The 288,358-nt window shown below is 36.7% G+C and overlaps 3 protein-coding genes, 1 non-coding gene and 5 pseudogenes across 14 annotated transcripts in view; 2 read left to right on the forward strand and 7 right to left on the reverse strand.

Annotated features, from left to right (window-relative positions):
- Window positions 1-17,712: 17,712 nt before the first annotated feature.
- LOC125156192 (40S ribosomal protein SA-like) lies at window positions 17,713-19,206 on the reverse strand (annotated as a pseudogene).
- A 20,005-nt stretch (window positions 19,207-39,211) lies between these two features.
- On the forward strand, window positions 39,212-176,026 carry WWP1 (WW domain containing E3 ubiquitin protein ligase 1). Of its 6 annotated transcripts, none has more exons than XM_047841805.1 (25): window positions 39,214-39,343; window positions 62,869-62,964; window positions 72,430-72,520; window positions 84,017-84,155; window positions 84,775-84,899; window positions 98,866-99,003; window positions 99,095-99,161; window positions 104,265-104,449; window positions 125,301-125,637; window positions 136,930-137,025; window positions 138,849-139,023; window positions 141,534-141,588; window positions 141,673-141,757; window positions 141,887-142,015; window positions 144,865-144,940; window positions 145,048-145,119; window positions 147,021-147,109; window positions 150,590-150,749; window positions 154,280-154,413; window positions 154,502-154,642; window positions 158,975-159,095; window positions 165,176-165,280; window positions 168,123-168,219; window positions 168,653-168,725; window positions 174,458-176,026. In XM_047841805.1, the coding sequence occupies exons 3-25, from the start codon at window positions 72,451-72,453 to the stop codon at window positions 174,555-174,557; spliced, it is 2,769 nt and encodes a 922-aa protein (XP_047697761.1). In that variant the 5' UTR covers window positions 39,214-39,343; window positions 62,869-62,964; window positions 72,430-72,450; the 3' UTR covers window positions 174,558-176,026. The 6 variants fall into 6 exon arrangements, with proteins under 6 accessions (XP_047697762.1, XP_047697761.1, XP_047697764.1 ...); XM_047841808.1 differs by having other exon boundaries at window positions 99,098-99,161; XM_047841806.1 differs by lacking the exon at window positions 62,869-62,964 and having other exon boundaries at window positions 39,212-39,343.
- LOC125156658 (eukaryotic translation initiation factor 4B-like) lies at window positions 67,201-70,762 on the reverse strand (annotated as a pseudogene).
- Window positions 119,530-121,628, reverse strand: LOC125156659 (60S ribosomal protein L6-like; annotated as a pseudogene).
- On the reverse strand, window positions 173,228-173,331 carry LOC125156833 (U6 spliceosomal RNA). Its single transcript, XR_007148808.1, has one exon. It is a non-coding gene; the product is annotated as a U6 spliceosomal RNA (small nuclear RNA).
- A 4,816-nt stretch (window positions 176,027-180,842) lies between the features above and the next one.
- On the reverse strand, window positions 180,843-235,779 carry RMDN1 (regulator of microtubule dynamics 1). 5 transcript variants are annotated; one of them, XM_047841812.1, is made up of 10 exons: window positions 235,510-235,779; window positions 217,147-217,264; window positions 209,448-209,544; window positions 207,246-207,405; window positions 189,658-189,747; window positions 186,058-186,113; window positions 184,481-184,568; window positions 183,213-183,243; window positions 181,434-181,528; window positions 180,843-180,990 (listed from the first exon to the last, which is right to left on the reverse strand). In XM_047841812.1, the coding sequence occupies exons 1-10, from the start codon at window positions 235,636-235,638 to the stop codon at window positions 180,940-180,942; spliced, it is 915 nt and encodes a 304-aa protein (XP_047697768.1). In that variant the 5' UTR covers window positions 235,639-235,779; the 3' UTR covers window positions 180,843-180,939. The 5 variants fall into 5 exon arrangements, 4 of the variants coding, with proteins under 4 accessions (XP_047697768.1, XP_047697767.1, XP_047697770.1 ...); XM_047841811.1 differs by having other exon boundaries at window positions 181,434-181,567; XM_047841814.1 differs by lacking the exon at window positions 189,658-189,747.
- On the reverse strand, window positions 213,572-215,098 carry LOC125156105 (L-lactate dehydrogenase A-like 6A; annotated as a pseudogene).
- LOC125156108 (homeobox protein TGIF1-like) lies at window positions 225,958-226,771 on the reverse strand (annotated as a pseudogene).
- A 7,191-nt stretch (window positions 235,780-242,970) lies between the features above and the next one.
- The window catches only part of CPNE3 (copine 3), a 48,637-nt gene continuing 3,249 nt past the window's right edge, over window positions 242,971-288,358 (forward strand). Inside the window, exons 1-16 of one of the 2 annotated variants that reach the window (XM_047842348.1) lie at window positions 243,011-243,093; window positions 244,602-244,744; window positions 257,457-257,596; window positions 257,875-258,054; window positions 259,752-259,826; window positions 260,881-260,952; window positions 266,194-266,277; window positions 268,896-268,985; window positions 273,627-273,725; window positions 275,618-275,704; window positions 276,472-276,531; window positions 277,017-277,150; window positions 281,402-281,456; window positions 281,537-281,588; window positions 285,023-285,156; window positions 286,265-286,501. In XM_047842348.1, coding sequence (XP_047698304.1) covers window positions 257,465-257,596; window positions 257,875-258,054; window positions 259,752-259,826; window positions 260,881-260,952; window positions 266,194-266,277; window positions 268,896-268,985; window positions 273,627-273,725; window positions 275,618-275,704; window positions 276,472-276,531; window positions 277,017-277,150; window positions 281,402-281,456; window positions 281,537-281,588; window positions 285,023-285,156; window positions 286,265-286,501 — 1,491 coding nt within the window. In that variant the 5' untranslated portion in view covers window positions 243,011-243,093; window positions 244,602-244,744; window positions 257,457-257,464. Of the gene's footprint in view, window positions 243,094-244,601; window positions 244,745-257,456; window positions 257,597-257,874; window positions 258,055-259,751; window positions 259,827-260,880; window positions 260,953-266,193; window positions 266,278-268,895; window positions 268,986-273,626; window positions 273,726-275,617; window positions 275,705-276,471; window positions 276,532-277,016; window positions 277,151-281,401; window positions 281,457-281,536; window positions 281,589-285,022; window positions 285,157-286,264; window positions 286,502-288,358 lie in introns of both variants that reach the window. The other variant, XM_047842349.1, reaches the window with a different exon arrangement.

Raw genomic sequence — 288,358 nt, forward strand, 5'->3', positions numbered from 1 at the left:
GAGCAACTATCCAACTTACATCACACAAAATAATTTGAGGCTTAAAGTTAGTAATCTATAAGAATAAAATAGCTCTAAGTATATATCTTATTTGTAATTATATAAAAATATAGTAATGCTTTTCTCAGACATTTAATACAAGGAAATACACCCAGAACAAAATAAATTAAGGTTTAAGATGGTGGTACTAGAAATTTAAGAAGCCAACAGAGCAACTGAAGTTGCCCTCTTAACTTGAAATCAGAGCCCAAAATAGGTTTTCAGAAAGAGAAAAAGATTTTATTTTCAGTAATTTTTAGTAAGAGTGTTGTATAGATTTAATAGAGACAGGAAAGAGAAGAGAAGGAACAAATGAGTGGAAGAGGCAGGTTATAATTTATTAAGATATGAAAATGGAAGGTCTATGCCATTAAAAAAGGCACCCTTTCTGGGCAGGTGCAGCCTCTACTTGTGGTCAGCAAAGCAAATGTGCATGCCAGCTGTTTGGATTGCTGCCCCCAGTAACCTGCACATCCTTAAGAAGTAGTCCTGTGAATAAAGTCATTTGATTTTCATTTTAACGAAAGAAAGTGCTCTTTAAGTATAGATTCTGTGCAGTGCTTAAAAATATACCTGTTACCATATGCTTGACAGCACATATTGTTAAAACAACAAAAAGAAGGACAACAGGCCCAAAATGGAGTCACTTGTACTAAGCCCCATGTCAGCAAACCTTGAATTAATACTTAACTTCATTGAGTTTCAGCCTTTCCCAAGAATGTAACCTTTACCAGTCAGTCTGGAATTACCTGGTTGGCACTAGTGAGGTAATACACTGGATATTCTGCTCCTGTCCCCAGTAGGAATGTGACTTTGCCTGAAATAATCAATCCACTCTGGGCCAGAAACTCCCTTTTCCCACCCCCTTCTGCCTATAAAAGCCTTCCATCTTGTATAGATCCTTGGATTTCCTTTCTATTTGTTAGATGATATGCTGCCCAACTCATGAATCATTGAGTTAATTAGATCTTCAAATTTACTCAGTTGAATTTTATTTTTTAACAACATTTAGGTATATAATATACCTAATATAAAATTATAAAATACTATATATAAAATTACAATATTTAGGTATATATATAATCTCACTCTTTAAAAGAAAAAAATGTACAGAACTTTCACACCAGTGGTTTCACCAAGGATTTATCTTTATGTAGAATTGGAGAATCCATTTCCAGATACTTCAGAGAGGAAAGCATTCACTAGGAATTTTAAATATTAAGTGGATTTTCCAAACTAAGTGGAATAAAATTGAAAACACTTTAAGTTAATTACAATAAAAATTCTTCTAGGGGCGCCTGGGTGGCTCAGTTGGTTAAGCATCTGACTTCGGCTCAGGTCGTGATCTCGAGGTCTGTGAGTTCAAGCCCTGTGTCAGGCTCTGTGCTGACAGCTCAAAGCCTGGAGCCTGTTTCAGATTCTGTGTGTGTGTCTCTCTCTCTCTGACCCTCCCCCATTCATGCTCTGTCTCTGTTTCAAAAATAAATAAACGTTAAAAAAAATTTTTTTTAATTCTTCTAGAAAAAGGAGAAAAGCAAAGATTAAAATATATCTAGGAGACCTGATCATTAAGATCAAAGCCAAGAAGAAATTAAGGCACTCTGGCCAATAGAATAAAAACAGTTTGTTTGTTTTTTTTAAATGCTATTTATCCAAATCCAGACATCATTTTATGTATCCCCTCCTGAAGATATAGGAAACAGCAAATGATTTAATAGGGGAAAATGAGCTAATATTAAGTTTTCAGCTAAGACTAATTTTCAAAGAGATATTATAGGTTATTTTTTTAAAGAATGTTGGTCCAAACATAACATTTAAGAATCAGATTCATGAAGCAGCATCTCTCTTTTGGAACTAAACATTTTACCGACCAGAGTAGAATGATCATTTATGAGAGTTCCTGTGGAGCCAGTATACTAAGTATCAATATATTTCCTAGGACAAATCTCAAGGCAGGAAAACATCAATGATGAAAAACACAAGTAATATATTTGTGTCTATTATCATTCACAGTTGAAAAAGATCAACAGCAAGTGGTATAATTTCAGGCCTGTGAAAAGATGGACTGTAGAGAGGAAATTTGGAAACCTGGCCAAAATAACTTTCCCTAATACGCTGCCTATAAAAGTCCCTAAAGTCTGTCTGCAGAAGCATAAATCTCCACTATGACTCTCGCCTTTGATTTTGCACTTTGAGAATCTTGCATTAAACTGTGCAGCCTGGGAAAAAAACAATGTAGGCAGATACTCCCACATATAATTTGAGAAAAGCAAGCCCTCTCCTCTACCCCAAATATCTCCACAGTTAGTCTCAGATTTTGTACCCCATAATTAGATGTGCATTCTTTCTGGGTCCTGAAGGGCTTTTGTGTTTTGTTGTCTTGTGCAACTGGAAAATATTACTGGGAAGAGTAAATCAATTAACACTTTAGAGAGAATTAGTTACTAAATAAGGAAGTGAGAGGTCTGAAGCAACACAAAAGGAAGGTGCTAAGCAGGAGACACCTGAGCCAGATTTCAAATCCTTCTCAGTTGTTTCCAAGACTTTGTAAATTTATGTGCATAATATGGTTAGTAACAATAAATAATGCTAATTGAACACATTCTATGTGGCAATGTACCAACGCCTCACTTGGGTAGCAGATTTGAAATTCACCAGTCGCAGTGACCTCAGATGCTCAAAAAATGCTTCGTTAATTTTTCTAGAATTAAATACAAACTAGTCCGTAAGTACCTATGTCCACTAATTGAGGAAAAATATAAACATTCCCAATCAAAGTAATTCTAGGCACTTCTAATTTTAAAAGAAGTAAATTCAGAATTTAATCTCAGTTGGTATAAACTTTCATCCTCCCCCTTGATCTCATCTTTTCTCTATTAATGGTGTGAGACGAAGATGGGCTCAACCCAATGCTTTGAGCCATATGGGGCTCAAAAGCCTCTACTATGAAAGTACAGTTTCTCTGGCCTAGTTTTCAGGTTCTCAGGTTATTGTCTATTATAGACACAAACTTGCCATTTGGAAACTTGAAGAAAAGCAATACTCTTTAAATCTTGACTGAATCCTCCATCTCTACGACTTCAAGGGCGAAGCCCAGACGAAGTAGGTAAATACCAGGAAATACCAGGAATGCAGACTGTCTCTGTCAGTACTTCACAAGGATTCTTCCATTGCACATGCATTATTTTACTTAAAATTGTCCATGGCTTGGGGCACCTGGGTGGCTCAGTCAGTTGAATGCCTGACTCTATATTTCATCTCAGGTCGTGATCCCAGGATCATGGAATCCAGCATGGACCCTGCTTGGGACTCTCTCTCTCTCCCTGTCCTTCTCCCCCATTGGTGTGCTCTCCCTCTCTCTGTAAAATAAAATTAAAAAAAATTTTTTTAAATAAATAAATAAAATAAAAATTTCCATGGTCATGGGTAGTGAGTGAAAATCTAGGATTTTCCTCACGTAGGACTGACAGCAAAGTCTGAGCAGTTACCTAGCCCTATTTATATTGTCACTTAGAGGAACAACAAAACCACCATCCACTATTAACACCTCAATTTTTATTTCACTAAGTTTAATGGCTGGTTAAGTTTGATGATCTAACAAAGGTCTAGGACACAGAAAAGCAAAACAAAAAGGGGGGGGGGGAATATTATGTGTTACTCTTAAAGAGAGACCCTAGAAATACACTAAAATGGGGGAACATGAAAACCTTCCTGTCAAGGTTAGGTGCTCTTCAGGGACTGTATCCATTTGGGGAGACAATTCTCTAAGGGTCTCTCATAATTCTGCACTTGTGTACAGAACCACTGATGGCCTTTTTTCTGGTTTGCTTTTCAAGAATTTTGCATAGCAAACAGCCTAGGAAGATAGAAATGGTGTCTTCCTCTACAGAGGGCAGGTTTGTTTGTTGTCAAATACAATGAAGATAATGTCTCCCCTCAGGGTGAAAGTTGGAGAGATTTGTTTGCAGTACATTTACAAAGTTTTCTTAGCTTGAGTTTCCTTAGCAGTGACACAAACTCATTGTATGTGCAGCATCTACCTGGGCTGTTCCACTTCCCTTGTGACTTTGGGAACAAGGGTAACATATATGAACATGAAGCTTATGCTGCATTTTGTGCTGTGAGTTAGTCCATTGTCTCTGATGCAGGTATCTCATGTCCTCTGCCAACATCCACGAAATTGGCAGGCTAATCTGTTAGCTTGCAAGAAGGGTAAAATCTCAGAACATCCACAGTTCCTGACACCCATAAAATCTTGCTCTTGCCTTAAGGTAGCCTCTATTATAGTGTTATTCTGTTTTAGCCTATTAATATCTACCATGGGTTATAAACTGTTTGAGAATAGTGTATCATGGCACAAAAACAGACACATAGACCAATGGAATAGAATAGAAACTCCAGAACTAGACCCACAAACATATGGCCAATTCATCTTTGACAAAGCAGGAAAGAACATATCCAATGGAAAAAAGACAGCCTCTTTAACAAATGGTGCTGGGAGAACTGGACAGCAACATGCAGAAGGTTGAAACTAGACCACTTTCTCACACCATTCACAAAAATAAACTCAAAATGGATAAAGGACCTAAATGTGAGACAGGAAACCATCAAAACCTTAGAGGAGAAAGCAGGAAAAGACCTCTCTGACCTCAGCCGTAGCAATCTCTTACTCGACACATCCCCAAAGGCAAGGGAATTAAAAGCAAAAGTGAATTACTGGGACCTTATGAAGATAAAAAGCTTCTGCACAGCAAAGGAAACAACCAACAAAACTAAAAGGCAACCAACGGAATGGGAAAAGATATTCGTAAATGACATATCGGACAAAGGGCTAGTATCCAAAATCTATAAAGAACTCACCAAACTCCACACCCAAAAAACAAATAACCCAGTGAAGAAATGGGCAGAAAACATGAATAGACACTTCTCTAAAGAAGACATCCGGATGGCCAACAGGCACATGAAAAGATGTTCAGCGTCGCTCCTTATCAGGGAAATACAAATCAAAACCACACTCAGGTATCACTTCACGCCAGTCAGAGTGGCCAAAATGAACAAATCAGGAGACTATAAATGCTGGAGAGGATGTGGAGAAACGGGAACCCTCTTGCACTGTTGGTGAGAATGCAAATTGGTGCAGCCGCTCTGGAAAGCAGTGTGGAGGTTCCTCAGAAAATTAAAAATAGACCTACCCTATGACCCAGCAATAGCACTGCTAGGAATTTATCCAAGGGATACAGGAGTACTGATGCATAGGGCCACTTGTACCCCAATGTTCATAGCAGCACTCTCAACAATAGCCAAATTATGGAAAGAGACTAAATGTCCATCAACTGATGAATGGATAAAGAAATTGTGGTTTATATACACAATGGAATACTATGTGGCAATGAGAAAAAATGAAATATGGCCTTTTGTAGCAACGTGGATGGAACTGGAGAGTGTGATGCTAAGTGAAATAAGCCATACAGAGAAAGACAGATACCATATGGTTTCACTCTTATGTGGATCCTGAGAAACTTAACAGGAACCCATGGGGGAGGGGAAGGAAAAAAAAAAAAAAGAGGTTAGAGTGGGAGAGAGCCAAAGCATAAGAGACTGTTAAAAACTGAGAACAAACTGAGGGTTGATGGGGGGTGGGAGGGAGGAGAGGGTGGGTGATGGGTATTGAGGAGGGCACCTTTTGGGATGAGCACTGGGTGTTGTATGGAAACCAATTTGTCAATAAATTTCATATAAAAAATGGTATTATAAAATTGTAATCAAAGAGCATGTAGTAAAAAAAATGCAGGATTAATTATGATACAGGTATGATACAGAGTTAATAAAGTTATGATGTTTTCTAAAAAAAAAAAAAAAAAAGAGAGAATAGTGTATCAGACAGCTCAGGCAAAGTTGTGAAATGGTAACAAACAACCTAAACTCTTAGTGACTTTAAACACTGGAGTATTGGGAAACCTGGGTAACTCAGTCAGTTAAGTGTCCAACTCTTGATTTCAGCTCAGCTCATGATCTCACGATTCATTAGTTTGAGCCCTGAGCCAGGCTCTGTGTTGATAGTGCAGGGCCTGCTTGGGATTCTGTCTCCTCTCTCTCTGCCCCTCCCCTGCTTGTTCTCTCTCTATCTCTCTCTCTCAAAATAAATAAATATTTTAAAAAATAAAAGAAATGAACATTGGAGTATTGATATATATTTAACAATAAGCTCTCCAGGAATAAAGTCTTGATTTGTAGTATTTGGCAATTTCCATAATGTAAATACTCCTACCTTGGCCAATTTTAAGTTGCTAATATGGCATCCTAATGCAGAATTGTGAGGAGATGAGTACAATCATTTCCCACAAGCCAGTGCAAGCCAACTCTAGTACACTACTGGCTTTATTAACAAAGGCTTATTTCTTACTCATGGTACATACTTTTTGCAGTTCAGCTTCAATTCTGCCTAAGGTCATTTTCATTCCAAGATATAGACTGAAAGAGCTGCCTTTATTTGGGATAGGCCAATTAGTGGTAGAGGAAAGAGTAAGAGTGGAGCTGTAGGATGACTCAATGAATCTGCTGGGAATTGATGTAAGTCACTGCTACTCACATTTTATTGGCCAAAGCACATCATGAGGTCAGTGGGTTGGGAAGTATACTCTTCCTGTCAAGATAGATCCAGTAAGGAGGGACAGCAAGTACTTTGACACTAATAAAATCAATAATAATATGTATCATATTATATCTTATTTATATTATATCTTATTTCTCTTTAAATTCACACCACCTGAGACAATACTTTGCACATAGTTAGTGCTAGGTTAATGATAAGACTAAATAAGCACTTAGTGATCACTGAGTCTTAATGATAACATTAGAAGGGTAGGCTAACGTGTTTGCTGTAATACTAGCTAATATTGTGACTTAAACTTTGTTTTCCTTTTCCCAATGTCTTCCCAGAGGACTACACAGTGCCTTCCAAAGAATGCAGTATATCTAGTAGTTCAGGCTGTTAATTGTCTTAGTATTTTACATTAAACAAAAATTTCTTGAACTCATACTTTTGGGACAAGCATTGTTTTGGACTTGTGAATAGATAGCAGTATGAAGAAAAATGAAGACAAAGGCAATATGAAGACAAAATTATTGCTCTCATTGAACTTAAAATCTATCAGGAACCTATCATAAGCAAATTAATAGACATATAATATGCTATTCCATGATAAGTTCTATGAAGAAAAATAATATTTCATTAACATTTATGAAACTTTTTATGAACATTTACGAAACCACAGCAAGAGTACAAAGGGAGACTCACCTATATTGTGTCTTTAATTAGTAATTAAAGCTCCATTTAGCAAAGAATATGACATTGTACAGATTAATGACATGTATAAGTTGTGAATTTGATAAAAATAATTTTCCTACTTGTTTTTATTGTTTTGATCATTAATTACATCTTTATTTAATAAAGAATTTGTAATGTGTTTTCACAAATTTTATGTGGCTTGTACTAGATTCATTGTTTCTAGGTTTTAAAATTTTAAGCAGTCTGCTTTTTTGGAGTTTTGCTATTTCAGTTTTCTTTTACTTTGGAGGATCGGTTTTGTATTTTCAAATTTCTATTATGTTTTAAACCTGTCCTCATTCTTAATGGTCTAAAGAATAAAAATATATAATTGTATTCAATGTACTCATAATTTGAATTTATATTTTATCTAAAAACATAAAAAATACAAAAATCAAAATTATTTCCATTCATGTTTTCAAAAGTGCCCTAGTTTTTTCTGAAATGTTTAGAATTATCCATTAAAATTAAAGGACAAAATTTTAACTATGGTTAATGAATATAAAATTTTAAATTACACTACATGTAGTGCCCTGTAGGCTTTAGTAAAGAATTTAGAGTTTATTTTAGATGGAAAATCTTTGAAGAGTTTTGAGCAAAAGACTGACCTGATCTTATGTCAATTTTAAACATATTTTTCTGAATGCAATGTGAAGAATGAATTACAAAACAGCAAAAATAGCTACAAGAAGATCAGTTTAAAAGCTATTGCAGGGGCGCCTGGGTGGCGCAGTCGGTTAAGCGTCCGACTTCAGCCAGGTCACGATCTCGCGGTCCGTGAGTTCAAGCCCCGCGTCGGGCTCTGGGCTGATGGCTCAGAGCCTGGAGCCTGTTTCTGATTCTGTGTCTCCCTCTCTCTCTGCCCCTCCCCCGTTCATGCTCTGTCTCTCTCTGTCCCAAAAATAAATAAATGTTGAAAAAAAAATTAAAAAAAAAAAGCTATTGCAAAGGTCAGGTGGAAAATGAAGATGGTTTAGATGGTCTAACCACCATGGTTAGACATGATGGATGTGGTAAAAGTGGTCCAATTCCAGAAATATTTTGAAGACAAAGCCCAAAGGATTGGTGGACTCACACCTCCGTATTTCTTTTTTTTTTAATTACAAAAAAAATTTTTTTAAGTTTGTTCATTTTTGAGAAACAGAGTGCAAGAGACAGGGAGACACAAAATCTGAAGCAGGCTCCAGGCTCTGAGCTGTCAGCACAACATGGTATTGGCACAAAAACAGACACATAAACCAGTGGAATAGAATAGAGACTTTAGAATTGGACCCACAAATGTATGGTCAACTAATCTTTGACAAAGAGGGAAAGAATATCCAATGGAAAAGAGACAGTCTCTTTAACAAATGGTGCTGGGAGAACTGGACAGCAACATGCAGAAGAATGAAACTAGACCACTTTCTTACACTATTCACAAAAATAAACTCAAAATGGATGAAGGACCTGAATGTGAGACAGGAAATCATCAAAATCCTAGAGGAGAAAGCAGGAAAAAACCTCTCTGACCTCAGCCGTAGCAATTTCTTACTTGACACATCTCCTAAGGCAAGGGAATTAAAAGCAAAAAAAACCGAGCTATTGGGACCTCATCAAGATAAAAGCCTTCTGCACTGCAAAGGAAACAATCAACAAAACTAAAAGGCAACCGACGGAATAGGACAAGATATTTGCAAATGACATATCAAAGGGCTAGTATCCAAAATCTATAAAGAACTCACCAAACTCCACACCCGAAAAACAAATAATCCAGTGAAGAAATGGGCAGAAAACATGAATAGACACTTCTCTAAAGAAGACATCCAGATGGCCAGCAGGCACATGAAAAGATGCTCAACATCACTCCTCATCAGGGAAATACAAATCAAAACCACACTCAGATATCACCTCACACCAGCCAGAGTGGCTAAAATGAATAAATCAGGAGACTATAGATGCTGGTGAGGATGTGGAGAAACGGTAACCCTCTTGCACTGTTGGTGGGGAGGCAAACTGGTGCAGCCACTCTAGAAAACAGTGTGGAGGTTCCTCAAAAAATTAAAAATAGATTTATCCTTTGACCCAGCAATAGCACCACTAGGAATTTACCCAAGGGATACAGGAGTGCTGATGCATAGGGGCACTTGTACCCCAATGTTTAGAGCAGCACTTTCAACAATAGCCAAATTATGGAAAGAGCCTAAATGTCCATCAACTGATGAATATTGTGGTTTATATATACAATGGAATACTATTTGGCAATGAGAAAGAATGAAATATGGCCTTTTGTAGCAACGTGGATGGAACCTGAGAGTGTTATGCTGAGTGAAATAAGTCATACAGAGAAAGACAGATACCATATGGTTTCACTCTTATGTGGATCCTGAGAAACTTAACAGAAGACCATGGGGGAGGGGAAGGGGGAAAAAAAAAGTTACAGAGAGGGAAGGAGGCAAACCATAAGAGACTCTTAAAAACTGAGAATAAACTGAGGGTTGATGGGGGGGCGGGAGGGAGGGGAAAGTGGGTGATAGGCATTGAGGAGGGCACCTGTTGGGGTGAACACTGGGTGTTGTATGGAAACCAATTTGACAATAAATTTCATATTAAAAAAAATAAAGCCACTTTTCTCAAATATTCTTTTTCACACCTCTAAATTTTTGCACATTTATATTTCTATAATTAAGAACTCATTGATCCTATTATTTTTCTGTCAAATATTCCTATCTATCAAGGCTTTGAATACCAAAAACCTTTCCAGTCTCAATAGAATGAAGATAAAATGCTGAAAATGGTGGTAGGTTAGTTGATGTTTGGGGAACAGGAGATCTTAATCTCCACAAGCAGTTATCTATTCTACTTATTACCTTCTAAATATGAAACTGACTATTGAGTACTACAGAATACATATTCATTAGCAATTGATTAATTTTTTTTCAATCTCACCTGTGTGCATGAATAGATCCACAAAAATAAAAACTAATCTTCTTGTCAAGAGAGACTAGTAATGATCTTTGCCTAACTGCTCCAGGAAACATCTCCCCTCTCATGAGAAAATAATTTGCAGTGAATTACAGAGAACTTATATTGACTAGGGCTTATATATGTTACACACCAATACACTGAAAAATTATACCTAGACTACATTATCACTATTTGTTTTACAACTGGTAGAGTTGTAAATAATTCTCAATATTGAAGTTCTGAATATATTCTTTCAATATTATAGAACTAAAATTGTCTTTTCAAGCAACTAAAATTGTCTTTTTCCACATAAAGCCTACTATGTCCTAAAACTAGTTTCTCAGTTTTAACAGTCCTTTCATTAGTTATATAGTCCAAAAGGGATTTGCAAAGTGAAGATAACTTATCAAAGCAAGTAAACTGATATGATAATCAAAATGGTTGCTACAATAGTCATTAGTGATACACTCTTAACTAGGGAAGAAGGAACTTTAAACTTTGTGAATGGTAAAAGCAGCTGGTCCTTTGGGCTAGCAGTTCAATTCAGTTTTGTAAGGAAAATACATGAGTCAGAAAGGCAGTAAATTCTCAGGTGGAAACATCAAAAAGAATGACCCATGTTATTAAGGCGATAACTCTATTAGCGCATAAGACAGACACAGAATTGCAGAGAAGAAAAAAGATATATTTAAAAAGAATCACCAGTGATGGTTGCTTTGATGTATTTTTAAATGACTGCAGGTAATTCTCTTCTGATGAAGAATACTGACTTCTACTTTCCATGGCATTTAGTTGCATTTAATGCTTCTTCTTAACCATATATCTTGTGCCTAACTCCATTAAAACACTAATATTGTGTCATAAATGTTGATTTTTATCTATTTCTTCTACTAGATTGCGAACCACTTATTGAAATAAGGAGCACTAAGAAAGGTCCTAATAAGGATATGAGTGGTTCAGTTCTGAACATGTTAAGTTTGGGATGCCAGTGAGGTAGCGGCTTATTTTACTAAAAAGATCTTCCAAGTCTAGGATACATTCATGTTTCCTTGTATGTTGATTAGATGTCTCAGATCATTTTATATAGTAGATGTTCAATAAATATGTTGATTGATTTAATCACTAATGAAAATTTCATTACTAGGTTTTAAAGCTGATTGTTTCATTCTGCAACTTAATAAAATTCACTCTAACTTCCTACTTTCAAAGAAAGAGATCACATCATCATGATGATCAGATAGAGTAGATCATCTTTTACTGCCTACAAAACGTACTTTTGTTAAGAGAATGCTCTTTTCACTTTGATTACACCATCTAAAGAAAAGTGCTCTTCAAGAGGGCAGTGTTCATGCTAACAAATACAGTTATACTACACGTCAAAAAGTGCTAGGCCAAGTTGTAGTCATGCAAACAATTTTCTAAGAAAGGAAAAGGAAATAGGGAGAGGAAGGAGGCTGACTCAGTGGGAGGCTGTTAATTAGTAAATATGTGCTGTACACATATTGAGCCATGTGGCTGCTTTTCAAAAAAGCAAAGTACATGGAGAAATGTGGCTGTTTCCTGAAAATATGCTCACTTACACTTCCCGAAAAGAGAGATTGTTTATTGCCTATGAGAACGAGGACTTTGTTTTATTGAGAAGAAAGAAAGAAAATGGGGAAGTGAGAAGTAGATACTGTGGAGTCAGCCTGAAAAAGAGAAAAGGTTTATGGCTGAGGGCTTGTTCAACAGAAATAAGTAGATATACATTCTTCTTACCAGAATGTCACAGTCACATTTTTTTTTCCTAGAAAATTTGCAAAATAGAGTTGAAGATAGAATTTGGGCTTGGATGGGGTAGGAGGCTGGTGACAGTTGTTGGCACCCAGTTAAGTTTTCTAAGTATGTTTAAAATGTAGACAGTTTAATCAAGGACTCTCAGGATCACTAGGGCTTGGACTGTTGTCCAGGTCCTTGGCCCATGACCATGTCACTGAGTTCATGGACTTTTGTTTATTTATTCAGCAAATATTTACTGAGAACATTCTAAGAGCCAAATATTGTTCAAGGTGCTAAGAACATAGCAATGGAAAAAAAAAACAGATTAATGTCTCTGCTCTAAAGGAATTTACATTTTACTGCAGGAGACAGGACAATAAGCAAATAAATAGGATTTTCAGATGGTGATAAGTGCCATGAAAAAAACTAAACTAGGGTGATGTGATAGGAGTGACCTTGACATTCAGTAGAATAAAATCCTCTCCTCGGTGCCAGACTGGCTGTATTGGGGTGTGACCCATTAGAGTCTCTGTAGGGATCATGGACCACTCAAAATCCAAGTCTATGCAGAAGACAGCATATTCACCCATATTGGACAACTGCTCTAAAGGCTCCTGACTGGTCCTAGACCTATGCTGGCTAAAGGCTCTTCATGATCCAGAAGCAACTGCTGTCCAATAGCTCTGAGTTGCTCTGAAATTATAGGCCTCTTTAAGCAGATGCTCTTGACTAAAATAACTGCTCCCTCCAAGCATGCCCTGATTTATGGCCGGCTTAGTTTTCTTGATGGCCTTAATGTTGTTGATATCAAATTCCATTTAACCTTGAACCTCATCTCCTTTCTCTACTGCCATACCTAGACTATCCTGCTTGCTTTCTGTAACAAGACAAGCTTACTTAATCCTATCTAAGGCCTAATTCTGTCTAGTTGTAACTTGGATGAAACATGCTACTGACATGCCCCACAATGATGACATCCTGGCAGAACCTGGTCTTTGCTCTCCCTGTGCCAGCACCAGGACTTTTGCCAACTTGCCTATTCTTACAAATGCTCTAGCAATGCCTCTTAAATCTATATATCTAGGATATTTTGCCAACTGAGGTTAAGATGTTATGCTTTGAACACTTCGTAGTAAAGGGGCCGGAATAAGATATCTAAACCAAGATTGTGAATTGGCAGATAAAAACTCTACATATCAATACCAAAAATGTCAACTGTCTGAGAGGCATACCTGTGGGCACAAGAATTCAAACTAAGTGACAGAAAAGTCTGACTCAGAAAGCAGTAGTTGTTACCAGAGCAGTACCATCAAGTCTGTGCCAAAATGGCTCCAGAGCAAAGCAGAGGCTCATGTTAAACTGAACTTACTCAGAAACAGAAACTCAGAGCCATTTGAAATAAACCTGGCTGCCTAACAGAGAACAAAATGTAGGTATGGATAGAAAGATGCAGAGAAGAGAAATGGTACAACTTGAGAGAAAAAAAGAAGAAAGGGGGCTGGTCTGAAGTTTTGGGTTTTTTTTCCTCCAGTATAAATGAAGCCTAGTGGTACTATCTACAGTTGGATTGTATGAGATTTCCACATAGCCTTCCAATAAACTCCTTTTCACTTGGTCTATTGGAAAGTTTTTCTCAGTACCCTAGGCATGTAACATTGGAGTGAGGAGCTACATAGCTCTTTCAGGGTATCTCAAATTCTTTGGTATAATAATCAGTCTTGGGGAGTTATTCCCATGCTACCTGTACTTCCTCTACCTGTGCCCATAGGTATACCTCTCAGACAGATGACATTTTTGGTACTGAGGATAGGTAGTTTCTCTCCACCAACTAGCAGACCTAGAGTTCACATATGTTATTCAAGACACTTTACCACCAAGTATTCAAAGCATAACATCTTAACCTCAGAGTCTCAGAAAGAGAATCTGGTTGGCTCAACTGTACTTTTGATTGTTTTCCTATGAGTTATCTGTCCAGTCAGCTGTGGCAAGACCCTAGAGGTGAGGATCTAAAGACTCTGTGCTACAAACTTGGCAACCATGAGTGTGGTCAGAGGAGAGATTTTCTTAGATGGAGGGCAGGGTGAGGTAGGTAATGATTAGCCAACAGGTCCAGTCATCACTCACAACTATCAATAAGGCTATACTTTCCAGGCCAATGGCCATAAAGAATCTGTGTCTCCAACTTATATGAATGCTTAAATTGTCCATTGTTAGTGAGAATGTAGTTCTAAGTTAATCCACTTTCCAAAGACAAATCAGACTGTAGATGCTGAAGATAGACATTTTGTAAATCTTGATCTAACAGAATTAGTCTAGCTAAGCAAGAAGTTGCAAAGTAATGATGAACAAGAATGTGAATAGAAAACAATTATAAGGTGGAGTGCCGGGTGGCACAGTCAGTTAGGTGTCCGACTTCAGCTCAGGTCATGATTCCGTGGTTTGTGAGTTTGAGCCCCGTGTCAGGCTCTGTGCAGACAGCTTGGAGCCTGGAGCCTGCTTCAGATTCTGTGCTCTGCTTTCCCTGCCCCTCCCCGGCTCCTGCTCTGTCTCTCTGTCTCTCAAAAATGAATAAATATTAAAAAAAAAAAAAGGTAAGAAAAGAATTATAAGGGGCTAGAAAATGGTGGCAAGCTTCCTTTGCACTTGCATATGTTGTTTCTTCTCCCTAGATTGTCTTTCCTTCCACCGTCTTGGCAAAGTCTTACTCACTCTTCAAGACCTAGATTAACCATCATTTCATCTGGAAAGCCTTTACTGACATGGCCCACTTTCTTCTCTTTCAGGCAAAGATCATCAGTCTCCCCTGTGATCAATTGCAACGTGCACATCGTGTCGATCTTTATTTCAGCAATTCTCACAATAACTTACATGTATTGCTTTACAACACTGCATCTACAATGCTACTTTAAGTCCCTTGAAGGCAGAAACACCATTTTATTTGACTGTGTATTCCTGGGCACCTGCTGGGTGCCTGAAACAGAGTTGGTATTCAAGAATTGTTGACCGAATGAGGAAGACTAAAAGAAAGTACACTATTGATTTGGCACAAGTGTAGTCTGAGGAATGTTCCAGATAATTGAAGTTTACACTTTCAGCAATCAAAACTTTTAAAATGTTTTATAAAGATGGAAATCTTTCAGATTTTTCTGTCTGATTTAAAAAAAATGAAACAATATCATGAATACTTTCTAATTTATTCAAATTCCTCATTTTGAATCAATTATACTTTAATGTATTCTCAAGAAAGCTTCGTTCAGGCACCACCTCCACTAAGAAGCCTTTTCTAACTCTAATAATATATCATCTTATATTATTCATGGGGCTGCCTTGCATACTCTTACAATACTTTATGGAAACAAAAAAAATCCAAACTCATATTTACAGAAAACAGATTTCCAGAGGGGTGAGGGGCTTGAGAGTGGAATTGGTGAAGGGGATTATGAAGAACAAACTTCCAGTTATAAAATGAATAAGTCACAGGGATATAATTTATAGCATGTGGGATATAGTTAATAATATTGTATTAAATTTGTATGATGAAAGATGGTAACTAGACTTATTGTGGTGATCATTTTGTAATGTATAGAAATGCCTAATCACTATTATACACCTGAAATTAATATAATATTGCATGTCAATTATACCTCATAATAAAAAATATTGTAGTTTGCAACTATAAGCATTCTTATAGGTGACATACTTGCATCATTTTTCAGCAACAATATCACATATTAATAAATATATTTTCAAACATTTGTTTTTCAAGTACCTTTTCCATAATACTATTTAAAAAAATTTTTTTTTTACTGTTTATTTATTTTTGAGACACAGAGAGAGACAGAGCATGAGCAGGAGAGGGGCAGAGAGAGAGGGAGACACAGAATCCAAAGCAGGTTCCAGGCTCTGAGCTGTCAGCACAGAGCCCGACGCTGGGCTAGAACTCACAAACTGCAAGATCAAGACACCAGCTGAAGTCAGACGTTCAACCAATTGAGCCACCCAGGTGCCCCTCCATAATACAATTTTCCCCAAAATTGTTTGCTTTCTCATTTTTTTAAATATGAAATTTATTGTCAAATTGGTTTCCATACAACACCCAGTGCTCATCCCAACAGGTGCCCTCCTCAATACCCATCCCCCATCCCCCGCTCCCTCCCACCCCCATCAACCCTCAGTTTATTCTCAGTTTTTAAGAGTCTTTTATGGTTTGGCTCCCTCCCTCTCTAACTTTTTTTTCCCTTCCCCTCCCCCATGGTCTTCTGTTAAGTTTCTCAGGATCCACATAAGAGTGAACACATATGGTATCTGTCTTTCTCTGTATGACTTCTGGAAAGAGCCTAAAAGTCCATCAACTGATGAGTGGATAAAGAAATTGTGGTTTATGTACACAATGGAATACTATGTGGCAATGAGAAAGAATGAAATATGGCTTTTTGCAGCAACGTGGATGGAACCAGAGAGTGTTATGCTAAGTAAAATAAAACAGAGAAAGACAGATACTTTCTCATTTACTGTGAAAAAAGTTTTCTTTGCTTTAATGATACCTAAAGGATAAGCAACTTGTTTTTAAATATTTGCTAAGTAGCACTTTATTTTTTTTTATTTTTTTTTTTCAACGTTTATTTATTTTTGGGACAGAGAGAGACAGAGCATGAACGGGGGAGGGGCAGAGAGAGAGGGAGACACAGAATCGGAAACAGGCTCCAGGCTCTGAGCCATCAGCCCAGAGCCTGACGCGGGGCTCGAACTCACGGGCCACGAGATCGTGACCTAGTAGCACTTTATTGATAAGTCTTTTGTCATCAGTGAAAAAATCAGAAAATTTTAAACACCTTTTTGTAAATAAAATACCCAATTTGTCTCTAAATTCAACAGCAGTTTTAAGTAATTTTCAATGAAGTAACCAGTAAAATTCTCTATGGTGGCAAATATTATCATTGTTATTCTCCATTTCATTACAAAGTCATGTAAATACTTGACAATATTTTAAAGGGTCATGTTTTTATGAAATTAAAAACAGTGTTGCACTTCTGATGAAAAGCTTTCCTGTCAATGATGCAGTTAAGAGATTTCCCATATAAAAATATTACCTAGAATATTTTTGAATTTTCAGCTGCAGGCAAAGCATCAAAGCTTCAGTTCCATCATAATATATATTTCCCATAAACATTTTTAAAAGAAAGTCAGTAAGGATTCTCTCTTTGCTGAGAATTTATCTTTTTCAGTAAATTCTTCTTCTCTTTTAAGTTTTTATTTAAATTCCAGTTAATTAACATACAGTGTTCAGGTATATAGTAAATTCTTCCTTTAAAGGCACAAAATTGTGATCAATTTTGAATCTCCTTTTTGAAATACAATCTAGCAAATAGATTGAGACACAGTAGAAATGCCAATATATCCATCCAATTCTATCACTACATAAATTCTAATGCTACATAATTTGTCTTAGCTGTTTCTCAAAGTCTTCAGCAAAGTTTTCTACGTAACTTCCAGCACTAGTGATAAAGTAATGAATATAACTTTGTGGCTTATTACTTCATGAATTATTTCAGTCTTATTCACTCTGGAAGGAAAACCAGTTTTCCAATTGGCTTCTCTCTCTTTTTTATTTTTTATTTTTAGAAATTCTTTATTTTCTGTCAACCTTATTTCCATTTTGTTTGCCTTTGTGGAAGAGCAGCGTAAGACCATTCAGTGGTTGTTCCTACCTATCCAGTGGCCTGAGCAGTGGGAGCTGCAGACCAGTCTTCAGTGGCAGGCTGAGTGCTCTCGTCTTTGGTAGGAGCTGCTAACAGGCACAGAGGACACCTGCATGCCTTCACACCAGTCTGCAACTTCAGGTTGAGTAGCGATGAACTCAGGAGCTACAACAGTCCATTCACCCTGAAATTCTTCCTTAGTCACAGCCTTTTCAGCAGCAGCCCACTCTTTCTTTTCAATATCTTCAGAATCTCTGTAGAAGTAGAGATCAGGCATTGGGTATTGTATGTAAGTGATGAACCATGGGAATCTATCCCAAAAACCAAGAGCACACTTTACACACAGCATGTTAGCCAAGTTGACAATAAATTATATTAAAATAATTTAGAATTAACCAAGAATGGATTCCAGCTTACTTTCAAATACAAATACTTGCAAATAATAGGAGAAATTCATATTTATTAAACAAAACATATATATATTTATTATATACATTTCCATATATATTATATATATAATGTATATATAATGTATATATTTATTAATATATTAATATTTATATAATTATATAATGTATATATATAATTTATATATAATGTATATATTTATTATATACATTTCCATATATATTATATATAATATATATGTAAATGTATATAATAAATATATATATAATATATATATATGGAAATGCCAATAGTAAGTGTATCTGGGTAATGGGAGGGTGTGTAATTTATAATTATTATAAAACCTGTATTTTCCATTTTTCTAGATGAGTATATGTTACTTGTGTAATTAAAACATTATAAGGACAAAAAAAAAAGTAGAGATAAAGCATGACCTCCCATGGGTGTTCACAGGAAATGGTGCCACACTTGTGCAGAACTTCCTGGGTCTGCGTCCACCACATCAGACCCACTGAGTGAGCTCCCTTGTTGTTGCAAGGGATGGCAATGTCCACATAGCGCAGAGGACAGTCTGTGTTACACAGAACAATGGTAGGCAGATTAACATAAGATGTCTCTGTGAGAGGCTGGTGGTCAAGTAACCACCTGGGATCAATAACCACCAAAAGTCTCAGCTCCCAGAAGGCTGCCTGGATTTGGTTAGTGAAGGTTCCAGAGGTGAAATGGCCAGCAGTCCAAGTGGCTCTGGTAGCAGTAGCAAACTTCAGCACAGCTTGCTGACCAGTATTCCTGGGTGATATGACACTGACATGAGCCAGGTTTTCCATGGCAACAATGGCATCAGCTGCCAGCAGAAGCTTCTCCCAGGTTCTCTTCAGATTTATGATGTAGAGGCCATCAATTTTCCTTTTGTAGATGTATGTACTGTTCCATTTGGAAGTCAAGGTTGGTGCCAGCTAAGTGGGTTCCTGCTGCAAGGATTTTGAGGACTTCCTCCTCCTCCATTTGCATGACACTGAGGGCTCTGGACATCAGGAAAGTTTCCCTTTAAGTTATGATGGGAACACAGAACAATGTTGTATGGACCACTGGAAAGTCCAAGTGGTCTTTTTTTATAAGTAAACTTCTAAACATTTGTTATTAAACTAGTGAAATTTCACTAAATGCCAGATTGAGTAACTCTTACCTTTGAAAACTTCTGAAAAATTGCAAAAGACTGTCCTTATGTTTTGGATCCTTAATTGCTTTTTTAAAAATGCTTTTTAATGTTCTCATTTATTTATCTTGGGAGACAGAGAGAGTGCTCACGAGCAGGGGAAGGGCAGAGAGAATCCCAAGCAGGCTCCATGCTGTCAGCTCAGAGTCTGACGCAGGGCTCAGTCTCAAGAACTGAGGGATCATGCCTTGAGCTGAAATCAAGAGTCGAGTGCTTAATTGACTGAGCCACACAGGCGCCCCGGGATGCTTAGTCTTTTAAAGTCTTGCTAATTTCTCAAGGCACAATATATGCAAATGAGGTTATTCATTAACAATAATAACACACACACAAACCCTTGGAAAAAAACTTGGAATAGTTTCATCATAAATTTGAACATGAGGACAGGTGACTTTTTGTTATATCTGATTAGATCTTGTTTAATAATGTAGCTGTCAAAAAGCATGTTCACAAAGAGAAGCATCACAGCTAAGATTTTCTTTTTAGTCCAATTGTGCTTGTATTATTAATTTTATCTGCTATTTCTTTGGAGGACTTTTTAAGTCACTTGTCCATTTCCTGAAGGCTAGTTTAGTAAAAACTTAAAGCAGCCCAGATAACCCACAACAACTCATGATGAAGAAATGGGAAGAGGTGCCACTTTGTTCTGGGGAATGCAATTCCCACTCCTTTGCTTCCATGTGATACCATGTTAAATCCTAACACCAGACATCCATGGGCTACTGACTATGATGGCCCATTGTCAATACTTTTTATTAAATGTTAGTAAGGACTGATTTCCTTTTAAATTATTTTTAAATAAATAGAAGTTTTAATATTTTCTTCCCACACTACAGTGGATTGCCTGGTGCTCCCTGAAGTATACACACCTCACTTTGGAGTAACTGTTCTAATATTTGCTTGAATGAGAAAAGATGTCAAACCTTTGAAAGATTTCCATGTACTGAAGTTCTGAGATTCTTACTATCTTGAGTACCAGAATGTACCATTTATCGTTTGGTGTTATTTTCATTTTAAATATATTTGCCTTGTCTCCTCAGCTAAATTATAAGCAACATGAAATCATGGCTATACTCTTTTCTTTCATTCTTCATGTTACCTAGCATAGTAATTTGTCTAGAAGATGTATGATTCATATGTTTTCTTGTGCCAAATGTTTAGCTTCTCATATACTGTTATCTTGTGTGCCTGAATTGCAGTTTCTGTAAGGACAGGAAACTTTTTATTCTTCTTTGGATTTCCCACATCTGCCACATAACTTATATGAGCTTTCAATGAATATTTGTTGACTAAAACCAGATAACCAAATAGATTTGACTAATGACCCCATTTTATCCAGAAATTATGCCAATAAACTATGGATCAGGACTCTGATAAAATGAATTTATTCTTTCATTTATTCAATCAAGTAATGTTTACAGTGCATTTTCTATGTGCCACACATTAATTATAACTGTGGTATAGTAAAACAGAAAGTAGAGAACACAAACTAAAAGCATGATAAAGTAAACCTGTTATATAATAATCATATGATAATCAATATTGAATAGAGGATAAAAGACGATGTTACACACTCTTGTAAAACTATTCAATTCCGTATATAACACCCTATGTGCTTGTAAATTAGTTATCCAATATTGGTCTGTTTTCCTCACTGGAAAATAAGTTCCACTGAGGCCCAGACCAGGTCTGACTTGTTACTACTCCACCCCTGGGGTGTAGCACAATGCTGACACATAATCAAGTATTAAATAATCATATGTTGGATGAATACATAGATGAATGTATAGGGAGAAAAACAACACTGACAGTTGCATATATTTTTTAATCCCCAAATAGGGAGAATTATAAAACAGAAGATTAACCTTTGACTGAAGACAATTTGAGAAAGACAAATTATTCAAGTAAATTAGCCTATAAGTAAACTTAAAAGACTAATTTAAAAAATAAGTTTCTATTGGATTTTGGCAGAGGCTGACAAGTTCAAGAATTCAGTAATTTTCTCAACAAATATGTATTGAATTCATATGAAATGTTAGGCACTGTACTGGGTGCTGAGATGCAGAAGAGTAAAATAAATGTGTTCTCTGTGCATGTGGAATTTACAGATATGCAGAAGGTACTAAAAAGCACAAAGACTACTTTTCCAATATGTAAAATAAAACAAAAATCTCTATTACCAAAAAGAATTGCATATTTGATAACATAAGCAAATACCTAACAAGTCTTTGATTATACTTTGGCATACATACATATTTTAGTTATATATGTGTAACTTCTGGTCTCACATTATGTTCTGTGGTTTCCTGTATAATTGATGTTATTCCACACTCCAAATCATTGCTCATACTTTGCTCCTTGCTGGAATCCTTTCCCACCTAAGGCCTTCTTTTACTTCTCTACATCTACTTATCCTTTAAATTTCTTGGACAAATGTAGCCCCCCAACCACCACCTGACACTCTTCAACCACATTTGTGTGAGTGGCTCATCATTGTACTTATCATAGTATTTATTTCTCTGTCATGATTTCTTCGTCTCTTTTCTGAACTCTAAATCTCTCTAGGACAGAGGCTAATTTTCACTGATTTTGTATTTATAATGCCTAGTACATAACAGATGATCAATAAATGTTAACTGGAGCCGAAGCTATTTTCTATGTAGAAACCTGTATCTACCTAATATAAGAGTAAGGACTTAACCTGACAGTCTATATTCCAAGATTTCTTTCAAAGGCATTCTACAATCTACTAGCTATCAGGAAAAATCACAGCTACAAGCATTCACAAACCTGATTACATTCTTATTTCTTCTTACCAACAACTTAAATCCACATGAGAATTTGAGGCAGAGAATATAATGGATCTTTACCATCCTGATCACATAAAATCCATTTATCTTCTTAACACTTCAAGTACCAAAAAACTACACGATAAGCAAAGTCACATTTCTTCTTTGGCAAGTCTAGTGTCTAAAATGCTGCTAAAATGCTACAGGGGAATATTCTCTGTACCATTATCACTCCTGGGGTAATAAATGAGTTTTTCCAGAGACAGAAGAATACAAAAAAAGCTATCAATATATGAAAATATCTACCATCTGTGAATATTATCTCTGACTTGGTACCTCAGATACACAGTGAGGTCCTCTCATCAATTAATTATCATGTTGGTATCTCTGTATTATCTGTTGCCACAATAATGTTTCAAAACAAACCATTGAAACCCAGTGTCTTAAAATAATAAACATTTATTTAGTTCACTGCAGGTTGTCAATATTGAATAGGTTTAGCTGGAAGCATCTTCTGATCTCCTCTAGATTTTCTCACATACCTGAGGGCTGGGTGACAATTGGCTGAACCAGGATTGCCCTAGCTCAGATGTCTGGAACAACTTAGCTTTGTTTTACATGCCTGTCACATCCTCCCTGCAGAACAGCCAGACATGTTCTCATAGCACGGCAGAGGGGAATAGTGAGCAGGCCCAGTCATGCAAAAAGGCAACAAAAAAGTACATGCACCATTCAAGCCTCTGCTTGTGTCATGTTGGCTAACATCCTATTGACAAAAGCACGTCACATGCTCAAGCATAGTCAGAGTAAGAGGAACGTTAAAGTTGTAGGACAGAGACGCTTGGGTGGCTCAGTTGGTTTAGCATCTGACTCTTGGTTTCGGCTCAAGTCATGATCTGCAGTTTGTGAGTTCAAGCCCTGCATTGGGCTTTGCACTGATAGCATGGAGCTTGCTTGAGATTCTTTCTCTCCTCTCTCTGCCCCTCTCCCGCTTATGCTCTCTTTCTCTCTCTCTCTCTCTCTCTCTCTCTCAAAATAAATAAACTTTACAAAAATAAAGTTATGGGACAAACATTGTGGATTCAAAGAAGTCATTAAGTGAGGCCATTAATACAACCCATCTATGGACACCTGGATTCCTGAACCTACTGCAAAATTTTAATGACACAAAAATTTAAAAACCTGTATAAGAGAAATTGCATAACATTTCCATATAATGAACTCAGAATACTTCAGAAAGTAAAGTTCTCTAAGAAATATACTGCAGGGTTTTAAATATACTGCAGGGTGTGTTTGGAATTTGACACTCAGGTTCACAAAAGTATAGATTTTTAAAAATATATTCTCCATCTGACATACTCGCATTAAACATAAGGTAAAGGAAAACTATGTAATAATAGTAATTATAAATTTCAAGTAATTTTGTGAAGTCCAGAAAAGTACAACTGTTAAGACAGATAATATAGAGGGTCCACTAAAGAAAGAAATAGGATGGGGGCACCTGATGGGCTCAGTCAGTTAAGCATTGACTACAGTTCAGGTAATGATCTCGCGGCTTGTTCGTGAGTTCAAGCCCCATATCAGGCTCTCTGCTGTCAGTGTAGAATCCACTCCAAATCCTCTATCCCCCTCTCTCTGCTCCTCCCCCCCTCAAAAATGAATAAAACCGTTTTGCAGAAAAAGAATAAAATAGGATGTAACAAAAAGACAACATAACCTACAAAGATACATGCACACGCACATAAAAAATAGTATAGCCAAATCTTCCAAATGAATACTGAAAAAAAATTGCTTAAACTAGAAAATTGGATCTAGCAATATTTTAAGAAAATAATAGCATTAGTCGGGTTTTTCTGGCAGCAAAAAAGCCACATGTAGGTTAACTTGAGTTGATTTATGGGAACATATGCAAAAACGGTTTCTCAACAGTCATATGGTCAGGCCTCCAGAAAAACTGGAATGTCATTCAAGATGCTTAGGTGCTCTATATCTCTGCAACTACAGTGATCCAGCCAGAGTGTTGTTCACCCTGTTGTCCCTCAGCAGCAAGTATCTGCTGCTTTTTACTCTAGGTTCTCTCCCATATAGCTAAACTTATCTCTGCTTGTACAATGACTATTTCTATCTCACTGCCACTTCCATCTACCTGTTTTTACTTTTACCTCATTACTTCTGACTACTGCTTTTTTTTATATATATAAAGCCTCTTTGTTTCCATGTCATTCTGTTACCTGTATCTCTCTTGGGGTGTCTAATCCCACCATTATCACGTTTCATCACCTGTTGGCAAAGCCTTTATTCCGGGCCATGTCTGAAGCTACAGGCTAATTTTTAATGTTTATTTATTTTTGAGAGAGAGAGAGAGACAGAGCACTAGCAGGGGAGAGATAGAGACAGAGGGAGACACAGAAACCGAAGCAGGCTCCAGGCTTTGTCAACACAGAGCCTGATACAGGGCTTGAACTCACAAACCCTGAGATCATGACCTGAGCCGAAGTCAGATGCTTAACGGACTGAGCCACCCAGGTGCCCCAGGCTAATTTTTAAATGAACGTCTTTGGCTCTAGACCCTATCATTGTTCTGCTCAGCTATTGTTAAGTGTTGGTGTTATTGGACAAAAACGAATCCCTCAGTTTAGACTATTAGTATTCCCTGCATTCTAAGGCCTCTCAGAAGAGGGTAGCCTAAAATGTCAAGTGCTTTCAATAGACTGTTTAATATAAAAACACTACAAACAAGAAAAAACGAATCCAGGAATGCGAGGATATATCACTATAAGGAAATCTACGATACAATTCCAGTGTGTGTTTTATTTTCAACACCAACCAATTCTCCAATTCTCAGGGGGCACTGACAAGATGTCTGGCAATTTAACTCAATTCTGAAATTATCTTCCTGGAGATAGCATCAGATCCCACAGGTTATGAGGTGAGCCCTATAAGATGGCCCCTGCTCTTCCACAGATGCCATTTGCAAGTCCAGGTGGTCACCCGTGCTTCTCACCTACTGGCTTTAGACTGAAGGTTCCCATGATCCCCTTTCGGGGTTTGATTAATAGGCAAGAGTGGCTCACAGAACTTAGAGAAACATTTTACTTACTATTTTACCAGTTTATTATAAAATAATATAGCTCCAGAATAGCCAGATGGAAGAGATGCATAGGGCAAGGTATGTAGGAAGTGGTGTGGAGCTTCCATGCCCTCTTCAGGCATGCCACTCTCTCCAAATCTTCATGTGTTCACCAACCAGAATCCCTCCCATCTCTGTCCTTTGGGTTTTTACGGAGGCTTCATTATATAGACACAATTGATTAAATCATTGGTCATTGGCAATTGATTCAACCTCCAGCCCTTCTGCCTTTCTCAGATGTCAGGAGAATGTTTATGGTTTTGGTTTTTTATTTTCTCAAATTAATCTATCAGTTTAGTGCAATCCCAACTGCACTCTTGATGAGTTTTTTTTTTAATTAAAGTACCAATATAGCTGATAATAACAATCATGTGAGAAAAAAACTAGAAATTTTGAAAAGGAAGAATAATGAACATTTTCCTTAAAGGTAGCCTGTACATACACCCTATGGCTATACCCTGTGATTGCTCAGTTATGATTGCTGTTATGATTGCTCAGTTCATTTGATTCATGCTTGTGCCTTACCAGTTGTTAAACGTTTGGTACATTAGCGCTGTTTATAGATATTAAACCATATCCTATAGCTACAGTAATTAAAAGTGTGATACCAATGGTTGCAAAAATAGAAAGATAGATAAAAGGAAGAGAGTAGATGGCCCAGAAATAGATTATTGTTTAGTGGAATGAAAAAAAAAAACCAACCCTAATTTTAACATTTTCTCTTGGGAAAAAAAATCCTTGTGTTGAGAAAGATATCAATGTATTGCAGTAGGGTAAAAGATGAGACCCTAGGGGCATACGTTGGAAGAAGATAATGTAACAAAGAGATAGAAAAACTACTCTGCCCAAAAAATAAAAAGTGACAAATTTGATGAAAAGAGAGTGAATAGAGGAGAAAATCACCATGCTTGTAGAAAGGTGGTCAATGAGAAACTCCTGGCTATAGATTGGCTGCAGACTTTTTGAGAGCAGAGAGTTTTTAAGATAAATTTTAAATTGTTTTCATTGGTACATGAAAATCCCCTTTGTCTCCCTTTAACTGTCAGTGAAGAATGCTACATGAGTGAGGTTTTCTTTTTCTGAGGGGTGGGATGTTGTATACATGTGTTTGTATGTGTCTTGAAATTCATGTCTAGTGTGAAGCAGAGAAGAGACCAGCCATGTAGGATGAGATGTGTGTAAAAGCATAAGTTAATTGGTATCTGATTCATAAAGCAAGAAGAGATCATGTGAAAATATTCCCTTGGGGATTCAGAGAATTTGGGAGTGAGATTGGACTTCTCATAGAATGTTGACTAAGGGGTTGGAAACAATTTTATTTAAATATCAAAGGGTGAGCCAGCCTCAATTGACAACTGGGTTAATTCAGCCTATGATAATAATAATTTTTAAAGGTGGCATTATGAATCAGTGGGAAAAGACAGCATAAGTGAAAGAAAGAACACACCTTTCTTTATAGGTTTAGCAAGGGAGGGATAAAGTTTTACCTTAGAGTTTAATCAGATGGTAACTTTGTATAGTCAAAGGATCATCCATTAAGAGTAACATATCTTAGAACTTACTCTATGCTAGGCTCTGTCTTAGGCAATGGGGATATAGTAGTGAACATAGCAGACAAAACATCTGCTCTTAAAAACTTTTCATTCTAGAGGTTGGAGACAGCCATTTTTAAAGTGAAGTATATACCATTTAGTGGTGGGTTATTTTTGGTCCACTGAAAAATATACTTTGAAAGCAGAGAAAATGAATGAGAAAATATACATGGTCAGCAAAATGATATGAAAAGCTACCTCAAGGTAGCAAGGGAGATGGCCTTGAAATTATGGAGTAATTAATTTATGTTTTAGAAGAAGGGTCGGCAAACTTATTCTGTAAAGGGCTAGATAATAAATATTTTGGGGTTTGTATATCATACAGTCTATGTTGAAACTACTCACCTCTGCCATTGTAGCTCAAAGGTAGCCATAGACACTACAAAAGTGAATAAGCATGTGCCTGTCTTGATATAGAACTTCATTTACAAAAATGCATGTCAGTTTGCAGACCATAGTTTACCAACTCCACCTCTAGAGTTAGGCTGCCTGTAGTCAAGTTTGACTTCATCTGGTACTGGATGTAAGATTTTGTACAAATTACTCAAATTCTCTAAACCTCATACTACATATGAGGAACATGAGATAATGCATATAAGTTGGTTTTTTTTTTTTCCACTGTTGTTGGCTCACAATAAATTCTCAAAAAGTGTTAGCCACTGTTACTAAATTAATGTTTTAGTTATGTATTTACAGCCTTGATAATAAATTTTGTCCTTGATGAGTGCATGTGTGTATACATGTGTTTATATGTGTATTCATGCATACATGGAAATGAGTGTTTGTGTGAGACTGATCTAATAACCACTTCCTGGGTTATAAAAAGATTTAAAGTGTGTAAATCACACTGGTGAAATGACCATCCAAAGTGAAGGTATTGGAGTTTTCATGGCCACAGTTGACTGAGTACCAAGCTCATATCACCTTCTGAGACAATTCTACTGGATTTGGAAGACCAAAAACTAACATGGATGGAACTTCAGGAGTGCCAGGACATTACTGTGGACTGAACAATTTATGCTTGGGAATTTAATGCTTCAGGAGTAGTAGTAGGGAAAGACTGAATGGATACTAAGGTGAAATTAACCCTCTGAGTTGAAGAGATAGAAAATATAGCTCGGAAAGATTACTGGACTTTGTGGAGTAGAGAAGTGGAGAGGAGAAAGAGATATTTCTTTCATGAAGAAAGAGATATTGAATTCTGCATAGCAGCCCCCTTGAGACTGCTATTGAATACAATTGACACATGCATAAGGTGAAACTCTCCAAGGCTGGACAAAAGATGGATCAGGGAGCTATAAAGTGAATATTTCTCAAAGCTCACAAACAGCTTGGAGATGTTTGAGTTTTGCCAGCCAGATTGTGTGAGCCTTATTGAATACCCAGAGTACAATCTACTCTAAATCAGCCCATTAAAAAAAGCTTGAAAACAAGATTCAAAAGAATCTAGCTGATTACCAAGTAACTTAGCTAATATATGAAAGTTTCAAAGTTTAGCATTCTTAGAAAACAAGCCAGTACTCAGCAAGCATAACTGACAATGTCCAGCATGCAATAAAAAATTTCCAGACATGCAAAGGAGCATAAACATGTTTCTCACACCAAAAGAATAATCTGTCAATAGAAAAAATATGAAATTATATAAATCATGGAATTAACAGACTAGAATGATAAAAGAGTTACTATAAACCTGTTAAAGTATTTAAAGGAAAAATAAATACAATGAAGAAAGAAGACATTTTTTAAAAGTCAAATGTACTTTCTAGAGTTGAAAAATATAATATCTGAAATAAGAAATTTGCTAAATGGTCTTAATAGTAGATTAGATATTATAAAAGAAAAGTAAAAATCAAGACAGAGCAATGGAAACCATCCAAACTGAAGTATAAACAGAAAAAAGTCTCCAATTAAATTTAATTAAAGTAATTAAATTAATTAAAATACCAAAAACAAAAAAGCAGTAATTAAACAGTAATTATGTAATATATGTTATATATGTTTAATTACAATATGAGTAATCAGAGTTCTAGAAGGAGGAGAGAGACAGGAGGCAGGAAAAAAGCATTTGAAGAAATAACAACCCAAACTTTTCTAAATATAATAAAGCATATAAACCCACAAATCCAAGAAGCTCAACAAACCTCATGCAGGGTAAATACAGAGCAAATCACATAAAGACACATCATAATTAAATTGCTCAAAACCATTTATAAATAAAAATATTTTTAAAAAAAACAATAACAAAAAGGAGCAACCCCCCCCCCCCAACAATAAAAAGGTGTATTACTACAGAGAAACAAAAAGTTTAAATTATTTCAGATTTTTCATCAGAAACTGAAAGCCAGAGGACAAAGCACATCTTTAAAAAACAGTAGGGGAAAAAAAGCAATCCAAGTAGAATTCTTTACCCAGCAAAAAATCCTTAAAAAATGAAAGTGAAATAAAATTTTTTTCGACAAATAAAATCTGAGATAATTATTGGCAGAATTTTACTACAAGAAATATTAAAATAAGACTTTCAGGCTTAAGGAAATTGAAATCAATTTGTAATCCAGATCCACACAAAGAAATGGATATCACTGGAAATATACATATGTGGGTAAATATAAAACTTTTTTATTTTTTAAGAAAAAAGTTTCTTTAAAAATTTTTCAATATTTATTTATTTTTGAGAGAAAGAGAGTGCGAGCACAAGTAGGGGAGGGGCAAAGAGAGAGGGAGACACAGAATCTGAAGCAGGCTCTAGGTTGTGAGCCATCAGCATAGAGTCCAACATGGGGCTCAAACTCATGAATCATGAGATCATGACCTGAGCCAAAGTCAGACACTTCACGGAGCCACCCAGGCACCCTAAGGAAAATGATTCTTTAAAGTAAAAATGCTAATAGGGGCGCCTGGGTGGCGCAGTCGGTTAAGCGTCCGACTTTAGCCAGGTCACGATCTCGCGGACCGTGAGTTCGAGCCCCACGTCAGGCTCTGGGCTGATGGCTCAGAGCCTGTTTCCGATTCTGTGTCTCCCTCTCTCTCTGGCCCTCCCCCATTCATGCTCTGTCTCTCTCTGTCCCAAAAATAAATAAATGTTGAAAAAAAAAATTAAAAAAAAATAAAGTAAAAATGCTAATAATGTATTTTAGAGGATATAACATGCAGAGCTTAAACTTATGACAACAATAGCACTTAGAAAAAGAAGGGAGAAATGGAAGTATATTGCCATAAGGTTCTTACATTAAATATGAAGCAGTATAATATTATTTGGACTTAAACTGTGTAAGTTAAAGATGTATTCTATAAGCCTTAAAACAAACACTAAAAAACAACTTAGAGCTATAACTAATAAGTCAGTAGTGGAGATAAAATGAAACATTAAAAAATACTCATCTAATCCAATGTAATGCAGATAAAGAAGGGAAAGAAGCAAGAAGAGATGGTGCAAAAATAAAGAAAATTTAAAAGACCAATAAATGTAAAGCTCATTGTTTCAAAATCATTAAATTTAAATTGTCTAAACACTCCAATTAAAAGGCAGAGATTGTCCCAACTAGATAAAAAAAAAAAAAAATCAAGTTTCAACCAATGCTGTCTACAACAAAACTACTTTGAAATATAAAGATACAGATACATAAAGGTAAAATATGGAAAAAGGTACTACACAAACACTCATCATAAAAAAGCTGGAGTGGGTAAATTAATATTATCATTAACTCAAAACAAATAAGACTAACAGATTAAGAGGGAAATTTTGTAATAAAGAAGATAAAACAATCCTAAACGTATACACACCTAATAATAGACCTTCAAAATTCATGAATGAATTGCTGACAGAACACAAAGGCAAAAATGGTACATCTACAATTACAGTTAGAGTCTTCAATATTCCTCTTAGTAATTGATAGAGCAAGTAGATGAAATTCACTAAAGCTACAGAATGCTTGAAAAATACTATCATTCAAATTGACCTAATAACCATCTATAGAACAATTTTCATTCTTCCCCACAACAGCAGAAAATACACTATTCATGTCCGAATGAAAAATTCACCTAGAAGCTGGGGGCTGAAAAAGCATCAATAATTTTAAAAGATAGACATAATAGAGTATGTTCTCTGACCATAATGGAATTAAATTAGAAAACAATGACAGAAAGATATCTGGTAAGTTCCCAAATATTTAAAAATTATGCAACATACCTTCTAATACCTCATGGGCCAAAGAAGAAATCACATAAAATATCAGAAAATACCTAGGACTAATGAAAATAAACTATATAAAAATGTTGAGGATTAAGCTAAAGCAGTACTCAGAAGGAAATTTATGCTCCAAATGCTTATACTAGAAAAGAAGTAAGGTCCTGTGATGCCTGGCTGGCTCAGGCAGAAGAACATGCAACTCTTGATCTCAGGGTTGTGAGTTTGAGCCCCATGTTGGGGATAGAGATTACTAAAATAATAAATAAATACTTAAAAAAAAAAGGTAAGATCCCAAAGAATAATGTACACTTTCACTTTCAGGAACTAGAAAAGAAAGAGGAAACAAACCCAAAATAAGTCTAAATATGGCAATAATAAAGATGAAAGCTAAAGTAAATGAAACAGAAAATGGACAAATTAATGAAACCAAAGCTTCTGCTTTGAAGAGATGAGTCAAACTGGAGGACATTTATTAAACTGATGAAGTGAAAAAGACAGATAAGACATCACTATAATCCTACAAATATTAAAGAATAATAAGGGAATCTTATGGACAATTTTAGGCCAATAAATCAGACAACCTAAATGAAATAGAAAAACATTTTGAAAAACACAAATTGCCAAAACCAGCACAAGAAGATATGAAAAATTGAATTGTATTTTATCTACAAATAAAATTAAATTCATAATTTAAACTCTCACAAAAAGAAAACTCCTGCCCTAGATAGCTTCACTGGTAAAATCTTTCAAACATTTAAGAAATAAATAATAAACATCTTATACAACTTTTTAAAAACAATTTTTCAATGTTTATTTATTTCTGAGAGAGAGATAGAGAGAGAGAGAGAGAGAGAGAGAGGGCATGAGCAGGAGAGAGACAAAGAGAGAGGGAGACACAGAATCTGAAGCAGGCTCCAGGCTGTGAGCTGTCAGCACAGCTCAAACCCACAAACCATGAGATCATTACCTGAGCCAAAGTCAGATGCTTAACCAACTAAGCTACCCAGACACCCCTTATACAACTTCTTACAAAAGTAGATAAAGAGGTTACAGTTCCAAGCTTATTTTATTAGGCCAGCCTTACTGTGATAACAAACCCAGACAGAGACATTATAAACAAACAAACAAAACTATACCAATATCCTTAATGAACTTAAGTTCTTTAAAATCTCTTAAAATTAGCAAATAGAACCTAGCAACATATAAGATGTCTAATACACCATGGTAAAAAATGGTTTATTTCAAGAATGTAAGGTTTGTTTAACATTTGAAAATCAATCCGTTTAACCCACTGTATCGGGATGAATTCATATCAAGATGAACCCATCAAAAGCTCATCTCAATGGATGCTCCCTCCTACAGCATTTGATAAAATTTAACATTCATTCATGATAAGAACTCTCAGCAAACTAGGAAAGAAGGGAACTTCCTCAACCTGGTAAAGGGCACACATGAAAAAAAAAATGTATGTATAACATATTACTTAATGGTAAAACTCTGAATAATTTCCTTAAAATCAGGAGCAAGGCAAGGATGTCCTTTCTTACCACTTCTGTTCAGCACTGTCCTGGATGTGTTAGTGCAATAAAGCAAGAAAAGGAAATAAAAGCATACAGAATGAAAAGGGAAAAAATAAAAGTCTTTATTTGCAAAGGCATGAATGTGTACATGAAAACTCTCAAGAAATCTGTAAAGTATTAGTAGAACCAATAAATTCATTAGCAAAAGTTTCACAGTACAAGGCCAATATTCAAATCAATTTAAAAATACTATCAATGAGCTATTAGAAAATGAAATTTAAAACATCATTTATAATAGCATCAAAAGCATGAAATATTTAAGGATAAGTATATGGATTATCAACACTATAAGAAATACAAAATATTGCTAACAGAATTTACAGGCCATCTAAATAAACTGAAATCTATGCCTGGGATTGGAGGATGAAATACTACCAACAGGTCAATCTTCCTAAATTGATCTACATACTCACTATTCCAAGCAAACCCCTGTAGGTATGTTCTAAAAAAAATAAAAATTAATGAGTTACTTCTCAGATTTATATGGAGATGCAAACAATCTGGAAGAGTCAAACTTATTGTGAGAAAAAAGAACAAACTCAGAATATTTATGTTGCTGATTTTCAAGTCTTTCTAAAGTTACAGTGATCAGTACAGTGTGATACTTTCATAAAGATAGACATATAGTTAAATGAAACAGAATAGGAGTCCTGAAATAGACATTGAGTTTTTACTAAAGTTGCCAAAGTAATTCAATGGGGGAAAGAATTGTCTTTTCAACAAATGGTGTTGAAACAACTGCATATATTTTGGAAAAAATTAACATTGACTCTTTCCTCACAACATATCCAAAAATTAATCATAAATGTATTATAGATCAAAATATGAAAGCTAAAAGTATAAAATTTAAGAAGAAAGCATATTAAAAATCTTCATTATCCTAGAGTAGGTAAAATTTCTAAAATATGTCATAGAAAGTGTAAGTCACAAAACAAACAATTGATAAATTGAACTTCATCAAAAACTGTTCTTTAAAAGACATTGTTAAAAAATTAAAATGCAAGTTTGTCTGTTGTGTAAAAAAATTCTTCAAGACATAGTGGTTGTAAACAAAAATAAACATTCATTATCTCTCACAGTTTTTGTAGATCAAAAATTTGTGACTTGTGTGGCTGACCATATTGCAGTCATCTTAAAGTTTGTCAGAGGCTGGAGGATCCACTTCTAAGGTACCACCCATGGCTGGCAAGTTGCTGTTACCTGTTTATCGACAGGTCTCAGTTCCACTCTCTATGGGTCTTTCTAAAGGCTGAGTTTCTCTAGAACAAGCACTATAAGAGGGCAAGATGGATGCTGCAATCTCTTTTATAACCTAGCCTCAGATGTCACATACCATCATTTCGACAATTTCCTCTTGGTCACACAGGTCAGCTATATAGGGGAAGGGACTCTATAAGAGTGTTGATACAGGGAGGCCGGGATCAATGGGGTCCATCTTGGATGGGCATATAGTTTACAGATGTCTATATATATGGTTTGGCCACCACAGTAAGCCACAATCTGTGACAAAAGATTTTATACATATACATATCTCACAATCTAGAACATATATAGAATAGATAAAAACAATTTGAAATGGAGAAAAGATTTGAACAGACACTTCACAAAAGAAAATATACAAATGATCTATAAGCAAATGAAAAGATGCTCAACATCATTAGTTATCAGTGAAATATGAGAGAAAATACAATGACTCACCAATACACATCTACCAGAATGGCTAAGATCAGAAAGGACTGACATTACCAAGTGTTGGAGAGGAAATGGAACAACTGGAACATACATTGCTGGTGAGAACGTAAAATAGTACAACCACTTGGAAAAGCAGGTTGGCAATTTCTTATAAGGTTAAATATAAACTTACCATACAGCTCAGCAATTCCACTCCTAGCCATTATTTACCCAAGAAAAATAAAAAACATGTGTCAACACAAAGATTTTTAGCCACATATTCAAGGAATCTTTAGTCATAATAGCCAAACACTGGAAATAAACAAAATATCCATGGTAATAGAACAAAAATTTGGCAAATCTATAGAATAGAATAGTAGTGAACAGTAAAGTAGAAGAAACATTGCTACACACAACATGAATGAATCTCTAAAATATTTTGAACTAAAGAAGCCAGACACAAAAAAGTATATAGTGAATGATTCCATATATACCAAATCCTTGAAAAAGTAAAATTATTATCCAGTGACAGAAAGCAGATTGGTGGTTGTTAAGGATCAGGGATAAAATAAGGTGAAGCAGCACCCAAATGAGCAAAGGATATGAAGCAAACCCACCTCTTTCACAAGTACACATGAAAGATGGGAATTTTAAGGGGCAGGGAAAACAAGTTAGTGCAAGGTTTCTCACTTTGGGCACTATATTGTCATTTGACTCATACTTCTTTGTTGCTGCGGTGTGTGCGCGCATGTGTATGTGTGTGTGTATGTGTGTGTGTACTGTCTTGTGCACCAAAAGGTATTTAGCAGTCTCTGGTCTCTCCCCACAAGATGCCAAAAAAATTTCTCACCCTATCCCCTCCACCAGTTGTGATAATCAAAAAGGTCTCATAACATTGCCAAATGAACCTGGGATGCAAAGTTCCCCACTTGAAAACCACTGGGTTAGTGTATTTGTTATCTATTGCTGTGTAACAAATTATCCCTCGAATTTGGTGCTTCAGAACAATAAGCATTTATTATCTCACAGTTACTATGGGTTGGGTATTTGAGAGTGACTTAGTTGGGGGATCTGACTCAACTTTTCTAATGAGGTTGAAATCAAGATGTTTGCATCATCTAAATGCCTGACTGCGGCTGGAGAAACTGCTTCCAAGATGATTTAATCACATGGAGATTGGCAGGAGGCTCAGATCCTTGCTGGGTTTTGGCAGGATATTCTATTCCTTGCTGTGTGGGCATCTGATAAGGTTACCTGACATGTCCTCACAACATGGTGATTGCCTTTCCCAGAGCAAGTGAACTGACAGGGAGTAGGGAGCAGTCATAATACCTTTTTAAGACCTACTCTTGGAACTACCTGTCACTTCTGCTGTATTGTATCCATTAGAAGCAAGTCACTGAGTACAACTCATATTCACTTGGAAGTTAATAAGTCTCTACTTTTTAAATTTTTTTTAATGTTTATTTATTTTTGAGGGGGCGGGGTGGGCAGAGAGAGAGGGAGACACAGAATCCAAAGCAGGCTCCAGGCTCTGAGCTATCAACACAGAGCCTGGCATGGGGCCTGAACTCACAAGCTGCAAGATCATGACCTGAGCTGAAGTTGGATGCTTAACCGACTGTGCTACCCAGGCGCACTGAGTCTCTACTTTATAAAGGCAGTCATATCAATAAATTTGTGGGCATATTTTAAAATAATAATGGTTGGAGAAGGATTCTTTTACAAACAAGCTGGGGAAGATCACAGAGAAAATAAAAAATAGATCATCATTCCATAATACATCTGAAAGGATTAAATTATTTAATGAAAAAACTGAAATTATCAAACAAGTAGAAAAATATAAAGATAGATGAATGATATGATCTAAGGATGAGAAAGGACTTGTGAAGCAACAAATAATAGAACAAAACAAATATGGAAAAGGTCAATCGTTTTATCTGGGATCAATATCTGCATACATATAAGTTGCCTTTTTGTGAATACCCCAGTAAGAAAATGAACAATGGACTAACAGTAGGATACATATTTACACATATGAAAATATACTGTCATGACTTTGGCACAGTGAAGGACAATCATATACTCTCAAGCAGTGCTTTGGGAAAATTGATAACAATGTAACAACAGTAATTTATTGATTATGTGCCACAAAATTTTAGGTATTTAATGTGTAGCAATTCATTTGCTTTTTACTACATCACATAGCATTATACCAATTTTCTGGTTAAGGCACTGTCAGATGAAGGAATTTGGCCAAATCTCATAGTTTGTAGGTGGCAGCAAAATTGACTTATCCAACTGTCAGTAGGCATGGTGCCTCAGGATTGCCATACTTTAGGGGCCCATAAAAATGTTTTATTTTCTTTTAAAATCAGAAAGGAAAAAAATGAATGGTTAGGTTGAATAAAATGTTTTAATGTATAATATTAATGTTATTAATATGTTTGTCATTATATCAATGTAGTTATGAATGTAATTTTTGACATTGCTTTATGGAGGAAGAGGTCCAAAAGACCCATGGAAGTCTGAATGTGGCCTTCCTGGGTGGCAGAAATGCATTTTGATCCCAGGCAATGTGACACCCAAGCCTATGTTCTTTCTGGAAGGCAACTTGCCAATGTGTTTCAAAAGGGCTAAAAGTGTTCACACATCTGATTACTTTTAAGGGTTTAAACTAAGAGTAAGTAATTTATTTAAAAATTTATTTATTTATTTATTTATTTAAAAGACAATGATTTATTTAAAAAAATTTTTTAATGTTTATTTTTGAAAGAGACAGAGCGTGAGTAGGGGAGGGCAGAAAGACAGGAGACACAGAATCTGAAGCAGGCTCCAGGCTCTGAGCTGTCAGCACAGAGCCCTACATGGGGGTCAAACTCACAAACTGTGAGATCATGACCTGAGCTGAAGTTGGACACTTAATCAACTGAGGCACCCAGGTGCCCTAAAGACAATGATTTATAAAAAGATACTTATTTATAATAGTATTCATTTGAAACCAAAGAAATGTTGAATAATGAAAAGCTGGTTCAATATTGGCTGTCAATTTAGGGGCCTAGGTGACTGTTAGGAGCTTCTGAATGGAAGTAAACCAAGGGGAAACTAAGACTCAGGGGAGCTGAACATGAGAGAGTAGAGCAGGAAGTGGAAGGAGGTCTATAGGCATCCTGGAGATGGAGTGCAGATCTCTGCTGAGTATGTGTATATAGTATCAGAGATTGCACTTGTAAGCATGTTCCTGAATTTATTTTTAAAGGGATTAGACAAGCAAAATGGTGAGGAAAAGGTTAGAAGAATCAGTACTCATTACAGTAGAGATCCGTGAACACAATCAGGAAACTCTGAAGATAGAGCTCTGAACCCCAAAGACAGAGGAACCAAGCTTGCAAGAGTAAAGAGGCCTTGAAGATCATGTTAATCTTTCTCTTGAAAGCTCTGAAGAGCCAATGAAAGATTTTAAACAGTGAAGTGTCATGTTCAGATGTATATTTTAGAATAATCATAGTGGATTATTGTACATAGTGGATTACTGTACCCTGGTAGGAATTCAGTGTGTAGAAACTGATGGAATGGAGAGGAAGAGAATGTACACTCATTCAATCAAGAGTTATTCAATCCTACAATTGTTCATGGGGTGTTGATGTTGTTCTTGGTATACAATTCTTTTAAAAGCTTAATTAGGATGGAAGAAGAGAGTGAACTAGAAACAGGTTTTAAAGTCAAGGAAAAATTTACAACAGAAAATACTTAAAACATGATCATGCTGAGGGGGTCACAGAAAGGAGGAGACAGTAAAGAGGTTTGCTTTGGAGAGGAGCAGGGATACCCAGCTTTTTAGACAGAAGGAAAACTAATAAGCTTTGGTGTGGATGTAGGTAATTTGTGGGGTTTGGGTGAGGAAATCAAGCAAAAATTGTAGAAACCCGTGCTCAAAAGCCTTTATAATTTCTTAAGTAGAAGACCAGGTCATCTGGTGAGTAATGTGGTCACCACTGACTTCTATTTGCAGGGTGGCCTTTCTTCTAAATGCAATACACTGTACCAACATCACTCCTCCGGACTAGTTGATTCGTTTGTATAAATGGGAATAATAGACACTTTTCCATGGTATTGCTGTGTGAATTTGTTGCATTGACACACGCACTTGCTTAGTATTGATTTATCTTTGTACTCATACTGGAGTAGGGGGAGTGAATGTTTTGATTACTCATAAAAATAAAGTAAAAGTCTTCCAGTATGATCATCTAATCTGTTAAATGCAATATTTACTCTTGCAATGGGTTCTAAGTCAGATACTGAGGTCAAGGAGTATAATTGCTGTAAAGCATTCAACAAAAGAACGCCAGTGTCCCGAGGACTTAACTTGAGGTCATTCACGGGTTCTGCCCTGAACCGGAAAGTCAGGTCAGCAGCACCTACCTCTAGTTTAGAACAGGCTCTTCCCAAATCTCAGCGGCAGCCCCGCCCCTTCCACAGGTTCGGGCCCCGCCCCCCTCTCCCATTGGCTGGCCCTCTACCTCTTCTCGACCGCTCCAAAGACCCGGAGGAGCGGAGTTTTCCAAAAGCATCATCAGGGCGCCCTCGCTGCGCATGCTCGCGGGAAGCCGGATTCCGCGTCCGGAGTTGGAGGTTTTAGGCGGCCGCGGCGCAGCGCGCTGTGCGGGGCCGGCGGGGAGGCGCGCGCTCGCGGCGCGGCGCCGGCGACGCGAGCACGCGGCGCGCTCTTGAGGAGGGAGGTGTGGGGTCTGCTGGGGGTGGCGCGTGGCCGGGGTGGGGGTGGGGGGAGGGTCGGGTGTCGGCGAGCGCGGCGAGCGGGTTCCCAGTGGCTGCAGGCGGCCTGGGCTGCCGGGGCCGACGCCTGGGTGGCTGTTGCCGCCGCCGCCGCCGCCGCGCCTGCTGCGAGATGGCGATCTTGGGTGCGGAAGGGTGAGGGCGCCCGCCGCTGGAGGAGGCGCCGCTGCTTTGGCCGCCCGACCGCCGGGAGCCGACAGCTTCGCGCCGGGTAAGGACGCTTCGGCAGGGGACTGGGGGTGCGGGCAGGGCGGGGGCGCGGGCCCAGAGCCTTCTCGGCGGTGCCGGTAGCCCGGCACTGGTAGCCCCGGGGCGGGACCCTCTGAGGGGCCGTCGGGGACGGTCCGCGCCGCCCTAGCTGCCTTCTCCAGCCCAGGGGCCGGGAGTTTTCTGGGGTGGGGTCACGGGTCTTGCCCCGAGTTGGCCTTGGCACAGGCCCGAGCTAATGATACTGGAGCGAAGTGTTTCCGTGACTCTGCAGCCGCGCTTCTCAAGCTTCCTTAGCCTTCTCAGCGTTCTACCTTCTTTTCCTTTGCTTAACACCTCTCCGAAAAACACCAGTGTGTGGACTTACTGCCCGTGCCCTGACTTTCACCGCAATTCTGCCGTCCCAAACCAAGGACTCCCAGGCTTCGAACGTCTTTTAATGACGTGTTTTGTTTTGTTTTGTTTTGTTTTTTTAAATCACTCCGGGTTCTTCACGGACTCTGCAGTACCCCCCCCCCCCAACACAACCCCCACCTCCACCTTTGTGACCCGGTAGATACCAGTGACCTTGCAGTTTTTAGTAGTCCTTATCTGTGACTTGGACCGTCTTTCATCTTTAATTTTTTTTTTTTTAATTTTGTAGTTTGCCCATTGCTTTTACAGCCCTTAAATGATCAGTCTTCTCTTTACTCCATCGTTTGGAGTTGAGCGTCCAATGCTCCCATAATTATATGAAACCTTCCTTACCAAAGACAAGTATCTATTATTTTGACATTTTTACTTTCCAGGTTAAAATATTTTCCAGGGGCTTGATATGGCTTTCTTTTTCTGCTTGGCAAGTTTTTATCTTTTTGTGTAGGCTAATGTGCAAGAAGATTTGAGTTTCTGCTTTAAAAAGCTATTGGTAATAGTGGAAAAGAATAATGTACAAAGTTATCTTTTATCCCCCTTTGGTTTTTTGCCTGTTTTTTTTTTTACCAGGTTTTTTACCTGAAGTGCCTGGTGTGCAATGTTTGCGGATTTCTGCAAGAATTCATCCTGATGTATAAATCCACTTTACCTGTCTAAGTCTCTGTATTATACAAGCAAAATGCACCTTTTAAAAAACAAAGGCATTCTTTATTTGTGACTTGTTTTAGCCATTAAGTAGGTATGTAGCTGTGATTGGAAATGATCACTTTTCGTAAATAGTTAATATATTTTTTAAGTGAAACCTTAGTGACCAAGTGTTGGGAGCTACTCAAATTGAGAAGTGTAAAGTATGTGGAATAGTTACTTGATATGTAGCTTATTAATGTTTTCAAGTAGTCCTTTCCGTAAAATGCAAAACTGTTTATAAGATATCCAACACCAGGACTTAAAAAAGGTTATGTTTTTTGGAAGCCTGGTGTGATAAAGGATGTCGCAAGTAAGTTCTCTGCCTGCAAAGAGATAGTAATTTTTGCTGTTTACCCCATGAAGGCTGAAATTTCTTTTACTTCCTTGCATCTACTGCATGACTGTGTGAGGTATTAGGGGGAATGTAAAGGTGCGAATTATAGCAGTTTCTGCCTTCACAGACTAGTTAGGCAGGTAGGACTATACACAAATGCTTCATGTGTCTTTTAATACATAGCTAAATTTCATATGGAATTCAGATTGCGAGGGGGTAGAGCTCACATCGTATTTAGCAAGGTGGGGTGAGAGGTGTTAATTCATAGAGCCTTCAGGCTTCTGAAGTCTTTGTTTTGAAGGATGATTATGACTTTTGATAAGCTGAGAAAGGTAATCCAAGCAGAGAGAAGGACTGAGAGAAAAGAGCACAGAGTTCATATATTTGCGGAGAGGCAAGTAATTCTATTTGGATGGAACATAAAGTATTTGTGCTAATGTAAAGGGTGATAAAAATTGAAGTAAAAGTTTGAACCAGTTTGATTGCTTTTAATGCAAGGCTAATGACCTTGGATTTAGTAGGCATTGGGGGTTTAACAGATGATTTTTGAGTTGCGAATGAAATGATTAAATTTTTGTTTTTAGAGGATGAATTTGGCAGCAATGTGTAGTGTGAATTGAGGTAGATATCTGGAGGGAGAAAGACCTCTTGATTGCTGTGGTCATAAATAATAGGGGTATGAACTATGGCTGTCATAATAGTAATGGAAAGGAGGAAGGAAGTTGAATGGACAGAATTTGATGATGAGAGAGAAATGAAGAAAGTAAAAATAACTAAGATTCTGATCTAGGTTGGGAAAATACCATTTTGAGCAACATCTTTGGAAGCTTTATCTTTGGCAAACGTATGTTACTTTACAGCAGTTTTCAACCTTTTGATAATTACTAATCCTTGGTTAAACTAAAAAAATCTGGCTTGGAAAACTTCCATATGCACCTGTGCTTTGTGAATGTAATTTTACTTATTTATTTATTTTTAATTATTTATTTTTTTAACATTTATTTATTTTTGAGACACAGAGTGAAAGAGAGAACATGAACAGGGGAGGGTCAGAGAAAGAGGGAGACACAGAATCTGAAACAGGCTACAGGCTCCGAGCTGTCAGCACAGAGCCCGACGCAGGCCTGCCGACACACAGGTGCCCCTGTGAATGTAATTTTAGAGAAGTCCATGAACCTGAACTCACCTGAAGCTTATCCATGGAACCTGTGGGTCAATGGTTTGGGCTAGGAGCAACTCTCAGAATTAACTGCGGCTTTTAAAACCATTGAATCTTCAAATTCTTTCATTTACTGATAACCCTTACTATAGAGACTTACCTCATATACACTTATGTATATATCTCTTTACATTTGTGTTGTGGTTTATGGCTTACAAAGAATTTTGACTATGCTGTGTTATTTGCTATTATATAACGACAAATTAACCCAAGGGGTTAAATGATTTGCCCTAAGTGTTTCAGTTAGTATAAAGTGGAATCAGCAGCTGATTGACACTGATGGTTTTCTTTCTTGTTAGATATATGATTTAGCATTAGTTGCATATAGTTACTACCTTTAAGTGACCTCATCAGTAAGACTAAATGATCCTGGAGGTTCCTTCTGGTTTTTAACCTTCTGTGATTCTCGGGTCTTTGATTTTCATTGAACTGTCTGCACCCTTCTTGTTTTCCATGTTCAGGAGAGCTAGTGAGACAGAATGAATGGGGTGTATGGAGAGCAGCAGATAGCAATATCAGACCAGTCATTTACTTTTTAATTTCCTTTGTATCTCAGTTTGGGTTTGTGGATAGGGAAGGTAAATGAAATAAGAAACCTTAAGAATTTTTATCTTTATTCTATCTTCTGTATTCAGGTATGCCTTACTTAAGAATACTCATTTTACTTCATTCATGAAGCCTTATCAAATGAAAATAGAAACTTTACAAAAGAAGTGTGGGGTTCTAGTCAGTGCATTTTTTCATTTTTTAAGTTGCTAACTCTTCCTAGTATGGTTAAAGCATAATTTGATTAGTAAATAATTGACTTTTCTCCACCTATAAGATTATCTTCCTGGAAGGGAACCTGAACAAGTTATTATTTAGTGTCTTGCATAGCTCTAGAAACTTTGATTCCATAATTATTAGAAAGACTGGGGTCTTTTTTACCATTTCTAGAAAAATATGATGTAATAACAAGTAGTGGAAAAAATAAATTGGCCTTTTTAGTGGTGTTGAAGGGAGTAGTTGCTAATACTTAATGGAGGAAAAATGTCTAGCAAAAGCACATACATAGATGATTTTTCTTCTCTGCTGGCATTAAGAAGAGTATCATATCTTACATTTGTATAGCATTTGACATTTTTCCATAATGGCTATATAGACTATCATTTGATTCTCATGACAGCTGAGCAGTAGATGTGTCAGGAGATAATTATTGCTTTTTAGATGAATACATTGATGCTCAAAGAATTTAAAACATTTTTTCAAGTGTATGACTTGTAGGTAGCTAAAATTAGAACTAGAGCTAAAACTCATATTTTTGTTCCTATGTCAGCAATTTTTTTTTTTTTTTTTGCACTATTCATCTACAATGAAAATTTAGCTGAAGGCTATATGTGAGGAGTTAGAATTTATCTGTTTGGAATCTGTGTTAAAACTTTTGTACTATGTACATGTGAACTTGTCTACTTCCTTTGTGTTAAAATGGTAACCTCATAGCAGTGGCTGTTGTTGGGTAATTTTGAAATTTGTAAGTATTCAACACAAAATAGTTAGCCTGTCAAGAAAAGAGCTAAAGTTGATTTTTTTTTTCTGAAAAACTACATTGGTGAAATATAAATATTAATTTCTTTCTGAAAATTTGATTTTCTCTCTTTCTTTTTTTGTTTTTTTTCTTTTTTTTTTTTTTTAAGAGAGGGCGCAAATGAGTGAGGGGCAGAGAGAGAGAAAATCCCAAGACTGGCAGAGAGAGAGAAGCAGGGCTCACCTGAAGCGGGGCTTGAGCTAACCTGATGTGGGGCTCGAACACATGAACCACAAGATCATGAACTGCAGACCATGACCTGAGCTGAAATCACATGCTTAGCCAGCTGAGCCACCCAGGCGCCCCTGAAAATTTGATTTTAATTCAGCTGTTTTTACAGATGAAGTTTGTTCTTCCTTTATAAAAGCCCAGTTTCTGAAAATTTGTATTTTTGGAGCATATAAATCAAGACGTGATTTCCAAAAGTGTCATGATGTTTCGTGATTTTTACTATTACATAAAAAGCTTTATCATTAAAAAAAGATTTGCCATTAAAGCTCTTGTATACACTTCAGATTCACATGATTAAGCAACTTTTGGAATATATTATGTGAAACCATATGCCAGATAATTCCTAAGTTAGAAGGAAAACTAACATTTGTCTTGACATTCCCTAAACCTATTGTTTATTCATAATACAGCCTATTATGTAACTATTACATGCCAGGTATTGTGCTGGGTGCTGGGGTACAGTGCTGAGAGGAAAAACATGAAGCCTGTACTCTTGGAACTCAGAGTTTAGTAGACTCACTAACATTAAGAAGGGCATAAGACTTTATCTTACGCGGTTGTGTGGATGTTTGGGACTATAATTAATTTCATCTCTCTCCTTTTCTCTGAGTTTTGAACAAATTAGGTAAAAACACAAGGAACCAGGGACTCCTGGGTGGCTCAGTCAGTTGAGTGTCTGACTTTGGCTCAGGTCATGATCTCACGGCTCATAAGTTCGAGCCCCATATCGGGCTCTGTGCTGACAGCTCAGAGCCTAGAGCCTGCTTCATATTCTGGGTCTCTCTCTCTCTCTCTCTCTCTCTGCCCCTCTCCCACTCATGCTGTCTCTCTCTGTCTCTCAAAAATAAATAACCAGTAAAAAAAAAATTAAAACACAAGGAACCAGGTAAACATCGTTTTGGTCATTTATTGCTGTGTGACAATCCTAAAACTAAGTGACTTAAAACAACCACCTTTTCTTCTTTAATTTTTTTAATGTTTTATTTATTTTTGAGACAGAGACAGAGCATGAGCAGGAGAGGGGCAGAGAGAGAGGGAGACACAGAATCCAAAGCAGGCTCTAGGCTCTGAGCTGTCAGCACAGAGCCCGACGCGGGGCTCGAACTCACAAACCGCGAGATCATGACCTGACCTGAAATCGGATGCTCAATGGACTGAGCCACCCAGGTGCCCCAGAACAACCATCTTATTTGCTTACCGTTTTACTATCCTGCACTGGACTTACTTGAGGATTTTGAGTTTTGCTGATGGCTACTCTAAAGGCTGCATTCAGCTGGCAGTTCAGCTGGGAGCTGGTCTTCTCTCTTTTTTTCTCTTACTCTCTTTTTCTTCATGTTTCTCATAGTGTCAGCCCCCCCCCCCCCCCCCCCCCACGGCCTTTGCAGCAGTTTTGCTGGCCTTACATGGTGGCTTAGGACTCACAACAAGTGCAAAAGAAGAAGCAACCAGGCCTTCTTAAGGCATAGGCTTGAGATGAGCATAGCGTCATTTCTGCCACCTCTGTTGATTAAAGCAATTCACGGGTCCAGCCCAGATTCAAGAGAAAGAGATGAGACAAGTACGTGAATCCCAGGATTGTACCAGACAGCTGTATTACCCCAAAATGGGGCTTCTGGAAAACTGTTTATGAAACTGAGACTTAGGCTGCCTAGTACTTTCAGTACTAGGCCTGTCAGTGGGAAAATGGAGTCTGAAATGCAAAAACAATAGCATATTTGGCTTATTATACAAATGGAAATAGCTGGCAATATCCTTGGGTAGAAAAGAAAATTTTGGAACTCTGGGGTTTCACCCATAATGGGGCAGAATTGACTTGCTCTACTTGAGGGCAGTGGTGTCTAAAAAAGTACAGAACCCAGAGCCCAGGCTGCTCCGAAGCAGTGATTTTACCCAAGTCTCCCAAATTGGATGAGACAAATGTCCCAGTCAGCACACTGTGCAGAGTGGGCTATGGTGGGCAGGGAGCCCTCCTCTTAGCCCTTGTGATTAGATGTGAGGCTTAACGGTAGCAGAGCTCCTTGGTGAGTCACTCTGGCCTTGACAAACCTTGAGCAACCTGGTGCCTCACAAATACTATTTTCTGTTTGCAGTGTCTTGGGGAAAGGTTAGGATAAGCCACTCTTCCTTGGAGAGGAGTTGTTACAGTGGAGAGTATACACTTATAGAGACTGGGATGGGACTTTTCTCTCATTCGGGAATGGTAAGACAGAAAGTAATGCTTTATCCTTTCTAGGAACAAGTAGACTCTGAGTGCTTAGCTGGGTTTTTCCTCACTTTATCTTCATTGCTTTATCAGTGTATCTTAGTCTCAGTGGTATTTTCTTTTTTTTATAGTTCACGTTATCTACTGTATAACGTTATGGCTAACAGTGGGATGAAGAAGATGAATGTTACATTATTATTACAGTATAGTTTCTGGATGGAATAATGAATCAATGTATTTCATTTAAAGAATTTAGGTAGATTTGAAGCATTTCATGTATACTGAGAAATGAACTCCTGCATCCTAGTGTAAATAAATCTCTGCAAATTTCTGAAAATATTATGTTGGCTGTTGTGGGGAGGAGTTTGGTAATTGAATGTACTGAGAAACAATTTATATAAATAGGAAAGGGTAGAGCACAAAGAAGGGGAACAGATAGAATTACCTTAAGGTGTTTCTCTATGACTCTTCAGGGTAGTTCAGAAATGTACTAGCATTAACAGAATTGTAGGTGTGATAGCTTTTTTATTTAACTAATGAAAAAAGTTCTTTTGATAGCTGTTTAGTATACCCATAATTATGATTAAATAGGGTGGGTGGAAGCAAACTGTTGAGTCCTGACTTGAAGTAGGATACTCCAGTCATATGTTAACCCCAGCTTGCCAAGTTGTACTATTTTTTGTGCTTAGTGTGGGAAGGAGAATTAGTTAAATGAACTTGCTCTGTATAAAGTAGGACATACTTTACCAAAGTAATAAACTAGATCGTGGCACTTCTAAAGTTTAAGAATTAAAGGCATTTTGGCATGTGTGTTAAGAACTGTAGCTTTAAAGTCAGGTGTAACTGACTTCTGTCAATGCTTTTTAATAGCATTGTTGCTTCAGTTTCTTCTGTAAAATGTAGTGAATATTTCTGTTACTGGATTTTTGTAAGGATTAATTGAGATAATGTTTGTAAAGCTGAAGGCTGGTCCCTGAGACATAAGCAGCTCTTAAGTCATTTTTATTGCTCTTCACAATTACTAATAAGCAAAATTCAAACAATCCACTTTTCTGTGAACCACTCATTTCAACTCAAAGATAGTTTAGGATTAGTTTTGGCATGAGCAGAGCAGTATGTCTGATCTTACCTTTTAACTTAAAAAAGTTGTTAAAAGGTTAAGAATGAATCTGAGAAGGACACTGACTCAACATGGCTGGCAGTTTCTCAGTGGTGATGGTTTGGCTGCACAGTTTGGGAGCAAGAAATTGTTAATACCATCAATAGATGAATTACAGTATAGAACAGTGTTTATCGGTGCGCAGCCCCTTCATCAGAGTCATCTGGGGTATTTGTTAAACAAGATGTCTGAATACTTTTTGAGAACTATGGTATGGTCCTTGACAGTGGAGTTCAAGAATCTTCATTATTAACAAATGTCTCAGATGATTTTATACATATTAGTTTGAGAACTGCTGGTAGAGACTGAGTCAGTAATTTGGGGGTTCTAGTGTTCTCAGAGACTGTTTTTAAAGCTACGGTGTTCAGTAAACACATGTATAATGTAAACAGAGAGCTTACCATCTGAACCTTTCAGATGTTTAAAGAGGCTTAAGATAATTGCCAATGACTTGATCCAAACAAACTATAGAAACCTGATACAGGGTGATTATGTAAGTAGTAGGCAGGAGAAGTACCTATGCAAGAAGCATCCATTAGGCTTCCTTGTTCAAAAAAACTTCCCCATGCTTCTACAAAAGAAGATACTCTTTTGAGTAAAGGTATTTCTTCTTGGGATGCCTTGGTAGCTCAGTCAGTTAAGAGTCTGACTCTTGATTTCAGCTCAGGTCATGATCTCATGGTTCTTGAGTTCAAGTCCTGCACTGGGCTCTATGCTGATGGTGCAGAGCCTGCTTGGCATTCTGTCTCTCCTTCTCTCTGCCTCTCACCTGCTTGTGCATTCTCTCTCTCTCTCTCTCTCTCTCTCCCTCTCTCCCTCCCTCCCTCCCTCCCTCCCTCCCTCCCTCCTCCTCCCCCTCCCTCCCTCTCAAAATAAATAAACTTAGAGATATTTCTTCTATAAAAATGCCTATGGAAACAGTTAAATTAGATATTGTAATTTTCAGATAGTCTGATTGCTTTTCATTTAGTGAAAATAACTCAAAATAGATTGAAGTATGCCTACTTTAGAATTTGGTCATTTGGGTAGAAAGTAGGTTGGATGAAGACCATAATCTATAATCTGTCTCTTGTGGGGAAAAGCCATTGCTTAGCTTAAGGGTGTTGACTTGGGAAAAATGTTGTGAGAAAAGATTTAATTTTAAATCGTCAAGAAAAAAAAGTTGATGCTTATTTTCTCTAACTTTTGTTTAAGGCAGTGGTTTGAGACAGCCTGCGTCTATGTCACTTAAACCTTCCTCAGTCCTGTGACCATATCTGATAATGGAAGAGCAGATCTTTAAGTTTGGGCTATTCCTGGAAAAACTTAACCTATGTTTATATTAACCATATTTTTATTGTGTTAGTGCATTTTGTGGTAAAAAAAACAAACATGCCAGACCCATGATTCTTTCTAAATTTGAGTGGAAAGGATTAGTTGGCATTTGTTTGAGGAACATACTGTTTTTGTGTTTGATTTCACTGACTTTGTGGCCAGTGCTTTGGAGAGAAAAACAACAATAAACTCATTTCTTGTCCTATGAGCTGTGAAATAATATTGTCAATATTTACATGTGAATACCCAGGATGGAAAATGTACATTATACTCCAGAATTTCATTGTTCTAAGTTAAAAGTTTTGGCAATTGTAACTTGTTTAAACTTTTGTGTGATTTAATTTTCCTTTAAAGTGTTAGCTATTTAATTGGTTAGGCCTTAAAGTAAGACAAACTTAGATTTGAGTTTTCCAAATTCTTTTTTTTTTTTAAGTTTATTTATTTTGAGAGAGGGCACAAGCAGGTGAGGGGCAGAGAAGGAGAGACAGAATGCCAGGCAGGCTCTGTGCCATCAGCGCAGAGCTTGATGAGGGACTTGAACTCAAGAACTGTGAGATTATGACCTGAACCGAGATCTTGAGTCCTATGCTTAACCAACTGAGCCACCCAGGTGCCTCCCCTCTTCATTTTATTTTATTTTATTTTATTTTATTTTATTTTATTTTATTTTATTTTATTTTATTTTATTTTATTTTATTTTTTTATTTTATTTTATTTTATTTTATTTTATTTATTTTATTTTATTTTATTTTATTTTATTTTATTTTATTTTATTTTATTTTATTTTATTTTATTTTATTTATTTATTTTTTTTTTGAGAGAGAGCTTGTGGTGAAGGGACAAAGAGGGAAACAGAACCTCCAGTGTAGAGCTGACAAAGGGCTCGATTCCATAACCGACCCTGGGATCCAGGACCTGAGCTGAAATCAAGAAGAGTCAGATGCTTAACTTGCGGTTATTATTGGCTAAGTGATCTTTGTCAAATTAACCTTGGATTAAGCCCTCATATTATCATATGTAAACTAGGTATTCATATGTAAAGTAGTAGTAATAATACCTAATTCATAGTTTTCTTGTGTGACTTAAAACTGGCACTTAGAAACAAGTAAATAGGATGGGTTCATAATACCTTGTTGATGACAGATAGGTTTCAGAATTTATATTTAATTTAGAATGGTAATGGACTCCATACACTATGTTAGGTAAAACCCCAGTGAAATATAGGGCAGTAGCCTCTACTTTCTTCAGCAGTGTTTAAGTATGGATAAAATAATGGATGACCACACATCCAGTCAGATTTTGCTATTAAATGAGTCCAAGTCAGTTTAGTTTTTGACACCAAATGAGTTATGAAGTAGCTTTATGATTTTATAGTTTTCTGGGTTTTAGATTTGTGGATAAAGGACTGATTCCCTGTATTTCTACTGTATTTTAAACATGAGAAGACTTACATTATTCTAAGAGTAAAGTTTTAGCTGTTTAGTTGATTTTCTCATTTTGGAAAGTTTCTGTGTATTTTAGATTCTGATATTTTTCTCTAAGAGTGAGAATATCTGATGGAAGTTTATACTTAGCAGCCTGCTTTAAAATTCTTAGGAAGAGTAATAGTAAATTAACATTGTGTGTCAGTTACTTGAGTAGCTTTAGAAATCCTGAAATTGTGTATTTATAACAAAAATTTACCATTATTTCTCTTGAGTGGTTAAATGTAATTTTGATCTTTACTGCAGATTCAGGGGGTTTTGCTGTGTATCATTTTGCACCATGGCCATGTGACTGAAATGCCTTTCTTATCCTCTTATCCTCTACTGTTGTGGAAGTATGGTAGAACAGTATTGGAGTTTCTCTGCCTCAGAATCTTGAGAATATGACCAGAGTGGTGGTGGTGAAGGAATAGGGTTAGGAAATAAATACTCATTGCACATCCTCTGTATTCCAAATTCTAGAAACAGTTCTAGTTTCCTAGAGTTGATGTTAATTAATACTTCCTTTTTCCTTCTTAAAACCATGTTAGTATCATTTTACAGATGAGAAAACTGAGACTCAGAGGGGTTAATTATATACAAATAGAGTTGAAGTTTGACCTTAGGTGTGTCCTACTCTATAAGTAGTTCTTTATATTACATTACCTCAGTGTGCTCTTCTTACACTGGAAATTGGCACTTTGGAATTGAAGCATTAGCACATTTCCATGGCTACTTAAATGCTAGTAAATTAGCATCTTTAATGTATTAAGAAGAATCAGGAACCGTTTTGGTGTGAACTTAACTTTGGGTCATGATATCTTATCAGTGCAATGCAGAAGAGCACTAACCTCATCAGCAGGCCTGGGTTGGGACTGCCATTAAGAAGCTTTGTGTCCCTGAGTAAGTCTGTTAATCACCTCTCAGCTTTAGCTCTAAACTTTCATGAGATGTAGCAGATACTGTATATTTGAAGAATATCAAACGTTAAAAAATTTTGGATTCAAAGGAAAAAAGTCTGGAAATCAAGTATTATACTATTAAAATACAGTGCTTTGAAACAACCAACCAATTATTTCTGGAAATCTTTTTGTCATTTTGAAATATGAGATTGTACATAATATAATTACATTAAGTTTGATACTTGCAAAAGTAGGAATGTTATGTTGCCCTGGATGTTTTTCCCAGAATACATGGAAGTGATTTATTAACTGTGATTCCACAATTTGCCTCTTTCATTGTTAGCATGTTTACGCTTTACACGTTATCTTTTTTAGATTACTTGTTCTTTTTCAGTTTTTAGGAAAAGCATTTTTTAATGACTAGCTTAAAAGCCCCAGAAACCACCTACTTGAAGTTGCTTAATCTTTAAGTGATAAAATAAGAAAATAGTACTGTCAGGTTGATATAGCAAAATGCTCAGTTTAAGGCATGGGTTTAGCTCAGCACTTTTTTTTTTTTTAAGGTTTTATTTTTGAGAGAGAGAGAGGGAGATGGTGGGGGCAGGGGGAACAGAGAGAGAGGGAGACACAGAATCTGAAGCAGGCTTTATCCAGGCTCTGAGCTGTCAACACAGAGCCAGATGCAGGACTCCATTTCACAAACTGTGAGATCATGACTTGAGCCGAAGTTGGATGCTTAACCAATTGAGCCACCCAGGCACCCCAACATTCTTTTTTTCTTTAGTTTATTTATTTTGAGAAACATACAGGGATCAAGCTGGGGAGGAGCAGTGAGAGGAGACAGAATCCCAAGCAGGCCTCGCTGTCAGTGCAGATCACTGTGAGATCATGACCTGTGCCGAAATCAAGAGTTGGATGCTTAGCCAGCTGAGCTACCCAGGTGCCCCGGCATTTTGTTTTTTTATATTCTGTTTTTGTAGTGAAACGTAGTAAAAAGAACATTGATTTTGAGCCCAAGAGATCAGAGTTCAAAATCCTGACTTTCACTAGTCTTATGGCCCTGGGCAATAAATTCTTAAAGCCTAATTTTCTTCATTTGTCAGTAGGAATAATTAGTGACTCTGAAGGATAATTGAAAACATTAGAGATAGTTTTTTGGTTTTTTTTGTTTGTTTGTTTTGTTATGTGACTGACAAATAATAGGAGTCCAATAAATGGTCACTGTTATTCTTACTGGTTTTGAAGTCAGAGACCTGATTCAGATCCCAGGTTTAAAACTGGCTGTGTTTCTGTGTCACTTAGACACCCCATGTAAGTGCACATTGTCCCAGGTAGTTACACTGTATCATCTTAGACTTACACTTAGGAAGTATTTACTCAGCTCTTTTTATTCCTGTAAGTTGATGATGTAAGTTTGGAACTCAAGTTTTAAGATGCTCTTTTTACTTAAATTTTATTTTCTTAATTAATGTAATCCAGCACATGAGTGGGAAATTTGTTTTCTATTGATATTCAGTAAGATGGGGACAAAATTATCAAATACAAAAATTTTTTGCTTGAAAAGTTTTGGTGTTTTGCCATTGTAAACAATACTGTATATTATGAGAAATTGAGAAATTATAATTAGAAAAGAAGCTATCTCATTCTCATTATTGATATTATTTTGGTGTAGTTTTCCTTTGTTGATGTAAATAAATATTAGTGTCAGTTCTTTTAAAACAAAAATAGGAATCATCTCTCTAAATTAAGAATAACTGAAAAATAAAGTAAAAATGTGTTTCACTTTTTTATGATGACCTGAGGAGGAGGAAGGCAATGGAGCAAGGAGAGAAGGAAAGTTAGTGTGATAAAAGATAGAATAACAGTGCCAAAATACTGTGTTTTTTGTTTTGTTTTTAAGGGCCATCATTGCTTGGCTTAATTAGAATAATTTCTGCTAAATTTCATGTTTTTGTCCTAACTAATGTTTTCTAGTAAATGAAGTACAAGCATTTTTGATACCCCTTGCTTCCAGCAGAATAAACTGTTAATTTCATTTTTGGGGAAGTTTGTATAATGTATTCAATTATATATATTTTTAAAGATGCATTTTATGGAGCAATATCACCATCTTGTGGCCTTCAAGAAAATTGTTGCCAAAGTTATGTTTTTACAACTGTAAGCATAAGTTAGCTTTCTCTGCTGTTTGTCGCAGCTCAGTCAAGTTTGTAATAGGCAGTTCTTACTGTAAATGGGGGTGGGAGTAGAAAACAAAATGACTTGTACACTAGGATTGCAACTTCGTAAAAAAAAAAAAGTGTATTGGAGGAAAATAATACTTTGAAAACAGTTGTGGGTTGGGTTGGTGGGAAGATTATGGATGATTGCTACTCTTATGTTCTCATGAAATATGCAGTGTTTTACAAGCAATTGTGAGCTAGAAAATCTCAGAATGTCCTGTGCTCTTTTAATAGGATTTCCAGGGCCCAGAGAAATTTAGATGTCCTGTCCCACTGTGCCATTTAGTGAGACCGTTGCCTAGAGCAGTGTTTTCTGAGCTAGTGACTCTTGAAGGAATATTTTCTATGGGAACTTTTACACTTTTTCTTTCATTTTGATGATAATTTTAAGAGGGAAAAAGTCAATTTGAGAAGTATGGTGTTTCATTTAAAAGAGCACCTAAAAACTAAATGAGACCATTTGGTTTTAAGTCTGGGTTTATTTAATTGTTTTTGAGATTCGGTTGATACTGATTATCTTTCATTGGCAAATAAGTATTAAGCACTCTGTGTGCCAGGCTTTGTGGTAGGCAGAGTAGGTAAGATGGTGAGAATTTGTCCTGTACTCTTGGAATTTACAGTCGCAGATGCAGTGAGAAAAATAAAGCTATTTCGAGAAACACACAAGGTAGAAATCAAGAGTTCTGGATAAAAATAGCTATAACTTTTTGAGCATTTACTATGTGTCAGGCACCATGCAAAATGCTCTCGGTACTTTTTCTCTATGTCAGAAATTTATTTTGGAATTTTGCTTTGATTTTTGCAGGAACAATGAGTATACACACAAATAAGTATTTGTGGAAGCTCAGAAACATCTGTGTGGAACAATAGGTTTCCTTATACAGTGCAAGTGGTTCAGCTGTTATGGGTCCAGTAGGCTTTTGTGGCTTGGTTTTGGTATCTTACCACCATTTATAACATTTCTATGGGAAAATTTGTGCTGTGTTCTAAGCAGCTATCTTTCTCCCAGACTTTTAGAGTCCAATCGATGTGTAATTTGGGGATTAGCATATAACTTGTGAATTATTTTGAATAGGGCTTGAAGTTTTCAAGTTTAATGAACTTTCATTAAAATTTATATACTTTTGGATGTTGGAGTATTTAATCAAATGAGCATTTTAGTTAACATGTTTTACTTTTGTATTGGGTATTTTTGTATTGAGCTGTTATTGTGGACTGTGGCAATGAAATCACATTGGTAAGGCAGACATGGATTACCAGGGCAAAGATGGGAGAGGATATAGAGGTTTATAGGATCTTATAGGATTTTATTTATAATATTTTAAAGTTTTAGTTCTGTGCTATATGAGTACTTTTTTTTTTAACCTACCCACACTAGCCGATTCTACAGGGTTAATGTTTTATTAATTGTGAATTTTTATTTAACATGAATTTATTGAGTGTTCGCTAAGGGCTGAGCACTAGGCCACAGGCTGGAATTATAAAGATAAGTTGTAACAAAAAAATTTACTGTGTAATGGGGGGGGTTAAAGAAATAAACATGGTTCCAGTGCTATGAAACACAAAGCAGCTAACTAGTCCAAAATTGGAGGTATGACACTTGAACCAAATCATGAAGAATGGTTAGAAATTAAGTAGATGAGGGTTTGAGAGTACCCAAATGTTTCTGTGAGAATTACCTTGAGCCCCCAGTGTGCATAGTCAGTTCCCCAGATGATTCTGACATGCAGCCAGGGTACGGGAGACTAGTAGTGAATTAGAAATATTTATCATTAGGGGTACCTGGGTGGCTCAGGCGATTGAGCATCTGATTTCAGCTAAGGTCATGATCTCACGGTTCGTGAGTTCGAGCCCCAAGCCAGGCTCAGAGCCTGGAGCCTGCTTCTGATTCTGTGCCTCCCTCTCTCTGCCCCTCCCCTACTTGTGTTCTCTCTCTCTCTCTCTCTCTCAAAAATAAATTAGCATTAAAAATTTTTTAAAAAGAAAAATATTTGTCATTAGTGAGGTTTGGGTAAAGAGCTTTTCTTGAGACTACCAATTATCTTGTTTTCTCTAGCTGAATTTTAATAAATAAAGGTGGCAAGAGTGTGTATATACATGATACATTTGAATAACCAGAAGTAGTTTGATAGTAGCTAGAGTATATGCCCTTTTCTCTTTTGGAACCTAAACTCTAAACGACTCTAACAATCAGTGTCATCGCTTCTAAGCATGAACTGTTAAAAACGAGTTGGAAAAAAATTCACATGTCTGTGGGGATTGGTGCTACTGCTCCCCTGGGCCTAAGTCTCTGCTCTGTTTGTCTTAAATTCCTTACCTAGCTGCATCCCTTTTCAAACAGAGAATGCCTTGTATTCCCAGTGTCTCAAGAAGTGCCTACTTCATTGAGGAAATGGGTTGGCCTTCTCACCTGTTCTTTTCTCTGTCTATCCTCAGTGTGAGCTATGTCTATACCTCTGTGTTAAATCTCAACTAGCCCTGCCTTCTCAGAGATCTGGTCTAGTACTCATCATTTCTTCTATGACTTCAGCTTCTTCCTGTCTGAAAATATATTCAAGTCTCTTCCATCTTCAAAAACAAACCTATGAATACACCCTTTTAAGCCTGTATATGTCTTTTCCTTCACAAACATCTAAACAGTGGTTTCTTAAGCCATTAGCTTCTGGTCCTACCACTCTGTTAAAATTATTCTTGCTAAGTGCCTGCTGACATTCATATTGTGCAGTATACAGTTTTCTCTTTTTACCTATCTTACTGTTAACCATCTCTTAGAAGCTTTTCCTGACACCTCTTCTCACCAAATCTAATTTAGGTGCTCCTCTTTTGTACTTCTGTAATACTCTGCAATGAGCTTAAAGCTGCTGATTTCTGTGTCTGTTTCCACTGCTAAATTATAAACTCATTGAGGGCAAAGAGCTTATCTTAGATGATTTAACACATTACCTGAAGACACATCTGGTGTGTGTGTGTGTGTGTGTATATATATATATATATGTGTGTGTGTATATATATATGTGTATATATATATATATATATATATATGCTGAATGACTTCACAAAAATTGTTAAAAGAAATGCCTAACATTTATTGATAGATAGCTCCTTTTTGCCCCATGGTAAGTTGCTTTTCTTATGCTGGAAATATTAAATGAGAGGCTTAGGTCAGGATTTTGTGGGGAGAACATGGAGGCCCAGTCAGTGTTTATTGAATGAACCATTATCTGATGATACAGAGAGGTCCTGGAAGGAATAGGTAGAGGTAGCCACAGTTTGGACATGGAAGATGAGGGGAGATATTTCAGTAGACTGCTGAGGCAGCAACCAAATTGCAAGGGTAGAGAAGTGAGTAGGAGGTGAGAAGGAAGGGTGGCTATTCTTTTGAGAAGACAGGGTTTTTTTTTCCCCTCCTTTTTTATTGCCATTCTTTTTTTTTTTCTTCTTCTTATTGCACTTGTTTCATCTGGTTTGCTTTTTGTTTGTTTTAATAAAACATGAGCCCCATGCTCATGCTAAAGGAGAGTTGGTTATGAATGCGAAGTGGGGGAAGCCCTATCCTAGGAAGTGAAAGTGGTGTTAAGCTCTTAATCACTTTGGAAAGTAGGAGGGTATACTTCATTTTTAAAGACATAACTTGGACAGGATTGCATGTAGTATAATTTTATAAGAATCTCTGTCAGAAGTTATTTAAAGTAGGTGGGGTAAGGGTCTCAAAAGGCTATAGTATTAAGTTTGAAAAGGGTAATCTCAGTGTTCAGAAAAATTAACTGATAAATTGCAGTAAATATAGTAAGACTATATATATTTTTCTGTAAATGTCTTTTTTTTTTACTGTTTCTCATATTTAATATTGCTTTTTTAAAGTTTATTTTTGAGAGACAGAGCGAGTGGGAGAGGGGCAGAGAGAGATGAGGAGGGAGAGAATCCCAAGCAGGCTCTGTACTGTCAGCACAGAGTCTGATGTGGGGCTGCTCCAGCTCATGAACTGTTGAGATCATGACCTGAGCCAAAACCAAGAGTTGGACGTTTAACTGACTGAGCCACCCAGTCCTCCCTTTCATCTGTTATATTTTTAATAATTTGGCATTTATACAGCACTTTGTAAGTCACAAAATAGTTACATGGATCTCACCTAGGCCATTTGCTGCTTAGGTTAAATTACTTGTCCAAGGTCTTGTCAGTTTATTTATTAAGCATTTATTGTGTGCTGGGTATTTTTCTTAGTGCTTTGTCAATGTTAACTCATTAACTCAAGGTAGGTATTGTTACCTTCTTCATTTTATAGACGTAAAAACTGAGGCATTATGAGGTAAAGGAGCTTGCCAAAAGTTGAACATAGTAGTCAAGTGGGGCTAAGATTTGAATCTAGGCAGTCTGGTTGCAGAATTTACACTCTTAACCACTGTTTCACTGCCTCTTAGTAAATGTGGGAGTAGAAATTCAAATCCAAATTCAAACTAGACTTTGGTAAATGATAGTTTCTTATTTTCAGTCTCCCCTTATGTACCCCTTCTTCACCTTATTAGAAATACTTGTACCACCAGGCACAGTGAAAGCCTTCTATAAGTGACAGTTTCGTTGTTGACAGGGCTGGATTTGTGTTTCTTGTAACTTCAAACATTACTAGTTATTTAGAGTTTTATATTAAGTTTGTAGTAAAGGTACTTTTTAAAAAATTTGTTAACCTGTGACTTTGAAAAGAGCAAAATGGTACTTTTATCAGCTCAGGATAGAAATATCTTTGATATTTGATCCTCTGGACTGGGCTTTGCTGTGGTGTGTCATAGCTACTGCTAATTTAACCTCTAGTTTACTGTTTAAATTCTCTTTTTAATTATTTATTACTTTTTTTGGAAGGAATTTGCATTCCATATAGACAAGAAGACCCTGTACGTTTTGCTGGCTGGAACTTTATATGAAACGCATTTTGTTTGAAAGGATGGGTGGTTAGTTTTGCCTTGGATAGGTAACTATCTTGTAATTATTTCTCAGATTAAGTTACTGTGATCATGGTTGTGCTTTGACTGGAGGCTTGCTACCTGTGATATACAAGGCTGATTTGAAGGCAAGGATGGAATTTGAATTAACCAGAATCCAGAAGGAACTTAATTAGAATGAGAAAGACAATTGAGTCAAATAGTTTAACTAGCTATTGGACCTGAATTTCTGTAAATAGAGTGAATTTTATGTGAAGAGCAATGAGGAAGTAAATTGCAGGAAATTAATGGGCAGCTGTTAGTAAGGGTGTGTGCCATGATAATATGAGGAGACATAGGTTAAATTCAGCAAGGCTTCTGACTACCTCATAACATTCACATTGTTAACTATGAATGTTTGTTGATCTGAAGAAGGGAAAGAAGTTTGTATTAACTATATAACCATGACTTTAGATTGGTCACAGAGTAATTTTGAGAGCAAGGAATTCACATAGTTTGGAAATGGTTAAATTTGGCGATAAGAGAATCTACAGATAGATCAAGGTTTAGTGCTTAGAAAATTAAAATTATGTGTATAGTACATTTCAACGTAAGATTTTTATTTTGTTTTTGTTTATTAGCTTGAAGTGGCAGCAGAAAATATTAATGAGAGCATTTTGAGAAGTTTATTGTAAAGCAGATTTTCTGTGTAATTGAGAGAAATAACACTTAAAAGGTACAGTTGAATATAAATTCACTGTACACAAGAAAATGAGATAATAAAATAGGGAGAGAATGAATTTATGAAAGGGGAGATGTGAGATATATTTAGGGGGAATAAAGCCAAGAAAAGAGGACTAGATTTGTGTTGGTGGAAAAGTAGAGGTAAAAATGGGAGGAAAAATGAAAACAGAACCAAAAAGTTTGGGGAAAATTAATGTATTTGCCTCCTCTGGTTGAAAATCTGAAATTGAGTGAAGATATCAAATAATGAGCTGGAGATACTGATTGAGGAATTTTGACATTTTGAACATAAATACATTTTTCTCATTAAAAAAAAACAACAAAAAACTTCTTGTGCTCCTGTAAAGTTCCATAATACAGTGCACTAAAAGGAACTTTGAAATTGAAAGTACAGAAGGATGGAGGAAAGATGAGTTTATTAGAGCCTGTGATTAGATAGTAATTTTTAGATTAAAATAAACCCCAAACTATAGTCAGAAATTAAAAAGTACATGTAGATGCCCATCTTTTTTTTTTTTTTTAATTTTTTTTTTTTCAACGTTTATTTATTTTGGGGACAGAGAGAGACAGAGCATGAACGGGGGAGGGGCAGAGAGAGAGGGAGACACAGAATCGGAAACAGGCTCCAGGCTCTGAGCCATCAGCCCAGAGCCCGATGCAGGGCTCGAACTCACGGACCGTGAGATCGTGACCTGGCTGAAGTCGGACGCTTAACCGACTGCGCCACCCAGGCGCCCCTAGATGCCCATCTTTATTTGTCCTTTGGCAGATACTGCCAAGTGTTTTTAAAGTCACTGGAATGACACAGTTTAAAAGTGTTAATTCTTTTTTACTCAGTGGCACTTGTAAATTATCAGGAGTGTGTTGTTTTGCATTAAAGAGGATTAGTGAGTGATACATAGATAGGTCTGTGTGGACAAGTAAACTTATTAAGAAATCAGCTAGCTTTCATGGGGCAACTGGGTGGCTCAATTAGTTAAGCGATTCTTTGTCTCTTTGTGTGGACGCCTGCTTTTGGCTCAGGTCATGATCTCATGGTTCATAAGTTTGAGCCCTATGTTGGGCTCTGTGCTGACAGCATGGAGCCTGCTTTGGATTTTCTCTGCACGCCCCCCCCGCCCCTCTGTGGTGTGCGCACTCTCTCTCTCAAAATAAATAAATAAGCTTAAAAAAAAATAGAAATGTATGTGAAAGTTTGAAACTGTGAAGTGCTATGAAAACATAAAATAGTGATGATACTATTGTAGGATTTTTTTTTTTTACCTCAATAGCCGAGTTCATTGTCTCACTGCTTTGATGAATGAAGAGGTGGACACAAAATGAGAAGCAGGCAAAATTTTATTAGAGTGTAAGATCAGAAGGAAAGCTCTCTAAGGTTCTAGCTGCCCCCCCGTGTCCCCCCCCCCCTTTCCTTCCCCTTTGTTCCTTCTCAGGTTTTACCTTTATTGGCTGGATAACTCTAGGTGCTAGGTTGTCCATTCCTGATTGGCTCGATTGCATTGTATGAGGGGTGGTCTATGGCCATACCCTTCCTTGTTGGTCATAGGTTTTATGGTCCACTTATTTTTAGTCAGGTCTTTTGTCAAATTTCTGAGGAAAACCTGAGGGGGAGTAGGTGGTGTCTGTTATATTCTTAAGAAGGACCTTACGCCTGAGGGGGTTTGCTGTAGTCCGACATTCCTGGCATTGTTCCAAAAAAATGTGTTTTTCCCCACCCAGGGATGTCAGGTCCTCATCTTTCCCTCTCTGCCTATTTTATCCTGTCTTTTCCCTATCATGATATTGCCACTAGGCACTGGTGGGAAGAAGGGGAGCTGGAGGGACTGGAGGCAGATTGTTAAGTGGACAGATTGTAGAGGGAGCATGCAGTGGTACAGCTATGGGGTCAGCCCTGCTGGTCAGTGGAATGAGATCGACTTGTGGGATACAAGGCCAAGGTGTTGTTGGCATAGATGTTGAGACAGGAGTGGGGATGATGGTGTAGTATGGGGAAGAACTGTGGGCCTGAATAGGAACTTGGAAATGCCTTTAAATGCCTTTGGATCCTTACGAGACCACAGGGGCAGTTATTTGGAGTTTAGTGAAACTAAACAATTCTGAGGGCTAAAAGGCACTGGGTGTCAAGAAAGCTTCTTGCTCCTTCCTCTACCCTTTGCCCAACATGTAGTCCCAGTGGCATTGAAGCCCACTGATGAGTTGTCCCTGTAAAGTTGATTTTTCCTTTCTAATTATTTAGGTCATACAGAAATATAAAATTTAATGGGATTGTGCTTTATTGTAACAGGATTCTGTAAGAACAATCTCTTTGAGGTACATCAAAAAAGCTGCCTACACAGAACCATTATACTGTTTACTAAGGTTACCAAATACCCACCCCAGTGTGTCCCGTAGCAAGAGGTTTCCCAGGGAGCAGAACTAAACACTGAATGGTCCTGGAAAGTCAGTATGAGTCACCTTCTTATTTACTCTCTCCCATTTTATAAATTCATTGAAATGACCAATAATATCTTTTTATGAATGATCCTTATGTAGAAGTAACATTCTTGTATTATTTAAAATTAAATCTTCTATTTTGTAGCTTATGCTTTTATGAAATACTTCTGCTTTAGAGTTGCTAAATCTTGGATATTTTAGGGGCAGGGAAGCTGTTTTTTTCATCTGTATCTTTGCCACTTCCAGTGAGTTTTAGATTTTGTGCAGTTGATATAATAGCTTTGCCTGAATACAGGCTTTCTAACCTTCCAAGTTCCACTTCATTAGATGAAACATCTCTGGCATCTGATTATGTACCATCCTATCTTGTTACGGAAGTGTTTACTATGTGTTAATATTGTTTTCAAAACTAGGCTAAGTATTCACTGGAACTTTGTCTTCTACAGTTTTTGTGTTCTTGCCATGCCCACTTTGCAGACTAGGTAGTACGTAAGCACGTTTATTAATTGATTCAGGTAGATAGATATGTGACAGTTTTCTGGCTTTTCCAAGCCTTGATGCTGTGTGTAGCATGCAAAATGGATCAGATTTGTTGTTCTTTTTTCTTAAAAGTTGCCTTCTAAGTCAGTTGCTTCTGACTTAAGGATGACATCTTGAAGTAAGCAGGCAATTGAGATATATCTTCTAAGTGAGGATTTGATAGACCAATAACCTTGGAGGACTGGAAGCATAGTTCGTTATCTACATTCTGGACTCTTCTTTTCTTTGCAGTCGAATAATAATGAACTCTTCTACAATTCCGTGGCATTTTTAAAGGATTGAGCTGGACATAATCAGCTTCCATATAATTGGCCATATCCTCTGGGTATAAGTTGTAACCTAAATTCATTTGGATGAATAACCAGTTTGCTCAAAAATTTGTTAACAAACTCAAAGTTTTGTTTTTGCCTTTTGCCACAACTGGCCACACAGATGTTAAGTGGTAGAATTGGAAATGAAATCAAAATAGTATGACTGTGGAATTGGCTCTTAAGCTTTGTACTGCATTGTCTCCCACAATTTGTTCTTCTTATCCTTATCCTGGTTATGGCACCCTCATCCACCCAGATAGTGAAATGGGAAGTTTTGGTAGTTCAGAATCCTTTGTAACCCTCAGCTATCCCATAACCATCTGGTTAAAGATCTTATATATAGCCTGAGTCCCCCCCTCCTCCCACCCCGCCCACCACCACTCCCAGTGCTCTGATTCAGATAAACTCAATATTTTAGATCTAACCCTGCTGCTGCCAGAGTTATTCCCCTCAAATGTGATTCTTGTTATTGAAACCCTTTGGTGTCTTATCAGTTACCTTTATGATAAACTTTAAACTACTACGCTTGGTATATTTTGAATACCATGTAAACTATTCCATAGGATCCTGTGCAGTTTAGATTACTCAGTTTGCCTGTTAACCTTATTACTTGACACTATCCCTACCTTCCATTCTCCAGCCATTCTAATAGTTCTCTGAATGCACCATAATTTCTGTAATTTTCTCTTGGAGAATTATACTTCAAGAAACAGTTCATTCAAAGGAAGACACAGTTCATTCAAAGATACCTTCTCTGTGAACTGTCTCCTGATTCTAATAGTTTGGATTATCCACTTTTTCTTGTGTGCCCCAGATGTTCTACTTTACATTTTGCATCTATTTTAGTAACTGTAACACTGAAAGGTATTTATTTGTTTACAGGTTTGTCTCCTCACTAGACTATGAGCTCCTTGAAAGAAGGAATCCTGTCTTACTCATCTTTATATCCCCAGTGTCTAGCACAGCTCCTGGTACATAGTAAGTGATTAGCAACTTCTTTTTTGAGTAAGACTATATTTTAACACTCTTAACTCCACATATTGACAGTTACTTATACTGATCTAGACCTATATTGTCATAACAAAATATGATTGTAGACTTTTAACACTTTTGAGGCACAATTTCCTCATCCGTAAGATGAGACTAGTACCCCCCCTACTCATACAATGTTATTGTAATACCGGATTAAAGAATATATATAGCAGTGCATTGTATTTTAAGTGTCATTCAACTTTATGTTGTTAAGTGTGGGAACTAATCGTATGTTGAAATTGATCATTTTATTTGCTGTGTTCCTTTTAAGGCAAAATGGTACCATTTTTGAACCATTTCTGTCATGTTTTGCAGTTACTGATTACCAGAAGCATGTACTCAAAATAACAAACCCTATGCCTGTTTATCTTTTTTGCTCTGCAGTTACCTTTCTATCTAATTGACTAATAAAGTCCCTCAATTTTCTTTTAATCTGCTTCCAAATGAATTAACATCTTCACCTTTCCTTAGATCCCTCATCCATTGTTCAGAGGAAGAAGTGTCTTTTTCTTGGAAGACTAATCACATCATCTGTGACAGCTATGCCTTTCCCTTTTTTTTCCCTCGCAGGCTATAGACATCATACTCGATGGATTAGTGATCTACACTTTACCTACTTTCTTGCCTTCCATGCATTCTTTAAATTTTTAGAAGTTCTGTAATTTTAACATGCCAGATTATATGTAATATATGGAAGTTAATAATAAAAACAAACATTTGGGAACCAACCACTTAAGAAGTAGGTCAGTACCTACACAGTTAAAGAGCTACCTGTGAGCACGTCTGTAACTGCATGGTCCTGTCTTTCTCCGATCCCTGAAGTAACTGCTGTTCTGAATTTTTTTTTATTCCAATTTTTTTATCTCTTCTTTTCCTTAGTTGCATTACCACAAATGTATTTTTTTTTTGTTTTGAGTATAATAAATGTTCTTTTTATAGCCTTTGTAAACCTTGCACAAAAGGCATTTTAGTATAGAGGAAAACCTAATTTACAAATCTTTATACATTCCAGAGAAAATATTCAAGTATCATAAAAGAATACACAGGAAAATTTCAGTGTGCACATTCATATTTATAATTAAATAATCATGGAGACTTACTTTTGGGCTGTGCTTATTGCCTCACCATATACAAAATGAAGTGCCTTATCCAGAGGACAGAAATATAGCAGAAGTATTCTCACATATTAGTTTCTTTAGTTTGTGCAGAAATGTTTCCATTAGATTCATAGTGTACTCCTTGGAAGAGTGACAGTTTGTCATTTGATTGCCTTTGGACCTTAGCAGTTCTTTAATGGGCTTCATTCAGTTTGTTGATTGTATAAGCATTTGAGACTCAGAATCCACAATGCCACCATGTTTTTGGATTTCTTTTTCAATCATGGAAGTGTGGCATTTTCAAAGGAATTGCATAGCAAAAGATGAAGTCATGATAGCTGCCAAAAGAATTCATTTCTTTTTTCTTTGTGTTTAAGAGTTGGAAGTATTTCTTGATGACCTCAGTTTAGAATGTTAAATCTTAGACGTGGGACTGAGTAAGAGGAAGATGACCTCAGTGGAGAGTGTTAAATCTTAAAGGTGGGACTGAGTGAGGCTCAGAACTCCATTTGTCTTTTTTTTTTCATTCACTATTACGTTTCTAAGACCCATTCAACGTTGTTGCCTGCAACTGTAGTTCATTCATTCTCATTGCTGTATAATGTTCCATTATTTGAGTTAGCCTAATTAACTTAACCATTTTTCTACCAGTGGACATTTGAGTATCAGGTTTTTTTGTTGTTATTTTGAAGTATGTTTACACTTGGCACACAGGTAAAAAAATTTTCGTATTATATATCTAGAATTGTTCATTGAAGGATATGCAAATGTTCAACTTTATATGATAATGCCAAATTGTTTTCCAGTGATTGTACCAATTTTAACACCTACCAGCAGGATTTTACCAATTTAAACACCTAGTCACAGTGGGGTACTTGAGTGGCTTAGTTGGTTAAGCCTTTACTTCTGCTCAGGTCATGATCGCATGGCTCGTAAGTTCGAGCCCCACATCAGGCTCTGTGCTGACAGCTCAGAGCCTGGAGCCTGCTTTGGATTCTGTGTCTCCTTCTCTCTCTACCCCTGTCATGCTCACGCTCTTTCTCTCTCTCAAAAATAAACATTTGAAAAAAAAATGAAACACCTAGCAGCAGTGTATAAGAGCCACCATTGCTTTACTTTTTTTTTTTTTTTTTTTTTTTTTATTATTTGGTACTGTCAACATTTCTAGTTTTTATCATTCTAGTGAGTTTAAAAATAACATTTCGTGTGGTCTTGAGTTTCTGTGATGAATAATAAGATTCTGCATCTTTTCATGTACAAATTGACCTTACGAGTTTCCTTATTCTATAAAATTCCTGTGCAGGCTTTTTGCCCATTTGACTACTTGTGTTGTTTTATCTTATTTTTTATAGAAGTTCTCATATAATTTAAATACTAATCTTTAATCAGCTTTATGTTTTATAAATATCTTACAATTTATAGACTGTCTTTTAGTTTGTTTATAATATTTTATGATAAACAGAAGTTCTTGGTTTCTACATAGTAAAAATATTTACACTTTGCTTTTTTGGTTAGTAAGTTTAAGAAATCCTTCTGTTCTGGGAGGGCACAAAACAGTTTTCTGCTCTAATTTCTTCTAAAAATTTTAAAGTTTTCCTTTCGTATGTACATCACTAGTCTATCTTGAATTGATGTTGTATATGATGTAAAGTGAGGATCCAATTTAATTTTTCCATATAGGTAATTTCAGTATTATTTAGTAGTCCCTCTTTTCCACAGATCTGCATTGTTATGTCTGTTACATGAGATGTCCTTACATACCTTGGTCTATTTTGGGGCTCCCATTTCATTTCATTTATTTTATCTTGTTTATCTTGTTTTATTTACCTTCTATCAGTCTTGGCAGGCGTTTGTTTGTTTTAGTGTTCTTTTATTAAAATAATTTTTTTAATGTTTGTTTATTTTTGAGAGAGACAAAGAGAGAGCACAAACAGGGGAGGGGCAGAGAAAGAGGGAGACACAGAATCTGAGGCAGGCTCCAGGCTCTGAGCTGTCAGCACAGAGCCAGACACAGGGCTTGAAATCACGAACTGCAAGATTATGACCTGAGGTGGGGTCAGACACTCAACTGACTGAGCCACCCAGGTGCCCCTGTTTTAGTGTTTTCTAAGAACTCTGACTCTGTTGATTCTTTCTGTCACCTTTTTTCTATTTCATCAGTTTCTGTTCTTTATTATTCCATACTTTTTTGGGGTTTTTGCTGTTAATTTCTTTCTAACTTAACAGATTGACCTATTATTAATTTTCAACCATTTTTCTTTCCCTAGTATAAGTTTTTAAGGCTATAGATTTGCCTCTAAGTTGACTTTTCTTGTATCCCACAAATTTTTATATAGTATGTTTGTTACCTTCCAGTTCCTGTTTTTTTTTTTTTTAATTTTTCAGCATGACTTCTTCTAACCTATGAAATATTTAGAAGTTTGTTTTCTCTATTTGTGTTTTTTAAAATTTTTCTTCCATTATTGATTTTTTAACTTAATTGTATATGATCAAAGCTTGGGAACAATATGATTGATATATATTCTTTGAAATTCAGTGAGATTTTCATTAGCTTCCAGTATATGTATTAGTTTTCTGTATGCCTCATATATGCTTGAGAAATGTTTCTTCTTTCTTTCTTTCTTTCTTTCTTTCTTTCTTTCTTTTTCAAGAGTGAGCACAGAGGGGGAGAGAGAGGGAGAGAGAACCTTAAGCAGGCTCTGCGCCCAATATGAAACCTGGGCGGGGCTTGATCTTGCCACCTTGAGATCATGACCTGAGCCAAAATCGAGTTGCACGCCTAACTGAGCCACCCAGGTGCCCCAAGAATGTTTATTTTCTAATTGTTTGGTATATGATTCTGTTTAAGTTCTGCTTATTCATTTTGTTTTTATTTTTATTTTTGGCCTATGAAAAATTGGAGTGTGTTGAAATCACCCATGACAATGCCAATATGTCAGTTTCATATTGTAGTTCTAAAAATCCTTTGAGGCTTTTTTTTCCCTTGCCAAGAGATGGTGAATTTTATTTTGTCTGGATAAATATTTGATTTGCTTAGGAATGTTTCAGGGCAGTAAGAGTAGGAAAAAGCACAGGAAGTAGAGGTCTATTCTGAATAATCCTTTCCCCTCATTTTAATCTTATTCATCAGAGAGAGCGGCATATTTTCAGTACTACACTTATAGGCTGGATTCTTCAGGTCTTTGGCTCAGGTGCAGAGTTGGAATTTTGATCCTTTTAGCATGTTTCCTTTCAGACTCCTTCCATTTGTCTTTGTTCCCTTCCTATCTTGGGCCATGCTGGAGTTCCCACTTCTACCTTTTTGGACACTCACCCCATCTAGTTTATTTTCATCTTCCCAGGTTCATCCTTCCTGAGATGATAGAGCTGGAGCTACTTTCCCCCCATGCCTTGTAGGAGATTGCTGCTCTGTTTGAGCTCTGAAATCAGCACAAGGATTAGCACTTCACCAAGCTTCCTCTTTTAATGGAGGGGACAGCATTACCTTCAGCAGCTAATCAGGTTTGGGTGGATTAGAAGTTGGAGAGTGGCAGTCTTCTGCCTTACTATTTTATTTTCCAGACATCTCACTTTCTCTCCTTCATGCATCCTGCTCTGACTTCTGACAGATGCAGCTGAAGTCCCAGTTTGAGATGACTCACTTCCTGTCCTTGACCATTCTTGTTCTGGAGTTTCTTTGCCTTGCCAGTTTGAGTGTCTCTCCTAGGGCTGTCATTCTAGTTTGGGTTCATCTAACTGATGCTGCATTGTCTCCTGTTCCTTCTGTAGCTGCTTTTTTACTTCTTATTATTCTGCTATAGCTGGGTCAATAGGCTTTGCTGCTCCAAACATAGAAGCTGCTCCACTAAACTGGGAGGTGCCAGCCAAGGAGTCCTCTTCCTTAGGAATACTCTGCAGCTTTAGATTCAGTTTGGTTCTTTGGGAGAGACCTCTGTCATCATGTCTCTAATCATCCCCAGAATAATTGTCTTTGGAGCTCCTCACTGACCATCATGTCTATCATATTGGTCTTCATGGTGGTCCCACTCCCTCTGTAGTCATCATCCCTTAGTAGCCACTACCACATTCACTTCTGCTGCCGTTTATCCTGGAGCCATAGCTTCAATCATAGTCTCTGCTGTGTTGGTCATTTTAGCAATCCTGGCCTCCATAATGATCATGATATTTGTCTTCACAGCTGTCATCACCTCTTCTAGGTAGTCATCCAAGCTGTGTGTTTGGATGTTTTCTGAGAATCCTGATTTCTTCCTCAGCCAGAAGAAAAACCATCCTTGTCTTTAACTTGAGCTTGATCAGGAGTATCCATTGGAATTTTGTTAACCAGAAACTCTTCATTGAGGGCATTGAGCAAAGAAGGCAAGTTCTCAAACTCCACATAGTCAAAACCTTTCAATCTCTTTGAGTTGCTGGGTTCACATGGTAAATGCACTGCACTGATAGTTAATTCTCTAAAGAATTCCTTAATGGAGACTTCTGTCACATCACCAGTTGTGTTTCCTAGAAAAGTGGTATAGAGTAGCAATTTGGGAAGATGGCTCTGGTCAATAATGGGTTGCCAGGCAGCCTGTAGAGCAGTGGTCAGGATGCAGTGATTAGTTGGAGGTGCCTTATACATGCTGTTATCATTACTGTATCAAGTGGTTGATACATCTTCCAGATCAGTCCCACTTACTGGTTTGGAGACAGGGATGCTTCCGCCACCAGTGCTGTCATCCTTAGCCAGAAAGTCTGTTGGGGAAATGGTCTTCCCCTTCTTTTTTGCTGAGGCTGCTATGTTGGGGAGTATTTTCTTTTAAACATGCAAATTAAAAATTTTATGTCTATTTACTGAATTGAACCTCTTGTCATTTTCTTTGTTCTCCTTAATAATGCTGTTTGTCTGCTTTATAACTAATCCCACCTTTCTTTTTGTTTATATTTGTCTCATATGTTATTTTCCATATTTTTAAAAATTCTGTCAGTATCTTTACTTGGTAAGTGTCTTTTTTGAAATTATCCATATATATTTGTTGTGATTATTTCTGTATTTGGATTCTCTTTGTGCTTTCTGATAGTTCTGGTTATTTATGCTTTTAAAAATCTGTCTAGACTTTTTATGGATTAGTTGAATTCTTGGGTTTTTTAAATTCTTTTCTACTCTACTAGCTTGGAAATTATACTGTCATTTTTATTTTATGATTGCCCTTGAAATTCTGCTGAGAGTGCAGTGCAGTCTAAAATTAAACCAGATTATAATCCCTCTGCAAGGGATTTACATAATTAGCTCCTATAATAAAATGTTGTTGTTATTTTACTCAGACAATATTTATTTAGATTTACTTGTATGGTTACCAATTTCTTTGCCCATCTTTCCCTTGCCTCTTAGAGCATCCTTCTGTGGTAATTTTATTCATATATGAAACATGTTCTTTAGATTTTCTTAAGGTAAAGATCTACTGTTGATAAACTCTCTTTTGTTTTTTCTGGCAATGTCTTAATGTCTTCCATATTCTCCAAAGAGAGTTTTAGTGGTTGAATAATTTTTGTCTCAGTTCTTTGTAGGTATGCTTGTTGTACCTTCTATGCTTTCATTGTTGTTAAGAATTCTGTCACATTATTCTCTTCCTTTGTAATGTCTTCTCTCTGGCTGCTTTTAACATGGTCCTTTGTTGGTGTCCTGCAGTTTCACTACTGTGTGGCCATATGTGAATGTCTTTATTTTTATCCCACCTCTTTTACATATACATATACATATACATATACATATGCATATGCATATACACATACACATACACATACACATATGTACATATATGCATGCTGTATTTCTTAGAATTGTGGATAAATGTCTTTCATTGTTTCTAGAAAATTAAGTCACTTTCTCTCCTTCATTTTCTGGAATATGAATAGAAATATATGTCAAATTACTTTCATGTCTTTTAGCCTTTCTTTGGTATTTTCCATCTGTTTATTTCAGTACTTACTTGTTAATGACTTTCGCAGATTTATATTCAAATTTACTGATTCTTAAGTTCTGTCTGGTCTGAATAAACTATAGAATTTAATAATAATATATTGAGATCGTCTCATTAGTTATGACGAATGTGGCATACTGATGTGAGTTTTTATATACCCCACATGGAAGCTGGGTGTGGGGTATATGAGAGCTCCATTATCTTCTCAACTTGTATAAATCTGAAACCATTCTAAAAGAAAGAGTTTAAGCAAATTCTGTCAGGTTTCTTTTTCAAATATGCAATGCTATTTTTCCAAGTCTTTTTGCTTGACCGTGTTTTATCTTTTATTCTTAAAACTAAATTTTTAAAATTTATACTTAATCTATACTATTAATCATCATAATATGTAAAGTCCATGTAGGCTCAGAGAGTATTATTTTTTGTTTCTACTCATGGTGACTTGTTTTCTTATAAGTTTGATTTTTTTTTTTTTTTTTAAACCGTAAGCTCATAACTGATTGCTCTTTATCTTGGGTAATCACAGTGGCTTAAATTGGGGTCCATTCCTGCGAGCATATGTATATGTTTCTGCTGTGTTACAGGTTATAGCAGACTTGGGTCCTTGCTTCTTGTGGGAGTCTCTGCTCCCTTACCTTGCAACAGACCGAGTGCTTTATCTCTTGATCCCAGTGCTGCTATCAGCATGCACATCCAGGGCAATATTCTAGTTAAAAAAAATGTATTTTTTGCTTACTACTCGCTGTTATATTTCAGCTTAGTTAAAAGGTTTTTTTGTTGTTGTTTTTATGGTTTTTGTTTTGTTTGTTTTTTTTTTGCTATTATATTCTTGAAAATATAACAGTGTTTGAAAACTATACTGGTTTTAATTTATCCAGGATCTTTTACACTGAAGCAGGAGGACCTTTCAAAATATTTAGTATACCAGCTACTTAAAATTAAAAGCCTTCAGTTTCAAACCTTCACCATTGATTTTCTTCATTGTCCATGGATTATTGAAAGTTTCTATTCCCATTGATTTTCTTCTGTGAATATGACACCTGACATACCTGCAGGTGATGTAATCCTTGAGTTGGTTTTCTCACCTGCAGAATAACAGCATTGGCCTAGATGAGGTTGCAGAATCTGTGAATAAATGTTAACCAAAGTTAATTAATCAAATAGTAAGCAACTGTTTATCTTTTTTTTTTAAATTTTTTTAAATGTTTTTATTTTATTTTTGAGAGAGAGACACACACACAGTGAGAGTAGGGGAGGGGCAGACAGAGATAGAGACAGAATCTGAAGCAGGCTCCAGGTTCTGAGCTGTCAGCGCAGAGCGCAACATGGGGCTTGAACTCACAGACTGCAAGATCATGACCTGAGTCGAAGTCAGACGCCCAACTGACTGAGACACCCAGGTGCCCCAACTGTTTATCTTTTTATACACATACACACATATATACAGACACATAATATATGCAACTATAAATAAGTGAAGAGAGAGTATGATGATTTTGAGAGTATTAGATTCCTGAATTTGGGGGAATGATCTAAATGGAGCATAAAAAAGACTACAAACAGGGAAAAACAAGATAAACATTATGTTCATTAATTTTTCTTCATCTTGACTAGAATGTTCCATTTTATCCTTCCTTTAGTGGGTTAAAGGTGGATAGAAATTTAGTCTTAAAATATTTGCCATGGAGAAAAAAGGTGAAGTAGCTCAGCTTTGTATTTTACCTAAAAAGTAAAAACTGAGGTGAAGGAATGAAGTAGAACATGGAAAAAATTAACTATATAAAGAAATGTAAGATTTACTGGAGACAGGATAACAAATGCAATATATAAATCTGAACTAGGTCCTATAGTGAAAAAATATGATAATGCCTTGTTTGTGACAGTCAAAATTATAGAATATGGACTGTATAATAGAGAATAGTAATGTACTGGTTAAATCCCTGAATTTGGTCGTTGTTCTTTTGTTATTTAAGAGCTTTGTATTAGGAAATACACATTGAAGTATTAAAAGGTGAAATGCCAATTTACTTAGGTGGTTCAGATAAGTAAGCAAGTAAATAAATGAAGTATATCTTATATAATAAAAACTATTTGTATGTTTATTTTTTTTATAGACTAACGCTGGATTCTTAGTATCATCATTTATTTTGTCCAAATTGACCTAAATTTGGTTTATTGGCCATATTCTTCTTTAATGCTTATAGTACTAAGTTTTCATTTTAAATGGAAGACAATGTGAATATGTCATTTGATGAGTTGAAAATATTGTATTAGGTATAGTTTCCTAATTGATTTAAACTGTTTTAATCATATTGAAAATTACACTCCCTTGTCTAACACCTGAATACACTTTTTAATAGGTTTAAGCTGAATATTGGGACATGGCCACTGCTTCACCACGTTCTGATACTAGTAATAACCACAGTGGGAGGTCACAGTTACAGGTAACTGGTAAGTTATTTTCATAATAACTTAAAATAGCAATTCCCTGCTGAACCTTCCTTTTTAATACGCAATTCAGCAAACTTATTCCATAAGTGTCTTTTCTTTTAGTTTCATACTGTGGTATGTTTGTTGCAATAGGCCTTAAAGGTAGAGACCTTCTAAAGTATTTTATTTATTCAGTAAATATTTATTGACCCTGTGCTGGATGCAGGGAAGATATATCCTCTTTGGTAGTGGGAAAATTTGGGTATTAGAAAAAACATCATTGAAATGGTTCTTAAATGGTTACTAGAGTAGAAAGGATGCTGAAGGCTGTTTTTCATGTATTTAGCCATCCAGTTATTGGCCAGAATTTAATTGGGATTACATATAAGAAAACATAAGGCCCTAGTTTTCCAGGAATTTACTGTGTAGTATTAAGGCAGGTTTGTTTTATATGGACAATTATCATACAGAGGATTATTCACTAGATGCAGTGAGAACTTAGAGGAACGTGTCTTTACTCTGCTTGGGATCGGAGATGGCCTGCAGACACAGGAGAATAGGGTAAGAGAAGGACTCAGAGCATAACACTTTAACTCTTGCAGGAGGAGTCAAAATTCATCTCAAATTAGATTGGAAGCAAAGAGCATTAGAGGGAGAGGGAACAGCATTTGCAGAAGATTAGAGAGTCTTCGTTAGCAGGTGAATTCATTCATTATATATCAACAATATAAATAACTGCAAGATAAAAAATTCCTGGAGGTAAAATATATATTGGGGAGAGGGAGAGGGAGGGAAGAGAGTTTATAATAGCAAGATTGGCAGTGGAATTCTAGTTAGACAATGAAATGAAATAAATACATGGTACCCAAAGGAACCACGTTCTAAAATAATAAGTGAAAGATGTGGAGTAGTGTGCATAGTATACAACCATATGGATATAAAAAAGGAGAAATGTGTGTATGCAGCTCTGTGCTTAGAATATCAGAACCAGTATTTGCCTCAGGAGAGGTGGGATTGAGAAGATACTGTAAGAAGATACTGTAATTCCTATGGTACTTATGCATGAGGTCAGTTGTTCCTAGGGTTTTCAGTGACCAGGGCTAGGAAATGTTTATGTCTTAGAAAGCAAAAACCAAATCCTGAGTTCATGCTGATATTTCAAATTCAAAATGGCTTTAGTCTCTACATACCATTTTCCACTAAAAGGAGAAAAATGATATTTTTACTTTGTTTGACTTTATATTTCTATCTCTCTTTCTCTTAACCCAAAAATCAAAATCTTAATTCCAGATGACATTAACATAATTATGTCTGTTTTATCCTAATGCACACATACAGATTGGCAACATTAAAATTACTAAAAACAATAGACCCAGTTTATGATTTCTTTGTGAGTTTCCCTCCTTAGGGTGTATAGTCAGGATACCATGTTTCAAAGTAACTTAAAATAGTTTCCCATTTGGTTATATCACCAAGTTGATAATCAGTTGGGCTTATTGCTTTCAGTTATTTTTATTTTTGTTTATTGCATGTAAAACATTTATATAGTTCTGGAGTTAAAACTGTTAAATCAAGGTATATTTGGAGAGGTCTGGTTACTCCATGCCACTCCTCCCCCTTCTCTCCTTACCTAAAAATGTACATAAACATTTTTATTAGTTTTAGTTTGCTTTTCCATTGCTTCTTTTTGTTTTTTTAATTTTTTTAAATGTTTATTTTTGAGAGAGAGAGAAAGAGAGAGAGCACGAGCAGAGGAGGAGCAGAGAGAGAGGGAGACACAGAATCTGAAAGGTTCCAGGCTCTGAGCTGTCAGCACAGAACCCAATGTGGGGCTCGAACTCATAAACCATGAGATCATGACCTGAGCTGAAGCCCGATGCTCAGCCGACTGCGCCACCCAGGCGCCCCTGCTTCTTTTTGAAAATTTAAGCAGATATGTATAGTATATGTGTTCATATCTCTCCTCCCAACCCCCACTTCTTAGGCACTTTTCTTCATTTTACAGTATTATCTTGGAGCTTGCTCCATAGCAGGATATATACCTTTCTGTTGTTGCATAGTATGTACTCTGTTGAATAGACCTACCAAAGCTAATTCAACTAGTCTCCTGTTGATGGACATCAGGATTCCATTCTTTTGCTATTACAAATAGTGCTACAATAAAGATTTATGCGAATGTCATTTCTTGTTTTTGCTCATGTGTCTTTAGGATAGACTCCTAGAATGAAATTGCTGAGTCAGGGAGTAGACACATGTAATATTGCCATTTATTGGCAAATTCCTCTCCATATGGTCTGTACCATTTTGTGTTCCCGGCTATCTAAGAGAGTGCCTATTTCCCCATAGCTTCATCAAAAGATGTTATCAAGCTCTGGGTTGTTGACAGTTAGGGAAGAAGTAGTATCTTGGGAGCGCCTGGGTGGCTCAGTTGGTTAAGTGTCCGACTCGTGGTTTTGGATCAGGTCATGATCTCATAGTTTGTGAGTTCAAACCCTGTATCAGGCTCTGTGCTGAGAGCACAGGCCTGCTTGGGATTATCTCTGCTGCTCCCCCACTCGGGCTCACTCTCTCTCTCAAAATAATTTTATTTTTTAATGTTTATTTATTTAAAAAAAATAGTAGTATCTTGGTGTCATTGTAAATATCATTTCTCTCATTATGAGTGAGGTTGAGCCATGTTTAAGGGGTATTGTATTTCATCCTCTGTGAACCATGGGGGTGTATGTTTTGAAGCAATTCCCTGGATGATTCTGATGTGTACTTCACTTCACAACCACCTAGGTAGGTAATTCCTAATATTTCTTCTTTTGCTCTACATAAGAGGCTTACAGCCACATTTTTCATTTTCAGTGTTATTTGTGCAGGACCTGTGGCTAACATATCTGAGGTGTAACTTTGTTTTTGGTCCTGACCTTTGTGTGAGTTCTTAGTTGAAATAACAAAAACTTGATCTGATTGATTTGAGCCAAAAACTAACTTACTGAACAGCTATCAAGTAGCTCATAGAATCACCATAAGTCTAGAGAACCAATTGGAAAATAGTTGTGGACCAGAGAAGTGCAAGTAGCCAAGATAATGCCACCATGGTATTTATCATTTTGAGTATCAATTACTCTTTTGAAATATAGTGATAGTCTTGGGAAACTGAACTTGGACCTATGCTAAATGGCACCAGATTTTAGTCCTTGCTTTTCTCTTTTCCCCTTTCCTCCCCTCCCCTTTTACCTTTCTTTCATTTTGTTGATCTAATTTTTTAAAAATACGAAGTACCGTAAAATCCACAATCTTAACTGATTTAACAATACCTTTTGGAATAAATATTTACTATTTTACCAGTAAAGACTGAGAATCAGATCAAGTGTCTTCTGTTAGGAAAATCCCAAGGTTTTAGGAGTCTAAGTTGTCTGTCGCTCCTTTTATTAGAGAACAGTGACCTCTGTTGATATTTCTTCTTTTTTTTTTTTTGTTTTGTATTGATATTTCTTTTATTTTTAAAATAATCAGTACCATGTTTAAGACCCTTCTGCTATTACAGTTTGGCAGGTATGATTTATAAACTGACATATTCTATTAACTGATTTATTTTTATTCCTATTTCTGTTCTTAACACATCTGATTGGCAGTAGCAAATAAGAATATGAACATTGATCATGGAAAGAAGGAAACTAAAAAAATTAAAAGAAAGTTACCCACCGTAATATGGTGATCTACTAGAGTAAGGCATGCACATAAGCATAGTAGCAAACATGCATACCATCTAAAAATAGTTGAGATTTCAGGCTTTCTTTAGGAAAGGATAAGAAACAGAGTGCAAGGCATATAAAAACGTAAGACTTGAGATTGAAAAGCTAATGCACTGTTATGTTCACATTTGTAAATTTTTAGCTATTGTGTCTTCTATTACTTTCACCTTTTAAATTGTGATCATATGTATCATAATTTTATATGAGTGTTTTAACTTTAACTTTATTTAGCTTTATTCTTTTCAAATGCTTCAACATTTATGGAATAATCTATCGTTTCCCATTGATTTGAAATGCTACCATGATCATATACAAACATCTTATTCTTTTTTTCATCTCTGCCCCTTACATCATAGATTATTTTAATTTTCATTTAAAAAAAAAATTTTTTTTAACGTTTATTTATTTTTGAGACTGAGAGAGACAGAGGATGAACGGGGGAGGGTCAGAGAGAGAGAGAGGGAGACACAGAATCTGAAACAGGCTCCAGGCTCTGAGCTGTCAGCACAGAGCCTGACGCGGGGCTTGAACTCACGAACCGTGAGATCATGACCTGAGCCGAAGTCGGACGCTTAACCGACTGAGCCACCCAGGCGCCCCTTTAATTTTCATTTTGTAGTACTTTACAAAATATATTGGGAGAAGTCTCATTACTTGGTATTTTAAAATATATCTGCACCATTCTCTCTCTCTCTCTTTTTTTTTTTTTTTTTTTTTTTACCTTTCATTTGAATTTTTGAGTCGTGCCTTCCCTTTTCCTCTGCTGCCATACCGTCCCCAAACTCCCTCAAAACCAATGTTAATGTTTTCATTTAGATCATTTAAAACTAACGTATTAAGGGTGCCTGGGTGGCTCAGTCAGTTAAGCGTCCATCTTCGGCTCAGGTCACAATCTCACAATTCATGAGTTTGAGCCTGCATCAGGCTCTGTACTGACAGCTCAGAACCTGGAGCTTGTTTCAGATTCTGTGTCTCCCTTCCCTCTCTCCCCCTCCCCTGCTCCCAGTCTGTCTCTCTCTCAAAAATAAATAAACATTAAAAAAAAATAATGTATTAAATTAGAGATAATTGAAATCTTTCATTGTTAAAACTGCCAAATCCAGGAATATATCATGTCATTCCCATCAAGTCTTTTATGTCTATCTGTGAGGTTTCATAGTTATCTTCATGCAGATCCTCTACATTTATTAAATTTATTACTAGATTTGGGGGTTGGGTAGGCGTTATTATTTTTTTCCTGTTTTTATTTAATTTATTTCTTGGGGTATTTTTAATTTATTTTTTTAATATACATCCAAATTAGCATATAGTGCAACAATGATTTCAGGAGTAGATTCCTTAATGCCCCTTACCCATTTAGCCCATCCCCCCTCCCACCCCTCCAGTAACCCTCTGTTTGTTCTCCATATTTAAGAGCCTTTTATGTTTTGTTGTCCTCCCTGTTTTTATATTATTTTTGCTTCCCTTTCCTTAGGTTCATCTGTTTGGTATCTTAAAGTACTCATATGAGTGAAATCATATGATATTTGTAATTCTCTAATTCGCTTAGCTTAATACCTTCTAGTTCCATCCATGTAGGTGCAAATGGCAAGATTTCATTCATTTTTATTGCTGACTAATACTCCACCATATGTATACATGTGTGTGTGTGTGTGTGTGTGTGTATGTGTGTGTGTGTGTATATATATATATATATATATACACACACACACACATACACACACACCGCATCTTCTTTATCCATTCATCCACTGATGGACATTTGGGCTCTTTCCATACTCTGGCTATATTGTTGATAGTGCTGCTATAAACACTGGGGTTCATGTGCCCCTTTGAAACAGCATACCTGTATCCCTTGGGTAAATACCTATTGCTGGGTCATAGGGCAGTTCTATTTTGAACTTTTTGAGGAACCTCCATACTGTTTTCCAGAGTGGCTGCATCAGTTTGCATTCCCACCAGCAGTGCAAAAGAGATCCTCTTTCTCCACATCCTCGTCAACATCTGTTGTTGCCTGAGTTGTTAACGTTAGCCATTCTGACAGGTGTAAGGTGGAATCTCATTGTGGTTTTGATTTGTATTCCCCTGATGATGAGTGATGTTGAGCATTTTTTCATGTGTCACTTATCCATCTGGATGTTGTCTATGGAGAAGTGTCTATTCATGTCTTTTGCCCATCTCTTCACTGGATTATTTATTTTGGGGGTGTTGAGTTTGGTAAGTTCTTTATATATTTTGGTTACTAACTTTATCTGATATGTCGTTTGCAAATATCTTCTCCCATTCTGTTGGTTGCCTTTTAGTTTTGCTGATTGTTTCCTTTGCTGTGCAGAAGCTTTTTATTTTGATGAGGTCCCAGTAGTTCATTTTTGCTTTTGTTTCCCTTGCCTCTGGAGACATGTTGAGTAAGAAGCTGCTGCGGCCAAGATCAAAGAGGTTTTTGCCTGCTTTCTCCTCAAGGATTTTGATGGCTTCCTGTCTTACATTTAGGTCTTTCATCCATTTTGAGTTTAGTTTTTTGTGTATAGTGTAAGAAAGTGGTCCAGGTTCATTTCTCTGCATGTCGCTGTCCAGTTTTCCCATCACAACTTGCTGAAGAGACTGTCTTTATTCCACTGGATATTCTTTCCCACTTTGTCAAAGATTAGCTGGCCATAGGTCTGTGGGTCCATTTCTGGGTTCTCTATTCTGTTCCATTGATCTGAGTGTCTGTTCTTGTGCCAGTACCATACTGTCTTGATGATAACAGCTTTGTAATACATCTTGAAGTCCCGGATTGTGATGCCTCCTGCTTTGGTTTTCTTTTTACATATTGCTTTGGCTATCCGGGGTCTTTTCTGGTTCCATACAAATTTTAGGATTGTTTGTTCTAGCTCCTTAAAGAATGCTGGTGTTATTTTGATAGGTATTACATTGAATTTGTAGATTGCTTTGGGTAGTATTGACATTTTAACAATACTTGTTCTTCCTACCCATGAGCATGGAATGTTTTTCCATTTTTTTGTGTCTTCTTCAATTTCTTTCATAAGCTTTCTGTAGTTTTCAGTGTATAGATTTTTCGCCTCTTTGGTTAGATTTATCCTGTATTTTATGGTTTTTGGTGCAAGGAATTGATCCCTTGATTTCTCTTTCTGTTGCTTCATTATTGGTGTATAGGAATGCAACCGATTTCTGTGCATTGATTTATATTCTGTGAGTTTGCTGAATTCATGGATCAGTTCTGGCAGTTTTTTGGTGGAATCTTGGGTTTTCTGTATAGAGTGTCGTGTCATGCAAAGAGTGAAAGTTTAACCTCCTGCTGGCCGATTTGGATGCCTTTTATTTCTTTGTGTTGTCTGACTGCTGAGGCTAAGACTTCTAATACTGTGTTGAATAACAGTGGCGAGAGTGGACCTCCCTGTCTTGTTCCTGACCTTGTTCTTGAAAAGCTCTCATTTTTTCCCCATTGAGGATGATATTAGCACTGGGTCTTGAGGTGTTGTTATTATGAGTGGGTCTCTTAAATGTTGTCTCTTTAGATACACGCATACGGACTCTTTCTGATAGTTTTTCAGTATTTATGTAATCTTAGAAGAGAGGACGTTTTGTGTATAACACCAAAGGAAACTTATTAAATGGGAACATAAAGTTTATCCTATGTATTTCACTAATTAGAATCTTACTTGAATTAACAAGGTTATCTTTTAGTTACTTAAAATCATAGCATTTTAGTTATTTATATTAAATTTTTGCCCAAATTGTCTTTTAAAAATCACTTTATTTACCTTGCTAGCACCTAGTATTATTGAAGACTTTGCCAATAAAAGGTGTAAAATGGATAGATTTTGAATGTATCTGTACTTAACTCAGAAGAGTTAATTCTATACAGTAAATAAGAATAATAATGATAATAATGATAGAGTAATAGTTACCATAAGTGGGTGCCAGGCATGCATTTATAACAGTTGTACTTGTAGGCTTTCCTTCACCAATCCTAAGAATCAGATACTATTGTTCCCCTATTTTTCAAATGAGAAAATTGAGGATCAGAGAGGTTAATTGATTTACTTAAGGTCAGATATCTGGTAAGTGGCAGAGTTAAAATATGAACCCAGGGGCGCCTGGGTGGCTCAGTCGGTTAAGCGGCCAACTTCGGCTCAGGTCATGATCTCTCGGTCCAAGAGTTCGAGCCCCGCGTCGGGCTCTGTGCTGACAGCTCAGAGCCTGGAGCCTGTTTCAGATTCTGTGTTCCTCTCTCTGACCCTCCCCTGTTCATGCTCTGTCTCTCCCTGTCTCAAAAATAAATAAAACGTTAAAAAAAAAAATTAAAAAAAAAAATATGAACCCAGATGTGTCCGCATATGACTTATTTTTTTTTAAAGCAGTTTTAGGTTCACAGCAAAATTGAGAGGAAGTTACAGAGATTTCCCATATACCTCTGATCCTATACATGCACAACCTCCTCCATTAATAATCATTCACCAGAGTGGGGCGTTCATTACAATTGATGAACCTACTTTCACACATCATAGTCACTCAAAGTGCATAGTTTACTTTAAGGCTCATTCTTGGTGTTATACCTTCTGCAGGTTTGGATAATTGTATAATGACCTGTATCCATCTTTATAGTAACATAGAGTGTTTTCACTGCCCTAAAATTCTTCTGTGCTCCAACTATTCATTCCTCACCCATTCCCCAAGCCCTGGCAACCACTGATCTTTTTACTGTCTTTCCTGGAATGTTGTATAGTTAGAATTATGCAGTATATAGCCTTTTCAGATTGACATTTTTCATTTGGTAAAACTAAATAAAACTTAAATATGCATTTAAGTTTTCTCTAGGTTTTTCTGTGGCTTGATAGCTTATTTCTTTTTAGTGCTGCATAATATTCCATTGTCTGGGTATACTACAGTTTGTTCATTCACCTACTGAAGGACATCTTGGTTGCTTCTAAGTTTTGGCAGTTATGAATAAAACTGCTGTAAATATCCATGTGTGTTTTTTTGTGTAGATACAACTTTTCACCTCCTTTGGATAAATACCAAGGAGTACAATTCCTGGCTCATATGGTAAGCCTGTGTCTAGTTTATAAGAAACCAACAAACTGTTTTTCAAAGTGGCTGTACCATATTGCGTTCCCACCAGCAATGAGTAAGAGTTCCTGTTCCTCCACATACTCCGCAACATTTAGTGTTGCTGGTGTTCCAGAGTTTGGCTGTTCTAATATGTATGTGTAGTGGTATCTCATGGTTGCTTAAATTTGTTTTTTTCAGATAACATTTTAAACAGCTTTTCATATGCTTACTTGTTGTCCACATACTTATTTGGTAAAGTGCTGTTAAGGTCTTTGGCCCATTTTTTAAAAATAAGGTTGTTTTCTTATTGTTGAGTTTTAAGAGTCCTGTATATATTTTGGACAACAGTTCTTTATCAGATGTGTCTTTTGCATATATTTTCTCTCATTCTGTGGTATGTCTTCTTATTCTCTTGACATTGTACTTCATTAATGTTAAAAACTTCTGCTCTGCAAAAGACAACTTATCAGTTGTTTCTTTCATGGATCATGCCTTTGGTGTTGTATTTAAGAAAGCATCACTATACCCAAGGTCATGTAGATTTTCTTATCTTCTAAAGAGTTTTATGGTTTTATGTTTTACATTTAGGTCTGTGATACATTTTGAGTTAATTTTTATGAAGGATGTTAGGTTTGTGCTTGCATTAATATTTTTGCATGTGGATGTCCAATTGTGCCAGCACCATTTGTTGAAAAGACACCTTTTGCTTTTAACACCATGCAGTATTGCCTTCCCCTTCTAGTGTATTGATAAGCCCTGCTTATTTTGAGGAAATCACTCTTCAATTTGGAGTGAAGAATCTTGGGTGGGGGACTTTTTGAGAGAGAGATGTCTGTGCCTTCTATGTCGCTACAGTGGTGTTGAACTTAGAGCAATTTGCAACAGAAGGATGGGAATGAGTTTTGCCAAGACCCTGATAATAGCACTTCAGGCATACCATTGAACACTCTGATTGTTTTATGTTACCAGTACTTAATTATAGTATTTCTTTGAGTCTCTCTTGCTGTACTTCAGATATTAATTAAAGATATACTATATTTCATACTTGTGGCAGCATTTGTCACTTTGTATTTCAGTGATTTATTTGTGTGACTGTTACTATTTTCTCACAGTAGAATGGAAGGCATTAGCTTATGTTCCTATCCTTAACATGTGATACAGATACGGCATGGAGGAAGTGTTCCACTTTCTCATCTCAGACCCATGTATTCATAGGTAATAGATGATAGAGGTGATCTTGATAAGTTGTTATTACTGCTGGTAGTCATAGTTTGCGCTGAAAATACATACTCCTTATTTGAATTAGTATTTGTAAAAATTATTTAAAATTAATTGCTTAGCTTAAATAGGTCTTCCTCCAAATCAGGTCAATTTGATATAAAATTCACTTTCTGTGAAGGGTTATGGTTAATTTCTCAAATGACATTTTGATATTAATGTTTTTATTTGAAAAAGCAAATACTTCCCTTTTTTTGGAAACCAAAAAACCGGATAAAGCATTTTTTTAAATATTGCCCAAGTTCATATAATTTTCAGTAGGCAAGTATGAAACACTACCTGTAGTGCACAGGTTAATAGGTATGTTGAATCTGAAGATACTTACCTTTCTCTTGATGCTTGATGCAGTTCATTATTAAATTCAAATGGTGGTTGGCAAGGATGTGGAGAAATTGGAACCCTTATATCCTGCTGGTGGGGATGTAAAATGGTACAACTACTTTGGAAAACAGTCTGGCATTATTCAACAGAGTTATCATATGACCCAGTAGTTCCACTCCTAGGTGTATGCCAAGAGAAATGAAAACATATGTCCACACAAAAACTTGTGCATGAATGTTTATAGTAGTATTATGCACAATAGACAACAACCCAACAACCCAGTAGAAACAGCCCAGATCTCTATCAACTGAAGAATGGGCAGATAAAAAGGATACCTGTACAGTGGAATATTATTTGTCAATAAAAGGAATGAAGTACTGATACATGCTACAACATGGATGAACCTTGAAAGCATGCTAAGTGTGAAAGAAGACAGTCACAAAAAACCATATGTTATATGAATCCATTTCTGTGAAATGTCCAGAATAGGCAAATCTATAGAAATGGAGAGTAATTGGTAGTAGCCTAGGGCCAAGGGGGAGGGCCTGGGAGGAAATAGGGTGACTATGTGGGGTTTCTTTTTGGGGTGATGAATATGTTTTTAATTCACTTATGGTGATGGTTGCACAACTGTGAATATATTAAAACCATTGAATTATAGGGGCGCCTGGGAGGCTCAGTCGGTTAAGCATCTGACTGGCTCAGGTCATGATCTTGCGGTTTGTGAGTTTGAGCCCCGCGTCAGGCTCTGTGCTGACAGTTCGGAGGCTGAAGGTGCTTCAGATTCTGTCTCCCTCTCTGTCTGCCCCTTCCCCCGCTTGTGCTGTCTCTCTCTGTCTCTCAAAAATGAATAAATGTAAAAAAATTAAAAAAAAAAACATTGAATTATACAGATTAAATGGGTGAATTATATGGTATGTGAATTTTATTTCTGTAAAACTGTCAAGAATTCAGATGATTCTTGGGCATTATCAATAATAGCCCTTTTGTATTGTTTCTTCATTCTCCAAGGAAAAGAGTTTAAGTTGCTTAAGAAGCACAGTTCCGTTTTTATTGATTTATTACTACAAAATACTATTTGTTTACATGTATTCACTACTGATTATCATGTTTCTGTTAGTTTCTAGTGCCAAACTAAAAAGAAAAAAGAACTGGTTTGGAACAGCAATATATACAGAAGTAGTTGTAGATGGAGAAATTAAGAAAACAGCAAAATCCAGTAGTTCTTCTAATCCAAAATGGGATGAACAACTAACCGTGTAAGTACCTTGCATAGAAATGCAAAATTTCCAAAAGGGAAAGTATGCTTGAAAATCTTTTGTGACTTTGTTGTTGTAGTTGCAAGATGACTTCAAAGTAGGAGTGCGATTTTCTAGTGTGAATATACAGTTTTAAGTATGATGAGACTTTTGGTTAATTTTATTTTCTTTAGAGAGGAAGTATAATAATTCTTGCTTTTTGTTTTATTAACTGCATTATTCCATATACCCATATTTTCTGTTACTGTCTTGTAAAAATAGTGTAAAAAATCAGTTATCCTTAATTTTGTCATTTGAAACATAATGTTGGCATAGAAGTGTTAAAAAATAATGCCATCAGTTGTCTTAAATCTTTAGGAATTTGTTCAAATAGAAATAGTGTTATTGTGAAATCTCAACAGGACTCTTGATCTATTGCTGCTATTTTGGTTTGCTAATTATAAAAATTCTTAGTTACTGAAGTCCTAATATACGTGAAAGCAAGTCATTATTTTTATTTATAATTCAGATAGTTTACTGTTTCATACAGTATTTTTTCTCAAACTGAATTCATGGCTTTTTAAAAATTATTGAAGTAAATGTATACTCCTGTATTTTTGTTATAATTTTACCCATACAGAAATGTGACCCCACAGACTACATTGGAATTTCGAGTTTGGAGTCATTATACTTTAAAGGCAGATGCTTTATTAGGAAGAGCAACCATAGATCTGAAACAAGCTCTGTTAATACACAATAGAAAATGTAAGTTTTTGTTCTGATCTTTGTTTCTTTAAAAACTTATTTTAGACTCTTTACAAAGTATCCTGAAGTCCAACAGCAAAAAATAGTTTTGTATTTACAAAAGAGAACTTTTAGTTATTGCCTGTGATTGCTTTTAAGTTTGTGGTATTACATGAAATAGGAAGTACTCTGACCTTTCTCCATCTAGCAGATTTACAGGATGATCTTAGTTATCCATGAGTACCCTGTTATCAGTGATCATCAGTGATTTATTATTTTCTTATTACATACTTTAAAACTTGACAAAATGAACATAATTTGAGCCTATTGCTAACTTTGTTAGTAATTTGTACAGGATAAATTCTTACTCACATTTTCTTATTATATAACTAGTTCATTATAGAAAATACAGAGAATATACAAAATCATAGAGGAATATAAATTATCTGTAATTCTATCCGAGGATAACCACTCCTAATAACTTGGTCTCTTGTCTTTTTACTGTTCATAGATACATATTTCTTTTTTTGCATCTACTGGTTTATCCCCTGCTTTTTTCATTTAACAATGTAATATGAACATAATGTTTACATGATACTAAATATTTCTAGCCTGGGTAAGATGGTTTAAGCTTCAGTTATTTGTAAATCTCCTTCATTGCATGCAAAAATTTTGGGGTATCCTTATGTTCATAATTCTGGGATAAGAGTTCATTTAGCGAAATCTCAAAATATTGGGTGGTCCAAAGAGTCTGGTTTATGATTTAACTTATCCCTTATTGTTTAACATTTAGGCAGTTCCTAATAGTTCACTCAAACCAGTGCCCCTGTTCAGATATGTAAATCTTCCTGTGCACTCCTTTATTTCTTTAGAAATTTTCTCATTTCCAAAAGATGTGCTGAGTTACAGGCTAAAATGCTAATGTTTTAAATAATGAATTGATTTTTTAAAGTTTTTTTCTGTTTTTAACAAAAATCCACATACAACCTAAAAATCCGTGTTTGATGTAGTTTTTGGACATAAGGAGTTATGAGTCAAGAAAATGTAAAAGCCTTACCAATTTTTATGTGTACGGATGTTTTAAAAAAATACTCTTTTGAAGCAATGAAAGTTTAATTCCCTGCTATGCCATGGCTTTTGGTCATGCAATTCTCTCTTGGTTATAGAAATAAGTAGTAGGTCTTTTAAGCGTATAATACCCTGCCTGGTCTGATGGTGGCTGGATTTGTGCTTTTTTCTTGGCTATATGGTATTATTGGTGTAAATATATAATACCTCAGTTAACTTCTGTTATTTCAGAATTATGTTTGGTTTTGCCAATTTATATTAGCGCTTTCTGCATTTGATTAAGTTTTGCATGAGACTTTTTTTTTTTTTTTGAGTATACTTGATGTACAATGCTACATTAGTTTCAGATATACAACATAGTGATTTAACAACTCTATATTTAGGCTGTGCTCACCACAAGTGTAGCCACGGTTACCATACAAAGCCATTAGAACACCACTGACTATATTCCCCATGCTGTACCTTGTATGCTTGTGACTTATTCCGTAACTTGGAGCCTATGTCTCCCACTTCTTCACCCATTTTTGTCCATCCCCCATCCTTTCCCCTCTGGCCACCATCAGTTTGTTCTCTGTATTTGTGTGTCTATTTCTCCACATGTAAGTGAAATCATATGTTATTTGTCTTTCTCTGACTTGTTTAACTTAGCCTCTAGGTCTGTCCATGTTGTCGCAGATGGCAAGATCTCATTCTTTTTTAGGGTTGAGTAATATCCCTGTGTGTGTGTGTGTGTATGTGTGTGTGTGTGTGTGTGTGTGTGCGCGTGCGCGCGCGCACACACACGTGTATATAGATACATAGACACACGTATATATGTATATACGTACATATATACACACACACACTCCACATCGTTTGATTTTTTTTTTAACTTTTTTTTTTTTTTAGTTTTATTTATTTTGGGAGGAAGGACTGAGATAGAGGGAGAGACAGAATTCCAAGCAGTCCCCACACTGTTAGCCTGACGCAGGGTTGAACTCACAAACTGTGAGATCATGACCTGAGTCCGAATCAAGAGTTGGACACTTAGCTGACTGAGCCACACAGGTGCCCCCACATCTTTTTTATCCATTCATCTATTGATAGACATGGGTTCTTCCATATCTTGGCAGTTGCAAATAATGCTGCAGTAAACATAGGGATGCATGTATCTCTTCGAGTCAGTGTTTTCGTTTTCTTTGGGTAAATACCCAGTAGTAGAATTACTGGATCATATGGTATTTCTATTTTTAATGTTTTGACAAACCTCCATACTGTTTTCCACAGTCGCTGCATCAATTTATATTCCCACAACAGTGCACATTCCCACAACAATACATTCTCCACATTCTCCCCAATACTTGTTATTTCTTGTTATTTCCATATTCTGACAGGTGTGAGGTGATACCTCATTGTGGTTTTGCTTTGTATTTCCCTGATGATTAGTGATGTTGAGCATCTTTACATGTCTGTTGGCTGTCTGTACATTTTCTTTGGAAAGATGTCTGTTTAGATCCTCTGCCCATTTTAAATGTTTATTTATTTTGAGAGAAATAGAACAGGCCAGGGAGGGGCAGAGAGAAAAAAAATCCGAAGCAGACTTTGCTGTCAGCTCAAAGCCCCGACATGGGGCTCACAAACTGAGATCATGACCTGAGCTGAAACCAAGAGTTTGACACTTAACTAAGCCACCCAGGCTCCCCTCTACCCATTTTAAATCAGATTATTTGGGGTTTTTTGGTGTTGAGTTGTAGAAGTTTTTTGTTTTTGTTTTTATTTGTTTGTTTGTTTTTTATCAGTCCCTTATTGGATAGATCATTTGCAAATATCTCCTCCCATTTACTAGTTCCCTTTTTGTTTTGTTGATGGTTTCCTTTGTTGTGCAAAAGGTTTTTCGTTTGGTGTGGTCCCAATAGTTTACTTTTGCTTTTGCTTCCCTTGCCTGAGGAGACCTTTCTAGAAAAATGTTGCTAAGGCCAGTGTCAAAGAGATTACTCCCTTTATTTTCTTCTGGGAATTTATGATTTCAGATCTCACATTTGGGTCTTTAATTCATTTTGAGTTTATGTGTGTGGTTTAAGAAAGGGGTTCAGTTTCATTTTTTTGCATGTAGTTAGCCAGTTTTTCCAGTACCATTTATTGAACAGACTGTCTTTCCCCCTGTGCATTCTTGCCTCCTTGGTCATAGAATAACCATATAAGTGTGGGTTTATTTCTTGGCTCTGTATTCTGTTCCATTAATCTATGTCTCTATGTTTGTGCCAGAACCATACTGTTTGATTATTATTGCCTTGTAGTATATCTTGGAAGTCTGTGATTATGATACCTCCAAGCTTTGTTCTTTTTCAAGATTGCTTTGGCTGTTTGGGCTCTTTTGTAGTTCCATACAGATTTTAGGACAATTTGTTTTAGTTCTGTGGAAAATACTATTGATATTTTGATAGGGATCGCATTAAATCTGCAGATTGCTTTGGGTAGTATGGACATTTTAACAATATTCTTCCAACCGATGAATATGGTATGTCTTTCCATTTCTGTCATCTTCAATTTGCTCATTAGTGTTTTAAAATTTTCACAATATCAGTCTTTTACCTCCTTGGTTAAGTTTATTCCTAGATATTTTATTCTTTTGGTATAATTATAAATGGAATTGTTTTCTTTTTTTCTTAATTTTGTAAAAAAATTTTATTTACTTAAAAATTTTTTTAATGTTTATTTATTTTGAGAGAGAGAGTGCACGAGCCGGGAGAGACAGAAAGAGAGAGAGAGAGAGACAGACAGAAACCGAAGTAGGCCCCAGGCTCCATGCTGTCAGCACAGAGCCCAACATGGGGCTTGAACCCATGAGCTATGAAATTATGACCTGAGCCAAAGTCAGATGCTTAACCTACTGAGCCACCCTGTTGCCCCAGAATTGTTTTGTTAATGTCTCTTTCCCCTACTTCACTATTAGTGTATAGAAATGTAACGGATTTCTGTATGTTAATTTTGTATCCTGAAAGTTTACTGCATTCATCTATTAGTTCTGATAGATTTTTGGTGGAGTCCTTAGGGTTTTCTGTGTGTGGTATGTCACCTCCAAATAGTAACAGTTTGACTTTTTTCTTGCCATTTTGGATATCTTCTCTTCTTTTTCTTGTTTGATTGCTTTAACAAGGATTTTAAATACTATGTTGAATAAAAGTGGCAAGAGTGAACATCCTTGTCTTGTTCTTGATCTTAGAGGAAAAGCTCTCAGTTTTTACAGTGAGTATGATATTATTAGGTGTGGGGTTTTCGTATATGGCTTTTATTACATTCCCTGTAAACCCACTTTCTTTAATTTTTATTATGAATGTATGTTGAACGTTGTCATAAGCCTTTTCTGCGTCTATTGAGATGATCATATGGTTTTTATCTTTGATTTTGTTAATGTGGTGTATCACATTGATTTGTGAATATTGAACCATCCCTACATCCCCAGGATAAATCCCACTTGATTGTAGTGAATGATCCTTTTAATGTATTGTTGAATACAGTTTGCTAAAATTTTGTTGAGGCGTTTTGCATTTGTGTTCATCAGGAATATTGGCCTGTAGTTTTCTTTTTTTGTAGTGTCTTTGGTTTTGGTATCAGAGTAATTTTGGCCTTGTTGAATGTATTTGTAAGTTTTCCCTCCTCTTCTATTTTTTGGAATAGTCTGAGGAGAACAGGTATTAACTCTTCTTTAAGTGTTTGGTAGAGTTCTCCTATGAATCCATCTGGTTCTTTGTTTTTTTGGGAATTTTTTCCCCAATTTCGTTACTAGTAATTGGTCTGTTCTGATTTTCTGTTTTTTTCCTTATTCACTTTGGAATATCATATATTTCTAGAATTTATCCATTTCTTCTAGGTTATCCAACTTGTTGGCATATAATTTTTATTTTTTATTTTTTAACGTTTATTATTGAGAGACACAGAGAGACAGAGCATGAGCATGGGAGGGGCAGGGAGAGAGGGAGACACAGAATCGGAAGCAGGCTCCAGGCTCTGAGCTGTCAGCACAGAGCCCGATGTAGGGCTCAAAGTTGTGAACCGTGAGATCATGACCTGAGCTGAAATTGGACACTTAACCAACTAAGCCACCCAGGCACCCCTGATATGTTAATTTTTATGTGTTGTGGCATGGATCCCCTTGGGTCATCTTGTTTAGAACCCTCTGTGCTTCCTGAAACCATGATGTCTATTTCCTTCTCCAGGTTGGGGAAGTTTTCAGCTGTTATTTCTCAAATAACAGGGACAGAAAACTGTCCCTTTCTCTTTTTTCCTTCTGGAACCTATATAATGTAAATGATTGCTTGATTTTGTCCAAGAGATCCCATAGCTTATCCTAAATTTTAAAAATTTCAGTTTTCTTTTTGTTGTTCAGCGTGGGTGCTGTTACCCTTCCTTCCAGATCACTGAGTTTTTCTTCATTGTCTAATCTGTTTATTCCCTCTAGTGTATTTTTCATTTTTGTTTTTGTATTCTTCAACCCAGATTAGTTCTGTTTTATATTTTCTTTTTTGTTGTTGTTGTTTTTAATTTTTTTAAATCTTTATTTATTTTTGAGAGAGAGAGAGACAGAGTGGGAGCTGGGGAGGAACAGAGAGAGAGGGAGACACAAATCTGAAGCAGTCTCCAGACGGCTGTGAGCCATCAGCATAGAGCCTGACGTGGGGCTCAAACTCACGAACTGCGAGTTCACAACCTGAGCTGAGGTCAGACTCTTAACGGACTAAGCCGCCCAGGTGCCCCAGTTCAGTTTTATATTTTCTATGTCTTTGTTGAAATTGTCACTAAGTTCATCCACTTTGCTCTCCCGTCCAGTGAGCATCTTTATGACCCTTACTTTCAGTTCTTTATCAGGTGGATTGGTTGTCTTTATTTCATTTAGTTCTTTTTCTGAGGTTTTGTCTTGTTCTTGTTTGGAGCATATTGTTCTGTCTCCTCATTGTGCTTGACTTTCTTTTTTTCTGTGAATTAGGCAAAACAGCTCCTCTCCTAAACTTGAAGGAATGATTTTGTGTATGGTCGTGCATGGCACCTCTTTTTTAGTGCACATGATCATTTCTCTTAACCCAGAGATGATAATGACTAAAAATTGGTGAATTTTGTTTGTGTGTGTATAAGAATTGGGATTGTATTCAGTTTTGCATTCTGCGTAGCTCTCTTAATGTTAATGTGTTTTTCCCTGTATCATTCAGTGGTATTCTTTGTAAGCTAATGTAGTAATTCTATATTTTATCACATATTATAATTTATTTAACCACACTTCTATCCTTGCTGTCTAGATACTTTCTAATTTTATTATATTAGACTGTATTGAACCTTCATATAAAGATTATAATTTTCCTCCCCACAAAGATTATCATATTTATCTGCCAAAATGACTTTGTAGGAAGGCTGTAATGTTCAACATTCTTTGAAAGGAAACTTTTATAAATGGTATAAATTTGAAGTTATCTCTTGTAATTTAATTGAGCAGAGTATGCTCAGAGGAAAAATAAAATTTTGTAAACATTCATACATTTCTGAAGTTGATGGATTCAGAAATGCTAGTAGCAGCATCCTGTAGATCCTAGGCAATCTATTTTTTTTTTTTTAATAACTTAAAGGTGTATTAGTTTACCAGGGCTGCCATACCCAAATAATAAAGACTGGATGTCTTAACGACCAGAAATGTATTTTCTCTCACAATTCTGGCAGCTAGAAGGCTGAAATCAAGGTGTCAACAAGGTTAGTTTCTTCTGGGGACTCCTCTCTTTTTGGCTTATAGATGACCATCTTTTTATAATCATATGGTCTTCCCTCTGTGCATGTGTCTATATCCAGGTTTTCTACTTTTACAAAGGCATCAGTCATTATTGGATGAAGAGCACCCTAGTAATATCATTTTAATTGAATTACCTTTATTTAAAGATGCTATTTCCAAATAGAGTCACTTCTGAGGTACCAGGGGTTAGGACTTAAACATTTGAATTTGGGGGCAGGGGGAAATAACTCAGCCTACAACAAAAAGTAAATTAATTTTTAAAATTAAAGCTTGTGAATCATGTTTTAAAGGTAGAAGAAACCTGTGAGTCCTGTAATCCCAATGACTCATTTATCAAATAACTTTTAAGCTAAGTGGCTTGCTCAAGAACAGAAGTAATTGCAGAGTTTTGACTAGAACACAGGTTTTCTGATCATTATTTTTTATTTTTAATTAGAATAATGGAGAGTTAATGTTCTAAAATTAAGATGGCTTTGTAGAATTTAAAAGTACACTCATAATTGATCACATTCTTGAGTGCGCTTGATTTAGCCTGTTGGCTTGGCACTTGGACATTGTCCCTCTTGAAATTTATAAGTCTAATTTCTTCCTGTTCTCAAGGCCTTGACATTTTCTTCTCATAAATTCATGTTTTTACTATCCCTTTTCCTCATATGTTTTAGTTAAGGGTGGAGGCTTCATTCATTTGAATAGGTATTTTTCCCAGTTTTTGAAGGTAATTACTTTTTCAGCCTTCATGGTGTAATATGAGTTGTTATAGCCTTAAATAAAACCCACAACTAACAACATAAAATCATCTCCTCTCCCCCCCCCCCCCCCCAAATCTAACTGTGGCTTACTAGGTAAATTCTTTCACTTCACATTTATATCCCAGTGAGCCTTCCAGTTCTTACCTTTATTTTTTTCTTGTTGTAAGCTAGTTGGATGGTGTCCAGAGTTTTTGCTCATGTGATCCTCTGAAATATTGTTTCAGCGCTTTTGTGGATTTAAGCCTCATTTGCCCTCCAACCTTTAGTTATGTGTTCAGATCACCAGAATGCCATTCTGAATTTTGGAAATTATTTCGTTGGCTCTGCAGAGATATGTGGTATATTACCAGCCGTGGATACTGATATCTGAGATGTATTTCTTTCTATCAATTCCACTATTTCTTAAATCGCAAAGGAAAAATCCCTCTATTATCAAAGATAAACAAGCCTAATACTAGTTAAAGTGGTAAGGACAGATTTTAATCAGTAAGATGCTATTGCAGTAAGGAAGAAGGTTCAGTTTAATCTGAACTCCTTTTTGTACAGAAGTAACTGGGCATTTCAAATGGAGAATGAGGGAGTAGAGAGGTGGGTGGAAGCTAAGTAGAGTCAGAGAAGTGAAAAATTATGAAGTGTTGATTGGTGTAAATGTGATTAGGCCAGTTTTCTCTACTAGTTAGAATTCTGTTCTCCCACTTGGACTGTGAGTCCTAGACCCTGTCCTTCCTGATGATTACATTTCATAAGAGTGGCTTTCAGGTCTTTAACAAAGACACTCCTGAGTTATAGGAGATGACATATACAGTTGACCTTTGAACAACACAGATTTGGATGCTGTTTTCTCTTCCTTATGATTTTCTTAGTAATATTTTTCTTTCTTCCTAGCTTACTTTACAGTAAGAATACAGTATATATTACATATATCATTTTAAATATGTGTTAGCTGTTTCTGTTATCAGTAAGGCTTCTGGTTATCAGTAGGCTATTAATAGTTAAATTTGGGAAGAGTCAAAAATTCTAGGTGGATTTTCAACCGCACTGGGAGTCAGCACCCTTAAACCCTGCTTTGTTCAAAGGTCAACCCTACATCTCAAAGAGACAGAGGAAGGATTTACCATTGTAAATTGCCTACAGGTGTACTGGAACAAACAGTAAATTCTTTAAGCAGCCCTGAGCTTTCTCAGGCAGACACTTTAAGTGGGGCATGGTCATTCCTGAGTTGTTAGAACCAACATAGTGTGTATTCAAGTTTTTTTAATTTGCAGGAGAGGTGGTGGGTGAGATCATTTGTGCTGTTTGGAGTTTTTATAGGCCAGAGTTGAGCCCTACTTGAGAAGATGGCTCAGAGGAACTTGACTAGAGTTGGTTTAAGGAAAGAATCTTTGTGCACCATGGGTGAAAAGTATATACATCAGAGTGTATATAGACTCTTTGTATAGAGTCTTTGTTTTGTATTTCAATTTTGAGACTGACAGAGCTACTTTAAACACCCAAAAGAGGAGTGAGATGGCTGCTACTCAAACACTGGGGACCACACTGAGTTTTTTTATGGTATTAATAGAACTAAGAACTTCGCTTTTGTTGAGGAAAGCATTTAGAAATCCAGTAAGTTCACTTTAAATTGAATTATGTCACAAATGTTTTACAATAATCAAATAATTTGAAAATTATTTCCTTATATAAAATGGTAGGGAAACACATAGAGAAATATGCCATTTATGATAGAGGACAGAGCATAAAAGTCAAATATAATATTAGTTAAAAATTTGCTTTAGTCTTATATACTTAGCTAATACTAATTTGTTTAGTTTATTAAGTCTCAGGTTCTCTTCTGTAAAACTCCCTTAGTATCAGTGCAGACTAAGATATATTAAAACAAGGTTTTGAACAAATAGTATTCTCATACCTAGTGATATAACCATATTTATATTCTTTTAGAAAGATTTTTATGATTGAAAATACTAGGTGAGAGGGAATGAGCAGTTTGAAGCCTCCAGCTATGCATAGCTGTCTCACTTGCCTTCCTGAAATATTATGCTAATTTGTACACACAACAAAGTATATGAGAGTGCCCATTTGGAAATATTTGCCATACTAATAGATTTAAAAAATGAATGTTACTCTTTTCAAAGCTTTCTTTAATAATTGAAAAACTCACATATTTATTGATCATCCATATTTTATCATTTGTGTCTGATTATCTTATAATCTGTACATTTTTTATTGGTTGTTCCTTGTTTTCTCACTGATTTATAAGAGCTCTTTTTTCTGCTAATAATTTGCCACTTTTTTATTCTTGGTTTTGACTTACAGACATTTAATATTTTTTCTGTCATTAAAGTTTTTCCAACTTCCATTTTTTTGTGTGTGTTCAGAATATTTTCTATACTCTATTATTTCCATTATTTTCTTCTTATACTTTCATTATGTAATTTTTTATTTCTTTTGTAAATTTTGAAATTAATTTTGTTACACCATAGGAGATGGGAACTTTGTGAGTTATTGCACATTGACTCATAGTGTGATATAATGGAAAGACTTGGGATTTAGAACACCTGGTTATTCTTGGGACTGTTGCAACTTGTAACCTAATACACTCATTTTGTTTCTAAAATTCTGTTGTAAACATACATAGCTGTATGTTGGCCATCCTCCAGAATGGTCCCAAGCATTCTTACCTTCTGGTGTTTGCACCTTGTGTGGTCCTTCCCACATTGAATCAGAGATGGTCTGTAACAGAATATGGTAGAAATAATGGTACAGGACATCAAAGACTTGGTCATAAAAGACATTTCAGCTTTTGCTCTTGTCTCTTGGATTATATACTCACAAGTCACTAAGGTGAAGACTGAAGAAGCCCTATAAAAAACGTAAATGGAGAGGAACTGAGGCCTCTTCTCAGCTCTCGGCACCAGCTTGTTAGCTATGCATATGAGTCATTATTTAAGGGGATTTTCTAGCGCCTCCCAAATTTCTATCCCATAGGAACTGAGCAGTAATAAACGGTTATCGTTATTTTAAGTGACTAAACTTTAGGATAATTTGTGGCTTTTTTTAATCTTTATTTTTTAGAGAGAAAGCGAGAGAGTATGCATGCTGGGAGGGGCAGAGACAGGGAGATAAAATCCTAAGCGGCCTCCAGGCTCTGAGCTGTCAGCAGAGAGCCCAAAGTGGGGTTCGAACCCATGAACTGTGAGATCATGATCTGAGCCAAAGTTGGACGCTTAACCAACTGAGCCACCCAGGCACTTCAGGATAATTTGTTTCTTAGCAATAGATAATACAGTGTGCAAGCAATTTTTTTAATGTTTTATTTATTTTCTTGAGAGAGAGAGACAGAGTACAAGTGGTAGAGGGGCAGAGAGAGATGGAGACACAGAATCTGAGGCAGGTTCCAGGCTCTGAGCTGTCAGCACAGAGCCTGACACAGGGCTTGAACTCAAGAACCACGAAATCATGACCTGAGCCGAAATCAGACACTTAACTGAGCCACCCAGGTGCCCGGCAATTTTTTAAATGGCTTCAATTTGACTCTTGAGTTAAATCTAAATATGTGAAACACCTTAAAAAACAAGATTTTTGAAGATCTTTATTTTCTGTAGAGATAGAGTGTACTTTTTCAACAAACCTATGATGGATAAATTATATAGTCATATTATCTAGCTTCTCAGAGACTCCAATTGTTCTGTTGCCCTATTAAAACTAAGAAAGAATGTCTAGGATGGAAGAAAAATCAGATTCTGCCTTCTAAGTTTCCTGAGGACAGTCCTATCATAATAATTTAAACATTTATTAAGTACCTACCTTTTTTCAGATACTGAGGATACATGACTAAATTAGATGTACACAATTTCGGCTCTTTTGGAGACTGCAGTTTTAGGTTGGGGAGGTCAGTCCCACCCCTCACCCGCACCCCCCAAAAAATCCTGGTGATAAGTCTGTTAAAAGAAATAAGTGGAATAAGTAGGTAGGTTTACTTTAGGCTGGTCAAGGTTTATCCTGCTTTCTCAGTATAATATCTGGCACACATTAGGCATTTACATGTTGAATAAATGAATATGTCTGAGTTGGTTTGTTTATATGTTAACATAATACTCTCATTCCCCCTGCCAACATACATATATGTACATGTAGATGGAAATATTATTATTCCCAGTTTTATGACTCAGATGTTATATCCCAATTTTCCATGTTCAGAATTGTGAAAGACTAGATGCTGTAAACAGCTTTCTGCTGCATAGTTATGTCCCTGATAGAACAAATTTTTGTGGCATTAATGATCTTTGCAAAGAGGCAAAGTGATCTTCAAGGCCTCCCTTCTTCCAAATAAAGAAAGAAAAAGCAAAATCTTACAAATTGGAGTTAGATGATGCTGATAGCAGTTTTCAAGGTACTAAGCTTTTGGCTCACAGCAAGATAGGGGAGCTGTGGTTGGATTCCTGTAGTCTAGACTCTTTGGGGTGCCCTCAAATCACTACCAGCATTAGAAACAGACCTGACTGTACTAACGCCCAAAGACTACCCTTGGTCTAGTATCAGAGAATGAACTCACCATCAAAGATTATAAATTATAAGAAGCCATCATAAGCAGAGGTTGATAAATGTGTTCTGTAAATGGCCAGATAGTAAATATTCAAGCTTTGCAGTCTCTATTGTGTACCTATTCAGTTCTTCCATTGTAGTGGGAAAGCAGCTATAGAAGATCTATAAATGAATGAGCATGACCGTTGAAATAAAACAATTTACAAAAACAGGTAACAGGCCAGATTTGGCCTGCTAACCCCTGCAATGGAAGGTGGAGTAGAGGAGGTATTTTAAGAGATAATGGCTGTTTGAATACTGATGAAAAATAAATTCTTAGGTCCATAATCTCCCTAGTAAGATGATAAAGAGAAAGTCATGTTTTCATCAAGTGAAATGCATGACACCAAAGTCAAAAAAAGCAGCTGTAGAGAAAAACAGATCATTTGAATGGAAATTATGAATTAGAATTATAGAATTAACAGTAATAGAAGATAGTAGAAAAATATCTTCAAAGAGTTGAGAGATTATCATCCATATAAAATAGTATGCTCAACAAATCTTTTGAAGATGAGAATCCAGGCATTTACAGATTAAAAAATGAGAGCATTTACCATCAAGAGACCTACATTAAAGGGATTTTGAGAGGTTATTTTTAAGAATCTACTCAAGCTAATGTTAGGAACAAGAGCTAAATCTCCACATTGCATAGTTTCAATGGAGAGTAATGACAAAAATGAAATAGAATGGTAGTCAGTATAGTTTTCTTCAGCTACAGATTGTTAGAATCTAGGTAAAGCTGAAATTCATGCTTTTGTAGGTTTTCCCCCCATACTGTTGTTTTCCTCCTAGTCTCTAATTGTTTTAATTAATATTTTTGTGATGTGGGGTGAGGTTTGTAGTGGTATAATTCTATAAGATCTTTTATTATATAGTTCTTAAATTTTTTGCAAAGAATTTCTGTTGTGATTACAGTGGTCTCAGATATTTTTTTTTGTCTTTTCTGTACTTGGATAATTGGTTATGCTTATGCTGGACATTTGATAAATGGGGAAAAAACACCCAAATTCATTAAATGTAGAAAAGACCAAATTCAAGGATATGATCTAAGAAGAAATATGTTCCATGGTTTCAAAAGCTGCAGAAAGCCAGTGACAATCAGACTGAAGAATTTGGATAGTAAAGGGATCACTAAAAACTTAATATACTTCTCTGGGATAGCTGTTGAAGCAAAATGACCTCAAGCTTAAATAAGAACTAGATATCCTAATAACAGGAAGGAAATATTTGGTCTCCTATGAAAAAGAAAAAACTATTGTCATAGTACTTACTATTTATTGAGTACTCAACATGTGTCAAGCGTAGTGCTAAGAACTTTCTGTGTGATTTTTGCATTTGGGCCTTATGATAATCCCTTCTAGTTTGATGCCTTCATTATCTCCGTTTTGTAATGACAGGAACTGAGGCTGTATATAGTTTGACTACTTAAAGTACAGCAGTAAGTTCCAGAGCTGGAATTAGTAACCAGACCACCTGACTCCCATGCAGAAATTATGCCTTAACCACAAACGTTGTGGGCTGAAGAGCAAGTTTAGGTAGTTGTTGTGATTATTATCTGTGTTTATTTATATGTTCTCTGTGCTTTTTACTGTGCAAAGGAGCAATTAAAGATGATATTGAAAGCATGTGGTGAGGGGCAAAGAGTTTTTCAACTTGGTGTGATAGGGATTGAGTCTGGTGTAGTATAGAAAGATCTACTGATATAAGTGCAAACAGTTCTTTCCACTTGTAGCTGTGAAGTACTGAGCTAGAGTAATTCTTGATAGGTAGTTTTGATTTCTAGCACATAATTTTGTATGTGGCAAAAGCTTTTAAATTACAATTTTTTTTTTCCTAGTGGAAAGAGTGAAAGAACAATTAAAACTTTCTTTGGAAAATAAGAACGGCATAGTGCAAACTGGTGAATTAACAGTTGTGCTGGATGGATTGGCGATTGAGCAAGAAAATCTAACAAACTGCAACTCATCTCCAACCAGTAAGCCAACTTTATGTGTTTTTAAAGTTTGAAGTGGGAAAAAAACCTGAAAGAAGTATATAAAAACCTGCTTTATTTCTTTCTTGTTTAGTAGAAATACAGCAAAATGGTGATGCCTTACATGAAAATGGAGACCCTTCAACAAGACCAACCTCCAGGTAGAATATTTTATTTTAGTATTTGTGGCAAGGTAATGTAACGTTTCCCATATATGAAGTTTTACATTTTAACCTTAAGAGTTTGCCATAGAATTTAAAAGCTTGTATCTGTACATATCATTTGTTTAAATTCTTTTAAAAGTAGTTTTTAAAGAGATAAACTACATTGAGATATAATACACATACCAAAAGGGTTACCTTCTATGTATTTCAGTAGATTTGGGTATAACAGTCACGACTATCTAATTTCAGAAATTCTCATCACTCTCAAAAAGGGACTGGGGGCACCTCGGTGTCTCAGTCAGTTAAGTGTCCCAACTCTTGATTTTAGCTCAGGTCATGATCTCACGGTTGGTGGGATAGAGACTGCCTTGGGTTCTGCACTGACAGCTCAGGGCCTGCTTGGGATTCTCTTGTCTTCTCTCTCTGCCCCTCCCCTGCTTGTGTGCACGTACTTGCTCTCTCTCGCTCTCTTTCAGAATGAATAAACATTTAAAAAGGGGGGGGGGGGGGGTGGAAACCTGGGTGGCTCAGTCCGTTAAGGGTTAGACTCTTGGTTTCAGCTAAGGTCATGATCTCATGCTTGGTAGGTTCAAGCTCCACATCAGGCTCTGTGCTGAGCCTGCTTGGGATTCCTCCTCCTCCTCCTCCTCCTCCTCCTCCTCCTTCCTCTCTCTCTCTCTCTGCCTCTCCCATGCATGTGTGCATTCTCTCTCTCTCTCTCTCTCTCTCTCTCTGTCTCTCTCAAAAATAAATAAACATTAAAAGAGAGAGAGAGAGACTCTGTAGCCATGAGCAGTCTCTCCCCATTCCTTTCTCCCAGCTCCTGGCAGCCCTAACCTACTTTTTGTCCAGTGGCTTGGCCTGTTCTGGCCTTTTCTTAGAAATGGACATATATGTCACTTTCTCTTACTGGCTGTTTTTACTTAGCATGAGATTCATTCATGTTGTAGCGTGTGTCATTAATTCATTCTTTTCTTTGTCACCTTCTATTACTGGCTGTTTTTACCTAGCATGAGATTCATTCGTGTTGTAGCATGTGTCAGTACATCATTCTTTTTTATTGGAAATGGCTTCTTAAAATCTGTATTTAGGCATATTATATCAGTAAATAGGTGCAGATAATGTGGGAAAATTGGCATCTTTTTGCTATCTGAATTGGCAGCTTCCAGTAGATCACTAGAAGGTACATGCTCCACAGATTCTAGTCTTTCCTCAGAAATCATCCTGCCATCTCAGAAATTCCCTTTGCTTACAGTTTGATGACCATAAAAGCTTTCTCTTTGGAATAGTTTAAATTAGAATAAAAACATATAATAGACTGGTTATAATGAATCCTTCAAAATATAAAAATACATTGCCATAAAAGTGACTTGTTAATGTCTGAAAAATATGCTGGTATATGACAAAGTGTGACTTCTATTAATATATAAAATTACTAACATCATTACTCCTAAATTGTTATTAAATGATTCTCATAGAGCACAGATAAGTATATTTTCTGAATATGTATTTGGCTTAAATAAATCTATTTAGTTTCCATAGGAAAAAACTAAGAGCTAAAAGGGTACAACACTAGGTATATTAAAATATTTTGTCTGTGTGTATCTAAAATATGTATCTGTTTTTATAATCTTTGTAATACAATCTTAGATGGGTAAAGAAGATTGAGTCATGACCAATCTGAAAACTAATTTATTGCATAGTAAGACATTTTGAATGAAAGATTAGATCTATAGCACCAGGAGAACTTCACATGAATTCTTCTACTTAGACTCTTGGATCACTGATTTCTTCCTGAGTGGCTGGGGAGGGCTGTGCAATCAGAAGAATCACTTGGGGACTTCCTTTCCTTGTCCAAACTTCCTGAAGACATCTCATTCCAAATACACAGGTAACAAAGGAAAGGAGAGTTTCATTCATTCATTCATCATCAGATACTTATTGAGTGCCTGTTTGGTGCTCGACACTAGTCCAAGCACTAAGAATACTGGCCCTGTTCCTGTGAAATTTCATTCTGGTGGGATAAAGGTAAAGAGTAAATAAGTGAAGAAATGAATTAGCTAATTGGAAATAGTATTAAGAACTGTGAAGTCATTGAAATAGGACAAGGTGACAGGAATGAAAGGGAGTCTGTTTTAAAGAGAGATGTTGGGGGAATTATCTTTGAAAAAGTGTCATTTGAGCTACAATTAAAAAGCCAAAAATGTACTATCCATGCAGAGTTCTGACAGGAGAGCATTATTCTAGGCAGAGGACATAGCAAGTGCGAAGACCGTGAGTTTATTTTTAGTTAATTCATGCTCTACAAATTCTTCCAACTCGAGAATATAATATTTATCCTTTTTTTTTTTTTGGATAATCCTATAGTCATTATAATATTACTGCTTGCGTATGATAATTTGTAATAAACAGGAAGGCTTTACAGCATGTTTTCATGTTCAATAAAATTGATATATGGTATATATATCAAGGTAAGAAAGGAGGAACTTGGAGACAAAGATAGCTAGACACAATCTGATTGATATATTTTTAAAAACAGTAAGGCTGCTTTGTGGAGAGTAGATACACCATGGACTGTGTATTTGGAAAAAACTCTCCTGTTTATTTACATGATATCACCCAACTTCCTATCCATTGCCAATAAGGTTTAAAATATTTGATTTTGTAGTTGTAGATTTATTTATTTATTTGCAGTTCATGTATTTGCTATAAATTCTTCTAACTGCGATATAATATTTAGCTTTTCTGATTATCATGTGCTCATTATTTTAGTACCTAGTACACTGTAATTTGTAATCAATATTTGAAGACCTTTTCAGCTTATTTTCCAGTGTTTAATAAAATTACAATAGGTTGGCAATCCCTATCAAAATAACACCAGCATTCTTCACAGAGCTGTAACAAATAATCCTAAAATTTGTTTGGAAGCAGAAAAGACCCCGAATAGCGAAAGCAGTCTTGAAAGAGAAAACCAAAGCTGGAGGCATCACAATCCCGGACTTCAAGATGTATTACAAAGCTGTTATCATCAAGACAGTATGGTACTGGCACAAGAACAGACACTCAGATCAGTGGAACAGAATAGAGAACCCAGAAATGGACCCACAGACCTATGGCCAGCTAATCTTTGGCAAAGCAGCAAAGAATATCCAATGGAATAAAGACAGTCTCTTCAGCAAGTTGTGCTGGGAAAACTGGACAGCAACATGCAGAGAAATGAACCTGAACCACTTTCTTACACCATAAACAAAAATAAACTCAGAATGGATGAAAGACCTAAACGTAAGACAGGAAGCCATCAAAATCCTCGAGGAGAAAGCAGGCAAAAACCTCTTTGACCTAGGCCGTAGCAACTTCTTACTCAACACATCTCCGGAGGCAAGGGAAACAAAAGCAAAAATGAACTACTGAGACCTCATCAAAATAAAAAGCTTCTGCACAGCAAAGGAAACAAATAGCAAAACTAAAAGGTAACCGACGGAATGGGAGAAGATGTTTGCAAACAACATACAAGATAAAGGGTTAGTAACCAAAATCTATAAAGAACTTACCAAACTCAACACCCAAAAAACAAATAATCCAGTGAAGAGATGGGCAAAAGACATGAATAGACACTTTTCCAAAGAAGACATCCAGATGGCCAACTGACACATGAAAAAATGCTCAATGTCACTCATCATCAGGGAAATATAAATAAAAACTGCCATGAGATACCACCTCACACCTGTCAGAATGGCTAACATTAACAACTCAGGCAACAACCGATGTTGGAAAGGATGTGGAGAAAGAGGATCTCTTTTGCACTGCTGGTGGGAACGCAAACTGGTGCAGCCATTCTGGAAAACAGGATGGAGGTTCCTCAACAAATTAAAAATAGAACTACCCTGTGACCCAGCAATTGCACTACTAGGTATTTATCCAAGGGATACAGGTGTGCTGTTTTGAAGGGGCACACGTACCCCAATGTTTATAGCAGCACTATCAACGATGGCCAAAGTATGGAAAGAGCCCATATGTCCATTGACAGACAAATGGATAAAGAAGATGTGGTCTATATATATACAATGCAGTATTACCCAGCAATCAAAAAGAATGAAACCTTGCCATTTGCAACTACGTGAATGGAACCTAGAGGGTATTATGCTAAGCAAAATTAATCAGTCAGAGAAAAACAAATATCTTTTGACTTCACTCACATGAGGACTTTAAGATACAAAACGGATGACCATAAGGAAAGGGAAGCAAAGATAATATAAAAACAGGGAGGAGGACAAAACATGAGACTCTTAAATTTACAGAACAAACAGAGGGTTACTGGAGGGGTTGTGGGTTGGGGGGTGGGCTAAATGGGTAAGGGGCATTAAGGAATCTCCTGAAATCGTTGTTGCACTATATACTAACTAACTTGGAAGTAAGTTAAAAAATAAATAAATAATTTAAAAAATTATAATGGTTGGAATTGATTTTTAAAAGTTCCTTGAGCTTTTTGAAAATGCTTTTTAGAAATGCTTTTTAAAGAGCACTTTAAAGATTATTCTTAGATTAAATATTTAAATACACACACACACACACACACACACACATTTTGTTGTTGTTGTTACATTTATTTATTTTTGAGAGAGAAGCAGAGATAAAGGGGGACAGAGAATGAGAGGGGGAGGGTCAGAGAAAGAGATATCAGAATTCAAAGCAGGCGCCAGGCACAGAGCCTGACACAGGGCTCAAGCTCATGAACCATGAGATCATGACCTGAGCCAAAGTTGGACGCTTAACTGACTGAGCCACCCAGAAGCCCCTTAGACTTAAATATTTAAAATGTACAACTTGATCATTACTTTGAGGGACTGAAATTATTTTGATTCAATATATTTATATATCTGAGTATATATATAGTTATCTGCTAGTGTGGATACACTTAGAACTGAAAGTAATTTAAACTTTAATGCAGTAAAAGCATGCTATATCTTGTGTTCATTACTCTTTCTACCTATCACTTTGAGTACTAAGAATTTGGTAAATCTTTCTTATGACAATTCTGATGGAAAGTCACTTAATTGCACTTATTGAAGTAAAGCATCTTTTTTTTTTCTTTTTTTTAAGGTTGGTTGTTGAAGGTACCAGTGGAATAGATAATCATACACCTACAAGCACTCTAGTTCAAAACTCATGCTGTTCATATGTAGTTAATGGAGACAACACACCTTCATCTCCGTCTCAGGTTGCTGCCAGACCCAAAAATACACCAGCTCCAAAACCACTCACATCTGAGCCTGCCAATGACACTGGTAAGTATGGTGATTTATGACTCATTGTTTAAATGGAAACTAAATTAAACTTTATCTATGCCTACACTTCTCTTACTGTACTATCTTTCTTAATCTTCAGTTATGCGATAGGACTCTAAAGATCTAAATAACTGAAATCTTTCCTAATGTTTTGAATTTTTCTAGATTATTTAGGAGGATATTCCAAATATATATTTAGTTTAGAAATAACAATACATTTCATTGGGGCATCTGGGCAACTCAGTTAGTTAAGCATCTGAATTTGGCTCAGGTCATGATCTCGCGGTCCATGAGTTTGAGCCCCACATCAGGCTCTGTGATGACAGCTCGGAACCTGGAACCTATTTCAGATTCTGTGTCTCCCTCTCTCTATGTCCCTGTCCCCACTCACGGTCTGTCTCTCTCTCTCTCTCTCTCTCTCTCTCTCTCTCTCTCTCTCTCTCACAAAAATAAATAAACATTAAAAAAATTAAAAAAAATAACAATACATTTCACTAAGCGTGTACTTATAGATTCTTAGGCTTTATGCCACATGCAAAAAAAGTTCATTATATAATATTTCTAAAAGAACTTTTGTGAGTTTATTAATTTGTTAGTAATAAGTGGTTTCTCTTGGGGGTGGAGAGAGGAAGGGAGTGGGGGGGAGAGACAGAGGGAGAGAGGGAGGGAGGGAGAGAGGGAGAGAGAGAGACAGAATGAGAAAGAGAGAATGAATCCCAAGCAGGCTCCACACTATGAGTGCAGAGCCTGATGCAGGGCTCAAGCTCATGAACCATGAGATCATGACCTGAGCCAAAATCAAGAATCAGACACCTAACTGACTGAGCAACCCAGGTGCCCCAATAAATGGTTTCTTTAACCTGTCTTCAGTACACAAATAATTTATTTCTTTGTATTACAAGTTGTTAGAAAAATGTAGTTTGAGCTGATAGAGCTCTTAGAAAGTTCTATATTTTTCAGGAGTATTATTCCATTACAGAAGGAATGCCTATGGAAGATTTTTTTCTATAATCCTGTATTCCAATGGACTCAGCTGTAAAAATTCATAAGTCATTTTCTTGTTTCATCTTTATATATTCTTTTAGATGAATCTCTTCAAACTCAAACATCTTAAGGTTGATTATGTTTGGGAGCTAGAGTTTTAATACTGGTCTTTTATTTCCAGAGTCTATATTTTTTCCTGTGTTTTGTGTATCTATGGGAAAGTATTCAAAAGTAGAAAAAAGTAAAGAATCAATTCAGGAATTGAATGAAAATACATGGGATTATAGATAAGACAACTGTATATTTATACCCAGGATTGGAGGGACACTTACTCTGCTCTATCTTGAGAGTTTTTGTAAACATGGGAATTGACCTCTAAATGTTTTTTGTTTTTTTTAAATTTTTGTCTATTTTTGAAAGAGAGAGAGAGAGTGTGAGCACTGGAGGGGCAGAGAGAGAACTTGAAGTAGGCTCCAGGCTCCGAGCTGTCAGCACAATACCCGATGCAGGGTCCAAACTCACAAACTATGAGATAGGACCTGTGCTGAAGTCAGACGCTTGCTGATTGAGCCACCCAGGTGCCCCTCTGAACTATTTTGTTTAATATAATTTCTTGTCAAATTGGTTTCCATACAACACCCAGTGCTCATCCCAACAAGTGCCCTCCTCCTTGCCATCACCCACTTTCCCCTCTCCCCTACCCCCCATCTATCCTTAGTTTGTTCTCCGTCCTTAAGAGTCTCTTATGGTTTGCCTCCCTCCTCTCTGTTACTTTTTCTCCCCCCCCCTTCCTCTCCCCCATGGTCTTCTGTTAAGTTTCTCAAGATCCACATATGAGTGAAAACATATAGTATCTGTCTTTCTCTGACTGACCTATTTCACTTAGCATAAATCCTCCAATTCCATCCGTGTTGCTGCAAATGGCCAGATTTCATTCTGTCTCATTGCCAAGTAGTATTCCATTGTATATATAAACCACATCTTCTTTATCCATTCGTCAGTTGATGGACATTTAGGCTCTTTCCGTCATTTGGCTATTGTTGAGAGTGCTGCTATAAACATTGGGGTACAAGTGCCCCTATGCATCAGCACTCCTGTATCCCTTGGGTAAATTCCTAGCAGTGTTATTGCTGGGTCTTAGGGTAGATCTATTTTTAATTTTTTGAGGAATCTCCACAGTTTTCCAGAGTGGCTGCACCAGTTTGCATTCCCACCAGCAGTGCAAAAGGGTTCCCGTTTCTCCACATCCTTGCCAGCATCTGTAGTCTCCTGATTTGTTCATTTTAGCCACTCTGACTGGCATGAGGTGATATCTGAGTGTGGTTTTGATTTGTATTTCCCTAAGAGGAGTGACGTTGAGCATCTTTTCATGTGCCTGTTGGCCATCTGGATGTCTTCTTTAGAGAAGTGTCTATTCATGTCTTCTGCCCATTTCTTCACTGGATTATTTGTTTTTCTTTTTTTTTTTTTAATTTTTTTTTTCAACGTTTGTTTATTTTTGGGACAGAGAGAGACAGAGCATGAACAGGGGAGGGGCAGAGAGAGAGGGAGACACAGAATCGGAAACAGGCTCCAGGCTCTGAGCCATCAGCCCAGAGCCTGACGCGGGGCTCGAACTCACGGACTGCGAGATCGTGACCTGGCTGAAGTCGGACGCTTAACCGACTGCGCCACCCAGGCGCCCCTGGATTATTTGTTTTTCGGGTGTGGAGTTTGGTGAGTTCTTTATAGATTTTGGATACTAGCCCTTTGTCCGATATGTCATTTGCAAATATCTTTTCCCATTCCGTTGGTTGCCTTTTAGTTTTGTTGGTTGTTTCCTTTGCAGTGCAGAAGCTTTTTATCTTGAGGAGGTCCCAGTACTTCATTTTTGCTTTTAATTCTCTTGCCTTTGGAGATGTGTCAAGTAAGAAATTGCTGCGGCTGAGATTAAAGAGGTTTTTTTTCTGCTTTCTCCTCTAGGGTTTTGATGATTTCCTATCTCACATTCAGGTCTTTCATCCATTTTGAGTTTATTTTTGTGTATGGTGTAAGAAAGTGGTCTAGTTTCATTCTTCTGCATGTTGCTGTCCAGTTCTCCCAGCACCATTTGTTAAAGAGATTGTCTTTTTTCCACTGGATACTCTTTCCTGCTTTGTCAAAGGTTAGTTGGCCATACATTTGTGGGTCCAATTCTGCGGTCTCTATTCTATTTCATTGGTCTATGTGTCTGTTTCTGTGCTAGTACCATATTGTCCTGATGATTTACAGCTTTGTAGTAGAGGCTAAAGTCTGGGATTGTCATGCCTCCCACTTTGGTTTTCTTCTTCAATATTACTTTGGCTATTCGGGGTCTTTTATGGTTCCATACAAATTTTAGGATTATTTGTTCTAGCTTTGAGAAGAACATAGCTTTGGTGCAATTTTGATTGGGATTGTGTTGAATGTGTAGATTTCTTTGGGTAGTGTTGACATTTTAACAATATTCTTCCAATCCATGAGCATGGAATGTTTTTCCATTTCTTTGTATCTTCTTCAGTTTCCTTCATAAGCTTTCTATAGTTTTCAGCATACAGATCTTTTACATGTTTGGTTAGGTTTATTCCTAGGTATTTTATGGTTCTGTTGAAATTGAGAATGGGATCAGTTTCTTTATTTGTCTTTCTGTTGCTTCATTATTGGTGTATAAAAATGCAACCGATTTTTGTACATTAATTTTGTACCCTTCAACTTGCTGAATTCATGTATCTGTTCTATCAGACTTTTGGTGGAATCTGTCAGGTTTTCCATGTAGGGTATCATGTCATCTGCAAAAAGTGAAAGTTTGACTTCATCTTTGCCAGTTTTGATGCCTTTTATTTCATTTTGTTGTCTGATTGCTGACACAAGGACTTCCAATACTATGTTAAACAACAGTGGTGAGAGTGGACATCCCTGTCGTGTTCTTGATCTCAGGGGGAAAGCTCTCAGTTTTTCCCCATGATATTAGCTGTGGGCTTTTCCTAAATGGCTTCTATGATGTTTAAGCATGCTCTTTCTATCCTGACTTTCTTGAGGGTTTTCATTAAGAAAGGGTGCTGCATTTTGTCAAATGCTTTTTCTGCATCTATTGACAGGACCAGACCATATGGTTCTTATTGTTTATTTTATTAACGTGATGTATCACATTGATTTGCGAATATTGAACCAGCCCTACAGCCCAGAATGAATCCCACTTGATCATGGTGAATAATACTTTTTATATGCTGTTGAATTCGATTCGCTAGTATCTTGTTGAGATTTTTTTGCATCCATATTCATCAGGGATATTGGCCTGTAGTTCTCTTTTTTTGCTAGGTCTCTGTCTGATTTCAGAATCAAACTAATGCTGGCTCCATAGAATGAGTCTGGAAGTTTTCCTTCCCTTGTATTTTTTTTGGAACAGCTTGAGAAGGATAGGTATTAACTCTGCTTTAAATGTCTGGTAGAATTCCCCAGGGAAGCCATGTGGTCCAGGACTCTTATTTGTTGGGAGATTTTTGATAACTGATTCAATTTCTTCTCTAGTTAGGGTCTGTTAGTTTTGGTAGTGTGTGGGTGGTAGGAATTTGTCCATTTCTTCCATGTTGTCCAGTGTGTTGGCATATAATTTTTCACAATATTACCTGATAATTGCTTGTATTTATGAGGGATTGGTTGTAATAATTCCATTTTCATTTGTGATTTTATCTATTTGGGTCCTCTCTCTTTTCATTTGAGAAGCATTGCTAGACGTTTATCAATTTTGTTTATTTTTTCAAAAAACCAACTCTTGGTTTCATTGATCTGCTCTACTGTTTTTTTAGATTCTATATTGTTTATTTCTGCTCTGATCTTTATTATTTCTCTTCTTCTGCTGGGTTTGGGGTATCTTGCTGTTCTGCTTCTATTTCCTTTAGGTATACTGTTAGATTTTGTATTTGGGATTTTTCTTGTTTCTTGAGATAGGCCTGGATTGCAGTGTATTTTCCTCTTAGGATTGCCTTTGCTGCATCCTAAAGGGTTTGGATTGTTGTGTTTTCATTTTCATTTGTTTCCATGTATTTTAATTTCTTCTCTAATTGCCTCATTGACCTGTTCATTCTTTTGTAAGGTGTTCTTTAACCTCCATGCTTTTGGAGGTTTTCCAGACTTTTTCATGTGGTTGTTTTCAAGTTTCATAGCATTGTGATCTAAAAGTGTGCATGGTATGATCTCAATTCTTTTATATTTATTGAGGGCTGTTTTGTGATTCAGTATATGATTTATCTTGGAGAATGTTCCATGTGCCCTTGAGAAGAAAGTATGTTCTTCTGCTTTGGGATGTAGAGTTCTAATTATGTGTGTCAAGTCCATCTGGTCCAACGTATCTTTCAGGATCTTTGTTTCTTTACTGGTTCTGTGTCTAGATGATCTGTCCATTGTTGTAAGTGGAGTATTAAGGTCCCCTGAAATTACCACATTCTTATCAATAAGATGCTTATGTTTGTGATTAATTGTTTTAAATATATGGGTGCTTCGAATTTGGTGCATAGACATTTATAATTGTTAGCTCTTCCTGATGAATAGACTATTATATAATGCCCTTCTTCATCTCTTGTTACAGCCTTTAATTTAAAGTCTAGTTTGTCTCATATAAGTATGGCTACTCCAGCTTTCTTTTGACTTCCAGTAGCATGATAGATAGTTCTCCATCCCCTCACTTTCAATCTGAAAGTGTCCTCAGGTCTAAAATGAGTCCCTTGTAGACAGCAAATAGATGGGTCTTGTTTTTTTAATCTATTCTGATACTCTATGTCTTTTTATTGGAGCTTTTAGTACATTTACATTAATGTTATTATTGAAAGGTGTGGGTTTAGAGTCATTGTGTTATCTGTAGGTTTCATGTGTGTAGTGATGTCTCTGGTGCTTTGTGGTCCTTGCAACATTTCACTCACAGAATCCCCCTTAGGATCTGTTGTAGTGCTGGTTTAGTGTGATGAATTCCTTCAGCTTTTGTTTGGGAAAATTTTTATCTCTCCTTCTATTCTGTTTTTTTTTTTCTTTTTTTCATTTTACTTTGTTTTTATTTCAACATAACATGCAGTAAAAAAACAAAACAAAACAAAACAAAAACCCCCCCAAAAAACCAGGATTTATTAGCATTTACAATGCTTACAAAGAAAAAGGACTCTAAAAGCAATTTAGTTCAGATTTAAGAAATTGCTCTAATTGAACACTTACAATAAATCTATTTCCAAATGTTCAGTTTGGACCAAAATTTAAAATAGCATTTGGCAGGTAAATTATGTCTGCTGCTTATTTGTAGTATTTTTATATAACCTCTGATTCTTGGGATATCCAGCCCCCATTTTCCTAACACAGCATCTCCTTCTATTCTGAATGACAGGCTTGCTGCATACTTTTCCTGTTCATCACATTGAAGATTTCCTGCCATTCCTTTCTGGCCTGCCAAGTTTCAGTAGATATGTCTGCTACTACCCTTATGCTTCTACCTTTGTATGTTAAGGCCCATTTATTCCTAGCTGCTTTTTGAATTCTCTCTTCATCCTTGTATTTTGCCAGTTTCACTATGATATGTCATGCAGAAGATCAATTCAAGTTACGTCTGAAGGGAGTTCTCTGTGCCTCTTGGATTTCAATGTCTGTTTCCTTCCCCGGATTGGGGAAGTTCTCAGCTATGATTTGTTCAAGTACACCTTCAGCCCCTTTCTGTCTCTCTTCTTCATCTGGAATTCCTATGATACGTATATTGTTCCATTTGACTGCATCACCTAGTTCTCTAGTTTTCACCTCTTGATCCTGTGTTTTTTTCTCTCTTTTTCTCAGCTTCCTCTTTTTCCATAATTTTATCTTCTAATTCACCTATTCTCCCCTCTGCCTTTTCAATCCGCACTGTGACTGCCTCCATTTTATTTTACACTTCATTTATAGCATTTTTAAATTCATCATGACTATTTTTTAGTTCCTTGATCTCTGCAGTACTAGATTCTCTGCTGTCTTCTATGCCTTTTTCAAGCCCAGCAATTAATCTTATGACCATTATTTTAAGTTATTGTTCAGTTATATTGCTTATATCTGTTTTGATTAATTCTTTAGTTGTCACTTCTTCCTGGAATTTCTTTTGAGGGGAATTCTTTCATTTCATCATTTTGGCTAGTTTTCTGTTCCTTATGAATTTTAAAAGCTCGTTGTGCGCTCGGCACCTGTGAGCACTGCTATATTAAAGGGGGGGGGTGGTCATACACTGTCCAGGGCCTGGCCCTTCAGGAGGTGTTTTTTTGGAGAGTGTCACCTGCTCTCTGTTGTTGTGACTTTGGTTATTTTATTTCTCTACTGCTAGTGATGTTTTGGACCCTCTACGAGGTGTGCTTTGATTTGTTCCTTGAAGTAGTCCTGTAAAGGAAAACAAACAGGAAACAAAGACACATAAACACACATACAGATAAAACAAACAGACAAAAAAACCCCACACAAACAAACATATAAACAAAAACAGTCCAAAAGCAAAAAAACAGAAACACCAGCTACAAGTAAAGAACAAGGTAGAGGCAGTGCTGATGGAGGAGCACATACAAAGAGAGAAATGACAGGGGCGGGGACAAAGAGAAAATAAACATTGACCGGGCAGAGAGACTAAATGACTTAATCCAGAGATAGAGAAAGGAAAATAAAGAAGGAGGTGGTGGGGGTGGGGGGACAAAGATAAAGTGACCCAGGCAGAGAAAGTATATGGCTTGATTATTCCAGAGAGAAAGGAAAGTACAGAAGGAGATGTAGAACATGTATCAAGGGAATGCATTAAATATGTCTGCTTCAACAAACCAACAACCAGAGCAACCAGCCTAGAGGAGGGAAGAGATAGGAAGGGAGAATATATCTAAATAAGAATTGTCCTGGAATTAAAGAATTGTCCTGGAATTAATCCAGGCTATGCAGCATCACTGGTCTGGATTATGGAGCCCTCTGGTTGCACAGCATGTATCTGGCTACAGCAGATAAGCTGTTACCTGCACGGAGGGGCGTGGTTTGGTGTAGGCTGGTCCTACCTCCACTATCAGTCCCACCCCGGGACTGATCCCTGAGGTCCTGCCTTGGTGGTGATGATGGGGGGAAATGGCAATCCCCCAGTCTCTTCCCCGTGACCCAGTGGACTCCATTCCAGTTGTCCTCACTGTGCCACAGGCACAGACTGGGCGGTCCTTCTCATTCCACCAACTCCCCTGGCCCAGTGCTTGGCTAGGGTTCAAAGACCTGCTCCAGGCGCTCTGGCACTGAGGAAGTACCTCTCTGTGCAGCTTGATATGTGGTCCCGCCTGGCTTTGCCTGTGCTGCCGGACTTCAGGGAGGACCGCCTTTTCCTGCTGTGGACTGCGCTGCTGACCTTGCTGAGGTGCATGGGGGTGGTATACGCAGGCAGCAGACAGGCTTTGTTCTCTCCCAGCACACTTCAGGGAGGGGGCCGGTTTCTCCTTCTGCAGACTGCACCCTCGACCTAGCCACTGAGCCCCAGGGGGTGGAGGACGCAGGCAGGCTTTGTTCTATCGCACAGCCCTCCAGGGAGGGGTCCACTTTCTCCTGCGGACTGTGCCCCTGATCTACCACCGAACCCGAGGCTGGCTCCCCTCCTCCCCAGGTGCGTGAACAGGGAGATGGCCCCAGTCTGAAGAAAGCCCCACAGTTAGAGATAGGATCCCTCTCAGTCCCAGTCCTGGGACAAGAGACTGTATCTCTTGTCCAGATACAGTCCTACACTTCCCCAGCCATGCTTTCTTTTCCCTTCATCTCTCAACAGAAGGGGATCTCTCCCCTCCGTGCCTACTCTGCGGGTTTTATTTCCCCCAGTTCACAATCACCCACCTGTCCTTTCTCAAGTTGCCCCATTTTCTTCCTGGTAGATTTCAGCCTCTTTTCCTCCCAGACTCTTGAGGTTTAAAGTCCTTTGGCTTCAGCACTTCTTTGTTTGAGAGACGCGGGAAGTATGGATCCCCTACTTCTCTACCATGTTGGCCCATGAATCTGAATGGGTTTTTAAATTTTAATTTGTTTATTAATGCCTTTTTTTTTTTTTTAAGATGGACTTAAAGATCCTGAGTGGTCACAATAAGTAGAACTCTTTGGTCATTAATTTAAGGTGGCTGGAAAATGAAGAGAAGAGAAATACATATAACAAGAGTGACATTAGTGAGGCAAATGCATTTATTTTCTGATTTCTGATCTGCTTTGTAGTAGGAACATTTGTTTCAGAGTTATTAGCAAAGCAGAAAAGGAAACATCACCTTACTTTATTTGGAACTGTGTCTAAATTAAGAACATACCAGTTAAAACAGCTACTGTTTCTGATATTCTATCTTTTATGGATTGTATGAAAAAACAGCATAGTGTGAGCAACATCCTCAATAATTCTAGGAGAGTAAATGTAATAGTGAGTTTTAGGGAACTGTGACTTATGTTATCTATCCTAAATTAAATATTACGATTTTTAAAAATAGTCTGAGTACCTATAGAAAGGACCAATAATTTATTTTTTTTAAGGTTTATTTATTTATTTTGAGAGAGAGAGAGAGAAAGAATGACCAGGGAAGGGCAGAAAGAGAGGGGGACAGAGGATGTGAAGCAGATTCCATTCCGATAGTGGAGAGCGTGATGCGTGGCCCAAACACAAAAAACCGCGAGATCACGACCTGAGCTGAAGTTGGATGCTTAACTGACTGAACCACCCGGGCACCTCAGTAACTTACTTTTTTTAAATGTAAACACATAGAGGTACTTGGGAGGCTCAGTTGGCCTGACATGACTCTTGATTTCCCCTCTCCCTGGCTTGTGTGTGCTCACTCTCTCTAAAAAAAAAAAAAAAAAAAATTCAAAAAATACATATCAACACATAGAAAAGTGGTTTATCTGAACCAGAGTTTTTCACAATGAAGCTTAAATCTAAAATCTATTGCTTTTTGGTCATGAATTTCCCAAAAATTTCAAGGAAAACCTAATTATTCATAAATTTGCATTATATTTTAATTTTTTTTAACATTTATTTATTTTTGAGAGAAGAGACAGAGCACAAGCAGTGGATGGGCAGAGATTGAGGGTGACAGAATCCAAAGCAAGCTCCAGGCTCCAAGCTGCCAACACAGAGCCTGACGTGGGGCTTGAACTCACGAGCCATGAGATCGTGACCTGAGCCGAAGTCAGATGCTCAACTGAGCCACCTGGGTGCCCCAAAATTTGCATTTTAAACAATATAACTTCCTTAACAACACTCCAAAGAAGTTGTGAAAAATAAAAATAACACTGTTATATAACCAGGATTGATTTGTTATATGGGATTATCATTACATTCAGAATGTAGTTCCAGTTCCATCATTTCTGAAAGTAATTAGATAAAAGGCCATTTTTTTTTAAATTTTTTTTAAAGGCCAAGTATTTGTAAAGTTCAGTCCTGATTCATGAAAAGAATAAGAAGGATGAATGATCATTTCAGAAAGGCTTATACCGCCATTCTGTCTCATTCTTGTCATCATCCTCCATTTAAAATCTATGGAATTTGGCGAGTTAACTCTTCTTCCTAAAATATTTAGCTGTTTGAGTAGATTGGTGAAAGTGTCCATGGACCACTGGTTAGTTGCATGTTTTAATGTTTGGGTATATTCAGATGCTGGTACAAAAGGGAGGAAGACTTACGGAGGCTTTTCAGAAATCTCAGAATCTCTTACACTCCATGGTTTCTCGGGTTCTCTATAGACTCTTCCATTGAGAACAAATACACTTCCCATGTTTTTTTTGTTTTTTGCCGTTTTGATATTTATTTTAGAGAGAGAGCATGAGCGGGAGAAGGGCAGAGAGAGCGAGGGAGACAGAGGATACAAACTGGGCTCTGTGCTGACAGCAGAGAGCCCGATGCAGGGCTTGAACTTACTGTGAGATCATGACCTGAGACAAAGTTGGATGCTTAAACAACTGAGCCACCTAGATGCCCCACTTCCCACGTTCTTATTTATCCTTGCCCAAAATTTCAAGGTGAATACAAAACATATGAGGAACTAGAAATGAAGGCTCCATTGTAAGTAATTCCCATGACATTCACAGTAACTATTAGGAAACCTAGGATAATCATAATAGCTAACATTTGTGCTATATATGTTGTAAACACTGTATATCTATTTACTGATTGAACTTTCACCATAACTAATTGAAATAAATACCAATATCTTTCCCTTTTTCCCAAGAGGAACGGAAACACAGAGAGATCACAGCTAGGGAGTAGAAAAGCTGTAATTGACATCCAGTTATATCTCTCTGAGCTCTCTCTGCCTTCTGCTTCTCTGTTCACTTTGATGTGGGTGATTTTTATAGTGTCTCAAAGGTATACTGTTCAGCTTTTATACTTTGATAGACTTCAAATAATATTTCATCATCCAACTTAGCGATTGTGTTTTCACCTCCTCTGATAATTGTTGGCAACATCTGACAAAACAATCTGTCATCATTCTATTGGCCAGTTTAAAAAGGCTTCCAGAACCTACTCTGTTGGTAGTAACCACTCTGCCAGTGCCTTTAGTGTGATCTGTCATCCCTTGGTAGGAGGATGAATTCAGGTACTTTTCAAGGATTGGGATAATCTTTAAGGCCTTAGTACAAAAATGGTATTCCTTTTTCTAATCATGGAGTTTTAAAATCAGTTTTCATGTTACAGAGGGGATACGGATGGGAGTGTGCATATTCTGTATATAACACATTACATATTTTTAGTCCCTTACCTACAATTCAGAATCCTAAAATCTTTAAAACCAAAGGTTTTTTGGTGAACTCCTTTGATGTCAAAGTGACTAGAACTGACTTAAATGTATTCACAGTTTATCATGCTTAGTGTGAGTATCTCTACATTTTGCCACAGAAATAGTATTGTGTTTAATTACAATGTGTAGCCCTCAAATCTGCTCAGTTATTAGTGTAATATACAGTACACATGCCATATTACTTTTCTAAATTTCGAAAACTAATGGATTCTGGAACATACTTGCCCCCAAGGATTTCAGACAAGGGATTATAGCCCTGTGCTAAGGAGTTTAAGACAAATGATTTCATTTCACCAGAGATAGTATCAATACAAGAAGGCTTTTTGGTGGGAATTTTTTTTCTCCCTCTCTTTAGATCAGGAGGCTCCATTTGAAGGGCACCTGGGTAGCTCAGTTGGTTGAGCATCCAATTTTTGATTTCGACTCAGGTCATGATTCCAGGGTTGTGGGATCAAGCCCCTGGTCGGGCTCTGCACTGAGCATGCTGCCTGGCTGCCTGCTTAAGATATTCATTCTCTCTCTCTCTCTCTCTCTCTCTCTCTCTCCACCTCTCCCTCCAATATGCATTCTCTCTAAAAATTAAAAAAAAAAAAGCTCCTTTGATAAGTTTAGTTGCTATAAATATTGATAGTTTTTTAAAGCTAAAATGGGAGGCAATCCTGGCATCTAATAGGACTAGGTTCAAATCCAGTTCTACTGTTTAATGTGTTAACTGTGTGATCTTAGACAAACTTAATATTCTCAAAATTTAGCTCCTCCATTTATAAAAAGAGGATAATCCTCAGTTAACCACCTGATAGGATTGTTTCAAAGGTTAAATGAGATAATAAAAAACATCTACCATATTCCTTGGACGGTGATAGATATTTAAGAACAGTACTATTTTCTTCTCCACTTCCCACTATCTGTAACTTCCAGTGTGAAATGACTTTTTCTAACACATAATTATTCTTTTATTAATAGATCAGAGCTCTGTATGGTTTCAGGCAGAACTGATTTCACAAGTTTATTAGACTTTTGTTTATAGCTTTTTATTTTGAAATAATAGAAAGTTGCCAAGAAATGTATAGGGAGCTCTCCCTGTGTGAACATACAGTGTGTAACTGCAGTACAATATAAAAATCAGGAAATTGGCGTTGACAAAATCTCCACTTTGCCTATTGTACCTGCACTGTGTGTGCGGTTTTATCATGTGTTGCTTCATGTAGCTGCTACTGTGATCAAGATACAGAACTATCCCATCATCAAAGCCTCCCTCGAACACTACCCCCTTTATAGCCACCCACTTACAAGTGTGAATTGACTTTAAAGAAACTTAAGATGCATATACACCAGCAGTTCTTCGTGTCACACCTTTTAATTTTATTTATTTACTTTGAAAGAGAGAGAGAGCAGGCTGGGGGAGGGGCAAAGAGGAGAGAGAGAATCCCAAGCAGGCTTTGCTGTCAGCGCAAAGAGCCTGACATGGGGCTCGAACTCACAAACTGTGAGATCCTGAATGACCAGAGCCGAAATCCAAAGTTGGATGCTTAACCGACTGAGCCACCCAGGTGCCCCCATTCATGTCACACTTTTAAAAAGGAGTAAAAATGATACTCAAATCTTGAGTATTTCTGCCTTTTTCTGCCTTATTTGAGCAGTTATAGTAAGGACAAATGTGTGGTGCTTTGAGATGTACATATCATAAGTACAAGGAAAACTTCTCAAGGATTAAACATGAAAGTAGGGAGGTATGTCCTGTAACTTAAATGTCATAATGGCTGAAAGTAAGGGTTTGGATACATTCATTAAGAAACCAAGTCTGTGGGCGTGGTCTTATATCTGTAGAGAAGAAAAATGCTTTGCATAAACTTCTAATTTCCCACCTGTTACACATTTCAAATACTAGCTTACGTGTAATTCTCCATATTCTTTCACGAGCAAGGAGCCTATGATTCTGACCTCCCTCTCTCTCTGCCTTCCCTTTTTGTCTTTTTTGTTAGTTTGTCCTTTCACTCATCCTTATACCATTTGTTAACAGATGTTTGTATTTTAGCTACTGTAGACAGATGTTTATTTTGCAGGACGCTGCCTGGTGGCTGGGTATGCACACATCAGAGTTTCTCAACTTCACACTGTTGACATGGTGGGCCAGATAATACTTTGTTGTGGGTGGCTGTCCAGTGTATTGTATATTCCTGACCTGTACCCACTAGATGCCAGTAACATCTCCCTTTCCCCTGGCTGTGACAACCAAACATAGCTCCAGACGTTGCTAACTGTCTTTGAAGTGGGGGGCAAATTTGTGTCCAGTTGAGAACCACTGACGTGTATCAGTAATAATCTCTAATCAAAGATATGCCGTCCTACCCCACTCAGAATTTCCCATTATTAACATCTTGCATTACTGTGCTACATTTGTTAGAATTAATGAACCAGTATAAATACGTTATTGTTAACTATAGTCCATAGTTGACATCAAGGCTCACTCTTTGTGTTGTATGGGTCCTGTGAGATTTAAGAAATTCATGTTGTCGTGGACCCAACATTACAGTATCCTACAGAATTGTTTTACCACTCTCCAAATCCCCTGTGCTCCATCTATTTATCCTTTACCCCACACTCCTAACAACCACTGATCTTTTTGCTGTCTCTGTAGTTTGGCCTCTATAGTTGGAATCTTCTTTCACTTAGCAATATGCATTTAAGGCTCCTCCATGTCTTTTTATGGCTTGACGTCTCATTTCTGATACTGTCAAATAATATTTCATTGTATGAATGAATGTACCCCAATTTTCTTACGCATCTTGGTTGCTTTCATTTTTGCCATTATGAATATAGCTGATATAAACATTGATGTGCAGGTTTTTGTGTGGACGTAAGATTTCAACTTAACTGGATTGAAAACCAGGACTGCTTTATTATATAATAAGAGTATGGTTATTTTTGTAAGAAACTGTTCAAACTGTCTTCCAAAGTGGCTGGACCCTTTTGTTTTCCCACCAGCAATAATGAGAATTTCTCATGCTCTGCTTCCTTACCAGTATTTTTACCAGTTAATTATTATTACTTTTTTTTGCAGTGCTGAATCTTCCCATCCAGAGATATTTTATGTGTCTCTCCATTCATTCCGTGTTTTAAAATGTCTCTTAAAAATGTTTTTTTAGTTTTGTTTAGATAAGTCTTGAGTGTAATTTTGATGTTGAACTTCTATCTGGTCGTTGAGCTAATACATTTTGGTCAAATTAATTGGGTACTAACAGCTTTTCAGTTGATTCTTGTGAGTGTTCTTTTTTTATTATTATTTTTTTTAATGGATCAGTTATTAGGGTCTTTTTAAGAAATTTAGAACACCAAATTGTGAGGGTGAACTCCATTTGTGAGAGAAAACACAGAACAGATATAGCCCTGAAGCTAAGGGACAGCTTTGATTTGTGGGAGCATTTGCGAGTCCGCAGCTTTCTGATCAACTCTGTGCTGTTCTGTAATCTCATATTTCCCTTTCTCCGTGTTGAAGATCTCACCTTCCTGGTGTCTGGGTTTACTCAGCTGCTGCTTCTTGAAGTAAGCATCAGTGAGATGTTTTGGGATTTTCACACTGCTGATACCAGTTTTGGAGGAGGTGGCAATGACAGATTTCTGGTGTGTTCTACGCAGAGGAAGTCGATGGAGGGCCAGAGGTCCGATCACAAGTAGCAAGCCACTGCTCAGTCACTTCAGGAAAACCACCCTCTTGCCTCTGTGGAGCACAGTGAAGGTGATCAAAATGAACCCAGGAGTGATGCTAGCTTGCAGTTTCCTCACATGCTGACTGAAAGGGTTGTTGTTGTTTTTTGCCGTGGCTCAATAGCTTTCCAGGAACATCTTCAGTAGGATAATACCTAGGCAGTTTGTGAATTTTAACCACTCGGGTACCACCATTCCTGTTACCACCAACTGGTTTTGTGACAGTAGCAAGAACCTTCTCCTTTTTCTTTTCAACTCTGTATTTAGCTGCTGAATACTTCTTCCTCTTGTACATGGCCTTTCATAGCTGATCAGGTATATCTGCCAATTCCTTTGCCTAGGCCAGGGTTTTGGCTGCAGTGGGGCTTCCTGTTCTTTGGCATTTTAGCCCTGAGGTTACTCTTCTTAACCTTGTACTAGTCTGACCTTCTTGGCTTTGATTTTTTTTCTCCTTAGTATTTGGCTTCTCGGCTTTTTTTGCCTGCCATCTTGCAAGATGGGTCAGAGATCCTGTCGAGTGTTCTAAATAAACTTATCCTCTGTGAGTGAGCATTTTATTTCCAGTATTTTTCACTTCTTGTCTTAATGCATCGTCAAAGTAATCAGCAGTATTGGAGTGGTGGTTGTGATCTTCCTTGTTTTGTTCCTGACTTTAATTTGTTCCTGACCTTAATAGAAATTCTTCTAATATTTTATAGTTAATATACGATGCTTACTGTGGGTTTCTGATCATCTAGACTATTTATTTTTCTTGATTCCTCTTATCAAGTGTTTTATCAAGGTTTTATTGAATTCTTTTTGGTTTGTATTGAAAATAGTCGTGGCTTTTATCTTTTAATATGTTAGCATAGTCAATTTCCTAACATAATATCCTAATATTGAACCATCTTAGAATTTATTGAGTTTCAACTTTAGGGTTAACTTACCCTTACAAGAGTAAACTAAGAAACTCCTTTTTACTCCTTGTTACTTTTACTTTAAATAACATTGAGAGTGATCTGTTCATTGAAGGCTTCGTAGGATTTTCTCAGAACACTAAGTGAGCCTTGTGCCCTTTGGTGGAGTGGTATGATCTTTTATCACCTTTTCAATTTCTACTCTGATGAGTCCTTTCTTTCTTTTTATTTTATTTTTAAAGATTTTATTTTTAAGTAATCTCTACATCCAATGTGGGGTTTGAACTCAACCCCAAGATCAAGAGTCACATGCTCCACTGACTGAGCCAACCACGTGCCCCATGATGAGCCTTTTCAATTTTTCTTTCTCTTGACTTGGATTAGTTAATATGGTTCAGACTTACAAAGTTGTATGTGGCATTCCTAATGTTATTCATATTATATATTCTTTATAAAACTTGGAAAGGTATATTTCATGGTTTCTCCATCTTACCGGTAAGAATTCATCTGAAGCATTTGTTAAAAATACAGATTCCCAAACCTTCCTTAGAGATTTCCCCTAGAGATTCAGTAAATCTAGAATGGGAACTGAGATCTATACTTCCAGCAAGATCCCAACAGGATCCCATTTCTTATCAGTAAGTTTGGAAATTCTGATCTGTTTTATTGGTTTTTAAATTAATTCCTTCTACCATTGCCCCCCACCCCCAATGGACCCTCAGCTCTGGAATTGAGTGCTGAGCTCATTTATTGCCATTCTTTCTTATATTCGTGGATACCTGTTAGGCTTTGTCCAATAGCCTTTGATACAAGTGTTTTCATTGCCATTAATTTCCCTAAAGTCTATAATTTCATTATTTCCTCTTTAACTCAATAATTATTTAGTTTATCTTCTAAGCATATAGATTGTGAATTGGGGGAGAGTACTATCATTTTTATGGACATAAAAGTATCTGTTTTCTGGGGCATCTGGGTGGCTTAGTGAGTTAAGTGTCTGACTCTTGATCTCACCTCAGGTCGTGGTCTCACAATTTGTGAGATTGAGACCCACATTGGGCTCTGTACTAACAGCTTGGAGCTTGCTTAGGATTCTCTCTCTCTTTCTCTCTCTCTGTCTCTCTGTCTCTCTTTCTTTCTGTCCATCCCTAGCTTGCACATGCATGCATTCTCTCTCTCTCTCTCTCTCTCTCAAAATAAATAAACATTTAAAAAGAAAGTTACCAGTTTCCTCACCAGTAAAGTGGAGATAATGCTGGTATCTGTCTCAGCATAGTTCTGTGAAGATTATTACATAAGATAACCCTTAAAAAGTGTTTAACAGATTCTGCCAGACTCAGTAAACATTTTAATAAGTTGTATTTTGTATTGCTTGTTTCTAGTTTTATTGCATTGTAATTAGAATGTGGCCTCCTTATTATATAATTGAGGATTTTCCTTTGGTCTTTTATATTGGTTTTCTAAAAATTCTCAGCGTGTTTGGATGGAATATGTATATAGTAGAAACTCAAAGCTACCGCTCTGTAATTTAAGTCAGATGTATTGTGTTATTAAATTTTTCATATAGTTAATATTTCTACTGATGCTCTTTAATCTGCATAGTTTTGGGAGAGGTATGTTCAGTTCATTTCTTCCTCTGTGATTTGTCTTTAATTTATTGATTCAACAAATATTTATTGTGTTCATATGCAAAGCATTTCTAACAGTTGGGAAATGCAAGAGTGACAAAGTTTTTGTACCATTCTGAACTTAAAGAAATGAAAACAAATAAAATGATTTCAGAACATGAGAAATAAAACAGGTTAGGGTATGGTGGAAACAACAGTAAATAAGGTACTCAAGCACTGCCTCAAGTACATTCTGAAGTTATAATTGGGCATGCACTCTAAATGATAAGAAGCCAGTCATGAGATATTAGGAGGCCACAGGAACAGCAAGTGCACATCCCTTAAGTGGGAAGGAGTTTGCTATTCAGGGAACAGAAGGAAGGCCATCGTGAGAAGTCAGGCATAACTGTGGAGCAGATTAACGTAGTCATTGTCATAGGCTGTGGTAAAAGAGTTTGGAATTTATTCTGGTGGTAATGGCAATCCACTGATGTGTTTAATTAGGGGAATGAAAAAATCTTATATGTTGTGAAAAAGATTACTCTGAGCCATCATTTGGAGAATAGCTTGTAGCTGGACATGAGAAAAAGCAGCAGACTAAAATTAGGAGGCTGTTGATAGTAGTAAAAGCAAGAAACGATGGACCAGAAGGTAGTGGTACAGATGGAGAGAAGAGCTGAGAGCACTCACCTGCTGTGGAATTATTGTAGGAGAGGAGTTTTTGCCTTGAACAACTGAACAGTGCTCTTTAATATCTCATTTTATTCCTCTCTAACAGTTCGTTTTTGTGCGCTGTGTTTTAGTATGCAAAAGATTTATGACTTTTTTCTTGGACTGGATTATCTTATCTCAGTGATTCCTCTTTTCCCATTTAGTGTTATTTTGCTTAGAAAAGACTGCTGCTAACTAAGCTTTTTTGTTTTTGGAAATTAATTTCTGCACTATTGAGTAAATATTAAATGAGGTAATTATTTAAGTGAGCATTATATAGGAGACACCAGAAGTTAGCCTCTCTATGCACATTCTTTTTTCATTTCACTGTGTTATCTAATAGTATTTGGTACAGGGTAACTGTAAATACTTTATTTCTTTTATGTGTTTTTTTCCCCAAAGCCATTCTCTTCCTCATATTTAGACAGTACTTGACTCATTCTCTTATTATTTTGTGCTTACCATTCAATTCCTTTTAATAGTACACTTTCCACTATTTAAGTCTTCCCTCTGAAGATGCCATTACCTTTAATTAGGTCTCCCTTCCCCATTTCAATTAGAACGTTATGTGGAATTTTCTAATACGTTTTACTCAATAATCTATGTCTCTTTCCAGTTTTAATTTGACTTCACTTTAATAGCGACACATAATTGAAATGCTTTGATCACATTTAAAATGAACATTAAGGGGCTCCTTGGTGGCTCAGTCGGTTAAGCATCCGACTTTGGCTCAGGTCATGATCTCATGTTTTGTGGGTTTGACCCCTATGTCAGGCCCTGTGCTGACAGCTCAGAGCCTGGAGCCTGCTTCAAATCCTGTGTCTCCGTGTCTCTCTGTCCCTCCCATGCTTGCATGTGCTCACTCGCTCGCTCTCAAAAATAAATAAAAACATAGAAAAAAAATTTTTTTAATGAACATTAAGAGGGTGCCTGGGTGGCTCAGTTGGTTAAGTGTCTGACTTCAGCTCAGGTCATGATCTCATAGTTCGTGAGTTTGAGCCCCGTGTCGGGCTGTGTGCTGACAGCTCAGAGCCTGGAGCCTGCTTCAAAATCTGTGTCTCCCTCTGTCTCTGTTCCTTCCTCACTTGCACTCTGTATCTAACATTGATAAAACAGCCAAAAAATTTTTAAATGAGCATTAAATTGTATTAGTGGATCCCAGTAGTGAGTCATTTCTTTAGAAGGTGTAGAATGAATTTCTGTATCTTCTGGCAGTCCACTGTAGTACTATCTAAATGCCACTATTTCCCCCCATTGACATTTTTTATATTAGCTACCATTTGCATAGGAGAAGGAGATTGAAAGGGATCTTTAAAAGTTTTTATATATAGGGGCACCTGGGTGGCTCAGTCGGTTAAGTTCCGACTCTGGCTCAGGTCATGATCTTGCAGTTTGTGAGTTCGAGCCCCACGTCAGGCTCTGTGCTGTCCGCGCGGAGCCTGGAACCTGCTTCGGATTCTGTGTCTCCTCTCTCTGCCCCTCCCCCACTTGTGCTCTGTCTCTATCAAAAATAAATAAATGTAAAAAATTTTTTTAAAGTTTTTTATATAAACCATGCAGATTTTCAGAATTGATCATTTGGAAAAAAAAAATGTTATCCTCATACTGGTTTTTCTTTTCCTTAAGTTAAAGTTATTAGTGTGTGCGTATACAATTTACCCTTGAACAGTAAGGATTGGAACACCAACATCACCCCCCCACAATTGAATGATTTTGTATAACTTTGGACTCCATCCCCCTCCCTGCCGCCAGGTTTTAACTACTAATTGCCTATTGTTGACTGAAGCCTTACTAGTAACATAGTCAATTAACACATATTTTGTAAATCTGTTATATACTGTCTTCTTACCATACAGTAAGCTAGAGAAAATGTTAAGAAAACCAGAGAAGGAAAAAATACATTTACAGGTTTGTACTGTTTTTATTGGAAAAAACCTACATATAAGTGGACCTGTGAAGTTCAAACCTGTGTTGTTCAAGGGTCAACTGTATTCTTAAATTTTTATTATTTATATATTCATCCCTAAATATGAGCAAGAAAAAATATAATCTGCCTTATTTATTTTCATCAGTATCTGATACATTACTCACCGTCAGTTAGGTACTGAATCAGTGTAACTGGTGAGTTGTTTGCTTTGTCATTTCCTGATAGTTCGTCTTATTGATTTTCTCTTTTCAGTTAATGGAGAATCATCCTCATCTGTACCAACTGATAACGCTTCCACTATGGATACTGTAATAGTATCTGAAGAAACCGCCTTGTCTTCAAATTGCACTAATACTACTGTTGAAGATCCTCCAGTTCAAGAAATAATGACTTCCTCAGAAAACAATGAATGTATTCTCTCTACTAGTGCAGCATTTGGATCTGAAGCTAGAAGTACTTTAGACCCTGCCACCTCTAATTCTGGAAGTAGTTCTGCTTTTGAGGCAGCCAAATTAAGACAGCCAGATGGCTGTGTGGAACCTGTACGGCAACAGTCTGGAAATGCCAACACAGAAACCTTGCCATCAGGGTATGTTAAATATATTTTTTAGAAGTTTGACTTAATTTGAATAGCAACTTTTTGATAATACGACTCTTGAATGTGTATGTAAAATTTTTCAGTTGTTTAGTAATTTGAAATCAAAGCTGGAATCTGATTGATACAATTTGTGTATTTGCCACAAAGTACTTTTTAAAACTAAGAATGCTCACTTATGAAATATGTGCATTGTAAAGGGAAAAGAAAAAACCTGGGGTTAGTTTGCAGGACACTCTTGATTTGATTCTTGGTTTATTTTTACTTTTAGATAAGAATGATCATAACACTATGTAATTACCTCAGTTTTCCAGCTTCCTTTATGGTCTGCTCCCCAGGCCCCAACATAGGCCATCCTTTTTCTTCGTATTGAGTGCTGGGGAAAGTCACTTAACCCTGCTGAGTAGCTCTGTTACAAACTCAGGTTTTCATTGCTGCTTAATAATTCTTAGTCTCTTTTAAATTTCCCATTGCAATTATTCAGCTTCCTAAGATTTCCTTTAAAGAGTATTCCGTGTGTGTGTTCCATTTGGTCACCTATTCCAGCTTTACTTAACATGTTTTTTTGATTCTTTTCTTGGTTCTGATGATACTAATATTACTGAGTCTTTCTTTGTCTCCGACTTCAAAAAGCTTATTTATAGTGGCTCAGACTTGTAAACATATATGCAGTACAATTTGACAACACTGTACTAGAAGTATGGACACAGCACTTTCCTACACAGCTTACAGCAGTTAGAATGTCTTCTCTTAGAGATATTGAAACTGCACTTCTAGAAGGTCTTATTGCCCTCATTTTGTCACCAGTCACTGTGTTCACAGCCCTGTCTTATTTTCTGAACTGTTTTTCTCAGTGCTCTCTACTGGCTCATCTGATTTTGGTCACTGCCTAATCGTGGTTTCAGACTTTGGTCTTCTGCCTGTGCTTCTTCCTCTTTTGGATCTCACACTGTCCCAACTTTATTAAATCTGTATGTCCAGGCCAGACCTTGCTCTGAGCTTATTTTCAGCTACTTACTTACAATCCCATCTTGTTTCCTGCCAGCATTTCAGACTGTACAGTATCTTCCTTCTCTCTCAGAAATTTCTCATTGTCCCTTTGTTTTCTATCTTTGGCAGCCTAGTCATTTATCCTCATTTCATATGTCTGCCACTGTGATATATACATGTAAGAAGCTGTTCTATTAACCTCATGGTCTGATAGGAGGATAAAGATAAGTAAACAGCAACTATACAGTACAGTTAAAGCCGGGCTAGAGGTAAGTTTAGCAGGCTGTGGGTGGGAATATATACAGAGAGAGCTTGCAAGGGAGTAGCTTACACTTTTGAGATCAAAGAAAACTTTTAGGAAGAGATGACCCTTAAGTGGATTCCTGAAAGAAGAGTAGGAGTTAGCACAGCAATAATGGAGGCACCGATAATGGAAGGCTGACTGCATGTTCAGATCTCTAGCATTTACAAAAACATGTAAGTGACGCTCTGGAAGTAGTATTTTGTTACAGTTTGAGTTCAGCATTTGAGGAAGTGACCTATGTAGCACTGAAGAGTAAATAATCCTATGAAGAATTTTGTTTACTTTTCTAAGAGTGTGGGAGTTTTTCCTTGAAAACTGTGGATAAACATTAATGAATTTTGAGCAGGGGAGTGGCAGAGTTATGTTTGCATTTTAGTTAGGTTCTTAATTCTAGCAGTGGTATAGATAGATTAGGAGTTAAGGAGACAATTGGGGTGCCTGGGTGGCTCATTCTTTTGAGCATCTGATTCTTGGTTTCAGCTCAGGTCATGATCCCAGGGTCATGGGATTAGCCTCGCATCTGGCTGAGCATGGATTGTGCTTTGGATTCTCTCTGTCTCTCTCCTCCTTTCACATGCACTCTATTTCTAAATTAAAAAAAAAAAAAAAAGAGTTGAGACAAGTAAGTAAAGATAGCAGCCAGACTGTTTTATAAATGAGAGAAGCAGGGGGGTACCTGGGTGGCTCAGTCGGTTGAGCGTCCGACTTCGGCTCAGGTCATGATCTCACACTCCGTGAGTTCAAGCCCCATGTCAGGATCTGTGCTGACAGCTCAGAGCCTGGAGCCTGCTTCAGATTCTGTGTCTTCCTATCTCTCTGCCCCTCCCCCACTCATGCGCTGTCTCTCTGTCAAAAATAAACAAACATTAAAAAATTAAAAAAAAAAATAAATGAGAGAAGCAGGCATTATGATTTAAAGTGATAATAAGTATATATATTTAATTTTATGGGGGCCAAATAAATGCTTCAGCGTGTCTGTAGCTATCATGTGATCTTTGTGGTAACCTATGTGATTTTCAAATTGCAGGTTGCAACCCATTAGATTATGATCAGCATTTGAACACATAATTTAAGTAAATCAATATAGACAAGAACAGAAAATACTGAAAAAGTATTAGGTGTAGTAAGAGTAAACATTTCCAGAAAGTTTATTTTTCTGGTGTGTGTTTGTGTGTATAAAATCTGTAGGGAAATAGCAATCTAGTACACACAGATATTCATGTAAAACATATTTCTTACTCTGTTAGCTGTCATCAGAAAAGTTTAGAAGTTATTAATCCAGGTGAGAAATTAAAAGAGTCTGCAGTAAGAGATGCTAGTCTCTTAGGGTGATGATGAGATGTGTCCTGGTAATTAGTTGTAAGGAGGTAGAAGAAAAGAAGAGTGGAACCAAGGTTGATTCCTCTGGCTTAGGAAGTATTCTTTGTGTAACTGAGTTAGCAGTTTTCAAAACTACATCGTTTCTCTTTCCTCAAAAATCTTAGTTCCTGTGTTTCCTCTCTTTGGTAACTTGCTCAGTAATTCAGATAACTACCAGTGGAATCAGAGTGCCTGGAATCACGAGTGTTCTCAAGGAAGAGTGTTCCATCCTGGAGATGAATTTTGAGTGTTATGCCAAGCATGATCTCACCCAAAGTCCTTTGCATTTGCCCAAACTTTTGTGTGGAGTGTTATACCTCTGATATCTGCACGATTCATCCAGGTCTGTGCTCAAATGTTACCTCATTACAGGGGCCTTTCCTGATTTTCTCTGTTTTTATTTAAAAAAAAAATTTTTTTTAACGTTTATTTATTTTTGGGACAGAGAGAGACAGAGCATGAACGGGGGAGGGGCAGAGAGAGAGGGAGACACAGAATCGGAAACAGGCTCCAGGCTCTGAGCCATCAGCCCAGAGCCCGACGCGGGGCTCGAACTCACGGACCGCGAGATCGTGACCTGGCTGAAGTCGGACGCTTAACCGACTGCGCCACCCAGGCGCCCCATGATTTTCTCTGTTTAAATCAGGTCCCTCTGCACCCATCCCTTTACTTTGCCTTATTTTTTCCTAACCTTTTCTTAGGAAAATTTATAAACATGCAGAAAACTTTAAATAATTTTTCAGTGAACATCCCAGTGTCTACCACTGCATTCTGTAATTTACATTTTACCCTATTTGCTTTATCTCCTATCTCTGCCTCTCTCTATCCATCTAATTTTTAAATGTAGTTCAATAATTTGCAGACATCAGTACATTTAGTTCCCTCAGTACTTTAGCTTGTATGTCATTAACTGGAGTTCAATATTTGTGTAAAGTTTTTTAGGTAAAGTTTACATAGAAGGACATGCCCAAGTCTTAACCATACTATTTTTTTTTTTTTGAAGTATTTATTTATTTTTTTTTATGCCCATTTTTTTTAATTTTTTTTATGAAATTTATTGACAAATTGGTTTCCACACAACACCCAGTGCTCATCCCAAAAGGTGCCCTCCTCAATACCCATCACCCACCCTCTCCTCCCTCCCACCCCCCATCAACCCTCAGTTTGTTCTGTTTTTAACAGTCTCTTATGCTTTGGCTCTCTCCCATTCTAACCTCTTTTTTTTTTTTTTTCCTTCCCCTCCCCCATGGGTTCCTGTTAAGTTTCTCAGGACCCACGTAAGAGTGAAACCATATGGTATCTGTCTTTCTCTGTATGGCTTATTTCACTTAGCATCACACTCTCCAGTTCCATCCACGTTGCTACAAAAGGCCATATTTCATTTTTTCTCATTGCCACGTAGTATTCCATTGTGTATATAAACCACAATTTCTTTATCCATTCATCAGTTGATGGACATTTAGGCTCTTTCCATAATTTGGCTATTGTTGAGAGTGCTGCTATGAACATTGGGGTACAAGTGGCCCTATGCATCAGTACTCCTGTATCCCTTGGATAAATTCCTAGCAGTGCTATTGCTGGGTCATAGGGTAGGTCTATTTTTAATTTTCTGAGGAACCTCCACACTGCTTTCCAGAGCGGCTGCACCAATTTGCATTCCCACCAACAGTGCAAGAGGGTTCCCGTTTCTCCACATCCTCTCCAGCATCTATAGTCTCCTGATTTGTTCATTTTGGCCACTCTGACTGGCGTGAGGTAATACCTGAGTGTGGTTTTGATTTGTATTTCCATGATGAGGAGCGACGCTGAACATCTTTTCATGTGCCTGTTGGCCATCCGGATGTCTTCTTTAGAGAAGTGTCTATTCATGTTTTCTGTCCATTTCTTCACTGGGTTATTTGTTTTTCGGGTGTGGAGTTTGGTGAGCTCTTTATAGATTTTGGATACTAGCCCTTTGTCCGATATGTCATTTGCGAATATCTTTTCCCATTCCGTTGGTTGCCTTTTAGTTTTGTTGGTTGTTTCCTTTGCTGTGCAGAAGCTTTTTGTCTTCATAAGGTCCCAGTAATTCACTTTTGCTTTTAATTCCCTTGCCTTTGGGGATGTGTCGAGTAAGAGATTGCTACGGCTGAGGTCAGAGAGGTCTTTTCCTGCTTTCTCCTCTAAGGTTTTGATGGTTTCCTGTCTCACATTCAGGTCCTTTATCCATTTTGAGTTTATTTTTGTGAATGGTGTGAGAAAGTGGTCTAGTTTCAACCTTCTGCATGTTGCTGTCCAGTTCTCCCAGCACCATTTGTTAAAGAGGCTGTCTTTTTTCCATTGGATGTTCTTTCCTGCTTTGTCAAAGATGAGTTGGCCATACGTTTGTGGGTCTAGTTCTGGGGTTTCTATTCTATTCCATTGGTCTGTGTGTCTGTTTTTGTGCCATTAACCATACTATTTTGATGGGTTTCAACAAACACATACATCGATTAACCCAAACCCTTACTAAGATTTCAGATATTACCATTATCCCAGAAAGTTCTCTAAAGTACCTTTTTCAGTCAATCACCGTTCTGATTTTTTTTTTCCACTATAGGTTTTAGTTTTTCCTGTTACAGAATTAATATAAATGAAATCAGTGTGAACCTTTGGAGTAGGGTTCTTCTAATCAGCATAACTTGTGTTATGTTAATCACCACATGACACATATTTGTTTGTTGTCAATTTTCTTTCCACTAGACTAGAAAGGGCTTAAGTTTGTCCATTTCGGTATTCTTTGTACCCAAAACCATCCCTGCTATGTAGCAGGTACTTGATAAATACTTGTTAAATAAGTGAGTTAGTGCTTGATTAAATGATTTTGAGTGAGTGAACAATTGGGCAAAAGCCCTGGCTTGTAAATGCTTCTGAGGAAATGATTAACAAGGTCAAAAACTACTGAAAAATTCAAGTAAGATAAGAACCGAAAGTCACCAATTGAATGTAACTACAAAGAGATTATTTATTGTTGACCTTTGACAAGCAGTTTCTGAGAAATAGAGCTGCATTCAGAGTGCTGTGTGATGGAGTGAATGGGAGGGGTAGAAGTGTGTAGTAAACTTTTAAGGAGTAAGAGCTAGTGGACACAGAGAAAGAGGAATGTTTGGGGGAAATTGCAGGAAAAGATACAGAGCTGAGGGTCAGTTTTTCTTTCATAAAAGGAGAGAGACTTTAAAGTAGTGAGCTTCTGATGGGTAGGAGTTTGTGGACATAGGTTAGCAGTAGAGGAGAGAGGTAACCATTCTTCATGGTTTATGAGTAGGCAAGTCTTACCATCTACCCCATTATCCAAGTTTGAAATCAGCAGTTATTCAAGAAGTAACTAAATTCTCGTATTCTTATTGTAATATATTTCACAAAATTCTTCCACATTTACTTATTGTTTTAAAGCAATTTAAATTTGTGTAAAGTTGTGTAAAGTTGTTCAGTGGTAGGTTTGGAAATTTTATATACAATGTCTTAGTGAGACTATATCTAAATACTAGAAAGGAGAGTATTATGGTTGGGTGAAGTGTGGCATTTATAAATTAGCACCTAAATCTATGAAATTAAAGAATTCTATTGAGAAGTCTTACTCAGCCAGGTAATTTGCACTTACTGGGAAGTATTCATGAATTTTCACTACTGGGATGTTCTGATCTCTTGCCAATTCCAGCCCACCACTTGTATATGACCCACAGGCACAGCTCTAGCAGGCTGTCACTGTGAGTCACCCAGACCAATCCAGAATATCACCCTTTGCTCTGTACCATCCTTTCTCCCCACCAGTACCTTCTTCTGTCCTTGCTGCCCAATGCCTTAGTCACCACCTACACATTGGGGACTCACTTGTGACAACTGCCATGCCCCAAGAGGTAGAATCTCACTTTGGGAGTGACAGCTCAGCAAGTTGCCTCCCCTTGGACTGGCTGCTAGGAAAATGAGGTGGGGCCACGACAGGAGTTTTTGCTCTTATTATGTAAGTACTTACAAATATTATTGACTTTGCCTTTTCACCCACAAAGCCTAAAATATTTACTCTCTGGCACTTTACAGAAAAAATTTAAGAAAGGTAAATTCTGTTAAGAGCAAAAACACTGAAATCTGGAAGTGAACCTGTTTTGGAAAAATTAAGAACCAGTGGCTAGCATTATGCTTGGAACGTGAGTGCTTACTGAGTATTTGTTGAGTGTTAAGTTGGGAATATTTGCAGTTTATCTGAGATAAACCTAGAAAAGGACTTTGTAGCCCATTATATAGATGGAATACTTGGTTATGTTTATTTTTTCCCTCAATCTTAAAATTTGTTTCTGATCACAAAGCTAAGACATGACCAAATAAAATACTTAAGTCATACAGAAACACTCAGAGAGTGGTGTTTATATTTTATTCCGGCAGTAAATATTTGAGAGCTTCTCTGTATCAGACTTTATTCCAGGCCTGGGATATTCAGAGGGCCAACAGAGCCTAAGACTCTGCTGCTGTGAAGGGTGTGTAACAGCAGGCTGAGCAGCTGGGGCCTTGCATACATAACCTACTCAGTAATGTCATATAGTGACAGATTCTATGAGGAAAGATAGAAGTAGGTGAAGAGGTTAGAGAGTAACTGTGTAAATTACTGTTTTGCGTACATTTATAGAATTACTTTAAGAAACTGGTATCACACTCTACATGGTGTTTTTCAGTTGGTTTTTATTTATTTTTTCAAGCTTTCATTTTAATTCCAGTTAGTTAACATATAATAATAGTTTCAGAAAGATTTTTTTTAAGTCTATTTATTTATTTTAAGAGAGAGTGAGAGCACAGGAAGGGTAATGAGAGACGGAGGGATAGAGAATCCCAAGCAGTCTCCTCACTGTCAGTGTGGGACTCAAACCCATGAACTGTGAAATCGTGACCTGAGCTGAAACCAAGAGTCAGATGCTTAACTGACCAAGCCACCCAGGCAGCCACCGTTTTTTAGAAAGATTTTTTTTTAAGTCTATTTATTTATTTTGAGAGAGGGAGCTAGAGCGCAGGAGTGGGAAGAGAGAGAGGGAGAGACAGAGAATACTAGTTTCAAGTGTAGGGTTTAGTGATTTATCACTTACATGTAACACCCAGTGCTCATCACAGTAAGTGCCCTTCTTAGTACCCATCACTCATTTAACCTATCCTCCCACCCACCTCCCCTCCAGCAAACCTTAGTTTTTTCTGTGTAGAGATTTTAAAAAGGGACTGAAAGCACATCTCATACTCATCAGAATGGCATTAGAGTTCTTAGAATCAATGCAAAAAGCTGTTAAGCCAACTTAAAATGCTGAGGGAAACTAAATGCAACCTGATTTCTGTAATCAGCCAAACTGTTGAGTGTGTGCACAGAATAAATAAATTTTCAGATATCCTCGGTTTCCAAAGTTCATTTCCTGTGCATCCTTTGTTAAAAAGCTACCAGGACTCGTGTTTCTCTAAAATTAGCTACTGAGGGGTGCCTGGGTGGCTTAGTCGATTAAGCCTCCAACTAACTCCTGGTTTCAACTCAGGTCTTGATCTCGCGGTTTCCTGAGTTCGAGCCTTACGTTGGGCTCTTCCCTGGTGGTACAGAGCCTGCTTGAGATTCCCCGTCTCCCTCTCTCTCTGCCCTTCTCTCACTCGTGCTGTTTCTGTCCCTCTTAAAATAAATACATGAACTTCAAAAAATAAATAAATAAAATTAGCTACTGAACGTGAAAGGCATGGGCTTCAGATCTCAGGTGTCTGATAGAAAGGGAGTGAAAGGAATCACCAGCATGATGGTAAAAGGGGGCCCAAGATGGCAGATGTGCCGCAGGCTTCTCAGTTGGCCAGACAGGATCAGCAGCTCATTGTGAGGCAGAGCTGTGATTGGTAAATACCTGATGAGTCTGAATATTTTGAGAGGACATATATACAGGTGGAGAAGTTTTGGGAGTGAAATTAATAAATACATAGAAACTAAGAAAATGGGAAGAAAGGAGACAAAAGAAATATTATGTTCCATGACTCAGCTGTCAGGAGAGTTTTACATCATATAAGGGAAGGACACAGAATATGTGTGTATGTGGAATGGTGGAAGGAGGGTAAGTGTTACAGTGTATGTGTAGATGGATGCAGGAGAGAGACTTCAGCTGAAACTCTCATAGTGAGAAATCAATATACAATGTTTGAGATGAAATCTAAAATAGTAAAATAAGCTTATTAATATAAAAAGAGGTAAATACTAAAAGAATTGGCTGAAACAGTTGAAAATGTTGCTTTTGTGGAATGGAAAATGAAGTTAAGGGGACATTAGGCACTGTTTTTTGTAGTGAGCCCTGTAGACTGTATGTGTGAAGGTGTATGTATATCATTATACAACTATGAATGTATAAAATTATGTGAAAGTATGTATAATTTTGATAAAAATATTTGTAAAAGATGGAAATCTGTAAGTTTTGCTATAGAATTGCAATAAAAATTCAAGAACTGATTATAGGAATTAATACCTAAAAATAACAAAACTACCATTATCAGGAGGTTCTTGAAATTTCGTATATATATATATATATATTTTTTTTTTTTTTTAACGTTTATTTATTTTTGAGACAGAGAGAGACAGAGCATGAACAGGGGAGGGTCAGAGAGAGAGGGAGACACAGAATCGGAAATAGGCTCCAGGCTCTGAACTGTCAGCACAGAGCCTGACGCGGGGCTCGAACTCACGGACCGTGAGATCATGACCTGAGCCGAAGTCGGACACTTAACCGACTGAGCCACCCAGGCGCCCCGAAATTTCGTATATTTTTAAGACATTTGTTTTTGGCTGTTGAGCTTTCATACAAATCAATAGCCCATTGATAGTGTTACAGATATTCCCGAAATGTCTTTAAAATGAAATTCCATATTGGAATCCTGCCTTCCAATGAACTTTTATTATTAAGTGAAAATACATAAAATCTGAAGTTTCAGAGGTTGTTTTTTTCAGTGAAATGTTTTTTTGTAAGAAATACTTGAATTTTTATAGTATAGGGTAGCATGAATATTCCAAAGTAGGATTTTATACAGCAGAGATTTTTTTTCATTTTAACAGTTTTTTATTTTAAGTTGTATATCAGGTTACTTTATTCTTGCATCTTCTCAATTGCCCTATTTCTCAATTTGCCCTATTCCTTTCCTAACATGGCAAGATTTGGCTTTACGTTCAAGGATCTTTTTGTAGTCTTTGTCCAGTTTTAATCTAGTGATAACCAGCTCGCTTGGGTGAGTGCCCACAAGGACAGTTGTGCTTTTTGCCTTCTCTTGCTGAACTCGTTAAATGTAAATGATGTATTTCTTCTGTAAACCTGGACTACTTTGCCAATTTGCTGACCTTTATAGTGTCCTCACACAACCTTACTTTATCATCCTTTCGGATGGGCATGGATCGAATGTTGTACTTCTGTCTCAGCTCTTTGGAAAGAGAGGAGGATAAAATCTTCTCCGAATGTGGGGAGGTGCATTGAAATGTCTTTCATGGTTCTTGCTCTGGTTAGAAGTCACAAAGGGATTGAACTTCATTTTGGCCACTGGTGCTTCAGCAGTGGCCATAAAAGGGAAGAGAGCAACAGGGATTTTTTAATAGATCGATTTAACAACTTACATGATTCTGAGTCAGTTGTGAAGTTGGGCATTTTTATTATTCATAATTCTGTTGAAACATTTTGTGACTTGTTTGTCGATGAGCTTAATTAAGCAAACTATTAAATTTTTTTGCATGCCTTTTTAAAGTAAATGTGTGTGTATGTGTATACCTTGCTTAGGGAATAGCTTAATATGTATGGTCATTGTGTAAGAAAATAATAATGACCTTTATAATCTAAAAAGAATCAAATTGGGCCCCTGAGTTTAAGAGAAAACAAAGTTCTTCCGTTTAGTCTACTTTCAATTGAAAACAAGAATGTTAAACTCAGGAATATTATGTTTTATATTTAACATTTTTCTTCTATACCATATTACAGAAAGAACAGAGAAGAAACAGGAATCACAGAGAAGAAAATGAGAGTAGGGAAAATAAGAGATTGAGAGTCTTTGAGATAAAACAGGAAAAGATGAAATTGGAATGTTCATAAACAAGAGTTTTACTGAAAACAAGAGGGAGATAGCTGTATACAAAAAGAAGACACTATGCATATAGAAGAATTTTCATGGAGCAGTGTCACCACATACTTCTTTAATGCAATATCTATAAAATCTTATAGATGCGTATTTTTTAAATTGCAGGCAGAAGTGGATATTACCTCATTAACATTTTGTGCCTTGAGTGTGGTAATAGGCTGAAAGTTCCTCTACCTTTAATTAAATTTGTCTTTTCTGATGAATTTCTGATAATTTTCTGGTGATAAATTATATAAATTAGTAACTTTTAAAAACATTAGGTATTTATCCTCCTGTACTGACTATGTATCTACTGAGTTGCCAGTACTGTTAATAGAAAGGTAATAATTAAGAACTGAAAAGACACTAATAATTGGGAAAAGAAATTTTATATGCGTGTGTATATATTATATAACCTTTTAAAGTAAAACTTATTTGCAATTTTCCTGAATATAAGAAGGAATTATTTTTCAGGTTGTCTTATTGTGGTATCTTTTAGTTTCATTTTTGCATTTTTATTAAAGGTGGGAACAGAGAAAAGATCCTCATGGTAGAACCTATTACGTGGATCATAACACTCGAACAACCACATGGGAGAGGCCGCAACCTTTACCTCCAGGGTAATGTGGCATCTTTATTCATCTCCAGTTGTGTTTTATCATACATTTGATTTCTTAAATTTATTACAACATAAAATGATTCTTTCCTTGTGCATGTTACATTTTCCTTCATTTATTTGTGAATAATGACTGTTCAGTAAATGAGATTTGTTACATTGTATCTCTTTTACTATTAGTCTGAAGGGGCTTCCTCAAGAGGTTATCAAACACTGGCATGTGTTACTGTAGAGTAGCTGTAGAATTTTGGTTCAGTTTTAGTGCTTGTCATTCATTATATTTTAAGGAATGAAAAGCATATTTAGGAAAATTTATGTGTGTGTTCTCCAAAGGTAGTGATCTAAGCTGTATTATTTCATGAGATCTAATGACATAAGAGACGTTAGAGTAGTTCAAAGTTATGATCTAAAAGATTGATACAAGTAAAATTATATTACATTATGGCTAAAATTATAGACAGTCTTAAATGAATAAAAATATTTCTATTACACACTATATAAATTCATGCTGTTAGGCTGTATTCACAAAATTGGTCTTCCTTTTCATTTGTGCTCTTATCTTTAATAGCTCTTCATAAATATTGTGCTGATAGCTGGTTGAGTTATACTGTTTATATTCTCCTTGAACTCTCTGCCTGGACTGGCAGTATCTCCTTATTGTCTTTGCTTCTTAGAATATGTCCTTCCAGGGGCGCCTGGGTGGCGCAGTCGGTTAAGCGTCCGACTTCAGCCAGGTCACGATCTCGCGGTCCGGGAGTTCGAGCCCCGCGTCAGGCTCTGGGCTGATGGCTCAGAGCCTAGAGCCTGTTTCCAATTCTGTGTCTCCCTCTCTCTCTGCCCCTCCCCCGTTCATGCTCTGTCTCTCTCTGTCCCAAAAATAAATAAACGTTGAAAAAAAATTTAAAAAAAAAAAGAATATGTCCTTCCAGATGCAACTTAAAATCCACCAATATAAAACACATTCAAAGTCCAGAATATTCACAAAAATACGTTATTTTTATGTGATGGGTTGCTGATAGGATTCCTAAATCATTGTATAAGCTAATGGCTTATAGAAGTGTTTGTGAGAGAGGGGATGGGGGCATAATAGGAGGACCCTAGGCTTGCCTCGTCCCTCGAACATAGCTAGATAACTAAGTTAATGGCATGAATTGGCTTTATAACTGAACCCTGGAGGATGGGGAGAACTCTGGTTGGTGGAGAAATAGGGAAGGGCATTTTGTTTTGAGGGAATATTCAGAAAAAAAAGGGATGACAAAATGAAACATATACATTTGAGACCAGGAAGTAGTTGATTTGGCTATTATGTGGGCCTCTTAAAAGATCTTAGGGGAGATGAGGCTGAAATGGTGAATGGGTTCATTTTTATGCTGTGCCGGAGAGCCATGATAGGTGGAATGACATGATTCGATCTGCATTTGTGTTCAGCAGCTGTGTAACAGCAGGATGTTGGAAGACCTGTAAGAACTGAGTTGCAAACCTGAATGTAGGCAGTGGCTAGAGGGACAGATTACTAGGTATATAGTAAGCGCTCAGTAACTTATCAAGAAAAAGAGGGTGGTCAGATTGATACAGAGACTGTTCAGTCTTTGGCCCCCTTTTTAGAAATCATGTAGTGGTAGAATGGGAAGATAATTTACCTAAAAAGCAAGTTACATGTTTGTAATTTCTCTGAAGAATATCAATGTTCACATTTTTTTGAAGTTGTTTGCTCATGTCTCAGACTTGATTTTTAAATCATGTGAGTTAGGTGTTAACTAATTACTTTCCAGTTTCTTATATTAAGACATTCTTGCTTACTTTTTATTAATGCTTATCCTGTGGTAGTTGGGAAAGAAGAGTTGATGATCGTGGAAGAGTTTATTATGTGGATCACAACACCAGAACAACAACCTGGCAGCGGCCTACCATGGAGTCTGTTCGAAATTTTGAACAGTGGCAGTCTCAGCGGAACCAATTGCAGGGAGCTATGCAACAGTTCAACCAACGATACCTCTATTCGGTAATTAGCACATTGTACGATATCAACACAACTTTTTCCTTCAGGCATTTGCTCTTTTTGACTTTGGTGGTTTTTAAATGTTATAGACTGTATTGCAAGACATTTTTTATTTACTCTTTAATAAGATATAAGTATTTCTGATACACATACACACTTTAAGCTTTTTTTTTTTAATTCTAGTTTACTAACATTAAGTACATACTGTTTTTGTCTTTACTAAATGGTAGTTTTCATAAATGAATTTCTTAATGAAATAATTTGTCTTTACTAACTCCCCAATCCTCCACCTTTAATTAGAATCATTTTGCTTGCTTTAAACCAAACCAGTTACCTCCTGATTTTACTTAAGGCCAGTCTTGCCATTTTCCAGCTGTTCTCATTCCCATCTCAGAATCTCAGAAACAACACTTTCATGTGTTTTGGCCTACCGAAGATATTCCTGGGGTTGGAGATGGTTTTGTCCAAAAAATCTAATGCTGTCTGAAAATTTGACCAATTGATGGTTCATTTATTGCTGTAAACAAACATCTACAAGAAGACTTGGGGTAGCGGGTAATCTCTGTTAAATAGGTTTGATCACAGGAAGTGGAAAATACAAATTTTAAGTACTGGGCATCTCTGGATAGTGTTTTGAGGCAACTTGAAAACCCAAAATGTGGAGGCTAGCAAATAGAAATTAGGGAAGACACAAAAAGAAAACCTAAATAACTTTTTTTCAGAATCCTGCCTCAGGCTGGCTCTTTCAACTCCCATTTTCTTCAGAGGTTAAGTAATAAGTTCTCATTTGCAGTCTGACCCACTCACCTGGTTTTCTGTGGCCAGCAGAGAGGGACAGGGCCAGCTTAGCCTTCATAGCGTCTCCTGCTGCCACCAGTTTCTGGTCCTTCGGTAACTTGTACAGAAATCTGTGCTAAGGTTTCACTGTTCAGCTGTATGTAGTAAACAAGAAATTATGTACTTTGTGCTTTTGTACATTATGTACTGTGTGCTTTTGCTGTCTGTATACATGAAAACCTTAGGGAAACAGGGCAAAATTAGGTCAGAGGGATGTATTAGAAATGTGTTCTCCTGCGTAGAACACCTTTAAACAGATTGAGATGTAATTATCTAAGTATATACAAGTCTGGGGTGAAAGTCCAGAGCTAACACTACATTGGCTCAGTAATGCCACCTGGTACCCAGGTTCTTGGTACATCCTTATCATGCTTCATGCTTCACCTTTATCATACAGAGCTGTTGCCCTTTGGACTTCATTCTCTGTTGTAGGCAAGAAGAAAGGGAAAGGGGAATGAGAAGGGCAGATGACTTTTATCTAGTAAGCCCTGCCTTTTTGCTTGGAAAGGGATGCCCTTACCAGGGACTTCTGACAGTAGCTCGCTGGCCAGAATTGGTCATTCTACCAACCCAGCTGGGAATGGAATATTAGATGGATACATTTCTGCCTCGAAGAAAACAGTGGTTTGGGTGTCAAGGAGGGAGGAGTGGGAAATTGATACTGGGTAAAATTAACAGTATCTGTTATAAGGTTATAAAATATGTATCATTTTATCATATACTTTATCATTAAGAAATAATTTTTCAGGTGATAGTTTTTGTATTTGTCATTCTTACAGTATGTAAGCATGAATGTGTTTTGTATATGAATACACAAAAGATGCTAATATTAAAAGTATTTGTATAAAGATGATACTGGATTTTAATATTGGTTTTATTAATAGGCATTTGTTGAAAAAAAAATTTTTTAATGTTTGTTTATTTTTGAGAGAGAGAGGCAGAGCACGAGTGGGGGAGGGACAGAGAGAGAGGGAGACACAGAATCCGAAGCAGGCTCCAGGCTCTGAGCTGTCAGCACAGAATTAGGCATTTGTTTTAAAAAGAACTGATTAGTATTGTATTTCTAAACAAGTAGTTGTCATTTAAACACAATTTTCTATATGCTCTTCTCTCATTTCACTCCTGTAGATTATTATGGAAGGGCTAAGAAATTAAAATATTGATGTCAGTATTAGTTATTTCTAAGTCATCTTTAAAAAACTAGTAATTTTAGGGGCGCCTGGGTGGCGCAGTCGGTTAAGCGTCCGACTTCAGCCAGGTCACGATCTCGCGGTCCGTGAGTTCGAGCCCCGCGTCAGGCTCTGGGCTGATGGCTCAGAGCCTGGAGCCTGTTTCCGATTCTGTGTCTCCTTCTGTCTCTGCCCCTCCCCCGTTCATGCTCTGTCTCTCTCTGTCCCAAAAATAAATAAACGTTGAAAAAAAAAAATTAAAAAAAAAAAAAAAAAAAAAAAAAAACTAGTAATTTTATCAACTGATTGACTCCTCTTAACTCATGACATGTTTAAATGTACTTTGTGTCTTGAAATAACTGTAGTCACATTCCTTTATCATTTTTTAGAAAATTATTATAAAATGTGGTTCTATCAAGTATTCGGTTTATCTCTGCTTTTATATTAAAGTACTGTTCTTTTTTTTTTTTTTTTTTTTTTTCCCCCTCGAACCCTTTCTCCAATCAGGCTTCAATGTTAGCTGCAGAAAATGACCCATATGGGCCTTTGCCACCAGGCTGGGGTAAGCTGATATGTTGTTGGTAAAAATATCTGAAGATATATGTAATAAATAGTTATTAAATGCTGTGCTCACTCTATTTTTTAGAAAAAAGAGTGGATTCAACTGACAGGGTTTACTTTGTGAATCATAATACAAAAACAACCCAGTGGGAAGATCCAAGAACTCAAGGGTATGTGTGTACTACAGCCTTACTTAAGTAATATTACATGCATCTGTAGGTATAATCAAGTAAACCTTGATTCAGATGTTTTTAGTACCTAGAAAATGTTCACCCTGTGATTATAACTTTATGTATTAGCTTACAGAATGAAGAACCCCTGCCAGAAGGGTGGGAAATCAGGTATACTCGGGAAGGCGTTAGGTACTTTGTTGATCATAATACAAGAACAACAACATTCAAAGATCCTCGCAATGGGAAGTCATCTGTGTAAGTGAAAACCTAAAGTACTTAAGTGTTGTTTAATGACATAAAAATTTAGCCTCAACTTCAGCAACAGATTGTACTCTGTCAATCAAGAGAACCTATACAAGTAATAGCTCAGTATACGTACATCTTTGCTTTATGTTACTACGGAATGAATTTGTAGTACATAATGTGTTAATGATGGCAAATATTTATCTAGTGATTATTGTATGTGGGGGATTGTTCTAAGCACTTTGTATAAACTAGCTCATTTTATTTCCCAACAGCCCCTTGAGGTGGATACTATTATTTTCCCTTTTTCAGTGCAGAAACTGAGGCTTAGGGGACATAACTAACTTGTGCAAAATCAGATGGCAAGTAATGGAGCTGGTTTCAGACCGAGGTAGTCTGTGCACAGATTTAACAGTCACATCGTGCCACTGCAGTGTGAAGGAATAAGATATCAACAAATTTGAATCTTCCAGATAAAAAGACCTTAAAGTAGAGCTCACCTTCATCCTTACTCTTAAGTGTGGTATCTTTGCATCACTAAGAAAATAGTTTTATGAAAGGTTTTTTTCAAATTTCCTACTGTCGTATCTACCCACCTACCAGCATCTGTCTTCCCTCTTAATCCTATAGGTGAACTATCATTGTTCCTATCAAAGGCCAGTGCCTTTACTGGCACACTAGATCTTTCCCCCTCTTCCCATTTAATTGTTGTAGCAATTGTCATCTTTCTATCTTCCATCATCAGTTTTTCTTCCTCTACTGAATTATTCTCATCACCTGTGATTTCTCCTAGATTGAAAACAAATAAACAGGGGTCCCTGGGTGGTGCTCAGTTGGTTAAGCAACAGACTCTTGATTCCAGCTCAGGTCATGATCTCACGGTTTGTGGGATCAACCCCTGCATTGGGCTCTGCACTGATAGCACAGAGCCTGCTTATAATTCTCTCTCTCCTCCCTGCCCACCTGCCCCCCCTCCCCACTCTCTGTGCCTCTACTGCATACACGCTGTCTCTCTAAATAAAGAAATAAACCTTTTAAAATAAAATTTAAAAAAACACAACTTTTACCTTTCAAATTCATTCTGTGAAAATTCATTTTTATTGTTGCCCCTTACAGGAAAAGTACCTGAAAGCGTTGTCTCTATATTGCTGTTTCTAATTACTCTTTCAAACAGATTACAAGGAGTTTTACTGACCCTGAACTTGTTAAGGGCACCAGCAACCTCCACATTGTTAATTGTTAATCCAGGGGTTGGTTGCAGTCCTGTCTCATTTGATTTAGGAGCATTTGACATAATACATTTGACACAATACGTTTTTAGCCATCTCAACTTCAGAGTGTGTCCAGAATCCCGTTATGTCTTACCATGTCCACTGCCACTACTTTGGTCAACTGGAGTGCACAGTGCCTCTCTGCTTTCTATCCACACCTCATATAATGTTATTCGCCATAGAGCAGCAAGTAGTAAAAAGTCATTCCTTTGCACAAAACTTTCCAGTGATTTTCATCTCAGTGAAAAGCAGATTCCTTACAATGGCCTCCAAGGCCTTAAAAAATGTGATCCCCGTTACCTCTTCAACTTCATCTCTGTTTTCTCTCCTTATTCACACTGCTTCAGCTTCACTGGCCACGTAGCTCTGCCTCAAGCACCTGGACTTTTACTTCTGGGTCTTAGCTGTTATTCTGCTCTTTCCTCAAATATGTACATGGCTTATGCCCTCCATGTTTTTGTTCAAATATTGATTTGTGAGCCCAACTCTGTTCACCCTTTTCAGGATTAAAACATCTCCCTATACGCTCTGTATCCTTTTACATTGCATTTTCCTCTCTCTCTTTAAAAAAAATTTTTTTAATGTTTATTTTTGAGAGAGAGACAAAGCATGAGTGGGGGAGGGGCAGAGAGAGGGGGAGACACAGAACCTGAGGCAGGCTCCAGGCTCTGAGCTGTCAGCACAGAGCCCGACGTGGGGCTTGAACTCACAGACTGTGAGATCATGACCTGAGCCGAAGTCAGACACTTAACCGACTGAGCCACCCAGGCGCCATTCTTGTTTTTTCTTTTTGAGGAGGAGTGGTAAGACATTTATCCCCTTCTAACACACTTCCTATATAATTTACTTATTTATTCTGTTTCTTGTTTTTCCACTTCACTGGAATATAACCTCCACAAAAACACATTATCATTACCTGTTAACACATAACACTCTCATCAACTAGAAGAGTGCCAGGTAGTAGTATGTCTTACGTAAATATTTGTTGAATGAATTCACTTGAACCTGACAACACAAGAGAACATTTTGCATCCATTACAAAATGTTCCCTAAGATCTTGAAAGTTCTTTATGTATGTATCTTAGGCTCTCCCTCAGTAGGCAGAAGACCCAGGCCTTCTCAGTGTGACTCACACCTGTCCCTTACATGCCACCCACTCTGTCTCTTCCGTCATTTACCAGTTGAGCTGTGTGACCTAGATGTCACTCATTCTTAGAAATTGATTTTGCTTTGCATACTTTCTCACCAATGTTTAGTTTGAATTGGGCTTAAGATGTGGTAGAATTTCCTTCCCTGTCTTTTCTGTCTAGAGCCTCTATCCTCCTTAGATTTAAGTTATTATCAAAGTTTTTTTTTAATAGTAACAGACTTTAATATTTCATTTAACTTTGTTACAAAAGATCCACCCATATATATATAGTCTTACTTTTGTGTGTGTCCTCATTTTTCAGGCCTCTTAGCCCACTAAATTTATCTTCTTTCCCAGCAAATAGCTTTCCTGTGGTCATTTGTAGGACTCTGGTATACTCCACAATATTATATATCCAACTCTATTGTGAATTAACATGTTTTGTTTTGTTTTTCCTTTAGAACTAAAGGTGGTCCACAGATTGCTTATGAACGCAGCTTTAGGTGGAAACTTGCTCACTTCCGTTATTTGTGCCAGGTACTACAGTGGTAAATAAATCTTATGTTTGTAATCATTTAGTCTTATCTTTGTACTATACAAATACCATAACTTACATGATATCACGATACTATTTTTGTTTTTAGTCTAATGCACTACCCAGTCACGTAAAGATCAATGTATCCCGGCAGACATTGTTCGAAGATTCCTTCCAACAGGTAAGGAAGATTTTATCAGAATAAATAGTACAGCTTGTCAGATTATATTCTATATATCTGAAGGGAGTTACAGTTCAGAAATTTTAAACCATGAACTGCCACTCACTGAGCGTGCATTATAATAATAATCATAATAAACCCCATCATGTATACAGTGATTACCAGATGCTTGACACTGGCATCTTAGGTTTATCATTTCATTTAATTCATCCTCACAACATCCCTTTGAGATAGCTATTATCATTGTGTCCATTTTAAATAAACAGCTTCTGGAGCAAGTTGACACACTTTGACATTTATTTACTTTTCTAAGACTTTATTAACTCAAAAAAGTCTTGGTAAATACTACCAAATTAAAATTAAATCAGTATAGATACTCTCTTTCATTCAAGTTTTCCTTCAGTAACCTTAATGTTTATTCTTATCTCTTGTAGTTTTCTGTTTAAAGGTTATGATCTAAAAGAGACCTCATCTGAGCACACTAGTTTAAAATGGCAGTACCTGCTCTCCTATGAGACTTTATTCTTTTCTGTAACACTTATCTGACCCATTTTATTTGTCTCCCTTGTTAGAATGTAAGCTCCATGGTAGCACAAACTACTTCATTTACTGCTGTTATGCTAGTGCCTTGCACATTAGCAGGTATTCAGTAAACATTTGGTGAATGAATGAATGAATGGAATATGTCTACCTTTCCTGAATCATCTGCAGAATATTTAAAGATGATAAATCAGGGGTACTTGGGTAGCTCAGTTGGTTAAGTGCCTGACTTTTGATTTCTGCTCAAGTCATGATCTCATGATTGTGAGATACAGCCCTGTGTGGAGCTCTGCACTCAGTATGGAGCCTGCTTAAGATTCTCCCTCTCCCTTTCTTTCTGCCCCTCCCCCACTTGAGCATGCTCATACCCTGCCCCCCAGTATTACAATGCTAAACTAAAATTCCTTTTGTATACAGGCACACAAGGACTTTTACATAAACAAGCCCAAATAGAATAACAGCATTCCAGACTCAACAATATTCAGATCCTAGCTGAATTTTACTAGCTGTTGGAATTTGGGCATGATATTTAATATAGCTACTATCAAAAAATTTTTTGGTTTGAGTTAAGTTTTTGGTTTGAGTTAATAAATTCTTAGCTTGTTCTAAGCTCTGTTTGAGCTTTATTTTAGTAAGTATACATCCAAGTTCATGGAAGATTTACTTTGCTCTGTCCTCTGGTGTGGGGAGAATCATGGTCAATTTGATATGCATGGTTGCCTACCAAGCGAAGTCCTGCTGGTAAGCTGTGCCATCTCCCAGACACGCCAGTCTTGGCTTCGGTTTTATCATATGTGTGGTGGAATAATTCATTTTTATTCAAAAGTAAAGCCTGTTTACTAGTATCGCTAATGTAAGCCATTAAAGACTATGAAAATTGGGTATCTGTAAATAACTCTTTGCTTTAGCTGAGTTCCTTTCCTACTGATAAATGAAATCTGTGGTATAAGCAGGACCTACAACAAGCTCTTCTCATCAAATGTTGCTGGTTACAAAAATTTGTAAATCAGCTTTTACAAGATTTTGGTAAAATTTGGAGAGTGACAGGGGACTGAATATTTTCTAAGCTTAAAAACTTTCTGTGTCACTTTTCCTCTTGCCACTAACCCAAAGTAGCACTACCATTTAATACTAGAAGAGGGGAAAGAGATTTTAGAAAGTGAATCACAGGAGGCATAAGAGTAAGGTACATCTCTACTGGTTTGTGGAACACATCAATAGATCTCTTTAATTAAAGGCATTGTATGAGATAAGGAAATGTATAATTCTGGAAATACAAATGAAATTTAAGTTGAATGATTTTGGAAGAAACTTGCACTGTATATGAGTGTTAAAATATCCATGTTTTTGTTTTTAATTAGATTATGGCATTAAAACCCTATGACTTGAGGAGACGATTATATGTAATATTTAGAGGAGAAGAAGGACTTGATTATGGTGGTCTAGCAAGGTAAAATAAAAACACATATCTGCTTTGCAATAAATATATCTCCATTGTAGTGGATGTATTCTTGAAAAGATACATTTTTTCAGTAGCAATCCAGAGTTATTTTTAGAAACAAAAATTAAAATATTAGCACAATTCTAGAGGTAACCATTATTATTCCTGTCTTGGTTATCCTTTACATTTTCTCTGCATAGAAATAAATTTGTATGTATGTGTGATATAGTACCTATGCTGTTTTTTGGGTGTTTTTTTTTAACAGCTGTTAACAGCTGTTAATATAACAATGCAGTAACTTGATTTTATCATTTTATATCGACATATTTTCCTATCATATATGGAGATAATACTCTCCTTTATTTTAATGGCACTGATACTCTTATTTAATGTCTGCATAATATTGTATGCAGATATCATAATTAATAGATCAACATGCATAAGGTTTTTACTATTCTAACAGTGTATGTTGGTTTTATGTTTGTGTTTTAATCCAGTATGGATCCTTTTGAGAATAGTTTTACATTTATGAAATACATTGTTAACAGAAAATGTGAAGCAATATGCTGGGAAATCCTTTTAATTTCAATTTTTTTAATGAAAACCTTAAAAAATGTTTGCTTCACCCAAACCTAATTTGAAAGCAATTTATTTTTCAGCAGAACACACCTTCCTTAAATCTTTTAAAAGAATTAAACTTGCTTTTCATAGAAACACATCTTTTAAACCAATATGTCATAGTTGTACAGAATTACAAAATCACAACTTTAGTACAGTGAACAAAAACAGAAATAGGTGGGAGCATATATGTGGAGTTACCAGATTTGGTTAGTTAGCATATTTTCTCATCCTGTGAATTATTAAGCTTTTTCAGAAAGGAAACTAAATGTTCATATTACATCTATTTTGATTTATCTCAATTTCAGAAAATTTCAGACATTAAAAAGAAAGGTAGACGTTAGAAATGAAATGTGTTATTTTTAAAATGTCTGACTTTATAATACTCCTATTCTTGTCTGCACTCATACTTACCTCATTGGTTGGGTGTAGTTTTATATTTTGACATTTTAATGCATTTAGCCAGTTACTCCATAGTATGATTTTCTTATTCCCAAATTCTTAATTTTGATTCATGTATTAGTTTTGGTTTATTCAAGAGTTTACAAGGGTGATATACTCCTTTAGTTTTGCATATTTGAAAATGTGTTTTTGTGCTTTTGTATATAAACAACGTCACTAGATATAAATGTCTTATGCAACCGACACTAGTTTGTCCCCTTCTCTGTAGACCTTGCTTCACTGTCTTCTAGCATCGAATGGTACAGCACTGTGAAGTGGAAAGCCAGCACCTTATAGGAAACTTTTTTCTTTGGATGCCCACACAGTCCTTTTCCTTGAAGTTCATTAATTCATTAATTGTTGATTGCTTTATATCTTTTCTTAGGAACCTATTAAGATCTTTCTTAATTTAAGGGAAATTTTCTTCTATTATGTCTTTGAATATTTTTTCTGTTCCATTTGTTCCATTTTTCTTCAGGAACATCAGTCATGGGTATGTGGAATCTTCTTCGTCAGTCCTACCTGTCTGTCATCTTTTCTCTGATTATTTTTATCTTTGTGCTTTTCTATTTTGTTTTGATTTCTCAAACCTATCCTCATGTCACTGTTTGCAGTACTGCCCTACATTTTGTTGCTTCTAATGTGATTTTTCTTCATTAGTGGCTTTACTGTTTTCTTCATTTTCTTCTCTAGGCTCTGTTAGCTCATCTGTTGTCTCATAATTTTTTTAACCTCTTGTATCTCTTTAGTTTATTAGAAAGTATAGAAAAGGATATGTTGAAAGTGAACTCTTCCACCTCTTATTAATTAGAATTTTTTCTTCTTTTAATGTCAGGGTATATAGGTCAGATACCATGTTATACATAAACATTCTTCTTTTAAATGTATTCCGTTTTCTCTGGGCTTCTAGTTTGCTAAAAGTGATCTGCTGCAACTGGAAATTCTATTTCTGGTTTTTCTGTGTCTAAACACATTCTCACAGATCCGTCAGCCCTTTTCTCTGGGGACATGTCTTACCTCAGCCTTGTCACAGTGGGAAGTCACTTAGTTCAACTACTATGTTGGGACTGGATTTAGTTTTGTGGGTTAGTGTTTATCATTTCTTAGTTGATTTTGTTTAGGGAAAGACTGCCTTCTCTACCTGTCAGACAGTTTCTGAGATTGTATTTTTAAAGCTTTAGAACAGTGTTTGTAAAAAGGCTTCCAGGCCAGATCTAGCCTGCCTAGTAATAGCCCCCACTGTGATTTAAAAATTTTTTTTTCAATTATTTGATACATTAAAGAAAATCACTCAATTATGCTTAAGAATCAAGATTTCTGGGTTCTCTGTAAAAACCGTAGACCCATGTTGGCAGCTTCTCACGTGGCATCAATTGGCTGAATCTGAGTAGCTGATTCAGTCCTATAGAGTAGTATACACTCTTTTTCACTCTGTGCCCACCATTCCCCTGTCATCTAAGGACAATGATTATATGCCCAGAAATAATTCTTCCTTAAAACTGGTAATAACTTTTATTAGGGATACAGTGAAGAATGGGAGATTGGGGCTAGGTAGAGAATTGGAGGCTGTGTACAGAAGGAAGCCACTTGCTAATCACTGTAAGCATTTGAGCTTGGAACCCTGCTTTAGAAGCAATTACCGTTGAAGAGAATCTTGCAAATTGGGTTTATTTTGATATGTAAATTATTAATCTCTTATCTATTTGGATCTCATATGTATTGGACTTTGCTACATGAGGCAAAATTGATGGTAAAAAGTTAGAGAATGCTTATCACATTTAAAGGTTTCATCTTTTAAATTTTTGTTTCATTTGTAATACACTGACAATAAAAACTGTTCCTTAGCATCAGTGCGGTGTCTGTCAGTATCAACAGCAAATACTTATTAAAGCCTATTGCGTATAGATCCTAAAATGCCTATGAGTCGGTTACAAAAATGTATGTAAAGACGTGGCTTTTGCTTTTGAGGAGCTTATAGTCTAGTGGATGGGCAGGTCATGTATAGGAAAATGAATAATATTGTGGTTGTTACCACAATACCACAGAGTACTCAGTGATTGATACAAATAAATATGTTGAAAATTGCTTCGAAAAATTGCTTAAATGGGATGGATCTACGTTGTGCTGAAAGAAAAAGTGGGACCTACATAGGCTGGCTTGACACTGAGGAGACATAGCCAGATGAAAGTGTGGCATAAAAATAAGCATGTTACCTGTGAGTGGCACTGAGTTTGTAGTCTGGCATCATAAGAACTGCAGGTAACTGACTGGAGGGCCAGATCATAGGAAGACTTAACTGGAGGGCTGAGGAATTGGGCAGCCAAGTTACTACAGGCTGTTGAGCAGAGGTATGATATGTACATGGGTGTATTTAGGTTTGTTTTTAAATTCATGTATGTATGAAAGCTAAAAAATTATCTTTTCTTTTAGAGAATGGTTTTTCTTGCTTTCACATGAAGTTTTGAACCCCATGTATTGCTTATTTGAGTATGCTGGCAAGAACAACTATTGTCTACAAATAAATCCAGCATCAACCATTAATCCAGACCATCTTTCGTACTTCTGTTTTATTGGCCGCTTTATTGCTATGGTGAGTCCTGATTTTCCATTATTTATTTATTCATTTATTTACTTAAACTTGTTTATCTCAAAAGCATTGTAGAGAAGACTAAAAAATGATCCGCATTATCCCTTATATATATTCCCAAACTTTGTTACCAAGGAAGTCTGCCTAGAAAGGAGAATACCAAAATACAATTTATTTTTTGAGTACCTATATGAAATCAAGATTATGAATACGAGGATTATTGATGTAGCCTTTTGGTCTTTAAAAGTCCTTTTATTTTATAAATTAAAGCATAATTATAGTGTGACTACTTTTGTATAAAAGGAAAATCTGAGTTGTATAACATTTGGACTTGACTGATGTGCTGGGAGTTTTCAGAGCTTTACAGAAGCTCTTGTGGTGTGGAACTGTTGTCTTTTCAGAAGTGTTTGTATTTGTACTTTCTTACCTGTTTATTCACTCAGCAAATATTTATTGAGCACCTACTATAGCGTGGTAGTATGACAGAGGTGAAACCATGATAAAAAGACATTGTCCCCGTTCACTCTCTAACCCTTCTGTTAGAAGGGTTAACACATAACAAATACAGAATAACACATAAGTATGTGCCGAGGAACAAGGAGTGTTGCTTTTTTATACGGCTCGATTAGAAGTGGCCTCTCTGAGGTGTCACACATGAACATAAAAGTGAAAGCAAAGAATTGAATGATGCATATATCTTGGAGAATAACATTCTAGACATAAGGAAGAGCAAGAAAATGTCTCCAAAGTGTAGTTACATTTTTGATTGGGAAATGGCATGCCTGGAGCAGAGTATATGAGAGAGAATGTGGTGGGAGATAGGGTTCAAAGGTACTGTGTGGGACCTCTAGGAAATTCACTTAAGGGTTGTGAGCAGGAAATAACATGATCAAAATAACATGATCTGACTTAGCTTTTATGAAATTTATCTTGCTGCTGTGTAGGAAAGAGACTATAATTGCGTGCAGAGGAGAGCAACAGTAGAAGCAGAGAGACTGTTTATGACAATCCACGTGAGAGATGATAGTGGCTTTGGACTTAAGTGGTGTAGCAGTTGAGATCATCGTGAGAAGTGGTTTGGATTCGGGGATATATTCTGTAGTTAGAGTTAATAGGGTTTTCAGACAGCTTAGATGCATAGTGTGAGAGAGTCAAGTATGGCGTCAAAATGTGTCTGGTTGCAGTGGCTGTCTCCTAAGGTGGCACAGCTGTGGCAAGAGCAAATTTGGGGGATTGGGAAAAATCAAGAAACTGGATTTGGTTTGTTAAGTTTTAGATACCTATAGATCCAAATGGAGATGTAGAGTAGGTGGATATAGAAGTCTGGTGATGAGAGGGTATCTAGATAGATAGGGCTTTGTGATCTTTTAAGGAATAAGTGTGGACAGAGAAGAAGGTTAAGGACATTGCAGGTCAAGGAGATGAGAAGGAACCAGCAAAAGAGCCGAGGCCGTGGAGGAGGTAGGAGACTCAAATAAGAACCTTGCTAGAAGATGAGGGAAGATGATCAGCTATGTTGGTTCTGGTAGGCTGAGCAAGATGAGGTATGGGAAGCAACCATTTGCTTTGGCCAGGGGAAAGGCATTCCGGGAGCAGTACAGAGGAATGGTTGGTGGGGGTGAAATCCAGAGAGAATGGAAGAGGAAATGGAGACAACAAATATAAACCTTTTAAGGAAGTTTGCTTCCTTTTAGGGAAATTGGGCAGTGTCTAGAAATAAATAAGGAATGGGTGGGGAATAAACCATTTATCTGCAGATGATGATGGCCAAGTTAGAGGAAAGAATTTGGTGAGGTCAAAGAGATAGGGACTATGGGAGCAATGACCTTGAGTAGGAGAGATGAAGAGATCTGTGTAGTCCACATAGGAGTAATAGATCACTTAATACAGTAAATAGATTCAGTTGCTTATAGTGAGCAGATCTGATGGAACACATAAAAATTCTCTTCTGATGGCTTCTTTTCCCTCACTGAAATAGACGGCAAAATCATAGGCTCAGTGGGAGTGGGGAAAAGAAGTATTTGAGGAATGAAGTAGTCATCTGGGAGAGTGAATGTAGTGGGGCATTAGGATTACCAGGTAGCACTAAGCTCCCACTCGAGGTTGTTGGTCATGAACCAGTCACCATGGTTGTATATGCATTTCTAGCATGTTTCAGCGCCCAGACACAGGCAGGGAGTAGGTTAAGAATTGTGTTTAGCAGGGTTTTATATTTTGCCAGAAATTCATTGAAGGGAAGCTGGGTTTGGAGGTATACGAGGGAGTAATTTTAATGACTGATGGCGGAATCAAAGTTGAATAAGGGGAGAAATAACTTTTTTGAGAAGCTGAGAAACAGTGATAAGTTTCTATGTATTTTTTAGATCCCAGTGGGGTCAAAAGTTGCAGGTATCACTGCAAAAGGCAGTGTGCTGGCAAATTAGGTGGTGGTTGAAATTGAGTTTGTGAAGAAATACAGTGGTTGCTAATAACAGTATCTAAGGTATGATGTCAAGAACGTTTAGCTAAATGAAAAACTAAGATCACTGAAAGGACTAAAAAGTCAGGAAAGTAAGAGAATCATCATTATAGATGTTAGACTGTCCAAAATTATTTATGACAGTAGCACAGAAGAACACAGCATTGATGGAGTAACAAGGAGAAACCCAGAGATCTAGGGATGATAGCAGTGAAATGCGGACAGGGGTGGGGTGGTTAGCCACCAATGACAGTGTGAAGGCATGAGCTTAAAGACAGGCAGATTTAGGGAGGAGGAAATAGTAATGAAGAGCAACGTATGCCTTACTTCCAGGCCTGGTGACATGGGGATGGGAGAGAAACAGCACCCCTTTGGGAGGACGTAGAAGCGGAGTCCTCAGAAAAACACTAGATTTTTGTTAAGCAAGATGCTAAAGGATCTTCAAAGAATGATTTGAGTATATGAGTGATTTTGCTGATGGATCACGAGCCTCACAGGGTAGAGCATAGAGATGGTTTTGGGAGTTAGGGGAGGTGTGAGAAATGGAATTAGATTTTTAGATGGATGGGCAGTTGATGGCGAGAAGTGGGGTGCTGAGGGGATCTGGCGCTTCCTGCTTTGGCTGTTGTGAGCAGGTGTGAAAGCAAATGCTGTTAGTCCTGGAAATCTCTTAGGCAACTGTGGTCAGAAGAGGCGTGAAGAAGAGGTCTTGCCAGGTGCGTGCAAGGGAGTGCTGAGGCTCCTTCTGTATTTCTGCATCCAATTAGGTTAATTTAATTTATAAAACACTGGAAAGAGTGGGGGTTTTGGTACTGTTCTTTTATTTTCCTTATAGTTATCAATAGGACATGATATAGTTAAGTGTTTGTTATTTAACTCTGTCGTTTGTTTTTCATACTTAGCATTTTATATAATTGGTTTTCATGATTTACACTGGTTACTTATTTAAGTGCTTATTTTGGCCTGTGAAAATCTCATGGCCTGAGAAATCTCATGATTTCTCTGTTGTGTGCTTTGAATAAGAAAATTACTGTTTTATAAATTTTTAAGTAAAATTTTTTGTTTTTCTTGGCAGGCACTTTTTCATGGGAAGTTTATTGATACTGGTTTCTCTTTACCATTCTACAAGCGTATGCTAAGCAAAAAACTGACTATTAAGGATTTGGAGTCTATTGATACTGAATTTTATAACTCCCTTATCTGGATAAGGTTTGAAGATTTGTCTTTCAGTAAGGCATTTTCTTGAAGACAATTTAGATATCTGGTTAATTAGTCCATATATGTTTTTATCACCCAGAGACAACAACATTGAAGAATGTGGCTTAGAAATGTACTTTTCTGTTGACATGGAAATTTTGGGAAAGGTTACTTCACATGACCTGAAGTTGGGAGGTTCCAATATCCTCGTGACTGAGGAGAACAAAGATGAATATATTGGGTAAGGTGATATACTTGGTTGGCCTTAATTTCTAGAACTTCTAAAGCATGTCAGAACTAACAACTCTGTCTGTACCCTTCATTTGATTCCACGTTCACTCCTCTGGGAAGCTGTTCCACATTCATTCCCCCTTTCACGTATCCTTTTCTGTCATTTGCTCTCTACTCAATCTTCATCTCAGTTTATAAACATGCTCTCACAGGACTAAAAAATTCAAATGTACTAAAATAACTTCCCTTGCCTCTCATGGCTTAACATTTATTTAAGTTCTTCTCAACAGTACCAATCAGTGTTCTAGAAATGAGAATAGTGACCTTCAGTTTCCCACTCCCGCTTGCTATATGCATTCCCATCTTTGTCCAGATCAAAAATTATAGAACATTGGTGCTAAAAAGGACTTTGCAAAGACTGTGCAGTTTCATTATTTCTAGATGAAGAACCTAGGGTGCTCTGTTATAATGGTAGTAGCAAAGCCCAGCCTGTAGCCCAAGCCATGACCAGTAATCTAATGCTCGATTCCTCTTCCATCTCACGTTTCCTCTTTAACTTTTTTCACAGTGCCCACCACAGCCTCTGTTTTGAAACTGTTCCTTTGAATCCCGTGATCTGCACCTCATGGATTTTCTTTAATTTCTCTTTAACGATGGTTATCTAAAACTCCTTTTCCTAAATGTGGATATTTTTCCAAGGTTCTTTATTCAACCTGCTTCTCTAAATAGACTGGCACCATGGCTTCCGTTTTCTAATAAAGTAATATCTGAACTTTAGAAATAATTTCCAGGTAGATCCATACTTTTCCATGAAAGAACCAGATAATATTTTAGGCTTGTGAGTCGCATACAATCTCTCTTGGAACTATTCCACTCTGCTGTTGCAGCACAAAAGCACATAGATAAAATATGAACAGATATGTGTTGCTATCTATGTTTCCAACAAAATTACTGTGGACTCTGAAATTTGATTTCATATAATTTTCAAGTCAGATAATCTTTGAATATTTTCTCAGTCATTTTTAAAAAGTAAAGACTATTCTTAGCTTACATGCTGTACAGAAAACAGGTGATGGGCTGGATTGGGCCCATGGGCCATAGTTTGTCAACTCCTCAACTACTAAATCAAGTTAAAATCAAATTTCTTTCTGTTATTTTTCCTATTGCCTTACTTGGCCTTGTTATCTCTATTAATGGTACTACCCTTGGATTCTTGGTGCCATCATCGTCTCAGACTTTATGTTCTTGATATTTGTTTCAAAAATGGGATCGTATCATACTCTCTAGCTTGCTTTTTCCATCCTCTAGGTCAGTAGAGATAGACCTAACACATTTTCTAATAGATAAATTATGGTATACCCATTCTATAGTAGTCCTTTCTGCTAGTAAGTGTCATTCAGATTGTGTCCAGTTTGGGGCACTACAAACAGGCAAAGAAAACTTCCTTAAGTAAAGCTGTGTGTATCTGCTGCTTTTGTCTTTGTGGCATAGATTTCTAAAGTGAGGTAATTTCGTCAAAGACTGTTTAATTGATGTATTGCTTTTGCAAAAGGACATAGCTAACAATCCTTTCTTCCCTTTTTAACCCATAAAATTGCTATGGCCTTTCAATTTCACATCCTTAATGTCTCTTTGCCTATTAAGTTAATGCAGCTATTCTAGTGTGGCATTCTAGGCCTCTTCCTATTTTTCTGCTTAATTAGTTTTCTCTGAGAGGAGAAAACCAGTTTAATAACTGATTTTCTTCTTTATGTATCTTTATATTCTCTGAGGTATTTTTGTTTTGCTTCTTTGTCATATAGTGAGCATTTATTACTCGTATTGTAAATAGCTAAATTGTTTTTTCCATTTTGAAAACAGTATGTTTCCAAAGATAGTTCCATAAGGCGCTGGGCTTTTTGTATTCAAGCCATAAGCTTTCCACAGAAACCAACCATAGCTATTAAATAGCACATCCGAAGCATTTTTAAAATGCTGTCAATGTTTTCAAATATCAAAAGCAGATTAAATAAAATTTCATCATATAAAGGCCATATTTAGTTTGCTACTTTATATTTTATATTTTGTGTTAAGGTGATAACTGGTTTTTAAAGAGTTGCCCATGTAATACCTGTTATATAAGAGTTGATATCTAATCTTGAATATAACAATTTTTGCTTAATTGTTTCAGTTTCTGAAACAATAACAGACTTTAATCTTGTTTTTTTTTTAATCTTGCTCTTTAAAATTATGTAAGAATACTATTCTTTTTTAATTGTGATATTTTGGTTTTAGTGTACCGCAGTTAATCTCTGAGTAAATGAATGGTAGAGAGATGTATGAAATGCTGTCAGAATCCAAAGTGGGATTGATTCTGCTAGGACTCAGGAAAGTTTTTCCCACGGCATTGCATGTTAGGTCTGAAAAGATGGAGTGCTTTTTGGAGGGAGGGAAATAGCAAAAGCAGAGGAATTGAGGTATTAAAGGGATTAGTTTATCCCAAGAATCTACAGCCACAGAGGAGATATAGTGGCTAGCTAGGAGCCTTGAATGGTAGCCAGATTTGCATTAGTCTAGGGAAACTTTTATGTCTAAGAAACCTGGATTTTTGCTCTAATAGGAGAGTCATCAAAAACAAACGAAAACTAAGATGAAATGATCAGAATTATTTCTGGAAGGCTAATCCTAGCATCTTTGTGGAGGATGAATTGGGAGGGATGGATGGAAGGGGGGGGGAGTAGTTAGAGATCTGAACATAGTTAAAAGGCTCTTTCAAACTTCTGGTAGTTGGTATTGTAGACCTACCTGAAACAGGTGAGGTAAAAATGAGGGAATGGATTTTTGAGGATATTATAGGAATAGAATAGTTCAGATTCAATGATTGAATTACATGTAGTGGGGGAAATACTAGTAAATGAAATATTTGAGGTTTCTGAATTGGTTAACAGTTGAACATGTTAATTATCTTTAAGTAGTAAAGAGCTAGAAAAGAAAAGGCAGAGAGCTCAGTGATGCCAACATTTATGGACCAGTGAAACCAATGAAAGGAACAAAGTAGCTAAGTCAGTTAAGGAGTGGTGGTATTGTCAGATCAGAGAACTCTCTGAGGGTTGGGAATGCTAACACCCAGTGTTACAGGAAGTTCATGCGGCAGGAGTAATTTTGAAGAGGGCATTGGGCTTGGCAATTGAGACTTCTTTGGTGACAAATGTGAAGAGATTTGTTTATCCCCCAGCGTGAAATCTTGAAAACCCAGACCATTACAGTGGTTTAAAATTTGGATGAATAGAGCTGAGAAGTGGAGACAGGATAGAGTACTCTTCTAATAGGAGTGGTGGTAAAGAGCAAAGACAGTAGTTAAAAGCAAACACTGGGTTGAAGGGAGGGTTTTGGAAAATAATGGTCTGAGCATCCATGTGGGCAAATGGGAAGTGGGGTAGGAAGGTAGAGTTGAGGGCTTGGGCAAAAGAAGGTGAGTTATTGATGAAGAAAATTGTAGAGGCAGCAAGGATGAAAAGTTTGCCTCAGCAGAGAATAAAATCAGCTTCCTTTGGGACACGGGAAGAGGCGTTTGGAAGGGGAGGAATGTGGATAATCGCCTTTCCCTTTGTCTGCTGTTTCTGGTGTCTTCTCCTCATCAGTAGTCTGTGCTGCTTCCACAGGGACCTCCAGACCCACCTACTGTCAGGGCCCCTTGTATAGATTCTGCGTCACCATACAGATTCTCTTCCTTACTTCTTTTTATTACACTTCCCTCCTGTATGTCTGTATTATATGTCTCCTCGGAATGTTTCTTCTCATCTTTTCTATTCTTTTAGGAAATCTTTGTGTTCTCTCTAATGAATTAACATGTAAAGAACCAGTTCCCCAGCTTTAAGCCTTCTCAGACAGAGGGACCATACCGCATTTAAGCATATGGCCTGCAGACAGACTGTTACTGAGACAGTCCCTTGCTTTCCCCGCTGTGCAAGGCTGAGTCAGAGTTCTCAAGTCTCCCTTAGCAAATGGTTTGCTGGGAGGAGAACCTGTTGAATGACTGTAGCCTTTCCCTTACTGTGTCAGTTAGACAATATCTGGAGTTATTTGTTACACATGAACAGGAAATAGTAAGTGTTGAACTGTGGCTGTCTTACTGACAAATAAAGAACTTCCTATTTTGAAAAGCATCCTTTCTAGCCACAGATGTGCTAGAACTGATTTCCTCATGGAGAAACATGTTATATACATAAACACACAAACATGTATATGTTACATATGTATGGTATATTTGGAAAAAGAGACGGAATTTTAGAAGTAGTTGGTGTTTCTAAGCTTTTACCTCACATGCAGATTAACTATTTTTAAATATTGTTTTTATTTTCAGTTTAATGACAGAGTGGCGTTTTTCTCGAGGAGTGCAAGAACAGACCAAAGCTTTCCTTGATGGTTTTAATGAAGTTGTTCCTCTTCAGTGGCTCCAGTACTTTGATGAAAAAGAATTGGAGGTTAGGCTTTTTTATTATGCTGTTTAGAAAATGTTAATGGGAGGAGGGACTGTTTTTGCGCTTCTACAGGATGTCCACACATTTTTAAATGATGTGGCACAATCTTGAGTTCTCTTATCCATCTCAGTGTTCAGGATGTATTAAAATCCCAGCATGGGGTGATGGTCTTAAGTTCTCTAAACCATGATGATGTCATGGGCACAAAGTCATTAATCAGTGCCCCCTATCCTGAAGAATGAGTTCAACCTTGTTAATAACTTGGGGAACTTAATAAAATTCTGGGTTAGTAGTGAGTTGCCCCAAAGATCAGTTTTTTAAGTCATGAGTTCTTAGTGGTCTTAACTGTATTCAGACTTATTAGAAGTATATCAGAACTTCTTTTTTTGGAGGGATGTGGGAAAGTACACACGACAAAATTTACCATTTTGAATATTTTTAATTGTACAGTTCAGTAATGTTAAGTATATTCCCATTATTGTGCAACCAATCTCCAGCACTTTTTCATTTTGCAAACCTGAAATTCTATACAGGTCCCCATTTCTCCTTCTTGGCCCCGCCATTCTACTTTCTATGAGTTTAACTACTCTTGGTGTCTCCTGTAAGTGAAATAATGCAGTATTTGTCTTACTATGACTGGCTTATTTACTTAACATAATGTTCCTCATAGTTGATTCATATTGTAGCATGTGTAAGAATTCCTTCCCTTTTTAAGGCTGAATAGTATTCCATTGTATGTATATATCTATACATTTTGTTTATTCATCAGTCAATGGATATTTGGGTTGCTACTACCTTTTGGTTTACCGTAAATAAAACTGCCATGAACATGGATCTATAGATATCTCTTAGAGAGTCTGTTTTCAGTTCTTTTAGATGTATACTCAGGAGTGGTATTGGTGAATCATATAGTAAATCTATGTTTAATTATTTGAGGAACTATCACACTTCTGTAGTGGCTGTACCATTTTACATTCCCACCAAAAGTGTGCACAGGTTCCAGTTTCTTCACATCTTTGCCCACACTTGGTATTTTCTGTTTTATTATAGTAATGGGTATAAGGTGATATCCCATTGTGGTTGCGATTTATATTTCTCTAATGATTAGTTATGGTGAATTCTTGAAGTCTTCTTTCCCCATATAGATTAGAACACAAGGCAGGGCTGTAGGGAAAGTCCTTGGTATTTCTTCTCTGCCTCCTTTGGGTATAGTGTTTTAACTTTAGCCATCTTTGGTTCCTCTGTTAAGACACCATAATCAAATGTGCATATAAAAAGTTAGCATGATGATTTTATATACAGTAATATTCCCTTATAGAAATTTGCCTTCTGGTAACTGACAAGTATATGAAAATAAGGACTTTGAGCCTGGATGACATGCAGACTCTATAAATCTGGCTAACATCTCTTTCTTAATAGCTTGACTACACAGATTAGCAGAAACACATCAGAAGAATAGAATGGAAGATATCAGTATTTAATCTTTTTTTTAAATCACACACTTCATTAAGAATCTGAAGAAAATTAAATAATTTTGTGTCTTCAAAATGTATACACCTAAAGTATTCTATACCATTAAGAGCTCCTATTTTAACACTTTTCCAAAGAAGACATCCAGATGGCTAACAGACATGTGAAAAGATGCTCAACATCACTCATCATCAGGAAAATACAAATCAAAACCACAATGAGATACCACCTCACACCTGTCAGAATGACTAAAATTAACAACCCAGGCAACAACAGATGTTTGTGAGGATGCAGAGAAAGAGGAAGGAACTCTTTTGTACTGCTGGTGGGAATGCAAACTGGTGCAGCCACTCTGGAAAACAGGATGGAGGTTTCTCAAAAAATTAAAAATAGAGCTACCCCACGACTCAGCAATTGCACTACTAGGTATTTATCCAAAGGATACAGGAGTGCTGATTCAAAAGGGCATATACACCCCAATGTTCATAGCACACTGCTGACAATAGCCAAAGTATGGAAAAAGCTCAAATGTCCATCAACTGATGAATGGATAAATAAGATTTGGTATATCTATACAATGGAATATTACTTGGCGATGAAAAAGAATGAAATCTTGCCATTTGCAACAACATGGATGGAACTAGAGTGTATTATGCTAAGCAAAATAAGTCAGAGAAAGACAAATATCATATGATTTCTTCACTCATGTGGAATTTAAGAAGCAAAACAGATGAACATAGGAGAAGGGAAGCAAAAATAAGATAAAAACAGAAAGGGAAACAAACCATAAGAGACTCTTAAATATAGAGAACAAATTGAGGATTGCTGGTGGGGTGTTGGGTCGGGGGGATGGGCTAAATAGGCGATGCGCATTAAGGACGGCATTTGTTGGGATGAGCACTGGGTGTTATATGTAAGTGATGAATCACTAAATTCTGTTCCTGAAATCATTATTATATTATATGTTAACTAACTTGGATTTAAATTTTTTTAAAACTAATAAAAAAGCTCCTACTTTGGAGGCACACCTAGTGAAAGAGGGATATTACAGCCAGAGTCCAACATTAGAGCAGAGATGAAACTAAGACAGTAGATCTGAAAGGGTATGAAGAGACGCATACTTTCATATAGCCCTTGGTAGATACAGTTGTCTCATGCATAGCCCTGTGAAATAGTTTGACCATATGTTAGTTTCCTTTTACATATAAGGGGACTAAAGCTCTTAGTGTTACTGATTTGCCTTTAGTTCATGGTACAGAACTGTGAGAAAATATAGATCTTTTTTGTTGTTATTTTTGCTTTATCTTGATTTTTATTGTTCTTTTACATCCATTCATCATCTCTCTTAACCATGAATAATACCACAATAATGGGCATGTATACCATTATTGAAAATAATGATTATTGATAATCATGCCCCTTTACAAGTTAAAATGTTTCAACTATGAAGATGTAACAATCATTCTTTATAAAAACTCTCATCACAGTAGGAATAGAAGGCCACTTTCTCAGTTTGTTAAAGAGGATCAATGAATAAGATAAACCCTGACATCATTGTGAATGGTGGTATTTTAAATATTTCATATTGAGATTAGGAACAGGGGCAAAACTCTCATCCTTTATATTGCCCACTATACCAGATATTTCCCACTGGCCCAGCCAGTGCAGTAAAGCAAAAGTAGAAACAAAAAGCATAAAGACTGGAAAGAAGTAAAATGGCCTTTATCCATGGATAATAACATATGATAGTCAACTTAGAAACTCCTAAAGAACCTACCAAAGAAAAAAACCACTAGAAATAACAGCAAATTTAACAAGACTGTAGGATAGAAGGCCAGTAATTAAAAAATCAAGTATATATTTTCTATGTACCGGCAACAAATGCTTAGAAATTGAAATTTTAAAGTTTTATTTACTAACGCATCAAAAAAATAAATGTAACCAAAGGCATGGAAGACCTCTGTACTGAAAACACAAGACATTGCTCAGAAAAATTAAAGATGACTTGGAGCGCCTGCATGGTTTCAGTGAGTTAAGTGTCCAACTCCTGATGTCAGCTCAGGTCATGATCTCATGGTTCGTGAGATCAAGCCCTGTATGGGGGTCTGTGCTGATAGTGCAGAGTCTGTTTGGGATTCTCTCTCCCTCCCTCTCTTTCAACATAAATAAACCTTTAAAAAATTATTTTTATTTAAAAAAATTTTTTTAAGTTTGTTTTGAGAAAGACAGCACGAGTGGGGGAAGGGCAGCTAGAGAGGGAGAGGGAGAATCCCAAGCAGGCTCTGTGCTGCCAGCACTGAGCCCGATGTGGGGCTTGAACCCACAGAGCTGTGATATCATGACCTGAGCTGAAACCAAGAATCTGATCCTTAACCGACTGAGCCACCCAGGCGCCCCAACCTTTAAAAAATTTTTAATGTTTATTTTTGAGAGAGAGAGAGACAGTGTGCGACTGGGAAGAGGGGCATAGAGAGAGGGAGACACAGAATCCATAGCAGTCTCCAGGCTCTGAGCTGTCAGTCCAGAGCCTGATGTGGGGTTCAAACTCAAACTGCAAGATCATGACCTGAGCCAAAGTCAGATGCTTAACCGACTGAGCCACCCAGGTGCCCCAATAAACATTTTTTTTTTTTTTAAAAGAAAAAGATGACTTAAATAGATGGGAAGATACATCATATTATGTGTTGGAAGACTCTATTATAAATGTCAGTTCTCTCCAAATTGATCTGTATATTCAACACAATCCCAATCAATATCTGGAATAATTTTTTGTAGAAATTGACAAGCTGATTTTAAAAATACAAAGAAATGCAAAGGCTCTAGATAAGCTAAAACAGTTTTGAAAAAGAACAGACTTGGAGAATGTTCACTGCCTGATTTCAAAAATTATTATTAAGCCATAGTCATTATAGCAGTGTGGTGCTTTTGAAAGGATACACAAATAGATCAGTGGAACACTAGAGAGTTCAGAAATAGATCCACACATATATTGTGAATTGATTTTTAACAGAAGTCTACTATTTTTCAGTGAGGAAAGAAAAAGTCTTTTAAAATGATGCTGGATCAACTAGATGTCCATATAGAAGAAAATTAACATTGACTCCTACTTTAGTCTATGAAAAAAGATGAAATCATAAATGTAAATATGAAAGCTATAAAGAAAACATAGAGTAATCTTAGTATGGGCAGAAGTTTCTTAAGAATACAAAACAATAAACCACACATACACAAAAAGGATAAAGACTTCATCAAAAGTAAAACTTCTGCTCTTCAAAAGATACTGTTAAGCAAATGAAAAGGCAGTCTACACACTGGGAGTGTGTGTATGTATGTGTATGTGTGTACACACACACACACACACACACACACACACACGTATTTTAACTCTTAAAAATCCGTAAAAAACAATTTTCTAGAATGGGCAAAGACCCACTTCACAAAAGAAGCTATGATGGCTAGTAAACACATGAACTATAACTCATTATTGGGAAAATGCAAATTAAAACTAAATGAATTTAAAACTGCAAATTGAAACTGTAAATGAAAACACTTTGGGATCGTGTTGGTAGTTTCTTACAATGTTAAACATATATATCACCTGCTTATGCCCTGGCAGTTCCACTGTTAGGTATTTATTCAAGTGCAATAAAATATATATTTATACAAAGATTTTTACATAAATGTTCATCACAACTTTATTCATCAAAGCCAAAAATTTGAAGTAACCTAAATGACCATTAAGAAATGAAAGAATAAGTAAATTGTTGTATAATGAACGCGAATCTCATAGACATGGTGTTGACGGGTGGAGGCAGGGGTGGAGACAACAGAAGAGTGTTAATTGTGTAGTGCGCGCGCGCATGTGGGATATTCTCAAAAACTTAACCTGTGATGAAATCATTGATTACGTAGAGCCAAAGACAAAGATGGTGTTTTTCTCTGCAAAAAAGAGGCATAATGGGAATATTCTACATCTTGATTGTGGTGGCAGTTACATAGGTGTATATATCTGTCAAAACTCATCTAACTATACTTAAAATACATGCATTTTATTGCCTGTACATTATAGCTCAAAGTTAACTTAGGAGAAATGAAGTATTGGACTACCTCATTATGCCAAAAATAGCTTTCATCCCCTATGTAATTCAGTGGGCTTATTTGAAAATTTCACATAGAATATTTTATTCCCAAAGCCTAGAAAAATTAATAACAGGAATTAGTATATTTTTAACTTTAAATGGAAGATAGCATAGATGAAGAAGAAAAAAAGAGAACCAGAAATTTACATTTGAAACTTAACAGTTTGGACACCTAATTTGGTATACATTTTTAGTAAGAGATTCTTCTAGCATAGCTAATGTTTTTCTTGAAGAATAAAAACTCTAAGTGTTTTCAGTGTGAGTTCAATAAACATGGAAAAGATAAAGTACCAAAGAATCCTTGTTCTAAATTGCTACAAATTTTCTTGGATTTGCTGTGATCATTAGTTGTCATGCATGCAGCTGTTCACATAATTAGGCCATGTGCACAAGTGTTTGTTAGCAAATTTCAGTCCTATAGTTATTCGCTTCACTAAATCTGTACTGTGACCTGCTACTGTGTTCATTTCCCAGGTTATGTTGTGTGGCATGCAGGAGGTTGACTTGGCAGATTGGCAGAGAAATACTGTGTATCGTCATTATACAAGAAACAGCAAGCAGATCATTTGGTTTTGGCAGGTATTTGCTTTTATCTTTTTGAAACAAAGTATTCAAAGAAAATGTTTTACCATGAAACAGTAGTTTAAAAAAAGTTCCTTTTTTAAAATTGAACCTGCCATTTGAATTCCAAATCAGAAGTGAAGAGTTTGTTGTTTTTTTTGTCTTCCTAAATGGGAGAATGAATGACAGGATCTTCTTTAAGTAATAGTTTAATGGTAATACTTGCAGGCGTAGCATTTTTTCCCCCAGTAGTATCATAGCATTCTAAAAATTCTTAGTTCTGGAAGTAAATGAGGAAGTATGGGTTTTTTTTTTAATGAGAAAGTCAGTGCAGATACATAATTCCTGTGAAGGTGATAATATGCTAGGGAATGAGAATGATCTGGAGGATAATGTCCAAGAATGACTTCCTTTTCTCTTTCCCTCCCTTGGGTCCCTTTCTTTGTTTTGTTGGTGTTTTAGCTTAAACTACAGTAGGGTGGTCTCATCCAAGTGCTGCAATACTAATATTGAAGCACAGTTTATTTTATTAGATTTTGCATTTTGTGTGTTTGAGAATTTAAAATCTTTAGGCCAGGGATTTTCTTCACATAAATCTACTAATTGAGACTCATTTGAGCAGTTTAGCGACGGAACTTTTCGTATACCTATGCTTAACTTTCACTTTCAAGTGAAAACTAAGCCTGGGACTTAGATTTACTAGAAGTGGAATCTTTTTGTAAGGATATGTGTCATTCATTTATTAATTAATACTTTAAAGAAGTGTAGACACTTGTAGAAATTTATCTTACGTACTTCAGCATATGCAAAATGGCACTTACTATTTATTGCACCATTATTAGTATACTAACAGAGACCTGAAACACCTAAATGTCTGTTGGGAGGGGACTAAGTAAATAAATTATGATATATCTGCTCTGTAATTCTGTACCTTGTAATCATTCTTTTACTTTTTTTTTTTAAATTTGCTTATTTTTGAGAGAGAGAGAGAGAGAGAGAGCAAGCAGGAGAGGGTTAGGGAAAGAGGGAGACACAGAATCCATAGCAGGCTCCAGGCTCTAAGCTGTCAGCACAGATCCGATGTGGGGCTTGAACCCACAGACTGAAATCGTGACCTGAGCCAAAGTCGGATGCCCAACTGACTGAGCCATCCAGGCACCCTAGCATTCTTTCACTTCTTTTAATGCAAATTAATAAAAATATTGGAAAATATGTTTCAGTAGTTTTGAAGGGGAAAGGAACCTGTGTATAATGGGCTATTTGGTTAAAAGGAAAATTTACATTCTGTATATTCAAAGTGTATGTTGGTACAGCTGACCCTTGAACAATAAAGGGTTTGAGTTGTGCTAGTCTGCTTCTGTGTAAATTTTTTATAGCACTGTACTGTAAATGTTTCTGTAGCTTCTTTTATTACAAAAATATAGTATATGATATATATACAAAAATATGTGTTAATTGGTTATCAGTAAGGCTTCTGGTCAACAATAAGCTATTAAGTTTTGAGGAATCAAAATTTGAATGTGGATTTTCCCAAAATTTCAACTACATGGGGTATCCGCACCTCTAACTGCTGCATTGTTCAGTGGTCAACTGTATGTGAATAAAGCGTCTTTGAAAAAAGGTAGAGAAAACTGGCAGCAAGGTGTGAAAGCTGTTCTTGATGCTGTACCTTTTACTACCTTTCAGTTCTGTACTGGGTGCTGTGTATATCTATTACCATTTATAAAAACTAAACAAGGGCCACCTGGCTCACTCAGTCATAGAGCATGTGATTCTTGATCCTCAGGGTCAGGAGTTCAAGCCCCACGCTGGGCACAGAGCTTAGAAGAAATAAATAAATGAATAAAAAATCAAAAGGGAATAAACCCATTTTCAAGCCTAAAATATCTGAATTGCATCACATACAGAATGTATGCAGGTGTCTGCAGTCTTCCTTTTTAGGGTCTTTACTAGCTTCCTTACTAGTCAGGGACTACTAAGAACATGAAGTTCCCTGACTTTCCCTTTGGACATTTGTATCTGTATACCTGAGAAGCTTCAGCTTGAGGTCCTATAAATCCAAATGAGTAGTTGTGTTTTGTGAATTGAGTTTGTTTTAGGGAAAGGGTTGGTTTATGCCAGACGTGGTAATGAGCTGTTTGTGTCTTGATGAAATGTGTACCTCAACACAGTTTTATGCAGAAGTGTTTTTGGTCATTAGCACTTTTTGTCTCATCCTTAGGTAATGTATATTCTTGTTTACTTTTTATAAATTTTATTTTTAGGATACATTTCTACTCTTAGACTGCTCCAAAAGTTGACTTGCCTTCTATTACAAGACAATCAGATCAATTCAAATCAGTATTCCACCACATTACACATTTATGTCTGTCTTTGAAAAGATAGTAAATGAACTAAATATTTTTAACAAAATGCATCCTTGTAGTTTTCAAGTATGAAGAATCCAGAGAGTTGTGTAAATAGTATCTAGTAGGAGAAAACAGATCAAACTATTGAGAATGGTGACTGTTATAAGGGCTAAACACACAAAAAGCATATAGCACAGAGGTAGGCAGGAGCCCTAACTAGGTGCTAGCTGTGATATTGTAGCCAAACAAACAACATCTGTCCTGGTTACCTTTTAGTGGTTTGACATTTATAAGCCTCCCGTTTCCTGTCTGTATGATGGATGTAATAATACTGATGGACAACCAGTGTTGTCATTGTGAGGATTAACTGAAGTAAGATCGCTGGTATATTTAACATGTGCCTAACCTTAATAATTCTTGAAGAAATTTAAGAACAATTTAAGTGTCTACTATTTTAATTACTGAAGATATTTAGTATTTTATATTAAAGTAAATTTGATTTTGTTACACAGTTTGTGAAAGAGACAGACAATGAAGTAAGGATGCGACTATTACAGTTTGTCACTGGAACCTGCCGTTTGCCTCTAGGAGGATTTGCCGAGCTTATGGGTAAATGCAGTTTTTCTGCAGTTTCTCTGTAGCTAACTTTGTGATGATAATGGCCTTTAGACATACAGTAGACTTGAATTTAAGGATTATTCTTCTGTGCTTTCTGTAGGGTATCTGCCAGAAGACTACTTAATGGTTACTATCAAGTACATTTGTGAGCCAATGAAAGTCTGCTTACATAGTCTGATCGGCCATTGCTTTGCTCTTTAGGGTGATTGTGAAGGAGCAAAATTCTTTAGAGCTACGTCTCTTTCCACTAATTTAATTCCTATTGCTGAATTTCTGCAGCAATAAGAAGCTTCTCTAGGCAGAAGCGATTTACATTGTATTCTGTGTCATTCATGATAATGTGACATGTTCAGTCATTTAACTAGTTGTCAAAACCAAAAAGTTTAAAGGACCAGATAAATTTTGTCTTGTTTCCTTGATTTAGGAAGTAATGGGCCTCAAAAATTTTGTATTGAAAAAGTTGGCAAAGACACCTGGTTACCAAGAAGCCACACGTGGTAAGTGCAAGAATCCTAAATTGAAAGGTGAAAGTCAGAGAATGTTTTGTTTTTTTTTTAAACACATAAGACCCAGTATTAGTGCTTATTCATTAACGTAGCCAGAATTTCAAGTTTTAGAACATACTGATTAATACGGCATTCTGTAACTAAACCCTTTGAAATGATTTCTGTTTGGTTAATATACTGAGAAATACATCTAGTGATTCACCAGTTATTTAGAGTAACCACTATGTATAATATACGATTGAAGTGCTTCCTGCCTTTTATGAAGTTTGCACTCCCCTGGGGGAGGGAGCACAAATGACAAACAAGTAAGCTATTTGAATTCTAGGAAAGTCCTTCAAAGGAAATAAAGAGGGTGCTGTAGATAAGAACCAGAGGGAACCTCTTCTAGGTTGTGTGGTCAGGGAGATTCTCAGCATAATGTTTGAGTTGGATAAATAGCATGCTGCGGGAAGAAACGGAAAAAGCACATTCTTTGTACAGGGACATTTCCAAAGACCTTGTAGTAAGAAATAATTTTTCAAGGAAATGAATGATGACTGGTGTCATTGGAACTTAGTGAATGAGGGGAGACAGGGATAAAAAGAATTTGGAAATTTAGGCAGGGCTAAATTATGTAGAACCTTGTAGGCTGTTACAAGTCACTTGGATTTCAATCTAAGGGTAGTGAGAAACCTTTGAAAAGTTTTAAATAGCAGCTAATGAGATTCAGGAAAAATCACTCTGGCAACAGAGGAGGAACTGGATTCAAGACCAAACGCAGGGAGATTAGTTAACAGAACTGTTTTAGTCATCCAGGGAAAAGAGGAGGATAATTTAGGAGGTACATGGTTCTTTTAGGAGGTGAGAACTATTTTCCTACTGAGCAGTTATTTGCCTTTTTATTGTTTTGACACTTGCATTTATGGTGCAGAAGCAATGGTAGATAAAACTAGTGCCTCAGCACAAATCAGGGCCGTGGCACCAAAATGCCGTCTCCATTGTTCAACATCACATCCCTGCAGTTTAAAGCAGAAAGCAAAAAGCAAAAAAAAAAAAAAAAAAAAAAAAATCTCTTTCAAGATTGTTCTTTATGAAGCAGTAAAATATACATATGTGTGTGTGTGTATATATATATAGATATACACACACACACACATATATATACACTAAATCTTGATGCTTGAGTATGTATCTCTTTAATATTCTGTATGACAAAATGAGAAGCCTGCATAAAGCACTTCTTATTCACACCAGAGAATTGTGGTTGTCTTGAGGGGAGGCTCTTTGGCAGTTGAGTTGAAAGCTGAACCAGCTTGCTCTTTTTGATGGAACACCGTTTTTATTTGAGAGAGTGACTGACAAACTGTTTATTCAGACGTGTATTTGGCAGACATTTTCTTGAAAAGTAATGAAGGAAGCTTATCACTTCAAGGGAAACAACTGACAGCATTTGTTGGCAATGATAAAAGTTAAGGTTTCAGGCAAAAATTAGAATTTGGGAGAACTTGTTTATACCATCATGACCTTGAAAGCCTTCCCAAGACTTTCTGATGAGATTGGTGGTATTATTAAAAATGAGATATTTTTCTATCATGTAATTTAATGTGCCAACATTTAGAAATACTTTATAACTTGGTGAATCACTGTTTCCAAATGATCAATGCATGATGTTATAAAATCATGCATGGGTAAAAAGAGCCATTCAGAGTACAAGATAAACCAATGGGTTTTACATAACAGAGTAGAAAAAGTTCTTTGGTATGATTTCAGAACCCATATTATGTATAATATTGCCAAATTTATTTAGTACAATAGTCAAGAATAATAGCCACAATGACCTGAAAAAACTAGAGAACATCTCTGTTTTCTAACCACATATCTGTGTGGGGGCAAATTTTCATATACTGTACTTAATATAATGCAACAAAATAAATGCGCATATAAATATCAGAAACCAGTTGTCTTCTATTAGGCTAGACATCAAGATTTGCAAAAATATATAACAGGGTCACTTTTTTTTACCATTTTTTTTGAAAATAGTCATTTTTATCAATAAACATAATTCACATAAACAGAGCTCGTGGGAATTTGCAATATTTTAAAGTGTGAAAAGGATCATAACCAAAAAAATTTGAGGACACCAGCCTAGATTAAATTGTTGAATCCAGTAAAGGAGAGATTGTTGAGGTAGAGGAGAGAGTTCAGAACCAAAGAAAGATGAAAAGAATTGAGATGCTGAGTAAAGGTTAAGGAATTAGCCTTTGATAAAACAGGAATACTTCCTTTGTTGTAATAGGAGAGGAAGAAATGTTGGATGTAAGCTGTAATTATCACTGTTGGTTTCTGTTTATTCAAAGTATCAAGTGAGGTCACTAGGAATGAAGAAAGTAAAGAAACTCTGAGGAGAATGAGAGTTGTCAGAGCAGACAAGTATCTACTAGAGAAATAAGGCTGAGAATGATGTGTGATATTGGATTGCCTACTTGGATCTGAAGTGACACCAATCTGTCTAGTTGTAGGATTCTCCCCTCCAGGAATTTTCAGCTGTTAGGTCCAAGGAGTGAAAACTAGAAGGCTGAATTCATTCAGTTTGAGTTCTGATTAGTTAAGTTCAAAAGGGGGAAGAGACAGGGATTTGAAAGTACTTGCAAGGTAGTGGATATAAGGATGGTCTGTAGCTTAAGTACAAAATAAGGACGGGAAGAGTCTGTGGACAGCTAGGATGGTGACAAAGTAATGGATTAATGGGTTAGCATTTTAATTGATGGAAGCTGGAAAGACAGAATTGAGTTTTTGAGGGTGCCTGGGTGGCTCGGTTGGTTGAACATCTGACTCGATTTTGGCACAGGTCATGATCTCAGTCATGGGATCAAGCCCTGTGTCAGGCTGTGCTGGGCATGGAGTCAGCTTGAGATTCTCTCCCTCTCCCTCTGCCCCCACACCTTGTGCTTGTGCACTCAAAAAAAAAAAAAAGTGGAATTTTTTTAATTAGAAATTTCCTGCTGGTGATGACAAGGTTCAAGGTATGTTATCCTAAAGTCAGTAAATGAGAGGAACAGGTCACTGAAGATGAGAACTTGGGAGGTCATGCATGGGTGTTGTGTATCATCAAGTGAATGAGAGGACAACCATGAACCCAGGTGCCAGAACTTTCAGTGAATGAAAGGAATATGACCAAGAGGTCAACAGAAGGTAGCCAAAAGTTCAGAAAAAGGTTGCATAGCTAGATTGTATGTGCCTCACAGGAGGGAAGTTTTACTGCTTGGCTGCAGGGAAATGGTTGTTTCAGACTAGCTGGGTTTTTAGTTAAGGCAAGTTATTAAGACCTTAGAAAACTGCAAATCATAAAACAGAAGTTCAGAGGAATGGAGATCTGAGGTGGAAGAAAGGGAAAAGGTGAGGATTTAATTCAGATCAGTGGAATACAGTTAACGGTATTGGGATGAGAATTTGTATGAACATAGATCCCGAGACACCAGAGTTTAGTAGTGACAAAGGTAAACACTGCTATGATCTATGGGCGGAAGTCTTGATAATTCTCGGAATGAGTTCTGCTGTTCTCTCCAATGCTTTGCTTATTGAGGTGGCCACTTTCAGAGCAGAGGCTGTATACACTGGTATAGAAAACCAACAGTCCATTGCAAAAGTATTGGTAGGGTCTTCCATTTTTATAGGTTAAGTAGAAGTATCAAATTTGACTCAGCTGGAACTAAAACAAAAGCTAAACTAAAACAGTATTCTGATATCTATATAGTAAGTACCCTCTAAGATGAAGAGATTTTGGTGTGTCTCTGTCCTTTGGCTGGTGTCTTAAAATAGAACCCTGTTTCGGATGTTTCCAAGTAATGTACTTTCTTATGTAGTTAACTCAACATTTACTAAATGAAATGGATAAGTGTTAAAAGAGTAGGGATGACTGCCCCTCATGGGTGTTAGAACATAATGGAAGAAACTAGTCAGTCATAATACACAGCAAAGAAAATGCTAAAAGCAAAATAAAAAGAGCTTATGGAGAGGAGAATTGTTAAGTCTGTATAAGATGCTCAAGGAGAATTCTTGGAGGAAGTTTTAGCATTTGGACTGCTTCTTAGTGAATTAGTATTTTCATATCGGGAAAAAGGTATTCCCGATCGTGAGAGAGCCATAAGAGCATGTCGTGAGGGGCGCCTGGGTGGCTCAGTCGGTTAAGCGTCCGACTTCAGCTCAGGCCATGATCTCGCGGTCCGCGAGTTCGAGCCCCGCGTTGGGCTCTGGGCTGATGGCTCAGAGCCTGGAGCCTGCTTCCGATTCTGTGTCTCCCTCTCTCTGCCCCTTCCCCGTTCATGCTGTGTTTCTCTCTGTCTCAAAAATAGATAAAACGTTAAAAAAAAAAAAAAAGCATGTCGTGAAACAGAAAAGCATGTGATATTTTGGGAAAATATTAAATTAATTGATGGGGGGCTATACCAAACAGCTTCCTTCCCCCATACCTTCAATCCATAGTAATTAGAAAACTAAGAGGGGTTTTTTTTGTTTTTGTAATGGAAGGCTCCATGAATTTGTGTTGTCATTCTTGTGCAGGGGCCATGCTAACCTCTGTATAGTTCCAATTTTAGAATAGCACAACAAAGGTTTTTTAAACTGGCAAGTCTTTTTTATGAAAGGACCTCTGGCAGTGATGTAATAAGGCTAGATGGGTTGTGGAGAAGTCAGGAAAAAAGTGGATGCAAGATCAGTAGACAGGAAATTTTGATGGTCCATATAAGAGATGTTGGGGAAGTAGAGACACACACGAGTGCAGTTGCCAACACAAACGATCTGGATGGAAGAGATACAGAGATTCAGTAAAGAGAAAGAATTTGGCAAAGGCTATATTTGAAAGATGTAAGAATTAGAAAGTGACTGGTTGTCTTAATATAGGACTGTATTGAAAAATTTTTTATTGACTTCAGCTATCAGTGTGACGGGGGCATGGGGGAGAAAAGGTACGTGGTCTGTTTAATTGCTACCGTTAATAGATTTAACTTTTCATACAAAGAGAATAAAATGGTGTTCTCAGGCCATTTTTAATTGGCTGCCTTGTTTCAGAAACTCAAAAGGCTCTTGATTATTAAGTTTCCTGACTCTTAAGCAGGAGTGGAGACAAGGGCAGAGGGAGAGTAGTAGGAGGGAACCTAGATAATCTATAGAAATCTTCCATGTGAGAAAATGAAAATACAGAATGGTTTTACCTACATTAGAGCTGTTTCACTAGATAGAGGGGAAACTAAAACCCTAGACCCTCCCTCTACCCAAATCTTAATCCAGCTAAACAGAGCAGCGAATTCTTTTAAGTATGGCAGGAATGGAAGCACTAAAGTATGTATTTGTTTACTGGCTTCCCTCCCCCGCCCCGAATTATAAGTTCCACAAGGATAGGAACTTAGTTTTTTATCATTCTATCACCAGCTCCTGGACAAATATCTGATATATAATAGATTCTTAATAACTGGTAAGTGAATGAAATAAATGGACTTAAAAACCGAAGAGAAGTTAGAGGGACTTATGACAACTTGCAATGTCAGTTTTTTCTGGGAAATGTTAAAATATTTTTATGAGTAAAAAATCTGTATGTGTTAATATAATAGTAAATTGTTAGAATACCTCTGGCAAAATTTTTAGATCTCCTCTATCCAGTTTGTCAAATGTGCTTTAAACAATATTGTATTAGAAATCTTTTCAGAGTTTGTTTTATTAAAAACACATCTGTTTTTGTTTTTGTTCAGTTTTAATCGCTTGGATCTACCACCATATAAGAGTTATGAACAACTAAAGGAAAAACTTCTTTTTGCAATAGAAGAGACAGAGGGATTTGGACAAGAATGAATGTGGCTTCTTGTCTTGGAGGAGCTCTTGCATTTAAATACCCCAGCCAAGAAAAATTGCACAGATAGTGTATATAAACTGTTCATTCTGTACAGTGAATTTTCTGAACCTCTCAAAGTATAAATGTTTTCCGTTCTTCCACAGAAATATGCAAAACAGTTCATCCTTTTCTACTTTATTTATTGTTCCCTTGAAGTGACTGACTAGGAAAAAGATCATCCTTAAATTTTGAAGCAAGCAAGAGACTTTATTAAAAAATAAGTATATATCTATATAAGCATATATGATAATGGCTCTAGTTTTATAGAGCTCTGGGTATATTAAACATGACAGCCGTTCATTCAAAAATAATCTGGATTTGCTTTACCTTGTTTCTATTATCCAGAGAAAAAAGTACAAATTGCTTCATGATCTTCTCCCTTACTTAACACCTCCTGAGGGTGTTTAGTTGCATGGCTGTTCAGGAAGGTATTAAGGGCTTAGGCCAAATCTTACTTTGAGTATGTTAAAAAAAAAATGCTGCTGGCTTTTCTGAAGACAGGCATTTGAACCTGTCAATTTGTTTTAAATAAGTACAATAGTTGAAAAATTTCCCTCTTTGCTATATCACTAATACAAAGTAATGAATGAAACCCTAACTTAAATGTAAGGCACATACTAGATCCAAAGCCATTTAGTTTATTCTAGAGATTGGAAAGAATTCATTAGGCAGCAAAGAGGTTTGTTTACATGTTACTTTGGGATGCTAGGTATTTGTGGAGTTAAAAAGAATCAGGTACTTATGTACTTTTGTTTTTAAATCTGTGATGTTCTTTAAATTTAACTCATAATAAATTGATGCGGTTTGATACTTAGGAACATATAATAAGGTAATGTGAACAATTTTGCTTTTGTGTTCAAAGTTTTGGTTTTATAAAACTGGATGGACTGAAGAGTTGTGTAAGCATTTGAACACTCAAATGAGTCTATTTTCTATTAGTGTTCGAATATCTTCATTCCTCTTAAATTCATGAAAATTTTATCTGAATTATATAAGCATATTAAAAAATCTTTTGGTTCCCCATCCCCCTTTTTACACAGATTATTTTTGTCCTAATAACTTTTTAATTTTTCATTATCAAGGGCATTTGCTGAACTACAAAGATGTATAACAAATTAAAATCTGATGTGAATGATATTAATGCTATTTTAGCAAACTGGGCTTCCTTACTAATACAGAAATTTTAATTTCCATTTGTATCATTTCAGTATGCAGTGTAAATTTCATTCAGTTTTTTATAACGACGGAACGGACATCTTACAATGTTATGTGTAACATATTTAACTGCTAAGTACATACGGAAAATACTATACAATTTAATTTCCCTAAACAGTTTTTGTTTTGCCAAAATTTTATTTTTCTACATATTAGATTGTGTTCTGCACTTCAGAGTTCATAGTAAAGATGAAATAAAGGCAGTGATCCACTATGTTGAATAGACTCCTTTCCCAAATCCTAGTCTGACACTGGCTATTTTGAAGCATAAGGAATTAAAAACAAATGCTAATGTATATGGCATTATGTGACAGAGGGTGACCAATCTTCAAAAGGGCTAAGTTACACCATAGAAAGCACCACTGCTGAATGAATTTTGCCATGACAGAAGTTCTCGAACATCATTCAGTGGAGGTATGTGAGAATACAATTAGCAGATTTGACTGAAGACAGGCTTTCAGGGTGCTGAACCTCTATCCTTTCTTCAGGTAAGAAATTAGATGACACTACACAGAACCCACAGACCAAACCAGCTTTCTGAAAAAAAGCTATTTGGGAGAACTTATTAGGGCCTTCTACCTTTCATACCCAATTGCAGAAATCCAGGCCTACAGGCAGGATTTATTATGTCTTGATTTATGTATACAGTGGCAGTGAGAGAAACCAAAGATGTAGCCATCTCTCACCTTTTCCCCTGTCTTCCCATCCTGGTCCTGTGCTGCACTAGACAGGCTCACTATGCCTGAAATGAAAAAACAGGCAAAAACAATGAGGCTCAGAGACAGATTCATAGTTATTTCATTTCAGCAAAACTTAACGGCACCACCAAACTGAGCCTGGTGAACGGATTACAGGAACAATAGTTTCATCAATCAGATTAGCTATCTTCCAAGGAGAGCAGCTACAAGGGTATTTTGGTTTTAGTGCTTCCTAGGCAGTTTAAGCTCAGAGAGTTATTAATAAACCTTTTGCGCCTTGCAGCCTTCAGTTAACCACCCACCTTTTCTCTTCAAAACTAGATAGGGTGGTATGTGTCAAAATACCACTAGGCAATTTTGCTTTTGTTAAAAATGACCCCTGACTGGTAAGTTGCATCTGGACTGGGAAATCTCCAGATACTTGATGCTGCTGTAAGGTCATTTTCTGAAATGTTAGGAGTCCTGACATTGACTTTCTGGCTAGCTGTGGTTCCTATCCTTATAGCTTTCTGAGTAAACTGGTGCCACATGAAGCCTTTTGCAGACTTTGAGTCTGAGGGTTTGGTTTAACCTAAGAAGATCCCCTGGTGAACCTGCAGAAGTAAAAAAATCTTCTCGTTGAAATATGTAGGAGAACAAAGGTCTTATAACACTCCCAGTTTTCTTAATCCATTTATCTTAAAAGCCAAACTTAAGATATTAACTGGGGATTTGGACATCTCAAGGGAAAAGCCCGGACCATATCAGAGCAGCTCACGAAGGCTCCTCTGTACCAAGTGTATTCTCCTCAGTCACAGGATAAAACACACTTTTCACTGCTCTCAGAGGGCAGTGCAATGGACCAGAACAGGGCATTCATTCAAATGGTGTCATGGCCCTTGACAAAGTAATCCACCCCTATTTTTTCTTCCCAACAATGCCCTGGCACATAGTCCAAAATAAATTTTACGGTGAATGTCACATGAAAGCAAAACAATACCCTCCCAAATAATGTAGTACTAAAAAGACACATCAAAAAGTGGGATCTCCTAAATTCCAAAATTTCTCTTCCTAATCTCAACCAAGAACTCAGATAATACCATTTAAAAATATTTACTGATTGGGGCGCCTGGGTGGCTCAGTCGGTTAAGCATCTGACTTCGGCTCAGGTCATGATCTCACAGTTCATGGGTTTGAGCCCCGCGTCGGGCTCTGTGCTGACAGCTCAGAGCCTGGAGCCTGTTTCAGATTCTGTGTCTCCCTCTCTCTCTGCCCCTCCCCTGTTCACTCTGTCTCAAGAATAAACAATTTTTTTTAATATTTACTGATAAATCCTTTACATGTTCTCTTTCATCGTCACAACTCCCTAAGGTTGGTGTGTCTGCTTTTTCTTTGTTGTGGTGATGCTTATAGGTAAGAAAGTGCATCTGAAAGAAGTCATTTTTACAAAGTCCATAGCTAGTTCACAATCTGTGATTAAACACTCGGGAAAATTTTGCTAACAAGTTAACAGAGCTTTCAGATTTTTTATAGAGTAGCTACTTTTCAAATCCATATTTATTCTCAATCCTCAGAAGAACGAAATTAGGATACCCACAAGAAGAGGTAATTATAATCACCAACAGCCCATGTCTATAATATGTTAAGAATACTGCAAACATCTGTCCACATGCGTGTGGGGAAATCATCTCAAACTAGCAATCACGTCTGGAACATACACAAGAACAGTTAAGTGGGGACTGCACAGGAAGAAGAATAAATGGGGTCCTAGGGTTTTTTCCCAAAAGTAGTAGGTCTCACTGGGTGAGGAAATGCCAAGAACCACTGTAAAACCTGGTGAATCAAACTCCTGGAAAGTCAAAAAGTAGAGACAAAGTGCACATAAATCAGAATCTTAAGAGCCATACCACATCTTGGAGAAGTGAGCTTATCCCTTATTATTAGAAGGAAGATAATAGCTCTATAAATTAGACCCAGCAACCACACACTCCTGGGTATGGATATAACTTGTACCTAATGTTCATAGGAGCCAAAGATTGGAAACAGCCTAAATACTCTTCAGTGAATGGTTAAACAGGTACACTAAATACAGTGAAATAGAATCAACAGTGCAAAGGAATCAACCACTGACTAGATTTAGATCTTAAAGGAATTAGGTCAAATGAAAAAAACCAATTCTCAAAAGGTCACATACACTATGATTCCATTTTATGACACTCTTGAAGACAAAATTATAAAGGAGATTAGTGGTTACCAGGATTAGGGATGGTGGTAGGGAGGGAAGGTGGATGGGTGTGACCATAAAAGGATAGCACTAGAGTTTTTTGTGACTTGGTGGAACAGTTGTATAGCTTGATTGTAGTGTCAGCTAAAAATCTACATGTGACGTAATTACATAGAACACACACACGTGAGAGCATTTAGAAGTAAAATCTGAATCAGGTCTGTGGGCTATACCCATTTCCTGGTTTTGATATTGTACTATAGTTCTATGTTACCTCTGAGACTGCTGTACCTTTTCCCGCTCAACTCCCTATGAATCTATGATTTCAAAGCAAAAATTTAATAGCGCTAAAAAATATCAGTTGACTCCCCCTCCCCCCGCCAAAGGCTCTCTCACTGAATTTCACAAAAACTACTTACCAGGAGTTATCCTTGAACGAATCAAAACCCCTCACTTCCCATTTGATTACTTGGTATGGCTGGTAACTACACACACACACACACACACACACACACACACACACACAAATCACAGCTTCAGAAAATACTGAAAGTCCCTCTAATGAGAAAATTAAAAATGAGAAATTTTCAGATGAAAATGCTGAAAACAATTCTTTAACACACTATACTGATATGAGTTAAATATAAACTGTAGAAACAAAAAAATTCAAATTAGAAATTCAAAAAGAACTGGACAAACTACATGAAAACGTGAAATGCCTGCTGACTGGAATCAGAAAAAAAAAAAAAAAAAAAAAACAAGAAAAAGACATCTCGGAAGGAATGTATCAGAGGAAGAAAACAAGACCTGGAAGAAATAAGGAACATGGGAGGAGCAAACTCAAACAGACAAGAAAATGAAAGAAATAAAAAAAAAAAAATCAGAGAAGTTTAAAAAATTAGGCAAAGAAGATCTAACATATAATTAAAATCACTGGAAAAAAGATGGAAAAGTGGTTCTCAAAGTGTGGTAAGATAAATCTTGAATAAGGGACAATTGAAGATAACTGGACCATCCTCTTCAAAAAGTCAATGAATGATGTGAGGAAAAAAAAAAGATGGGAGAACTGTTCTGGATTTTTAAAAGTGTAAGACATTCTGGGACATTTGAGAAAATCTGAAAATAGCTGGATATTAGATGTTAAAAGAATTACTGTTAACTTTTTGTTGTGATAATGGGTTTTTGTTTAAAGGATGTCCTTATTCTAAGAAAACGCATGCTGAAATATCTAGGGATGAAATATGTTATCTACAATTCCAAAACTTTAGAAATATGTATATATAAATATGTGAATATATACACATGTAAGTAAAATATAGCAAAAGATTAGCAACTGGAGATGAAGTTTTCAAGTTCGAACATACATACACATCCTGGTTTTATTGAGGATAACACAGAAACAGCCCCTACCAATAGAGTTTACTTTAACAATACAATTCCCAAATCCTTTGGGGGAAAACCCACCTCTACACATACTTTGGTTTATCTAAGTTACATTCAAGATTATCCTTTTTATAAAACAGTTCTGCAGTGGGGGCATCCCATGCTCAAGTAGTACTGTCCTATTTAAAACATCTTCTATTTCACCCTTGAGCTCTGCGTTCCTTTCACATTAGAAAATAGAATTTGGGTTTTGTCTAGTGACAAAAATCAGTCCTCCACTTGAGGGTCTATGTCACATTAAAAGAAGAAACCACTCCCATTTTCTGTCCTCTCCTGACTTGAGTTTTTTCCTTATGCAGGTTGGTTCCAAGATCCATCACTTAACTACTTTATACCAAGAACCCTCAACATCCTAACCTCCTAATTTTCACTGCACCTTCTCTGCAAGATCTCAACTTTGCATCAGTCCAACTTGACAATGCATTCCCCCAATGCCACCTCTTAAACAAAACTTTCTTTTATTGTCCCATTCTGATGTGATCCATCCTCCCTTAGAAGTCTTATACCACTTTGTATTGTTGGTGTCCTAAGTGCACAATATCTCTGCCTCTGAGCCAGGGAGATGTCCTTACCACTCTTATGGCAGTTATTTCTTTTGCCTTGTTACCTGTGAAGAAACTTAAGATTTTGTATATTTAAATTTGTTAAATGGTTACATTAAAGAAACTGAGAAAACAGCCATAGAACACATTTATGGTTTATATATTATTTATGTATTATCTTTGTAATGTGATGAAAAGGCAGTGTTTCTTAGATACTTCATGTACTTTCTTTGACAAATTCTCATTTCTGGTCACTGAAACCTGTAAGCAACTGAGCAGCTTCTGTCTGTATCTAAAATGGAAAAATACACATTATAAATAAATAGCACAGCATAGATATCAACTTGTGAAATCTAAGTTCATAAAGTGGGCTCTGGTTTGTTTCTAAGAGTTCCCAAAAACCAGGATAGCACATTGTAAAAATTAAATTTAACAGTGACTGGGTAAGACTCTTCCATGTTAATACACATCTGTTGCCTTTTGTTTTAGAAATCTTATTTGATCTGTCATGTATGTCAAACAGGAATAAGGCAGCAAGTAACTTATAACATCTGTTAATAGTAACTAAACATTTGCATACAGAAATAAATGGAAATGTTAATGAACTCACATTTGAAATGAATACTCTTGTTTTCAACAATGTGCATTTAGATAGTTTTTAAAGAAGTTCTTACTTCACGTTTAATAGTGCCTCAATAGAAACCTATCTGCCTTAATTTATTGGAGATGTATTACCTGTTTATCCTCCTCTGTGTGTGCTGGATAGTCCTTGGCTTTCATTAGCCAGAAGGCAGCAAGCTTTTTGTTGTGTAACTTCAAATAGGTCTTTCCTAAAAGAAGCAAGTTTTTGCTGTAGAAGTTTGGATCCACTGTACAGAAGAAAGAAAAATTTATTTCAGATGACATACTTGTAGAGGCTTAATTTTTTCAGTCTAAATTCCAATAATAAATTTATGTGGTCAATAAAAGATTAGGCTAACTCGAATTCTCTTTTGTTCAACTATTCCTATCTCAGAAAAATGCTGGTTAAGTATCATTCATTCAGTGTCTACTATATGATGGGAGAAGTAACAGGTAATGGGAGCCTAGGAGGAGCTTCTAAACCAGATATGGTCCTTAAAGAAAGGTTGCTCAGGAGAACTGACCTGGAGTAAACTGACCTAGAGTAAAACCTGGAGATGACTATAATTATTGAGGATTGTTTTTAGCTCTGTAAGACATGACCATGCTTTTTTCTCAACACCCCAAACCCTTATTCCTTTAAGGCTCTAGGTTTTATTTGGCAATTATGCTTCTAAATCCCTCTAAGGAAATTTTATTCCCAAATTCATATTCATGATCTATAGAACTACCACCATAACAGGGTATCAGTGAAAGACAGTAATAGAGCATATCAGAATATATTACTGACAGTTTAACATGCAGACTCAATTCTTTATAAGAAATGTTTTTTTTTAAATGCTTTGCTATCAGAAAAGCATTTGAACAAGTCCATATAAGTAGGCTCTCTAATACAGTCTTTAATATTCTCCTGATTAATTTTATAGAAATAAAATTACAGTGGTTTCTTGGGTGTATTTGGTAACATATGCTTATGTCCTTTACTTTTCTAGTTTGTGCTATTAAATTTAAAAAGGAAGAACTTAGGATGGGCTGGTGTCAGTTTTGTAGGGCTGGCCATTTCTTCAAAGAAGAGTGACATGAAACTCTTCACAAAAGAAGACAATATCTGTAACAAAACAAAAACTGGCATGGTTTAAAAACCAGGACTTAAAATAAGACGTCTTATTTAAGTGCTATTTGAAAGTTGCTAAAAGAGTAAATCTTAGAAAAAATGTTTTAAAAATGTGGTAGTCATTAACTAGACTTATTGTAATCATTTACAACATATACAAGTATTGAATCCTTATGCTGTACACCTGAAACTAACATAATGTAGTATGTCAATTATGTCTCAATAAAAAAATTTTAAACATTTAAATACATAATAAATGTTCCTAATCAGCTGTATAATCTTGAATAAGAGAGTTAACATGTCAAAGCCTCCTCTCAAAAGGAAGGTTGAATTACATCAAATAAAGGACCATTCCAGAACTGTAGCTCTAAATTCAGCAGCAACCTACTTCTTACTCAGGTGATCTTTACTGAATAAAGACTAACAAATATTTGATAATGTCTACCGCAAAAAGAAGTAGATCAGAATAAGTAATATCTTATTTTAAAAATTTCTATTATAGAGGTGGCTCAGTCAGTTAAGTGTCCAACTTCAGCTCAGGTCACGATCTCATGGTTCATGAGTTTGTGCCCTACAGCAGGCTCTGTGCTGACAGCTCAGAGCCGGAGCCTGCTTCAGATTCTGTGTCTCCCTCTCTCTGCCCCTCCCTGGCTCGTACTCTCTTTCTCTCTCTCAAAAATAAACATTTAAAAAATGAGGATATTAAATAAAAATTTCTATTCTATATAAAGCATTCATACAATTTTAACTGTATTAGTATGTGAAATTAAAAATGTTACCTTGCTCTGCCCTGTGAAAGTAGCCTAAGGCCTGTTAAAAACACAACCCAAACATAATGAAAAGGGTTATAACAGAATCAATATTAAAAAAAACTTTTGTTCAAAAGTCAGGAAGTAAATTAAGATATCTTAAAGTCCAATTCATTGACAGAGTTAACACAGCAAAATTGAACATATTATTAAATCATCGGAGCACAGATTACGGTATATGGACCACTTCAAGTAATAACTTGATTGCTGTTCAGAACTTGTACCAACCAAGCATCAAGTGCAGAGAGGAAAGAACATCATCATATGCAACAGAGCTATTCTGATCTTTCTCTTCTTAAATCATAATAGTCACTACCAGTAAAAACTTGATAAAATCAAAAGCTAAATTTACTCAGTGGTATATAGGTTGTACCAATAAAATTTTAAAACTCCTTTATTACTGAAATTCCAACATAAAATGCTATTGTGAATCTGAAACTCTTAGTTCTTTTTGTTCCACTTCGACTGTTTTTATAATGTATTAACTGATTTCTTAGAAACATAACTAACTTGTTATAGTAGAGCTGACAGTATTTTCTTAGAATATATTCTTTTTAATAGCAGTATTTCCCCACTGTGTTCTAATTTTTCAACTAAATATTTTTGCATCAAATTCTACAATATTATTTCCCAGAAGAAAAACATAGCTCCTTGTTATGGTATAGGTATTATGGAAGCTTTTTCAATGGCCTTATCTCCTTACTCTGAAAATTTTAGTGATGTTAACTCAAAATATTTGCCCAGAAATCCCTTTCAAATTTTATTTTTAACAAGGAAGCAAAAGGCCTTGAAAATATAAGAGTATGAACCTTTCAACCCCACTTTTTAAAAAAAGTTACAATTACTCTTTATCTATACAAATACACACTTTCTTCTCTAGGTAAATTGTAGTGTGTAGAACACGTACCTAAAACATGCTGAACAGCAGCTGTTGAATTTCTTGTTCTATTTTATGACTTTTATATGGTATATAGGTTTCAAATAGAAAATGATAAATTTTAGCCATGAGCTATTATAGCTAACAACATACCAGAGTCATCAGCCACTCACCTAAAGAAAAAAAACCACTCACCAGTCATAGATTATAAGTATTAAGCCTTTGTGATAAGATAGTTGCATTGGATGGTTAGAAACGTGCTCAAATGCCTCACTGATCAGAGCTCCAGATCTGGACACTGTAGAATGGCACTGCAGTTAGGAAACCAGTACTAACTTAATAATTAAGGACAGCACACTACCTCCTCATAGGTGGAACTAGGAGGAGTTGCAAACAGCATTTTAGCAATTCTTCTTTGATACCAAGGCATTTCAGCAAATGTATAACACCTATAGAGAGATAAAATAACATCTATATATCTGAAATTCACCTTTTTTTTTCTCTTAAGAAAACTAAGCATCTTAACATATAAAACGTATCTTCTGTTGTACGTTTAAACAATTTGTACTTTACATAATAATATCCAGTAGGTTAACATGCCTACTAAATTACCCAGAGACTGGTTTATATTGATCCATCAATTAAGGTATATTTTGTGATTAATATAAATAGTAAGCGATAATACTAGTAATGATAACAGCATATATCATTCATCACTAAGTGCTCACTTTGTTTCAGGTGCTAGGTGATTATTTCTCATCCACTCCTTACAAGGACTAAATGAGTTTGGATCATTACCCCTATTTTTTGCATTAGAAAGACTAACTCAGAGAAGTTTTTAAAAAATTGACAAAACCATGGGGTGACTGGGTGGCTCAGGTCATGATCTTGTGGTCCGTGGGTTCGAGCCCCACACTGGACACTGTGCTGATGGCTTAGAGCCTGGAGTCAGGTTCAGATTCTCTGTCTCCCTTTCTCTCTGCCCCTCCCCTGCTCACGATCTGTCTCCCTCAAAAATAAACATTAAAAAAAATTTTAATTAAAATAAAATGACAAAACCAAACATGATATGCATAAATAACAATGACAAAACACAACTTAAGCCTACCTATTTGAAAGAGTGAAGCAAATGATTAACATCCAAAGATCTTGACAAATTTCTGATAGAAGTAGGGAAAAAAGTGCTAGATCTCTAACTATGGTCTGAATTCCTTGAGGTAGACTTGTATCTCATTCATGTTTACTCCCTAGCATCTGACTTAGTGACTGTCTCTCCATTATCATTAGTCCTCAGAAAGCGTTTTGTTAGTTTAATATGGCCCTGAAGGATATTTAACTCTTTAAGAGTCTGATACAAGGTTTTTTACACCAAAAAGAAGACAATAAAATACTCAGATCTGCAGACTACACCCAAAGAAAACATGGCAAACCTGTCTCAAGAAAGACTCTTAAATCAGCAAGCATTTAAACAGATTGGTGTATGCTCATACCAGCAAAATAATGTTATACATTAGATAAATGGAAAGATACTAAAAGTCAAAATTATACTGCTGTTCAGATGAATCAGACTGTATTTTATACACTTTGAAGATGCAAAGACTCTCTTAGAGCATCAAACTGTATTGCTACATAATTAGATGAATCCAATTTCATTGGATAAAAATAATCTTTACCAACAAAAGGAATTTCAAAGTCTAGCAAAAAGTTTTAACGCCTTTTTCATCTTAGTATTTACTTCTAAGTGATCTGAATAACAATGGTTAACACAATTACAATCAAATTTAGTATTTTCTAACAATACATCACAACTGCTAGTTAATATAATGAACTAAATACTCATGAATGTCAAATACTTTTAAATATTTTACATCTTGTTTCATATACTACAAAATAAGATACTAAATACGACTGAAATATTTACTTAAGAAATTTTCTTACCAAATACCCATAAGGTGAATGGAGGTAGCATCTTTTGGGTTCAGTTCAATTGCTTTCTAACAAGAAAGGAGAAGGTCAATCATATCTGTGTTCTAAACACAAATAATGCTTGTGTTTCAGCAAGCATAAAGCCATGATGTAAAAAAGTTTTTTGGCAACCCTGCATTTCAATCCTTCTAGGATAATGAATATCAGCTTTTTCCCTCTTGATTCTTTAATTTGGTTAATAAATTCATTTCAATACACTGTTAATGACTTGTATTAAAGGTTCTGTTTTATAAAGTTTGGCAATAAATCCTGATAGGATTTATCAATATGAGAAAAACATGAAATCTGTAAATCAATCTCATTTTGAAAACTATAGTTCTCAATGTTTCTTCTAGATAAGAAAAGGAAGTTATTTTTGGCAAGTTCTATATGAATATTGCATTAAATGGCATTATTTACTAAAATAAGAAAAAAGTTACATAATAATTTTAAAAGTCTCTTCTTGTATTTAGAATTTATTCAACCTCCCCATTTATCCTTAACAAAGGAAAAATGCTATTTAAGTCACAGAATTTATTAGTAAAATAATTATATGCAATGTAAAATACATTGATAAAGTCTCCCTAATTTCTATTTACTATGTGAATTAATGTAAAGCATAAACTACAGATAAGCTTTAACCCAACTATTCCTTTTTTCAATTACTTTGTTGAACGCCACTAAGAATATCTCAGATTAATGTTAATCCTATTAAAAATAAAAGACCCTTGTTAAAAAATTGAGACCTTCTATTTTATGCTTTTCAGTAAACCCACATTTTCACTTTCAGTTAGTAATTATGAGGTATGCATTTTAAAATATTTGTAACTGGTTATCAATGTGAGCTCTGAAGCCAAGACTGACAGAATTTAAATCACAGCTCAGTGACTTCTACCTTTTTGACCTTGGCAAGTTCTCTCTTCTTGCCAAGGCCTGAGTTTGCTGTTTTATAGAATTGAGAGAATAATATACCTACTTTATAGTGTTGTGGTAAAAAATTAAATGAGCAAGTAATAGGAGGTACTTAACACAGTAATATCTTCTATCACCAACATCATTATTAATTTTACTTGTCAAAAGTATCAATTTACTACTGACATTGATTAATGGAAGCAGAAGTAATACCTAGAATAAGGCTGAGTAGGACTTAGAAATCTTGCTTCAATAATATGGGTAAGAATCAGCACTGACCTTATTTTACTTTTCCACTAAATATAGTCATATGATTTGTAGTAAAATATGTTTTAAAGTATACACAACTTAGGGGCACCTGGATGGCTCAGTCAGTTAAGTGCCCAACTATGGCTCAGGTCATGATCTCACAGTTCATGGGTTCGAGCCCTGAGTTAGGCTCTGTGCTGACAGCTTAGAGCCTGGAGCCTGCTTCAGATTCTGTGTCTCACTCTGTCCCTCCCCTGCTCATGCCCTCTCTCACTCTCTCTCAAAATAAATAAATTAAAAAAGAAAAGTATATACAACTTATACACTAACCATCCTTTCCTAACTGGAGTTCCATTAGAAAATTAAGCCCTACAAAAAATTATATGAATAACTAACTTTCTCCAATCTACCAAGAATGGTATAGAGCTAGTACCATTCTAGATGCAAGGGAGAAAAGTTAACTCGTAACATACAATGGATGCTTAGGGGAATTTAATTTTCTTACAGGAGGGGTTGAGAGGGACTACTCTCAAGTAAACCCTTTCTTTTATAATTCTTCCTGCCGTTAGTTGAAGTGTTTTTAAAAAACCATCCAAAGATAGGAGTGCCTGGTTGGCTCAGTCGGTGGAGCATGCAACTCTTGATCTTGGGGGCTGTGAGTTCAAGCCTCATGTTGGGTGTAGAGATTGCTTAAAATAAAATCTTTAAAACAACAACAATCCAAAGACAGTAATTCCTTATGGCTTTGGATATAATAATGGAATTAGAAATAATAGTATAAATGATCTTTTTAGTATGTAAATACTAAACATTATTTAAAAAAAAAATTTTTTTTTTCAACGTTTATTTATTTTGGGGACAGAGAGAGACAGAGCATGAACGGGGGAGGGGCAGAGAGAGAGGGAGACACAGAATCGGAACCAGGCTCCAGGCTCTGAGCCATCAGCCCAGAGCCTGACGCGGGGCTCAAACTCACGGACCGCGAGATTGTGACCTGGCTGAAGTCGGACCCTTAACCGACTGCGCCACCCAGGCGCCCCTAAATATACTTACACACACATGAAACTTGCAATGCATCATTTTTAAAAAATATAGCCTTTTCTGTTTCCATTAATACAATTTTCTGCAATTTTTAATTTTTCACATTGAATTTGTCACATATTTCTACATCATATAGCACAGAATAATTTAGGCAATTTTTTTTAATGCCACTGAACAAACTATGGCATTTCACTGAATCTAAGATACTGTGAAAGTTACAATATGTCATTATTATATGTACCACTAAAAAGAAAAAAGCACTGCCAATTATAGGATACCATTGATTATATAATCTGATTTTAAAGTTCTTAAAATGTGAAAAATGTTGCATATTATTAAATGGAAATATATATATATGCATACACACACATACACGTGTGTGTGTGTGTGTGTGTGTCTATATATATATATATATATATATATATATATATAGACACACACACACCATTGATGTCTGAATAAAAAGCTAGGACTCCTGACTCCTAGCTTTTCTACTACCCATTATATAAACTATGAATTGAGACTATAACTATAAAATTCAGAAAGGCTAGTAAAGAGCTTATCTAACATTCTCCCCATGTATGTTTCCGTCATATTCTCTTCCTTTGCATTTTTACAATGGTCTAAAATATCACAAGAGAAATAAATATGTTGGGTTTTTAGTGTCAGTTTTTTGGGAGTTTTTTGTTTAGTTTTGCTTAGGACAATGAAGTAGTGTTTATGCGCATCATAAAAAATACAGACTCCTAGAAAACATCTGACACCTAACAAAGAGCTTACTATAAAATAAGTAACTGGAAATATTAAAATACAAAATACCCACACAGAGATAATACTGTTAACAGTACTATTACTATTGGATTTGTCAATTGTGTTAGATTGTTAGACTAGACCACACCTCTGGGTATTCAGGACCTTATATAGCACCCTCTCACAAACTCTTGTCTTGGCCACATGACTTGTTTAGGTCCACAGGACTTTACTAAGTGTGATACAAAACAGAAGCCTGATAAGTTTCCACACTGGAATTTTACCTTGGAATGCTCATTCTTGGAAGCCAGCTACCATGCTATAAAGAAACTTGGGCTAGACTACTAAATAATATAAAGAAAAGTGGAGAGAAACAGTCACTTGACAGGATATCGTGCGCATTCCCGTCCCAGCTGAAGACAGAGGTGAACACAGCTATCTAAATGATCTCAGTTACACCAAACAGATCAAAGGACCACTACAGAGTAAACCCACAAAATTTTGAGAAATAAGCTGTCACTGCTTTAGGTCTCTAAATTTTAGATGGTTTGCTATACAGCAATAAATAAGTGAAACAGAAATCTATTAAAAAAAGTAATGACTTTTAAAATTCATCAGTACCTCAAAATGCTCCTTGATAATGTAAGCATTTGCAATTTTAGCCTTGATGCCTTCATAATCTCCAACATCACTAATACAGATTGCATACCACTAAAAATAGAAGGAAAAAAAAACCATATAAGAATAATAATACCCCACTAATACTCCACTCAATACAAGGTAAAACTGAGTATTTATTCTTCAATAGTCATTCTCATTCAACAAAAACTTAGCATAAAAACTGAATAAAATATACTGTCATATACAAAGGAAAGTAGACATGGCCCTTAAGGAACTCAAGGACAGGACGTGTTCTATAGTTCTCTATTGAGAACTATAATACAAGGTAAAGAATACAGAATCTCTAAGGAAGTTATCAACACAATGAGAAGACAATGATTCATGTTTATAACCAGAGTATAAATTTTTAAAAATTTGCAATTGAATAACTATCATTTTATTTTCTCATCCTCTTTTCTACAAGCTGCTTCTTCTCCCACATCTGCATGGTTCTAGTAATAAGAGCCACATCTGTCAATTGTGATGTTGTCCCCATAGCCACAGATGGGATAACAGACCCAAACTGAGACAATCTGAGTTTTGTCCCTAAGGACTAAATACCTAATATCCAAGCTTCATAAATTCAAGTGCTGTAGAAAGTCACAAGATGTAGAATGAGAAAAAGAGTCTGCAGAGAAAAAGATGTGCAGGTAACAGCAAAGAGATAATATAAACCTCAGAGCAATCAAACCAGGTTTTCCTGAACCAAAAACACCCTGCCTTTGGGTTTTATTAGAAACAGTAGTTTCTAATAAACCGCCCCTCCATTTTTATTTGAGCTTATTTCTGTGGGGTTTTAAGAATTATAACCACAAAGATTTTAACTAAAACAAACTTCTGTTTAAATCTATTTTCTGCCAAAATCTTGGTAAGTTTATTGAAACTTAAAAAGTATAACTTAAAACATAACATAATTTGTGCACGTGTGCGCGCGCGCGCACACACACACACACACACACACACACACACACACCCCCACCCACCCCTCTATAGGCTATGCTCACTTAATCTCCACTGAGAGTTACCCAGCTGCCTAAATCCAGGGGACTAGGTGGTTACACAGGGTTTCAAATTTGCTGTTCTGATCTTCTCCCACATATCAGGACTCTGGATAAAAACACCTTCTCTTATGTATCTCACCATCTTCTATATGCAAAACAAACATAAGCTTATGGATGAATCCTAAACATTCTTCCCTGATTAGACTGGCAGTATTTTGAGATTTTTGACATATGTTAAAGATATATTACAATAATAGCACAAAGAGCAGTTATTAACATATGAAGTGCTATATCACTTGATGTGGACAGTAAGTTAAAGATGTATGCTATAAACCTTAAAGCAACCACTAAACAACATGACACAGAGTTATAGCCATTAAGTCAATGAAATAAATAAAATGGAATCCAAAAAATTATCAATAAAAAAGGCAGAAAAAGAAGATGAACAGATGAACAAATAGAAAGATAGGAAATTTAAACCCCAAAATATCATTAATCACATTAAATGTAAATGGTCCAAAACCCCAAATGAAAAGCAGACTGCCAAATTGGATTAAAATTAACAAAAACTAAGAGTGACATAAGTGAAAAAGGCAAAGTAAAGAACTCTGAATTCTGCTTCTCCATAAAAGCACTGCAAAAAAAAATGAGCAACAACTATCAAAATCAACTTATTTTTGGAACTCTGAAATTAACCTAAGGCTTGAGGTGACCTGGGAACGCTTATTCAAAGTATCAGATTATTCCTAATGAGAATAGTGAATTCTGTGCTGTTTTATCATCCCACACTCCCAATCTCAGCAAGAGCTATAAAACAGCACCCACCCCCCCATCCCCCGCCATTCCCAATACCTGAGGGTACAGAACAGATCTCACTCATGGAGAATTGTAATCTTTGTTCTGACTTGTTTGGTGGCTCCTTGGAAGACTGGCCTTGTACATATTTCACCTAACTTGAAAAGGCCCTAGTGATAAAACTGTCTCTGGGGTGCCAGAGCAGGGGGGCATTTACTGAAAACATTTATAAACTAATATCTTAGATTGCTGCTGTCTCCAGCAAATAAACTAATGAAAAGCTTGGGAGGAAAGGCTAGGTAAAGAGATGTCCCTAAGGGTGCTGGAAAGGTTCAATAAAGAAAAGCCAAAAGATGGGGCACCTGGGTGGCTCAGTCGGTTAAGCATCCGACTTTGGCTCAGGTCATGATCTCGCAGTCTGTGAGTTCAAGCCCGCGTCAAGCTCTGTGCTGACAGCTCAGAGCCTGGAGCCTGCTTCAGATTCTGTGTCTCCCTCTCTCTCTCTGCCCCTTCCCCGCTCATGCTTTGTCTGTCAAAAATAAATAAACATTAAAATAAAGAAAGAAAGAAAGAAAGAAAGAAAGAAAGAAAGAAAGAAAGAAAGAAAGAAAGAAAGAAATAAGAAAACCCAAAAGAATATTTCATGACATACGAAAATTATATCGAATTCAAATTTCAGTGCTCACAAATAAAGCTTTACTAGAACACAGTCACACTCACCACTTATGAATTGACTGGCTTTGCTCAACAATGGCAGGGTTGAATTGTGATAAGAGATCATATGTAATATTTTAACTGATTCTTACTGCTGCTCCATACACTGTAAATCACAGTGATAGTGTTATAACCTGAAAGCATTTGGAGTGCCACGCATACTCCATACCATGACACTTTATTACCAATGCACAGGTCAAAGGAAGATAAAATGGACTTCAAATGTCATGCTTTGAAAGCATCGTGAAATGTGAATTATTTTGTTATTGAATTAAATGGCAAAGCATTTTGCTAATTATGCAATAACACCATAGCCAAAAACAAAAACAAAAAGCTTAGGAAAGATCTGAGAAGGCCTTGAGCTTAAGGCTCTTCACAAATTGAAAGTGAAAGCCAAGGCACAACTGCCCAGCTAAGGGCTAATGGTATGTCCCAACACACACAGAGAGCCCCATGACCAAGAATGGGAAACATTTTGGCTCCAAACATTTTATAAAATGTATGCCCAATCATTTGGTGACCACTAAACTAAGAGAACAGAGACTTCTTTGGCTACATATAACAAAGAACACAGACTTTACAGAATCTGGTCAAGAAGTTACAAGAAAAACAACACAAGCACCTGGCTGGTTCAATCGGTAGAGCATGCAACCCTTGATCTTAGGGTTGTTTGAGCCCCATGTTGTGTGTAGAGATTACTTAAAACAAAATCTTAGAAAAAAGAAAAAAACAACACATACTAAAAGCAGCAACAACAAATTCTGGGAAAGGAGAGAACCTGATTTCCAGATTTACCGTATTATAATAGTTAACATGTCCAGTTTTCAACAAAAAAATTACAGGGCATGCAAAACATAAGAATATATAACCCACATACAGGAGGAAAAAAATCAAAGGAAGCTATGCCTGAAGAAGCCCAGATGTTGGGCTTCCTAGACTTTATGTATGTTCAACAAGGAAATTATGTCTGAAGAACTAAAGTATACTAAGAACAATGTCTCATTAAATAGAGAATTATCAATAAAGAGGCAGAGATTATAAAATGGAACCAAACATATACTTTGAAGGTGGGAAGTACAATAAATGGAATAAAAAATTCACAACACTGAATTAAGGGCTCAACAGTGGATGTGGACAGAAGAAAGAATTAGCTAATTTGAAGGTATCAGGTCAATTAAGATTACACTCTATGAGAAACAGAAAGTAAAAAGAAAGAAGAAAAATGAACACAGACTCAGAGGCCTGTGAGACACCCACATGTCTACCAAAATACACATAAGAGGAGTCCCAGTAGGAGAGAAGAGGAGAGAAAGGGAGTAGAATGAATACTTAAAAATATAAATGCCAAAGACTTCTCTACTTTGATGAAAACAAAGAACCCCAAATAAGATAAATTTAAGAGATCCACAACCAGAAACAACAGAATCAAACTGTCAAAGATAAAAAAAACAAAGAGATGATCTTGAAAATAGGAGAAAAATGACTTGTCATGTACAAAGGGTCCTCAATAAGATTAACAGCCAAATCAGAAACCATGGACACCTGCTTTAGTCTGCTTGTCCTGCTAGAACAAAACACTAGAGTGGTCAGCTAAAATAACAGAAATGTTATTACTCATCATTTCTGGAGACTGGGAAGTCCAAGATCAAAATGCTAGCTGACTGTGTCAGAATAAGGGGATGGGAGCAGAGATATATAAGAGCAAAGTTGGTATACTACTAAAATTAAGTTGACATCCAATATGAACTTGGTAATTACAAATTATGATGGTAATGGTATTACTCAGGATAACTATTAAGAGTATAACTCAAAATATACAGTATAAGAAATAAAAGAATGAAAATGGCAAAACAAAATAAATCTATGGAATACTTAATAAAGGACACTAATGGAGGACTTAAGAAACAAAAGATCGAAAACAAATACCAAAATTGCAAAAGAACTTCTTATTGTCAATTACACTTTAAATGTGAATGGGTTAAACTCTCCAATTAAAAGACAAAGATTAGCAGCAGAATGTATTAAAACACATGATTCAACTATATGCTGTCTACAATTTAGATTCAGATGTATATATGTATTCAATATACATATATACATATATATATATATATATATATATATATATATATATATATAATATATATGTATTCAAATGTATATACATTTAAAGTAAAACACAGGTAAGTTTTAGGGCACCTGACTTTGGCTCAGGTCATGATAGTCTGTGGGTTTGAGCCCTGCATTGGGTTTATGCTGCAGCTCAGAGCCTGCTTCAGATTCTGTGTTTCCCTCTCTTTCTACCCCTCCCCAGCTTGTGTTCTCTCTCCCTCTTTCCAAAATAAATGAACAGTAAAAACAACAAACAAAAAACAGGGAAGTTTAGCACATAAACCGTACTCACAAGAAAGCTGAAGTGATATACTAATTAGAATTAGATAATGATCTAATATCAGACAAAACAGACTTTAGGAACCAAACTGTTACATGAGAGACAAAGAAAAACAGTATCAAGAACATGTAACAATTATAAACAAATATATGTAGAAAGAGACAATTCAACTATAATAGTTGGGGACTTCAATACTCCACTTCCAAGACTGGATAGAACTAGTCAAAAATCATCAAATTAGTTCTAGGAAAAAATCATCAAACAGAAGACTCAAACAATACTATATACTAATTAGACCTAGCTAGCATACATGTACAGAACACTTTACCCAACACCGTATTCTTCTCAATTCACATGGATATTTTTCAGGATAGACAAGATACTAGGCCATAAAAAAGCCTCAAATTTTAAAAGACAGAAACCAAAGTATGTTCTCTGACCACAGTAAAATGAAAATGGAAATTAATAAAAGAAGGAAATTTGGATGATTCACAATTATGTGGAAATTAAAAAAACACATTCCTAAATAACACATTCAAATAAGAAATCACAAGAAAAAATTTTAAATTCCCTAAGAACAAAAACAACACAACATAACAAAATTTGTGGGATTTAGCAAAATTGTATTCAGAGGGAAACTTATAGCTGTAAATGGTTACCTTAAAGAAAGATATCAAGATGTGGCTGGGTGTCTCAGTTGGTTAAGCATCCCACTCTTGATTTTGGCTCAGGTCATGATCCTGTAGTTTGTGGGTTTGGGAGCCTGCCTGGGATTCTTTCTCTCCCTGTCTTATACCCCTCCCCTGCTCAATCTCACATGCTCTCTCTCAAAATAAACAAACTTAAGAAAAAAAATAAAAAATATATATTTAAAGAAATCAAGTCAATAATCTAACCTTATACCTTAAGAAACTAGAAAAAGAAGGGGCACCTGGGTGGCTCAGTCAGTTGAATTCCCAACTCTTGATTTTGGCTCAGGTCATGATCACAGGATCATGGGCATGAGCCCCAGGTCCGGCTCCACACTTAGCATGGTGCCTGCTTAAGATTCTCTCTCTCTCTTCCCCTGCTCCCCTCCCCTGCTCACACACTCTCTCTCTAAAATTAAAAAAAAAAAAAACAACCTAGAAAAAGAAGAGCAAATTAACCTAAAGTAAACAGAAGGAAGGGAATAATAAAGATTAGAGTGGAGATAAATAAAATAAAGAATAGGAAAAATGGAGAAGAGCAGCAAAACCAAGTTAATTTTCTGAAAAGATCTACAAAATTTATAAACCTTTAGCTAGACATAATAAGAGAACAAAAGTTAAATTACTAAAATCAGGAGTCAAAGAGGGCATACATTACTACTAACCTCAGTAATAAATCTAGGAATAAAAAAGATTATAAAGGAATAGTAGCAACAATCATATGGCAACAGATTAAGTGACCTAGAAAACCTGCAAAATTCCTAGAAACAACAATCCAACTGATGTAAGAATAAGCAAAAAATCCGAATAAATGAATAATAAGTAATAATAAAGAGTTAGTAATCAAAATAACTTCCAACAAAGCGAAGGCCAGGACCAGATGGCTTCACTAATGAATTCTACCAAATGTTTAAAAAGAATTAACACCAAGCTTCTATCAATTCTTCCAAAAAACAAAACAAAACAAAAAAAAACCCAGAAAAAGTGAACATGCCTCTAAGTATTCTATGACACCAGTGTTACTTTGATATCAAAACCATCACAAAACATCACAACAAAAGAAACCTAATATAGTTGCAAAAACTGTCAGTAAAATACTAGCAAACCAAATTCAGTAGATCATTAAAAAAATCATTCACCACGATCAAGTGGGATTGATCCCTGGGATGCAAAAACAATTCAACATACACAAATCAATCAAAGTGATGTATCACATTAACAGAAAGAAAAGAATCATATTTTAAAAATTTTTTTCCAACGTTTATTTATTTTTGGGACAGAGAGAGACAGAGCATGAACGGGGGAGGGGCAGAGAGAGAGGGAGACACAGAATCGGAACCAGGCTCCAGGCTCTGAGCCATCAGCCCAGAGCCTGACGTGGGGCTCGAACTCACGGACCGCGAGATCATGACCTGGCTGAAGTCGGACACTTAACCGACTGCGCCACCCAGGCGCCCCAAGAATATTTTAATACATGCAGAAAAAGAATCTGCCAAAATTCAACATCCCTTCATGATAAAAAAAAAAAACTCCTAACAAGTTGAATTAGACATAGAAGGAACATATCTCAACATAATAAAGACCATACGTGATAAACCACAGCTAACATCATACTCAATGATGAAAGGCTTAAGATGTCCTCTAAGATCAAGAATAAGACAAGGGTACCCACTTTTACCACTCCTATTCAACACAGTAATTGAAGTCCTACCCAGAGCAATCAGGCAAGAAAAAGAAATAAAAGGTATCAGAATTGGAAAGGAAGAAGTAGAATGTCTCTATTTGTACATGACATGATTCTATATATAGAAAGTTGTAAAGATGCAACCAAATTCAAACAAAAATCTGTTTAATCAACAAATTCAGTAAAGTTGCAAGATATAAAATTAACATGTAAATATCAGTAGCATTTCTATATGCTAGCAACAAATTTTCTGACAAAGAAATAGATCCCATTTACAAGAGCCTCAAAAACAACCAAATAGGATAAATGTATATAAGAAGGCCAAAGATTTCTACTCTGAAAACTGCAAGACAGTGATGAAAGAAAACAAAGAAGATACAAATAAATTGAAAGGTAATCACTATTTGTGCCCTGGAAGTATTAATATTGTTGAAACGTCAATACCACCAAAATCTGTGTATAGATTCAACACAATCCTCATCAAGATACCAATGGCATTTTTTTAAGGATGTAGAAAACAACATACCTAAAATTTATAGGGAACCACAAAGACCCTGAATAGCCAAAGAAATCCTGAGAAAGGAGAACAAGTATAAAGCTATAGGCATTAAAAGAGCATGGCACTGCATAAAAACAAACAAATGAGACAGAACTGAGAACCCAGAAATAAACCCAAGACTATACAGTCAACTAATATCTGACAAGGGAGCCCCGAATATTCAATTGAGAAGGACAGACTACAAAAATGGCACTAGGGTTACTGGATATTCACATGTATGAGGAATAAACGTTACACCACTCACAAAAATTAACTCAAAATAAGTTAAAGGCTTAAATGTAAAACCTGAAACTATGCAACTCCTAAAGAAAACAGGAATAAAGCCTCTTAACATGGGTCTTGGTAACGATTTTTTGGATATGACACCTAAAGCACAGGCAACGAAATAAAAAATAAACAAGTGGGACTACATCAAACTAAAAAGCTTCAGCACAGGAAAATAAACCATCAACAAAATGAAAAGTGTACCTAATGGGAGAAAATATTTGCAAATGATCTATGTAATAAGGGGTTAATATCTGAATTATAATTCATACAATTACATACAATTTAACAGCAGAAGAAAAATCAGTGCAATTAAAAAGTGGGCAGAGGACCTGAATAGACATTTCTTCAAAGATGATATATTGAGGTGCCTGGGTGGCTCAGTGGGTTGAGCGTCCGACTTTAGCTCAGGTCATGATCTCACAGTTTGTGGGTTCCAGCCCTGTGTCGGGCTCTGTGCTGACAGCTTGCTCAGAGCCTGGAGCCTGCTTCGGATTCTGTGTTTCCTTCTCTCTCTGCCCCTCCCCTGCTCACACTCTGTTTCTGTCTCTCAAAAATAAATAAATGTAAAAAAAAAATTAAAAAAAAATTCAAAGATGATATATGAAAGACCAACAGGTGCATGAAAAGATGCTCAATATCACTAGTCATTAAAGAAATGCAAATTAAAATAGCAACGAGGCATCACCTCAAATCTGTTAGAATGGCCATCATCAAAAAGAGATAGAGGCATTTGGGTGGCTCAGATGGTTGAGCATCCTACTCTTGATTTCGGCTCAGGTCATGATCTCACAGTCATGGGATTGAGCCCCACGGAGCCTGCTTGGTATTCTCTCTCTCTCTCTGCCCCTCTCTCTCTCACACGTGCGCTCTCTCTCTCTCTCAAAATAAACTTAAAAAAAAAAAGGAAATAAATGCTGGCATGGATGTGGAGAAAAGGGAATCCTTATGCATTGTTGGTGGGATTTTAAATTGTTACAGCCCCTATGGAAAACAGTATGGAAGATCCTCAAAAACAAATTAAAAATAGAATTACCATATGATCCATCATTTCTACTTGGGAATTTATCCCCCCAAAATGAAATTACCTATTTGAAAAGATATCTGTACCTATGTTCATAGTAGCGTTTACAATAGCCAAGACATGGAAACAACCTAAGTACAGATCCAATAGAAGATGAATAAAGCAGTTGTGTGTGTGTATGTGTGTGTGTGTGTGTGTGTGTACACATACACAATGAAATATTATTCAGGTATTAAAAAAAAGGAAATTCTGCCATTTGCAACAACATAGATAGACTCTGAAGGCATTATGCTAAGTGAAATAAAAGTACTGTATGATTTCACTTATATGTGGAATCTTAAAAAACAAACAAAAAAAAGGCATAAGACTTGTGGCTACCAGAGGTGGAAGGTAGGAGGAAGGGGAATTGAAGGAAGATGGTCAAAATGTATAAACTTCTAGTTATAAAATAAATAAGTACAGCTGAAAAACACAAATTTAAACTGTGTGGATCCACTTATGCATGGATTTCTCTTGAGAAAATACAGTGTGAATTTATTTTCCTTATGATTTTTTTTTAGTAATACTTTCTTTTCTGTAATTTACTTTATAGGAGAATACAGTATATAAGACCTATAACATACAAAATAATGTATGTTATTACGTTATCATTAAGGCTTCCAGTCAACAGGTTATTAGAAGTTAAGTTTTTGGAACGTCAGAAGTTTTATGTGGATTTTCAACTGCATAGGGATTAGCATCCCTTGTTGTTCAAGGGTGAACTATATTAGGGATGTAATGTACAACATGAAGACTATAGCTAAACTTGATGTATCATATATAGAGAAGTTGGTAAGAGAGTAAACCCTAAGAGTTCTCATCACAAGGAAAAAGTACTTTTCTTTTTTTCTTCTCTTTCCTTTTTACTGCATCTATATTAGAAGATGGATTATCAGCTGAACCGACTGTAGTAATCACTTCACAGTATATGCAAATCAAACCACCATGCTGTAGACCTTAAACTTACACAGTGATGTATGTCAATTCTTCCTCAATAAAACCAGAGAAAAAGAAAAAAGAAAACTAAAGACTAGTGTCTCTTATGATATAAAATTCCTCAACAAAATAATGGCAAGCTGAATTCAGCAGCCTATTAAAAGGATTACACAACATGACCAAGTGAGATTTATCCCAAAATACAAAGTTAATTCACCATACAAAAATCAATTGAGGGAAGATAACACATTAACAGAATGAAGGGGGAAGAAACCAACATGATGATCTCAACAGACACAGAAAAAAGCATCTGACAAATTCCAACATCCTTTCATGATAAAAACACTCCACAAACTAGTTGCTGGAAGGAAACATTCTCAATCTGATTAGGAGCATTTATGGAAAGCCCACAGTTAACGTCACAGTTAGTGGTGAAAGCCTAGCAGCTTTCCTCCTACAATCAGGAACAAGACAAAGATACCCGCTTTTGTCACTTCTTATCATTGTACTGGAAGTTCTAGCCAGGAAAACAAAGCAAGATTAAGAAATAAAAGGTGTCCAGGGCGCCTGGGTGGCACAGTCAGTTAAGCATCTGACTTCAGCTCGGGTCATGATCTTGTGGTTTAGGGGTTCGAGCCCCGCATCAGGCTCTGTGCTGACAGCTCAGAGCCTGGAGCCTGCTTCGGATTCTGTGTCTCCCTCTCCTTCTGCCCCTCCCCTGCTCACACTCTGACTCTGTCTTGCAATAGTAAATAAACGTTAAAAAAATATATATATAAAAAAAAAAAAAATAGGGGCGCCTGGGTGGCGCAGTCGGTTAAGCGTCCGACTTCAACCAGGTCACGATCTCGCGGTCCGTGAGTTCGAGCCCTGCGTCGGGCTCTGGGCTGATGGCTCAGAGCCTGGAGCCTGTTTCCGATTCTGTGTCTCCCTCTCTCTCTGCCCCTCCCCCGTTCATGCTCTGTCTCTCTCTGTCCCAAAAATAAAAAAAATTAAAAAAAAAAAAAAAGAAAAAAAAATAATAAAAGGTGTCCAAATTGTAAAGAAAAAACTAAAACTATGCACAGATAGTTTATTTATATATGACATGGTCATATATAGAAAAATCTTAGGGGTGAGGGAGAGGGGAAAATGGGTGATGGGCATTGTAAGGGCACTTGTTGGGATGAGCACTGCATGTTGTATGTAAGCAATGGATCACAGGAATCTACCCCCAAAACCAAAAGCATACAGTACACACTGTATGTTAGCCAACTGGACCATAAATTCTATTAAAAAAATAATAAAAAAATTATTTTTATTGATCACAAACTGAATTAATATTTTGGTTTTATTGGATTACATTATTAAAATTTATTTTTCCTCACTTTCACTTTTTAAAAAGAAAAGAAAAAAGAAAAACCCTAAATAGGGGCACCTGGGTGGCTAAGTTAGTTGAGTGTCCAACTCTTGATTTCGGTTCAGGTGATGACCCCATGATCATGGGACGGAGCCCCCCTATCAGGCTCCCTGCTCTGCGTGGAGCCTACTTAAGATTCTCTCTTTCCCCCTCTGCCCTCTTGTCCACTCACCTACTCGCTAAAAGAAAAAAAAGAAAAAACAAAAACCCTAAATAATCTACAAAAAAACTAGTAGATAGAACCAATAAATGAGTTTAGCAAAGCTATAGTATATAAGATCAAATGTCAGTTGCACTCCTATACACTAGCAATGAACAATCTGAAAATGAAATTAAGAATTCCAATAGCATTAAAAAGAATAAAATACTTAAAGAATAAATCTAACCAAAGAAGTACAAGACTTGCACAATGAAAATTACAAAACACTGTTGGAAAAAAAAAAAGGATCTAAATAAATGGAAAGACAACACTTGTCTGTGGATTGGAAGATACAATGCTGTCAAAATGGCAAACTACTCCCCAAACTACTCTACAGACTCCATGAAATCCCTATCAAAAACCCAACTGGCTCCTTTGCAGAAATTTATAAGCTGATCCTAAAATATGTATGAAAACTGAAGAAACTCAGAATTCTCAAAATCATCTTAAAAAAGAACAGAGGACTCACAGTTACTTATTTCAAAACTTTTCACAAAGCTATAGTAATGAAGACATCGTGATACTGGCACAAAGACCAACAGGTCTACATGTAGACTGATGAAAGAGAATTGAGAATTCAAAAATAAACTCATACATTTATGTTCAACTGATTCTCATCAAGGATGAAAATGGAGAAAAAAGAGTCAACAAATGGTGCTGGGCAACTGGAAATTTACATGGAAAAGAATGGATTTGAACTCCTACCTCACCATGTGTAAAGGTTAACTTTTTAGGATCAAAGACTAAATGTAAAGGCTAAAAGATATAAAACTCTTAGAAACAAATAGGTGAAAATCTGTGTAATTTTGGACTGGACAAGAGTTTAGATATGACAGCAAAAGCACAAGCAATCAAAGAAAACTAAACTGGACTTCTTCAAAATTAAAAACTTATACATCAAAGAAATCATCAAGAAAGTAAAAAGACAATCCACATAATGGGAGAAAATACTTGCACATTATATATATAACCAGAGACTAATATTCAGAAAACACTCTTAAAACTAAATAAAGGGGACCCTGGGTGTCTCAGTTGTGAGTGTCCAACTTCGTCTCAGGTCATGATTTCATGGTTCGTGAGTTTGAGCCCCACATCAGGCTCGCTGCTGTCAGTGCAGAGCGTGCTTTGGATCCTCTGTCCCCCTCTCTCTTTGCCCCTCTCCACTTGTGCTCTCTCTCTCTCAAAAATAAACAAACAAAACCCTCAACAATAAAAAGACAAACCCAGCTTAAAAATGGGCAAAGAATTTGAATATTTCTCCAAAGAAGATATACAAATGTCAAATAAGCACATGAAAAGATGCTCAACATCATTACTCATTAGAAAATGCAAATCAAAACTATAAGAAACCACCTCACACCCAGTAATTGTTATTTTTTTTTAATGGATAATTACAAGAGTTAGCAAGGTTGTGAAGCAACTGGAACCCTCTCATACATTGCTGTCAGTAATGTAAAATAGTACAGCTACTTTGAAGAACAATTTGACAGTTCCTCAAAAAGAATTACATAGAATTACATATGACCCAGTAAGTCCATTCCTAGATACTCAAAAGAACTATAAACAGGTATTTAAACAAATATTTGTACACGACTGTTGATAGTTATACTATAAACAATATCCAAAAATGTGGAAATAATCCAAATGTCCATCAACTAATCAATGGGTAAACAAAATGTGGTATATATCCACACAATGGAATATTATTCATCCATAAAGTACTGATACATGTTACAATGTGGATGGGCCTCAAAAACATAAGTGAAAGATGTCAGACACAAACGATCCCATTCTGTATGACTCCACTTCTAGGAAATATCCTGAGTAGGTAAAGCCATAGCGACAGAAAGCAGATTAGTGTTTGTCAAGGGCTGGGAATAAGAGTAAATAGAAAGTGACTACTTAATGGGTACAGGGTTTCCTTCCAGGGTGATACAAGTGTTCTGGAACTACATAGAGGTAATGGTTACACCACATTGTAAATGTATTAAATGTCACTATATTGGGCACTTTAAAATGGTTAATTTTATGTTGTGTGAAGTTACCTCAATAAGAAAAAAAAGAAGTGAAAGCAGACGTTCACACAAAAACTTGTACACAATTGTTTATAGTGCTATTATTCATAATAGCAAAAAAGTAGAAACAACCTAAATGTTCACTAGTTGATGGATAAACAAAACTGGTATACCCAAACAATGAAGTATTAGTCATAAAAAAATGAAGTACTGTCACATACTCAGTATGGATAAACCTTGAAAATATTATGCTAAGGGAAAGAAGCCAAACACACAAAGGACACATATTATATGATTCCATTTATACAAAATGTCTAGAACAGGCAAATTCACAGAGACAGAAACTAGATTAGTGCTTGGCAGGGGACAGAAAGTGGAGAATTAGGATTAACTGGTAATAAATATAAGATTTGTTTTGGGAGTAACAAAAATATTCTGGAATTAGACAGTGATGATGACTGCACAACACAGTGAAAATGCTAAAAATCTACTGCAGTGTACGTTATTACAATGATGAATTTTATATGATGCAAAATACAGAAGTGAAAATCAAAGACTTATCACCTGTTTACAAGTATATGTTAAATATAAGGACACAATCAGTTAAAAGTAAAAGGACAGAAAAGGACGTAACATGCTACAAATTCTTTCATTAATCAAAAGAAAATAAGAGTTGCTATGTTAATATCAAAGTAGACTATAAAACCAAAAGAAAAAGAAAAAAACAAAAAAACCCAAGAGTTATTTCAAAGATAAAGGGGATCATTTTATAATGATAAAGAGGTCAATGCATCAAGAAAATATAATCAATCCTAAATGTTTATATTCCTAATAACAGCACTTTAAAATACATGCTACAAAAATTAATAAATTGCAAAAAGGGGCACCTGGGTGGCTCAGTCAGTTGAGGGTCCTTGATTTCAGCTCTGGTCATGATCCCAGGGTTATGGGATCAAGCCAAGCATCAGGCTGTGTGCTGACCATGGAGCCTGCTTAGGATTCTCTCTGTCTCTCTCTCTTTCTCTCCCTGCCTCTCTTCCCCTGTTAATGCTCTCTCTAAAAATTTTTTTAAATTAAAAACAAAAACAAAAACGCAATACCTATCAAATTAACCAGGATTCTTCACAGAGCTAGAACAAAAAATCCTAAAATTTATATGGAACCAGAAAAGACACCGATAAGCCAAAGCAATCTTGAAAAAGAAAACCAAAGCAGAAGGCATCACAATCCTGGACTTCAAGATGTATTACAAAGCTGTAATCATCAAGACAGTATGGTACTGGCACAAAAACAGACACTCACATCAATGGAACAGAATAGAGAACCCAGAAATGGACCCACAAACCTATGGCCAACTAATCTTGACAAAGCAGGAAAGACCATCCAATGGAATAAAGACAGTCTCTTCAGCAAGTGGTGCTGGGAAAAATGGACAGCAATATGCAGAGAAATGAACTTGGACCACTTTCTTACACCATACACAAAAATAAACTCAAAATCGATGAAAGACCTAAATGTAAGACAGAAAGCTATCAGAATCCTTGAGGAGAAAGGCAAAAATCTCTTTGATCTTGGCCACGGCAACTTCTTAACATCTCCAGAGGCAAGGAAAACAAAAGCAAAAATGAACTACTGGGACCTCATCAAAATAAAAAGCCTTCTGCACAGTGAAGGAAACAATCAGCAAAACTAAAAGGCAACCAACAGAATAGGAGAAGATACTTGCAAATGACGTATCAGATAAAGAGTTAGTATCCAAAATCTATAAAGAACTTATCAAACTCAACACCCAAAAAACAAATAATCCAGTGAAGAAATGGGCAAAAGACATGAATAGATACTTCTCCAAAGAAGACATCCAGATGGCCAACTGACACATGAAAAAATGCTCAACATCACTCATTATCAGGGAAATACAAATCAAAACCACAATGAGATACCACCTCACACCTGTCAGAATGGCTAACATTAACAACTCAGGCACAACAGATGTTGGCAAGGATACGGAGAAAGAGGATCTCTCTTGCACTGCTGGTGGGAATGCAAACTGATGCAGCCACTCTGGAAAACACGATGGAGGTTCCTCAAAAAATTACAAATAGAACTACCCTACAACCCAGCAATTGCACTGCTAGGTATTTATCCAAGGGATACAGTTATACTGTTTTGAGTGGGCACATGCACCCCAATGTTTATAGCAGCACTATCAACAATAACCAAAGTATGGAAAGAGCCCAAATGTCCATCAATGGATGAATGGATAAAGAAGCTGTGGTCTATATACACAATGGAGTATTACCCAGCAATCAAAAAGAATGAAATATGGCCATTTGCAACTATGTGGATGGAACTAGAAGGTATTATGCTACGTGAAATTAGTCAAAGGAAGACAAATATCATATGACTTCACTCAGATGAGGACTTTAAGACACAGAACAGATGAACACAAGGGAAGGGAAGCAAAAGTAATATAAACACAGGGAGGGGGGCAAAATATAAGAGACTCTTAAATATGGAGAACAAACAGAAGGTTACTGGAGGGGTTGCGGGAGGGTGGATGGGCTAAATGGGTAAGGAGCATTAAGGAATCTACTCCTGAAATCATTGTTGCACTATATGCTAACTAACTTGGATGTAAATTTTAAAAAGTAAAATAAAATACAAGAGAAAAGAAAGAAAAAAATTTAAAAATACTGCAAAGAAACAAACCTACAACTATACTTGGACATTTCAACATCCTTCTCTCAATAATTTATACAGCAAGCAGACAGAGTATCATTAAGGATACAGAAGACTCAAACAGCACTATGAACCAACTTGACCTGAATGACATTTATAAAATACTCCCAACAAGAAACTGAATAAGCATTCTTTTCATGTGCACAAAGAAAATTTACAAAGGTGGACCATATTCTGGGTTATAAAACAAATCTCAACAAACTTAAAGAATCCTTATTTTTTATTTTTAATGTAAACCAGTATTAATCAGGGAGGGGGTGCTGAGGGAGACTGGCCTCTAAGAAGGGAGCATTTAGAAATGGTGGAGATGGAATTTGGCTGTCAAAATGACTTTGGGGGTCTGCTGAGGATAGTCCAACATGATAACATGATGCCCTAATCAAAAGACAAATAATGTCCCCATGTCTCCCTACAGTGTCCATTGAAAAACATTATTCTAAACCAATTAGGAAATTCAGAAAGTAGCAGAGTTACATGTGAAAGTTACACTAGGTCTCAGCTGTCCAGCCACTCTACTCTCACCTCTACATAAAACAGAAATATAACGTGAGGAAAATGAGTAAACAATTGTCAAGTGCTTACACTACTAGGAATAAAGGTATAGGTAATTCATGAAACTATTAACTGTTTAAAAATAAATATACACAGGGGTGCCTGGGTGGCTCAGTCGGTTAAGCGTCCGACTTCGGCTCAGGTCATGATCTCGCAGTTTGTGGGTTCGAGCCCCGCGTCGGGCTCTGTGCTGCTAGCTCAGAGCCGGAGCCTGCTTCAGACTCTGTCTTTCTCTCTCTCTGCCCTTCCCATGCTCATGTTCTGTCTCTGTCTCTCAATAATAAATAAATGTTAAAAAATTTTTAAAAATAAAAAAATAAGCATTCACAAAACTAAGTTATCAACACACTAATAAAGTTAGAATAAATGTTCAAGAATGCAAAGAAAAAACTACATCTTTTTGAACAAATGTTATAAAAATAAATCTCTTCCCTACTTCTTTAATATAGACAAATTTTCTTTCCCACATAAATCAGGAATCATAGGTAGGTATAGACTAATGTACCTCTCAATAGATAGTAACAGTTTCATTATATTAAGGACCTCACCTTATGAGCTGCAAAACTGCGTTCATTTTTTTCTAGTGCTCTTTTTGCATACTCTAGGGCTTCATAGACCAAGAGCTTTTTCTCCTCTTCTGAGGTTCCACTAAGCTGAGCTATGTCACGTGATGCCCGTGCCAAACGCCACAGTAACTCTGCGTCTTCACTAATTTGAAATAAATATAAAATAACCAGTTTAGCTCAAATGTAAAAATTGTTAAAGGTCACAGCACTAATGAATACATAATGATAGTCTTACAGGTCAGTGAAGATTTAGCAGTGTCAAAAGTCATTATTCACAATGCTATATTCTTTCACACAAAAACTTTATTTGCTAAAATTTCCTACAAAATACTACACATAAATATTAAACTTTCTTATGATATCTAAAATATTAACTTCCTTAGAAAAGACCTTTGTATTTTAATTCTCCAAACGCACTACAAATTCAACATGTAACTTAAGGCTTTGGCACTTCAGACAACTCACTACCTGGTTCAGATAGTCCCATAAAATAAATAAGTTTTATAGACAGGATCATGCTTTAAAAAACAAAACTGCTATATCCGTAGACCAAAATACAGTACCTGGCACACAATAGGCATATGATAAATATGTGTTAATAAATGACTGAATATAACAAAATCTCAAGATAAATCCTATGTTTGCGTGTGTCATCCATTCCATGATGCATGAAATATTTTAAGTAAGGGCACTGGACCCCTTGAAGAACTTCCATTTGAAAATATTTTTATAAACTAAGAAATGGTTAATAAATGAAATAGTAACCATAATTAAGAGTTAGAAATATTTTTTAAAACATTAGACTTTTTATCCTTTTTATTAAATGTCTGCCCTTAAGCCCATTATATATTTCTTAACAAAAAATGGTATTCACCTGGGGGGCCTGTGTGGCTCAGTCGGTTGAGCATCCGGCTCTTGATTTCAGCTAAGGTCATGATCTCACGGTTACGGGATCAAGCCCCACATGGGGCTCTGCACAGACAGCAGAGCCTGCTTGGGATTCTCTTTTTCCCTCTCTTTCTGCTCCTCCCCTGCTCACGTTCTCTCTCACTTACTCTCTCAAAATAAATAAACTTAAAAAAATGGTAGTCACATAAAATTTTGAAACTAAAGGTAGCAACTGTATATCTGTAATTAAATATGGGGTAACTATCTTACAGCTTGCTTTTCAAGTAATTACTGAAATGACTATAAAATACCAAACCAGCCCCTACAAGTAACTAAGGGGAACATGGAGAGGAAAAAATGGATCCTATAGACATTTGGGAAGTAAAATTGATGGGTTGTGGTGGAAAACTGGTCTTGGGAATCTAAGAAAGGTAGCTGAAAATGACTCAGTATCTTTAGCTTAGAAGATTAAGTAAATATGTGGTCTGGCAATGCCATTTTAGCCTTATTTAACCTATTTAATAGGGTAGAATCTCCTTCCACTTGAATCCTTCCCAAAACTGACTACATAGTGATACTCTGGACTAAACATGTAATCTAATACTTAAAATGGAAAAAGGAGGCATTTTTAGTTGCTCTAAAAAACTGCTTCTAAATTGATACACAGGGGCACCTGGGTGGCTTAGTCATTAAGCATCCGACTTCAGCTCAGGTCATGATCTCACGGTTCATGAGTTCAAGCCCCGCAATGGGCTATGTGCTGACAACTCAGAGCCTGAAGCCTGCTTCGAATTCTACATCTCCCACTCACTCTGTACCTCCCCTGCTTGCACTCTCTTTCCCTCTCAAAAATAAACATTAAAAAAAAAAATTTGAAGTGATACACAGATACTATTCAATGGTGGCATATGATCATCCTAATTCATTTATATCCTCTGCCAGTAAGAAATTAACTTAAAAAGATGAGAAATATACAACATAGATATATGAGATAACCATATATACAACAACTACCTCATATGATCCAAAGCAAAATAACAAATGTAAAAAAAATACTTCAACATTCTACTAGAATAACTATGGAGAATCACCTTTATTAAATCATTGAGATACATGTAGCACTTGTGAATCATTTACTGAAACATTATACTATAAATTAAACACTAAGAAACATTATTTTGCAGTAAAATTTTTTTAAAAAATTATAAAAATTTCAAGCACCAAGAACCATCTTAATTGTTAAATAACAAAAACTTGGAGGAAACTGCAAACCCAAGCCTATCATATATTGCCTACCTTTCCTTGTATTGAGTCAGCAACTGATAAAGTTTTTCTGTTTCTCCACTCTCATATAGGTAGTCTGCTTGTTCAAGAATTTCTTCAACTCTGAACACTAAAAATGAAAAAGACACAATAAAGTAGGTCTTCCCAAGCCAGATGGCAATAATGCTAAGAAACATAAACACTTTCATATATAAGAAAAAGAAATTAGATATAGAAATCACCTATAAAGAAGTATCAGAAATTCTGAAGAACCTATATTTAAGTGTAGCAGAAAGAAGTAAATGAAGCTATCTCAGTAAGTGTTTACTGAAACCGGAGAAAAGAAAAACATAGAAAACTTATTGTGGAACTGACTAAATATATTTTTTTAAATGCAATTTCCTGCAAGAAAGTTATGGTACCCTTACCCTCCACACACACAAACTCTCTGTTGTTGTTGCTAAATACCATCCATTGTTGAAAATGATGATGTAATATCCACTTCCAGTACTGAAAATTATTAATTTGAATGGACTGTACCACACTGTTTCACTAAACTCTATGATCTAACTTATATAGATGCTGTTACAGAAAGAGTCAAATCTGTCATCAAAAACTTACATGAATTTAACTACACAGAGAATCTGAAACTACCCTCACTGGCACTATACACCAACCAATTCATTAACTAGTTTATACATTACTACAAAACATACAAACCTTATAGACAACATGATGCTCTAAAATAAGTTGATTAGTTCCTGAAAAAAACAGTAAGCTTGAATTTCAGGATATTCCAATTATTACTAAGGAACAACATACTGAATTGTCTTCTATAAGGGTACAGTATTACTTAGTCCTACAAATAAGCCAACATTTCAATATGTTCAATTAAGTTTATTATTTACCTTAGTATGCTTTAATTGATAAGAATGTATTTGAGGTTTAATTTTTTTAAAAATTAAGCTCTAGACCAGAAAAAAAATCTGAATTTGACACTATATGAAGTACTTTTTTACTAAGTTAACATCATGATATACTTATAACTAGCTTAAGAAAAATTAAATGAATTAGCAAATTCTTCTTTAATCCTACCTCAAACTGGTTGGGTGTTAGAATTTGATATTCACATGGCTGGTTAACTTTCTTAAGTTTGCTTCCATTTTATTGTGTATTTTTATCAGTGGCTGATTGTCCAAATTTGGGTTACAACAACCCAAAGATTTTTTTTTTAAAGTAATCTCTATACCCAAGCTGGGGCTCAAATTCACAACCCCAAGATCGAGAGTTGTGTGCTCTACCAACTGAGCCTGCCAGGCACTCCCAACAACCCAAAGATTCTTAAAAAGTAGTAATCTTAGCATTCTTAGTCAATATTTGTGGTAGGCAGAATAATGGTCCCCAAAAGGTCTACATCTTAATCACCAGAACCTGTAAAAATGTATAGGTCTCATGGCAAAGGGGAATTAAGTTTGTAACTAGAATTAAGGCTACTAATCAGCTAACCTTAAGATAGGAAATGATCTTGGATTAGCCAGGGGGCCCAATATACTCCCAGGAGTCCTTAAAAGTAGAAGAGGAAGGTGGAAGAAGAAAGTCAGATGAGGTATAACAAAGAAAACAAGGCCAGAGTGAAATGATTGCTGGTTTGTAACATGGAGGAGAGGGGTCTTCAGTAAAGGAATGTGGAAAGCCTTTAGAAGCTGAAAATAAGAATTCTCTCCTAAAGCCTCCAGAAAGAAATACAGCCCTGCCGACTCCTTGATTTTAATCTACCGGGAGCCATTTTGGGGACTTCTGAACTACAGAACTGTAAGATAATAAATCTATGTTGTTTAAGGTTACTAAATTTGTGGTAATTTGTTACAGCTGCTGTCACACAAAACTTATACAATATTAAATATACTGATCTGGCATATTTGAATGTATACATGGTATGTGTAAATAGCAAAGCTATATTTAAATCTATTCACTGATTTTTCTCAGACTTTCCAAGAAGACTGATAGAGATTACTGTCCTTAACGTGATCTAGGAATGCTTCAACTCATCATCCACACAATTAAAAGAAGAATGTAGAAATAAAGTTAATAATTTAAAATGATTTAAATCTTTTGTGCACTATTCTTAACTTCTTTTTTTTTTTTTAATTTTTTTTTTCAACGTTTATTTATTTTGGGGACAGAGAGAGAGCATGAACCGGGGAGGGGCAGAGAGAGAGGGAGACACAGAATCGGAAACAGGCTCCAGGCTCTGAGCCATCAGCCCAGAGCCTGACGCGGGGCTCGAACTCACGGACCGTGAGATCGTGACCTGGCTGAAGTCGGACGCTTAACCGACTGCGCCACCCAGGTTCCCCTATTCTTAACTTCTTAAATCACTTACTTCCTATTTCTTTGTTATACAGTATAGTACCATAAGCTATAATATCCAGGGTTTAAATATGTTTTTAATTCTTAAACAGAAATTTGTAAAATCATACAGTGTGCAATTTACAAGAAAAAAATGCACTTACTGTGATACTACAGACTCACATAGGCACTAGGGTGGGAGCATACTGTAGACCACTCATATCTGCAAATCAGCTGTGTTTTGTTTTGGTTTTTTTTTACTTGTTTAATGCTCTGTACTTTTCCTGAAAATATTTAAAAATAAGCTATGTTACTGACATAAAGAGACATATTCTATAAAATGGACTACACTTTTAAAGTAAATTACTTTTCAACTTAATAATGAATATCCAGGGTGAACTGAGATATTAATTCAGCTGTACAATGAAATCTTAAATTTAGCCTAAAATGAATATGCACAAGATAATTTTTAGAATTTAAAAAAATGTCACTGATGTGACTTAAGTTAGTAAATTTTGGCTTTCTGGTTTTTCTTGGTATGTGTACTCTTAACCATGTGAGAGGTATCTGGACAAAAACTCTACTCCTCTAAGCAAGCAAAACAGCTCTATTTCTAGAAGTTTCTCCTTATAGAACTTACAAATGAGTATCTAGATTTTTTCAGATACTCTAGGATTTTTCTAGGGTTAGAAGGCCCTAAGTAGCAACAACATCATCAAAATTTAAGGCAAATTTTTCACATCAACAATACTGTGCCTAAGCAGTACTGGATGCACAGTACCTCTTTATGCCCTGCTGTAGTACAATGAAACACAGATGAAGGAGCACTAGCCTCAGTTCTTTGGATTCATCAAAGAGGAATCAATACAGGTAAATGAAGAGAGACAAGTGAAGTGATATGACGAATCTTTATTTATTAATGGGCCACTTATAATTATCTTTTAGGTACTTTACAAGTGAACTTTCACACACACACGCGCGCACACACACACACGAGTACTGTGACTGTATTAGCATATCTTTAGGAGTTTTAAATTTTGTCTATTTTAAGGAAATAATGAAAAACTTTCTACTGGAGTTCTTCAATTACGACCAAGTGGGTATTTGCATTATCTTGTGGTAAATATAGACATTACCATTTTAAAAATGAGTTCCAGAATCCCATCCAAATGAAAGTTCAAAAAAATATATATACCCTTAATTTCTAAAAACATCTCACTTCAGAATAGGATTTTATCCCAGTATATTGATGAGGAAAAAAAATTTTAATTGGCTTCAATGGTGAAGCAGCTCTAAAGAGACGTTTTGATGAGCAGAATTCTCTAAAGATCATTTCCTAAAAAATACAAAGATCACAGCACACCAAATGGGAGTCAGATATATGACAGAGTAAAACTTGTAAGGAGTGATGGAATTAAAACTTTATAGGAACATGAATCATTTTCCAAGTTAAAAGAAAATCTGATCTCTATATTTTATCAATAATTGATTTTTTTTCCCCAAGGGCTATGGCCTAGTCTCACAAATTATAATGAGCATGCCAATCAACTAATTATAAAATGACATTTTATGTAAGAAAACAAAGCTAAAGAAAATCAAAGTAGGCTAATATCCATACTCCATATTTTGTATCAACGTTCTAAGTGCTCAAAATATGCTTGAAAACACAGGAAGGATTCTAAAATATAAGGCAGCTTTCATTAAAATCTGTAATAAAGACAATACATTTAGATTTCAGAATAAGTTACACCTTAGAATATTAAAAATTGTTTTTCAAGGTCAAATCAAGGTTTTATTTGGTGTTAGAATTGGAATCAACAGAGCTATTTTTGTTTGTAAATACTTTTATTTTTACATTTGTACAGGAAGTTACAACTTTTTTTTTAAAAAAGCATATAAATGAATACAAAATCCAGCCAGAATGAAAGAATTGGTATATACTGGATGAAAAGACCCAGAACTTCTATAACACATTAAACACATACATCATACATTTAGACCAAATAGCAACTACTATATATACACATATATGAATTCAAGTTTATTCAAAAGTTTGATATATAATCCTATAACTACTATCTCTCCATCAATAACTTCATAAGGGTGGTTTTAAACAACTTTAAACCTTGATCTCCTTCTGTATTTCCCAGAGCTTTTCTGCACTCTTTCAAACAGACCGCCTCTTCAGGGGTCAGGTTTATTTTTAGAACGTTTGCAATACCATCCTCTCTCAGGATACAAAGAACACTAAGGAATACCTTTTCATTTATTCCATAGAGGCCTTTAGTTATGGTGGAAATTGGATGCACTCTCCTAAGATAGTTCAAAACGCTTTCCATTAAATTAACTACAGATAAGCCAACAGCCCAATTAGTATGACATTTCATTTTAAACATCTCCGAACCACAGGTTATCACTTCTTTGGGGACATTTTCCCAGTGCTCAGGATCTTTATCCATTCCTATTTCTGAATTCAGATCCTTCAAGGGGATACCAGCAATGTTAACTCCATCCATGACAACTTCTGGAGTGGATACCGAGCCTTTGCCCAATAAAGAAACAGAAATGGGCAGTATCCAGATATAGCCACTTCCAATAACAGGGGAAATGCACTCAACTTCCAAGCTACATAAGTTAAGATATCCACTGGACTGGAAACCACTATCATTTTGCACTGGGGACTATACTGGGTAATATTGGGAATCATTAATTTAAAGAAGGACACATTTCTCTTGACTACATCAAGGCATGTTTGTCCTTTTCCTGGACAATCACCTGCTATGATAATCACTGGGTTGGAGTTTGCACTGACAAGGTAATCTTTGCTGGAAAATATATTTGGCATTTTCATGAAAGAGCTGCCATGTTGAAGATCCACTGTCTCACTCTTCAGTTTGCCTTCATCAACATCCACAAAGGCAACTTCATCACTCAAGCCTTTGAATAAGATGTTGATACCACAGGCCATGCCAACTGATCCAGTTCCTATAATGGAGATCTTATTGTGATGAACTGTCTCCTCTGAAGTGAAATTCTTAGTAAGTTCACACCTGACAGTTATAATCTTGGAGATTGGACTGAAGGACCAGCTGTCCCTAAAGGAGATGCATGCCACCTGGCAGGGACACAGAGCCATCCCTAGGCAAAAGAAAATCACTCCTATGGTGCCTGGCCTCTGGCTTGCCCACAAGATTCCCCCAGCCCAGCTCATGTTGTCTCATGCAAGTAGAGGAAGAGAATGGGGAAAAAAGCCACATCAGTGTTCTTTGAGGCATAAAGAAACAGGTTTAACACACTAAACCCCTAATTCTCCTCCCCCACCCCACCCTGCCAGCTAGCTACTGTGGCTACGCAAGACCACACCCAGTTTGTGCGACCCTCACAAGCTGTCTAGCACATTAAAATGTTCTTTTTAATCTACTGTATACACAGTAATTTTAAATAAAAACACCTTTGAAAAAAGGGGCTATTACCATTAAAGCTAAAATTAATTTCAGCTTTGCCTCTCAAAGTGCCATATTTTGTTGCTCAGGGAAGCACTACAAATTTGCACTAATTTTCTGTAAGGAAATGGTGCTAAAACACACTGAAACTGTGACAGATGAAAAAAAATTGATTAAAGTTCTCATTTCTGCTCCGACACTTTGACTTTGAAGAAATTTTAACTTTGAGCTTCTTTTCAAAAGTTAATACTATAATGGGTGGAGCCTGGCTGGCTCAGTCAGTAAAGAATGTGACTCACGATATCTGGGTCCTAAGTTTAAGCCCACCTTGGGCAGAGTTCACTTTGAAAAAAATAGCAGGGGCGCCTGGGTGGTTCAGTCGGCTAAGCGTCCGACTTCAGGTCAGGTCATGATCTCATAGTTTGTGGGTTCGAGCCCCACGTCGGGCTCTGTGCTGACAGCTCGGAGCCTGGAGCCTACTTCAGCTTCTGGGTCTACTCTCTCTGCCCCTCCTCCACTCATGCTCTGTCTCATTCTGTCTCTCAAAAATAAATAAATATAAATTAAAAAAAAATTTTTTTAAATACCATAATGGAATACGAACACACACACACACACACACAGAAAAATCTTAAAACTGCAACACCTCTCAAGGATAAGTTTTAAAAAACTATCATGTCATAATACACTTTTGTTCTAACTACTTTACAAGGTTTCTATGAGAATTGAGGTTAGGGTGAAAAGTCTATGGAATCAAATCCTCTACTTTATCCTTCATAAAAATTATCCATTAAAAAAGGAAAAGATAAAACAAAAACATAGTAATTCTCAATTATTTGCTCTTTTAAAGATAAGAATAGTCATGGGCGAATGAAATCAATAAATAACTAGTAGTTTTTGGCTAATATTCTCAAATTCTTCATCTATCACAACTTTAAAAAGAACATCTATTCAAAATAAAATCTCTGCTTCCTTCCCCAGTCACTTTCTTGATGATTAAAAGGTGGGGACTATAAAAAATAAAAAGGTTTAACCCATAAATTAAAAGTTTTTTTTCTGGGGCACCTGGGGCAGTCTGTCAGTTAAGTGTCCAACTTTGGCTTAGGTCATGGTTTTGTGGATCATGAGTTCAAGTCCCACACCAAGCTCTCTGTTGTCAGCCCAGATCCCAATTTGGATCCTGTCTCCCTTTCTCTCTGCCTCTCCTCAACTCCCTCTCTCTCTCTCTCAAAAATAAACAAACATTAAAAAAAGGGTTTTTTTTCCTAATATACTGAAATTATGGCTCTCTCTACATACACAACTGGTTTAATTACATTTAATTTTTTACATATGGCAAGTCTATGTTTACTTATCTATAGAATGCCAAATAAAAAATGTGATGGAATTTTTTTACTTTTCTATCAGTTACTTGATATTTAGTACAAAATTGCATTGTTGGTAAATAAAATACTTCTACCTCAAAGTAATTGGGCTTTTCCTAACTATACCAAGAAGAGTGTAATACCTTGGAATTAAGGAAACAAACAAATCATTGTGTCATAAGGGCCAGATATAGTCTTTGTGGTATATATATCTCTCCCTGACAAATCCCTCAACCGTTTAAAAATGTAAAAAACATTCTTACCCCAAGGGTCCCATAAAACTACAAAGTATTAATAGAGTATTTCTCACTGAAGGAACTCTAATTGCTAGGAGAAATTATATATATATACAGATATATATACATATTCACACAGATATAACACACACAGATACATACATATATATACATATATACACATATATATTATCAGACTAACAAGTAGAGAAAAGCAGAAAATAATACAGCCTTTAACAATGTTAGTTTCATTACCTATTCAAAAACAACTCTAAGTCATTAACAAAATATAAAAAACATAAATAACTCTAAGTAGTCCACATGTTTAGCTTAGGCTTACCTTTGGCTATGGCATGAACCACAGCAGCCTGGGAAAATACTTGATATGCTTCAAAACCCAAATAAGATAAGGCTGAGAATAAAAGGCTTCTTTTGAAAGCTCCTAGGTTTCCCATCACCTATGGAAACAATTATGGTCAGAGTTATCAAACACAAAATTTGCAGGAACAGCTACTCCTAGCAAAAATTACATTAATAAAAAAAATCACATCAATTTTCTCCTACCCCCAAAGCAATCAATCCTAAGCATATTGGAAGTTCAGGGGTACCTGGTTGGCTCAGTCAGTTAAGCGTCCGACTCTTGATTTTGGTTCTGGTCATGGTCTGGCACAGTTCCTAGAGTTTGAGGCGTGCATCAGGTTCTGCACTGACAGTGCAGAGATTACTTGGATTCTCTCTCTGGCTCCTCCCTGTCCCTCTCTCTCTCCCTCAAAATTAATAAATCAACTTAAAAGAAAAAGAATATTGGAAGCTCAAAATTTATCTATCAAATTCTTCAGTGAAACTATTTCACAAAGTTACCTTATAGGGAGAGTATATCCTTTTTCAAGAAAAGTTTCTTAACAATGGCTAAGGCTAATGATAGTAACTTATCTAACAATCACAGTTATGCTGGTAAGTGCTGCATTATAAGATCTACATTTCATTTTTAAAAATTTTTTTCAAATGTTTATTTATTTTTGAGAGAGACAGAGACATAGCACAAGCAGGGAGGGGCAGAGAAAGAGGGAGACACAGAATCTGAAGCAGGCCCCAGACTCTGACCGGTCAGCACAGAGCCTGACGCGGGGCTTGAACTCATGATCTGTGAGATCATGACCTAAGCCAAAGTCAGATGCACACCCAAATGAAGCACCCAGGCACCCCAGATCTATATTTCATTTGAGGAGGCATGGATATTGTAACTGCATGAAATAAAATATAAGATTCTAACATATAAGTACCAATCTTAACAGATGAGATGAATATTATCAAATATGGTGATTACTACACATAAAAAATGTACATGGCTTTTAAAGATATCTTCAAAAGTGATCCACAAAGCCCAGTTTTTTAATTAAACAATGAATAAAATAAAGAGCATATTCAAACATATTTATAAATTAATTTTCATAATTATGGCCAGAATTCTCAAAACCAATGGTAAAGAAAGAGTATATATATGGACATCACTCCACCAATTCTTTGCTACAACAGTTCTTCTCTTTCACATAAATAGTATCATTTTTTCCCTTTCTGTTGATTCATTCCCACTGGTATGAGCCAAGCTATACTATCTTTATAAGTTGTGATTTTCTTTTAAAAATTAAAACTTCCTCTTGAATTCACTTCTCTCTTTAGTCTCATTTCTAACTTCTCTTTACAGCAAAAGTTTTAAAAAGTTGTCTCTACTCAGGGCGCCTGGGTGGCTTAGTCAGTTAAGTTTCCAACTCAATTTCGGCTCAGGACATGATCTCATGGTTCATGGGATGGAGCCCCATGTCAGGCACCACACTAACAGTGTGGAGTCTGCTTGGGATTCTTTGTCTGATTCTCTCTGCCCCTCTCCCCGCTTGTATACGTCAGTGCACTCTCTCAATATAAATAAATATTAAAAAAAAAAAAAAAGTTGCCTGTGCTCTGTCTCCACTTCCTCTCTTCCCATTCACTCTTGAACTCACACAAATGACTTTTATCCCCACAACTCCACTGACAGTGTTCTAGTTAAGGTAACCCAGGATGCAGCTATTTCCTATGGTCAATTCTGAATTCTCAGCTTCCTTGTCCTATCAACAGTATTGGACAGCTGATCATTTCTTTTTTTTTTTTTTTTTAAAGCCATGAACGGCTCTTTAATTTTTTAAAGCAACTTTATTGAGACATAAGTGACATAAAATAAATCGCAAACTTAACATGTACAATTCATTAAAGCATGCATATAAACCCATAAAACCATCACTATGACCACAATCAAGATAATGCAAATATCCACTACCACCACCACCCTCAATTTCCTCATGCCTCTTTCTAGTCTATCCAGCCCCTTTCTTCAGCACTTGCTGTGTTCTCTCACTCTTGGAACACTTTCCTCTTGGCTTTTGGATACTACTATCATTATCTGCAGTTTCAGCAACTGCTCCTTTGCTTTGGTTGGTTCCTCACTAGCCAGGAATATTCTGGGCTTAGTCCCAGATCGTTTCTCTACTTGTTTCATTTTGGTGATCTCATGTCTTTAAATACCATCAATGTGTTAAAAACATACAAACAAAATATGAAGTCTGGATGACTCCTCTGAATTTCAGAATCATGCATCCAGCAGCTTCATCAACATCTACCTCCACATGAAGTACAACAGGCATCTCACATTTATAAGCTAAAACAGCTACTGCTTCCTTTAACTTTACCCACCTTACAACTTCCCTTTTCAGGGTAAATGGAAACTAGAGTTTCCATTCTTCCAGATGTTTAGGTTAAAAAAAAAAAAGCCAACAAAAAACCTTGTAGCCATTCTAGAGTCTCTCTCATGACTCACATCTGACCCATATTTTAACTTCTCATAAGGATGTAGGACAGGAATGAGGAATCCAACACACTCCAATTTGCTGAGTGCTTTGTTTACTTTTTTGAGCATGAATATTCAAGATACTGCACAAAACTGGATTCAAAACAAAACAGCAAAATAGGAAAACTGAATTTGACAAAGTTACAATTTTAACATTTAATTTTCTGAGTTAATTCATATTTACCAAGGAGAAGATGGGGTTAGGGACACAGGGTATGGGGAGTGAGTGTGTATGGTGGTAGTGATACTTAGAAAAAGAAGGAAAAGACTAAGATTTCATCAGTAAGTCTCCTAGTTCCCTATTTTTACTGCAGATGTATCACAAGGTAGAAACGTTTGCAGAGATTATTATAACTTGAAAAAACTATACATTTACAGTGTTCATTCTCATGCTGATGTCATGCTCAACAAATAATATTCTAGCTTTCTGAGAGGGGAGAAAATGCAGTATTGGGCAGCTGACATTTATATTTCTTACTGTAAATTAATGAAGTGACAGTTTACCAGTTGTACTCTTTTACTAGTTTGGTTAATGTGAAGCAGCTCTCTGCTCATCTGTGAGAAAATAGATAAAAATCATGTTTCTGGAACTAAAAAAAAGTCAATTAAAAGAATCAGGACTCAGTGGCCCCCTAAAGACACTAACAACTTGTGAGACTCTGAGACAGTTAGAATGTGCCATTTTACTTTGCACCTCCAATACTCTGTACAATGCCTTTCATATAATGAATTCCCAAAAAATATTTATTCAACCAAAGAAGCAGGCTATGTCCTAGATAGATCTTTTCTTCAACATTGATTATACTAAGTTCAAGCTAGAAGGAATTCAAAAATACAAACTCATCACTAGATAGAAAGGAATGTGTGCCTACCATATCTCCTTGTTTTCTTCCTAATTTCCTGTCAGCTCCTCCTCCTCTTAAATGTTGGAATTTCTCCATAGTATGTACTAGGCCTTCTTCTAGTCTTACTAGAAAGTACTTTCAACCTCTACCATGTCATCATTTACAACTATATGCTAAAGACTCCTGAATCTGTATCTCCAGCTCAGACTTCAGAAGGTAAACACCAGACCTATCAAACTACTGTCTATTCTATACGTCAACTTGGCTATCTCATGACAGTCACGTTAATTAGCCCAAAACATCTCATCTCCCTCTTTACCTCTCCAAATTGCTTCTGTCCTCCTATTCCAGCAAATAGCGTCACCATCTATCTTGTTGTTCTAGCCAGAAACTTGAAAAACTAACTCGACTCCTTCCTTTCAACTTCCACATCAAAGCTATTTTTAGGTCCACTAAGTTCGCATCCTTAATGTACTTTGAATGCATCCACTTATTTCCATTTCCATGGCTACCACTAAAGTTCAAACTACTACATTTCTCACCTGTGCTATAGCAATGATCACTTATCCGGTGTACAGAATACACTCTAACCTATCCATTCTTGGTCCTAGACAAAGTTATTTTTTGCACAAAAATCTGATCAAATAATTTCCCTGTTTAAAACTTTTTCATGGTTTCTTATAACCTTTAGAAAAAATTAGGGGTGCCTGGGTGACTCAGTCGGTTGAGCATCCAACTTTGGCTCAGGTCATGATCTCATGGTTAGTGAATTCGAGCCCCACACTGGGCTCTGTGTTGACAGCTCAGAGCCCGGAGCTTGCTTCGAATTCTGTGTCTCCTCTCTCTGCCTCTCCCCCACTCACATTCTGTCTTTCTCTCTCTCAAAAAATAAACATTAAAAATTTTTAGAATAAAATCAGAAATACTTAACATCATTAATAAGGTTTTCTGAATCTGGTGTGGTAGGCAGCCTCTAAAGCAGTCCCCAGTGGGCCTGGTTCAAGATGGCAATGTAGAAGGATCCTGAACACATGTCCTCTCACAGACACACCAAATCTACAGCTACAAGTCAAACCATTTCCTCTGAAAGAAACCCAAAGATTAGCTGAGTGATTCCTTCACACTACACAAATGGGGAAAAAAATCCACATGAAAATGAGGAGAGGTGAAACAAAATCTTGCTATAAACCCCAACTGTGGTATGCTAACCCACAATCAGAAGGGAACTCACAATCCCAAGCTTCTCCCTGAAGAGAATTTGAAAACCACATCAGGTACCCCAACTTTTAAGAACTACACCCAAGAGACAAGCCTCCAGACATCTAGCTTAGAAAGTGAATGGAGTTCACATCCATGAGATCTACAAGACTATATATGGGTAACCAAAAACAGTTCTTAAAGGGTTTGTGCAAATTCGCCCACCCCAGAGCCTAGCACAAATGCAACTAATTGAGAAGTACCCACACTTTCTGTGAAAAAGGCTTACTTGTGTATCTTAAAACTTCAGCCTGAAGGACAAGCATCTAATTTAATACATATCTAGAGGCCTTCAACAATTTCCTCCAGAGTCCTCGGAGGAAAGGTGCAATCATCGTGCTCTCCCTCTGCTGTGCTCCAGGTCACTGGGATCAACTGAAAAAGATATGTACACTTCTAGTACCCCAGCTTCTTTTGCAACTTCCACTTAGGGGATGCCACTTGATTGCCTGGCTCTGGTGGCCAACGGGGCTTACATGTGCGGGCATAATAGGATTTCAACAAATACTAAAACAGTTCTTAACAGGCTTTTCCCAAAGCCGCCGCAGCCCCCCACCCCCAAACCAGGGCACAGCAGACCAAAACACATCCCCAGTTATTCTGTTAAAGAGGCCTATTGGCTTATCTTTATAGCTATGGACTGAGTTACAGGCTTCTACTTAAAAACATATCTTGGGGCCAACCACAGAGACTAAGGAGGCTGGTTGGTAGGCAGCATTTTTACACTCTCTCTCTGTCCCATCCCACACTGTCAATGTCTTGAAGAAAACAGCTTGTGTAGGCATCTGGCTCACAGGGTTTTGCAGCTGCAACACAGAGGAAACGGAAATATAGCCCACCAGGCCCCCCACCCACTCTAACAGCCTGGTTCTGAGGGTCAGCAAGGCTTGTGCTCAGGGGTTCAATGGAATGGTAGCAAACAAAGAAACAGTTATTAACTAGCTATCACCCCAGAGCTCAATACAAAGGGAGCAGACAGAAAGCCCAACTCCCAGTCTTCCCCCTGAAAAAGGGATACTGGCATACTTTAAAAGCTACTGCCCTAGGGTCTGGCTTCCAATCAGTTTGACTCTAGGTACTGACTGAGATCCTCCCTCTTAGGACACTGACAGGTCTTGGCACAACCTCAACTACTAGGAGCCACTAAGAATAAAGCTGCCTGGATAATCACAAAGGTTTGAGGGACAGCTAAGAACTAGGGCAGGATTAAATAAAGCTACAATGGCTTCTCCTACAGAAGCCATTCCTTCAAGAATGGAAGAGATAGCTGTTTTAGCTAATGCATAAAAATCTCAGAGTCAAGGGGGAAAAAACAGAAGAATTATGCTACAAACAAAAAACAAAGTAAAACCTCAGAAAAAGACCTTAATGAAACAGAAGTAAGTGAATTACCTGATAAAGAGTCCAAAATAATGGTCATAAAGGTGCTTACCAAGCTTACTAGCTTACCAAGCTAATAAGAATGAAAAAAGTGATAATTTTGAAAATACAGGAAAGTACCAAAGAGAAGTCACAGAGCTGAAGACAATAACTACACTGAAAAGTAACTAAGAGGGGCGCCTGGGTGGCTTGGTCGGTTAAGCATCTGACTTCGGCTCAGGTCATGATCTCATGGCCCGTGAGTTCGAGCCCCGCGTCAGGCTCTGTGCTGACCGCTCAGAGCCTGCAGCCTGTTTCAGATTAAGTGTCTCCCTCTCTCTCTGACCCTCCCCTGTTCATGCTCTGTCTCTCTCTGTCTCAAAAATAAATAAATGTTAAAAAAAAAAAAAGTAAAAAAAAAAAAGTAACTAAGAGATTCAACAGCAGACTAGATGGAATGGAAGAAAGTATGCATGAACTCTAAGACAAGGCTGTGGAACTCATCTAATCAGTGCAGCAAAAAGGAATGAAAAAGAGTGAAGACAGCTTAAGGGACCTACAAGGTAATATCAAGCAGACTGACATTCATATTATAGGTGTCCCAGAAGGAGAAGAGTAAGAGAAAGGGGCAGAAAACTTATTTCAAGAAAGAAAAGGCTAAAAATTTCACTAACCTGGGGAAGAAAACAGATATCCAGATAAAGAAAGCAGAGTTACAAATAAGATGAGCCCAAAGACACCCACACCAAGACATATTACTACTAAAGAATCTTAAAAGTGGCAAAAGAAAAGCAACTTGTTATATACAAAGGAAACCCTTCACACAAGAATGAACATATATTTCAGAAGAAACTGCAAATCTGAAGAAAGTGGCACATATCCAAAGTGGTAGAAGAAAAAAAAATTGCCAATCAAGAATAGTCTACCAAACAAAGTTGTCCTTTGGAATTGAAGGAAAAATAAAGAGTTTTTCAGATAAGCAAAACCAAAGTAAGTTCATCACCACAAGACCAGCTTTACAGGTAATCTTAAGGAGTCTTCTTTAAATAATCTGAAACAAAAGTGCTAATTGGTAACAGGAAAACATGAGAATGCAATGAGCTCTTTTAATTTTTTTTAATCTGTATTTTTGAGAGAGAGAGAGACAGACAGACAGACGAGTGCAAGCAGGGGAGGGGCACAGAGAAAGGGAGGCACAGATTCCAAAGCAGGCTCCAGGCTCTGAGCTGTCAGTACAGAGCCCAATGCAAGGCTCGAACTCACAAACTGTGAGATCATGACCTGAGCCTCAGACGCTCAACCGACTGAGCCACCCAGGCATCCTAAGAATTAACTCTTGAACAACACAGTTTGAACAAAAGGGTTTTAATTTTATGGGTCCACCTATACCCAGATTTTTTATAGTATGGTACTGTAAATGTATTTTCTCTTCTTTATAATTTTCTGGATAATATTCTCTTTTATCCAGCTTACTTAATTATAAAGATATAAGAATATTATAAAAATTATAAGAACATATAATATTTAAAATGTGTTAATTCCTTATATTATTAAGGCTTCCTAGTAAGCTGGTAGTAATTAAGTTTTTGTACAGTCAAAAGTTATACACAGATTTCATCTGCATGGGGGGGAGGGTTTGCTGCCCCTAACCCCTGTGTTGTTCAAAGATCAACTGTATAAATCTCATAAGTAAAGGCAAATATAGTAAAATACAGAATAATCAAATGTTGCAAAGGTGCTAGGTTAATCACTTACAAAGCTAGTAAGATTAAAGTATGAAAGTAAAAATAATTGTAAATTCAATAATCTGTTGAGGAATACACAAAATGAAAAGAAATAAATCATGACATCATGACACTGAAAACACAAAATATGGAGGAAGTGTAAAAATATAAAACTTTAGAAGACATTCTACGGGTACCTGGCTGGCTCAATCAGAGGAGCATGTGACTTTTGATATCAGGGTCATGAGTTTGGGCCCCATGTTGGGTTTAGAGACTACTTAAATAAAGAAATAAACTTTAAAAAGGCTTTTAGAAAACATTTTGACTAAGTGGCTCTCGACTTCAAATAGACTGTTGTAACTTTTTTTTTTTTTTAGGAAAATACTTCATTTTATAATGGAAAAAGGCATCAATCAAGATTCATGCTTGAGAAAAAAACTGAAAATTTATTAATTAGTATGTGGGCATCCTGTTCCACATGAAAATGAGAAGATACTATAGTTTCTCTAAGTATTGCAGTCTGGAAAAAAATAAGAAGGGAAGGGAGGAGAGAGAGAAAAATAAAATCACGTGATTTGGATAACCATCTTACATTATGAATAACCTACCAAGAAATATTTTTTTTTAAATCCTTTGTTTCTACAGTAGCTTTGAGTTTAGAGTTCTTGGATTAATTGTATTTCCTTGAAGACAGCTCAGTAACAAAAAGCTTCATTTCAGCAATCCCATGTCAAATATTAGTTAAAAAAATATATGAAATAGGGACACTTGGGTGCTTCAGTTGGTTAAGTGTCTGACTCTTGATTTCGGTTCAGGTCATGATCTCATGGTTCCTGAGACTGAGCCCTGCATCAGGCTCTGTGCTGACAGTGCAGATCCTGCTTGGGAGTCTTTCTTTCTCTCTGTTCTCCCCTCACTTGCAGGCATGCACGAGTGCTCGCTCTCTCTAAAAATAAACTAGAATACACATATACATATATGTTTGTGCGTGCGTATGTGTGTGTGTTGTAAAATAATGCGATTTATTTTTTCCCATCAACCCGGAAATCATAACATTTGTGAAAACTGTTTCGTTTGAAAAAGGGTTAAGCTGTAAATTTTGCCTGAAGCACCATATTTGCAGCCCAATTGAATGCAACATCCACTAGAAGCTGAAATCCACTAAAATCCTAGTTGAGGTTCAGTGCAGTAGGGGAGGAGTGTTGAAAAGACCACTCTGTATATTTGTACTTTGTCTGGATTTACATGTGTCCTTTCAGCAAATGAGGGAGGTTGTCTGTAAAGCTGCTTGCTGTATTTTCCTGTATAACTGTGTTTTGTTCCATAGCAACTGGCTGGCACAGACAGAAAGGTATGTTTTTCAATGCAGTCACAATCATATGACAAATCATTGATGGACGGGCCAATATTGATCCTGGGGATGACAGCTTGGGGACAGTGACCTCCCTGGGGATGGGTTTGGTCCAGCTGTACAGGAATGCAATGAGCTCTCTGCTAGAGATGGTATAAAGTTTTTGACGCACATTGCTGACTCCACAGAGCTCACTTCAGAAATCCTGGCCCCACGGCAGGAAACTGTGAACTGATTTGGATCTTTGCCATCTTTTCTCAGCATATCAGTGAAGTGTCTGCAGCAAGTGATGATAAACCAGTTACAAACATGTAGTGTAGATAGGCATGTTTGTTGGAACAGTAATGCTTTTTCTTGCTCTGAAGGATAGGCATTGTATTGGTGCTCATACAGCCAATCACAGAGAATCTGAACAGATTCCTTGAGCAGGTTGCCCTTCTGCCTTCTCTTGCTGCACCAGCAGAGGAAAGGTCCAGGGGGACATACATGTTGTCATGATCCTCCATCTCACTGTTCGACGCTGAAACAACACCTTTCTTGCTTTTCATTCTGGAATTCCCTCCTCCCTCCCCCGAGTTCCAGCATAGGGCAATGTGAGGGTCTCCAAGGGCCAGGAGTGGGGACAGAGTGGGGATGTGACTGTTGTCCTTTCTGGCCAACTCTCCTGTAACTTATAACTTGTAAGATGAGCTCCAGCCATTATTGTTAATCAAGGTGCTCAGTTCCCAGGCACCTGCTCCTTGAATTGAACTGAAGTGACACTTGGACTTCCTCCTGCTACAATGTTCTGGCAGCCAGCCAGGGGCTCTCCCCTGCCCAACTCACCATCCTCCCCACTCCTCTCCTTTGTTCCTGCTCCTGCTTGGTGTATCTCAGCACTGTCAGAATAAGACAGCTATTATAACTCTTAAAATGTTTTGTGTAAGTCTTAAACACACACAAAAGAAAGTATTCTAAGCATACCACTACAAAAAAATCATCAATCACAAAGGCTGAGAGCAAGAGAAGAAAGCAACAAAGGAGTAACAAAACAGCCAGAAAACTATAAACAAAATAGCAATAGTAAATTCATACTTAACAATAATTATTTTAAATGTTAATAGACCAAATTCTCCAATCAAAAGACAGTAGATGAATGGATTAAAAAAAAAAAAAAAAAAAACAAGGGGCATCTGGGTGGCTCAGTGGGTTAAGCATCTGACTTCGGCTCAGGTTATAATCTCTCAGTTCGTGAGTTCAAGTCCTGCATCGGGCTCTGTGCTGACAGCTCAAAGCCTGGAGTCTGCTTTGGATTCTGTGTCTCCCTCTCTCTCTGCTCCTCCCCCACTCACACTGTCTCTGTCTTGCTCCCTCAAAAACAAATGTTAAAAAATAAAAATTAAAAAAAAAAAAAGCAATCAGACTCTACTATATGCTGCTGCCTACAAGAGACATACTTTGGCTTTAAGGACACAAACTGAAAGTGAAGGGTGCAAAAAGATATCTGATGCAAATGTGAACTACAGAAAGGTATACTTACATAAAATAAAGTAGACATTAAGACAAAGATTATAATGAGACAAAGTCATTACATAATGATAAAGGGCTCAATCCAACAAGGTATAATACTTGTGAATATTTATGCACCTAAGTATATAAAACAAGTATTAACAGACCTAAAGGCAGAAATAGCAATATGGTAATAGTAGGGGACTTCAAGCTTCACTTTCATAAGTGGCTAGATCACAAAGACAGAAAAGCAATTAAAAAATATAAGCCTTAAGCAACATATTAGACCAGATGTACTTAACATATACAGAACATTCCATCTCAAAGCAAGAGAATACATATTCTTCTCAATGGAACATTACTGGGGACAGATCATATTAGCCAGATCATAAGATCATATATTAAGTCTTAATAAACTTAAGAAAACTGAAATCATATCAGGTGGTTTTCCAAACATAATGGTATAAAACTAGAAATAAATTACAAGAAGAAAACTGGAAAATTCATATATATGTGGAGATTAAACATCATGCTACTGAGCAACCAATAGGTCAAAGAAGACATCAAAAGAAAAATTTAAAAATACTTTGAAGCAAGTGCAAGTGGAGATACAACATATCAAAACTTATGGGATGCAGCAAAAGCAGGTCTAAGAGAAAAGCTCAGAGCAATCTATTCCTACATTTAAATAAGCAAAAATAAACCTCCTAATATAAAACCTAATTTTACATCTCAAGGATCAAAACAAAAACAAAAAAATAAAAAACAAACAAACAAAAACACCCTGAAAGCTAGTAAAAGAAATAACAAAGATCAGAGGAGAAATAAATGAAATAGAGACTAATAAGATAACAGGAGACTCACTGAAGTAAGTAGCTGGCATTTTGTAAAGATAAAACAGGGTCACCTGGGTGGCTCAGTCGGTTGTCTTCAGCTGAAGTCATGATCTCACGGTTCATGAATTCAAGCCCCACATTGGGCTCTGTGCTGCAAGCTCAGAGCCTGGAGCCTGCTTCGAATTCTGTCTCCCACTCTCTCTGCCCCTCCCCCACTGCGGGGGTGGGTGGGTGGGTGTCTCAAAAATAAACATTAAAAAAAAAATTTTTTTTAATCAGAAGTGAAAGAGAACAAACTGACACCTTAGAAATACAAAGGACTTTAAGAGAATATTAAGAAAAATCATATACCCACAAACTAGACAACCCAGAAGAAGTGAATATAATCTCCCCAAATTCAATAAACAGAAAATCTGAACAGACCAATTATCAGCAAATTGAATCACTAGTCAAAAAATGCCAAACAAACAAAAGCCCAAGACCAGATGGCTTCATAGGTGAATTCTACTCAACATTTAGAAAGAGTTAATATCTATTCTCAAACTTTTCCAAAAACTACAAAAGAAAAACTTCCAAATTCATTCTGTGAGGCCAGCATTATTACCCAGATACCAAAACCAGACACAACAAAAGAAAACCCTAGGCTAATATCTCTGGTGAACACAGATGCAAATATCCTCAACAAAACATTAGCAATCTGAACCCAAAAATACATGAAAAAAACAACAACAACAAAAAACAAAAACCCTCACCACAATCAAGTGAAATTTATTCCCAAGATGCAAGGGTGGTTCAATATCTGCAAATCATCCAATCTGATACATCACATCAGTAAGGAAAGGATGAAAACTGTGGGGAATAAGCTTAGAAATTCCCTGGGCTTGCACCAATGGGTTAGCAAGGCATAAAGAATTATAAAGCCATAGGGTGCTCTCACCCAAGTTTGGGTAAACAAGGTAAGACCCCTAGAATAAAGAAGGGAGGGGCAAAGGCCCCAGAATAAAGTAGGGAGGGGCCAGGGCCCCCAGAACAGAGAGGGCGGCAAAGGTCCCCAATACAAAGGTATATGAGGCAAGCAAGATTAGGCATTCATGGCAAAAATGCCCCCCAATTTAGTACTATAGTAGAAAGATGCTTTCACAGGAGGAAAGGACCAAGTTTGGTAAACAGGTAAATAGGGCTACAGACCTCAGCGCTGTGGGTATTGATGCCCAGAGAAGAGCTGATTAGCAAAAGAAAAGGTGCCTTGTTAACCCTGAGGTTATTTGCCCAGTTTTATCCCCTAGGCTAGCTAAGATAAACAGACATGGTGCCTCCTGTCTGCTGTTAACAACCATCTGCCCATCTGCTCGGTGCCAGGATTTTGTTTTATATTGACCCAAACCCCAAACACCATATATATTCAAAACCCCTTTCCCTTCATGCCCCTGAGTTAATGTTCACAGATTCATTGTCTCTTTGTGCACGCCCATTATGTTTGTTAGCCCTCTGATCTTAATAAATACGGAACAAGGACCCTTATTCAAGGCTCTTGTCTTTTCCCGGACATTAGCCATCTCTCGCTTTTCATCCTGTGTCCCACTCTCTCATTGACCAAGTGAGAACTTTAGACTTAGAGTCTACAACAGAAAACCAAATGATCATTTCAATGGATGCAGAAAAAACATTTCACAATATACAATATCCATTCATGGATAAAGCAGGTTTAGTGGGAACATGCCTTAATATAATAAAGTCCATATATGAAAAACTCACAGCTAACATCATTACTCAATGGGGGAAAACTGAGAGCTTTTCCACTAAGGTCAGAAACAAGACAAGGATGTCCACTCTTACCACTTTTATTCAACATAGTACTGGAAGTCCTAGCCACAGCAGCAATCAGACAAGAGAAAGGAATAAAGGACATCCAGGCTGGTAAGGAAGAAGTGAAACTTTCACCATTTGCAGAGGACATGATACTATATACAGAAAACCCTAAAGTTTCCAACAAAAAGCTACCAGACTGATAAATGGATTCAGTTATTACAGTATTGCAGTATACAAAACTGCGGTATACAAAATCAATGTACAGAAATCCACTGTATTTCTATACACTAATAATGAACCAGCAGAAAGAGAAATTAAGAAAACAACCCCATTTACAATTGCACCAAAAAGAAGAAAATACCTAGAAATAAATTTAACCAAGGAGGTAAAAGACCTGTACTCTGAAAACTATAAAACATTGATGAAAGAAACTGAAGACAACACGAACAAATGGAAAGATATTCCATGCTCATGGGATTAGAAAAACAGATATTGTTAAAATGTCCATACTACCCCAAGAAAGCTACAGATTTAATGCAATCCCTAACAAAAATGTCAACAGGATTTTTCCCAAAACTGGAACAAACAATCCTAAAATTTGTATGGAACCATAAAAGACCTAGGAGAGACAAAGCAATCTTGAAAAAGAAAATCAAAACTGGAGGTATCACAATTCCAGATTTCAAGTTATATTACAAAGCTGTAGTAATCAAGACAGTAGAGTAATTGCAGATAAACAGATCAATAGAGAGACCAGACGTAAATCCACAATTATATGGTCAATTCATCTTTGACAAAGGAGGCAAGAATATGCAATGGGAAAAAGACCGTCTCTTCAACAATGGCGTTGTGAAAACTGAACAACAGGCAAAAGAATGAAACTAGACCACTTTTTTACACCATACACAAAAATAAACTCAAAATGAATGGATCAAGGTCCTAAATGTGAGACCTGAAACTATAAAACTCCTAGAAGAGAACACAGGCAGTAATTTCTCTAACAACAGCTGTAACAATAGTTTTCTTTCTTTTTTTTTTAAATACTGTATTTATTTATTTTTAAGCAAACTCCATGCCCAATGTGGGGATTGAACTCACGATCCTGAGATCAAGAGTTGAAGGTCTACAGACTGAGCCAGGCAGAGCCCCCCACATCATTTTTCTTAATGTCTCCTGAGGCAAGGGAAACAAGCAAAAATAAGCTATTGGGACTGCAGTAAAATAAAAAACTTCTGCACAGGAAAGGAAACCAACAAAACCAGACAAGCTACTGAGTGGAAGAAGATATTTACAAATGACATATCTGATAAAAAGGGTTAGTATCCAAAATATATAAAGAACTGTCTACAACTCAACACCCAAACAACAAATAATCCAATTTAGAAACAGGCAGAAGCCATGAAAAGACATTTCTCCAAAGAAGACATACAGAACCCAACAGACACATGAAAGGAAAATCAACATCACTCAGCATCAGGGAAATCAAAATCAAAATCACAATAAGGTATCACCTCATGCTTGTCAGAATGGCTAAAATAAAAAACGCAAGAAACAACAATGTTGGCAAATGTGTGGAGAAAAAGGGACTCTCATGCACTGTTGGTGGGTATGCAGTGGTGCAGCCACTGTGAAAAACAGTATGGAGGTTCCTCAAAAATTTTAAGCAGGCTTCACGCCCAGCACAGAGCCCAATATGGGGCCTGAACTCACAACCTGAGATCAAGACCTGAGCTGAGATCAGGAGTTGTACGCTTAACCAACTGAGCCACCCAGGAGCTGTGGTTCCTCAAAAAAAAATTTGTAAATAGAATTATCCTATGATCCCACAATTGCACTACTGGGTATTTACCTAAAGAATATGAAAGCACTAATTCAAAAGGATAAATGTACATCTATGCTTACTGCAGCATTATTTACAAGAGCCAAACTAAGGAAGCAGCCTAAGTGCCCATTGCTAAATGAATGGATAAAGATGTGGTGTAGATGCAACGGAATATTATTCAGGCATAAAAAAAATGAAATCTTGCAATTTACAACATGGATGGATCTAGAGACTATAATGGTAAGCAAAATAAGTCAAAGAACACAAATACCTATGATTTCACACATATGTGGAATTTAAGCAACAGTACAAATGAACCAAAGAGAGAGGAGAGAAAACAAAACAAAACAAAACAGACACTTAACTATAGAGAACAAACAGATCGTTACCAGAAGGGAGGTAGGTGGAGGGATGGGTCAAACAGGTGAAGGGGATTAAGAGTACACTTAATCTCTATGAGGACTGAATAATTTATGGAATTGCTGAATCACTATACTGTACACCTGAAATGAATATAACATTGTATGTTAAGTATTAAATTAAAAAAAAAAAATCCATTGAGGGGCACCTAGGTAGCTCAGTTGGTTAAGCGTCCAACTCTTGATTTTGCTCAGGCCATGATCTTGTGATCTAAATCTCATGATCTAACAGCACAGAGCCTGCTTGGGATTCTCTCTCTCCCTCTCTTTCTGCCCTACCCCTGCATGCGTGCATGCATGATGTGTGCTCTCTCACTCTTTCTCCAAATAAATAAATATATTTTAAAAATTCATTGAAAAGATAATACATCATAATTAAGTGGGTTTTAATCTAGGGATGCAAGATGATTCAACATCTGCAAATCAATCAGGGTGACACAACAAAATGAAGGCCCCAAATCCCATGATTAATTCAACAGATACACAAAAAGCATCTGACAAAAATTCAACATTTATTCACAATAAAATTCTTAATAATGTGGGTACAGAGGGAACGTATCTCAACATAATATAGGCAATAAATGACAAGTCCACAGATAATATCATAATCAATGGTGAAAAGACAAGTTTCTTTCTCTAAAATGAGAATCAAGATAAGAATGCCCATTCTCACCACTTTTATTCAACACAGTACTATAAACCCTAGCTAGAGCAATGGGGGGTGGGGGGAGGTGGGGGGTGGGTGGGGAGAAAAGAAAAGAAAATGGAAGGAAAGAAGTAAATTTGCAATAACACGGTATTAGGTACAGAAAACTCCAAAGACCTCATCAAAAAAAAACTGTTGGAAATAATAAACAAATTCAGTAAAAGAATTTACTTTCTTCAGAAAAAGAAATTAAGAAAACAATCCTATTTATAGTTATATCAAAAAGAATAAAATACCTAGGAATAAATTTAACCGAGGAAGTAAAAGCCTGTACACTAAAAACTATAAGACACTGATGAAGACACAAATAAATGGAAAGATATTCTGTGCTGATGGGTTGGAGTACTGTAAAACTATACATACTACCTGAAGCAATCTGCAGATTCAATGGCATTTTCAAATTCCAATCGCAATTTTCACAGAAACAGAACAATCAATCCTAAAATCTGTATGGAACCACAAAAGACCCCAAATAGCCAGAGCAACCTTGAGAAAGCAGAACAAAGCAGGAGGCATTGTGCTTCCTGATTTAAAAATATATTACAAAGCTACAGTAATCAAAGCAGTATAGTATTCACACATTTATAGACACATAGATAAATGGAACAAAATAGTTCAGAAATAAACCTATGCATATGCAGGCCAACAGATTTAAAATATAGGAGTCAAGAATATACAACGAGGAATAGCAGTTTCTTGAATAAGTGGTGTTCAGAAAACTGGACAACCACAAGAAAAAGAATAAAACTGGCCCACCCTATTATAGCATACACAAAAATTAACTCAAATGCACTAAAAACTTGAACATCAGATCTAAAACCATAAACTTCTAGAAGAAAACATGGGGGGGGGGGGGGTAAGCTCCTTGACACTGGACTTGGCAATGACTTTTTAGACTTGACACCAAAAGAAAGGCAACAAAAGCAAAAACAAACAAGTGAGACTTCAATTAAAAACTTTGTGCACAGGAAACTATCAGCAAAATGTAAAGTCAACCTAATAAAAAAAATCCCACATCATATATCTGATAAAGGGTTAACATCCAAAATATATAAAGTCTCACAATTCAACAGCCAAAACAATTTTAAAAACTGGGCAGAGTACCAGAAGAGACATTTTTTCAAAGACATACAGATAGCCAACAGGTACATGAAAAGGTACTCGTTTGGGAAATACAAATCAAAACCACAATCAGATACCACCTCACACCTGTTAGAATGGTACTGTCAAAGAAGACCAAAAATAACAAGTGTCGGTAAGGATGTGGAGAAAAGGGAACACTTGTGTGCACTGTTGATGGGAATGTAAATTGGCACAGCCGCTTGGAGGTTAATCCAGCATGGAGGTTAATCAAAAAATTGAAAATAGAGGGGCACCTGGCTGGCTCAGTCGGTTAAGCATCTGGCTCTTGGTTTCAGCTGGGTCATGATCTCACGGTTTCTGAGATTGAGCCCCACATTGGGCACTTTCAGTGCAGAGCCTGTTTGGGGTTCTCTCTCTGTCCTTCCCCTGCTCCTGCTCTCACTCTCTCAAATAAATATATAAACTTTTTTAAAAAGATGTATTTTAGAATTCAAAATAATTAAACACCTAGTTCAAATAATACGTATCGTATGCACTATTGCCCTTCCAGTCCCCTGTCAGAGACAAACGAATAGTCTTAACAATAGAAAAGCCAAAACTGGGACGACAATCCAACAGCCTTCCTGAACATTATGCAGATAAAACAAAGGACTCAAATAAAAAACTTTAAACCTCAAATAGTACAAAATCTCTTCTTCTGAGTCATAGTAATTTTTTAAAATCACACCACAAACTTTTCAAAGTCTGGGAAACTTTAGCGCCTCAGGAGCTGTACTGAATCTCCAAAAGTAAATATTTTCACAGCGGTCAAGTTTTTTTCCCCCTAAAGTTCTCTGCTTTCATACAGGAAACTCGGGTAGAAGACAGAGTCTCGGGAGAAGGGGAAAGGAGGTCTCATACCTCCTCCCACCCCCGTACTGAGAGAGAAAAGTAGGCTTGCGAAAAAGAGAGGACCGGTCTGTCGGTCCTGGAGTCACCTGGAGAGCTCCGGGAACACCTGGCCCTGAGTTCCTACCGCAGTTCACTACAATTCCCCAAGGTGGTGCGGGGCCGCCCGTCTGAAGAAGGGGCTCCTGCAGCCCAGCAAGTAGTGAGGGGAGCGGGAGTCGGGGCAGTGGGGTACCTCAGAGCCGCGGAGTCGCCAAGTACAGCACCGTCCCCAGCTGCCAGCAACACCCGTTAACAGCCAAGGTTTCCGGACAGTACCGTGTGCCAAAGGGAGAAAGCGCCAGAGTCGCGCGGCCAGCGCCATGACCTACAACTCTCTGGCCTGACCCCTCACCCTTTTGGGTCACTACGGAGCGCGTCAGAGCTAAAAGAGACCAAGTTCTTCCCGGGAAAACCGTGTCTTGCCGCTTCCTGGCCGGCGCCTCTTCCACCACACGACTTCCGGCCGGCAGTTTCTAGGGGGAGGGAAATACTCGGTTGGGTGGGACTTAGTGGCCCTTACGCGCCTGCGCACGAGTGGATTTGGGGGCGGGCGATTGTTCCCTTCTGGGTACAGTCTCCTTTCTGTCCTTTCCCTGAGGGTGCGGGGTGGGGGGAAGGGTCTGTCAACGCTTCAGCACAGGATTAATCACCAGAACAAAACTGAAAGTTCTCAGACCCGAGAATTTAAGTAAGCAAGAAGGAAATATTTATTTATAATTCTCTGCAGCCTTCAAAGATAGGGAGAATCCTAGTAATCGTGGTATTTCCTTTTTGGAAATAAATGCTTGGGAGAATTAATCTGTACCACATAAAGAAGGGAAAGGAAGAGATTGAGAGATTGGAGGGGGAGTTCTGGGGGGAAAGAGAGAAGCCATAAAAGACAAAGAATGAGAAGCCCAAGCTGGTCTTAGTAGAAAAGACAAGGGAGAAGAGGCCTCCTGACAAAAAGGTGATGCCCTTGTTTGCTGTGGGATGTGTGGTACAAAACCCCTGGGTTCCCCTCAAAATATTTGGTAAAATGGATACCTCTCACCAGAATGGAATACTTTTGGAAGCAATGAAGAGGTTTTGAATTCTAGTTTGGGAATGATGTGGGTGAAAACACAAGCTGCAAATGGATTACATGCACATTTTTGATGGGCAATTAGGGAAGATAGTCACAGTTTTGTTTTGTTTTTTTTTAAATTAGGTTGCAAACAGGGCTCCTGGGTAGCTCAGTCATTTGAGCATCCTACTCTTGATTTCTGCTCTGCTCATGATCTCACAGTTGGGGAGATCAACCCCCGCTCCCCGCGCCCCCACCGTGGGACCCTCCGAAGGCTGACAGCACAGAAGCTGTTTGGGATTTTTCTCTCTTGCTCTCTCTGCCTCTCTCTCAAAATAAATAAACTTAAAAAAAAACAAAAATAAATAAAATTAGGTTGAATTGATATAGTACCTATACAGTATTACACAGTGAAATAACACATACTTAGTTAACTTGGTCTTCCCAACTACCTTGTGAAATAATGGGTATGCCAAATTAACAAGTGAACTATAGCTCAAAGGGATTTATTAATCAAGGATACATAGCTAGTAGGTATTGTTGGAAGACTGGAATCCATGTTTTTAAACTCCAAGCCCAATCCTCCATATATATGATTTCTGCCTCCACCACTTCCCATTAAATCAGTCACATTTCTTTAGGATTGCATCAGTAATATTTTTATTTTCTTTGTTTTTAAAGTATATTTTAAAAAATATAGACAGCCTCTTCTTAACTTTTTTTGAATGCGAGTCTTTTTTTTTTCCAGAGGGAAACATGTCTACATATTTCTACTGGTAGCTACCTCAGTATTCCTGGATAATATATTCATATAACTGGATGCCATGATAATCTTGAAATTGAGTTTCTGGTATCTTAGCCAGAGTGAAGTTTTGTTTAAAGATTTTATTTTAGGGGTGCCTGGGTTGCTCAGTTGGTTGAGCATCTGACTTCTGCTCAGGTCATGATCTCACAGTTCGTGAGTTCTGGCCCTGCATCAGGATCTCTGCTGTCAGCGCTGAGCCTGCTTCGGATCCTCTGTCCTCCTCTCTCTCTCTCTGCCCCTCCCCCACTCGCACTCTCTCTCAAAAAAAAAAAATAAACATTAAAAAAAAAAAGATTTTATTTTAAAATAATCTCTACACCCAATGTGGGGCTCAGACTTACAACCCTGAGTGTCATATACTCTACTGACTGAGCTAGCCAGGCACCCCAGCCGGAGTGAAATTTTATTTTATTTTATTTTATTTTATTTTATTTTATTTTATTTTATTTTATTTTATGTTTTAATGTTTATTCAATTCTGAGAGAGACACAGAGACAGAGATGAGTGGGGAGAGTCAGAGAGAGAGGGGAAGACACAGAATCCCAAGCAGGCTTCAGGCCCCAAGCTGTCAGCACAGAGCCTGACACAGGGCTCAAACCCATGAACTATGAGATCATGACCTGAGCCAAAGTCTGGCGCTTAACCTACTGAGCCACCCAGGTGCTCCCAGCGTGAAATTTTAATTATTTTTTTGAAAAAATTTAGATCCTTAGAAATGTTGCAGGAACTCCCATTTCTTTTTTCACTTAGATTCAGCCATTGTTAATATTTTTTCACATTTGCTTTATCTTTCTTTACATATATATAATATACATATTATATTCCTATTATTATTTTCTGTTGTTAAATCTTTTGAGAGTAGATTGCAGATAATCATGACTCTTCATGCTTAGAAACAAAGACATTCTCTTATTTAGTCCCAGTACAATTATCAAATTGAGGAAATTGAAATTGACGGAGTACTATTATTTAATATATAAATTTTGCTTATTGCCTCAATGCTGTCTTTGATAGCAACCATTTTTTCCCCAAATCAGGAAATGTTTATGTGTTTCATTTAACTATTATGTTTCTTTAGTTTCCTTAAGTCTGTAATATTTCTCTCTTGGCTCCAGGTACACTATCTTTTCTTTCTTACAGTGAGCCTCAGATCTCCCTACATGATATTCTCTCTGTCAGGATTCCTTCCCATTCCACTACTTTGGTACCCTCCCCCTTACTCCAACCCCACTCCATTGTTTTTTACCTAGTTGATTTTTATTCATCTTTCTTGTTTAAAAAAGATTTTATTTTTAAGTAATCTCTACACTCAACATGGAGCTCAAACTCACAACTCTGAGATCAAGAGTCACAAGTCTACCATCTGAGCCAGCCAGGCAACCCTCTATTCATCTTTCAGCACTCAGCCCAAATGTACCTTCCTTAGAAAAACTTTTCTTGATTCCCCCTACTATACTTTCATTCCCTTCATGGCTCTAAGCTCATTTTATAATTTCACAGGTATATTTGTGATTATTTGTTAATCTGGAGTATATTTTGGAGGTAGAGTTGATAAGAATTGGTAATGTATACCTTCACTATACTGTAAACTCAGTGACATCTCTGATTTTTGCCTATTTCAGGACCTGGCACAGTTTCTTCACTCAGTCAACAAGTATGTGTTGCATATCTGTAATATACCTTGTACTCTTCCAGATGTCAATGAACAGTTCCTAGTGGAGTATATATTTTAGTTAGGGAAATAAAGTAAGCAAAATAAGTAAAAGATGTACTAGATGATGATAAATGCTAACGAGGAAGATAAAACATGAAGGGGCATAGGGCATATTTCTGTGTAGACATTGCAGTTTTACGCAGGGTGGTGGCCACAGAAGACCTCACTGAAGGAGACATTTGAATAAAGATCCAAGGAAGAAGGAGTAATCCATGAAGATATCTGGGGGCACAGCATTTCATGTAGAGAAAAAGGAAAGTGCAAAGGCCTGAACTAGGAAGGCAGGTAACATTTTCCATGAACACTAAGTTCACTATGGTTAGAATAGAGTGAGCAAGGAGATGTATATTAAGAGATAAGGTCAGAAAGGAGATGGAGACCAAGTATCATAATCTAATTTACATTTTAATTAGATCCTTCTGTTTTGAAAATAGACTAAAGGGAGCAAGTAGGGAAAGAGTTACTAGGGTATTACAATAATCTGGAAAGAAATAGTGGTGGCTTGGATTAGACTAGAGATATGAGTGGTTAGAATCTGGATATATTTTGAAGGTAGAATTAGTTGACAGGAGTAGCTGACAGACCAGACCAGATATCAATGGGGTATGAGAGGAGAGAGTAAAGATGACTTCAAGTGTTTTGGCCCAAACAACTGGAAGAATGTTTTGCCATTATGCAAGATAGAGAAGACTGTGGAAAGACAGCTTAGAGGAGGAATATCAGTAAGTTTTATTTGTACATTAAGATCGGAAAAGCTTATTAGACATCTGTGTTGGCCAACCTCCAGTGTGGTCCTCGATAATCCTTACCTCCTAGATTTATCCCTTTGTGGAATCCCCTCCCACATTAAATCCAGGCTGGTGTGTCTGACCAATAGAATACTGCAAAAGTGATGGTGTGCGACTCCTGAGGCTAAGTCATGAAAGTCATTGAGTTTCTGCATTGATTTCTTGGATTGTTTGCCCTGGGAGAAGCCAGCAGCCACGCCATTAGGGTACTCAGGCAACCCTCTTAGGCGGCCCACATGGAGAGGAACTAAGGTCCCCCATCAACAAAGAGCATCATTGCTCATGTGAGTAAGCCACCTTGGAAGTGGATCCTCCAGCCCTGTAAGATGACTGCAGCCCTGCCTAATACCTGACTGCAGCATCATGAGAGCTAACGGACTAGAACTGCTCAGCTAAGTCACTCCTCACTTCCTGAACCACGAACTATGACAGATAATAAATGACTATTTAGTTTTAAGCCACTGAATTTGGTATAACTGTTAGTTATAGAGCAGTAGATAACTAATATGTCATCCAAGTGTAGAGTAGGGAATTGGAATATGGAATTTCAGGGTTTGGAAGTTTGGTATCCTTCAGAATATAGATGGATTTCAAAGCTGTAATACTAGATGAGGTGACTAAGGATGCAAGTGAAGATAGAAAAAAGGAAAATTCAAGAACTTAGCCCTAGGGCACTCCAGGGTAAAAACTAGGAATATGAGGATTAAAAAGCAAAAGAGATAAGGAGAACAGCCAGTGATGTAGAAGAACACGTAGGAGAGTATTTTATAAATATCTCATTCATTTAACATCCTTTAAATAGTATCTATCTGGTGTTGAGTCCCATACTTATTTGTTCTTTGTTTCTAGAATCTTGTTATTGCTGATACATAAATACACATTCAATACAGTAAGAGCAAAAGTAGAAAAGAATTCAGACTATAGTTGGGGAGAATGAATAAACACATCAAATAGCTATAGCACTATGTATTTAAATGAGAGATTGCATATTGAGTACTGAAAGTACAAACCTATTTCCTTGTCTCTACTCTTTCCTTGTTTTAATGGAGCCAAAAGTAAGGAAGGCTAGGTATGCACAGTATGTATTTTTGAAATTTTGAAACTTGCAATTAAATTAGTGGTGTCTGAGGACCTTCACTTAAGTGTAAATCAGAATCAAAAATAAAACAAAAAGTTGTTTTTACAATTTCAATAAAAACAAGATTAAGTACTTCTCTTTCTTCTCCCCACTGTCCAACCACAAAGGCCTTGTTACTGTCCCTGTAATTTGCTGTCTCTTTCTGTCTTTGCCCATCATTTACCTGATTTCAGACCTTTGCACGATTGGTTCTTTCTTATTTTTCAGGTCTCAATTAAATATCACTACCTTAGAGAGACTTTCCCTGAGCCCTAGTCTAAAGCAACTCCCATTATGGGCACCTAGCTGGCTCTGTCAGTAGAGCACATGACTCTTGATCTCAGTGCTGTGAATTTGATTCCTATGTTGGGTGTAGGACTATGTTGGGTGACTTAAAAATAAAGTCTTGGGGGAAAAAAGCTCCAATTATCTCCCTATCACATAAACCTGTATTACTTTCCTCATGCTACTTATGGCTATCTGAAATTATCTCTGATTTGTTTTTAGTAACTTATTTGTTATCCCTCTAGGATAGAAGCTTCTGTCTGTCACTATTTTATCACAAGTCTAGAACAATGCTTGGCACATAGTAGGCATTCAGACGGTATTCAATAAATAAATGAATGAATCTTTACTTGCACTGATATAATTATTTTAGAAGTGTTCTGTTTGCATTTTTGGATTAAAAGTAGTTTTTGTTTTTGTTTTTACTTAGGGAAGTCTGTATTTCTTCATTTGTATCATTTTCCATGTCCTCCACAATTTAAAAAATTGAAACTTTTGCCAATTTTCTATTTTTAAAAAATCAATTTATACTTAAGATACTAAATCTTCCTTTGGCTGTCAGATTTGTCGTATTTTTTCCGATGTATTTGCCTATTGATTTTGTCCCTGTTTTCCTTGTGCAGAAGTTCTAAATTTCAAGTAGTCACATGTAGCAATATTTTCCATTGTAGTTTGTTTACCTGCAGGAAGCATCATGTAGTGGTCAAGCAGGACATTTTGAAGTTAGTTTACTCAGAATCTGTGATTTTAGGCAAGTGAGCCAATTACTAAGCTACCAAATTTCAAGTTACTCAATCACATTTTTCTCATTTGTGAAATGGGGTTAATGGTACTAAACACATCACAGAATTGTGAGAATTAAATGAAATTTGGATGTAAAATGACTCAGGGTAGTGTGCACATTTAAAGCTCTCTAAATAAGAATGGTTAGGAGCTTCCATTTCACTACTTTCATGCTGATTTTCCTGGTCAGATAGTGGTATGAATTTTCTCAAATAGTTTAATTCTTTTATACTTCTGAAATTGACTTTGGTGCACCAAGCAACTCATTTTAATGCCTCAGGTTGGTTTTTTTTGGTGAATAAGTTACTTACACTGATAAACAATATGTTTACACCTAGACATACAAATACATTCACTAAGTGTATGTTATACCAACCTCTAAACAATGTCCTATAATATATAACAGTTTACGTCAATAGCATAATGATTTGAAAAATACATGGAGTCTTTGATCTCAAGAGCATCTCTGTGACCTTTCAAGGAAGTCAGCCTCTACTCAGAGGCCCAAGAAGCTTGAATGTCAAACAGTAGGTACCATTTAGCCTCCTTTGCACCTTAGGTTTAGTTTCATCTTTGTCAAGGCCTTGCCACATAGACATATGTGTATTATGTACCTGATTTTCCTTTTTTTCCCAAAGGAATCAAGATGGCTAATTTAATTCATCCTCCAGGCAGGAGATCCTTGTAGAAACATCCAGGAATCAGATTAGAGCCCAGGTGGGCGCAAGAAGAAAAAGAAGAAACGGTGCAGAAAATGTGTCAGAATTTATCACATGGATCCTCCAGAGTGTCTCTTCACTTGCTCTCACTGGCATAAAACCTTCTCATGAAGTTCTGAACCATCTTACTGCATAGTGACACCACTGAGTAGCAAGACAGTGGAAAAAATAAAAGCATAGGATACTTACACTTTCTGTAGAATACACTTTCTGATAATCTTAGTTTTCTAATTAAATTAGTTACAATAAAATTTTCAAGATTCTCTAATGAATTATAAATGGAAAGAAAAAGAGCCTTTAAGCATCAGCCTACCCACTGGGTGCAGATCTGGTCTGCAAGTAGTGGGCGGTAGGTGGCCGTGGTGGGCGGGGCCGCGTCTTAGCTCCACCCCAACCCGCTCCGCCCCGCCCCTCGGCCCAGTGGGCCCCAGGTTCCTGTGAATCCCTGCGCCCCGGCTGCCCTGTGGACTCTGGCTGCCTGGTCTCCACCCCTACCTGATTTCCACTACTGAGAGCGGGATGTGAGTGCGGGCCTCTCTCCGCTTCGGGGCCGGTGTAGCGGGGCCCCAGCAATTCACAGATCCCCTGGGGGAGGAAGAGAGCCTGGGCATGGAGAAACGGGGCCCGCAGGCTCCGCGCGGCAGGGCCCGCACGGCCCTAGCGCTGGAAGTGCACCCTGGGCTCAGCGCGGGCGGGGATGGGCCGCGGCGCTCAGGGGACTCTTGCGCCTTAGCATGCAAAGTCCGCGGCCTGGGGAGGCCCGGCGCTGGCCAGCGCCTACCGGAGAACCCGGTGTTGGGGGTTCAGCCCTGGGCCGCGAGGAGCCTCCTGGGCCTGGCGGTCGCGCACCTGGGTAGGCGGTGCCCAGGATCGCCAACCTCACGCAGCGGGGAGTGTCGGGCCTTCGGCCCAGGGGAGGGTGACACGCTTAGAAAAATCTGCAGCGCCCAGTGGGGGAGAGGGACCGGGTCACGGTTCCGCGCTCTGAATCGAATGCCCAGAGGAAAAGGGCACGCTTCAGAGCCGCTGAGGATTCAAGGAGAAGCTGCTAGGTCGGGTGGGAAAAGGTAACTTGATTTCCGAGTAAAGCAGGAGGTTGTGAGAAGGGGTACCTAATAGCTCCTGCTCCGGCTCTGGCTGCTCCGTTCTTGTCTTGTGTTTTGGGCTCACTATAACTGGGGGCGTGGAGGAAGTGCAGTTGTATTCGTTTTGCAGTGCCAGATCCTCAGGGAGACCTAGCATACCGACCAATGTTGCGCTTGGATGATGATCCACAGTTTTTGCTTACCCTTGGTGTTTTTGTGTCTGCCTCTATAAACCAAAGAGAGAATCAAATAGAAGAAATGCGGGATTAAAATATAGCGATTTTTGGTTACAGTGTCCAACAAACAATTTGCTAGACAATTTTTTATATATGTTTGTTGATTTAATGCTCACAACCACAAACTTAAGTGGAATTGTCATTCTGTTTCACACTCGGAACTCAGATTAAATCATTTGCCAAATTACATGCTAAATGGTGGCATGGGAGTTGGAATTCAGGTCTGTGTATGATTTCAGAGCACAGGTTTATGGCTTAATGTAAAGAACATTACTTCCTGGGATAAGACAAATACCTAGGTTTCAAATCTGTGCTTTGTGTTAGCTGTCTGACCTTGGGCAGATTACTTAACCTTTTAAGGCCTGTTTCTGCATTTGTAAGATAGAAAATACATCCTGTCATAGGGTTTTTATGTGGATTAAATAAGATCATATTTGTAATACACTTAACAAAGTGCCTGGCACATAGTTAGTGGTAAACATAGCTACACATATCTTCCTGTTGTCATTAATTGGGGTCAGCAAACTTCAGTTACCCGCCAGAGCCAAACAAAACTGTAGGCCTAGAGCATAGGTAGAGGGAAGCAAGAAAGGATAAGGAGAACTGAGAACAGATGACATATATGGTGGCAATCATCGTGAAACCCATAGATTAATCTGTGGTATCTTTTTTGCCTACTTTTTTGCCTATCTGATATTTTCTTCAAAGGCGGTTCCTTCTGGCTGATGTTTTGGAAAAATGCATCCCACTCTGGGCTGAAAAAATTCAGAGGCAAGTTTTGGGGACTGGACTATGTGGAGACTCTCTGGATGTGAGGGCGAGCTGAATTTTAGCACTCCTCAAACTGAAAGGTGCTTGTCACAAACCTTCCAATGAAGTGTGCAGTTCTCTCATAGGATTTCTTCTTTTAGATCTAGCCCCTGAAGAATGGAGCAGGAGAGGTGTTTTCAGGATGGGAGAAACCAAAGGATTCTTTGTATTTTAAGGTTTGCTTAATGTGGACACCTCTTTTACTTTCACCTATAACTGTATACACTTTATAGACAACGGTCTTGATTCCCACATAAATTTAAGGCAATTTAAGTATTACACATTTTCAATTTTTTTTTAATATATCCTTTCCAATGCTATCACTGAGGTCCTGAATATTTCCTTTGCATATCTGTTCAGATAACCTGTTCATACTGTATCCTAGCTCCTATCAATGCTTGGTATGGCTTTAGACATAGTTTTCCTTGCCCTCCTTCTTTTTTGGTACTATTGCTATGTTTTGGGGTTTTTTTTTTCCTACTATAGAGTTCTTTTTCCTCCTTTTTCAAAATTTGCTTTAGTCAGTGATTTATTACGCTAGAAACCTGTAGCAAAACTGAGAAGGTTAGTGTTGGATATGAAATATGACTAAGTAACATTTTGACCTTCAAAGATCTATAATGAACCACCACTGATCATCAAAAGCATAGTCTCTGAGGTGGATCTTTTAGCAAGGATGAATGACACTATCATTGGTGGTACTCAACAAGTTTGAGGAGTCCAAACTTGGACATTCCTTTAATGTACCCACTATTACCTTTATGCTATAGGTTAGCTTCCTTCTCACCAATGTTTTCCCTTCATGTTCACTTATGTTATAAGGATTGCTAGTCAGGTTAAAGTCCAACAAACAATTAAGGAGGATATTTGGTAGAAGATTTGTTGAAAGATTGGCTAAGAAGGTTTAAATGAACACCTAAAGCTATCATAGATTTTATTTAACTACGTTATTTAAGTTTCTGATATGATAATCAAAACCAGATGTTATATATACATTTGGTAAGGTTATGATAACTATATTTAAGTTGATTATGCTGGCTTAAATTTGAAGAAGCTCGTGGAGGAGTATTGGGATTCTTTTGGAGATGCTGTTTATTCTTTTAGTATATAACAGCTTATCAGTGTGCAATCATATTTTTTTGCAATCATATTTAAAAAAACATTAAAATCAGTGTAATGGTCAAATTTACCAATATAAATTAGATGGGTAGATATTAATACATTTTCCCAATGAAAAATAGAAGGAAATACTACATATTCATTTTAGCAAATCATTTTGAAATATCCTCTTACCAAGTGAATGTATTCTGTCTGGTTCCTGTGAAAATTACCAAAGCACAGCATAGTTGTAATATGCGTTGCCATTAGGCTACTTCAATTTTCTGAGCCTTAGTTTACCATGCCTCTAGACTCTATGGTGATAGTAGATGTTAAAATAGATATCTGCAACTGTAAAGAGAAACTTATTGGTCACATTTGCATCTGTTTAGGGGTCAGGATGTTTTAAAAAGAAGTGACAATCAAAGTATTTCCTGATTGTGTTGTAAAAATGCTTCTTTCTCCCCTTCCCTGCTTAATTTTTCTTTAGCACTTACTACCATCTAGCATACTATATGTTTTACTTATTTTTTTTACTTTAGTGATATATTTTATTTAACCAAATATATTTAAACTATCATTTTAATATGTGATCAATCTAAAAAGTTATTGAGAGATCTCACATATCTTTTTCATACCAATCTTTGGAATCTAGTGTGTATTTTATTCACTTGATCTCAGAGGCACCACATTTCAAATGCTCAGTAGCCTACCATACTGGTCAAACCAAATTCCTTCATTAATGTCCAGACCATCTATAAAATTCTAACATCTAACAAGTGCAGCTCTATACTTCTAACACTCTGAGGTTCTAGTGTGACATTCTAGAATCCTGTGTTTCAGATAGTCTGTGCCTAATACTGTAGGATCCCTTGAGTCAAATAGCCTATGATTCCAATGTTCTAAGAGTCTGTGATTCCAGCACTTCATATTCTTTGACCTAGATCAAGGGTCAGCAAACTCCAGCCTGTGGGCCAGATCCAGCCCACTGCTTGTTTTGTAAAGTTTTATTGGAACACGGCTATGCCCATTTAATTTGTGGCCACTTTCATTCTCCCAGGGCAGAGTGAGTAGTTGTAACAGAGACCATGAATGACCTCTTGACCAGCCAAAACTAACATATTGTTCTTTGTTCCTTTACTGGAAAAGTTTACTGACCCTTGATGTAGATATTCAAAGATTCTAAGTTAAATGGTGGTTTTACAGATGTGTATTTGATTGTTATACTTTATAACTCACACATATGTTACACACAGTCTTTTCTGATATGATATATGTTGTTCAAAGGAGACTGGTTTCCTCATCTTAGGCATTTACCATTTCAGGCTTCTATAATTCCATTAGGTTGATTACTTTTTTATTTTTATTTTTATTTTTTTTTTAAAGTAGGTTCCATGCCCAACATGGGGCTTGAACTCGTGACCCTGAGGTCAAGAGTCCCATGCTCTACCGATTCATCCAGCCAGGCTCCCTCCCCGTTTACTTATCTTTTTTATTGTCTGTCTTCCTATAGTGTAACCTCATCAATGCAGGGTATTTGTTTTGTTCATTGTTCTCCCAACACCTTAGAACAGTACCTGACACACAGTAAATGCCCTATAAATATGTGTTTAGTGAGTGAATAGTGTTTTTAACTGTTCTTGGTTGGGAAACAGAAAGGGGCTTGCCGGAAAGTTAAAACCAAGCTGCAGTGTATGTGCTAAGTAACCAGAAACGAATATTCTTGTAATCAGGAAATGTATAAACATTTCAACAATCCTTGCTCAACATAAAAATTTTTACTTTTTTAAAAATGTTTATTTACATTGAGAGAGAGAGAGAAAGAGAGAGAGAGAGAGAGGCAGAGCATGAGAGGCAGAGGGGCAGAGAGAGGGATATACAGAATCCAAAGCAGGCTCCAGGTTCTGAGCTGTCAGCACAGAGCCCGTGACCTGAGCCGAAGTCAGACGCTTAATTGCTTAATCTACTGAGCCACCCAGACACCCCCTCTCTCCGTTTTTGTTTTTTTTTTTTTTTAAGATTTTATTTTTAAGTAATCTCTATACACAACGTGGGGCTCTGAGATCAAGAGTCACATGCTCTAGTGACTGAGCCAGCCAGTTGCCCCTGCTCGACATACAAACTTAAATCTTGAGAAGGAAGTAGTTGTAGTTGTTCCAGCTTTAAACTGAAAGAATTGTTGTGTCAATGGGGCTCCCGGTGGCTCAGTTGGTTGAGCATCCGACTTTGGCTAAGGTCATGATCTCACAGTTCGTGGGTTTGAGCCCCACATGGGGCTGTGGGCTGATAGCTCTGAGCCTGGAGCCTGCTTTGGATTTTGTGTCTCCCTCTCTCTCTCTGTCCCTAGCTCCTCCCCCTCTCAATAATGAACATTAAAAAAAAAAAAGTGGGGGCACCTGGGTGGCTCAGTCGGTTGAGCGGCCGACTTCGCTCAGGTCATGATCTCGCGGTCCGTGAGTTCGAGCCCCGCGTCTGGCTCTGTGCTGACAGCTCAGAGCCTGGAGCCTGTTTCAGATTCTGTGTCTCCCTCTCTCTGACCCTCCCCTGTTCATGCTCTGTCTCTCTCTGTCTCAAAAATAAATAAACATTAAAAAAAAAAAAAGTTATGGGCTGATTGGATTTAAAAAAAAAAGAAAGAAAGAATTGTCATGTCATTGTTCACTTTGAACTAGAAAGGAGCACATAAGTGACAAAATGTGAAATGCCTGTCTTGCTCAATTAAATGTTGTATGTGCCCAGCTAAGAAGAGTAGGAAGGGAGCCGAGTATTAGAAAGCCTGCTTTTAGAGTTGGGCATCATAGTTGGATAGTAGGGACAGGTGAGAAGTTCTGATGGCCAGCCCAACATCTAGGAGATTCCATTAGGTGGAGAGTTCTTCAAGCTCTCTGAACACCAAGGGGCATCAGTCTCAGCAGGTCCATGTGCCTTTATATAAAATCCAAACTGCCTGCTTCACAGCTGGCCAGAGGCTTCACTGAACCCTTATAATTTTAACATTTTCAACTGAGCATCCTGGAATTTTCTGCTAGGGAATGTAGTTCTGATTTTTATCAATACAAGTTTTGGTAAAAGGTGATTCGCTTAGTAGATATTTACTTTGTAACTAACTTTGCCAAGATGCGTGTTTCATAAAGTGAGGCAATATTGAGATGTTGTAACTGCTTCTGACTTTTATTAACACCTCACTCAGTGCACCTACTATGAACTGTTCATTTGACAGGCTTGACAATATAATCGGCGACATTTCCAAAATGTATATAAAGTAGCCAAGGGATTGGTAAAGCAGTATAACCTGAAACACATGTGAAGTAAACTCTGTAGCCTGCTGTGAATCATAAAACAGATCAATATAATCTTAGGAATTTTCTAGAGAAATCAAGGAAGGGGCCTTAGTTAATCGCTCACTTTTTAGCAATAAGGACAGGGTTAAAACAGCATATACTTTCTGTACTTAAAGTAAGAGTGATCAAGTGTGAACACTTTTATATTTTATATCTTTCTGCACTTCTGCATCTTCAGGTATCAGCAATAGTATTGCTATCTGGATTTTATTTAGGATAATTCAAGAATCTGGAAATTCATTTAAAAAAATGGTGGTCAAAAGCTGATTGCTTTTGCTGCTGTGATATGAGTTGGGAGTGAGATTCCATGGATGGTAGTAAAACTCACTTCCTTATTATCTTGCATGTACCTAATAGGTTGGGCCCTGTGTTTTGTTGATGTGCATTACTTTTTCAAGTCACTCAGGGACAGGAAATTTAATAACAGTTCCAAGCAAAGGTACCTAACTGGTGGGAAAGTATTTACCTAACTGTGTAAATCCTAGACAGATACAGCTTTTTTGGTAGTGGGAGATGGAAGTTGAATTTGGAAAATTTTGTTCTTTTCCTTCCGTTTCCCTTTTTGGTTCTGATCATTTTTCTGCTATTTTCTACTTTTTTATTTTTCTATGCCTTTAATACAACTTCCTCAACAAGTTCTGTATTCACTATAATTAAATTAGTCATAGAACATTAACTAGAAGAGGCTTTAGAAGTTACTGAAAGTGACTGGCTCAACTCTTAGAATTAACACTTGAAAAATCCAAGCCTAGAGAAGTTATAGCGCTTGCACACAGAGGTATGACTGACAAAGAACTACTTCCGCCTTCTCCAACTCCCAATCCAGCGACCCTCCTGTTGGTCCTTTTTTCACATTGAAAAGAAAACATGCCCTTTTCTCTGTTTATGTGCTTTAGTGCTTGACCTAATTCTAATTCTCTATCCCCATTTCTAGTGTTCCATTGCAGGGTTTAAAAACAAATGTGGGCATCACTTTCTTAATAAATACAGGGCAAGCTTACTGTACAATTCCTTTAATGTAAGTTTTTCACTTGATATTCAGTATGGTATATTCCTGAGAATTAATGTTGCTGCATTAATTCAGAAAGCACTGAGATCCTGTGTCCCCCATGTAGATCTGTGTGTGTGGAGACTTTAGCAAGAAGAAAATGCTTTCTTCGCCTTAAGTAATTCACAACGTAATGGGCTGTCTGGAAAAGGACCTGCTGTGATGTAAACACAAACCATTCAGGTTCTTCCACTATTTGGCCGTTACTGTTTATTCTGGTTGTCTTTGTTTAAGAAAGATAATCATAGTTGTAGGCTAAATATTAATCTTCTAATTTTAAGATTGTGTTCATTAATTTGTGTCAGACTGAATATTTACATTTCATATACTAACTAAAAAGCTATTGGGAAATTAATTAGAGACTATTGCTGTTATACTAAGTAATGGTTAATTGCAGGCTTTAGTGCTCCCAGGGCATCTGGCACGAGAGCAGACAGATCTGGGATCTTATGCTGGCCTTGTTACTTATCAGCTTGTTTATCTTGGGCAAGTAATTTAAACTTTTGGGGAATTTTTTTTTCTAATACACACTATGTGTTGTTTGGAAGTTAACAATGTGCTGAATATTGTTAACATATTCTGGGCAATCCAGATATTATAGTCCTAGTTACGATGTATTGACCTCTTGCCATATAGTAGTAATCCTTGTCCTGTCCAATTTACCAGGGTTTTTTCGTAAAATTGAGAATATATTATTTGGAAGCATTTTGAAAAATTTGTAGAAAGCAAAAACCAGAATTTATCCAACTGTATGTACTTATTAACTCTCTCTCCTCTCCCACTCTCTATCCAAAATCCAGTAGCAAGTGGCAACATGAATACACATTCTTTTGTAACAGAATATAGTTTTAAGCCTTGGTAAAAGTAGAAATCTATAGATTTCTTCTCCAGCTCTGAGGGCACTTTGACTGCTTCCTGTCTGCACCATGCGGGTTTATCATGTTGTGTATTTCTGTGTATACATAGATAGCTAGGCATTCTGCTTTTGCATTGCATTCTTCCCTTACCCCATTTAGAACACATATAAGATATTCAGTGAATAATTGTTGAATGAATGGATCTCCCCAGTATGATTATAATGAGCTCCAAGGTCTTCTTTTGCTGTATCAAGTCCCCACTGTCCTTAACATGAGAGTGGGTGCACAATAACCTCTTAATGTAAACACTTGTTGATTTGACCTGGGATCTCCAAGAGGTGTAGCAGCTCTTAGACTTATTGCCATATTACCCTTCTCCCACTTTTGGGGGTTGTGGGTTGAGAGGGTCACTTCTAACTGTTCTGAGCCACACAATTGGAGAAACACTGCATGGGCTGTGTACTGCTGATGTTGCTGGGCCCCATTCCAGCTGCCCCAAGGTTACCCTGCTTGCTTTCATTGTAGGTCATCCAGGATGCAATATGTATACCATTTAGTGAATCATCGTATTAGAACCAGAAGGAACCTTTGAGAACTTTGTAATGTTGCCAGCCTTCTCATTTGGTAGCTAAAGAGTGAAGTGTACTAAAGACATTGGTGGGTGGGCATTGAATTCTCCCTCCCCATTGTTACAGGACAAATAATGAATCACTGCCACTGGCTCTGTCCCCTCTCCCCCATACACCAACTAGGCAGTTATTCAGGTAAACAAACTCTTCTGAGAGGATTTAGGAAAATTAACACTTATCTATAATAAAGCCTGATTGCTTGGCAAATTAATTTTGTGTAAATCCTAGACATTCTTTTATTATTCTTCTAAGAACTTCTTTATTTTTTTAAGCTTTATTTTAAAAAAATATTTATTTATTTTGAGAGGGAGGGAGGAGACAATCCCAAGCATGCTTACAGCACAGAGACCGATGCAGGGCTCAAACCCACAAACTGTGAGATCATGACCTGAGCCAAAATCAAGAGTCTGATGCTTAACTGACTGAATCACCTAGGAGCCCTTAAGAAGTTCTTTATAAACAAGGATGAGAAAGGTGTTTTATGTCTTAATACTGAATAATAAGCCATTGATGCTTAGACAGTCAATTAAAATATTTGAGTAGTCAATAAAATAATTGCTACCATTCATAGGATATTTCAAAATGCTGAGTGTCCTACAAACCAAAATTGTCTGGTAATTTTTTATCCCCACTTTATAGATGAAGGAATTGAGGTTCAGACATAATTTGGTAAAGCTGACACACCCAAATTAACAAGAGGAAGCAAGTTTGAACCAAGCATACTGACTCCAAAGCTACAGCTATTTCTACCATGAAAAACCTGTGCCAGATATCCTGCTTCAGGATGAAGCAGAAGCAGTAAAACATGGGTGTCTGTCTTCAGCTCACAGTAGATAAAAAGGGTGATGAGCCATGCATACAAGTAACAACAGTGAAAGAAAAAAGTGTCAGTACATAACTACTTTAGTGGGTAGTTATGTACTTTAGGTGGGTATCAGCAACAGCTTTATGGAGAAAGTGTCATTTGAAATGGATCTTGAAGAACTTAGATGGGCAGGCTGGGGGCAGATGTAGACAAAGCCATGAATTCCAGGTGTAGCTAATTGGACTAGGCCCTGGATAGTCAGTAATGATTTTTTTTTAAAATGTCAGAAGTGAGGAGCGCCTGGGTGGTTAAGTTGGCTAAGCATCTGACTCTTGGTTTCAGCTCAGGTCATGATCCCATGGTTCATGGGACTGAGCCCCACGTCAGGCTCCATGCTGACAGTGTGGAACCTGCTTGGGATTCTCTGTCTCCCCCTCTCTCTGTCCCTCCCCCACTTGCACTCTCTTTCTCTCTTTCAAAATAAATAATTGATTCAGGAAAGTTAGGGTGACCAGGAGAATGGTTGATAGGTTTAGTGTTTTGGGGGGTTATTTGCATTTTAGAAACCAAACGATTCTCTGGTAAAGAATCTGTATAATAGAGAAGCTGTTGTCCACTCCTAGGGGCTGTTTCTGTCTTTTCTATCATCCTACTTTTTGGGTAGTAAAATACAAAAATGACTCGTTAGTTGTACACACACATTCTTCTGCCTGGTCACTTATCCCAGCCAAATCTCCTATTTCCCATCCTCAAAGGGTACAAAACATTTACTTTATTTTCTTCCATCATAAAAGAATATTATTGCTCTTTTTAAAATTGTGTATCATGTGCTGGATAATGACATAGAAAGGAAATGAAAAGAGCATCTTCATGAATGTTGCTATTAACAAGGTTCCAGACCTGATTGTTTATGTAGTTTCTTCCATTTGTCATTCAGTCATAATGAGTTTCTAGATAAAAATGAGGCTGCATTCAGAGTCATTTTCATGGGGGAATGCTGCTAATAGAGGAAATTTGTGTCCCAACAGCAATTAAGTTATGTAACTGTCAACAATTTACTACATAATCAGGTGTGTCTGGCATGTTGGTTTTGTAGCTCTTGTATGAGCATTGTTAGGGAAAAAAATAATGTTCCTCTGTTGTGTTGTGTCTCTTTGCTGTGAGACTAACTTCACACACAGATATGGTCTGTATTTTCTGTGTCCCCATCCTTGGAAATTTGAGGGCTTTCTGGTTACACTACATGTTCTTCAGAAGCTTTAGAAATCCTTGTTCATTCTCAGTCTGTCCACAGGGTACTGCATTATCCTGGGTACTGCTAACATACAATTTACAAGACTCTAAACTACCTTATGCAAATGGAAAAATTATATAAGTAATATTTATTCCATAGATTCTATGTTAGATATGAAGAGCAAGATGGCTGGCACATTCCAGATTTATAAGTTTCCTTGGGGTATCTCCATTTTCATTGATGAGGAAATCTAGGCTCAAAACACTTAAGTAATTTATATGCGGTCATGCAGCTATCACCAGATGCAGGATTCAACCAAGGTGTGCATTCCTTCAAATTTGATCTTGTTCCTATACTGTAGTTATCTGTTACTATTAGTGCAGCAGGAATTCAAATGAGGGACTTGGTGTAGGTTGGAATAATTAGGGAAATCATCTCAGAATAGAATAGTAAAAAAATATAAAACATGGGATACACTGGAGGAGATCAGAATCTGGGGGCAGGTAGTTCTAAAATTAATAATAATAATAATAATAATAATAATAATAATAATAAAAGCAACTTTTGAACACTTACTATGTACTAGGCACTGTTTAAAATATATTCATTCATTCAGTCCCCACAACAACTATATGAGGAAGGGACAGTTATTATTTTCATTTTGTAGATGAAGAAACTGAGAAGTTATATGCAGGTTAAGGCTCTTGCCTGAGATCACAGATAAAGTCACTGGTGGGATCCAGATGAGAACTCAGCTGTCTGATTCCAGAGCCTGTCCTATGGGGGGAATGAAGAGGAAGGGACAGGTCAAGGGTCTTCAGGGCCGAATACAGTAGATGTAGAATAGGGAAAAGGCAATTGTGTATAGGGACAAGGCTGAAGGATGTAGGTTTGGGGAGTACTATATGCCAATTGGATGCCTGAAGCCTTGAGAGGGAAAAGAAGTAAAGGTAGACATGACATCAGGAGGTGACAGAGCCTGAAGGGATGCTCACAGTTTCTTGGAGGGGAGGAGGATGAAGGGTTGGAATAGGAGACGAAGAAAAGTCAAGGATGGAGAATCCAAGGAAGAAGAGACTGAGGATGAGGCCCCAGTGTCAATATGCCAGAGACTTCATGGATTTGGATAAGTTCAAAGTAACTGGACCATTGTCTCTGTGCTTTTGTGTTTGGTGGTATCTCTTTTTTCCTACCAGTTTCTTCTTGCCTCTCACTATATTTTTAGCACTTTTTCTTTTTTCACAAATCAAACTGTAAAGGAATGATGATTGTATTCATGCTATCATTGCAAATGCTCTTTAACATTGTGCGTATTTCCAAAAGGAAATAGCTAATCTTCTGAATTAGATGGTGTGGAGACATGCTAATTTTCGTGAATTCTGTATCCATGGATTGCTAGATATAAAGACCTTATGGGTATCATGTTCTAAATTCTAAGATACTGTAGAATTAGAAGAGATTTGACACAAGTGACATTTTAAAAGAAGCCATTTCATCCTGCCATCCCTAGTTTGGGAACTATCAGTAGCACCTTCTTGCCCACCCCCCAAATCCTTCAGCTGGCTCTCAGGTGACCCTGAACTCACCCCTCCTACCTGTCCAGCCTGGTTTCCTCCAATGTGGATGCTCACTTCTGTGACACACAGTGAGGCATCCTCACTGTGTCTTCTAATGTCTTGGTTCTTTTCTACTTCTATGCTGTCTCCCTCTTCACCTAATGGATTCCTTCAAAGCCTGGAGAATGAATTCTCATCCACACTCTTGATACTGTTAATTCTCTGTCTGCTTCAGTGATTTCTCCTTTATCTTGATATCTTTGGCGCATATTGTCAGCACTGTGTATTTTGGCACTTAATAATTTAGACACAGGTAACCTGGCAAAAAAAAAAAAAAAGAAATATGACTTTGTAGTAGTTTTATTTTACAAAATAGGATACTTAGTAGGTGAATTGGGAATATGTGAATTTTGTTTCTTATTAAGGAATAATTCTCTTCCAAGTGAAGGTACACACATATAGCATCGCTTTTAAAAGGAATTTCTAGCTACCAAGAGTATGAAACCTAGCTCATTCTCATTCTTCTTTAATTTAGGAATATTAAATGCTGATATTGATTTTTGGCACACATTGAGGATCCCTACAATTTTGAGAGCGTCCATTAGAGCAATTAATGAGTTTCCATGAGACATAAGTTGTTTTTGACATTGCCAAAGGGCTCTTCTCATAGTAATCCTTATCATTTTAGACCTGATTAAGCATTTTGTACAGCACAGATATCCTGTTTAAGTATAACAGGATGATGAGTGGATTTGTCCCTGTTGTCCCAGAATGTCAGCTCATCTCAAAGTGGAGGTCAAGGGCATTAAATGCTACGTCTTACTGTCCTACCTCCAGAACCTGTCCTACCACCATCAACCTGCACTGTACTCTTAGACAGCTGGCTAAGTGAACTTTCAACCAAGGAATGCAATGCCTGTTTCTTTTTCTTGGTGAAACCCACAGTTTCTTTCTTTCCCTGGGTTCAGGGAAGAAGGCAGCTTACCCTCAACATATCATCACCTCTCAAGGCCAGCTCCCAAGTATTCCACTCTGTCCCCAGTCATCTTCATATATTGATTGGAGGTTGGATTGGGGAGGGGTGTGTGAAAGCTAGGTTAACTGTGGTATTCCTCAGCAAGTCTTGAGGAAACTTAGGCCATGCCTGTTTGCTGGATGCTGTCTGTGAAAGAGTGCGTTTGCCAACCTTGCCTACATGTTAGAGTCATCCAAGAAGCTGATGCCCAGGTTGTACCCTTATCTCTTTCGGTGGGACTCTAGCATCAGTCGCTTTGAAAACTTCCCAGTTATTCCAATAAGCAGCCAAGATTGAGAACCACTGCTGTAAAATGTATGGGGATGGGATAGGGAGTGGAGGGGGTACTTGGGGTCTTTTATTCTCCAGTTTTGACTTTTAGATAGAATTTTTTTTTAAAGATTTTATTTTATTTATCCTTGAGACAGAGACAGAGCACGAGCAGGGTAGGACAGAGAGAGAGAGAGAGAGAGACAGAATCTGAAGTGGGCTCCAGGCACTGAGCTGTCAGCATAGTGCCTGACATGGGGCTCGAACTCACGGACCGTGAGATCATGACCTGAGCTGAAGTCAGATGCTGAACTGACTGAGCCACCCAGGCGCCCCCCAAAAAGATTTTATTTTTAAGCAATCTCTACACCCAGCATGGGGCTTGAACCCACAACCCTGAGATCAAGAGTTGCACGTTCTACCAATTGCGCCGGCCGGGTGCTCCTGAAATTCTTTGAAAATAAAATACCTCACTCAGTATCTTGTTAAATAAATAAAGATAAAGGTTGTAGTTTAATCTATCTTGTGTTTCAGCTGAATACCATGTTTAACTGAAGGATCAAGATTACACTTGCTTGGACTTTTTCTGAATGGTAAAACTTTTAATAAAGTGAAACGATTAGTATGTTTTATTGGCCATCTTAAAAGCTGCATCTTATTGTCATACAGTAAATTAGTTTCATCCCAGCAAGAGAATCTGACTAAAGCAACATCACTGGGATGAGCTAATAGCCATCTGAATTGGCAAGGAGCATATATTAACAGTCATATTCTAGCAAGTTTATTCTGTGATCCTATTCTGACAATTTGTCCTAAGAATTCCACTATTTCATTGAGCGTGCATGTACTTCTTAAAGGCACCATTTCATTGGCTTTCTCATTTCCTTGGTTTTCTCACAGCTCAAGAGATGGCTGCCCAATGCGTTACAAAGGTGCAACTGAGCATTTCCTGTGACAATCTTTTGGATATGGATGTAGGGTCAAAGTCGGACCCCTTATGTGTGTTATTTTTGAATACGAGTGGTCAACAGTGGTATGAGGTAATGTTAAATTCTGTAGATGAAAAGCAATCTGAATTGCTCTTTTGATAATGTGAAGTGCTTATTTGAATTGTTAAAATAATAACAATTTAAAATTAATCTCTTAATGCAGTTTTTTTAGGCAAGTTTGTCCTTGATTGCGGAATTTTTCATCTATGTATAGAAACTTCCTTTACCTATCCAGTATGCCTATATCCAGTTACCTGTAGGACAGCAAGATGCTAAAATGTGAGTGCATTTTGATCTGAAGAAACTTTTTGTCTTGGGGGGGAGTATAGGTTGATCGCACAGAAAGGATTAAGAATTGCTTGAATCCCACATTTTCCAAGACATTTATTATTGATTACTACTTTGAAGTGGTTCAGAAATTGAAATTTGGGATTTATGACATTGACAACAAAACCGTCGTGCTGAGTGATGATGACTTCTTAGGAGAATTTGAATGTACCCTTGGACAAGTGAGTATAATTAGCTGTTGTACTATCTTGCATCTAAATTTTAACCAGAGAATTGGGCATTTTTGATAAGTGCTCATTATTTTAATTTTTAGAGTTGAAAAACATGTAATCACTTTAAAGCCCTGGTTCATATATATATATGTTTGGTTTGAACATTATATAATTTATCTTATTTTTATAAGGGCAGGAACTGTGTGTTTTTGGCAGAGTCCATTAATTCTTTTTCGTTGGGGTGTTTCTTTTCCTTTTTTTTTTTTTTAGACATGTTTCATTTGTCATTTCAGCATTTCAGTAAGTAATACCATTGCTCTAGCTGCTTTGTGTACTATTTACAGGTTTCCTATTTACATATTTCAGTACAGTTTTTTCTTATGTTTAAGTCATAAACTCTTTCAAAGTAACATCAACTTCTCTGATGTTCTAACTAATGTGACTGGGCCCACTAGATCCCCGATGGCCCAACACCATCCCTCTACCTGGCTTGCTCTTCCTAAACATTAGGTACATCAGTGTAAGCCTTCCTCCCCTAGTAAGCATCCTCTGAACACCTTGAGTAGTTTGGAGCACAACCCTAATCTCAGCTGGTACTCTCTACTGCTCCTGTCTTAACATCCACCACATTGTATTATAGTTGCTTAATTATCCATCTTTCCAGCATATGACAGATTTTATCAGGGTACAGGTATGTCTGTAGGCTCACCATTTAGCTCCTAGCTCAGAGTCTGACTTCTAAGGAGAGATCATGACCATTGCAAAACAGCTGGAAAGATCTCAGGAGGGAGCAGCCATTGTTTTTCAGTGGGTGACATTTATTGCTTAGATTTATTTATTTTTCAGTGTTGAATTGTTTGTGGATCTTGGTATTTCCTATTCTCAAGGACAAAAGCTGGTTGGTTTTCTAAAACTTTAATGAATAGTATCAAAGAGGAAATTAAAGTAGTATTTATTTTTTGGAAAAAAATCACATTGTAGCTAAAATTATGATGAATTTCAGAGATGTTCTGTTTGAGAGTACCTCTCTGTTTGAGAGTACTATATTGTTTTAATCAAAATGATATATTTGTTCCAGTTTTAATTTCCTTTTTTTTAAAATTTATATTCAAGTTAGTTAACATACAGTGTAGTCTTGGCTTCAGGAGTAGAACCCAGTGATTCATCTCTTACATATCACACCCAGTGCTCATCCTGAAAAGAGCCCTCCTTAATGCCCGTCACCCCTTCAACCCTAAGGCTGTTCCTGTATTTAAGAGTCTTTTATGGTTTGCTTATCAAAATGATATTTTGTGGGGGTTATATCAAAGTTATGTGTCAGTTGAAAAATTGAATCCCATTTTTGAGTGTTCTGAGGCCCACCTCTTACCTACAGGGTTTTCAGGTCAGTGATTAGTGTATGTGAAGAGAATCTGGCCCTCTTTTTCCATTACAGGGAAGCAGTTAAACTTTGAAGTAGTTGATAAAGAAACTAGTGGTTGGGAAGATTGTATCTGTCAGGACTGGCTCCGTGGAAGTCTTTTCCAGTGGGTTTTAAATAAATAGATGTGTTTTATAATCTCTCAGTCTTTAAGGAATTGACTTAATGTTTCCATATGTAATGACTTAAGTCTACTTTATACTCAACTCTTTTTTCAAACCATTCAGCTTAAAAATTTACATGTTGAAGTGAAATAGCTCTTTGTATCACTTTCCAATTTTAACAGATTGTGTCCAGTAAGAGGCTAACTCGACCACTGGTGCTTAAAAATGGCAAACCTGCGGGGAAAGGGACCATTACGGTAACAATAAGATATGTGTCTTTTGCCTGAAAACATTTAGCATGATAGGACATGCTGAAACTATACATACCAGACAAATATACTCTGTAGCCGTGCTTTTATCATTTGATCTTGAATGTTGCCCTTCATTGGCACTTGCCTTATAATGATCACAAAATGGGAAATGTATTGGGTCAAAAAAGAAGGAGAAAAATGCAGTGTGGGAATTCCTTCTTTGAGTCTTTTAAGTTGCCCATGGAATCAGGTGCACCTTGGTGATGCTTGCCTCTCCCCCATGGAAGTGTAAATTCCCAAGCTAGAGAGAAACAACTTAATCATCTGAATGGACCAGTTTGACCCTCTACAAGCAAACATAGTTCCCTTAATAGGACAGAAACTTTGCATAATGGATTTTATTCCAAACGGTCATGCCATGCCCATTGAGCCTCTCAACTCTTAACCATCTTTTTTGTGCTTGCACTCTGCAACCCATCCGTCCACTCAGATTTTTCCATTGCTGATTATTTGTCCTAGGCAAATGAGTATATGGTTTATACTGTTTTAGATTTCAAATTATATATGCTACACTTTAAATAAGTACCTCTAAATAATAGAATAAGATAATTATCTTCCAGAGTTTCTGTCCAGGTTATCACTGCCTGGAGCAGTAGTTTTGAACTTTATCCAAGAATAGAAGGCTGGCTCCCTGAGAGGCCATGTTTGAGGGTTATTGTCCTTGTCAAGTACATTTCACCACACAACTGTTGCTCTGGTTTAAATTTCCTGAGACAGAAGAATGTTAAGTGTCTTTGGGGTGTTGACTTCTGTGGGACAGAGAGCATTACAGTAGTTAGCTTTATTGCCCTTGGGGTCATGATAGCCTGGAATTTGTTTTTAAGTAGAACAGTTTTTCAGTTACATTGGATGAAAATTATTGATCTGATAGTTCAAAGTTCAATTTAAAGTGTTCTCTAGGTATGATTTACTCACAATAACAATCAATCAGTACTTCCTAAGTTTATCAGAACCCCTAAAACATATTGTCTTTCACTTACCTTATGAAATCCACTTATAGATTTCAGCTGAAGAAATAAAGGATAACAGAGTGGTCTTATTTGAAATGGAGGCAAGAAAACTGGACAATAAGGTGAGTAGTTGATGCACATTTCCACAAGGATGCCATGTTTTGCCTCACATTGATTCCTTTTTGAAAAAAATAATAATGCAATTAGCATTATGAAGTCCATCATCTGAACATCACTTAGTATTTAGTTACTTCCAAATTCTGCTTTTCAGTCTATTTTTAAGCAGAATCTATTTTCCTTAACCTCTTTCCTCTAGATGTTATCAAAGGATTTGTCTATCTTAAAAGAAGAGTTAATAAAAGCATTAATGTTATTGTAAAAGATATTTGAGAGAGTGTTGTTGGATTACTTTAGGGAAAAAAGGAAAAATTTTATGTTCTGTTAATTATGGATTTTCCTCTTTGCCTCCAAAAGTCAATGTTTTTTTGTTTTTTTTTTTTTAAATGAAGGAGGAGTACCAGTACATAATAACACAACAACTTAGTCATGGCATGAATTAGTATAATTCTTTGAGTGATTTTTATACCTAATTACATAATCCAATCAAATTTTTATCATTTGCATTTACCTTACAATTCACTTTGTAAACATCTTAGACTAGTAGCCAGGAACTATTTTTATTTTGGAGAAAATTAAACATACAAAGAATAGCATTTAAAAAACATCTGCATGTCTCCATAACCCATCTTCAACACTTCTAACTCAGGGCCAATTTTGTTTTATCTCCACCCCTATCTACCTTCTCTCCTCCCAGACATCATATCATTTCATCTGTAAATATTCTGGTATATCTCCAAAGACTCTTTTAATATTATAATTGGTTGGTATGTTTTAAGTCTTTTTTAATCCATAAATTCCCCCTTTCTTTTATTTCCTTCCTCTGTCTTTCCATTATTCCCCCTCATTTTCTCCCTTCATCCCATCCATCCATCCATCCATCCATCATGCAATTTATTCAATAAAGAAACTGACTCCTTTGTCCTAAGGATGTTTTAATATTCTGCATATAGCTGATTAAATACTTGTGGTATCATTTAACATGTTTATCTCTCCACCTTTATTTCCTGATTTGTATAAGCTGGTGATTGAATCTAGAGGAATGATCTGATGATATTTTGATGGTATTTTGTTACGGCAGTTTCATAGGTGGTGGCATTATATCAGGAGGCTCACATTGTTGAGTTCTGTCTTTTTGGGATGTTAGTGAACATTGATGATAACTGTACTACCTAGATATATTATTTTATTCAGAGTCCTTTAAATAGTGAGATTCTCACTCTATCATTGCTTCTTTATTTATTAATGAGGATAGTTCCATAAAGAGAAGTATTCTTACCCACGTTGGGTATTTATTTATTCTGAGATATTATTGTACAGGAAGCAAATTAAAATGTTTGATTTTTTCCCCCCAATATATACAATTTCTCAGTATAAGTTGGTTCCCTATTATCCTCTAAATGTGACAATGAGGATTTGTTTGTTGTTTTTTATTTTTAGTATTATATGAGCTCTTTATCAGTGAACTTTTATTGATGCTTAAATTATCTTAACTTTGGCCTTTGGGAATCTCTTTAAATTTGTTCCTGAAGTCAACTGGCATATCTCCAGGAATCTTTGGATAGCTTCATTGTTCTGTGGCATGACAAGATGTTCCAGGATTATTTTATCTAATTTCTTCCCCAGACTGGCAGATTAAAAGAAGCCTTATTATGTTTTAGTGGAAATTGTTGTTTAGAGAACAGTCTGGTGCTAGGGGTGCTTATTGTTGATTATTGCCACTTATTGTTTCTAGGGCTTTTTAGTAGACAGAGGAAAGACTGTTTTGTTTTTGTTTTTGTTTTTAAAAGAAAAACTAGGGGCGCCTGGGTGGCGCAGTCGGTTAAGCGTCCGACTTCAGCCAGGTCACGATCTCGTGGTCCGTGAGTTCGAGCCCTGCGTCAGGCTCTGGGCTGATGGCTCAGAGCCTGGAGCCTGTTTCCGATTCTGTGTCTCCCTCTCTCTCTGCCCCTCCCCGGTTCATGCTCTGTCTCTCTCTGTCCCAAAAATAAATAAATAAACGTTGAAAAAAAAAAAAGAAAAACTAAATCATAAATTTATACAGGTATCTCCAGTTCAGATACAGAATTACAGGGCTTTACTTCTTTAATTCTATATTTACACCTCCTGTCTCTTACGGTGAAAATCTCATTTCGTAAGGATGTTAACATAACTGTTTATTTGTTGTGCCTTTTATAATATCTAATAGTTTCAGAATAAAATTATCCACATTATCTTTAACAATATTTTTACTGGAAACAGTTTGAGCTTTCTTTGAAATTCTTTAAAAAAATTTTTTTTTAATGTTTATTTATTTTTGAGAGAGAGAGAGAGACACACACACACACAGAACATGAGTGGGGGAGGAGCAGGCTCCAGGCTCTGAGATGTTAGCACAGAACCTGATGCGGGGCTTGAACCCACGAACCATGAGATCACGACCTGAGCCGAAGTCAGACGCTTAACCAACTGAGCCACCCAGACGCCCCTTGAAATTCTTTTTTAAAATTTTATTGATTGATTAATTGATTGATATATATAATCTCTATACCCAATGTGAAGCTTGAACTCATGACCCTGAGATCAAGAACTGCATGCTCTACTAACTGAGCCAGCCAGGCACCCCTCTTTGAAGTTGTTTTTGTTTTTAGGGTTATATATTCTACGTGGGTTGTATATTCAGATTCTTTTGGTTTAAAGAAATCTTTTAGTTATTATTCTATCACAATGACACATAATTGAATTTTGCTTTTGAAATTTAGGGATTGTTTTCAATTTTTAAAAATTTAACTTTCTTTTATAATTATGTAAAAGATTTATATGGTTCCAAAGCCAAATCTATATTATTAGATATATTCAAGAAATTTAGCATCTTTCCCCATCCACTCTTTTTTCTTTTTTCGTCTTGGTAGGTAGTAATTTTTTTAAATTTGTTCTATGGTTTAATTGTTTAATTTTATAAAAAATCTAAGATTTGTGTGTGTGTGTGTGTATGTTTATGTAATTTATGTGTCTCTGTGTATACACATATGTATATGTGTGTGTATATTGATATGTCCATATAGATAGATATGTATGTGTGTATGTATGTATGTATTTGTATTTATATTCCCTACCCCCAGGCCTTGGCTAACTGTAACATACATACATATATACCTTCATACATATATATGTGTGTGTATATATGTGTATATATGTGTGTGTATATATATGTGTGTGTATATATATATATATAATGTACATATACACACTTCCTCCACCTTGCTTTCATCACTTAACATGTTGTGGAGGTCTGAGTCAGGAACTTATTATTCTTATTTTAATTCTACTACTGACAACTTCATGAACTTTTAAACAACGTTTGTTGTCTAACCTTCAGAATGATAATGATGATATTCTGCCCTTCTCATAGGTTTATTTCTAAGATAGGCCAGACAGGGTACATTAATGCATTTTTAGAAAGTTAACTTTTCTAAAGTGCTATTATAAAATGGTTCACAGAGAGACTTATTACACTGATTCTTTTTTAGAGTTTATTTATATCTTGAGAGAGGGAGAGTATGCGCATATGGGCAAACAGGGGAGGGGGAGAGAGAGAGCATCCCAAGCAGGTTCCATGCTGTCAGCACAGACCCCGATGCAGGGCTCCATCCCACGAACCTTGAGATCATGACGTGAGCCAAAACCAAGAGTTGGATGCTTAAACGACTGAGCCACGCAGTCGCCCCTGATTCTTAAGACTCTTCTTAGCGATAAGGTTAAATTTTAAAAGTTCTGCATAGCCTTTGTGTTAAAAGTTCTGCATAGCCATATATATATATTAAAAGTTTATTTATTTAAATATTCTCACTCAACATGGGGCTCAAACTCATGACCCCAAAGTCAAGAGTCACATGCTCTTTAGACTAAGCCAGCCAGGCACCCTTGTGTTTATATTTTTGACTGTACCAAATATGTTACTTGCTTGACATTGAACTGCTGAGGAGGGAAATAACATTATCTTAGTTCTTAATTTAATACTGAGGTTAATTTAGGACTCAGAAAATCTTCAGTTCAAGGACATTAACTGCATACATTACTGTGGAGTTAACAGGTGTCTTTTTGGGGCTCCTGGATGGCTCAGTTGGTTAGGTGTCCAGCTTTGGCTCAGGTCATGATCTCACTGTTTGTGAGTTCAAGCCCAGCATCGGGCTCTGTGCTGACAGCTCAGAGCCTGGAGCCTGCTTCAGATTCTCTTGTCTCCCTCTCTCTCTGCCCCTCTCCCACTCATGCTGTGTCTCTCTCTCTCTCTCAAAAATAAATAAACATTAAAAAAATTTAAAAAAGTAAAGAGATCCTGATGTATCAGGTGTGTTTTCATTTTGACAAATAATAAGTAATATATTCTAAGGAGTATGGAAATTTCAAAATGAAAACAAACAAAAATGAGAAAACAAAATCATTTATAATCTCTGCTTAAGTTTGACCTCTGTGAGTGATTTGGTCATTCTTCCAGAATTTTATCTGTGTGTGTGTGTGTGTGTGTGTGTGTGTGTGTGTGTGTGTTTATGTTGAGGATAGTGATAAGGGTATTTTTGAACACTCAGTGTGCTTCAGCATTATACAGGTGCTGTGGTGAATTACAGAGGAAAAAGAACATGTATTTTGTACCCTTGAAATAATTCTATTATGCACTCTACATATTTACCTCTACTCCCTTATGTATGTAAAGAAATGTGTGGAATTGGGGAAAGAGTGTTGGACATAGAAGGATAAGATATAAAGTCAAGACTCAGATCCATCAATTAAATTAGATGTGTGATCTTGGCAAAGTTATTTAACCTCTCTGAATCCATTTTATTGCTGATAACTGCTCTGCCCTTCATATAGTATGACTAATGTTTGGGATGGCATTTATATCAAACTATTCAGTGCTATGCAAATGAATACTGTTAATAATGAAAACAAGCCCAAAACATATTTTATTGATTATGGGTCCTATTGTTCATTATATTTTATAGCAATGTTCTCATGTTTTTTGAGAAGTGAAGTTGTGATACATAGGATTATGAGCATTTATCACAAATGCCTTAATAGTTCCCCTTGTAGACATCAGCAAGTTTATAAGTTCATGAGGAAGGTGATGGGATTTGTATTTACTACTATACTGTGCTGTATATATCTGTACTATGGAGTTAGACTTTTGATATTGCTAACACGTAACATGTACAAAGTATGGTTTTACATGGTTTCAAAGGAGAAGAATTGATTTCTTTTTTTTAATGTAGGATCTATTTGGAAAGTCAGATCCATACCTGGAATTCCACAAGCAGACATCTGATGGAAACTGGCTAATGGTTCATCGAACAGAGGTGAATATCTGAATTTGAAAAAGTAGAGTTGAGGTTTCTTTTGGAATTCTAGTAATCTAAATTTAAAAAAATTTTATATTTATAAAAATATCAATCTGAGTTCAGACATATATAGCCAGAGATGCAAGATCAACATACTCATTTTTTTTCATTTTTTTTCTTCTTTTCATGAGGAAGTGCTACTATGCTGAATTATTAGCAAAATTTTTATTTTGAAATATTTAAGACCCTGTAAAAAGCACTAAAATGTATACCTGTGTATCCTTCACCTAGACTTACCAACTGGTCATATCTGTATGTATGTTCTTTCTCTCTCACTTACACACACACACACACACACACACACACACACACACACCACACACATCCATGCACGCATGCACACATATGGTTCCCATTTGCAAAACTGTCCTAATGTAGGCTTCAGATATCAATTCCCTTCACCTTAATACTACAACAGGTATTTCTTAAGAACAAGGGCATTCTCCTACACAACTACACTTGAGAGAATTAATATGGATTTATAATATCACCCAGTATATCCTTTAACTTCAGATTTCCCCAGTTGTCTCACACATTACACACACACACACACACACACACACACACACACACATACACACACATTGTGAACAAATGTGTGTGTGTGTGTGTGTGTGTGTGTGTGTGTGTAGTTTTGTCCAGGATCAATTCAAGGTTCACATTTTGCATTGGGTTCTTATGTTCCCAGTATATACGATTCTTCTCCCTATCTGCCTTATATCTTTCTTCATGCCATTGAATCTCCTGAATAATCAAGGCTAGTATGTCCAACATTCTGAGTCTTCTGTTTCCTTACAATTGTATCCAAATCAAACATTTCCATCAAGAACATTATGTGTGCATCTTGCTTTGCATCATCAAGGGACCCATAGTATCAGGTTGTCCAGTATTGATGTTGCCAACCTTGTTCTACTTGGTTAAGCTGGTGACCACCAGATCTTACTATGATTAAGTCCCATTTTTTAAACTTTGTAATTAATAAGTGATCTGTGGTGTGATACTTTGAGACTGAACGAATAAATTGTTCTTTAGCATATCACCTGTCCAGTGATGATCCATCCTGAATCAATTTTTATATTAGTGGTTATAAAATCGTGATTTTTTTCTAAATCTTTTATCCCTTTACATATAATAGCAGATACTCTTCTTTCATCTCTCCTCTCCCACATCCTTTTTTTATTTTTAGTATCATCATAGACTCATGACTTTTATAGCAGCGTATTTGTGTCACAAATCATTATGGTCATTATTTTTGCAGTTCAAATTAATCCAAGTTTGACCAGGGAGAGTGATGTCTAAAGGCTCCTGGATTCTTTTAACATGACCCCATTAGCCTTTAAGCATTACTTTATTTATTTATTTATTTATTTATTTATTTATTTATTTATGTTTACTGTTTTTAATTTTAAAAAATTTTTTAATGTTTATTTTTGAGAGAGAGAGAGAAAGAGAGAGAGAATGAACAGGGGAGGGGCAGAGAGCAAGGGAGACATAGAATCTGAAGCAGGCGACTCTGTATTGTGAGCACAGCCTGAGCGGGGCTTGAACTCAAGAACCACGAGATCATGACCTAAGCCAAAGTTGGATGCTTAACCAACTGAGCCACCCAGGTGCCCCATATTTATGTTTTTTTTAAGTTTATTTATTTATTTATTTTTTGTAGTGTCTACACCAATGTGGGGCTCAAACTCATTACCCCCAGATCAGGAGTCATATGCTCTTCAGACTGAGCCAGCCAGGCACCCTTCATTCTCTTACTTTATATTAAAGTATATTCTCAGGTCACCTTGTGCTCACCCTATCCCAGGTCCAGAATGAGCCATTTCTCTTGAGGAACCCAGTTCCTTTAAGACAGTAGTGCTATTAAGGAATCTACTCCTGAAATCATTGTTGCACCATATACTAACTTGGATGTAAATTAAAAATAAATAAATTATTTTTTTTCAATATATGAAATTTATTGTCAAATTGATTTCCATACAACACCCAGTGCTCATCCCAAAAGGTGCGCTCCTCAATACCCATCACCCACCTTCCCCTCCCTCCCACTCCCCATCAACCCTTAAGAAGGTAGTGCCAGATGTACTCATTGCTACCCAGATGTCATTGCATTTAGGTCTTTTCAATGGATGGAGCTGGGAAATGTGTATTTGTGTATATCTGTTTATTATGTGTATGTATATTTATAACAATTTTAAATCATCAATTTAGACTATTTTTTCAATTCAAGTCCAACCCAGATTCTTTCTCATCCTTTTTTTATTCCAAATTTGAATCTTCTATGTCTTGCAATGAAAACTCTGGTTTCCAACAGAATCAACAATCAGTAGTTTCTAAATGTACCTTGTGATGGGTAAAATAAATTTTCCAAGTAGTTTTTTTCTTTTCTCAGAATGTATCTGTCACATTTTTCTTATAACAATTGTATAATATTGTCCTACCTAGTTTCTCATTGAAAAAGTTGACTGGGTGAAGAGGTAAAGGATGATTATGAGAGTATAGCAAGAATCTAGGAAAAGGAAGGGAAAATGTTAATGAACTGAATATTTTTCTAACTAGTCTTGGAATCTTTACAGGTTATTAAAAATAACTTGAATCCTGTTTGGAGGCCTTTTAAAATCTCTCTTAACTCCCTGTGCTATGGAGATATGGACAAAACTATCAAGGTAATTTGAATTCATGTGGATGTTATTTATACACACATACGTCTTTCATAAAACTAATAGATTAGATAGTATTTAATAAAAGTTAATGATGTAATAGATACCTGTAAGGATTGAATTGTATTTTTATTTAGGAATACTAAAATAGAAATGTCTCTGGTAAGTAAATAGTTCAAAGGAGTAGATATATTTGACTGATATATTGACCTAATGCTTAATCAAACATTGTGATTTTTATTTTACTCTTCATTTTAAAAAATAGAATGTCCAATTTAAATCTTTCCTCCTTTTAATAAGATTCATTTGCTCTGCAAATAGAAACCTTTAACTGCAGTCTTTGACTTTGGTATGGCCCTTGTGGATAGAAGCAGATGTTACTTTAACTAAAAACCCAAAGCTTCCCCCTATAGCAGAGAGGAGCAGCAAAAGAGAATAGTGGTGGCATTTTCCATCGCTTATTTTCACAGCAAGATATTATTCATTGAAAACTTTTAGATAGCTTTAGTATAAAGTATTAGGAGAGCAGGGTGGGTACAGGGAGTAGCAGCAGGTGACTAAGAATTTTTTTTTAATGGTTTAATTTATAGCTATTTAACAGAAAATATTTATTATTTTTAAGACATATTTTACTAGAGTCTCTTGTTTTTTTTAATGTTTTATTTATTTTTGAGAGACAGAGACTGACCGTGAGGGGATGGAGGAGGGGCAGAGAGAGAGGGAGACACAGAATCCAAAGCAGGCTCCAGGCTCTGAGCTGTCAGCACAGAGCCTGACGCGGGGCTCGAACTCACAAACCATGAGATCATGACCTGAGCCAAAGTTGGGCACTTAACCTACTGAGCAAATGAGGCACCCCTAGAGTCTCTTTACATAAGATTCCAGATAGAAGTCTCTTATGTTTAGAGTCAGCAAACTGAAGTGGGTGTTTTTGTTTTCTTTTTCCTTTGGTAATGAATATGGTAAAAACAGGAAAGGTGATGGCATGGAACACTGGATTTTGTGTCGGGCTATAGTTCAAGTCTTGACTTAGGCTTTCAACCAGATAAGGGATCTTGGGGAGGTCATCTGACTTCTTCATTTATGTAACAGAGAAAATAATGTCTATGTTACAAAAAAAAGGAAGGATTAAATTAATGAAAAGTAGACGTTTTATAAACCATTATACATAGAATAGATACTGTTACATTGAAAACGGTTTCATTCCTTAACTCTGTAAAAATTTCTCCTCAGTTGACAGAGAACGTCAGAAATCAATATAGAGGCGCTTGGGTGGCTCAATTGGTTAAGCGCCAACTCTTTATTTCACCTCAGGTCATGATCTCATGGATCGTGAGTTCCCCACATTGGACTCTGTGCTGATAGGGTAGAGCCTGCTTGGGATTCTCTCTTTTCCTCTCTCTGTGCCCCTCCACCTTCAAAAGAAATAAATAAACATTGAAAATCAATATAAGTATGATTTATGTTGTATTTCAAACAGCAGTGAAAATTTAGGTAACAAATAAATAGAACAGTAGTTTTAAAAATTACTTTCTATTGTCATAGTAAACTTTTGCATTTCACATTAAAAATAGTAAGTTGAGGGGCACCCACCTGGGTGGCTTAGTCGATTGGTGTCCAACTTCAGCTCAGGTCATGATCTTGTGGTCCGTGAGTTCGAGCCCCGCATCTGGATCTGTGCTGACAGCTCAGAGCCTGGAGCCTGCCTCGGATTCTGTATCTCCCTTTCTCTCTCTGCCCCTCCCCTGCTTATACTCTCTCTCTCTGTCTCTCTCAAAAATAAATAAAGATTAAAAAAAATAGTAAGTTGATACTTTATTAGCTCTGAGAAACAGGAAAGGCTGGGGGAAAAATGCCTAAAACATAACTGGTTGCTTATAATAATATGTTAACAATGAAACAATGTTTTTTAAACTTTCTTTTGCACACAGTGGCATGCTTACAGGGCTATTTTATTATAGTAAGTAAACTGATTTTATGAGCTTTCTCTGATGAATGTCTTCCGTTCTTAAAATTTTCTCAGTTTGTTTTAACTGTACACAATTTGGTTTGCCATATCATGACTGTCTTTCTTTAGTTCTCTATTTCTTTGCAATATCACAAAGTCATACATCTGTGATTCTTGTGGTGTTTGGAAACTGTTTAGAGGTGTAGCAAAGAGCATTAGAGTACAGAATAGAGTCAGAATAATTGGTAATTTGCTGTGTGAACGTGCCAGTGTTATCACTCCAGCATGTATTATTATTTTCATAATATCAAATGAATAAAAGAAATAATCATGCATGCTACCACCTTGCCTAAAATGGGAATGCCTTAGTGAATGTAGTATTGTGTGGTGTGTACATTCTTTTACATATATACATATGTGCATATGTATATATGCATATAATCAATTTCATAAGCACTGCTGATACTGTTGTTTAAAACAGCCAATAGTACTAGTTTTTGTATTTTTGAGAAGAGAAATTAAATGGCACAAATTATTATATCGTTTACCTCAAACTATATCTGACCATATGCCAGTATTATAAATGTTACATCTTTCTTTAGCGCCAAACATTTGCCTTCAGTGGGGCAACAGTGAGGTTTTCCTGTGTATTTATTATAGTGTGCTATCAGAAATTACAGTTTAAAAATATTTTAACATTCCCTGAAGTCTCAGGCAGGCTAAACATATGAAGAGTTTTAGGTGTTCATAAGCTTCTTAAAAATAAAATTGGCCTTATCAAAGCTTGATCTTATATATAAATTGGAGTTTGCTGAATGCAAATCTAAAATGCAAAATTTGGGGGCACCTGGCTGGCTCAGTCCATAGAGCATGCTACTCTTGATCATGGGGTGGTGAGTTCAAGCCCCACACTGGGTATAGAGCTTGCCTAAAAAAAAAAAAAAAGTCCAGTTCTATTTTCCATAATTTAAAGAAATGCATTAAAAATGCATGAAAATATTAAGAGTGTTTTGGCTTTATCTTAATTTTATTTCTCTAGAAAAAAAATAGCAAGATCATTAATTTTCTTTTCTCCTGATACTTTGAAGAGTCAGATAAAGGGCTTTGGTTTAAAAATTAAATACCAGATGCATAAGGCAAGAATCAAACTGTCATAATTGGTACATGACCAAAGTGTTTCTAAAAATAAAAACCCTTTACTGTTACTCAAAATTGCAATTCTGGGCCTTGTTTTTATTGATTGGTTTTTAGTCTTCCTGAATATTAATGAAAATATTAGTAAGGAATGAAAGACTCCTTGTTATAGGCACTTAGTTCACTTCTCATAGAACTGAGAAGAAGGTAAATCATTTTGCTGGCTGAACATATAGAATCCCTAAGCGTTTTAGCTTGGCAATTAATATAACTTTGTAAAGGATGCTTTCTTGGCAAATCACTTCTTATAGGCTTTTATTTTAAATCATAGGCTCTTGAAGAATTCAAAAGTGCCCTCAGCATAGCTTTACCTATATTGGTTACCAAATAAAACATATCATCTTCTACGACTATTTAATTCCTTTGCCTACTTCACAAGCCTAAGTAGAGAATGTGTGCAGTGCACATAAAAATGTTTGCAGAAATGAGATAATCTGTTCTGAAATTATAAAGCACTCTAAAAATGTTAGTTATCCAGTGATCACAATGGACACCTCTCCTTGCTAACAGTTCACACCACATTAATTTTTTCATTACAATGAATGATCAGGTATTCTTGTGAATATTTACCCTCTGTTTACTCTGTCAACTTGGCGCAAAATTACATGCAGCTCTTGGGGTGCCTCGATGGCTCATTCAGTTGAGCATCGGACTCTTGATCTCAGCTCAGGTGTTAATCTCAGCATTGTGGGTTCAAGCCCCACATCGGGCTCCATGCTGGGGGTGGAGCCTACTTAAAAATAAAAACAAAAACAAAAATATAAACAAATATACTCTCAGCTCTCTTCTGCCTGCTGTAAGAAAGAGCAAACATTTGGCCAGAGGCATGGGTAAGACTAGAATTCACCCTGTCTTACATGGAAATAGAGTCAATATGACCTAGAATAGATAGTTCCTCAATGGATCAAGTACTCTTTCCCTTGAATTTTCTTTTTTATTGTAAGACTTGTGATTCTCAGAAGGATGCAGATATGACTTCATCATATCTAACTCTGAATACAAACCTAGCCTTACCAGATTGCAGCTGATGAAAAACATATTCCATATTTCTAAATCATCTAGGATTTAATTATACAATTTTTAGCTGTCTAGGATCTGACTTCCTTTCTTCCTGCAGATGATGGCTTTTAGTCATTGTATAGTGATAACAAAGTAAAGAAGTGGATGAGAAAGAAGACGTAATTTCATTTTGATTTTATCAGCTCTTATAAAGAGCATGATGGTGAACTGGGAACTGCTTAATATGGAATTTAAACAATATTTGTACTTTTTGTCTGCCTATGATCTATCCTAGAGCCCCATTCCAAGGATAGCTGGGGTTTGAAGTGTTTCAGTATTACTCCTCCAGGAAGTTACTTCCTACTTCTCTAAGTAGAGCTGCATAATAAACATTTTCACTTATTTTAATTGAAAGGGCACTTCCTGGTAAGTCTCAATTATTGCAGCCAATCCTTTTAAACAAAATTTTGTTGATTTTTATGTATTCTTATTATACTTAATTCTAGGTAGAGTGCTATGATTATGATAATGACGGGTCACATGATCTCATTGGAACATTTCAAACCACCATGACAAAACTGAAAGAAGCCTCCAGAAACTCACCTGTAAGTTACATCTTTGTCATTTGAATGTACTTTATGGTTGGCCATGTATTTATTATTTCATTTTTTTCCCCTTGGTATAGCAAACAGTTTGCCATGGTTTTACTCTGTATTATAAAATGCTATGAAATCTGTGGATTTTATTTGTGTAGTAATTGGATGATCCAAAATTCATCTTGGAGTATAAGTTTACATTTGTATTTAGAGGTTTGGTTTCCTTTGGCTTCAGACAACATATGTGGTTTGATTGGAAAACCCTAGTTTTAAAGCATTTGGTATTTCATTGGTCATAATAATTAAGTTCTACAACACTAGATAAATACCTGGGCTTGATCTGTGTACATTTATGTTCCTTTTGGACCCGCTTTTACAATATGCCTCTCATTCTTCTCTCCGACTTTTTTTCACTGAAGGGAAGGATAAAAGGATAATTATGGTATTTCAAATTATGTAATATTAAGCCTCCATCTAATGGCACTAATTTTGTCAAGATCATTAATGTGCTTTAACTACATTCAGTTTATTATTTAGCATCCCAACATATTGCTAAAAGTGCTTCTGAAACTTTCCTGTCTCTAAAGCCGAGGTGCCTAAAAATTATTCCAGAGCATTTTATAAGTAAAATTTATCAATTGCTCCCATCTTGTTTCCTTTCTAGTTTGAATGAAATAAGCTATTAATTCTCTTTATAGCTTACTTAAAATAGAATAATATGAATTGTTTATTACCTGCATAATGTTCATGCATATAGCCTTTGATTTTGAAAACATAAGAGGTTATGGTTAGATGAGGTCTTTTTTACCTAGTCATGTAAGTGAGGTGATCTAAAAGATACTGATAGTTTTAGATCAAAACGTAACTACAAAATAAATAAATAGCACTTATGAGCCATTTGGTTTAAGTAATGGGGAGAAATGAGTTTTAAACAAACATAATGAGACTAGAATTTTTAGTAGGTCACATAGAGATCTATAGCCCTGTCCCTACTCCCTGTTCACAAAGGCCAGGTACTAGAAGTAGACTATACAAAAATGTTTGTGTGAAGTATGAAAGGCTTTTAAAATCATTCCTAATGGTTTAGGGGCATCTGGGTTGCTCAGTCAGTTAGGCATACAACTCTTGATTTCAGCTCAGGTCATGATCTCATGGTTCATGAGATTGAGCCCCAAGCACGGAGCCTGCTTGGGGTTCTCTCTCTGTGTCCCTCCCTCTCACTCGCATGCTCTCATGCTCTCTCTCTCAAAATACATAAATAAACTTAAAAAAATCATACCTAGTAGTTTAATTAAAACAGCAAAATTCAGCTGTAAATATCCTAAAGAATTTTTTTTAAAGCAGAACTAATGGCAAATGCTAAAAATATGAACAATTCAAAAAAAAGCAAGCTACCTAAAAGAACTAAATATGAAGAGTGATTTGGATTGTTGTCACAATCCTTCAGAATCAGTAAATGACCTACTTTTAGAAGATATTGAATGAACAACCAACTCTGTAATACTTTATGGATCATGTAGAGTTTTCCTAAATCCAACTATCTTGATCCTTCCCTCCTCCATGACAGAATGAGGCTTTTAATGTTGCTGCCATGGCAAGGTTTACCTACTCTTATTCTTCAAAGGCAAGGCCATATCTTACCATCTCTGTTTTCAGTGCCTGGAATAGTGCCTGCCACTTGGTAGACACTTTGCAGAGAGAGAAGGAGACAGAGAATCCCAAACAGGCTTCGCACTGTCAGCACGGAGCCCTATGTGGGGCTTGAACTCAAGCACTGTGAGATTATGACCTGAGCCGAAACCAAGAGTCGAATGCTTAACCAACTGAGCTACCCAGGCGGCCCACATTGGCATATTTAGTATTGCTAGAAAGAATTAACATTTTGTCTTTTCTTCCTATAGGTGGAATTTGAATGCATAAATGAAAAAAAGAGGCAAAAGAAGAAAAGCTACAAGAATTCAGGTGTTATCAGTGTGAAACATTGTGAGGTTAGTTGATATTGACCATTTATAGTAAGTGTAATGAGATCCCATTTCAAGTTCTTTTTTCAATATGGTATATATTAAGCAAACAGACAAAGAATATTAAAGTTTTTTCTTAAGAAATGTGAATTGAATTTTGGGCAATTGAAAATCACATGAGCATCTGGATACCCTTAAGGAAAAGAAGAGAGTAGGAAATAGTAAAGAAATCTTTCAAGTAAATTTGGTTCCAAGGTTTGACAACTTTTTAGCAAAAGAAAAGATTATTAAAGTTTTTTCCTTATTGTAAGAAATACGAAGCATCATGGTATTTTCCCAGAGCATTAGCAGAAACGACCTGACCCAGTGCATCTATCCTGGTCATAATTTCGAGTTGAGATATTGTAAACAGAGGGGAAAATTCAAAAGATTTCTTACAACAAACAAATAAGGTTTTTCTGGTTTTGTTTTTTATTAAAAAAATTCAATTATTATGCTTATTAAAGCTCTCAACATATTAGATTCATTGCCAGTTTCTTAAAACCTAAAGTGATTTCATCTTTGGCCATTAATATTCTAACCTTAACATTGCTTTAATTATCTCAAATTAAAATCATACAAATTCATGACGAGTAGGGGCAGTGGTACCTTAAACTCAAATGCTGGGGTGGTTTCCACATGCTTATATCATGTTTTGTTCAGTTTCTAAACTGTTAAAAACGTATGCCAGAGAGCTCTTTGTATCTCTTGTATAGTAAAAGAGTTTCAATTTTAACAATGCTATCTGTTTTTAGATTACAGTGGAATGTACATTCCTTGACTATATCATGGGAGGATGCCAGCTGAATTTTACTGTAAGTAACACTGACTTTTTCAAAAGTCGTGTAACATATTACTTTTTCCTACCATTTTGCAGTGTTCTATCCTTCCCTGTAAAACTGACTTAGTGATGAAATTTATACAAGCTGTTTAGTATGATCTCCTCAGACAGGTTGTCTAATAAGCTCATCCACAAGCTTTCAACTTTGTTGATCAGATCTGCTCCTTCTGATGGAAAGCAAATATGTCCTATAGCAATTTAAAATTATAGAAGCATTAGTCAAACAACATACAAAAATAAGCCCTACATCTAAAGTCATGGATTTGAGGCATCTAGAAAAAATAGGAATAACAGATTGTTTCATGCTGAAGCTTTAATTGTTTGTCTGTGGAAAAACCGGTAGCCCCAGGCATTTGTTAGAAAATGGTAGCAGCAGGCTCTGGGATGAATATTTGTTTCATCTCCTGGACATCGAGTGTAGGCTTTTCCTTATTAAGGGCTGCGATTATTATTTGGCAGGTGGGAGTGGACTTCACTGGCTCGAATGGCGACCCAAGGTCTCCTGATTCCCTTCATTACATCAGCCCCAATGGTGTTAATGAGTATTTGACTGCTATCTGGTCTGTGGGACTGGTCATTCAAGATTATGATGCGTGAGTATGACTAAAATATTTGTTTTTATAATTCCCCAGAAGGGGCAGTTTCTGTTTCATCTGCTAGTACTTGGATATAGTTGTTGGTGATAAGATTGCTGGGGTTGACAGGGGGGAGGGGAAGGGGCATGGTAGGGGTAGCTTTATCCCTAAAATTTCTTTCCTGTTGTCTTTTCTAGTTTTCTCTTGCTGACAGTCTTAGTGTTTACTTTTGACCTCTAATCTCTGGCTGTGATCAGTTATAAAGAGCTCACAAGCTTGTTTCTTTGATCTGGTTTCCTTGGGGTTTACTCATTAGGGATAAGTTACCTGTGTGATTGAAGTTCAGATGACACATTCTGTAAACATTCACAGACACTATTTACTAACAGGTCTGTTTCTTGCCAGTGGCTGTCAAATTATTTTCTTAATGGCAACCTTGAACAAGTGCCAAGAGATAACTTGACTTAACTGTTATAAAATATTTTGAATAAATTCTCAATGTATAGATTTTTAAAGAGATTAAATAGGTCCTCTTGAAGGTTTACCAAACAATAAAAAGCAATCTACATTAATACATTTTTGTTCTGGATCTCTTAGAGCACAGTATAAATTTTCACTTGCCTTTGCCTATTATTTTATGATAAAAGCCCTTACACAAATTGATGGAGCTTTTTATTAATCTGTTACAACATTTAAAGAGGTAATCTTTTCAGGCAAATGAAAACTAATCTAAAGCAAAGGTGGCAATTCCAATATCAACCTAGTATGATTTAAGTCAAAACTCATTAAATGTAATAAAAAATTATTTTATAGAATACTTTGTTATATAATCCAAAATGGAAATATAACCATGGACATATTTGATAAAAGAGTCTGAAAGCATTTCAACTGAAAATAGTTAGAAATAATTAAAAAAATTTTTTTAAGTTTTTATTTATTTATTTTGAGAGAGAGAGAGCACAAATGGGGAAGGGACAGAAAGAGAGGGGAAGAGAGAGAATCCCAAGCAGGCTCCACACTTTCAGCATGGAGCCCCTCAGCACTGTCAGCATGGAACCTCATGTGAGGCTTGAACTCACGAACAACAAGATCACAGCTAAAGCCGAAATCAAGAGTTGGACACTTAACTGACTGAGCCACCCAGGCTCTCCTATAATAAAACTTTTAAAGCAACACAATTAAAATGGAGTTTATATAAAGAATAAAAAATTTATAAGGTTTCTTTCTGAGACTGCCACCTGGAAGTTAATACAAAAGGATAACTAAAAAGAATTTACCATATGGAAATTTAAAAAAATCTTAAGTAGTTGTTAGATGAAAGAGGAAATCAAACTATAATAACAGACTATCTAGAAATAGAAGGAAACAAGAAGACTATACATGGTCCTATCTTTAATAGAGGAAAATTTCTGGCTTTACGTGCTTTTATTTTTTAAAGAAGAAAAATCAAATATAAATGAAATAGAGTTTCAACAAAATAAAATTAAAGAATAGGAAGAAAAAATAAAGATATGATGATAATAGCAGATTCTATCTGTGTATGAGCCATCATGTGTCAGGCACAATTTAATGTAGTTTCTATGTGATGCTCATCTAATCTTTATAATTTGCTGTGACATATGTACTATTATTATCCATTATCATCTGCATTGTGTAGATGAGAAAATTGAGGCATAGGGAGTTAAGTAGCTTGTCCAGAGTGACTCAATTGGTAACTGGCAGAAACAGAATTGAGCCTGGGCTGTCTGCTCCAGAGACATGCTCTCCAGGCTATATTGTGTACTTTGCTGTATGTCCTCTAAGCACCAAAAGTAAGGGACTTGGAAAGTTTTAAAACCACCACTAAATGAATAAATTAAATGACAAGATGATTCTTTGCAAGTTCAACAAAACATAGGCAAATCTTGCCAACAACATGCATAGAATATTAGTAATGAGACAGAGATTATAAGCATAGATCCAAAAAAAATTAACAATTGTAAGTTAATACTCAATAAAACTTACTACACTGGAACATCTGGATTAAAGGAAGATTTTGGGGGGAAGCTTTAAATTAGCAAAGTTGACTCAAAGAGGCAGGAAGCCTGAAGAGACTAGAACCATGGAAGGAATGGTATAGTCCAAAGAGCCACTCCTCACAAGAGAACCCGGCCAAGACAGTTTCATACATAAATTCTACCAAACCTGTAAGGAATAAATTTAAACCTAAGAGAATCAAGTAAAAAAATATTAGAAATCAGTGAGAGTTCAGAAAGGTGGTCAGATACAACATAAAATTAAAAAAATCAGTAACTTCTCAGTAGCCAGCAATAACCAATTGAAGAAATTATAGCAGATACAAGATCACAGTTCATGATGCAATAAAAAATAAGCATGAATTTAGAGAGTTCTAGGATCTTTAGTGAGGGAAAACTACAAAATTGTACTGAGAGACAAAGAAGGAAACTTGTTTAAATGGAGAGCTATACCATGATTCTAGATAGGCAGATGTCATAATGATGTAATATATAAAAATTATCCCAGAATTAAGCAATTCTAATCAAAATTGCAATAGAACCCTGATAAAATGATTTTTAAAATTTCCTAGTGGGGAAAACGAATCCAAGAAATTTTTGAGGGGGGAAAAAAAAAGAAATGAAGGGGAGTTTTGTTTTAGCAGATATTAAAACTTATTTTAATGCTGTATTAATTAGAGGCACCTGGGTCACTCAGTTAAGCATCTGACTTCTGCTCAGGTCATGATCTCATGGTTTGTGGGCTCTCATCGGGCTCTGTGCAGACAGCCTGAACCCTGCTTGAAATTCTCTCTCCTTCTCTCTCTGCCCCTCCCCACCACGTGCTTAATCTCTTTCTCTCAAAATAAATAAACTGTAAAAAAAAGGTGTATTAATTAATATTACAGAACTAGTACATGACAGTGGAACAAAACAAGTCTTGAAATAGAGCCTAGGGTGTACTTGAACTTAATATAGAGATGTGATAGAGATGACATTTTAGGGAAAGGGGTTGTTACAGCTGCTAAACTAGACAAGAACTGAATTTGTATTCCTAAAATCATACCTATATATGTTAGGACACTATTTTTTTTTTAAATTTGATTTGACTTATTTTAATATTTATTTGATTTTGAAAGAGAGAGACAGAGTAGGGGAGGGGCAGAGAGAGAGGGAGACAGAGAATCTGAAGCAGGCTCCAGGCTCTGAGCTGTGAACACAGAGCCTGACACGGGGCTTGAACCCATGAACCGTGGGATCATGACCTGAGCCGAAGTCAGATGCTTAACCAACTGAGCCACCCATGTGGATTTTTAAGTAATCTCTACACCCAACATGGGGCTTGAATTCACAATCCTGAGATCAAGAGTCACATGCTCCACCAACTGAGGCAGCCAGGTGCCCCTGTTAGCATACTATTTTGTATAGAATATAGACAAACTGCTGAAATAGACACTCCCCAAAAAACGTACATTTACCAAAATAGGTGTTTACTTCTTTTTCATGTTGCAAGTGTAGAATGTGTCTACCTTAGGTTCTATCCTAAACGCAAAAAGAACAATTAAGAATTAATATAAAAAGAATATCCCAGCAGAAAAATTAGTATGTTCATTACAGTGTTTTATAAGAGCAAAGCATTGGATGTTTATTGGTTGTGGGAGAATATCCATACAGTGGAATATTTAGCCATTCACATGATGTTATATATTCAGGTCCATAATCCCTTATCCCTACACCACTGGGGCCAAATATTCATACATTTTGCTACAGAAATGTGAGAATTTTATATGTGACTTTGCACCATGTTTCTGTGGCCAAATGTATGAATATTCATATTCAGTAGTATGAGTAAAAGCTATAAATAACCTCATATCAGTTGAGGTCAGGTTTTGCTGCCAAATGAGTTTGCTATAAGCAAATGAACTTTTGTTTTTTAGGGCTTTATGGATTTATCTACATATTTATTCAGCAAAATGATATACAGTATTTAAGTAGAAAAGAGTATGTTATAAAATATGAATGTAAACTCCAGTTTTATAAATATATATATAGACAGAGACATTTTTCACCCTTGTTACACAGAAAAATACTTAGAGTGATTGTTGCCAAATATTAACATTGGTTCTCTAGTGGTTATTATGGGTTTAATCTTTGTATTTTCCTTAGATTTTGATTTTTTTTAAAACAAGCTCTATTGGTTTTATTATGAGCAAAGATAAAATTTTCTATTTTGAGAAAAAAGTTACCTTTCAGTTTTTTCAAATTTTCTTTTTAGTGATAAAATGTTTCCAGCATTTGGTTTTGGAGCTCAGATACCTCCTCAGTGGCAGGTGAGAGGAAATCCTATTTTAAATATTTCCCTCCAACAAAAGCAAAACAGGGTCTAATGAGTCCTTTCATCTTTTGACAGGTTTCGCATGAATTTCCAATGAACTTTAATCCATCCAATCCCTACTGCAACGGTAAGCTAAAAAGTTAACAGGAAGATTTTACACAGAAAGCCTCACTAGTGTTTGTTACTTGTTGTTTTCTTGTGATTCAGTACTACTCAAATTCCCTTCCTCGTTTTTTTTTTGTGACATATTTAACAGTCTGTTGTATAAAGTGGAAGAATTACACCAGGTTGTTGGTTCAAGTGGTAAAGATAATAATGGTGCAAATCTATTATGAAGATGATTGTTGGGTAAGTTCTACCTTGAGAGGTTCAATAGAAAAGCAAGATTCTCAGTCTTGAGAACAGATCAATACTCGTAATCATATTATTTTCACATACAGGTTGGTTTTAAAACAAACCTTTAATAAAACAAGTAATTGAGGGGCGCCTGGGTGGCGCAGTCGGTTAAGCGTCCGACTTCAGCCAGGTCACGATCTCGCGGTCCGGGAGTTCGAGCCCCGCGTCGGGCTCTGGGCTGATGGCTCAGAGCCTGGAACCTGTTTCCGCTTCTGTGTCTCCCTCTCTCTCTGCCCCTCCCCCGTTCATGCTCTGTCTCTCTCTGTCCCAAAAATAAATAAACGTTGAAAGAAAAAAAAAAAAAATTAAAAAAAAAAAAAAAAAAACAAGTAATTGAATATATACAGATTTGTGAAGCTTTTCTCAGAGTAGCAGCCACTCTCTACAAGGAAAACATGTCCAGCATCAAATTACTTGTTACTCAGATTACATCTGAGTGGGCTACCAACGGAACAAAGAATTAAGCTCCCACAGTGGCTCTCCTCTACATAGACAGCAGAAAACCAACATCTGTTTCATTTCATTTTCTTCTTTATACCTCACATATCCAAGTGTTTCCTCCTTTTTACCCCAGTGAACAATCCACCTAAAATGCCAAATGTCCCACAATATGATACAAGTCTGAACTGTTTGTAGGAGGAAAAGGAGGTAGGGAAAGAAGCATAAAATTGTAGCCAATAAGCTAATTTTCTGCAAAGGGTCCTTTTGACAATTACAGAATATTTAGATTTCTAACAGAAGAGGGCGTTCTTTCCTTATCTTCAGTTTTCATGAACAATATTCATAGAGCAGAAGAGCATGAACATTTTGTTGGGAACAGTTTGTATTAGGGTTTTCTTGTTTTTTTCTAGGACACATTTTCCATACTAATTCAGTGTTCCTTTGATGTACTTTCAGTGGCTGGTTGTGACCTTTTTATCTCTAGTCATTTGAAATCGGGAATAGCAATTCTTGTCAAGAACTGTGTTTCATGCTTATGATGAAATTGGAACAATTTTTGGAATTTGGTGTTAATTAGGTTTTATTTCTTGCCAATAAATATGGATGACTTACATCATGTGAAAGTTCATTTTAGAAGTTCATTTACTCTGAGTAAAATGAGCCCATCTTTGGGCTGTCACCAAGCATAGCCTTTCTATTTTTGGTTTATAGTCTGAAAAAAATAATCCATTTGGTTTTAGACAGAGGACATACTGTACTGAAAAAAAAATACGCCTTATTTTAAAGCAAGGGAGTTGAATTCCCTTTTCTTGATTAATCATTGAACTTAGGTGCCCAGAAATAATGTGTCTTGCTTGTTCCTTTAATGCAAAGGAAGGATTTTGGCATAATTTAATTTTAGTGGAGGAACTGAAGGCAATGGATATTTGTGAAGAAATTTAATTAACAGCTTATATATCTTCAGATTGAAAAGCAAACTGAAATGATAAAAATGAAAAAGAATATTATTGCTGTGAGGACTCAAATTTTCTATAGCATGTATCATTGCAGTAAGATCCTGCTGCTGGCCTATGTTAATATTATTTTTGTTAGCACTGAACTGACTGACCACTAGTTACAGCTTCACCTTGTGCATGTAAAATCACCTGTACATATGAATTAGTCACTTTCTCAAAGGATGTTCATGAGACTTATTCCTAACTTCAAAGTGACTAATAGGAGCTAATTAGAACTCTTAAATGTTAAGAGGAGGGCACTGGTCTTGTGAAGCTTTTAAAACAAGTATATACTTCTTTTCCTTGTTGATCTCTGTTCTGTTGGACATTTTTAATAGAACTTTTAAAAATTATTTATTATTTTTTTGACAGAGAGGGAGAGAGAGAGAGTGCGAGCAGGGGAGGGGCAGAGAGAGAGGGAGACACAGAATCTGAAGCAGGCTCCAGGCTCTGAGCTGTCAGCACAGACCCCAATGCAGAGCTTGAACTCATGAGCCATGAGATCATGACCTGAGCCAACGTCGGAGGTTTAACTGACTGAGCCACCCAGGCACCCCCTGTTGGACATGTTTAAAGCAAGACACCTGTTTTAGTTTACATGTAAAATTTTTTCAGGCAGATTTCCTTAATGATCTCAACAAGTATAGTGGGGGAATTTCTTGAGGATTTCTAGTATCTTACCTGCATCCTTGACACTCTAATGTTAGGGGTAGATTCAACAGGCATGTATGTCACATTAAAACTTCATCAGGAGTGTTTTTACCAGGAATGCCATTCAAATTCCACTAAGTTGTGCTGTTGTAATAACCAATCTCTCAGTAATTTATAATAAAAATAGTTTATTTCTTGCTCACTTTATATATCCCTTTACATGTGGCTAGTCTGCTCGTTATTTCTTCTCTTTCTGGGACTCAGAACCTTGACTGAGATGTTCTGCTCTCTTTGCAGAAGGAAAAAGCAAGATTGCTGGTGAAAATAGGCAGTGGTTCTTAAAATATCTACTTAGACATGAATGTCATGTCCATCTACATGCGTGGTCAAAGCTAGTCAAATGGCCCTGCCCCGTCTTCTACTATGCAACATCTCGGCAGGCCTGGGCGGTACTGCATCAACAAACACATTAGTATTTCTGCAGTAAAATGTAATACACAAGCTGGAAATGAGTTTTTAGAACTATACAGTTTATCATACCATGCTTAATCTTTAAGTTACTGAATAAACCCTTGACTAGAATTAACATTAGGATTATAGCCGTCTGAGTCCAGAGAATCTTTGGCCATCTATGCAAAAGTTTTTCCATTTTAATCAATAACTTTTACTTACGCCTTATCGTCAGTTGTATGATACAGCACCTTTTTCATTCTTTTTTCATTAGAGTCTTAGTCCTAAAACAACAAAAATTAAGCAATATAACAGTCCTACTATAGATTAATGAATAATTTGGCTGCGATGAAAATAAATGCCTTTGGTTGGAGGAGGGAAGCATTTAGGTTTTTGCAATAGAGCATAACTATGAAGTTTTGTAATATATGGCTGAAGAGAAACTCTTGAATATAGAATTTTTAACTATTTAAAGCAATATAGTGTGTGTGTGTATATATATATATGTATATATACATATATACATATATATAATTATACGTGTATATTAATTAAATTAACAGGTGTAGTGAACAATGAACAATTAAATTGTGCTTGACAATTTTTAATACTGCTTTTCTTGGCCTAGGAATCCAAGGCATTGTAGAGGCATATCGGGCCTGCCTTCCTCAGATAAAACTCTATGGACCAACTAATTTTTCTCCAATCATAAATCATGTGGCCAGGTTTGCTGCTGCAGCAACACAACAACAGACAGCTTCTGTAAGTATCGTAGTGCCAGGGGACAGGGAGAATATGGGTTGGTAGTTGCCTTTGGTGCCGAGATCCATCAAGATACAAAGAGCATGAAATAGTAAGATAGCTGTCCTTGGTTTCGGAGTAACATCTGTTATTTTTAAATTAGTGATCATTAAAAGCAGGACAACAAAAAAATAACCCTTATACTCATGAGTCTTTTCTATTCCATTTGAATTAATTTTCTTAGATAGGTTCTACTAAAAAGAAATGGCTAATACCTACCTTTTCAAAGGTAGACTTAACAAATTAAGGCTTGAGGAAATTTACTGTTTCAGTTAGTGATGAAAAATTACTTACTGTCCTAAAAGGGTCTGAATTAGACAACCATTATCTGTTGGATTTTGATACCAAATCTCTCTTAGTTTCATAGTTTTTTATACCCAAAAGTAAGGCAGGGATAACTACCTCATACAACTGCTGAAAAGTGAAATAATGTAATTCATATAAAGTACACAGTGCCTGGGGCAGAGTGAACACTTAGCACGTGATTGCTCTGTTATAAAACTTATTTCCATTCTAGACTTAAATGATCCGAAAGATGGGGTAACAACTTTATGTAACATTTTACCATTCTCTAAAAATGTTTATCAGAGATGACAGTATTGAGAGAAAGATTCCTCCCCAAACCATATCCATTTTTCAAAAAGTGCACTTTAGTTTGATAAACAATTCTGCTTCTTTCATATTTGACCTTTTAGAAACAGAGTTGCCACTTACTCTCTTGATCGATACTTTAACATATTTAATACTTATGTTACATCAAAGTGTTTATTCCAATGCTCACTAAAAGTTAATGTCTGACATTTAGATGTCTTGCTTCTGTATATTTATACCAACTGTATTTTGTGGTCTGTTGCATTTTTAATGAACCTGCAATTTTTGTATAAATAAATTTCCTTGTCATTAGAGAGTCTTAGAATATTTTATGTAGATGGTATCCTAGGTAGAGACTGGAAAGGAAAATGAATAAGAAAGAGACTGAAAGACTCATCAAGCTGGAGATGTTTTTAACTGTTGCTTTTATTGTTTGGGAGCTCCTGTGCTCAGTGGATATAACTTTCTTTTTTGGCAGCAATATTTTGTGCTCTTAATCATTACTGATGGTGTGATAACAGACCTTGATGAGACCAGACAAGCTATAGTTAATGCTGCCAAGCTTCCTATGTCCATCATCATTGTTGGAGTGGGAGGTGCTGACTTCAGTGCCATGGAGTTTCTGGATGGTGACGGTGGAAGTCTGCGGTCCCCATCAGGCGAGGTAGCCATCCGAGATATCGTCCAATTTGTGCCTTTCAGACAGTTCCAGAATGTGAGTACCACTCCTCCTTATTCTTCCACAGACCTTCACCAATACATAACCAAGTGGTTGAGTGGGAGTCTGGGGTTAGAGGATGTATGGATTTTTGGTTTGAAGAGTGCTGATTAGATTCAGCAGTTTTGCTTCAAGTTGTGTACTTGTGTGTTTCTTGCAGTCTATCTGATAAATTGTTATAAGTGGTGTTGCTGTGAATGTTTTAAGATCTATTTTATCTTTACCTATGTATGTAACAACAGAAAAATTCTGTACAAGTATATGATGAATTTGTCAAACTGGAAGTTGACTTGATGAAAATCTCTCAGGACCCTGTTTTACCCAGTTTACTCCAGTGGTAACGTCTTGTAAAACTGCAGCACAGAATCACAGCTGGGATGTAGACATTGATGTAAACAAGGCCCATCACCTGTGGGACCCCTCTTGTGGCCCTTTTAGAGCCGCACCCACTTCCCTTGCACCTCCACCCTGCCTTAACCCCTGGCAACCACTAATCTGTTCTCCGTTTCTATAATTTTGTCATTTCAAGAATGTTATAGAAATGTTGGGATTGGCTTTTTTTCACTCAGCATAGTATTCTGCATTGTTGTTGCTTGTGTTTATTTTGATCGTTGAGGTGTATTCCATGGTATAGGTATACTGGTTTATTTAACCATTCACTCATTGAAGGACATCTTTAATTGTTTCCAAATTTTGTCTATTATATGCCAACATGCTATAAACATTCATGTACAGGTGTTTGTGTGAACATGAGTTTTTATTTCTCTGGGATAAATACCCAGAAGTGCAGTTCCTGGGTTGTATGATTACTGCATGTTTAATTATGAAAGAAACTATGCTCTTTTACATTCCCACCAGCCAGTGTGTCAGTGTAGGGAGAGGTGATTAAAAGCAGTAATGTTAGGGATCCTTGTGGTGATGAAACTGTTGTGTATCTTTTTTTTTGTTGTTTTGTTTTTTTTTATAGAGAGAGGGTGCAAGTGAACGAAGGGCGAGAGAGAAGGAGAGAGAGAATACTACCGGGGGAGGGGGGAGAGAGAGAGAGAGAGAAAGAAAGATGGAGAGAAGTGGGATTCACCCGAAGCTGGACAGGAGCTCACCCCAAGCAGGGCTCGATTTCACCAGATGTAGGATTTGAACTCACGATCCATGAGATCATGACCTGAGCCCCCGAGGCACCCAAAACCATTGTGTATCTCTATTGTGGTTATGGTTATACAGATCTACCCAGATGATAAAATTACACAGAATAATGCAAACACACATGCAAATGAACACATGTAAAATAAAACTGGTAAAATCTGAGTAAGGTCTGTGAAATGTAGCATTACTAGTTTCCTGGTTTTGATATTACACTATAGTTATATAAGATATTACCTTTGGAAGAAACTGGGTGAATACTCTCTGTATTATTTTTGCAACTTCCTATGAATCTGTATTTCAAAATATAAAGTTAAAAAAATTAACACTAAGTAAATGAAAGACCCACATTTAAAAGCTAAGGAACAGGGGCGCCTGGGTGGCGCAGTCGGTTAAGCGTCCGACTTCAGCCAGGTCACGATCTCGCGGTCCGTGAGTTCAAGCCCCGCATCGGGCTCTGGGCTGATGGCTCAGAGCCTGGAGCCTGTTTCCGATTCTGTGTCTCCCTCTCTCTCTGCCCCTCCCCCGTTCATGCTCTGTCTCTCTCTGTCCCAAAAATAAATAAACGTTGAAAAAAAAAAATCTTTAAAAGCTAAGGAACAAAAAAAAATTGTCAAATGCCAAAATGTTGGCACCAAAAAAGGACTTGATAAATGTTAGTGGGGGTAATAAAACACTCCTAAGTAACATTAGTTACTTAGCTTATTCCATGCT

This window comes from Prionailurus viverrinus, chromosome F2, assembly GCF_022837055.1.
Source record: "Prionailurus viverrinus isolate Anna chromosome F2, UM_Priviv_1.0, whole genome shotgun sequence".
Taxonomy (NCBI): Eukaryota; Metazoa; Chordata; class Mammalia; order Carnivora; family Felidae; genus Prionailurus; species Prionailurus viverrinus.

What these genes read in the sequence shown, in the direction of transcription:
- WWP1 (XM_047841806.1), top strand. Translation starts at nt 72,451, where the DNA reads ATGGCCACTGCTTCACCACGTTCTGATACTAGTAATAACCACAGTGGG. An exon ending in ACAGAAACCTTGCCATCAGG is followed by an intron (nt 125,638 to 136,929) that starts GTATGTTAAATA and finishes TTTTTATTAAAG; the next exon opens with GTGGGAACAGAGAAAAGATC. An exon ending in AACTCCCTTATCTGGATAAG is followed by an intron (nt 154,414 to 154,501) that starts GTTTGAAGATTT and finishes TTTATCACCCAG; the next exon opens with AGACAACAACATTGAAGAAT.
- RMDN1 (XM_047841811.1), bottom strand. Translation starts at nt 235,638, where the DNA reads ATGGCGCTGGCCGCGCGACTCTGGCGCTTTCTCCCTTTGGCACACGGT. An exon ending in GGCGACTCCGCGGCTCTGAG is followed by an intron (nt 217,265 to 235,509) that starts GTACCCCACTGC and finishes TTGTTTCCATAG; the next exon opens with GTGATGGGAAACCTAGGAGC. An exon ending in ATTCACCTTATGGGTATTTG is followed by an intron (nt 184,569 to 186,057) that starts GTAAGAAAATTT and finishes ATCTCTCTATAG; the next exon opens with GTGTTATACATTTGCTGAAA.